Source organism: Chiloscyllium punctatum, chromosome 24 (genome assembly GCF_047496795.1).
Source record: "Chiloscyllium punctatum isolate Juve2018m chromosome 24, sChiPun1.3, whole genome shotgun sequence".
Taxonomy (NCBI): Eukaryota; Metazoa; Chordata; class Chondrichthyes; order Orectolobiformes; family Hemiscylliidae; genus Chiloscyllium; species Chiloscyllium punctatum.
Window position 1 is genome coordinate 84,505,477 of NC_092762.1, and position 288,358 is coordinate 84,793,834.

General features: G+C 42.0%; 5 protein-coding genes and 1 pseudogene across 17 annotated transcripts in view; 3 read left to right on the forward strand and 3 right to left on the reverse strand.

Annotated features, from left to right (window-relative positions):
* The first annotated feature begins 4,495 nt into the window (after window positions 1–4,495).
* Window positions 4,496–5,308, forward strand: LOC140494776 (testis-specific serine/threonine-protein kinase 6-like). Its single transcript, XM_072594360.1, has one exon. It carries the CDS (start codon window positions 4,496–4,498, stop codon window positions 5,306–5,308), a length of 813 nt encoding a protein of 270 aa, XP_072450461.1.
* A 13,919-nt stretch (window positions 5,309–19,227) lies between these two features.
* On the reverse strand, window positions 19,228–167,174 carry gatad2ab (GATA zinc finger domain containing 2Ab). Of its 12 annotated transcripts, none has more exons than XM_072594364.1 (14): window positions 166,708–167,174; window positions 163,760–163,847; window positions 101,671–101,738; window positions 81,868–82,165; window positions 62,415–62,544; window positions 61,122–61,250; window positions 57,551–57,640; window positions 48,647–48,778; window positions 46,613–46,804; window positions 36,209–36,485; window positions 32,101–32,303; window positions 29,685–29,771; window positions 25,452–25,635; window positions 19,228–23,552 (listed from the first exon to the last, which is right to left on the reverse strand). In XM_072594364.1, exons 2-14 carry the CDS (start codon window positions 163,765–163,767, stop codon window positions 23,419–23,421), a joined length of 1,932 nt encoding a protein of 643 aa, XP_072450465.1. In that variant the 5' UTR covers window positions 163,768–163,847; window positions 166,708–167,174; the 3' UTR covers window positions 19,228–23,418. The 12 variants fall into 12 exon arrangements, with proteins under 12 accessions (XP_072450465.1, XP_072450467.1, XP_072450464.1 ...); XM_072594366.1 differs by having other exon boundaries at window positions 46,613–46,783; window positions 61,122–61,253; XM_072594363.1 differs by having other exon boundaries at window positions 61,122–61,253.
* A 6,738-nt stretch (window positions 167,175–173,912) lies between these two features.
* On the reverse strand, window positions 173,913–239,466 carry mau2 (MAU2 sister chromatid cohesion factor). Of its 2 annotated transcripts, XM_072594374.1 has the most exons (19): window positions 239,093–239,466; window positions 224,974–224,991; window positions 221,687–221,752; window positions 218,107–218,202; window positions 215,597–215,691; window positions 214,334–214,361; window positions 212,189–212,344; window positions 210,169–210,315; window positions 203,218–203,308; window positions 202,426–202,529; window positions 199,714–199,791; window positions 197,604–197,669; window positions 197,035–197,118; window positions 196,572–196,621; window positions 194,634–194,711; window positions 192,136–192,247; window positions 190,506–190,596; window positions 181,352–181,479; window positions 173,913–180,722 (listed from the first exon to the last, which is right to left on the reverse strand). In XM_072594374.1, exons 1-19 carry the CDS (start codon window positions 239,456–239,458, stop codon window positions 180,648–180,650), a joined length of 1,929 nt encoding a protein of 642 aa, XP_072450475.1. In that variant the 5' UTR covers window positions 239,459–239,466; the 3' UTR covers window positions 173,913–180,647. The 2 variants fall into 2 exon arrangements, with proteins under 2 accessions (XP_072450475.1, XP_072450476.1); XM_072594375.1 differs by lacking the exons at window positions 224,974–224,991; window positions 239,093–239,466 and adding an exon at window positions 223,709–224,950.
* Window positions 205,444–206,209, reverse strand: LOC140494413 (proteasome subunit alpha type-3 pseudogene; annotated as a pseudogene).
* A 3,511-nt stretch (window positions 239,467–242,977) lies between the features above and the next one.
* Window positions 242,978–260,167, forward strand: ndufa13 (NADH:ubiquinone oxidoreductase subunit A13). The gene is made up of 5 exons (XM_072594376.1): window positions 242,978–243,104; window positions 250,210–250,288; window positions 252,967–253,038; window positions 258,783–258,852; window positions 259,934–260,167. Exons 1-5 carry the CDS (start codon window positions 243,011–243,013, stop codon window positions 260,051–260,053), a joined length of 435 nt encoding a protein of 144 aa, XP_072450477.1. The 5' UTR covers window positions 242,978–243,010; the 3' UTR covers window positions 260,054–260,167.
* Window positions 260,168–275,970: 15,803 nt separating this feature from the next.
* Window positions 275,971–288,358, forward strand: part of yjefn3 (YjeF N-terminal domain containing 3) — a 165,195-nt gene continuing 152,807 nt past the window's right edge. The window contains exon 1 of the mRNA XM_072594377.1: window positions 275,971–276,126. Within this exon, the coding sequence (XP_072450478.1) occupies window positions 276,062–276,126 (65 nt within the window). The 5' untranslated portion in view covers window positions 275,971–276,061. The remainder of the gene's footprint in view (window positions 276,127–288,358) is intronic.

The following is a 288,358-nucleotide window of genomic DNA, read 5'->3' on the forward strand; positions in this document are numbered from 1 at the left end:
CAAATAAAGTTCAACAACAACAACAATGGATTTGCAATCATTCTCTTACCAATGACCCGACAACAGATCCAGATGGGAATGGTTTTAGGATGCTATCAGTAACTTGTGATAGGACAGAATAAAATCCACATAGTGTCAACAACACATCCACAGCACTGATGTCTCTGTGATTACAGGACGTCAGATTAATAGTTGCCTGAGTTACCTCCAGCCGTAATGTTTGATATTCCTCTGAGGACTGAGCTCTTTCTGGACAGCTTTTGGTCAGCCCCATTCCCCGTGCCCTTTCCCTCTGGCCCTCTGAGTTTTCTCTTGTTAAAGCACTTATCCCATTCCCGTTTGAAACTTAATAGTGAATCTGTTTCCATCAAACCTTCATGCATCATGTTCCTGATCATAATTATTCACCATGTCAAATGATCTTATGGACGTTTATAAAATCACAGGGGGCATGAATAGGGTGAATAGGCAAGGTCTTTTGCCCAGAGTGGGGAGCCCAGAACTAGAGAGGGTATAGGTTTAGGGTGAGAGGGGAAAGATATAAAAAGGAACCTAAGGGGCAACTTTTTCACCCAGAGGGTGGTGCATGTATGGAATGAGCTACCAGAGGAAGTGGTGGAGGCTGGTACAATTACAACATTTAAAAGGCATCTGGATGGGTATATGAATAGGAAGGGTTTAGAGGGATTTGGGCCAAATGGGACTAAATTAATTTAGGATACGTGGCATGTTTTGAAGGGTCTGTTTCTGTGCTGCACAGCTCTATCACTCTAAATAAAATTCATACCAGTACTGGTTTATTTGCCAATTAAATCGGTGTTCTTTAGTTACTGAACATTTCGCCTTCATGGTTTTTAATGTCTCCATTAAATCTTACTTTCTCTTTTTTTGAAGAGATCAATCCCAGTTTCTCCAATTCCTCCTTATTAACTGAAGTTTCTATTTCTGGTATGATAGAGATGAGAAGACTCTTCAGAGGACCAAAGAGGGCTATGTGAAGACACTGTTAAGGGAAGTGGTGGAGACCTCAGAGACAACTGGTATTTTACCAGCTTTGGGACTAACCTTTGGCAGTCTTTTCTCCTATCATCTCTGCTCCATTGTTAATCAAATCCCTTCCATGATCACAACCAGCTGTTAAATAGCACTTTGATTGTGACTGTTGGGGACAAACATCAGACCAAGGAAGAAGACATTAAAACACTTGGTCAAAGAGGTTTTCAGAAGGAAATTAAGGAAGAACAGTTAGAGATGCTTTTGTCAATTATTCCAGAGTTTACAGTCCTCAGCACAGACCAGTCACCCTACCATCAACACAGCTCAAACTCAACAAATTAATAACAGCAAAATACTCCAGCTGCTGAAATTAAAACTCTAGAGAAGCTCAGCAGCGCCTGTGGAGAGATGCCGGATTATTTTAATCAGGGTCAGCTGTACAAATGTTTCCCTATCAGACAAGTGAGGCAGCACTCAATATCCAGTTGTGTTACAGAAGGCCTGGTTACATCAATGAAGCAATGGGAATGACATCATGTTAGATTATCACCATCAGCTGATGGGATGGAGTAAAAGGGGTCAAAGGGAAGTTGTTGCTTGTGTTTGTTGGGTGTTTCTGGAGCTGAAGGCAAGCATTATTCTCCAGCCGGAGTCCCTCTACATGTATTGACATTTCGTTGTTATTAGCATCTCTGGTCTCCCCAACACCCTCCAACTGCCTTTATCATTGCCCTTAACAACAACAAAGCTTTTCTTTCACTACAATCAACTGATTCTTTCATTAAGCCAAAATCTGTTCAAAACTCAAATCCTGTTGTGGAAGCCTTTTCTAATACTCCTTGGATACTCTCTAACGTGAGACAAAGGGAGTGCTGTCCAACTTCTCTCTCGCCTCCCTTCAAGCTAAACCTAGTTTGACCAATAATATTGCATTCATTACTTCTCTCTAATTTCCAATCATGCTCTTATTATTGAATGTTCACCATCAAAAACAATGTTTCCTATTCAGAATCTTAAATCTGTGGGTCTTCACCTCTCTCATAATCTTCCCTGTTTATGAGACATTGGCTTTTAAAACTCAGTGCCACCGAAACCATTACATAGAACATAGAACAATACAGCACAGAACAGGCCCTTCGGCCCACGATGTTGTGCCGAACTTCTAACCTAGATTAAGCACCCATCCATGTACCTATCCAAATGCCGCTTAAAGGTCACTAATGATTCTGACTCTACCACTTATTAGTTCCTCATAAACCTCTCGGATCTATTGTGCTCTGTCTAATACTGATCATTTACATTCCTGTAAAACAGGCAACTCAGGGATTCTCAGTAAACAGAACCTACAGTAAACAGACTCTCAATATTATTTCTTCAAATGTACATTAGTTCACAGAACATGGGGACTGTTAATAATGAGTTAATGGTTAAAGTGTCAAGGCCTAATCTGGGATAAAAAGAAGAGGATATCCCCAATGAGGATAAACCTTGAGAAACCACCTCAGAAAACTTCAGTAGTGTCTCCCTGTCTGAGTGTCTCCTCTCTGAGCTCCTTGAGCAAAGGCTTTTCAAGGAAGCCATTCTTTTGGCCGAAAAGGGGCATCTTTTATAGGCGAGACCTCCCACTTGGAAGGAACAAAGACACTATGTAGTAGCTTGAGCAGGAAAGTCTGTACAGAATAAACAAACCAAATCAAATAGACTCCCTGCTTACAAAGGGAAACCTTTAAATAAGAATTGTAGAATCATAGAAAAGTACACCACACAGCGATACCATTCAGTGACAGATCTTTTGAACAGCAGCCGAGGAAAGCCCAATCCTCATAGCTCTGCAACTAAATTTTTAATCCCACTCCATCTTGAAAAGTGCTGAACATACCCATCCCATCAGGCAGTGCAGCATTCCAAATGTCCACCACCAGCCACAAAATCAGGATGCCTCTTCATCATCTGGCCTTCAGCCACTGAAAACAGTTTCTCTTTATTTACTCCTTCTCATTCTACAAGTCTTGGTCAAATCTCCTCTTAGCTTGCTCGACTCGATGGTGGAAATCCTAGTTTCTCCAGCTTCCCTATATAATTATTCCCTCACATCTCCAGAACCATTCCAGTGAATCGCTTCTGTAGCCTCTCCAAATCTTTCACATCCTTCCTGAACTGGGATATTTCGAACTGGGCGCCAGAATCCAACTGGAACTGAAGAAGTATTACACTGCTCTTGTAGATGATGTGCCTGCTGTTCTCTGAATAATATTTAATTATTTTCTGATTTTCAGGGCTTTTTCATCAGCATGTTTCCTTTAACTACTTTTTGAGGCCACAAATAGGCTCTTGGCACAATTTGATTTCCTCTTGGAAAGAGACAAGAAGGGACAAGCCTTCAAACCAGAACGATGGAGAGACTCCTGTTGGTTCCCTTTCCTGCAAGAGCCCTTTTTCTCATGGGGACTGTGGATATTTCCACTGGAATTATGTTTTCAGATGGACCTTACAGATCACATTGGTGGAATCTTAGAGTCAGACAGCACGGAAATAGATCCTTCGATCCAAAGTCGGGTGTGCCAAACTGAACTAGTCCCATTTGTCCATGTTTGGCCCATATCCCTCTAGACCTTTCCTATCCACGTACCTGTCCAAATATCTTTTAAATTTTGTAATTGTACCAAACCTCTACCACTTCCTCTGGCAGTTTGTTCCATACATGCACTACCCAGTGTGAAAATGTTGCTCCTCAGGTGCCTTTTAAATCCTTTCCCTCTCACATTAAATCTTATCCCTTTATGTTTGGATTCTCTGTGGCAAAAGACCATGGCTATTCACCTTACCTATGCCCTTCATGATTTTGTAAACCTTTACAAAGTCACCCCTCAGCCTCCAATGCTCTATGGAATAAAATCCCAGCCTATTCAGCACAGTAGACGAGAGAAAACCAATGCTCTTTGGAGATTCTCCAAGTCGAAATCCCAAGGGAAATAGTCCAATCAGAAAAGCTGCTGGGGAAGCCTTGCCCATTGGCTATCAGCCTACTGAGGCAGTGTAGTCCAGCCTATCCTTGATGAGGGTGATCTCATAGTACTCGGGTGTCAAGGTCAGAGGTCACCACTCCCAAACCTGTCAACGTAGAAACAAGCCTTATTATGTAATCTATGTTTAGTGTAAGCATCGCAAATAGATCCCTTACTTCACTTCCCCTTAAAGCCAACACAAACTTGTTTGTGCCTCAGAATGAATGGAGCTGCTTTGTGACCTCATAAGGAGTTGGCCAATTTGGAAAGTTCAGGTGAAGGTTGGCAACTGGAAGTGGCCAAGCTCTTTATATTTCACTGCGAAGTTGCTGCTGTCAATATTATTTTAAAACATTTGGGCACATGTCTATAAAAGGTGATGGGGTGGGAGCGTGACACAAAGGAAACTTCACAACTGCAAATTATTACAGCAGGTGCACTGATAGGACAAGTTGGGTCATCAGGGTATTGCCTTAACAAGATGGCCGTGTAACATGTCGGGGAGCAAACTACTAGCACAGTTAGGTTATAAACTGGGAAAAACTATAGGAGAAGGCAGCTACTCCAAGGTTAAAGAGGCCATTTCAAAAAAGTACAACAAAAATGTTGCAATCAAAGTGGTCGATAGGAAAAAAGTTCCAAAGGATTTTGCCAGTAAGTTCTTGCCGAGGGAGTTGGCCATTTTGAGAGGGATCAAGCATCCTCATATTGTCCATGTCTATGAGTTTATTGAAGTTCGCAATGGGAAAGTCTACATTGTCATGGAGCTGGTCTCTACAAATCTTCTACAGTTGATCCAACAAAGAACCTGTGTCTCATGCCAGGAAGCCAAGTGCTTGTTTTCTCAAATCACCAAAGCCATCAAGTATCTTCACGAGCGTGACATTGTCCATCGAGATCTCAAGTGTGAGAACATCCTACTGACAGAGCAGATGCAGGTGAAGCTGGCAGATTTCGGATTTGGGAGAAAGAGCCGAGGCTATCCGGAGCTCAGTACTACCTACTGTGGCTCTGCAGCCTACTCTCCTCCTGAGGTCCTCTTGGGGGTCCCTTACGATCCTAAAAAGTATGATATCTGGAGCATGGGAGTCATCCTGTATGTGATAGTTACCGGTTATATGCCATTCAATGACTCCAGCATCAGCAAGTTACCAGAGAAACAGCTTATGGGTGTGATTTATCCAGAAGAGATTATGCTAGAGGAGAAGTGCCAGTCTTTGATAGAGAAATTGTTAACTTTCAGTCCACCGATGCGTCCAACGGCTAACCAAGTTACAAGACATGCATGGTTTAGAGAACGCAAATAAAGGAATATGCTCTAAAGAGGGTCAATACAAGAGCCTTGTTGCATTATTCCAGCAGATACTGTTCTAAGTTTTCTAAGACGGTAAGTTGGTTTCAAAGAAACGTTTTTTGAACCAGACTTTGGTTGTGAACAACATTAAAACTGGGTATATGCACAGAAATTGGAGCTGGTTAACAAAACCATGACCAATCTTTGACATTTTTGTAATATTCCAATATCTCAATTTACTTAGCACCTGAAGTGATTTCTGACTTGAATGTATAATGACCAACTGACTACAGCTCTCAGGAGAAAGTGAGGACTGCAGATGCTCGAGGTCAGAGTTGAAAAAAAAGTGTGGTGCTGGGAAAGCACAGCCGGTCAGACAGCAGAGGAGCAGGAGAGTCAGGGTTTTGGGTACAACACTCCTTCAGGACTGGGGATGGCGAAGGGGCTGAAATAAATAGGGGGGGGAAGAGGTGGTGGGGCTGGGGGAAAGGTAGGTGGGATGACAATAGGTGGGTGAAGGTAGGAGGTACTTGTGATAGATGGGTGGGGAGGGTGGAATGAATAGGTGGGGGGGAAAGATGGAAAAGTCGGTCAAGTCAAGAAGATGGATCTGAGTTGGAGGGTTGAACCTGGGATGGGGTGGGGGAGGGGAGATATGGAAACTGGTGAATTCAATGTTCATGCCATGTGGCTGTAGGGTTCCGAGGTGGAAGATGAGGTGTTCCTCCTGCAGCTTTGTTGTAGGCGGTGGAGGAGGACAGCAGCTCTCTGCAATTGAGAATTTCCAACATTCACAAGTGTCTGGTTTCCTATTCATGGGATGTGTACTTCACTTATCAAGGACAGCGTCTGTTGCCCATTGCTAACTGCCATGAAGAAAGGGGTGGTGGGTTAAAGCATTGCAGCCCATCAGGTGTAAGTCCACCCACAGAGTTCCTTACCCAGCAATGGTGAAGGAATAACAATATAGCTTTTAAGTGTGTCCAGGTAGCCCTGGTTCTTTCTAGCTCGTAGAACTGGCAGGCTTTACAAGGTGCCACTACAGGAGATAGTATCCGGCAAGTGAGTGGGGAACAAAAGGAGAAAGAAGAAAATAGACTTGCATACATATTACACATCATAAGGAAAACAAATCAATTTGCACAGAGCAAACTCCCTGAAAGTGACAGGATAATGAACAGAAAGTTTTAAGGGGTGCTGTCTGAAGGATACGGTTTAGCCCCAAACACTGCAAAGAACTCACCCGCTTTTTGAAATAATGCCCATGTGATATCTCTCAGTAGCATGGGTTTAGCATCATATTCACAAGACGGCAGCACTCCCTCAGTACTGGCAGAGATTGCCAGTCAGGATTACGTTCCTTAGCCTTTGAAGTGGGTTCGGGCATGCAAATATCTCAAAGGTGAGTGTGCAACAGCTAAAACCAAATTCTTTTAATTATTTCCTTCTTGTCTCTTGCAACTGGCTCAGGGACACAGGGAGAGGCAACAGCAGAAATTGCTGGAGAAACTCAGCAGGCATGCATGGAGAGAAAGCAGATGGGATCCGAAGAAGGGTCACTGGACCCAAAATATTGGGTTCTCTCCACAGATGCAGCTGCTGAGTTTTTCCAGCAATTTGTTTTTATTTCAGATTTCCAGCATCTACAGTTTTTAAAAAAAAACATGGGGAAGAGAGCTTGGCATTGAGATTAATTACTAGTACACCTTCCCTTGCTCACTCAGTTAAGAAACCATTTTTAATTGATGAACTTCAACACCCGTGAGGTTTTTGATATGGTGGAAGGGGACCAGTGTCCAATCCGTTCTCATTAACTAAAGCTTTGGCTTCTTGCCTAAATAACAAGTGACTCATTGTTGTTGGGTACTCCTCATCTTGAACTGAACCTTCAGACAGATCTAGAGCACCTGTGATACAGTGGAAGCGTCTCTACCTCTAGGCCAGAAATCCCAGGTTCAAATGCCATTTGTACTGGAAATGTCTTGCAGTATATCTGAACAGGGTTCAAGTCCAGAGGTGTGTAGTATCGTCTCTGAACAGGTTGATGCAAAAACACGAGAGTTCAGATGGAAGATCTGAACACCTTATCTCTCACACTTGCTTTGAGCAGACTATGGGAACCAATATGGGGATAAATATTAAATTAATTGTCTCTCTGTGTATGGTGCATTGAATACAGTGAAGTCAAGGGCTATGGGCAGCTGCAGATAAGGTGGAGTTGAGATAATAACCACATCAGTCATGATCGTATTGAATGTCACAGCAGGCTTGGCTACTCCTTTCCTGCCTTTGCTAAGTCTTCTGTTCCGATGTGGGAAGAAAGTTGAAGCTAATTAAAACTATTAGCAAAGCACAAAATAAAACTTTTCTCAAGCAGTTTTTAAACTGAGCTGATAGTTTGCTGAGGTAAAAATAATGACTGCAGATGCTGGAAACCAGATTCTGGATTAGTGGGGCTGGAAGAGCACAGCAGTTCAGGCAGCATCCAAGTAGCTTCAAAATCGACGTTTCGGGCAAAAGCACTTCATCAGGAATAGCTGAAGGGCTTTTGCCCGAAACGTCGATTTCGAAGCTACTTGGATGCTGCCTGAACTGTTGTGCTCTTCCAGCACCACTAATCCAGAATGATAGTTTGCTGTTCAATTGGACAGCTAGTTGAACAAGTATAAAAAATAATACTGGGATTTTCAAAACATTCCACAAGAGAATAGAACAAAACATGGAGCTGTGCCTCATGCTCAAGGTTGGCTTCGGAGTGGACCTGGATAACTGACTGGGAGGAGAGGTTGTCAATTCCTGACTCCTTCCATCCTCAGGAGACATCAGTGAAAATACAACGTTGATGTCACACAGACCAGGAAAGGTCATATCCAGGGGATATTAAACTACACGTCATTGATTGGATTACTGAACCATAGTCAACTTTTCACCTAATCTGCACATCTTTGCACTGTGGGAGGAAACTGGAGCACCCAGAGGAAATCCACACAGATGTGGAGAGTGTGCAAACTCTACACAGACAGTTGCCTGAGGTTGGAATCTAATCCGGGTCCCTGTGCTGTGAGGCAGCAGTGCTAACCACTGAACCATCGTGCTATTCTGAAGGGTCTGTTTCCATGCTGTATGACGCCATGATCCCTGCTACTCACAGGTAATATTTTAAGAAGGTCTTGCATTTATATGGCACCTTTACTGACCACTGGATGTCTCAAAGCAATTTATAACAAATGAAGTGCTGTTTGAAGTGAGGTTACGGTTGGAATGTGGAAGCCAGCTTGCAAGCAAGGTCTCACAAACAACAATGCAATAATGATGAGATTAATTCTGTTTTTTTTGAGATGTCCATTGATGGATAAATAATGGCCAGGACACTGGAGATAATCAAACGGATGATCATCGAAAAAGTGTCATTGAATCATCGTGTATCCAAACTGAACAGCCAAATGAGACCTTAGTTCAATTGGCTGAGGGGTGACCTTATAAAATCATGAGGGGCATAGACAGGATAAATAAACAAGGTATTTTCCCTGGGTGGGAAAGTCTAGAATTAGAGGACATAGGTTTAGGGTGAGAGGGGAAAGATATAAAAGGGACCTAACAGGCAGCACTTTCATGCAGAGTGTGGCGTGTGTGTTGAATCAGCTGCCAGAGGAAGTGGTGGAGGCTGGTACAATTACAACATTTAAAAGGTACCTGAATGGGTATATGAATAGGAAGGGTTTAGAGGGATATGGGCCAAGTGCTGGCAAAAGGGACTAGATTAGGTTAGGATATCTGGTTGGTGTGGACAAGTTGGACCGAAGGGTCTGCTTCCGTGCTGTTCATCTCTAGAACGCTGGAGGTGCTGCATTCCTTCAGCACTGCACTGAACAGTCAACTGGTTTTTGTGCTGTGTTTCCAGCTCCTGGAATGCTACTTGAAACTTAGAAAATAGGAGGAGTTGGCCATTCAGCCCTTCAAGCCTGCTCCACTATTCAATATGATCATGGCAGATCATCCAACTCAGCATCTATTCCTGCTTTCTCCTTATTGATCTCTTTAGCCCCAAGAACTATATCCAACTCCTTCTTGAAACCATTCCAATGTTTTGGCCTAAACCATTTTCCAGGGTAGAAAATTCCACAGGCTGCTCACTCTCTGGGTGAAGACATTGTTGCAGTCCTGACTGACCTACATTGTATGTTCAAGTCACATGGTTAGAACATCACTTGATCAAAGCGCCGATCGAAGCTGGCAATCGTATTATAGAAAAGGCACTCGGAATTTTTAAATCGAAGGATTAACAAGGAGCATTAATAAGTAACTGTCTATTATGGAGGCAAGGGCCAAAACCAATAGATAACAATGCCTAATTAATTTATGAAAATGCTAATAAAGATTTAAAGATTCTCTGGAGAGAATATATAGGGCACAATTCTAAAGGGATTCAGGAACAGAGTGAGCTTGGTGTGTACATTAATAAGTCATTGAAGAGGCAGCACAGGATGAGAAACCATTTAATATACAAGATGAAATCCTGAACTTTGTTGTTGTTCTTTATGTCCCTATTAATAAAGAGATATGAGAAACTATTCCAGCTGCTGACTCCAGGCTGGGCGCTGCACTTTTGGAAGGATGTGAAAGCATTGGAGAGCGCAGACTGGAGAGAGAATGCAGTGGAGAGAGTGCTTTTTTTTTGGTATGATTCCAGGGCTGAGAAGCATCAAAAATAAAAACAGATTGAAGAAGTTAGGACTGTTTCTCTTGGAGAAGAGAAAGGAGAGAGGAGATTTGATGCAAGTGTTCAGAATCAGGAGGGGCCAGGACACAGTAGATAGGGTGAAACTACTTTCACCCATGAAAGGCGAGGAAACAGGAGGGCACAGATTTAAAATAATTGGCAAAAGCAGCAAACAGAAATGAGAATTTGTTTTTCATACGGTGGTTAAATTATGGAACAGATTGCCTGAGTGTACAACAACTGCAGGTTCATTTGAAGCATTCAAAAGGGAATTAATCTTATTTCAAAAGGCAGGACGTGCAGGATTATGGGTAGAAGTTGGCACTGAATGAGTTGCCTATTCTAAGAGCTAGTGCAGCTGCAAAAGGCTGAATGGCCTCCTTCTGAGCTGTATTGCTTCAGTAAGAAAGGATTAATGTCGGTGAAGGAAGCCCAGGACCTCCATATCCTCGGCAGAGTGGTAGGGGGAGTTGAAATGTTGGGCCACGGGGCGGTGTGGTTGATTGGTGCGGGTGTCCCAAAGATGTTCCCTAAAGCGCTCTGCTAGGAGGCACCCAGTCTCCCCAATGTAGAGGTGACCAAGGACAGGGAGGTCCTGGGCCTCCTTCACCGCCGCTCCCTCACCACCAGACGCCTGGAGGAAGAACGCCTCATCTTCCGCCTCGGAACACTTCAACCCCAGGGCATCAATGTGGACTTCTCCAGTTTCCTCATTTCCCCTTCCCCCACCTCACCCTAGTTCCAAACTTTCAGCTCAGCACTGTCCCCATGACTTGTCCTAGCTGCCTATCTCCTTTTCCACCTATCCACTCCACCCTCTCCTCCCTGACCTATCACCTTCATCCCCTCCCCACTCACCCATTGTACTCTATGCTACTTTCTCCCCACCCCCACCCTCCTCTAGCTTATCTCTCCACGCATCAGGCTCACTGCCTTTATTCCTGATGAAGGGCTTTTGCCCGAAACGTTGATTTTGAAGCTCCTTGGATGCTGACTGAACTGCTGTGCTCTTCCAGCACCACTAATCCAGGGATGGTAACTACTAGACTTGAGTGCCAAGCAGCACTTGTACTTGGGCATTTGTTAAAATAAGATAAAATAAAAACTCTCCCCACATTCACCACCCCCGCAACAGTCAACACAAATGTACATTGTAAATACAGTCTGTAACTGGAAAAGTTGAGACACACCTCTTATTCTCTATATCTCTATTGCAGCTTACATTGCAATGTCAAGCTTAAACTGCTATGTACTTTTCATGATTATGTATATTTCATTAAATTTGTAAAGGCAGATAATGTTCCCACTGTCTGACAGAGGCTGGGTGAAGAAGTTAACAAACTCAAGTGTGCAAACTCTGATTGGCCTGATTTTTAGGTTAGCATTACCCCCAAAGACCTGTCAACTAGAGCTGGTCATATGACCACCATTAGTCAGACGATCAGAAAATGACACACAATGGTCACCTGATCATAAGTGACCAATAAACTACTTCAAAAGTAACAAGTTTGTCATCTTTGGCATCAAAGTGAAAAGCTCCCGCCCGACCCTGGAGTGGACCCAAAAAGGAACAGATCCCTTAGATTCAGGACTGAGGGCATGTAGAGTGTCAGACTGAGCTGTCATCCACCTTCTCAGGCAGGCGTAAACCCATCACTTATCCCTGTGCTCACTGATCTGAAAGCATGGACCAGAGGTGTGGCAAATGGAGAGGAAACACAAGACAGGCACAAACTGGCAAAGGGAAATCTTAGAATAGTTTCTGTGGTGATTGCAACAATGTCAGCCAGGTGGAGCTCAGAATGAGCTCCCTGATTGGACCAGATTAACAGCCCCAATCAGGGAGCACTGGCTGACAGATAGAAACAGGAGTGTCGATATCCCGTTTATTCTGAGAGCAGGCTCTGAGGGAGCTGGAGCAGTGTCAAGGACTGCAAAAAAAGGAAATAGGAGTGTCATCTTTGGCCACTTGGGTGTTTCTTTTCTTCCTGGTGGTGGAAATTGAATAAAGATTTGTACACAAAAAAAATGGGCGGCACAGTGGTTAGCACTGCTGCCTCACTGCGCCAGAGACCCGGGTTCAATTCCCGCCTCAGGCGACTGACTGTGTGGAGTTTACACGTCCTCCCCATGTCAGCGTGGGTTTCCTCCGGGTGCTCCGGTTTCCTCCCACAGTCTAAAGATGTGCAGGTCAGGTGAGTTGGCCATGCTAAATTGCCCGTAGTGTTTGGTAAGGGGTAAATGTAGGGGTATGGGTAGGTTGCACTTCGGCGGGGCGGTGTGGACTTGTTGGGCCGAAGGGCCTGTTTCCACATTGTAAGTAATCTAATCTAATCTAATCTAAAAAAAAAGTGTCAGGGTCTGACGTTTGTCCTCATCTCCCTGAAAGCTGGTTGAATGGGGGCTTCGCTGCTCTGCTCCCTTGAAATTTGCTGTTTCTCCGTATACAGCTGTTAATGTCAATTGTTTTGTAAACTGTATTGTTTAATAAAATAAAACAAAAGGGGTGTCAGAGGTTCTGTTCACTCAGAATGGCTTTGTACTAGTTGGGTCAGTGTCATGTAAAGTGTAATTGTAAATAAAAGGTGATTTGGTGATAGGATACTGACCTTTGTGGACCTATTTCAGATACCAAACTTTTTTTTTTACTTCATGCACACAACCAGGTACTGTGTAGCGAACAGGAACAAATAGAAGTAACTAGTCTCGAGCTTATTCTGCTATTTAATTTGATCACGGATGATCTTATCTTGCCTTCAACTATACCCTTTGGTACTGAATTCCTTAATATTGTCATCTAACAAAAATTGATTTTGTGACATTATCCTTCCTGACAACACACTTAAATGACCTAGCTTTAAGTTTGCGCTCATCAACTCCTCTGACAGCTGGCTGTGGGTTTTCCTGCACTACACAGACTGCAGCAGTTCAAGAAGATGCCTCACCACCAGCTTCTTGAGGGACAAACAAATGTTGGTCCTGCCATCAATGCCTTTGTTTTAGGAACAAACTTTAAAAACTCAATCTTGTACTCAAATTCTAATCTATGCAGCCTAACTTCTTAATTTCATCTTTTAGTCCCAGTTCTTGATTGATGAGCAGAGGGGCAAATTAATTTGCTTATCCATGTACATGAAAAGGTTCAATGGTGTAGCCACACTAAGGACTTTTGGATCTAGCCTAATCTAACAGAATGCACATAGCCCTGGTGTTTATTGGAAGACTGTGCTTTACTCTGGACCTAACCCTGTGCTGTACCAATCCTGGGAGTAATCAATAGTGTGTGTCATGGGAACTTGCAGTTTAATAGAGTTGAGACAGCTTTACTCTGCATCTAACCCCACGCTGTCCCTGTTACAGGAGTGTTTGAGGTGGACCATGCAGTGGGAGCCTTACTACTCTCTTTTAGTACTTGATTGCTGTTAATACTGGGTATGCAAAATTAAAATGCCCATCCCTCACCCTGTTGAAGTCAAAAATCACAATAAAAACAAAATTGCATCAATGACAATTTTTGGTGTTACTCATCTATTAAAAACACTGCCAGCCTTTCAAGCCACAACTGTACAGTGCTGCTGCTGCCAACATTTACCTGCCATTCACACTCAACCCATCATTGCATCTTCACTGTTGCTGACATACCTTTCAGGATCCAGTTTGCAGAGTGCCTTACTGACTTCCAGCTGTGATCAGTGCAAAGTCTTTCTGCCAGCTATCCTGGTAAACTCCTGCCTGCACCTCAAACTCAAAGGTTTAAGGTTGCACACAACTGATGTGCAGCTTCTAGCTAAACTGTAAGCTCAGCCATTGAGAGGACATTCAGTGGGTGGGAGAACATCTCAGAAACAGTGCTTATTCGGGGTGAGAAAACAAAGAAATTCAGCATAATTGTAAGTGACGAGGCAGAGATGGTACATACACACAGCCACACTCAGAAAGGCTACACCTCAGGACATGAATGGACTTGTTGCTGTGTGGGTGAGGTCAGAGTGAAAATTTCAGTGTCAGTCAGCTCGTGATGTCACAGAGAGTGCCTTTTTCAGGGCCTCTGTTTTGTGTGTCACTACCTCTCCAAAACAAAGGTGTGACAATAAATTCTCATTTTCCAACCAGCGATCCAGCCAATGGTGAAGGATGTGGTTTATCTTTTCGAGAAAGTGAGATCAGTGTTGGTTAACCCAAGCTGAAGGAGGTTGACCCATTTTCTGCCTAGAAGTTTTCTGATGTGTTGTAGATGAGACTGGGTCAGTTTAGTACCCATCAATCTGAGACAAATTAAGAGTCTTTATGCCTTGAAGGTTAAAAAAAAAGTTTTGTTTCAAAGAGGAATTGCGTTTCATTGTTCACCTTCTCATCGTCTTGATTCATACCAACTCACCACGTCCCTTAAAATCAACTTCTCACTTCATCCTTAGATTCTATCCATCTACAAGGCCTCTCAATCTCATCTCTTCAAAAAACAACTCGGAGGCCATTCAGCACAAGACTGCCATAGACCTCAACTCCTCTTCCATTACAGTTCATTCATCATCATCCTCAACCTCTGGATATCTCAAAACTTTATCTACCACTTTAAACACTTTCAGTGATTGCCCCACAGAACTCCCTGGAATTGAAAATACCAAACATTCATTACCATGTGGCAGAAGGAATTCCTTTACAGCTTGGTTTTAAATGAGGGTCTCTTTGTTCTGCAATCATGTCCCCCAGTTCGAGACTCCCCCAATAGTGAAAACATCTTCTCACCATCGATCTGACGAAGCCCCCTCAGAATTTTTCGTTTCAATAAAATCACCCCTCATTCTTCCAAATTCTAATGAACGATTGTCTAACCTGTTTAGCTGCTCTTAATAAGTCAAACACTTCATCCCCAGGAATCAGTCTAAGTGAATCTCTTTTGAACTGCCTCCGATGCCAGAACATCTTTTCTTAAATATAGGGACCAAAATAGTCCAAGTGTGGCTTCACAATATTCTGTAGTTAGAACAAGACTTCCCTATTTTAAACTTCACCCTCCTTGCAAGTTAAAATTCTATTTGCCTGCTTAATTACTTGCTGCATCTGCACACTTTGTGTATCTCATGCACAGGAACACTCAAATTGTTCTGCACTGCACTTTTTTTGGAGTCGCCCTCGATTTAAATAATAGTCTGCCTTTTGATTCCATTAAAATCCATTTGCCAAGTTTTTAACCATTCACTCAACCTGTCCATATCCCTTTGCAGAGTCTTGGTGTTGTCACAACATGTCCTTCTACCTATTTTTGTATGGTCATCAAACTTGGGACACATTTCTCCCTACATCCTGTCGTAGATTCCCAAGCTGCATCTTCTAAGGGTCCCAAACTTACTTTAGCTACTCTTTTTATTTACCAGTGGAAGGCTTTTAAAAAAAAAATTATTGAGAATTTACTTTTATAGTCAATACAGAGCCTTTGAGTCATTTGTTGCTGGTTTCTTAAAAAGAAAAGCCCAATTCTCTGCTCTACCACTGGCTTTCACCACTTTGCATGGCTACTCTATCTGCCTTTGTTAACCACTGGTGGTTTGTTCTTCTCATTGGCTCCTCTTTATTCTGAATGTTATGAAATATCTGCCACTGGTCATAAATTATTTTGCTCATTCTATTTCCCCAGGTCACTTTAAACAGCTCTTTCCTAATACCTTTTTAAAAAACATTCACTCATAGAATGTAAATGTTGGCCAGGCAGTATTATTCCCCATCCATAATTGTCCAGAGGACAGTTAACAAGTTAACCAGAGTGCTGTGGGTCTGCATTCACATGCAGACCAGACAGGCTAAGGATGGCAGTTTCCTTCTCAAAAGGACATTAATGAACATGATGGGTTTTTCTGACAATTGGTAATGGATTCACAGTCAGCATTGGATTAATTCCAGATTTTTAAAGACTGAATTCAAATTCCACCCTCTGTCACAGTGGGATTCAAACCTGGATCCCTGGATTGATAACCCAGTGATAATATCACTACGTCATTGCCTCCCCTACAAGTGCTTTACTTAAGTTGAAGATATTGGCTCAAGACCAGAGTTGCTCTCCACACTGAATTTTAAAGTCTATCACATTGATTGCTACCCCTTAAAGGCTCCATATCACACCCACTGCCCCAAACACATCAACACCCAAAATCTACAATTAGATCAGTCTAGCCGTCAGCAGAGGAAATATAACAGTTGTAGGTTTACTTCCAGGTTATGCCCTCAGATCCATTCCTCACAAAGCTCCCTGAAGCTTTGCAAATGAAAGAACAAAAACAAAATTATACTGTGTCTGTCAGATTACCCCCAAAATACTTCACAACCAAATAATTACCTTTCAGAGTGTCATTGTTGTGTCGGAAGCAGCTATTACAAGATCCTGGAAATTGTAAATACATTAATTGATCAAGTAACTTGTTATTAGGATGTTAGGTCAATACGTAAGGACAGTTGCTGCCTATCGGTCTTGTTTGTATTTTGCACACTGATGTGACCCACATAGGGACTTAGGACAAAGGAGCAGAGGTAGGAGTTAGGGTTACGCTGGACCCTTTGAGCCTGCTCCACTATTTGATTTGGTTCAGTTCTCAACTGCATTTCCCTGTCTGCACTCCCAACTGCTCCCCCCACCCCCATAACTTTTGGCTCCTTGTCTTCATAATACAATGCACAGAAAAGTTACACTTTTTCTTATTTCTACATTCTTTTGCCTTCGTATTGTGTGATTTGGTTTATTTTCGTGTGTTTTAAGACAAGGCTGGAGAGTGATGACACTGTACAAAACTTTTCATTGTATTTTATAACAAAGCAAAACAAATCAAAAATCACATTCCAAGCCAAATATGTGGAGGAACAGTCAGACAGGCAAAATATTCACTCCCACATAAAAACAAACTGTTGAAGCACCTATCAGGTCCGCAGCATCTGAGGAGAGAAAACAGAATTAAAGTTTTTGGGTCCTGTGACTCTTCTTCAGGACCACGTCTTTAATGTTGATATGCAGCACCCACCTCACTCTGCTTTCCATAAAGTCAATAGCTTTGAGGTCCCTGGTGTAGGCTGCAGGGAGCCAGCAGCCACTCCCCTCCCTGCATGTGCAGTCTTCATGTGTCTTTCACTATCCCTTAGTCCCTGTCACTGTAAAACACTAGGATACAGCACTGTAGAATACTGGGCTACAGTACTGGTGGGGACAGGTCTGCCACTGTATAACACTGGGATACGATACTGGTGGGGATGAATTAGTCACAACTCTGGGAAGGAGTACTGGTAGTTAAAGATCTTCCAAGATATAACTTTGGGGCTAGTAACAAGCATGCTCTGAAATGCCAATTAGTTAGCAGCAACCATGCAGTCAAATTTACTGTAACCAGTTTAAAGTCATTGCTTAGAATAGTTTACAACTGAGACTTGCGAAAGCAGATTTGTTGCGACTTCAACAAAAGCCAACTGCCAGGCCAATTAATCATGCACCAATTCCACCCTTACTTATCAGCAGACTGAGGCCAAACCCCATTGTGTCTGGTGAAATTCAGTTGATGGATAAAATAAATCTGGATGTGAGAGGTTGTCTCAGCAATGGCTCCAGGAAATTACCACCGACTGTCAGAAAAACCTGTTTGGTTCATTAATGCCTCTTTAGGGAAGGACATCTGCCATCCTTCCTTAGTTCGGCTTGTAGGTAACACCAGACTCTGAGCCCCTTACCCTGGACCACAACCAGAAATCTCACACCCTGGTGTTGCTCTTGGCCAGGATCCCTGCCCCATGCTTGACCTGGGCAGATAGCCCCCTAAAGGCATTAGCCCTGATTACTGAGTCCAAACAAACTCCCACCCCAGGTCCTGTGCTCAAGTGTCATATAAATGGCCTCGCCAGGCATTTAGCTGTTCCAAAACATTACAGAGGTGCCAGAAAGGGACAAAACTGGACAGATTGTGGATATAACTGTGCCAGGTGGACTGAAATGAGGCAGGCGGTGACTCAAGGTGGACAGGCGCAGCCATTTCATGAAAGAATAAAAACAAAATCTGGTAACTCATTTGCACATAGCAAGTAATAAATCGGCAGTAACCAGAAATTGTGAACATGGCTCCAAAGCTGGTACATACACAGCTGCTACAGTTAGTTTCTACTCAACGTAAGCCTTCCTCCCCCTTAGTGAACAGGTGTGAATATTGACAGGCTGACTGGGTGTAGACAAGACTGGAGTGGAGGTTTATGAAAGTATGAGGGGTATAGATAAGGTGAATACTGGCAGGTGTTTTTTCCCTGAGGTGAGGGATTTCAAGACTCAGGGCAATTTTTGAACAGAGAATGTGTGTGTGGAATGAACTTTATGAGGGAGAGGTAGAAGCAGGTACAGTTACAACACGTAAAAGACATTTGGGTAAGTACATTAATAAGAAAGGTTTGGAGGGATATGAACCAAGAGCAGGCAGGTGGGGCTAGTTTAGTTTGGGGACATGGTTGGTGCAGACTGGTTGGACTGAAGGGCCTGTTTCAGTGCTGTATGACTCAATGATTCTATTTAATGGCCCTGTTACAGATTACACACCATTGCAAACAATATTTACATGGAAGATTTAAGCAGCATTCTTTAGTGCTCCACAATGACCAAAATGACAGGTGCCCGCATGAGATTGCAAAGGCCTAACTGCTCAGCACCAAGAGGTGGACACGATAGAAGGGTAAAATCTTCAAAAGGTTCAGAGCCAAACAGCTTCTGTCTTTACTGATTGTTAGCTAGTTCTCCCTCAAGGCTTCATACTTTAATGTCTTCATTTTTCTTTCATGGCTTCCTCTTTCAGAAATCTCACTCCACATAATTCTCACCCCCACCATTGTCTCTGGCATCCAGCAAACCCCTGCATAGCCCTCCACCTTTTCATAACATCAATGAAACCTGTTGGATACCAGATCCAGCCTCATCAAAGTAGAGCAAGTTTCACCCTGCTCCAACCCTGGAACCATTTTATGGGACCAGTGCAAAGTGAATTTTATTCTGCATTTAGCTTTATAAGGAGATTCTGATCGGACACTTCAAGTGAATTTTACTTTGTGCACCTAAAGTGCAGCTTACCTGAGTGTACGTGATGCCAAGTGTTGAAAATGGGAGCATCTTCATTCATCGCTGATATCCTCATATTGTAGACGTATAGATGTCCAAAAAGAATAAAACAAACACCATGATGGAACAGACAGTGGTGCCACAATGTTGTTTGTCCTGTTTATTTGTCATTCAAATGCTAAAAATCCCTCACATTACAATATACAATATCCATTTCAAGCATGGATTTAAATTTCCCAGCAGAACTTCAGTGGGAACGGGCATCTCGAGCAATATCTTTGAAATTTCTTTCTATTAAAGGCTATAGTCACAGTAAATGGAAGGTCCAGAAGGTAACCAATAGGTCTGCATCAACTCTTGTGACTTCAGTCAGCTGGAATATAATTTGCTGACAATGCAAAGTGGAGATAAAAGTCCTTTTGCATGGAGCAGGTTTTCTGTGAAATCTGCAGTAATTTCCATGTATAGAGTTGCTCCCACGTGAAAACTGTTTCTGCTTTCAGACAATATGTGCTTGAGGTTTCTGGGATGTTTGCATTCATTCTATAAACTGTCAGTTGCTCTGCTCCTGCTCCCCCTCCCCTTTACTTCAACAACTAATTTTGCGGAAGGAAAGGGAGGAGAGAGTTGGAATGGGCATGAGGAGGAAGATGGATGTTATAGGTTTCTGATCAGCCTGCAACCCAAACGCTTGCTGTTGCAGTGAAGCTGGGCACTTTATTTGGTATCAATTTGTTACTGATCGTTCAAAAGAGGCACAACGATCTACATTTCTTTCAAAATATAAAAGTATTGTCAAACATGGTTACCTGTCCCTCTCCCTATAAAACCAAAAACAAAAGACAATGACCTTACCTGACCAGATGGTCCAAACACATGTGTGAGGAGGCCTATTCCCACAGGGAACTACATGGATTGAGCATGCCCCCAAATTAACACAAGAGTCACTGGACAAGAGACAACTTCCATCCCAAGTGGGGTTCAATCTGAACCCAGGTTCCAGAGATCACAGCCTTGCACCTGCATCTCCCTCCCTCTCTTTCCCAGACAGGGGAAAAGGGGAGCAGGAAGAGGGGGGGGTCCCAATATGGGATGGTGGACAAGTTGAAGTTATCAACCCACTCCATCGTGAAGCACATTTTTGCCTTCTATTCTCGAGTTCTCAATCCTAGACTTAAGGGATTACCCAATGAAAGAGAAAGAGCAAAAGGTACAGGGCACACAGTTTGCCATTTATAAAGCATTACATAAACTTAATACATTGGGCTTGGTTCTTCAAAACAAGTAGGATGCAACCAATTTCAGAACGTAAACAGCTAGAGGAGGAAGTGGAGCGAGGACAATGGAACCAACTCAAGGACAGAAGTGCCTCTTCTATTGTTTAATGGGCCATGAGCAGAGTCAGCAGAGCTCAACTCTACCTAGAAAGCAGGCTGGGCAGTGAGGACAGAAGAGGGAGAGAGAATTGGGGACAATTTTTTTTAAAAAGCCATCACACAGTCTAACCCAACCTCCAGGTGGATTAGAGTCGGGGCCATTTTCTGCTCCAACTCCAAGTCTAAAATCCACCCTGAATAGTGAACGTCAACCTGCAGAAAGATCCAATAAAGATCGCAACAAACTCAAACTTCTACAACAAAAAAATAACTTCAGTTATGTACATTGCAACAGAGAACCTGAGTCTCCGAGATAACTTTCAATTACCCAGCTCCACCCAATATGTTACAAAACCGATTAATTTGCCAGCAATCCACCCATCCTTCCAGCAGCCCCGTCATTCCAAACGAAAAAAAACACATACTAAAAGACACTTGTCAATATATCCAGGCAACTGCTTCTTTGAAAAAGAGGGGGATTAATTATTTTGGTAGTAACACAGAAACAGTATACAGGAGACAATCTGGAGCAGTGACCAGTGTGAAAGCCTCCTCATTACCCCGTTTCGCTGGGACTTGGATCCATACAAATCCCACTACCCTCTTCCATACATGTAATTGGAATTCCAAATTGGAGTCACTTGATGACCAGCAGCAGCATGAACTTTGGTAAACTTTTTTCCAAACTTAAGGGACAGAAAGGCAGAGGGAAGCACTTCCACGGCACTTCTTAGTGCTCTCATCTGATGAGATCAACAAAGACTGAACTGGTAAATACTGTTCTATGGCATACTGGTACACTCACTAAGTCTCTGTTGTCCCTTATAGTGCATAAGCTCTTACCTTTATGCACATTATTAAATTGGAAACATTCTCTTTTGACCCATTTCCAAGATGGGGATCTGATCAGATGCAAATATCGGGATCTCTGAAAATTACAACGTCACACTTTGCAGTGATCCAACTCCACTCAACAATATTACCCTGGTGATATTAAATTTCTTGTTCAAGAGAGCCCTTAAGATTTACAGGAGAAAAACAGAGATAACTGGCAAAATCTTTTCAATGGCTTCCAAATGGCTAATTAAATAACAAAAAAGGAGGGGAAATAAAAATCTCCCTAAATGAAGGAGGAAATTATTCGCACTGGAAGGTGAAGCAAATGAGTTAAAATAACAGTGCCAATTCCAGTTTCTCAGAGTTCAAAACAGAACATTTACTTGCTTGGGCACAGTTTAACACTGTGGACGTTTGTGCTTTTTCTATCACGTCTATCTCTTCCCAGCTCTAGCTTCAAGCAACAACGTGCTCATGATCAAATCGCTTCAACCCACTTCTATCTGCCTGCCTGCCCCTTTCTAAACATAAATGCATGGCTTATCTTTCACTACAGCACTGCAGCATTCAGGTAAGGGCACCTGTCTCAAATAGACTGGGAGTAAAATGCAAGAGCACCATCCTGTAGTGAGGTTCAATGTATGTGTATAATAAGAGAAAAATCTATCCCTGACCCTCTAATAATTATGGAACAGAGATCCAGACACACAAAAAAAAAATCAGCATCAGGAACATGGGAACTAGATCTGCCATAAGATTGATACTAATGGGATAATTAATCAAGAACTCCAATGTGGAGGCTTCCAAACAGCATTAGACCCACAACAAAGGTGGTGGGGGAGAAAGAGAGCAGAAAAAAAACCCCTCCCTTCCTGAAGTCTCTTCAGCAAAATGAAGGAATGTCAGTGCTGAGGTCATATCCCTGACTTGAATGGAAATGACATTCAAGGGTAGCTTGTTCACCAGTGAGTAACTTCATGTTGAACTTGCAAACAAAAACACACAAAACCTTTGTTGAAATAAGTTCTCCACTCAAAGCAATAGAAAATGACCCGTGTCTTAGGTTACCCATCTATTCCCAGTGTTAAATATGTTGCTTGCAAATTGAGTTACGTTCAATGTGCGTTTGTTGGGATTTGTGAAAGGGCAGGAGGAGTTACTTGATTACTATTACTGATGGAAAGTGAGTTGTGGGACAGCCAGGAAACACACACTAGAAATTACCAGCATCATTGCACATCCTCTAACAACGTTGTGCATAGCCACTTACTTTTTTCAGCCAAACTTTAATTTTTGCTGTAAAAGGAAACCCCCATTTAAAGCTTGGGTTGCAAGTGGGCAAGGTGCAGAGGGGCGTTGGAATCTGCAGAGAAATCACTGTTTGCTTCAAAGCAATTAAACAAGAACACTTTAGGAATGGAAGAGTAGAAGCCACAAACATATATCATTGTAGGTAGAGTCCTCATACTTTGGACAACACTAGTTCGTGATCCTTCAACATTGCCCAGTCTGCATCTCAAATCTGTTCTTAAAAATGCAACGCTCCAAATTGTCACAACTGTAACTGACTCAAAAGCCCTCTTCTCAACTTCACCCCTCAGAATGATTGACACTTATGTTTGCGGACATGATAAAGAAAGAGAAAATCCCTAAACAAAACTATGCAGCTAATGTAGAACTTGAGACCTATGGTGCAGTCCTTTATACTATGAAGGCGAGAAACAATGGCACACGCTCACACAGGCACACACTCATTTACACATACAGGCACGCACTCCCATACGCACGCACGCACACACACTGAGAAAGAGCAAGTAAAAAAAATTCTCATTTCCCCATACAATTTTCATTATAATCCAACAAAATGAATACTCATTCCTAATAGTCACATGTTGTAATTTTCCTTATACATTGTGTAAGAAGTGTCCAAAAGGCAAAGAAATCCAGATTTCATCTGAACAGAGCTATGGGAAAATGGCTGGGTTGCTGGGTTGACGCGGGCCCCACACCCCTCTGACTGTTGGACTGCATGTTAGCAGTAAAGAGGGGTGCAAGGTTTTGGCGGTTGTCTCTCGGAGCTATTTCCCTCCCTCCCTCTCCCTCCCCCCAACCCCCATCCCAATTTATTTCCATGTGGTGGCCGACTGGCTGATAGATCGTGAAGGGATCATGTCCAGCAGGTACTCGCGCTGACGTTCCACGGCTGAAGTTGTCTTGTGCATCGAAAGATTCGGGCTAACGTATGCCATTGTAACCCCTAAAATTGAAAGTAGCAAAACTTACTCACTGCACCAAAACAAACAATATTCTCAGAATTATTGACAGAATCTGATGAGCTGATCCCAAATTGTGCATGTCTGACTGGAAGCTGGCATACTGGAGTTACCAATCCCCACTCCACCATTACCTTGTTTCCCATCAACTATCAATCTTGACCATAACAAATGCTTTCACCTTTTCAGGTCTCAAAGTTCAAATTCAACCCTAGCTTGTGCTCAATGCACATTTTCTGAAGCATTCTAGATTAGATTATGAAGCAGCTGCCTGCACCAAATTAAATAATTTAAAATGCATGACAGCTACGACATAATGATACTTCCTGTATCATTTCTCAGACCTGGGAGAGGGAATACTCACGGAAATAAATGCTGGGAGGTGTACTGCAACGGATTGGAGGATCTGTAAAGCAACTTTCTGGGAATCTTGTTAAATTTAATTTTAATCCAAATTGGGCAATGCATGATTGTTTTGAAAGAAAGTAAGTATTTAGTTATGTTTGACAACCTCCCCAGCAATGTTCCATACAGGCCTTTATGAAGTATAGCACACAGCAAGCTACTCTTCACCACACTCATTTCCCTCGGATAACTCATACTACAAACTTGAGTAAACAGCACCCAGAAATGAGGCAGCATAGTGGTTCGGTGCTTACCGCTGCTGCCTTAACAGTGCCTGGGACCTGGGTTCAATTCCAACCTTGGGTAATGGTCAGTGTGGAGTTTGCACATTATCCCAGTGTCTACATGGGTTTCCTCCCACAGGCTAGGTAGATTGTCCATGCTAGTGCCTAGAGATGTGTAGGCTAGGTGGGTTAGCCATGGGGAATGCAGGGATAGGGTAGGATGGTGTTTGGAGGGTCAGTGTGGACTTGTTAGATTAAATGGCCTGTTTCCATACTGTAGGAATTTGATGAAATACAAGGCTCATGGTTACATTAAGATCAAGCTGGGGAAATGCAAAGAAAACCTGTCCCACAGAACACAACACAGCTTGGACATGTATCCTGAATATATTAAAAGCAGACAGCAGTGAAATTATCATTAAAAACATGCAAAATCACAAGAAAAATAAATTACTCTAGGAAAGGAACAAAATATATAGAGACTTGATCAGACAAAAAGATGAGGAAACAGCAGCAGCAGGGAGCAGTGGACACAAAGAGGGAGAAGCAAGAGACAGCAAATTATAGGGATACTGACAAAGAATACACATGCTGACACAGCATGGAATTCAACACCAGCCAAGTCGCTACAATTAGCTTAAACAGAGCTGATGAATCTGTCTCCTCAGTATTGGGAGTCAGTCTGGATGATTAATTAATTAATACTTCACTGTGCGTTGCCAGACTAGGACTTCACTGATTTCCAGCATTCTCAGCTTTTCCCTGCATGTCAATATTTGCCCCATTTAATTTTGTGTTCCCCTCACTAACTGTAACTTCCTCCACTTGAAGAACTTTGGGTCTTGCTCCAATTTTTGGCCTGGTCAATCCCCCACTTTCTTTGCTCTCACCAACTGGAAAGTGCAGTTTCATTCCTTTACATCTCTGTCACACTCTGCCCTTTTAATGGAGTTTTTCTTTCCTTCAGCTGTTGGTGGTTCAGTTTCAAACTCTGGCTAATAATGCTCCTGGGAAGCTCCTTTAGGATGCTTTACTATGTTGAAGATCCTCTGCAAATGCAAATAATTGTTGCATTCCACCCCACAGAGGTCAGGCTGGACATCAGGGTAGGTTCAAGCAACCTGCTGTCTACTCAGTTTGAAGCAAAGCCTAAAGCTGTCATATTGTTTTACACAGTAAGTGTGCAGACTGAGAATGTCTGCTAGCAAGAGACAGAGACAGAGGCACAATAAATGGAATATCTTGCTGTTCTACCTGTGTTGCTAATCTGCTTCCTCCAGGTGGTGGTGTTGCCTTTGCTCCCAGCTCGCTCGGTGTGCTTATTTTGCCTGCTGACAAGAGCAGCATTTTGCAGTTGAGACGATTGGCTAAACGTGTGCAGCACTCCTCGGGGGTTAGTTGTAATTGACTGTGGCCCTCGAGACAGCTGCCCAGAGCTCTGGATAAATTAAATTCACCACACGTTATTACACATCTAAAAGAAACATTAAAATTCAATCATTATTCACTTTCTTGACACGGATTCTGTACTCAAAAGATAACGAACTTTGGAACTGAAGAGTTCTCACATTTGAGCACACTAGTTCAGCCTGTAGAAAACCTCTCGGGTCAAGTACAAGGCGGGTTAGATACAAAGTTAAGCTCCCCTTGCTCTGCATCAGCCCTAACCATCAAAGATAATACTTAGTTCGCTGCACAAAAATTGCAATTACTCACCTCCAACTACAGCTGATCCTCATGAAATTACAATTCTTGTTTGTCTTTTAGAGTGGTCAGCTGCATTGCTTCTTTTGACAAAGATAAGACCTAATTATTCTGAATGAACTCTGATCCTTGGATGGGAAGAAATCTCAGTAATTTTTAAAAGTTCACTCACAAGATGTGGACATCACTGGCTAGGCCAGCATTTATTGCCCATCCCTAATTGCCATTAAGAGTTAACCACATTGCTGTGGGTCTGGAGTCACATACAGGTCAGACCAAAGAAGGACAGCAGTGTCCTTCTCTCAAGGACATTAGTGACCCAGGATGGGTTCTTCTGATAATCAGCAATGGATTCATGGCCATCATTCGAGACTTGAAAAATCAGTTTAAAAGACTCAAAGCTTGCTTTTAAGTTCAGTCATAATTGCTTAAACCCCTTCTGAAGCTTTCATGTTTCATCAATTTCCTTCTCAATAAGTTTTAATCTCCCCTGGTTTTGCTCATTAGGCACGCAGCAGAGATAGTCGCAGGTCTGAGCACAAACAGGGCAAGACAGTCAACACTGGAGTCTTCAGACAGCACGCAAGACATAGAAACATAGAAAATGGACAACACTTACTTGCCCCATCTATGCTGGCCAAATCAGCTATCCACCTTAATTCCACTTTCCAGCTCTCAGTCCATAGACTTTATGATTCAGCACTTGGAGTGAATGTGCACATACTTTGTAAATGTGATGAGCATTTCTGCATCTCCCACACTTTCAGTGAGTGAGTTCTAAACTTTCATCACCCCAATCTAATCTTTCTGCCTGTTAATGAGTCAGTGAAGTTTAATTCCTCTCTGACTGGGTTAGGTGCCAGCAGATTGGAGGACACGTAATGTGGTTCCACTTTTTAAGCAGGGTGATACAGGTGAACCAGGAAATTCTGGTTTCACATCAGTGGTAGGGAAACTATTGGAGAGAATTCTGAAGGAACAAATTAATACTCAGTTGGAAAGGCATGGGTTCAGCATGGCTTTGTCAAGAGGGAGGTCATGCCAGACAAATTTGTTATAATTTTTTTCAAAATGTGACCAATTGTGTGAATGAGGGAAGTTCAGTTGATGTCATTTATATATGGATTTTAGCAAAACTTTTGACAAGATCCTACATGGGAGACTGATTGAAAAGGTTAAAGCACTTGGAATTGAGGGAAACTTGGTGAGATGAATCAGAAACTGGCTTAATGTTAGGACACAAAGAACGGAAGGGTGTTTGAGTGACTGAAGGCCAGTGTCCCATAGTGTGCCACGAGGGTCAGTACTGGGACCTTTAACGTTTTGTTATATAAAAATGATATGGATTAAAATGGGAGGTGAATGCCTCTAGCAAGCATATTAGCTCACAATATCTTCAGGGCATTTATTTCAACTACTTAGCTCTATATCAAAACTGGAGATTTGAAACAGTCCTGTTACCCATATCTCAATTCAGGAACTGAGTTGTTAACTGTATCAATTGAGGTCAAATATATACAGGAGAAGAGCACTGGGCGGTCACTTGAACACATTAAAACATTAAGAAAAGCCATTCAGCTCAAGTCTGCCCACTACTGTACAAGAACATGGCTGATCCACCCGAGTCCTCAACTACTCGTTTGTGCTAATGCCTTGGTTCCCTGATGTTTCAACAATTTAACCACCACCTCTTTAAATACCTTCAGTGATCCAGCCTCCACAAATCTCTGGGCTGGAGACTTCCAGAAATTTACTAGCCTCCAGAAGAAGTAGTTCCTTTACAAGGAGAAGAATGTCCTCATATTCTGTAACTAAGTTCCCCAAATCAAGACTTCCCCACTCGTCTAACTGTCTTCTCACAACTGCACTGTCGAGCCCCCTCAGAATCCTGTATGCTGCAGCAAGATGACTCCACATTTTACTAAATTCCAATGAATAAAGGTCTAACTTGTGTTCATAAAGAGACCTCTTCAAGAGCTGCCAACCAGCAATGAATTAATTTAGTTGCTTTGATTCTTTAAGCACACAAAGAGACACTCACAGGACCTGGATTCTTTGATGAAGAATACACCCGTAACATTTCACTCTGAACAAAGTGATTCCAAGTAAAGGCTGGTTCTAGCTCCTTCCAGTCTCCACTTGGCAATCAGAGTTATAGTTGGAGGAACTTCACAATTATTAAAAACTTCAGCTACTCTGAACTCAGGAATCGATTCAACAAATTGGTCAAAGTCAAGCAATATACCACTCAATTGAATTTTACGTTTGTATGAATTATATCCTGCAAAACATTTACATTTCTGCTGCAGCCTTTCATAGGTGGCCTGTCTACAAGGCATTTTTCTACCTTGCAGAGCATTCAGGGGAGTTAATGTGGAATGCAGAAGAGAAAGGGGCACTTGTTAATCCTGCAACATGCTAACACGTTCACTGCATCCATGATACGTTCAAGTTTCCCCCCCACACAGCATGGACACCTCCATGGAAAAAAATGCCTCATTTGCTGTGAGCACAATTGTTGCAAGAAGCCAGAATTGGGACAGCCAAACTAATCCAGGAGACAGGTTCGCAATTTAGTGCTTGCTGATTTAAGTTAATTTTGTGACATTCTTGTCCACTATAATCAAAATAAAGTCAGGAAAAACTCAGGTCATGCGGTACCAATGTAGAAAGAAAAAGATGAAATTTTGAATCCAATATGACTTCCACAGTTAACTCTGCTTCTCTCTCCAAGAATAGACAGGCAGGAGGCTGGAAGAACACAGCAAGCCAGGCAGCATCAGGAAATGGAGAAGTCGACATTTCGGGTGTAACCCTTCTTCAAGGCTGGGGGTGGGGGTGGGGGGAGCTGCAGATAAAGGGGGTGGCGGGGGCAGAGTGGTGAAGTGGGGATAAGTGAGGACATGTACATGGCATGACCTGGTTGGTCAGTGGGAGGAATGAATCCAGTTGGTGTCAGGGAGCAGTGGAAGGGAGGGGGAGGGGCTGAGAAGGGAGGTTATTTGAAAGCGGAGAACTCAGTGTTGAGTACTCTGGGCTGTAGGGTGTCCAGGTGGAAGGACACCTCCAATAGGAGCTGTGGTTTGTTTTGGCAACGGAGGCGGCCAAGGATGGTCATCTCAGAAAGTGAGTAGTTGGGGGAATTGAAACGAGGGGTGACTGGAATGTCCGGTCGCCCCTAATGGACCCAGCTGCGATGCTCGGTGAGTTCCCCAAGTTTCTGTTTGGTCTCCCTGATGTTGAGAAGGCCACATCGGCAGCAGCTGATGCAGTAAACTAGGTTGGGAGAGGGGCAAATGAAGCTTTGTTGCACCTGGAAAGACTGTTTGGGGCCCTGGATGGACAGTCCTTGGATGAACCAGGTCCTTGGATCTTTTGCCTGGGCAGCCTACAGCCTGGAGGACTCAACACTGAAATCTCCAATTTCAAATGACCTCCCTTACCATCCCCCTACTCCCTTCTACCTGCTACCCAATTGGATTCATTCCTCCCACTGACCAATCAAATCGTACCCTTCACATATCCCCACCTCCCTTTTATCTGCAGCTCACCCCACACCCACCCCAGTCCAAAGAAGGGTTACACCCAAAACATCAACTTCTGCACCATCTGATGTTGCCTGGTTTGCTGTGCTCTTCCAGTTTCCTACCTGTCTATTTTGGATTCCTGCATCTACAGTTTTTTGTGTCTCTTTCCTAGAGTACACTCAGACATGCCAAGCTTCTCCAGCACTTTGCATTTATTTGAGATCTCCAACACCAATCTTTTACTTGTCTTCCATACCTGTTTCAACGTGTGGTGCTGTACTGCAGAGTCCTGCTTGCTCTGTACAGTTGATGATGTCTGTTGCAGTATCCGTTGCTCAATCTCCTGTAAAATAGAGGCATATTTTTATTTCTCTACCAGTATCTCCTTCATACCTATGCAGCACGGAGATAGCTATCTGCATGTAGTACAGGCTCTGGCCCCGAGACCTCTATCCTCCTTCAAAGTCACTTGGATTGTTGTTGGAGTAGATATTTCATATTCCAGCCCCAGAGAGACAATTATCCTGGAAACTGAGCTATTCACCGGTCAGTTTGGATTCTCTCCTCTCTCTCAAATTAAACAAACCTTATCCTCCAAAGCAACAGAGTATCAATCCCTCAATAAAGAGGGCGCACGACAACATTAAACAAAAAAATTAACAAGAATTATTTAAATACACATTGGTACAGTACTACTGAGTGGCACAAGTATGTCACTGTAGAACATGGGGGTGCAGTATGGGTCACTGGGGTACAGTACTGGTGGGGTCAGGTCTGTCACTGTATAACACTGGGGTACAGTACTGGTGGGGTCAGGTCTGTCACTGTATAACACTGGGGTACAGTACTGGTGGGGACAGGTCTGTCACTGTATAACACTGGGGTACAGTACTGGTGGGGACAGGTCTGTCACTGTATAACACTGGGGTACACTACTGGTGGGGACAGGTCTGTCACTGTATAACACTGGGGGATAGAACTGGTGGGGACAGGTCTGTCACTATAACACTGGGGTACAGGTCTGTCACTATAACACTGGGGTACAGTACTGGTGGGGACAGGTCTGTTGCTGTATAACACTGGGGTACAGTACTGGTGGGGACAGGTCTGTCACTGTATAACACTGGGGTACACTACTGGTGGAGACAGGTCTGTCACTGTATAACACGGAGGGATAGAACTGGTGGGGATAGGTCTGTCACTATAACACTGGGGTACAGTACTGGTGGGGACAGGTCTGTTGCTGTATAACACTGGGGGACAGGTCTGTCACTGTATAACACTGGGGGACAGTACTGGTGGGGACAGGTCTGTTGCTGTATAACACTGGGGGACAGGTCTGTCACTGTATAACACTGGGGTACAGTACTGGTGGGGATAGGTCTGTCACTGTATAACACTGGGGTACAGTACTGGTGGGGACAGGTCTGTCACTGTATAACACTGGGGAACAGTGCTGGTGGGGATAGGTCTGTCACTGTATAACACTGGGGAACAGTACTGGTGGGGACAGGTCTGTCTCTGTATAACACTGGGGTACAGTACTGGTGGGGACAGGTCTGTCACTGTATAACACTGGGGTACAGTACTGGTGGGGACAGGTCTGTCAGTGTATAACACTGGGGAACAGTGCTGGTGGGGACAGGTCTGTCCCTGTATAACACTGGGGTACAGTACTGGTGGGGACATGTCTGTTGCTGTATAACACTGGGGTACAGTACTGGTTGGGACAGGTCTGTCACTGTATAACACTGGGGGACAGTACTGGTGGGGACAGGTCTGTCCCTGTATAACAATGGGGGACAGTACTGGTGGGGACAGGTCTGTCACTGTATAACACTGGGGTACAGTACTGGTGGGGACAGGTCTGTCGCTGTATAACACGGGGGGGACAGTACAGGTGGGGACAGGTCTGTTGCTGTATAACTCGGGGGGACAGTACAGGTGGGGACAGGTCTGTTGCTGTATAACTCGGGGGGACAGTACTGGTGGCAACAGGTCTGTCCCTGTATAACACTGGGGTACAGTACTGGTGGGGTCACGTCTGTCACTGAATGACATTGGGGTATAGTTATGGTGAGGGCATATCTATCACTGTATAACACTGGGTTACACTACTGGCGAGGACAGGTCTGTCACTGTATAACACTGGGGAACAGTACTGGTGGGGACAGGTCTGTCATTGAATGACACTAAGGTATAGTTCTGGTGGGTAAAAACAATGACTGCAGATGCTGAAAATCAAATACTGGATTAGTGGTGCTGGAAGAGCACAGCAGTTCAGGCAGCATCCAACGAGCAGCGAAATCAACGTTTCGGGCAAAAGCCCTTCCTGATGAAGGGCTTTTGCCCGAAACGTTGATTTCGCTGCTCGTTGGATGCTGCCTGAACTGCTGTGCTCTTCCAGCACCACTAATCCAGTATAGTTCTGGTGGGGACAGGTCTGTGCTGTATAACACTGGGGAACAGTACTGGCGAGGACAGATCTGTCACTGTATAACAATGGGGTACAGTACTGGTGGGGACAGGTCTGTTGCTGTATAACACTGGGGTACAGTACTGGTGGGGACAGGTCTGTCATTGAATGACACTAAGGTATAGTTCTGGTGGGGACAGGTCTGTTGCTGTATAACACTGGGGCTTACTAATGGATAGGTTTTTAAATTGCTCACCTGCTCTTGCTGAAGGGCCTTCACAAATGCTGCTTTCAGACGATTGGTATGCTCAGCTTTCAATGCCTTCTTTTGGTTGGACGTCACGCACTGCTCACACATGATAGTGCCAGTTTTCCCTTGCCTCCAGCGACAGGTGAAATCAGTTTTACATTGAGAACAGGCGTATGGCTCTTGGGTCAGTCCCTGTACTGAACTTTTACCTATGAATGCAAAGAAACACATAGCGGCCAAATAAACAGTTTCTTCCTTACACCCAATCCACTGTCTTGAGAACATTTTCACCCATTTTATTGAATATCAGGAAAAGTCTACTCTAGACAGTTATGGAACACTGTAGGAGCATGGTCCAATGAGGGCTTCCAAGGAGATGGTAGCCTAGTCATTAGACACTGGGTATGTAATCTAGAACCACTGGCTAATGTTTTCGGGACATGGGTCGATATCAACAATTTGGATGAGAATTTCAGAGGCATGGTGAGTAATTTTGCAGATGATACTAAAATTGGTTGTATTAGTGGATAGTGAAGAAGGTTTTCTAAGATTACAAAGGGATTTTGATCAATTGGGTCAATGGGCTGAAGGGTAGATGTAGTTTAATTTGGATAAATGCAAGGTATTGCATTTTGGTAAAATAAACAAGGGCAGGACTTATACAGTTAATGGCAGGGCTTGGGATAGTGTTGTTGACCAGAGTGATTCAGATACATAATCCTTTGAAAGTTGCATTACAGGTAGACAGGGTGATTAAGAAGGCATTTAGCACACTTGCCTTCATTGTTCATACCACTGAGTTCATGCCATAGGAGTTGGGACTTCAAGTTGCAGTTGTACAGAATGTTGGTGAGGCCACTTTTGAATTACTGTGTACAGTTCTGGTCACCCTGCAGTAGGAAATATATTATCAAACTGGAGCAGGTTCAGAAAAAGATTTACAAGGATGGTGCCAGGACTAGAGGGTTTGAGTTATAAAGAAAGGCTGAAAAAGCTGGGTCTTCTTTCACTGGAATGGAGGAGATTGAGGGGTGACCTTATAAAGGTTTTTAAAATCATTAGAGGGATAGATAAGGCGAATGACAAAGGTCTTTTCTCTAAGGTATGAAGTTTCTAAACTAGAGGGCATATTTTTAAGATGAGAGGAAAAAGATTTAAAAGGGACTTGAGGGCCAACTTGCTCAGAGATAGTGGCTAGGTACATAAATCAGAAAAGCTTAGAGAGAAATGGGCCAAACACAGACAAGTGGGACCAGTTTACTTTAAAAAACTCAATCGGCATGGACGAGTTGGATCAAAGGGTCTGTTTCTATGCTGTCTGACTCCATGGGTTCAAATCTGAATTCATTTCAACATAATCTGGAATTAAAATGCTGGCTTAATGGCAACCATGTCAATGGTCACCCATCCACAAACTCATCTTGTTCACTAATATCCTTCCAAGAAGGAAATCTGCTCTTCACCCATTCTGGCTTACTCCACAGCTACTGCAATAGGGTTGGGTCTGGGTAATTAGAGATGGTCAAAACAAAATATACAAGCCAGTGACATCAATATCCCATGAACAAAAAAATAAATGTTCCCATTGCCCATTCACACCCATGGCTGGACAGCCATGACTGGGGAGTGGGGAGACTTAGCTTAACTCCCATCAAATGCTGGACATTCATTACTGAAGTATCTTGGGATGTTTTACTGTGTTAAAAGTGCTACATAATTGTAATGTATTGTTGGTTAACTTGGGAAATAAATTACCCACTTTGCAACTGAACTGCTCAGACTTGGGGGAAAAAAAATGTTTCTGTTGAACTTTAAACTGCTACTGAAGTACTTTGGCTTTGAAGTACTGTTACTGTACGAGGAAAGGCTTGTGGAAAGGACATTTCCCTTTGTGAGGGAATCTAGAACTAGGGGTCACAGTTTAAAAATAAGGGGTGCCCATTTAAAACAGTGATGAGAAAATATTTTTTCCCTAAGGGTTGAGTGTTTTTGGAATTTCCTTTCTCGAAAGGAACTGCTTCCAGAATCTTTAAGAACTTTTAAGGCGGGGTAGACAGATTCTTGATTACCAAAGGGTATACAGGAATGTAAAGGTAAGGAAGGTAAAGCCACCATAGTTCTACTTGACCATATGGCTGCTTTCCTATTAAGAGAAAGTGCCTGCTGGTGGCTTAGCCGGAGGGTCATCACATCTCAGGCAAGGGGAGAGGTGGAGAAGGTGAGTCCTTCATGTTAACCTCAGCCAGCACCAGAATTGAACTCATGCTATTATTTCACTCTGCATCATAAACCAGATGTCCAGCAAACTGAGCTAACCAATCCCTGAATGTAGAATTGTGGTTAAAATCAGATCAACTATAATACTGAAAGAAGGAAGAGATCTGAAGGGCCAAATGGCCTCCTCTTGTTCCTTGTTCATTTGTTGCCATGCAGCAAGATGTGGTGGCTAATTTTCACACGGCAAGCTCCCAAAACAATGTGATAGTGAGCAGATACTCTGTTATGAGGTGTTAACTTGGAGATAAATATTCCAGAGATGTCAAATCTTTACATTATACACAAACTCAGCTGAGTAGGCCATGTCGCATCAGTAAAACCTTTGTTATATATGGAATCATCTGATTGTAGTTGGGCTGATTATGTAGATGGAGTCAAGATTAGAGTGGTGCTGGAAAAGCACAGCAGGTCAGGCAGCATCCGAGGAGCAGGAAAATCAACGTTTCGGGCAAAAGGCCTTCATCAGGAATCATGTAGATGGAGTGTTAATCTGAAATGCTTGCACCTTGTACCAAAAATTAAAAAAAAAATCAAAAGCAACCCTTTCAGGTTTACACTGCAGTTTTCAAATTCATAGCTGACTTCATCCAACAACTTGCAAAAGCTCACAAAACATAATCAGCAATTGAAACCAAAAGAACTGCGGATGCTGTAAATCAGAGACAAAAATAGAAATGGCTGACATAGCCCAGCAGGTCTGGCAGCATCTGTTGGAGAGAAATCAGAGTTAGCATGTCGGGACAGGTTACACAACCAGATATACTAACACTGATTTCTCTCCACAGATGCTGCCAGACCTGCTGGGCTATGTCAGCCATTTCTATAATCACTGATTAAAATTGTGGGCTGATCAACTGCCTTCTTGTCTGAAAGCTAAGATTGAGAGAAGCGGATTTCATCCAGGCTGGTGTAACGATGGAGAACATTGATTTAATAGCTGACAAAAAAAAAATTGGGATGATTTGGAATACAATGCCTGAAGAGTCAGTGGGGGTGAGGAGCTAATTCAATAGTAACTTTCAAAAGGAAATTGGAAAAACACTTAAAAAGGGGAAAAGCATGTGTATGAGCAAAGAGAAAAGCAGCAGCACCAGCTTGACAGGCCTTTTAAAGAGCTAATACAGGTAAGTTGGGTGATTTTGCTACATTATTCTATGAATATTTTATAAATATTCATTCATGGGTTGTGGCACTGCTGGCTAAGTGAGCAATTATTTCTGGTCTCTAACTACTCAGAAAATAGTTTAAGAGTCAACCACACTGCTGTCGGTCTGGACACAAGGAGGCCAGACTGGTTAAGGATAGCAAATTCATTCCCGAAAGGACATTAGTGAACCATATGGGTTTTTAAAAAAAATTAGAAGTGACAGGGGTTAAAAGATTGACATTAGACTAGCTTTTCATTGCAGATTTTATGGAATTCAAATTTCATTCTCTGCCAAGGTGGGATTCAAAATTATACCGAGAACACTAGCCTGGGGGTCTGGATTACTAGTCAGATAACATTAGCGTTATAACACTGCTTCTCCCTGTACAACGTATTATTACGTCTTTGAAGACTATAACGTCTCAAATCCAGCACTTAAGAAATGCCACAATTTGATCAATAACCCCAATTTTAGGATCCCAGACCCAGTCTCTACGGCTCTAATCAATCAGCAAAATTTTGCACTCAAGAACTACAACTCTAACAAAATACTAACAAGTGCTTACTTCAGAATAGGACTATAAACCTTAATTGTTTTCCCTCTACAGGTGTTGCCAGAGTTTCTCCAGCAATTTATTTTTGTTTCAGATCTCCAGCATCTGCAGTTCTTTATCTTAACTATAACTCTACCTTGGGTTTCTAGAAGATTATGTACCACCTCCTCCAGTCCCACCAAGTAGATGAACTCATTATTTGCAGCACTGGGTAGGAAGTTCAGCTCGGGGGCTGGTGGTTTGGGGGGTGGGATTTCCAGCAATGTCTTCTCCAGCTGCTTCCGGAGAGCAAGCTTAGCCGCTGCCTGCCGACTGGCTGGTGAGTCATTGGAATTCATGACTGACGACACTGTATTGGTGTTGGCATTTGACTGAGCCGAATTCAATGTTGAAGCTTTCATCGTACTCGATGCCTGCAAAACAATGCGAGAGATTAGACTCCTCGGCTAAAATTGAGAAATGACAAACACTTTTTCCATTAAGCACCTCAATATTATCTTTTCTCCTATCAAGTACATGGATTTTTCCTGCAGCCTAGTTCTAAAAGCATCATTAACCCCTCTGCTACTAAGCACAAATATTTAAAGATTCATGCATTCATTTACAGACCTGGGCAATACTCTCCTTAGAACATAGAACATAGAACAATACAGCACAGAACAGGCCCTTCGGCCCACGATGTTGTGCCGAACTTCTATCCTAGATTAAGCACCCATCCATGTACCTATCCAAATGCCGCTTAAAGGTCGCCAATGAATCTGACTCTACCACTCCCACGGGCAGCGCATTCCATGCCCCCACCACTCTCTGGGTGAAGAACCCACCCCTGACATCTCCCCTATACCTTCCACCCTTCACCTTAAATTTATGTCCCCTTGTAACACTCTGTTGTACCCGGGGAAAAAGTTTCTGACTGTCTACTCTATCTATTCCTCTGATCATCTTATAAACCTCTATCAAGTCACCCCTCATCCTTCGCCGTTCCAACGAGAAAAGGCCGAGAACTCTCAACCTATCCTCGTATGACCTACTCTCCATTCCAGGCAACATCCTGGTAAATCTTCTCTGCACCCTCTCCAAAGCTTCCACATCTTTCCTAAAGTGAGGCGACCAGAACTGCACACAGTACTCCAAATGTGGCCTAACCAAAGTCCTGTACAGCTGCAACATCACCTCACGACTCTTGAATTCAATCCCTCTGCTAATGAACGATAATACTCCATAGGCCTTCTTACAAACTCTATCCACCTGAGTGGCAACCTTCAAAGATCTATGTACATAGACCCCAAGATCCCTCTGTTCCTCCACCTGACCAAGAACCCTACCATTAACCCTGTATTCCGCATTCTTATTTGTTCTTCCAAAATGGACAACTTCACACTTGGCAGGGTTGAACTCCATCTGCCACTCCTCAGCCCAGCTCTGCATCATATCTAAGTCCCTCTGCAGCCGACAACAGCCCTCCTCACTGTCCACAACTCCACCTATCTTTGTATCATCTGCAAATTTACTGACCCACCCTTCGACTCCCTCATCTAAGTCATTAATAAAAATTACAAACAGCAGAGGGCCCAGAACTGATCCCTGCGGAACTCCACTTGTAACTGGACTCCATGCTGAATATTTACCATCTACCACCACTCTCTGCCTTCGACCGGTTAGCCAGTTTTCTATCCAATTGGCCAAATTTCCCTCTATCCCATGCCTCCTGACTTTCCGCATAAGCCTACCATGGGGAACCTTATCAAATGCCTTACTAAAATCCATGTACACTACATCCACTGCTCTACCCTCATCCACATGCTTGGTCACCTCCTCGAAGAATTCAATAAGACTTGTAAGGCAAGACCTACCCTTCACAAATCCGTGCTGGCTGTCCCTAATCAAGCAGTGCCGTTCCAGATACTCGTAAATCCTATCCCTCAGTACCCTTTCCATTACTTTGCCTACCACAGAAGTAAGACTAACTGGCCTGTAATTCCCGGGGTTATCCCTATTCCCTTTTTTGAACAGGGGCACAACATTCGCTACTCTCCAGTCCCCTGGTACCACCCCCGTTGCCAGTGAAGACGAGAAGATCATTGCCAACGGTACTGCAATTTCCTCTCTTGCTTCCCACATAATCCTAGGATATATCCCGTCAGGCCCGGGGGACTTGTCTATCCTCAAGTTGTTCAAAATGTCCAACACATCTTCCTTCCTAACAGATATCTCTTCTAGCTTATCAGTCCGTTTCACACTCTCCTCTTCAACAATACAGTCCCTCTCGTTCGTAAATACTGAAGAGAAGTACTTGTTCAAGACCTCTCCTATCTCTTCCGACTCAATACACAGTCTCCCACCACTGTCCTTGATCGGACCTACCCTCGTTCTCGTCATTCTCAGGTTTCTCACATACGCATAGAATGCCTTGGGGTTATCCTTGATCCTATCCGCCAGGGATTTTTCATGCCCTCTCTTAGCTCTCCTAATCCCTTTCTTCAGGTCCCTTCTGGCTATCCTGTATCCCTCCACTGCTCTGTCTGAACCCTGTTTCCTCAACCTTATGTAAGCCTCCTTCTTCCTCTTTACTAGACATTCAACCTCCCTCGTCAACCAAGGCTCCCTCACACGACCATTTCTTTCCTGCCTGATCGGTACATACATATCAAGGACACGTCGTATCTGCTCCTTGAAAAAGTCCCACATTTCCACCACATCCTTCCCTGACAGCCTATGCTCCCAACGTATGCTCCTCAAATCCTGTCTTACAGCATCGTAATTTCCCTTCCCCCAATTGTAAAAACTTCCTTGTTGTGTGCACCTATCCCTCTCCATAACCAAGGTGAAAGTGACAGAATTGTGGTCGCCATCACCAAAATGTTCACCCACTAACAAGCCCACCACTTGTCCCGGTTCGTTACCGAGTACCAAATCCAATATGGCCTCCCCTCTGGTTGGACAATCTACATACTGCGTTAGAAAAGCTTCCTGGACACACTGCACAAACACCGCCCCATCCAATCTACTTGATCTAAAGAGCTTCCAATCAATATTTGGGAAGTTGAAGTCGCCCATGACTACGACCCTGTGGCTTCTGCACCTTTCCAAAATCTGTTTCCCAATCTGTTTCTCCACATCTTTGCTGCTATTGGGGGGCCTATAATAAACACCCAACAAGGTGACTGCACCTTTCCTATTTCTGACTTCAGCCCATACTACCTCCAGAGGCAGATCTCCCTCAAACTTCCTTTCTGCAGCCGTTATACCATTTCTAATTAGCAATGCCACCCCCCCTCCTTTTTTACCACCCTCCCTAATCTTACTGAAACATCTGTAACCAGGAACCTCCAACAGCCATTCCTGTCCCTCATCTATCCATGTTTCCGTGATGGCTACAACATCGTAGTCCCAGGTACCGATCCACGCCTTAAGTTCACCCACCTTATTTCTGATACTCCTTGCATTGAAGTATACGCACTTGAGCCCATCTCTGTGTCCGTAAGTAGTCCCTGTCAGTGCTACCTTCTCCACAGCCTCCCTACAGTCTTGGACATCCTGACACACAGCTAGCTTACTTGCTGGACTACAAGTCCGGATCCCATCCCCCTGCCAAATTAGTTTAAACCCCCCCGAAGAGTGCTAGCAAACCTACCCCCCAGGATATTGGTGCCCTTCTGGAACAGTGTGTTTATGGCCATGTAAAAAAAGTCTAAAAGTAGCACTCAATGAAATAAATCCACTGTGCTCAACTGAAAACTTTAGAGGAGTCACTAAATGGATGCGCTACCAGCAATTCCAATGGTTATCCCCAAGCATCCTCGAGAAGCTGCCAACTTGCACCATGTATGTTTTCATTATGAAAGCACCTGACCCAATGGTGTTGAATGAACAGTTTACACGTCCCAGCAGCAATGCCGTGTGATTTAGAAGGGAACTTGCAGCTGGTGCTATTTCTATTTTTCATGTACAAACCCTTGCCCAGCAAACTAATGAACAGATATTGGGTAGGTCATCACACATGCTAAGTCCTTAATGCTCCTCAGGCCTGCATTTTCCAGGAGTGGAGCTAAGGACAGCTATTGAGAAAACAACTAATTTTCTCATTGCTTGGCACCAGAGTTAACTCTGACATTGTGCTATTCCTCCCACTAAATGATCAACAAATGACCTGGAAACAACCTCAGGTGGTTACTAAAAAGATTTCTATATGGTGCACAGGTTTATAAAACTTCAGTGTATTAGATATAGCATTACATGAACTGAGGTCTTACAAGGTTAATGAAAATACAATTGAGAGAAAATAACCTCACATCAAATCACAATGCCTGAAGCTCTGGCTGCAAGACACAATAGGGCTTGTTAATTCCAATCTATTTCTCAGTGAACTGGACACTACACAATAAACAGTCTATTTTCCAGAAACAATTATAACAAACAGTCAATTACAGCAACTTTAAAATTATTCAGTGAACCCCTGGTGGCTTAATGGGCAAAGACATCCCTGAGACCACACACAGAGCTACAAGGACCACTTGAGAATACTGTCCAGCCTCAGTTATTTGACTTCAACCAGGAGTGCTATTTTCTTCAACTGGACTGAAGATTCAGGGTTTGGTTAGAAGCCATGTTGCCTATATTTTCAATCTGAAGCATTTGAGGCAAGAGTAGGATTAGACTTGGCTATGACCTCTTCTGAAATTAACTGGAAGAGTGGGAAATATACTGGTGTGAGAACCTGAAGTGGCACCCTGACGAAACTTGCAGTATTGTTCTGAAGAAGAAACAGAAGGGATGAAACATAAGAAATATGTGAACTAGGCCATTCTGGCCCTCAACCTTGCTTCACCATTCAAGTAAATCATAGATGATCATTCACATTCATGTCATTTTTCTGCATGATTTCCATTTATAGTCACAGGAATCTTGGAGATGTACAGCATGGTAACAGACCCTTCATTCCAACTCATCTATGCCGACCAGATATCCTTTTTGCCAGCATTTGGCCCATATCCCTTTAATCCCTTCCCATTCATGTAGCCATCAGATACCTTTTAAATGCTGCAATTGATCCACCACTTCCTCTGACAGCTCATCCAATATCTTCTGCGTGAAAAAGTTGCCCATCAGGTAATTTTTAAATCTTTCCCCCCTCACCCTAAACCTATGCCCTCTAGTTCTGGACTCCCCTACCCTGGGGGAAAGGCCTTCGACTGTTCACTGTATCCGTGTGCCTCGTGACTTTATATCCCTTGATGCCTTTAGTATCTATCAATCTCTCTCTGCTATGAACTTAGTGCATGATTGAACTTCCACAGTCCTCTAGGATTCAGCAATTCAAAGACCTAACACCCACGTGAACAGATTCTGTATTAACTCCACTTGTAATAAAGGCTGACAAGTCATCTGCCTTCCTAACTGTTTATTGTACATACTAGTTCGCATGCAATGACTTATGAACGAAGACATCTTGGCCTTTGGGAAATCAACACTTCCCAATCTCTGCATCTCCATTCTTCCTAGTGAAGTGGATAATCCTACACTTATCCACATTATATTCAATCTGCAATGTTTTGCCTTATCAGTCAGTTGGGTAAAATTATCAAGGGATATGGAGAAGGGGCAGATAAATGGTTTCAGGGCTGATCATAAATGTTTCTCAAACTAGATTCTGAGACTTTGCAGAGAGCTCATAACGCAGGACCAATCTAACCATCCAGTACACTGAAGTCCAAAGTGAGTGACTGAGTGGTGGGCAGAAGTATGTTCTGATCCATTCATGACTCCTCAAATATCAAAAGTCACCATCCAAATGCAACAAGATCTATACAATATTCAGGATTGGGCTGACAAGTAATATTTATGTTACAAAAGCATCAAACAATAACCAACGAGAAAATCTAACTATTATCCCTTGATGTTTACTGAATCAACAGTGAATCCCCCAATATCAACATCTTTTTTTGGGGGGCTGCAGGAGTGGGCTGGTGCCTTACCATTGACCATAACACAAACCTTGCTGGCCATATAAATACTGTGGCCACAAAAAAAAGTCAGTGACTAGGAATCCAACAAAGAGCAACTGAACTACTCACTCTCCAAAGCCTGTCCATCATGTTCAAGGAACAAATCAGGGGTGTGCTAGACTATTCCCCACTTGCCAGAATGGCTGCAGCTCCAGAAACTCTGAAGAAGTTTGACAACATCCAAAGGAAAGCAACCCAACTAGCTGTTACTACAACCATAAACATTTATTCCCACCACCACTGACGATCAGTAGCTGCAGTGTGCACCATCTATGGCAGAGGTCACCAACATTTTGATTGCTTGTGACTGGTGGCTCATCATCTGCCAATTGAATAGTCTGCCAATTGTAAATTGGATTCAAGGCAAGTGATTCCATTTGCTGTCACAAGCTGGGTTGACAACAGAGGGCCAGTCACCACCAACAGTAGCCAGAGAAACTTCACAGAATGAAGCAGAGTCTACAGGAAGCTGTGTCTTGTAAGCTTGAAAAGTTGAGCTACCAGAGAGTCAGGAAACTTTGCAAAAGCAAGGAGACTAGGATGACCTGAGTAGTCTTTTATCAATATGATATATCGGTAGACACAAGCGACACTGCCTAATTGCCCGTGGTTGAATCATATTTGAAGACTTCACCATTGTTGCTCTGAAATCCACAACCAGTGGAGTAATATGCACAATGAAGTCAAGAAGTATTTTGCAAAACAAAAGATGAGCCATTGGGGCAGGTAGTGGCAAAGACAGATGACAACACATCAACAATGGTCAGGTATCATGCTGGCTTCAGTGCACCAAGTATATACTGATTTCCTTCCTTTCCTGAACTACTACTGTATAATTCAACAACAGATAATTTGTGCTAGATAATGGGGTTTGATCATGTTATGTCTCCTGTTATTGGAATTATTAATTTAATTCCTGTAAAAGTCAAACACCACCTAAAGTTCAAGACGTTACCTGACAAATTGCCTTGATTATGGAAATCTTTTGAAAGCCAGTGGCTTAGCAGAAGGAAAATACTGTGTTGATTTATTTCATTTTTATTGAAAATCAAACCTTTCATGGAGTCAAGGAACAAAGATACCCACTCAATTATCAAACATTGCATGGCTACTTAATTTGATGTTTTTAACAGATATGACCAAAAAATTAAACTCTTAGAATAGTTAGTTACAAAGAGAATCAGAAGACAACAGCTGACATGATTACTGCAGTGAAAGATTTCATGTCAAAACGATACCTTCTGGCATAGCAAGTCAAGAAAAGGATAGTGCAATACTTTCCTTCTGTTCTAAATAAGGATAGGATTGTGGACATCATCAAGTACACTGGTCAGAGTTCAGCAACAGACTGAATGATAAGCAACTGGAGTCCAGCCTGGTATTTATTTCAAAATTCTTCATGGAAGTGGATGTTAGTGACATTTCTGAACAAATCAGTTTGCTATTTAATCTTGACTATCACTTTGGAAATGGAGGTGGTCAGCCTTCAAAATGACTTGCTTTGCTTTGATTTCAAATGAATCTGCCAGAAATCTCCTGCCTAATGAGTACCTGTGTGACTCCATCAGTTGCCCTCTCAGGATCCATGCAGCACTGGTGGGCAGTCTGCAGTGTCAGGTTTTACATTGAAATAAAGATAAAAATCAATTTTCTTTGTTTCAAATATATATTTTGTAATTCAAATAGAACATAGAACAATACAGCACAGAACAGGCCCTTCGGCCCACGATGTTGTGCCGAACTTCTAACCTAGATTAAGCACCCATCCATGTACCTATCCAAATGCCGCTTAAAGGTCACCAATGATTCTGACTCTACCACTCCCACGGGCAGCGCATTCCATGCTCCCACCACTCTCTGGGTAAAGAACCCACCTCTGACATCTGGCCTATACCTTCCACCCTTCACCTTAAATTTATGTCCCCTTGTAACACTCTGTTGTACCCGGAGAAAAAGTTTCTGACTGTCTACTCTATCTATTCCCCTGATCATCTTATAAACCTCTATCAAGTCACCCCTCATCCTTCGCCGTTCCAACGAGAAAAGGCCGAGAACTCTCAACCTATCCTCGTACGACCTACTCGCCATTCCAGGCAACATCCTGGTAAATCTTCTCTGCACCCTCTCCAAAGCTTCCACATCTTTCCTAAAGTGAGGCGACCAGAACTGCACACACACAGTACTCCAACTGTGGCCTAACCAAAGTCCTGTACAGCTGCAACATCACTTCACGACTCTTGAATTCAATCCCTCTGCTAATGAACGATAATACTCCATAGGCCTTCTTACAAACTCTATCCACCTGAGTGGCAACCTTCAAAGATCTATGTACATAGACCCCAAGATCCCTCTGTTCCTCCACCTGACTAAGAACCCTACCATTAACCCTGTATTCCGCATTCTTATTTGTTCTTCCAAAATGGACAACCTCACACTTGGCAGGGTTGAACTCCATCTGCCACTCCTCAGCCCAGCTCTGCATCATATCTAAGTCCCTCTGCAGCCGACAACAGCCCTCGTCACTGTCCACAACTCCACCTATCTTCTTATCATCTGCGAATTTACTGACCCACCCTTCGACTCCCTCATCTAAGTCATTAATAAAAATTACAAACAGCAGAGGACCCAGAACTGATCCCTGCGGAACTCCACTTGTAACTGGGCTCCAGGCTGAATATTTACCATCTACCACCACTCTCTGCCTTCGACCGGTTAGCCAGTTTACTATCCAATTGGCCAAATTTCCCTCTATCCCATGCCTCCTGACTTTCCGCATAAGCCTACCATGGGGAACCTTATCAAATGCCTTACTAAAATCCATGTACACTACAGCCACTGCTCTACCCTCATCCACATGCTTGGTCACCTCCTCGAAGAATTCAATAAGACTTGTAAGGCAAGACCTACCCTTCACAAATCCGTGCTGGCTGTCCCTAATCAAGCAGTGTCTTTCCAGATACTTGTAAATCCTATCCCTCAGTACCCTTTCCATTACTTTGCCTACCACAGAAGAAAGACTAACTGGCCTGTAATTCCCGGGGTTATCCCTATTCCCTTTTTTGAACAGGGGCACAACATTCGCTACTCTCCAGTCCCCTGGTACCACCTCCGTTGCCAGTGAAGACGAGAAGATCATTGCCAACGGTACTGCAATTTCCTCTCTTGCTTCCCACATTCAATTGCAATAATTAAATATGTACCCTTATCAATTAATTTGCCTTATATGCTTTAGCATCTTTTGATATTTTTCATTAATTAGAAGTAACTCTCATTAATAAAAAGATTGACGACCCCTGATCTTCAATGGAAGAATATGAGAACTAGGAGCAGAAGTAGGCCATTCAGCCCCTCAAGCCTGCTCTGCCATTTATCACAATCCTCACTGATCTCACCTCAGCCTTAACTCCACTTTCTTGTCCACTCTCCATAACCCTTCAATCTATTATGAATTCAATTCAAAATTTATCTCAAGATTTACTAATTGGCCTGGTATCCATTCTGAGGTAAGAATTCCATAGATAAGGCGCTCTTTGGAAATTCACCGAGGATCCATAGACAATATCTTCAAAACCCAAAACCATGACCTTTAGGAAGAACAAAGGCAAAAATATACATGGAAACTGTGACCGGTAAGCTCTTCACCAGCCCCCACACTATCCTGGCTTGGGAATAGATTGTTGTTCCTTCAGTGTCACTGGGTCAAAATCTTGGAAATCTCTCTCTAATGGCATGTCGGTGTATCTACACCAAACGGACTTGCAGTGTCTCTAGAAGGCAGCTTGTCACCTTCCCCCCATGGACAATTAGGGATGGGCAATAAACGCAGGCTCAGCCAGCATGTTCACTCTCCTAAAAGGATAAAAAAATCCTCCTGTGCTTTTGCTCCCCACCATCTCTGCTAACCTGCTTCTAGTGCTTCCTCCAGGGTCCTGCCAAAGATAGACAGACTCTGCAGTGAGAAATAATCACCTTCATCTCACCGATATCTGTAAGAAAATACCTGTTTTCTTAAAGGCATTATTAAAACACACTTTTACATGCAACGTTTTCACATGTGTGATACAGTACTATAATTTACAAGGGAAGATTCTGAGATTAATACCATTAAAAATGACACAAAAACAATAACCAATTCTCTGGAAGAAATATTGAACAAATTCAAGGGTCAAAATGGAGATTAACATTCTTGTGGGAGGGAGCTTTACTCTGCAGTTTTCCTTAGATGTACCTAACTTGCTAACACAGTGAAACAAAACTGGTACTGTACCATTCCAAAAGTAACATTGTTGAGTACAACATTCCCATATCAGATTGGATAGTAATTACCAAGTCTGATTGCTCAGGGTTTACCCATCTCCAATTTATTTCATTTTGTATGTGGATTTCAAAAGCCTGGAACCCTTCAATTCTCTGTGCTCCTTCCCTTCCTCCAAATCTGAGTTTCAAAATGCAGATACCCATCACCCATCCGTGCTTCACATAGGGCCCAGTTTGAGATCTATGAGACTGAGATCCAGCCTCTGTTGACAGCTTACCTGAGGAATGTTGACGAGCAGGCTGGTGTTGGGGACATTGGCCACACGGATCAGTCCCTGCTGAAGAATCCTCTGGCCCTGCATCTGCACGGAGCTCGGCACCGAAGCCCGTGGGGCCAGGAGCAGGGGTGGTGGGGCGGTGCTGGCATGTGGCCTGATGGCGTGGATTTGCTGGGGAGAAACAGACATTGGCTAACAGAATGGGAACAGCGATGGATGAAATGGCATGACCAGGATGGGAGAAATGAAAGCAAGGCAGACAAGAAAAGGAAGATGTTACTCAGGATGCCTAATTGTTATATCACACTACAGTGCAGTTGTACAGATACAAGCAACGTGCTCACAGCTGGAGCAGCACTTTGCATCAAGGGAAATCTCCAATATTGTACAATTTCCACTGTATGAAGCAGATTTCAAAAGATAGGATGTCAGCAAAGCATGCAAAAACAAAGTAAAAACTTGAGGATCAGGAGCAAAGCGACGTATATCTATGGACAATAAGGCAGAAAGAGAAGAGGGCACAACGTATTTGCAGCACATACTTCCCTGCTTCCTACATAAGATATAAAAATTATTTAAAACCTTTACATGCGAGTACACTTGTCATTTTGTTAATTCGACAACCACAGATTAAAGAACCACTAAGTACAAATGCTTGTAAGAAATAACTGTGCATCATGACAGCGATAACAGTACCTCAGGACAAAAATACAGCAGAGCTCAAAATCATCTCACAAACCACGAGCACATGGCTGAAGAGATTAACCCCATCAAACCACGTGAGAGATTATTCAAAGGAGATTTACACTTCTGTACTGTAGTAAGATTTTCTGCCTGAACACTACACAAATACAAAGTCAATAATTGATTAAATTATGCTTTACAGGTCATGGTACTTGGGAAAACTTTTTGCCATTTTGTGTCTTTATAATGCTAGTAGTCATACCAAAGATATGATTGCGACATTCCAAAAGTCGCTTTGAAGTACTGTTCTATACTAACTAAAGTCTAAATAGCACAGACATTAAGATTAATTTGCATTTAGGGAGAAAGAAATGATAACAAAAGCAAAGAACAGCAGATATTGGATCAGAAACAAAAGCAAAAACAATTTTCCAACAATTTATCTTTTTGAGAGAGAAATGATAATTCCACTGAAAGAGCATGAACACAGGCTTGATAGCTGTATGGTCTCCCTTTATACTGAAATTAACATTTTGTTTTAACGATATCCTTCTCAAATATGAATAAAACAGACAAGGCTGTGCTTAACACTTGTCCAATGTTGCCAGAGGGCACAGAGACAATTCTATGTACTCTGAGTGACATGCGGGACCTTCTGTAACAATCTGGCCATTTGTGTTTACTGCTGAAAATGTGTTGCTGGAAAAGCGCAGCAGGTCAGGCAGCATCCAAGGAACAGGAGAATCGACGTTTCGGGCATGAGCCCTTCTTCAGGAATCATTTGTGTTTACTGCCCGAGCTACTGAGGAACCAAGCAAAGTTGGTCCTTAAATAAGGAGGCTGCATAACAAATCATATTAAAAAGCATCGCGGAGTTCATTTTGACCCTCATCAACTTGCTGTAAGCAAATTGCAGAGGGCTAATTCCCCAAAGTACAGTTATTAATTGATTGAAGTACTTAAAAATATTCCAAGGATTGCTACAAACTGCTATGAAAATTCATGTCGGCTCTGCTTCATGTATTTTTCATAGTTTCATTTTGCCCTCAGAATCAGTCATAGAACATAGAAACCGATCCTTCAGTCCAACTCGTCCATGCTAAACCAGATTTCTCAAACTAAACTAGTCCTACTTGCCATTTTGGCCTACAACTCTAGTTATTGGTGGATCTAATTGTGCAAAGGAGATGAACTATCACAATAGCCAAGTTCACCTGCCCTAAATCAGATGTCAGATTCATTTCTGTACTGAAGCCCAAGCAAAATAAAATAAAGCTGGGTATTTTTGTGGCTACTCCTGTATTCAGTAACCTGGGAAATACTCAGTGATCCTCAAAGCCAGCTGCTTACCTGTGCTCCTCTCACTAATGGTGGCATTGCTATCTGAGAGTTCTGCTGGGATCCAGGTTTTGAGGTTCCCTGTTGACCACCACGAATCAGAGGTGGTGGAATTACTGTACCCATTGTACGGGCAGTGGTTACCTGAAAGACAGAGATGTGTGTGTTTAGAAATATTTTTGTATTACAAGAAACAAATGACATTACTCCCTCTCATCAAATTTCTCTGTTCCCTATTGTCAAAGCCTGGTAGGATTTAATTCAAATGGACACTTTCAATCTCTGCATTCTGCCAAATGGCCTTTATGCAGTTATCAGACTTGGCAGCAAATGCTAGCAAATCAGACCCAATCATGCCCCAATCTCAACTGTAATTTAGAAGTCACTACAATAGACACAAACAAAAGCTGGAATAACTCAGCAGCATCTGTGCAGAGAAAAAAATATTTCAGGCTAATGATGTTCACTGTGTTGAATAAAGACTCAGTACTCATTTTCAAAGTTGAGGGAAAGGACATAATTCCAAAGCACAAAGAAGAAAGTAAAATGACTTCAGTAGATATCTCAAGGACTAAGGCTTTCAACTCCAAACCACTAAAAGAAATAGGTGAGAAGATGGTAGATGCTTTATGTCAAAATTTCCAATGCCCTCTTGATACAGGATTTGTTTTTTGGATTGAAACATTGCAAATGACACTCTAATGCTGAAGGAGGAAGGGAGAAGGAAATAAGATAATTATAGATCTGTCAACTCATTATCTGCCGCAGGCTACTTCTAAATGACATCTTTAATGCCCTTCAATCAACCTTTTTCCCTATGAGAAGCTATATGAACTAAAACTTCAACACCCACATCCTGCCAAGCCAAGCCACAATTGCCATTATCCTTGTGACTTCCATAAATTCGCCCAAAGAAAACTAACATTCATGATCACTATTCTTATTAAAATTCACGACAAAACCTTGCATAACCCTTCCTCCACAGAAGTGCAGAGTGAGGTGGGTGTAAGCCAATGGGAAAGGAGCTTACCAGCACCGATACAAGTTGTGAAACTGAGTTAAGTAAATCTGGAAATTTGTGAATCAGCAAGCAAAGGAAAAAAAATGACCATGAAAATTTCAGATTGTCTGAAAAGCCGAACTTGCCCACTAATATTATTAAGGCAAGAGTTGATGGACTTGGAATTATGGATTTGATAACTTTGGTCTAAACCATGAGATTAGCTCTTAATGCCCTGTGAAGTGGTCTGGCAAACCACTTAGTTGCTTTAAAGAAAAACTTTGAAGAAGGAGATCTATTTTGATTACATTCCCAAGGTAAATAGGGATAGGCAGTTTGTCAATAGCCATATCCTACCCTTCAGCTACAATTAGCAAGATTGAGAAACTGGTGCCCAGCTTACAAAGCATTGCACAAATGTCACCACATGCATCTATATGAAGGACAACATCGTGATTGTACATGTAAAATGTTTTGAATTGTAAAATTAGGAATGCATTGCGTTTCTAGCTTTCTCACCTCCTTTTGTGAAGGTGTTGATATTTCTGATAATTCTCCAATGGCTCCTGGAACACAGCTGGCCCTAGAAAAGTGAAGCAAAAGGCTGTTTCACTGTGGAGGGCACCAGCGATGCCACTGATTGTGCAGGAGTCTCTGGACAGAAGTTGGAATTGAAAGGCGATGATCAAGAGTAGCATTCTGCATGGATTTACCACAAACTGGTTTCTGTGGCTGTTAGTTAACTATCTGAGACTGCTCAAACTGTCACCACCAGCTCCAGACTTGTGACCAGCCCAGCACCAAATTTCAAAGTATTCTCTCCAAACGTAACTTTAGGTGATGCATTAAAATCTACAAAGCAATCATATATCAGTAGCCTTCCAAAAATCAAAATGCCTCAAAAATAAGGCACATTTTTGAGGTAAAACTTCAGATATGGGTTATCCTCAGTGAGACTCTACTGGAGTCAGAGTCAGAGGTGTACAACACGGAAACAGACCCTTCAATCCAACTCGTCCATGCCGACCAGCTATCCTAAATTCATCTAGTCCCATTTAGCAGCATTTGGCCCATAACCGTTTAAACCGTTCCTATTCATATACTCATCCAGATACCTTTTAAATGTTGTATCAGCCTCCACCACTTCCACACACACACCACCCTCTGTGTGCAAAAGTCCCTGAGGTCCCTTTTAAATTTTCCCCTCTCATCCTAAACCTATGTGCTCTCGTTCTGGATTCCTCCACTGGGGACAAGACTTTGTCTATTTATCCTATCCATGCCCCTCATGATTTTATAAACCTCTAGAAGGTCACCCCTCAGCCTCCAATGCTCTAGGGAAAACAGCCCCAGCCTATTCAGCCTCTCCCTATAGCTCAAATCCTTCAACCCTGGCAACATCCTTGTAAATCTTTTCTGAACCCTTTCAAGTTTCTCAACATCCTTCCAATAGGAAGGAGACCAGAATTGCACGCAATATTCCAATCATTTCACTAGCTTCCCACAGAGTTCTAGGGTACAACTGATCAGATCCTAGGGATTTAACCACTTATGTATTTTAAGACATCCAGCACCACCTCCTCTGTGATATGGACATTTTTCAAGACGTCACCATCTATTTACCCACAGTCTATAACTTCCATGTCCTTCTCCACAGGAAATGTCCTGTACAGCTGCAACATGACCAACTCCTACACTCAAAGTCCAATAAAGGAAAACTTACCAAATGCCTTCTTCATTTTCCTATCTACCTGCGAATTCACTTTCAAGGAGTTATGAACCTGCACTCCAAGGTCTCTTTGTTCAGCAACACTTCCTACGACCTTACCATTAAATGTATAGTTCCTTCTCTGATTTGTTTTTCCAAAAAAAGCAACACCTCACATTTATCTAAATTAAACTCCACCTGACACCCCTCAGCCCATTAGCTCACCTGATTAAGATCCTGTTGTACTCTCAGGTAACCCTCTTCGCTGTCCACTACACCTCCAATTTTGGTGTCATCTGCAAACTTACTAACTATACCTCTTATGCTTGGATCCAAATCATTTATGTAGGTGACAAAAAGTAGAGGGCCCAGCACTGAGCCTTGTGGCACTCCACTGGTCACAGGCCTCCAGTCTGAAAAACAACCCTCCACCACCACCTCTGTCTTCTACCTTTGAGCCAGTTCTGTATCTAAATGGCTGGTTCCCCCTGTATTCCAGGAGATCTAAACTTGCTAACAGGTCTACCATGAGGAACCTTGTCGAACGCCTTACTGAAGTCCACCGGTCTGCACTCATCAATCCTCTTCGTTACTTCTACGAAAAACTCAAGTTTGAGAGCCATGATTTCCCACACAACAAAGCCATGTTGACTATCCCTAATCAGCCCTTGCCTTTCCAAATAAATGTAAATCCTGTCCCTCAGGATTCCCTCCAACAACTTGTTGACACTAATGTCAGGCTCACCGGTCTATAGTTCCCTGGCTTTTCTTTACCACCTTTCTTAAACAGTGGCACCACGGTAGCCAACCTCCAGTCTTCCGGCACCTCACCTGTATCTCAGCAAGGGGCCCAGCAATCACTTCCCTAGCTTCCCACAGAGTTCTAGGATACACCTGATCAGTTCCTGGGGATTTAACCACTTTTATGAGTTTTAAGACATGCAGCACCACCTCCTCTGTAACATGGACATTTTAAGATGTCACCATCTATTTCTCTACATTCTATATCTTCCATATCCTTTTCCACAGTAAACACTGATGCAAAATACTCATTTAGCGTCGCTCCCATCTCCTGCGGTTCCATACATCAGCTGCCTTACTGAACTTTGAGGGAGCCCTATTCTCTCTCTAATTACCGTTTTGTTTTTAATGTATTTATAAAAGCCTATTTGGTAAAGCTATCTCATGTCCCCTTTTGCCCTCCTGATTTCCCTCTTAAGTATACTATTGCCTTTACACTTTTCCAAGAATTCACTCAATCTCTCCTGTCTATACCTGACATATACTTCCCCCTTTTTCTAAACCAAATCCTCAATTTGTTTAATCATCCAGCATTCCCTATACCTTCCAGCTTTCCCTTTCACCCTAACAGGAATATACTGTCTCTTGACCCTTGTTACCTCAGTTTCGATGGCTTCCCATTTTCCAGCTGTCCCTTTACCTGCAAATGTCTGCCCCCAATCAACGTTTGAAAGTTCTTGCCTAATACTGTCAAATTTGGCCTTTCTCCAATTTACAACTTCAACTTTTAGATCCAGTCTATCCTTCTCCATCGTTATTTTAAAACTAATAGAATTATGATCGCTCAACCCAAAGTCCTCCCCCACCACTGACATTTTCTTGTACACACCTAATAAATTTCTCTCCATCTAAACCCTTAACACCATGACAGTCCCAGTCCTTTTTGGAAAGTTAAAATCCTCTACTATAACCACCCTATTATTCTTACAGATAGCCAAGATCTCCTTACAAGTTCGTTTCTCAATTTTCCACTGATTGTTGGTGGGGACCATAATATAATCCCAATAAGGTGATCATGCCTTTCTTATTTCTCAGTTCCACCCAAATAACTTCCCTGGATGAATTCCCAGGAATATCCTCCCTAAGCACAGCCATAATGCTATCCCTTATCAAAAAGGCCACACCCCCTTCTCTCTTCTCCCCCCCCCCCAATCCTCCCTATAGTATTTGTACCCTAGAACATTAAGCTGCCAGTCCTGTCCATCCCTGAGCCACGTGTCTGTAATTGCTATGATATCCCAATCCCATGTTCCAAATCATGCCAAGTTCATAGGCCTCTTGAAGTAAATTTAGATTAGATTAGATTACTTACAGTGTGGAAACAGGCCCTTCGGCCCAACAAGTCCACACCCCCCCGCCGAAGCGCAACCCACCCATACCCCTACGTCTACCCCTTACCTACACTACGGACAATTTAGGATGGCCAATTCACCTGACCTGCACATTTTTGGACTGTGGGAGGAAACCGGAGCACCTGGAGGAAACCCACGCAGACACGGGGAGAACGTGCAAACTCCACCCAGTCAGTCGCCTGAGGCGGGAATTGAACCCGGGTCTCTGGCGCTGTGAGGCAGCAGTGCTAACCACTGTGCCGTCCACAAATGCAGTTAATTTACAGTTGCACCTTACTCTTTGCTTTGGTCCCGACTATATCAGTCTCAGATTGATCTCTTTCCTCACTATTTCCCTGGGTCCCAACGCCTCACCTTACTTTCTTAAATACTCCTGAGCAGCTTTACCAAATTTCCTTGCCAATATATTAGTTTCCTTCTAATTCAGGTGTAATCTGCCCTTCTTGTATAAGTGACTTCTACCCCACAAAGATTCCAATGATCCAAAAAAATGAGAACTCTTCTCCCCCTGCACCAACTCCTCAGTCACACATTCATCTGCTTTATCCTCCTACTCCTACCCTCATTCGCTCGTAGCACGTTTTATCCCTAATATTTATAATGATATTTGGGCAGCACTGTTGGCTGGTGTAGCACCAGCCACTCTTCATCTGCAGGTCTGTGTGGCAGTCTCCACTTCCATATGACAATTCTATATCAATATAATAATATTCTGTAACTTCCTCAACTTTCATTTGAGCTAATTCAGCTACTTAGCTCTCAGTCAGCTTGCTGATTCTTGATTACAGAAGAATTATTGAACTTTTTTTTTTAGATTGTCCAGATATCCAGAGTTTTAAATAGTCAAATATCTGTTTGTGGTGCCAGATGAACTGCAGATGCCCCAAGAACTTCATTTGGCAGTTCTGTAACTACTGGAGAAACTAATAGTTTCACTGGCCAAATCATTCTCAGGAGTAAGTCAATTCCCCCAACAGGTAAACTTTGGACAACCATCACCAATTTATCTTCACAATCATTTACAACAAGGGGTAAGACGCTGATTCCTGTGTGAGTGTCAGCGTATATCAGATGCGTGTTTATTTTTCCTTATTGGTTTTAAAATCTGATATTTTAGGTGTACTAGTAACATCATCCATCGTGGAGTTTGCTTGAAGTGACTGAATGTTCAGAGGTTTGCACAATATTGTGGTATTCTGCTTTACTCAGAGCAGTAGGGGCATGGAACGCCCTGCCTGCAACAGTAGTACACTTGCCAACTTTAAGGGCATTTCAATGGTCAGTGGATAAACATATGGATGAGAATGGAATAGTGTAGGATAGATTGGCTTCAAATTGGTTTCACAGGTCGACGCAACATCGAGGGCTGAAAGGCCTGTACTGCGCTGGAATGTTCTATGATATTCTATTCTCCACCACCAAGGTACTGTTTGCCTCAGATGTGTCAGTTATTGTTCAGTCCTCAGGTATATCCACTTCTCTACTTAGCATAGTTATTTGTGGATCTACATTCATGTTGTCTCTGGCACATTCAGTCTGCTTGCCAAGAGCTGATGTGCATTATTTCTCCAAACTACCAAAAGTTTTTGTGCTATTAACTCAACTGCAGATTTGTAGGAAGTAAAACTCTTTACCCTTACTTAATCTTTCTCTAAAGGCACTGTACAAGTAAATTGCGGGAAGAGAGTAGCTAGGGAAAGAGTAGGGCTTGCTAGGGATCAAAGTGGCAAACTGTGTGGATCAGAAACACATAAATGAGTTTAAATGAGTCCAAAATTTGTCTCAAGAAACTACCTTCATGGACCATCAACAGCCTTTCTTTACCATCACAATCCATAGGATCATCTTCAGAAAGCATGGTATCAAACTTCATGAGCTCTGTCACCCTGTTCTGCATTAGCGATATCCAGTTTACTTTTGCCCAGACTCATCTGGTCAGCTAGCTTTTCAAAATAATTAAACAATGCATAGACATCTCTTTCAACAAACTCCAGGAGAGCTTCTGTACATTTAAACAGCTACCACTGTCTTGGATTTGATCCTTATGGAAACTTCATTAGAGTCCAGAGCATCTGCCCTTTGTTCAGTTCCAATCTTTTAAGCCAATATTCCTTTTCTTGGTACCTTGCTCTTCTTTTTCCCTTTGCAATTCTCTCTCACTGTTTCTTATTACTCACATGACATGCACTCTTTTTCTCCTCTCCCAAATTCAAGTTTTCTCGTTTCCAATTCTCTTTCCTGTTTACTAAAAAACAAAATCTGTTTTATTTCAAGGTTCTTCATCAACAATTGAATTCTAGCTAATTGAAGTGAACTATCAACCTACTACCTCTTCCAACTGTAAGTGCTGCACTACTACATCAATTTAATCTGCTTTCTTAGCCTCAACTTTTAATTCTCGTGCAATTTTGCTGCCAACACTATTAGTCTAACCTTGGTTAATTTTTGAAAATCCAAAGTTGCAACAACTGAGCAGTATTTTGGCTTCATAAGCTTCTCTAAACCCACAAGAAACCTGGCGTTCTTCCTTTTATCCTTGTCTATTATCATGACACCACTTCCAATTTTATGTTATCACGGAGGTTGGAGTAGTGCACGGTCTCTCATTTCACCATTGGTCACAAATGTATATTTAAATATATTTTAACACTTACTGAAGTGGTGAAAGACATACTTTATGTTAGGCCCAGAATAAAGAAAAAATCATTAATTAGGGTTCTTCGATAAACAACAAAACTATTGACTAATTATAAAAGACTTCCTTAATAAAAGTGAAAGCCTCTAAACAGAGCTCAGATAAATATTTATCATTTTAAATACCAGAAACATTCCAATTCCAAGCAAGAAGAAAAACAGACTTTCTCTAGACAAATTAAATTTGCCCAAATACTTGTTAGTTCTTACAGAATAAGCGAATGAGATTCAAAGCGTTCCAGGGGGCCTTTCAGTTAGGCCTGTGGGTATACTTAGGCCATGAGGTACATACGGTTGTCACTAGAATCACTGCAGAGGTAGTTTGTTCAGACATTGATGAGAAGTCATCTTCGACAAGTGTCTCAGGGAGTACAGCTGTTTCAGGTTTTCTGTTCTCACATGGGATTGTCAAGAGGGTTTCTCGGGAAGGTGGCAAAGACTGAGCTGGGTGTCTTACATCTTTATAAGCTATGCCTCAGGTGAACTCCAAACAATATTAAAATAGTCACAACTTACAGCCATAAACTCAAACATGCGACTTCTAAGTCTAGGCTTTTAATTGACTATCTGACTTCCAGCAAACAAATGAAGAAGTTAGGTTAAATCATGTGACTTCTAGTAAATGTCATTTTTTAAAAATGCCCCTTCAGTGACTTTTCTGTTTAAAAAAGGACAGCTTCAGCTATCTCCTCAGCAATTCAAATAAACTAAAGCTCATAATCCTTTAGACATGAGTGTGACAAAAAAAAAATGAATAATGGAAGTTCCTTCTGAACAACAATTCACGCAGGCAGTTTTCACTACTTCACAGAAGTACTAGTGACAATGCCCCTTATATTCTATCAAAAATGGGATTTAAGGCTGTAAGTTAGCTTTAAGATTCCGATGACTGCATTCTTTCCATTTGATGGTAGCCGTAATGTGAAATTGCCAGTGTTACACTGGGGTGGAGAAATTCAGAAATCACAAGATGCCAGGTCATACACCAACAGGTTTGTCTGAAATTGTCAGGTGTTCCTGACGAAGGAGCAGCACTCTGAAGGCCTGTGATCTCAAACAAACCTGTTGGACTATAATGTGGTGCGTGATTTCTGACTCTTTCTACTGGGGAATTACATCCTTGTAAAGCTCTGTGTAAATGCCAATATCTTGCAACAGCAAATACTGATTTGAATTACACAAAGTTCCACTTTTAGAAAAATCCAAGTAGTCTTGAAACAGATTGCCCTGACAAAAAATTCCTAAGCTCCTAATATTCAACCAAGGCTAACCTTGCTTCCTGTTTCCACCCATTCCCTCCCTTCACCTTTTTGATGCTTAACCCACACACAGCCTGGCAAGGTCCCAGTAGCTACACTGACCTGGAAGTTAGGCTTGCCAGCGGGAACATGCAGCGTTCCCCGGACCAGCGGGGGTGGGGTGGCCATGGCAGTGCCTGTCGAGACAGCAGGCTGGGAAGAGAATAGTGAAAAGAAGCACAAATACACATGAGAAAGCTGAGGAACAAAAGGGCACAAAGCAAACATATATTGCTCATTTGAAGAGATATTCTGTTGTAAAAACCCGGATTAACCAGCCTGACAAATAAACAATTAAGGTCAGTTGATCATTTAAAACTCAGCCAACTGCTTATAACACAAATAGGAATTGTACCATCTTCATAGATCCTCAGGGGTATCATCTGGCTCTGGAGGACAACATATACTGTCATCTAATTTTGATACAATCTCCGGTTCCAAATGTAAAACAGTTTACAGTCTTCAGCAGAGTATCACCCAGACTGTATGTAAAAAAATTGATCTTGAGTTAATGAATTCAAGGTTTCTATTAATTTACTCTATTGACAACTAACCCAAGGCCCTGAAGAAGATTCAGGAATGAGCAGGTGTCCAAGAAATCCCTGCTTTGCCTGGTTCAGTTGGTCAGCTCTCTGTGGGCAATGGTCACTCAACAGTGACTCTTAGTTATCAGCCTGAGCGTGAAAAGCCCTCTTCTCACCTAGAGATAAATGTTTTCTTTCAAATAAAAGAAATCAACCAAAAGAAAGTGAGGTTCGTGACTTCAAACTGATGGATGACTCACATCCAAAAGATAGAAAAAGGTCACCGAACAAGTACTTCAACTTTACTCCACCCACTGGATGGTCAAGTCTTAACCACCAGTTGCATCAACTACATGAGTGGTATTGATTCCGGGTAGTGAATAAACAGTAAAAAAAAAAGGAAAATCAGTGGTCAATTTGCATGGGCAGGAAGTTCCCAATCAAATTTTTTCCCCCAAAAATCATGCTGCTTGAGTTACCATGAAGAAAATGCCATCGCTCTCCTCAGTCAGGTATGGAACAATTAAAACACTCCAAATTATCTACAATCATTTTAAACCTCACTGGGAACACAGAAAGCAGAAGGATTCTGTTAATTCAAACAGGATTGGACAGGTGGAGTTTTATTTTAGGTGGTTTTATTTAAGTTTTAGTCAAAGGTGAAACATCTAAATTATGTTGCTTGCAGTATCCACACTGATCTTTTATAATGTAGTCCTTACAACAGGAATGGACAAATTTTTATGGTTTTCGAACAAGATATCTCTTCAAACATTTCATATGCAGCCTAAGCAAGTCATGGTAAAGTTCATAACAGTAGCATAGAGGAAGAGAACTAAGTTGAGCGATTAACCATTTGAACAGAGCGCCCTCTGGGCTTTTACATTAGGTGCTCCACAATGTAAAATGCAAGAAGTTTAAGCCTCCTCTAAGATTCAGAAGCAGAGAATTTCCCATTTCCCTCACCTTTCACAAGTTCTCTACTTTTTCTCCACTGGTCTTCTGAAAATTCTGAGCCTTTAAGGGGTACTAGGTATAAGGACAATAAACATGCAGCAGCCATTCTGACATAGTGTGCCTCGGCATCCAGAACTGCCACGTTATAGCATTAAAACTGAGCCTAACCTGTCCTCATTTATTTCTTATCCTGGTTGGGGTGAGGAGGGCAGCCATCAGGTGTAGGAGCCTTGATCGATCATCTAACTGTAATGTGAGGGGCATCCAAACTATTTTGCAGGATCACCCCCTTATTTCCATCAACACCATTCCAGATAAGATCAACTCAATGAACCGAGGCCAGAAATCTATCACAGGACATTCACGCCTGTACAGATGGCCATATCTCTTAACAACAACTCTTCGAGTGGCTGCATTTACGTTTCAAAGGTAGCGATTTATGCTGAGATTTTTGCTAGGCAGGAGCATTGAGTATTTTGTGATCAAGACGAACAGAAGCTTGAGAGGCTAAAAAGCATGCTCCTTCCTCCTATTCCTGCATCCCCACACTGCAGCTGCATTGTGCTGTTCTGTATGGTATAAAGCAGCTGCAATACCAAGGCGTGGCTGCTAGGGGGCAGCTAAGCACCAGCATTGAATCCAATCCTGCAGGTGGACCAATCCACCCCCGAACTTGATCCTGGAGAGATTATCCAAGAAGCAAGCATCATAGAGATCTCTGCAAGTGTGTCTCCTCAAAATAAGGAAGGTTGGTTCTTCTGTGATAAACAGATATATTACAAGGTGCAATAAGACATTAGAATTGAAACAAAAGAATCTAGAATCTGGAAATACATTTCAAATCTATGGTCTGCAATAAGGCAGGGTGGAAGAATCATATTATTGCTTCTATTAACAGGCCACGTATGCCCCTTCAGAATCCTATTTAAGGACGGCCAATTAAACTGACCTTCCAGAGTTCATCACACCATGTAGGCTGTGATGACAGAAGATAAATTATTTGTCTTTTCTACATTGACTATTTTTAGGAGTGAATTTACTTACTCATTGTGGCCCCAAACTTTAGCATAGACAACTGCTTCCAGAAATTCAACCAAGGAAGGCATCACAATCCAATTTTATTAAACCCGGTCACGCATATTTCCCATCAGAAATCATCGGATAGTAACCACACAGATGCAAGCTGGGGTAGCAGGAGGAGACAGTACCATGGCTAATTTTCTATGGTTGGTCTGCTATTGAATATAAAGCACTCAGGGAAAACAGAAGATCAATGCAGTGACCAAACCAAGATTGGTTAATTTGTGGCGCACTCTGAAGTGTCACATTACAGTTAATAACCAATGGCATTTCACATTAGGCACAAGCAAAAATCAGGAGGACATAAGCATAGAAAACCTTCATTTAACAAACCAAGACTGAAATTAGAGACGAAATAGAAATAAGAAAGGCCAGCCTTTAACATTCCTTTAATGTAGTTTAAAACCTAAAGGAACTAGGATTGGTGGGGGGTGGAGAGCACATGTGTGATCATAGTTTTAAATTCAGGACCACAATATTCATTGAACAAAAATGAACAAATTATACAAACCCACCTAACAAGCAACTGAGGCTTTCCAAAGGGAAAGGGAATTGGATCTTTCTCTTGGCTGTGGGAAAGGACAGGTGAGTGGCATTGATGAATTGCCCTTTCAGAAGGCCAGCGCAGACACATGGGTCAAAGTATTCTTCGATGCTGCAATCACTCTGTTACAAACAACCTATATCATATTGCATTACATAGAACATACAGCACAGAAGCACACTCGGATCAAATCTTTGTCTGCTTTGGTGTCTATACTCTATGTGGATTATCAATTACACTATCTACAGCATTCCAGCCTTTTAGGTATCTTTCTGTTCCCTTCTCCTTACTGTACTTGTCCAGTTTTCTTCTGGAAGAATTTAAGCTACTTACTAAACAGCAAACTCCATATTTGTGGAAGCCACATACAGCTACTCCAGGTTCTTTTAGCTATTGCACATGGCTGTGTTTTAATGCTTTTCTTGGCTTGTGCTGTGTTAACAAATATTCCCATTGTATTCAGTGACAGCATTTAAAAACATGGCATCAATGGGAGGGACAGGAGAGAGGAGAACAACAGAACTGATACCTTCGGGATGGTAGCTTCCTTTTGAATTTGGCTCTGTCGAAGTTTCTTGAGTAGGACGAGTTTGGCTTCCTCCAGCCGTAGCTCTTCCTTTAACTGCTTAATCATTCTCTCTCGCTCCTCTGGTGTGCTCTTCTGAAAGGAAAGGTCCAGTATTAAAGAAAAGTAACCTGTCAATTCTCTTCCATCTCCTCCCACCCTTGTCCACTCTTGTAAAGGCAAATTGACCTGTTCCATACGCATTAGTCAATTTGGCGAAGCAGCTGATGAGCAAGCTGAATTGGTCACATATTTTGGTACATTTGCACTTTGGTTCCTTGTAGCACGCAACACTTCCAGCTAGAAAGTCTAGAAAAGATGATTTTCTCAGACTATGCCAGTGTTTGACCTCTGGTCAATAGCTGCTCACTATGGCTCTGCTGAAACAGGATAACACCTTACCTCTTAACCCTACACTTATCTGGCTTCACTATATTGGAATATGCTTTCACAGGTGCCAGGCTACCATTTTGAGCTTTCCATTCGCATCAATCTTCTAGACCAGATTCTTCAAGCTATTTGGCCACTGGGGAATCAATGATATCTGCCCCCATCTGCATTCAATGTCTGCACAATATAGGTTTTCCAGTACTGGGCATTTGATGACAAGGGGTTGAATCCCATTTCCAATCCCAGGCATTGATATGAACCACGAGATTCTGAGTTACCCAGTACAAGTTAGGAACTGAATGCTCAGCAATTCCAGTGTTCAGCACTGCATGAGCCATGATTTGATTTGCTTTTGAGAAACAGTAAAAAGGAGGGTGCCGCATTTAAACAAAATATAAATTTTATTATAGAATGTCAAAAACAAAGGAAATAACAGAAGAAGGAACGAGGCAAAAATGATGATAAACAGATTTAATAATGTTTCTAAAAGGTGAATGTTGAAATGCAAATGGATAAGCTGCAAAGTGCTAACAATTCCAAAAAGTGTTTTCTTCTTTGAACCAAGGCTTTCTAGCAGAAACTGTATTTGGGAAAGAACTAGAATATTATATGGAATCCATGAATGGCATGGGAATGAAAGTAAAGTTACATTTGTTACAAAATTATATTAACAGTATGAACAAAACAAACTATAACAAGGAAGCAGAATCAAAGCATTGCAGAAAGCCAGCTGACCAAATGTTCCCAATCTCTTTCTTTGAAATTGCTATTCAGTTCATCTCAGGAGCTTTAAAAAAAAATTGTATGTAAACACTAGTTTTTAAAATTAAACTAAAATTATTGGTTTTGATGATTGTTCCGCCTCACCATAATATCATCTCTATTTGCGTTTCTTCCCGGTTCCTTTGAGAGCCCGTTCATCCTGGGACTTGAGGCTTCATTGTCAGAGAGGATGATGATGTCTGGTGATGGTGCACGCTTTCCCTTCTTCATTTCACTGCAAGAGATTGGGCTAGAGATTGAACAAGGCAGGAGAAGGTATTGGAAATGGTACAGTCCAAGCATTTAAGTCTCCAGGCAGGGAGTACAATGTTTTGCCTCATGTCAAAATAACCCAAGATGCTTTACATAAGGTGCCCCCTCTCCATTACAAAATACAGCTGAGAGAGAAAGGTGAACTTGACCCAACTAGTCCATGCTGATGTCGGTACTCCAACATGCTATGCCGCTCAACTACTGCCAAATCAGCAAGCTCTACATTTCTACTATACTCGAGGTAACAAAGTTGCTCCCAAAATTTTTATATGGTTTATGTAATCCTTATGGTTTTATTAGCACAGGGAACTGCTAGTGTCACACCTGTGCTTACAAATACAACCAGAATCATTTGTTCAGCAGGTTGTAATTTTTTTGGGGAGGGGTGGTGATGGCAGTGGAGAAAGACAGTAAGGGTGAGGCAAAAAAAAATACCCATACAGGGTGATGAGAAGGGATTCTTCACAACTGAATTTATGAAGAACAAATGGGCATTTATTGATCCTTGCTTCATCTCACTTCTATTTTGAAAACTATAGAAGTTCTGGCAAACAGTGCATTACTTACCTACCTCATTCTCAGAAACAGCAGCTGTCCCAAACGTATGCCTGACTATTCATACATATAGCTGAGATATCACTGTGTGGAAAGCATAAGGATGGGTACATCACCTGCAGTCCCTTGGAGATCAGTGCAGCTCTGACTATTACTATACTAAGACCTCTTTCTTTTAAAAAAAGTTTGAAAAACTAACTGCCCTTGAAAGTTAAAAACAGGTCCTTGTGCATGTCTACAAGTCGTAGGAATATTATCAATTACTGAGCGAAACAAAAAGTTTTATGTCAACAGCGTATTCACAGGACCCTTGAATGCTGTGGCACATCACTTTTTTTTTGTGCACACTCTACACAGACTGCTCCAGACAATCAATAGGCTCTGGCTGAGAAGATGCCACTCATCAGCTAACAGCAGCATCCTTGCATCTAAGTGACTGGGAGAAAACTTCCTGTATGTTAATTGCACCAGAAAAAAGTTATCACATGACTCAGGCATTTCCCTTGCTCTGTCACATGACCACCCCCAGTGGAACCTATGGCAACAGCCAGCTGAAACTGGTCTGTGACACACTGCCTTCATTTTGTGAAGGGAGGTAGGATGCAGGTAGTGAAACAAAATGGAGCCCATTGAACTGGCAGTAAAAACAACCCTAGAAAGGCAAAAAACAGAATTCCACCAGCTTCACTATCACACCCTCAAGCTTTCTTTTGAAAAGCTCAATTTGAATTTAAGACTCTGCTTGATGTGTACAAAACAAACTTTCTAAAGTCAACTTTTTAAAAAAGGCCTGAAGGTGAGAGATTCAAAAATGTCCTCGCAATTTGTGATCATGCTCATGTGATTATTTTGTGCACATCTCTGGTGTGAAAACATGAATTTTTTGAAACTCTCATTCATCCCATCATTGATAAATGGTGTATCAGACTGAACTATTGATGTGTTTATGACAACTTGACCTTTCGGGTGGTAACAGCAGGGGCTTTTCAGCAAGCAATTAGGAAATTCCACATGGAGGAGGTTTTAGACATGGTCGGTAGCAAAGGCCATGGGTTGCTCTGCTGTTGGTGCAAAAACTGAGAACCCAAGTATGTTTTTGTAAGTTGAAGTTTAGGATAAAGCTCTCAAAGTTTATTTTATTAAACATAATTAAACCCAATCTAGTCCCACCTGTCAGCGCCCGGCCCATATCCCTCCAAACCCTTCCTATTCATATACCCATCCAAATGCCTCTTAAATGTTGCAATTGTACCAGCCTCCACTACATTGTGGGCGGCACGGTGGCACAGTGGTTAGCACTGTTGCCTCACAGCGCCGGAGACCCGGGTTCAATTCCCACCTCAGGCGACTGACTGTGTGGAGTTTGCACAGTCTGCAATTTTGGAATGGAAAAATGAACACTGGCCTTGTCCATGGTAGCTGTATCATACTTCTTCTTGGAAAAATATATTTTTTGTGCAATACCTATTTGGAACAGACATTCATTGCTAATGCAAGTAGTTACCATCTTGGTAAGAACCAGCTCAAATACCTTCCCCTTCAGACATCTACACAACATAGAACAACAGGAAAACTATTTTAATTACACTAGTAATTATTTGTGAACAGTAACAGTTTACTTTAATTAGTGCTAAACTCTTGCAAAGGTTTATTTTACAGTTGAATGTACAAGGCAGCCCAACTCCATGCTGAACCCATATTCCACCATGCCACCTTGCATTATGACACAGCAACTCTCCTACAGAACATGAGGACTCTCCCATATTAGCAAATCCCTAGTCCATTGTACTGTCTAAAATACATCTCAAAATTTGTAAACATGGGACATCAAGAGGACACATGATTGAACTAGGAAATGAGGAAGCCAGCTGGAGAATCCAGCTTTTTGACCTAACATATTGAATTCATTATGAAGTTGCCCAAGTCACAGATCTTTAGAACTTACAGCATGGCAATGATTGCAAAATGCATGGACAAACTAGCCAATGCAACATGGAGATCCTTCTTTAGGTTGAAATGTCTTATTTTTGAATATTCAGGAAATGTTGATGATGCTCTTCCTGATGTAGATTATAAACATCCTGTTTAATTGTTACAAACTGCTCCATTAGCAGCATGTGAAATGTACGGTATGTGCACCAAGGCACAAGTCTTGGCACCAATGGTTAAAGCTGCACACAAATATACAATTTGCATCATGGAAAAGGACAAATACTTTGTCAACATCCAAGCAGTGAGACTTTCTCCATTAGAAGAAAAATATTCACCACAGTTCTTTGTCTCCCATTGTCCCTTTTTCGGGTTGTCTATTTCTATTTGCCTCCATAAACACCCATGGTCCAATGATTTGAGGGAAAACCAGGTGCAGCCTCATATAAAAGCATCATATAATGCAATAACATCAATGTATCAGAATGTTTTCATATTGCTAAATACTTAGCATGTATCTTCTAATAAATTCAACTAAACCAATATTTGAGAAGCAGCAAGTGGGAAACAACCCAGAAGCAGGAGTTGGATTTTGGTCTTTCAAATTTATTCTGCCATTCTATTGTGCTTGAAGGGCTTCATTTTCATAGAATCCCTACACTGTGAAAATAGTCATTCAGCCCAACTCGTCCACACTGACTCTTCAAAGAGCATCCCATCCTGACTCACCTCCCACCCCCCCCACCCCACTCTATCGCTATAACCCTGCATTTCCCACGGCTGATCCATCTAATCTATATATCTTTGGACAATGGGCGGAAAGCAGAGCACCCGGAGGAAACCTTTGCAGACATAGGGAGAATGTGCAAACTCCACACACACAGTTGTCCAATGTTGGAATTGAACACGGCTCTCTAGTGTTGGGAGGCACCAGTGCTAAAAGTGAACCACCATGCTGCCCTGGTGGTTGCAAGTCAGGGACTCTGGAGAGTGGCGGAGATGTTTTATACCTTCAGGAATGCTTTGAGGACATCTCTAAAGCATGCAACATGTCCTCAGCAATCATCAAACAGGGCTTATCAGTGACCTTAATTGAAAATTTCAAAACTGATAGATACATCTTTCCATAACACAAGCTGAAAGGGTGGCAGCACCAAGGCATAAGATGAAGGACTTATGCCCGAAATGTTGATTCTCCTGCTCTTCGGATGCTGCCTCACCTGCTGTGTTTTTCCAGCACCACACTCTCGCCAAAAGATACATCAGCCATGATTTAATTAAATGATGGAACAGGCTTAAGGGGATCCTAAGAAGAGATAGCTAGAGAGACAGCGGATACATTGGTTGTAATTTTCCAAGCATCCTGGGATTCTGGAAAAGAATTAGAGGACTGCAAAACTGATAATGTGACACCCTTTTTCAAAAAGGTCGAGAGGCTAAAAGTGGGTAACTATAGACTGATTACACTAACATCTATTGTTGGAAATGTACTAGACTCTGTTAAAGAAGTAACAGTAAAACATTTGGAAAAGCAATTGAATCATGAAGAGTCAACACGGCTTCATGAAATGGAATGTGTGTCTGACCAATTGATTAGAGGTCAATCGACTAGAGGGGAACCAATGGATATGCTGTATTTGGTTTTCCAGAAGGTGCTCAATAAAGTACCTCACAAAAGGTTACATACTAAGGGCCCACCACATTGGAGGCAGTATATTGGCATGGATGACTGATTCAGAACCTTCACCACCAAGCCACAGAATCCATTTGCATCGTAACTTCCGAAATCCAAAATGTTCCAACATAAAGTACTTACCTGAAGGCACTGCTGAAATGCAGGAAACCTGGCAATTTGCACAAGATCCCACAAACAGCACCGATGATTCAGATAAGTGAAGACATTAAATATTGGTGCACGACATGGAAGAATTCCTCTGCTCTTATTTTTTTGTAAAGTGCCATGGGATCTTTTGTACACATCTGAGGGTGCTGATTACATTTAATATTGCATTTTAAAGACAGCACCTAAATTCCTCTGTGAATGTCATACCATGCCCCTCTCCCCTTCTTTAAAAGCTAACTCTGCAACTGCCCCTCCATATGTACCTTCAATTGCCTCATTTAAATACTCTGACTCTCTTTCTCTCCCTCCTCTCTCTGCTTATCCCTTCACGGGAAATATTTTTGGATGTCGAATTGTTGAAAACAGCCCTGTGGAAACATAACTTGGGGTACTGTTTTCAATTTGTCACAGTGCACTAAGGGTAACATAACCCTCACTCTCTGAAATCAGGTTCAAGTACAACCTGATAAAATTTCGAGGGGGTTTCTGGGCAATTTATTCAAGGGACTATCAAATCACTCATTTCAAAGACGAACGCTCCACATGATTTGCTCAAATATGTGCCGATGTGTTAACATTTGCAATTGAGCAGTTATTCAATTTTACGACGTTTCTATTACTGTTTCAAAGGTGTCCATCAGCAGACACTGCTTAAATCAGGTATCTCGATTCCAATGCTCAGAACTGTCCAAGTGTACGTGACAATTATTTGAAAGGGTTAAAACGTTTGTAATAGAAATCAGGATGGATTTAAGATAATTGGCAAAAGTGTTAGAGCAGGTGGACAGAATGAAGAACACGGCAAGGTAATGTATGTAAATTGGTCAAAGGGTAACGAACACGAGCAGAATGACTTCTTCCAGAGTTGTTTATGAACTTATAGAAGCTGCTAATTCCAGTGCTATGTTACTAACATTCTTGAATTTTTGACTTATTAAATCCACTAATTGACAAACACAAAGTCTTATTTGGAGCCCTTGTTTCAACAGTCCAGGCAGAAAATAGCTGCTGGGATACCTTGCAATATGCTAGAGGACAGCACTACATCACAAAAAAAAACTAGAAAAACATAACGTCTTTCTTAACTATTGAAACAGAGCCACATGCAAGTGTTTAAAACAACTCAAAAGGGACGGTCAACGTACTTAAGCCTCTCTCTCCATTAAATTATTAAATTCAAACAGTGTCTTTCATGGAGCTCAGGGCTCAGTTAAGAGAGTCACCCAGGTGTTGATAAGAAACTTGGACTGGACTGCGTCAAGTTGTCAACAAAAATTCATGCTTTCAATTGGAATTATGCAATTCCTACTGCGACGTAATTGCCTGAGGGCATTATCACGAGAGATTGGGGTTGCTTAGGATGCTCTCCACAATGTTTGCTGATGTTCATGCTTGCCCAATGCAGTCACTGAAAGCAAAGCAGCAGAAAGGTGCTGGAACCCACTGACGTTGTTAACTGGATTCCAAACCAGGCATCGAAGGACAAAAAGCTAGACCAAACTAGCAAAGCCTTTCCTTGATGTTAATGCTGAACTCAGTAAATAAACCAATGCCTGATTTTTACTCATTCTTCTTAATTGATGATTTAAATCAACCTGTTCAGCTATGTTGTGACACGTCTGGAGCACAGGTAGGACTTGAGCCTGGATCTCCTGCCTCAGAGATAGGGACACTATCACAATTCCATAAGAGAATATCTCCATCCCACTTTATACCATTTTGATAAACCAAACAAAAAAGCAATAACCCTATGTTAAACTAAGTTATACCAAATTCATCATGTTATAGTCCTTTAAACAGAGCAGCCCTCTTTGCACTATTTTGATAAACTGATTAAAAACAATGATGGACAGACTTGTGGCACAGTGATAATGTCCCTACCTGTGCACAGCAACTCACAAACACTTTCATCATGAAGGATAAGGGCAGCGGATACATGGGATCTGCAAGTTCCCCTCCAAGTCACTCACTGTGTTGACTTGGATATATATCAATGTTCCTTCAGTGCTGCTGGGTCAAAATCCTGGAATTCTCTCTCTCAGGGCATTGTGGCTCAGCCTACAGCACATAAACTGCAGCAGTTCAAGAAGGCAGTGCTATCCATGTCCCTAGAGCGATGAAGAAAGGACAGGAGGCCTGGGTTCATGTCCGCACAAGTTGTTTAAAAAGATTGCTTTTTATTATTGCTAACGAGTTAATGAAACAAACTTCATTTATTAACATCCCTCTGTGAAGTGTCCTGGGTTCTATCATAGCATAGATGTCACATAAACGCAGATGTCTAGATTGAGGGGAGATAGGCAATCAGTTGAATAGACTATCCAGTAATAACAATCAATCAATGCCTTTTGTGGAGGGGCATGTGGGAGGGGTGGGAGGGGCATGTGGGAGGGGTGGGAGGGGCATGTGGGAGGGGAGGGTGCATGGGTGAGAGTGTGGCAAAGTAGTGATGGAGGGGGTGCAGATAATAATGAACTGGAGATAACAAAGAATTTGGAGGAAACAAAGGGGAGGAGAACTGAGAAGAAAGTTCAGAGTTCCAATACACAATAGACTCTTGCAACATGATGCCAGATTTTACAGATGCACTTTACTCATAACTTCAGCCCCTCTTCATTTTCAGATTTGCAAGGATAATTTGAAGCAGCTATGATTGTTGTGAACGGTTCAAGAATAGTTTTCCGTTACTAGACTTTGTAATGACGCCTGTGGATTGTGTCTGGAAAACTAGGTGACATGATTGTATGGTAACTATCCTCTCACTACAACAGATGTCCAGTAAGAACAAACTCCTCCCAACTTCAAAACCCTGGTGTTAGTGAAATTGCAACGTTAAAAATAAAATAAAACATTTGATTTTCTCTCATTTGCACCACTAGCCACTGATACACAGTGATAAGAGTGCCAAGAAAAGTCTTTCCATGTGGAGAGATTCCACTTTGTCATGCATGCTTAGTCGTATAGTTCAGGTGATTGAAAACTAAAAAGGCACTTACTTGCACAATGCCCATCCCATCCTCAAATACTGCAAAAACATTTTACATGAAATGAATTACTCTGCAAAAGCTAAGCAAACTTAACAACTATTTTGTGTACAGGAAATCGAAGTACTATCCTCAAGTACCATCAGCCTCAAGAATCCATTTTCCACTTATTTAAAATGCGCAAGCACAGATAATAAGTCTATTCGACAGGAGGTGTCATAACTGATCTTGTCACAACAAAAACTTACATTGTTGTTATGAAGTTGAAGGCGTGTATATACCTTTAAGAGAGAGTGAATGCTGCTTTGCACTGAGTGTTTCCAACCACCTCACATATGACTAGCTAGCAGGCTCAGAATGTACTGGAGAATTGAAAATATGTAACATTTGGCTGTGAAACAGATACCTAAGTTAATTGCTATTTTGACAACAATTCGAATTTAACCAATTTAAATTATGCCCCGGGATACTGAAACCCAATTGATTTTGAATTTATTGATTTTGCCAATCTCGAACAAATGAGATGATCTATGTTTGGGGTATTTAAAAGCAGCAGGCATTTAGAAAGTTAGACAAAGAGTAACTGCCACCGAGAGACAATACCATTCAAAACACTCTCTATTAAAGGTACCTTTTCATATGAAACATCTTTACAGGAAAAGACAGAAGACGACCCAGGGAGACCTTCAGCCAAAAGGAGGACGACACCGGAGACGACAGCTGGTGTGTGATTTTGAAATTAAGTTGATGTAATTTTAATACTTGTTTTTATTGGAACGTTATTATAAAGAGTTGGAGGCAGATACAATTAAGAGAAAGGGGGACTTGGAGTTTTGGATAGCTGTTGTTTAATATTCACTTGTAGAGTTAAGGAATAAATTGATATTATTTTTCTTTAAATGGTGGAATTTGGGAGCTCTCGGTCACTCATACTTTAACAGAATATGAGGCGCGGTGAGCTTTTCTAGGTGTTTCTTTTAATTAGCAGAAGAGTTCAACACTGTGTCATAACACTGTATATAACTTTTCACAACTTAAGGATATCCCAAAATATTTTAAAGCCACATGAAGACAATTACATGCTTCTGAAGTGTAGCCATTGCTGTGATGAAGAAAATGTAGTGGTCAATTTGTACGTAAGCGCACTCCACAAACAAACACCATAATAATGATCAGAGTAACTACCTTTGGTAATCAAGTGACATACATTGGCCCAAGATAAAGGAAGCACTTCTGGTCAGTGCCATGGGACCTTTAGGTTCACCTGGGGGTACAAAAAGGCCGCTGTTTAAAACTCTTCATCCCTGAAGTGTGAGTGAGAGATTGCGCATAGGGACATGGCAGTATGCAGAGAGGAGAGATTCATACCTTTTATCAAAAGCATGTGATAAAAGATTTTCTTCTTAGAGCTCTTACATGGATTTAAGGGACTGGATTCTGTGTGCATCAGATCAAACCCAGTTCGAACAGTGATAATCTTTGTATTTTTGGCTTCTCCCTAGGCTGCAAGGATTGACAATCAGAATGCCTCACCAGTATTGCTCTATTATGTAGCTCAGTGAGAGAGCTGCTGGATACCACTGACCATTCCAAACTTTTGTGTCACTGCCACGTTGGCAGTCAAAGCAGTTAATGGAGTTAATGCAATTGGAATCTGAATATATACAAGTCATTCGCACACAACCACACACATTTCTGTTTCAATTCATCTTTCAAAGTCTTTAAGTTGGGGATCCTCTAATCATGTTTCTGTAATGAAGATAGACTTACTCAGAATTTTAGTGGACAGGGGAAACAATTATATGACGAGGCAAGTCTAACACAATAGTAGCCCGATTGATCCATCATGCTGCATTCACTTTAACTCAGATGCATGCATTGTGCTTCAAAAAAGCAAACTATTTTAGTGTAGTTCACCCTTCAAAATGAAACAGCTCGATAGTTTCAAATCAGTTTGTAATTCATATTATTTTTGGATCATGAACATTACTCCCAATGTTCCCTCAACAGGAGCTCAACTTTAGCAACTCTATAGAGTCATCATATAAATTTATAGCTCTTGTTGAAATTTGTGGACACAGGCAGCTCATCAATGTCAGTGAACAATGCAATGACCCAGTAGAGAATGAGACCTGAAATGGTTGGGGGTGGGGCAGTGGATTGCAAGGGAAGGCTCCTCCTGGGATAGAAAACTTCAGTTTTTTAAACTGGAAGGATCCAATTCGTGAAGAGCAAATAAAACGATTCAATGACTAACCAAATACTTACAGTTTGTAAACTTTGAGAAATGACATTGGAAAACTATTCCAAAGGATAAAACACAATTAGTCATTCTAAAAGCTAGTTCCTCTTTTTTTAGTTGAAATTCTTCAGTCCACATGACAGCTAAAGTGTAAAAATATAACCGGCTATAGAAATGACAAGAAGTGGTTAAGCACAGCCCTCTTTCATTAATCAAAATAATTTATATTGTTGATGCCTAATCTGAGGGTCCAGATTTTCCTTATTCCACATCACCAGAAATGTGTAATTCTTAATATGCCCATATTTTACAATTCATAATTTCACCCTCAATGACACCTGCCATTTTATACTATTTCGGAATATCAGGCATCTTTAATGAGCAAAGTATAGGTATAAGTTGGATTAGAGGTCAATATAGAAATGCATGAACGACTGTGGTTAGATTCAGTATTCCTAGCTTGAGGGCATTAGCAGGGGTACGTGGGGGTTTCATGTTGAGAAGTAGTAGATTGTTTGAGTGGATTACTTATTCGCCACAAACTTTCAGATGATTTGGAGACGCTGTGTTGGACTGGGGTGGACAAAGTTAAAAATCTCGACACCAGGTTATAGTCCATTTGGTTTATTTGGAAGCACTAGCTTTTGGAGCACTGCTCCTTCAGGTGGTTCTCCACAACCACCTGATGAAGGAGCGGTGCTCCGTAAGCTAGTGTTTCCAAATAAACCTATTGGACTATAACCTGGTGTTGTGTGATTTTTAACTTTGTACTGACGTCTCTTACAACGAATCTCAGCATAAAACTTAATGTACAGAGGAAGTATGGATTGCCTGGCCATTAGAAGGTTAAGTAATGATTTGTTCACAGCTTTCAAAATGCTAAGGAGACCATATGGGGTTAGTAGAAATTATTTCTGCTGGTTGGGACTGTTCAGGAATAAGGGACATCAAGTAGATATTTCAGGAGTGAAGTGGCGACAACATCTATTACAAAGGGCTGGAGAAATTTCAAATTTAGATTTAAAATGAACAATTAATCTGAGTGACAGACTTTTGCCAATCAAAACTATTGAGAGATATGGAGCAAAGGATTATGGGTTGTGGATTAGCCATAATTTCATTAAGAGATGGACCAGGCTTGTGGAATTAAATGACCCACTCATGTTCCTATGCTCTTAAGAAAGATGAACAGGAGAAACATTAATCAGGGTTTTCACACCCCAATGCTGCTCAATGCTGAAAAGTATTTTGTATAAACTGATTAGTAAAGAAGGCATTTGCAACTGGAAAACAAATTGCAAATTAGCTGGGATAGGAGGGAATTAAGAATTTTACTCTTGGCTCCTGGAGCTTTATTCCAATGTGCTCCTGAGTCTGAAATGCCTTCCTCCAGATTTTATCTTTGATGAACCCTGAAAGGCCACTGAACTGAAGGGATTCTGCTTCTCCTTCTCCAGTTGTTGCTAACCTGCTGAGTATTTCCAACATTTTTGAGTTTATATTTATATTTCATCAGCAGCATTTTGCTTTGACCTTCAATTGGAAATGGGAAAGAACACAAGCAAATAAAGAATCCTTGAATAAGCTCATTCACCAGAGGAAGTTATTCCATCTCTCAAATATACAATAAAATTTTCTCCCTCTGCTGACTTTCTCTCCTCACTCCATACTCTTTTACAGACACTAATGTCAATGTGATGGCAGTGTGACAGACCTTTGATACTGCAAACAGTTTACCCTGAGCCAGATATTCCTGAGCCAGATATTCCTGAGCCTTACATCTGCATTTCACCAGTTATCAATGGTGAATGATGAGCAATAGGACCTGTAACTCCATTTCACAAACCGTAGGACTGTTTTCTATATTATTCCCAGTTGACAGCATTTAACTCTGCATAGAAAATCATCTTGGCTGAAATCGACATGGTTCAATTACACATTGAACACAACTACAAAGTACAACTATTCCTATTACATTTGATCCCCTTATCTTCAAAGGTCACCTTGAGTTCCCATCATTCTTCACTGGAGAAATCAACAGTAAATTGTTTCTAACTTTTTATTTGATATTGAGATATGTAACAGTATTAGGTGATTTAACCCTTGAAAAGATCTGTGATGTAACTCCAAATACACAGATTTAAAATAAAGGTGTTTCCTATTTCACTCCTGAAATAACTCTCTTTGCGGACTATGCCACGCCCTGGTTCCTAGAAGACCGTTCAATTAGTGGAAAATTTCTCTCTAGCTATCCTCTCCATTCCCTTTAATGTATGGCAGCAGAGCAGAGACACAGCTGACCGTAGGAACAGGAATAGACCATTCAGCTCATCAAGCCTGCCCCACACACCACTTGTAGTCAGAAGTCTATCCAACCCCATCGTAAACACACAAAGCCTGAGCCTCCTATTCCCTCTATGGTAAAGAATTCCAAAATGTTCCTAACCCTTTGAGCCGGAAGAAATTTCTCATCTCTGATCAAAATGGCACCTCCCTTGCTTTTAAACTGCGACACCCCACCCCTAGTTTTAGACATCCTAACCAGGGAAACACCTTACCTACATCTATCTCGAAGTATTTTGTAGGTTTCAACAAAATGACCTCTCATCCTTCAAAAGCTCTACAGAATACAGGCAGAGTTTGACCCGATTTTTGAAGTTCTTTTACCAGCTTATCAGGAAGCTTTGTCTAGTTATTTTTTCTTGAAGACCAGCATTTGTTACCTTCCATTAAATTGCTTTTTGACAGAGCAACCTGCTAAGCAGCTTCAGACAGCAGTTAAGACCTAACAACATTCTGTGGGATGGAGTCACATGTAAGGACAACAAATAGCTGATAGCTGTGTAACCATTACGGACTACACTTCCATTCCAGAGACTATTAATTAAATTTAAAACTCAAATTCCAACCCTTGCCGTTGGACTCATGTTCGAATCTTAGCCTGGACCTCTGGATTATTAATCCACTGACATCATCATTATGCCATCTCACCTCAACCAATTGAGATCGTCATTCATCAAAGTTTCATGTCACCAGACTGCAGGACAATGGACTGGGATCAGAAACTTGCCAAGATAAGAAACCAGAGAGACAAGTCTGAAAGTTAGGGCCGAAGCGATGCTACCATAATCGGGATCACTCAGCTTGATGACTTGTAACATTCAAGAATCTGCTTTATACAGATACACTATCATTAATCAAGATAATCAGAATCGTGTACAGCCCCCCATTCCCATCTTAATTTATCTAATGCAAAGGTCCTGAAGTTCCTCTCATGTTCAATTGTTTAAATAATTCAGGCACTTTTTTGCCTCCACTACGCAGATTATTCTACAGCAGATCACCATAAGAAATTATTTTTTTAAAACAACAGCTGCAAATGGACCTTTTACTGGTTTGACACCGCGCCATTTCATTTAATGCCATTTTCCACATTTACTTTTCCCTTTCTTTTACGGTTTCTTATATTGGACCTAATTGTATAGAGGCACACATCTCTTGGCTAAATCTTTCCTTGTAACTCTTCAATCACTCAATTTTTTTTTGCAACTCAGTGATAAGAAGTCAACACAAATTGAAGAGGCTGTCCAACCCCAGCACAATAATTTTGATGACAACTCCTGAGATATATTCTCTTATGCTCAGTATCTTGCGCAAGATGCATTTGCAACTTTGCAATTAAATTTGCCCTTGGAAAAAGGAAAGATGCATTAGCTTGAAGGAAGCACCATGTTTTGATATTGATCAGTTTGTATCCAAGTCACCCTCTATCCAGAAACATTTTTCTTCATGTGAACTACTTGCTTCAGTGGCTTTTCCTATTCTTTATGAACTTAGTTAAAGCTCTGGATTATGCTTATATTCCCTTGAATACAAAAAACTAAGAGGTGATCTAATTTGTTGTTTAAAACAATTAAATAGATAGGATGGATATGAAAGGGCAGATCAAGAAATTATTTCCTCTGGTAGGGAAGCTCAGAACAAGAGGACATGAGCTTAAAACGAGAGGTAGGTTGATGGGTGTTATGTCAATAAAGAATAGGTTATCTGGAATTCTGTATTCACCATGCCAAAAATAAAATGCTTTTGAAGGCAAGGGTCATTTGAAAATTTCAAAACCGAGAACGTTAAAATTTCTGCTAGCTAATAATGGTAAGGGTTATGAAACCAGGGCAGATGTATGGAAATAAGAGGTAGATCAACTGTGACCTGACCAAATGTTGGAAGAGGCTTGAGGGGTTGAAAAGCAGCCTCCAGATCTGGTCTATATTCTGCATTTCTATTCATTTATTCCTCCAAACAAAACACATTCACGAGGATATCAGGAAAACAATAGCTGGTTGTGTGATGTTTTTTTTCAATGACGCACCCACTCCAATTAGAAAACAAAATGGTCAGCAATACAATTACAGATATTGTTGCTTCAAACTTATGCTGGATCTGAAGAGCCTTCATGTGGTAAATTACTGGGATTACAACACAGAAACAAACCATCGCTTAATACCAGTGTGTGTACTCCATAGCAACCTCCTCCCAACACTTTTCATCTAATCCCCTTAGCTGAATTATCTAATCCTTTTGACCTTATGCAGAAGTTGCAGATATGTCAAGATCGTTGAGGGTCAATTTAAAAGGTATTGGATTAAATGTATTTCAACATCAGAATTTTGCCAGTTTAGCTAATGTTTCAGTGCAGTGTCAGTGGTGTGGTAGAATACTTCATGCTAGATGCAGATGTAGCATTCTTGGCTGGGTTAGAAAATTCAGTCAATTCCCAATCCAGAGACCTTAGACAAATATTCAGGCAGACATTCCAGCTGTGGTACTAGGGAGAGCCACAAATTTTCGAGGTGCCACCTTTGGTTACCATGATTTCAAAGACATGGCATTGGTTCAGTCTCAACTGATGCGTCACCCAATTCTTAACACCGCATTTGGGAAGGATGTGAAGGCATGAGAAAGGATGCAGAAAGATTTACAAGAATGTCATAACTAGGGCTTGAGTAGGGCTTTAAACAAAGCAGTGAGTGTGCGCGGTTTCATTGCACAGAAAATTATAGCAAAAATTAAATGGAGAGGGCTCAGTAGAGGCTATTAAAGTTTCCAGAACAAGTAACAGGGCAGTGAATGGAAAGGGTCAGGAATCTAACTTTTGACACAATACATAAGGGGATAGTCAATGCAGGACTGAGGGTGTTGTACTTAAATGCACACAGTATACAAAACAAGATAAATGAGTTTGTACCTGCCAATTTCAACCTGCGAAACAATGTTGTGGGCATCACAGATGTGGCTGCAAGGGGATCAGGGCTGGGAACTAAATATCCGAGGATATATGTTCTATTGAAAGGATAGGGCAGCAAGACAGAGGAGGTGGGATACCTTGCTCCTATGAAAATAATGTTGGAATATTGTGTGCAATTCTGGTCTCCTTCCTATCGGAAAGATGTTGTGAAACTTGAAAGGGTTCAGAAAAGATTTACAAGGATGTTGCCAGGTTTGGAGGATTTGAACTATAGGGAGAGGCTGAACAGGCTGGGGCTGTTTTCCCTGGAGCGGAGGAGGCTCATAGAGGTTTACAAAATTATGAGGGCATGGATAGGATAAATAGGCAAAGTCTTTTCCCTGGGATCGAGGAGTCCAGAACTAGAGGGCATAGGTTTAGGGTGAGAGGGGAAAGATATAAAAGATATAAAAGGGGCATCCTTTTCACAGAGGGTGGTATGTGTATGGAAAAAGCTGTCAGAGGAAGTGGTGGAAGCTGGTACAATTGCAACATTTAAGAGGCATTTGGATAGGTATATCAAGAGGAAGGGTTTGGAGGGATTTGGGCTGGGTGCTGGCAGGTGGGACTAGATTGGGATGGGATGTCTGGTCGGCGTGGACAGGTTGAACCGAAGGGTCTGTTTCCATGCTGTACATCTCTATGACTCTATAAATGATAATGACTCAGAAGGCATAGAATCTATGTGGGTAGAGTTGAGGAAATGTCAAGGAGAAAAGACCCTGATGGGAGTTAGTGTACAAGCCTCCTAGCAGTAGTCAGGATGGGGGAAGAAAACAAATCAGGAAAAGGCATATATGAAAGGGACTATGACAATAATCATGGGGTGGTGGTGGGGGGCTTCAATATGCAGGTGGACTGGGAAAATCAGACTGGTAGCAGATCCCAAGAAAAGAAATTAATGGAATATCTACGAGTTGTTTTTTTGGGGAGCAGCTTGTGGTAGAGCCCATTAGGGAATAGACAATTCTAAATTTGGTGACGTGTAACAAGGCAGACTTGATCGGGGAGCTTAAAGTGAAGGAATCCCGGGGGGGGGATAGCGACCATAATATGATAAAATTCACCTGCAGTTTGAAAGGGAGAAGATGGAATTAATGTAATGGTATTACAATTGGGTAAAAGGTAACTGCAAAGGCACGAGGGACAAGCTGGCTGGAGTTGGTTGGAAGGGAAGCCTAGCAGGGAAGACGGTGAAGTTGCGATGGCAGGAGTTTCTGAGGGTAACTAGAGAGTCATAACACAAATCTGTTCCAAAGAAGAAGAAACATACTAAGGGGAGGTTCAGGCAACCATGGCTGACAAGGAAAGTCAGGTGCTGGATAAAAAGAAAAGAAAAACCAATGTGGTGAGGATTAATGGGAAACCAGAGGATTGGAATGCCTTTTAAAACCAGCAGAGGACAACTGAAAAATAATGAGGGGTGCAAAGATAGAATATGAAAATAAGCTAGCTAGTAATATAAAAGATTTGGAGATGTCTGCATTGCACTGGGGTTTACAAAGTTAAAAATCACACACCATGTTTTCAATGCGATTTCTCCCCCACCCATCCTTTTAAACTCCAAGTACAGACTCAGAGTCCTTAACCGCTCCTCATATGCCAAACCCTTCATCACCGGGATCATTCTTATATACTCCTCTGGATCTCTCAAAGGACAGCACATCCTTCCTTAGCTATGAGCTATTGAAATCCTAGTTCAATACCTGTTGGACGAAAATCTGGTGTTGTATGATTTTTAACAATATAAAAAATTGACTGCAAGTTTTTTTTTAAAAAGAGGTAAGATAGAAGCAAGTGTGAATATTGGACCACTGGACAATGAAGCGAGAGAAGTAGAAAGGGGGAGCGAAGAAATGGTGGAGGAATTGAATAGTACTTTGCATCAATTTTGGAAGACACCAGCAGCATAACAGAACTCGAGACAGTCAGGGAGCAGAGGTGAGTACAGTGCCCATCAAAAAGACATTGAATAGGTACACGATCAGGAAAGGTTTAGGAGCATATGGGCCAAATGCAGGCAAGTAGGACTAGTTTAGTTTGGGAAACTGGATCAGTATGGATGAGTCACCAAAGGATCTAGTTTTGTGCTGTATGACTCTATGACTAAGAGGGCTCCAGGGAAGCTGAAAGGTCTGAAGGTGGATAGATCACCTGGACCAGATGGACAATATGCCAGAGTTCTTTTGATTTGTTTTTTTTAAATTTATTTATTGTTGCATGTACCTAATAACAATGAAAAGCTTTCATTTACCTGTACAGACAGATCATAGTATGCAAGATAATAGGATGAAAAAAAAATTAGACAGAAGCATACACGTTACATTGCACAGGGTGTGCACTAGGTAAGATCAACATTAGTAAGATCAGCATTATTTAAAATTAAAGTCCACTCGTCAGTCTCATAACGACTAGGAAGAAGCTGTTCCTGAACCTGCTGGACTGTGTTCAAACTTCTGTATCTTCCGCCTGATGGAAGAGATTGTAGGGGAGCATTACCAGGGTATGATGGGTCTTTGATGATGTTCGGAAGGAAACAGCTGAGGAGACTGTACGTACATTGGTGGTGAACTTTCAGAAAACAGTGGAATCAGGAAAGGTCCAAAAAGGAGTAGAAAATGGTAGATGTAAAACCTATTTAAGAAAGGAGATTAGCAGAAGACACGATACCACAGGCCGAGTTGGCCTGACCTTGGTCATAGTTCCATTTAGGATGAGATTGCGAAGCACTTGGACATGCATGGTAAAATACAGCTCAGTCAGCATGACTGACACATCTATTAGAATGCTTTGAAGAGGTAATGAGCAAGTTAGAAAAGGAGAACCAGTGGACATGATCTATTCAGATTTCCAGAAGGCTTTTGACAAGGTACTCAGGAGGCTGGTAATAAGATTAAAAGCTCATGGTGTTAGGAGCAAGGTACTGGCATGGATAGAGGATTGCTTGACTAGCAGAAGGCAGAGGGTGGGGTAAAGGGACTTTTTCATGATGGCAGCCAGAGACTGGGTTCCACAGGGATCAGTGTCAGAACCACAATTCACGTTATACATTAGCAATGTGGACAAAGTAACTGAGGGCATTATTACTAAGCTTGTAGACAACACAAAGAAAGAAGGTAGAGTTGAGGAAGCAGAGAAGCTGCAGAAATTAGGAGAATCAGCAAAGAAGTGGCAGATTGAATAAAATGTGGGAAAGCCAATGTGGTGTAGACTATTTTTAAATAGGGACAATCTTCAAAAATCTGAAGCACCAGGGGACTTGGGAACTCTTGTTCAGGATTCCCTTAAGGTTAACATGCTGGATCAGTTGGCTGTTCAGTCAATATTCTCATTCATTTCAGGAAGGCTAGAACACAAGAGCAAGGATGCATTGCTGAGGATGCACAAGGCTCTGGACAAACCTTAAAGAAACATAGTGAGCAGTTTTTTGGGCCTCATAGCTATGGAAGGATGTGCTGTCCTTGGAGAGATCCAGAGGAGTATATAAGAATGATCCCGTTGATGAAGGGTTTGGCATATCAGGAGCAGTTGAGGACTCAGTCTGTACTTGATGGAGTTTAAAAGGATGGGTGAGGGAGAAATCGTATTGAAACTTATAGAATACAGAAAGGCGCAGACACAGCGGATGTGGGGAAGATATTTCCATTAGAAGAAACCAGGACTTGAGGGCACAGTCCCTGAGTGGTGGGACGACCTTTTAAAATTGAGATGAAGAGAAATTCTTTCAGCCAGTGGGTGGTTAATCTGCGGAATTCATTGCCACAGAAGGCCGTGGAAGCCAAGCCATTGAGTGCACTCAACACAGAGATAGAAAGGTTCTTTATTGGTAAGGGAATCCAGGATTACAGGGAGAAGGTAACAGAACGAGGTTGAGAAACACATGAGCCATGATCGAATGGCAGAGCGTATTCAATGGGTTGAATAGCCTAATTCTACTCCTGTACCGTACTGTCATATGGTTCAGAAGATGAGGGACTTCGTTTATGTTATGGTTTGGAGAACCTGTGAGACAAGAGGTGACATTTACTGAATTTTCTAAATCAGGGGTCCTGACTGAGGAGACAAGGTTGAAAATGAAAGATCAATTTAAGGTGATTGACAAAACAACCAAATGGGCAACGGGGGGGAAAACTTTGCAAGGCTAGGGAGAAATGGTAGGAAAATGATTCATGTTGAATTGCTCTTGCACACAGCTAATACACAGGTCAGACTAATTAGCCTCATCCTGTCCGACAACTACTTTCCTCCACTGCAACAGCAGCGTTACTTCCAAAATATTTCTTTGGATGTAAAGTGCTAGGGGGGTGTCATGGAGGTCAGAATTGGGCCACATAATTGCAAGTTCTTTGTTGTCTCTTTTTAGTGACATTACTGGCCAGCTAATTTCTCCTTTTACAGAATTAGAGTAACTTTAAAAGAATTAGATGAATTTATAGCTGTATACTCACATCTTTGATGTGCTCATGTCGACAGGTTCATCACCGGCCTGTACTTCTACTTTAATTGTTGCTTTCACTTCACCTGGTCCTTTTAGTAACCCAGGAGTCCGACCACCACCCCGATCGACAGGTTCGGTTTTAATTCTCATTCCCCCTTTCACATCATCTAGTTCACTGTCCCTATCATTCCCTCTGGAACATTCCATTTTTGGTTTCTTCATATCCACATCATTATGCAGGCCTTCGCGCTCCAATGCTCTCTTTTGGCTTCGTGTTCGGTATACTTCATCAGTCATAGCAGAAATATCTGTCAAAAAAGACAAAGTATTACAGGCTTTGATTTCTCCACCTAATGTTATACTGCATTAAAAACATATTTTTGCTCCCCAAAACCTCTTTTGATGCTTAAAGATGGGTCAGCAACTGCTCATCGGAGAATCTCCAAACATTTTTATTTGGGGTCTTGTTAAGACAGGTTATAAAGAAGTAACTGAGGCACCAGACAGGGATGAATAGGCATGAAATCAGAACGGATATATAATCACTTCTCAGCAAAGACCAAATGTGCTGAGGATCTCTTCTCTGGGGTGGAAACTAAGCAACAAGCTGATACAGGTGCTCAAGATCATGAAAAGGTTTAATAGGGTAGACTTAGAAAGGAGACTACAGTAAAGGAGGCCATTGGGCCCATCAAACCTATGCCAGGTTGTTCCATTCAGCCTTTACTTCCCTGTCCCCATATTCCTACAATTATTCCTCCTTCGAATACTCATCCAATTGCCTTTTAATGAGTAAAATTTAATTTATAGCCACTGTGCATTTCAAATCCTAACCATCCGCTGCATAAAAATCCTCTCAAACCTTGGGTTCTTTTGCTGATCATTTTAAATCTATGCTCTTTGGCTATTGACCTTTCCGCCACTGGAAGAAACTCTTCATTTACTTTCATCAAAAACCTCCACCAAGCTCTACCAAATCTCCTCTTCTCTTAAACTCACATAAGCAAAAATTGCAGATGCTTGAAATTTGAAAATAGAGAAAGCTGGAAACACTGATCAAGAGAACGTGTGACAGATCAGTGACCTTTCATCAGAATTTTTCAACCTTTTCTGCTCCAACAATTCCAGTTTCCCAGTCTACATAGCTGCAATCCTCCATTTGCAGAACCACTTGAGAGCTATACACTAAGACTTGAAATATTTTTCATCCAATTTAGCAAGACAACTGAAAATTCCACCACCGACACAACCATCAGGAGAAAAACCTAACCTTCATTTAAATATATAAAATGTCCGAAACAGGGTGTGACCATTTCCTCTGCTTCAGATAAAAATCTTCAATCCCATGTCAAATAAAGATCAAAGTTAATTCGAATTTCATTAAAATCTTCCAATTTAGCAAAGCTCTGTAATAGTGGTGATTTTCTCCTTATTACTAAAGATCTTCATTGATTAGGTCTAATGAAGCTCAGAGCTGGCTGGTTAATGCACCCGATGAGGGAGTGGCGCTCCGAAAACTTCTAAATAAACCTGTTGGACTATAACTTGGTGTTGTGATTTTTAACTTTGCACACCTCAATCCAACACAGGCAGTTCCAAATCCTCATTAAATTCTTCATCTTATCTACCTTAAATGCAGATTCTGGTACTGAATTTTGTTACTAGAACAAACATCCTTGACTTTCCTTATCTTCACACAGAACCTTTGCACACAGTAGCTTTAAGATTTCCTAGTGGACAATCAGACTGCAATTAAGTGTCCATGCTTTGACTATTTAAAATTTAACACAATGACTATTTAACTTATTGATACCAATAGAGAATTAACAAGAAATTTCAAAGTGGAGAGAATATGGATCATGCAATCACTGGCAGTGATTGAAAGGAATAGTATAGATGCATCAAGGGGAAATTAGAGCTGGTGAAGGGAATGGAGAGTTGTGCTTTTACAATTGAATAAGGAAACGTTGGGGAGAGTTTCATAATACAGCATAAACACCAAAAAAAAGATTTGTTAGGCTGAATGGCTTGCTTTTGTGCTGCATATCCTATGCAAGGAAGAGGGGCAAGATCACCTTCAAACGAATGAATACTCAATTATTTAAATATGTTCTTACCACAAGTGACAGAAATACACACCGGTGAGCCTTAAATCAGTGGTGGGTACATTGTTGGTGGGGATTCTAAGGGACCGGATTTACATGCATTTGGATGTATTCTCATTACGGATAGTCAACATGGCTTTGTTCATGGGAAATTCTATCTCACTAACTTGATTGAGTTTTTGAAGAAGCTACAAAGATGATTGATATACTCTAGAGCGGTTTGGTCTGGGCGAAGTTTTCATAAGATGGGTAAAAGGTTCTCTACAGTGTACCTCTCGCTGCGGTCATTACCAACGGGGTACGATCAAGCAATTTTAATATTTCTAGGGGCAGCCGGCAGGGCTGTCCCCTTTCACCTTTACTTTTTACGTTGGTGATTGAACCGTTGGCAGAGGCCATTCGTGGGGATCTCAATATATCAGCTCCAGAAGTGGGGTCAAAATTACATAAGATCTCGCTGTATGCAGATGATGTTCTAATTTTCTTGACAAATCCAGCAGTCTCAGTACCTTGCCTGATACAATGCATTCACACGTTTGGCGCTTTTTCAGGGTGTAAGATTAATTTTGCTAAATCAGAGGCTATGCCTATGAGCGGTCTTATGAAAGAGTTGGTTCTTGAGAGTGACGATAGATTCCCATTGAGGTGGTCACAGGGGGGTTTTGTGTATTTGGGCATATTCATTACTCCAGTTCTGGATTGGCTGTTCAAAGCCAATTTTACTCAATTATTTGAAAAAATTAAACAAGATCTCCAAAGATGGGAGGCACTTCCAGTCTCATGGTTGAGTCGGATAGCGCTTATTAAGATGAATATTCTCCCTTGTTTGCTATACCCTATACGGATGCTCCCCCTGATTTTCAATAAACAAACACTCAGGAGACTGAACAGTTGGTTCAGCTCCTTTATCTGGCACCATAAACGGCCCCTCATTAAATTAGCCAAACTGCAGTTGCCTCACAGACTGGTGGGAGTAGACCTTCCGGACATTAAAAATTACCAATTAAGCTTGCTTTTGACCTACGTAAGCGATTGGGTTTGTGGGGACCCTCTTTCAATATGGCTAGATATCAAAGTCTCCCAGGCAAGGTGCCCCCTTACCAGTTTGCTGTTTTTGGACAAGGTGAGGACAGTTAGGGAATATTGCCATAACCCAATAGTCATCAATACTGTTAAAGTATGGAGGGCAATCCAGCAGAGGAAAGGTAATATTGGCAAAACATCTTTGTTTACACCTTTAGTGGGTATGCCGAGTTTTCAACCAGGTATGATAGATTCAGGATTTAAACGTTGGGCAGCTAGGGGTATATCTTGCATGGGTGAGTTATTTGAGGGAGATGTAATGATGTCCTTCAATCAGTTAGTACGGAAGTACAAGTTACCTAATAGAGACCTCTTTCGTTTTTTTCAAGTTAGGGATTTTATTCAAAAAAGGACTTCACTTTTGACTGATCCCTACAAATCTGACATAGAAATAGGGGTACTAAGGGCTAAGAGTACACTCTCTGTCAGTACTCTATATCAACAACTGGGGGATGCCACCTCAGATGAGTCTGATCGACTCTGCAAGATGTGGGAGAGAGAGCTGGGCGTTGAAGTTTCTTCAGAGGCATGGGAGGATATTTGGGAGAATGCAAGGAAGGTATCAATTTGCAATAGGACCCATGCTTTACAGTTGAAGCTTCTCCACAGGGTCCACTTAGCCCCAGACCGTTTGTCAAAATTTAAACCGGGGTATCTTCAGCATGTCCCATGTGGAAGGTCTGTACGGGTACTCTTACTCATTGTCTTGTGACAGGCTTCAAACATATTGGAGCGCTGTGGTGGGTGCAATGGAGAGGATTTTAGGTGTGGGGGTGGAGAAGGATTCTATTTCGCTCCTTTTGGGCCTACCCATTGTATTTCCTGCAGACTCGCATAAGGCAAAACTTTTCAATATTCTTACATTCTGTGCAAGGAAGAATATCTTGCTAGGTTGGATATCAGAACCCCCCCCCCCCAGGCCTGTCAGGTTGGCGGGAGATTGTTATGGAGCATATTCCTCAGGATTTTCTCACAAATATGGTACACCACAAAACTGAGAATTTTTACAAACATGGCAACCCTTTTTGAAATACCTGGACACAGATTTATCTGCCACACTAACAAGGGTTTTTATATAGTGGTAATGATTGTGTTTCATGAGTCCAATATCCAGGGAGGAGGAACTGTGAATGTATGAGTGTTATGTTTGGCTGGGCTGAGTTATGACTATTTATTTGTTTGTTGTTAGGTATTTATTTAGTTAGTTAAATAGCTGGTTTAGGTTTTTTTTAAATTTTATACTTCTCTATATATGTTCATGCATTCGTATAGGAGGGTGGGTTGGGGATTTTTTTATTATTTGGGTTTAGTTTTGTACTATGTTTGTACTGTTTTGAATTGCATTGTTTTGTATTTGTTGTAATATTTAAAAATCTATTTTTTCTTAAAAATATTATAAAAAAATGATTGAAGGAGGCAGAACAGTAGACGTCATCTATATAGAGCTGAAAATGTGTTGCTGGAAAAGCGCAGGTCAGGCAGCATCCAAGGAACAGGAGAATCGACATTTCGGGCAACACATTTTCAGCTCTGATGTCCAGCATCTGCAGTCCTCACTTTCTCCTCTTTGTCATCTATATAGACTTCAGTAAAGCGTTCAACACTGTTCAGCATGGTAGGATAGATCACATGGTATCAAGAGGGAGTTAGACTGAATGCCAGTCCGAAAACTTTTGGACCAGTGTTGTGCCACAAGGATCGGTGCTGGGTCCAATGCATTTTGTCATTTATATAAATGATCTAGATGTGAATATGGGAGGTGTGCTTAGTAGGTGTGCAGATGACACCAAAGTTAGTGGTGTAGTGCAGAGTGAAAAAGATTCTCAGAATACAACAGGATCTTGATCAGATGGGCCAATGTCCTGAGGAGTAACAGATGGAGTTTAATTTAGATAAATGAGGTGTTGCATTTTGGTAAGGCAAACCAGGCTAGGACTTGTATAGAAAATGGTAGAATCTTGGGCAGTATTACTGAAGAGAGAGACCTAGGGGTGCAGGTGCATTCTTCCTTGAAAGTGGAGTTGGTGAAGGACATTGGTGAAGCCACTTTTGCAATACTCTGTATAATTCTGGCCAGATTTCTAGAGGAAGGATGTTGTTAAACATGAGGGTGCAGAAAAGACTTGTAGGGATGTTGCCAGGATTGCAGGGTTTGTGCTATAGGGAGAGGCTGAATAGGATGAGGCTTTTTTTCAACTGAAGCATCAGAGACTGAGGGATGGGTAACAGAGGTTTATAAAGTCATGAGGGGCATGAATCGGGTGATTAGCCAAGGTCTTTTTTTTCCCCAGGGTTGGGGTGTGGGGGAGGCAGTCCAAAACTAGACGGCTAAGGTTTAAGGTGAGAGGGGAAAGATTTAAAAAGGACCTGAGGGATGACTTTTCCCATGAAGAGGATGTTGTGTGTCTGAAATGAGCTGCCAGAGGAAGTGGTGGAAGTGAGTACAATTACAATTTTTAAAAGGTATCTGGATGGGTATATGATTAGGAAGGGTTTACAGGGATATGGGGCAAAAGACTGGCAAATGACATGAGGTTAGCGCGGATGATTGGGTCAAAGTGTCTGCTTCCATGCTGTATAACTCTATCGAACCCTAGAATTACAAAGCTTTAAGTTCTCTCCAGGACCAGCCCTGATTGAAAGGAGACAACCTAAAATTGTACTAGAAGTAAAAGTACTGCAGATGCTGGAAAACTGAAATATAAATAGAAAATGCTGAAACTATTCACTAGGCCGAGCACAGCAGCTGAGAACCAGAAAAAAAAAGGTTCATTTTGATCTGCAACTCTCTCGACAGAATTTTAGCATGACCTTAATTTTAGCATTTATTCTTGTTCAGATAGCAAATTCCTGGTTTCAAGTAGGCAGAACAAGATAGGCTCAAAGAAAAAGAATAAAGAAAATTACAGCCAGGAACAGGCCCTTCGGCCCTCCAAGCCTGTACTGGTCCAGATCCTCTATCTAAACCTGCTGCCTATTTTCTAAGGATCTGTATCCCTCCGATCCCTGCCTTTTCATGTACCTGTCGACATACATCTTAAATGACACAATTGTGCCCACCTCTGCTGGCAACGTGTTTCAGGCACCCACCACTCTCTGCATAAAAGAACTTTCTATGCATATCTCCCTTAAACGTTTCCCCTTTCATCTTGAACTCATGACCCTTAGCAATGGAGTCCCACACTCTGGGAAAAAGCTTTTGCTATCTACCCTATCCATACCTCTCATAGTTTTGTAGACCTCAATCAGGTCGTTCCTCAACCTGCCTACCTAATGGAAATAATCCTAATCTACTCAAACTCTCCTCATAGCTAGCACCCTCCATATCAGGCAACATCCTAGAGAACCTCCTCTGCACCTTCTCCAAAGCATCCACATCCTTTTGGTAATGTGGCAACCAGAACAGTACACAAATGTGGCTGAACCAAGGTCTTATCCAATTGTAACATGACCTGCCAACTCTTGTACTCAATACCCCATCCGATGAAGGAGAGCATGCCACATGCCTTCTTGACCTTCATTGATCCATAACTAGACTAAACTGAAATTTTAGCAATAAAGTTCAGCAATGATCAGCCAAATTTCCACAATCTACACAAAAGTTAACATGCTGGTGTGGTGAAGTGAGGACAAGGGCAAGAATTTGATTATAGTCCTTGTTGTTCGGCAATGACCACTGCTGGAGAATACATACATGGTTTTCATCACTGGGGTAATGCATCCAATGCTCCTTCTAACTTCTATTCAGTGCACAGCTGGCTGTTGTGCTGAAAAGCCTCTAAGTTTGATGCATGGCTGCACATACATGTTTCTTAAAGGGAATGTTGCTAGTGTGCAGTCAGTTTGTGCCCTATGCAGCACACTCTTGACTACCACAAAGTTTCATGCACTCACATAGCTTGGAGGAAACATTGGTCACACCTTACGGGCCTGTTGACAGCCTATTTCATGTTCACTGTTCAAAGACCAGCCAATAGGATAGAGGAGTGCAGCTGGTATCTCTGAGAACATAAAAAAGATCCACAGCTTTGGAGGGAAACAGAAAAGTCAGTAAATAGAACAAGGTGAAAAACAAAAACAACATTTCAGCATGATATTAGAATTGAAAGGCTGAATGGGCTGGTGGTCATTTCACTGGAAAATAGAAGGCTGGTGGAACAACCTGATATAAATCCTTAAAATCATGAAGGGGTGACCGAGAGAAGACTAGAACTAGGACCTATAGGATAATAAATGATAGATCAAAAAGGGAATTTAGGAGAAACTTCTTTACCTACTGAGTAGTTACAACGTGGAATTCATTCTCAAAGGGAGCATAGACATGTACAGCACAGAAACAGACCCACCCCCATATCCCTCCAAACCCTTCCCATTCATATACCCATCCAGATGCCTTTTAGATGTTAAAATTGTACTAGCCTCCATCACTTCCTCTGGCAGTTCTGCCATACACGTTCCACCCTCTGTGAAAAAGTTGCCCCTTAGGTCTCTTTTATTTCTTTCCCCTCTCACCCTAAACCTATGCCATCTAGTTCTGGACTCCCCCATGCAAGGGAAGAGACTTACTTTATTTATCCCATCCATGCTGCACATGATTTTGTAAACCTCTACAAGGTCACCCCTCAGCCTCTGACGCTCCAGGGAAAACAGCCCCAGCCTATTCAACCTCTCCCTACAGCTCAAAACCTCCAACCCTGGCAATATCCTTATAAACCTTTTCTGAACCCTTTCAATGAATAGTGAAGACATCTTTAAGGGAAAGAAATGGGAAGATATGTATGTTGGATGAGATGAAGTAGGAGTGAAGTCATCACAAAAACACCTCAAAAAAGTTGGTGAGATCTTTTCTTCCTGGGGTCTAACTTGTATGTCAGAAGGGAATCAAGCTCCAGATAGTTTTTTGCCCAGCTATTAGTCTTGAACAAGGTCATTTCAAATCCACCAAGACTAACTCCCTCTTTCTGATGATCACTTACGGATCTTTACAAGGCAGCACACCTTCATTCCCCATTTGGCTGCTGCTGATTTGAAAATGAGAGAATGCTGACAATTAGCAACAGCAAAGCAGGAGAAATCATACCATTGTCTTTAAACCAAAACATTACTGTTTTTGCCAACAAGCTAAATGAAGCAGGTCAGTGGAAGAAATACCTCTGAATTTGTTTTTAAAATGGCTAGTAACACAATAGGACACAGAATCAACTTGATTTCTTAATAAAACTGTCAATATATAGCTGAGTACATTGTTGGGAGATAAGCAAAGGACAGTCACAGCTCAAATTCAAACGAATGGAGACACCAAATACTTCAATGAGAAGCACCTTCTTGCATACAGTGAGGAAGCATGAAAGATCTTTATTTGCAACATCCTGGACTGAGGGCAAAATCTTCAACCATGAAACAGTACATCTACCTAAGTACAGTTTCTCAATGAAAGGTTATATCAGTATATTTTCTGGCTCAGAAGCAATTACCTATAACTGCAATTTGCAAGTCTTTCCCACACTCTCTGACATGACTTTGGATGAAATTTGTATGTTGTCTCAGGTCATGCAAGAGTTATGATGGTACAGGCATATGCTTCAGATTACGCCTTCCCAAGCCTGGCCACTATCCAGCAACACACCTTCCAGTAGTTGAAGATAGGTTTGACAATGACCTATAATGTGTTAATACTCATCATCAGGACTCTCTAGAAGAATGAACACCTAGTTGATGCATTGGAAATTGACAAATCAGCACTTTGAAAAAGTTGAAGAATGCAGAATAGCTAGAAGGGCAGGAAAATATTTTGTACGGGATGCCCGCTGCTCAGGTAGTACACTTCAAATTTGGTTTACAGTTATTCTTAACTGAATTTTATAATTTGTTAAAAAGACAACTTCCATTGTGAGTTAAATTATCGATTTTGAATATTTTTCAAAGCTTAAATTTCTCACTGACTTTCACTGGCCAGAACTTACTCATCAGCATGAATCTTTTACAGAACCAGCATTTAATCTGGCAAAATGCAGCAGATTGACTGCATGTCACTTTCTGGTTACCTGCATACATCTGATAAATGGCTGAGTCACATTTGATCTCATGACATCACTTGGTCTCCACACATGACTCCTCCCACAAATCCAGGCGACACACAAAGCACTTTCCAGAGAACCGACTCGAACTGGCTCCAGACAGAGCTGAGTGCTGTTAACCCTTTGCACCCCTGCACGTATTGAGATAATCCACGGGATTGGTGAATGAGCATACATACATCCCACCCATCCAGCAGACATGCTCAAATTGCTCACTGCTCCCGTAGATATACAGATTATTCTCTGCATGCATGCCCTAGCTAACCCCCCTGAACACACATCCACCCCCTCACAAGCAGACACGGACAAAGCAGTTTCCAGTGCCTGTCCCCTGGCAGGCTGACATTCCAAATTCTTACTTTGACTGTTTCAAGCATCCCTAGATCTTTGCTTTCCCCTGACTGTTTACTACTCACTTTGTGATTTATTACACTACCGCATTCTCTTTCTACGTGAACGAGTCACATTGGAGTCGAAACTTATTTGGACTTCCATGTTCAATCTTTGAAGTAGTGTTTGTTACCTTTGTGGACAAAGGAGTTATTTTCTTTCCTTTAACACAATAACGCAATTCACATTTCCCCTTCCCATTTGGACTATGTTTTCAACTCAACAAATAAAAACTATTTTGGTAATTTTTAAACAATATTTTAAAGAACCCTGACCCCTGGGTGTGGGTTTCCTTTCTACCAAAGAAGTACAGATGTCATTGTAATATACCTAATGTAGTTAATGCACAATATAGGCCTTTTCTTTAAATGGAAGTGTGAAAAAGAGAGCAGACATGCAGGCATGAGTGGAGAAAAATTGGTAGTTCCTGGCATTCCAAGTGGCGCTCCTGCGTCATGGGGACATGATAAGATTGAAGATGTTATTCAACTTTTGGAAATGGAAACGGCATCCTCTCCAAGTGGTGATAAGAAAAAGACCCTGATACCATAATGAACTTAATTGCTGTCGCATCAGTCTGGAGTTTGCTTAAGAAAGGATATGAGGTGAGGTGATGGGAGATGAGGAGGGGTGGCAATGATGGCGACGCGGAAGAAAGTAGTGTGGAGAATGCAGAGCAAATGAGAATGCACCTGTTTCAATACAAACTTCAGCAATCAAATTCTTCATATTTCTTTTGCTCAAGATGTAACATTAACAGGACTTGTGCACAGCAATGGATATCAGCTGTTTTAAAATCTGAGAAGAACATTTTATTGCAAAGACAGACATGGTTTCCTCCTCCTTTCCTCATTCTCTAGCAGAATACAGGATTCCGCATAATATGCTTATTTAGTACAGTTAACCTCTTGCACTCATGGTAATACACCATGAGTGGAGATGCAAGTGTTGGACTAGGGTAGACAAAGTTAAAAGTCACACAATACCAGGTTATAGTCTTATTGAACTATAACCTGTTGTTTGATTTTTAGTATAGTACATACATATAGACACAGCTAGATAGCTGGTGACACCAAGACTCCTTGGCATGGAACAATGTGTGTCATGAAGTACCAGCCTCAGACCAGACAGTATCGTTTCTTATCAGTACAATGTTGTGCAGAATTCATCCTGTCTCTCAAGTTGTCCTTTTGAAACCAGTCAAATTTAGAACTCAGTTCCTCTGTCATTTTTCTGTGTGAAATTATGCCTTTCTGGGTGAATATGTTTCACAGAAGGCGAAGCAAAATATTATGCCCAGGCTTGAATAACCTGGCACCAAAAACTGGAGCTGAGTTCAGACAGGCATTTTATACACTTTTTGTGCTCACGTGTAATTGATGGCCTTTGCTGGCTGGTCTCCTTGCTTTCATTATAGAATTGCACCTTGGAACGATCAGGTTAGCTAGAAATTTGACAACGTAGAACAAATTAGATTATACCACAGTACAGGCCCTTCGGTCCTTGATGTTGCGCTAACTTGTGAGACCAATCTGAAGCTCATCAAATCTACACTATTCCATTCTTGCCCATATGCCTATCCAATAATCATTTAAATGCCCATAAAGTCTACTATAGTTGCAGGCAGTGCGCTCCACACCCCTACTAATCTGAGTAAAGAAACATCTGCCCTATATCTATCACCCTTCAACTTAAAGCTATGTCCTCTCGCTAGCCATCCAAGGAAAAAGACTCTCACTGTCCAACCTATCCAACCCTCTGAATAGATGTCTCAATTAAGTCACCTCTCAACCTCCTTCTCTCTAACAAAAAACAGCCTCAAGTCCTCCAACTCTTCTTCCTAAGACCTTTCCTCCATACTAGGCAACATCCTAGTAAATCTCCTCTGAACGCTTGCCAAAGCTTCCACATCCTTCCTCTAATGTGGGTGCCAGAATAGTGCACAATACTCCAAGTGCTGCCGCATCAGAGTTTTGTACAGATGCAGCATGACCTCATGGTTCCAAAACTCAATTCCTCTACCAATAAAAGCTAACACACCATATGCCTTCTTAACAACCTTCCAACACACATCAAAATGTGAGTCAAGTGTAGTCAAATGCTAAAGGTAGGGTCAGGGAGAGGAGAACAAATAAGCCACCAATGCAGTGCGTTTCAACAGAAGTGTTAACACCTCTCAAGTCCAGCACTGGGACAACTCACATAATGGAGATTTCCACACCCTGAATCGCAAGATGCCTAAAGTCCTACTGGTGTGGAAAATAAGAAATTAAGGAACATAAATGGCCAGTATTTCAAGAGCAGATGCATTTCTTTGCTTACATTTGGCTTCAGCATACAGGGGGTGATCAAAAGAATTAAAAAGATAATATTTGTGTTATGTACAGAGACCTCACTCAGCTGTTTGGGATATAAACCATCAATTTAGAGGTAGCATCAGACAGAACCCTTCAATGTTTGAGCTCAAGCACAGAAGTGAAATCAATTTAGTTGAGTTTTAAAAGGCACAATAACTCAGATCTGAAAAGCTAAACTGGAAAGACATGTTAAGACATTGTTACCCTATTTGATTTGACGTGGGGCTCGACTCAAAGGTTTGATGTGAATCCTTTCAATGTTATGGTGATCCTTTGCTGCACTAATCAGCAAATGTGGGGATTTACGTAAAAGACTTTCCACTCTGCCAATTCCTCGTATCCCAATGGTGTTAAAATCAAAACACTTCTTCAGCAACTAATTTTCCAGTACATTAAAGCCGTACAACCATTCACAACTCCCTCAGTCTTCCCTTGTAATGCTGGGACTTCTAAAATCCAAACATGATGCCACTTAATTACTAGCTCCAGGTTGCTCATTTTAACCTTGATATGTTGCAACTGGGACTTGGGCCTTGAACTTTCAAAACAAACATACTTTCAGTCCCAATAATGTTTAAGTTCAGACAAACTGAACTCTTAGAAATTCTAGTTCTGTGTTTCCCTGATAGTTTGATTATAGCAATGTATAACTTAGACATTGCAAAAGTTCAGAAACTTTGGGTAATTTCATGTGCTTTGAAAGTGTAATATTCTACAAATTTGTTTAAATTGATTGATGAGGCAGTAGTTAGCTTGGTAATGAGGTAGTTTTGATTACCTTTCCTCTTAGATTGTGAGCAATCAGTAATTCAGTAGTTTGTCTTTGTTACTGTGCTGGAGTATTTGATCTTTTACGGACAGGAACAAAGAATTAAAATGTAAAAGACAGGTTGGGTTTTATAGGAAAAATGCCTCTGAGGCTGAAAAGCCCCATGAGATCAGAATACAGAGAAGTGTGTTTGAAACCAAGCAAGACAGTTCACTGAAATGTGGCAGTGTGGTATGTTCTTTATTTTAGTCTTAATATGACAAAACTATGCATATTTCAACTACTGATTTGTATATCTGACCTAACTATGGAATAAAGCAGCTTAATAATTCAAGCCAAGACTCCATACCAAGTAAAAGTAGTCAACGTGAACAAATAAACAGGACAGAGAATTTGTTCAAATAACATCCATATGCTATGCCATCACACAAATAGATACAAGGTTGAGTAGTGAAACTCCCAGAAAGGCAACAAGTTCTGATCACTTAATGGAATGACTAGCATCACTAAATCCAAGCAGGTATTTACCTGACCTGAATTTCTAACAACATTTATGTAGAGCCTTTAACACAGCAATATATCCCATGGCATCTTACAAGATAATTCTTAAATAAAATTTGACAGGGACCTACAATGGAGATGGTGGGACCAATATCAAAAAGCTTCATCAGAGATTTGTTTCAAAGTGCATCTGAATAGAGGAGAGATAGAAATGTTTAAGGAGGAAATTCTAGAACTTTGGTCTGGGCAGCTAAAGGTGAGAAGTCAATGATGGAGAAATTAAAGTAAGAGATGTGCAAGAAACCTGAATCAGAAGAGTGCTGAGATCTCAGTGTTGTATAGTTGGGGACAATACGGAGATAAGGAGCAACATCGACCAGGAAGAGATTCTGAAAAAGGATGAGAATTTTAAAATTGTGTTGCAGTTTGACTTGGAAATACTGCTAGTTAGTGAGCACGAAGGCATCTTACTATGAGATTAGACATAGGAAGCAATATTAGATGATTTTAAGCTTACAAAGGGTGCAAGGACAAGTTTGGTCAACAGAGTATTGAGGTAAACCAATCTAGAGATAACAAAGATGTGGATGAGCATTTCAGCAGCATTTCTGATGTTGAGGATAGGGCGATGCATTAAGGATGGAAATTGGTAGTCTCTTTGAGGTGTTATCAGGGTTGGGAGGTACAGGTGTGTGTTCAGCACTCCATTGAGTCAATTAATCACTGGGACAGCAGGAGGGTAAAAATAATCAAAGACAGAAGGATTAGAGAGCAAGGGTAGAAAAATAAGGCAACTATCCCATTCCTGGCCATTAAAAAGTGATCCATATTGCAAGCGCTCGCTCTCTGTCTCTCTCTCTCACACACACACACACACACACACACACACAGAGGAGATGGTTCCGCAGGCAGTGTTGTGTCAATATTCTGTATTCAGTTGCCCATTTCTAAAGCAAGTTCAAGTTAAGATGGAATGTCAGCCTTTTAACCACACAACTTAACATTGAAACATCCCAATAAGCAAGAATGCTGAATCCACCCTTCAGCCTGGCTTCAGGAGAACAAAGTCAGACTTGTGTTATGATTGGACCACTCCTTACAAAATACAGATTGACTTTGACCTCCCTGGTCAGAATGGATGAATGGCACATTGGGTACTGAAGATAAATATGGAATTTTATATATCACTTTTCCAAATCTGTGCTATCCAATACATTGCCCCCATTTTGTAAATTAACCATTAAGATCTGGTAATAATTGTGTCTCTGATCATTAAGGCAATAAATAATCAAAGCCATCAGCACTTGTGCTGAGATATTAATTCACATGGCATATGCATGCGAACTTTAACTTTTTAATGTATTTGTTTGAGAAGTGGAAAGACTAAAGTCAGAAGATGCAAGTAGCTTTGATCATCGAGTGCACTTTAGTTCCTAAATAGTGGTAGCTAACCATCTCCCCTTGACATTCAACGGCATCCCCATTTCAATTTCCTAGGGGTTACCATTGACCATGAACTGAACTGGATTCGCCAAATGAATACTACAATTAAAAATGCCTGTCCAGCCACCTTTAAAGGTACTTTCTAACCTGTAAGCTCTAGTGTCAAGAGGACAGGCCAGCAGATACTTGGGAACATAACCACTGGCAAGTTTCCCTCTAAGCCACACAACATCCTGACATGGAACCAGATCACCGTTCCTTCATTGTCATTGGTTCAAAATCCTGGAATGCTCTCCCTAACAGCACTGTGGTTGTACACTACATGCACTTCAGTGGTTCACTATTAAGGACATACTATAACTGCTGGCCCAGCCAGCGATGTTCAAATTCTATGAAAGAATAAAAAATTAATAAGGCAAAATAAATAGATAAACTATTTTTACCTGGAGTGTATTATGTCCAAGTTGTTTTCCACTAAAATGATTATATATAGCTAAAACAGTGAGGTAGCCACACCCTGTGATCAGTCAGCAATTGTTATTTCAACTCGGAGAAAGTGAGGACTGCAGATGCTGGAGATCAGAGCTGAAAAATGTGTTGCTGGAAAAGCGCAGCAGGTCAGGCAGCATCCAAGGAGCAGGAGAATCGACGAGAAGGGCTTATGCCCGAAACATCGATTCTCCTGCTCCTTGGATGCTGCCTGACCTGCTGCGCTTTTCCAGCAACACATTTTTCAGCTATTGTTATTTGTCAATCATTGTCTTAAAATTGGCTCCAGTTCTGCTTAGTCCATCCTTGTAGCTCGGATATTAATTTTTAGGTATTGCCCATTTTGCACTTGGGGAGGAAACTGCACCAAATTGAAAAAGAAAAAGTGCCATGTTATTAAGGAGGGACATCAAACAAAATGTTTGATCACAATGTCACCCATTCAAGTCAGACAAGAGGGTGCCTTATTATGCAGCTTTGAAAACCTAATTTCCTCAAGCAGTTTGCTCTCATATAGTGAATTAGTTAATCTGGATTGAAGAAATTAGATTGATTAAACCCAGATAAACGGCTCACAACCACATGCCTAGGAAGCATTGTGAACTATTAAATGCAGCAAAATTGCATTCAGACCCTGTAAGTACAGACCCTGGCATTACCATCAGGTCAAGGAACCAACACTAGTTCCACAAGGCATATGAGTGCATGCTGAAGAAATACAAGGGAATCTAGAAATGAGGTACCAACCTGATGAAGGTATACAGGACCTACATGCATGGTAAATAGTTGAGACTGTGGGCTATAGATATATTATGCCATCCTGTGACATCCTGAATGATGGTGGGCAATTAAACACTAACCAGAGGTGGAAACTTTATAAACAATCCCACCTTTAATTAAGGCACAGGCCAGTTTGCTGATGCAAGCATTGACAACCTCCTTCAAACAGAAGCAGGAAGTGAATGATGCAGCATAACAGAGAGGTCCAGAAGGCCTTTGATAATGTGCCATACAGAAGGCTGCTAAATAAGATAAGAACCCATGGTGTTAGAGGCAAAGTATTGGCAAAGACACAGTGCGGAGATAAAGGACTTTATCAGGATGGCAACAGGTAGCTAGTAAAGTATCACAAGGATCGATGTTGGGACCACAACTATTCACATTATACATGCACAATGTGGACGAAGGAAAAGTGGGCATTGTTGATACATTTGCAGATAACAAAGATTGGTGGGGATGACAGGTAGCACTGAAGTTAGCAGGGAAGTTGCAGAAGGACTTGGACAGGTTAGGAAAGTGGCGAAGAAATAGCAGATGGAATACAATGTGATAAATTGTGAGCTTATGCACTTTGGTAGGAAGAAGAGAGGCATAGATTATTTTCTCAACGGGAAAAAGGTTCGGAAATCTGAAGCACAAAGGGACTTGGGGGTCCTAGTTCAGGATTCTCAAAGTTGACATGAAGATTCAGTTAGCAGTTAAGATGGCAAATACAATGTCAGCATTTATTTCAAGATGGTTACAAACAAGAGCAGATGTACTTCTGAGGCTGTCTAAGGCTCTGGTCAGAGTACATTTAGAATACTCTGAGCAGTTTAATGTTCCATAACCAAGGATGGATGTGCTGACATTGGAGAGGCCAAGAGGACTTTTACACAAAAGTGAACCCTGAGACAAAGGGCTGGCATATGAGGAGTGGTTGAGGACTCTGGATCTATAGTCATTAGAATATAGAAGAATGAGACAGAAGAGAGAAGGGCCTGGATACAGAGGACATCGAAAACATGATGCCACTGGGTGGAGACACTAGGACTCGAAGGCACAGCTTTAGACTGAAGGGATCACCCTGTAGAATTGAGATGGAGGAGGAAGTTCTTCAGCCAGAGGATGGCAAATCTGTGGGACTCGTTGCCACAGAAGCTGTGGAGGCCAAGATTTGTTGAGTTTTTAAAGACAGCGATAGATAGGTTCTTGATTAATAAGGGGATTAAGGATTCTAGGGAGAAGGTAGGAGAATGGGGTTGAGAAATAGATAGCCATGATCAAATGATAAAGCAGACATAATGAGCTGAATGGTGCAATTTTGCTCTTATACCTCAGTCTTATGGTCCCTCACTTCAGAAGCAAGTGTTCAGCCAATTTGATTTTGTGTGATATCAAATGGGGAAAGCACTGGATGCAGTAAAGACCTTGGGGCCTGACCACGTCCCAGCTTTACAACTTAAGACTAGCACTCCAGAAGTAGCTGCAGCCATGGTACAGCTGCAATGCTGGCATGTACACAATATTGAAAATTGCCCAGGTATGACCTCTCCTCAGAATACATGACAAATCCAACGGGCACTGATTGGAGTCATCCAGGCCAACCATTTAGCTCCAACGTAGGAGTTCCTCAAGAAAGATATTTTCTAATCAACCTGTTCAGACATAATTACACATCTCTGGAGCAAATGGGACATGAACCCAGGCTTTATGGCTCAGAGGTAAGGACACTACCATTGCACCACATGAGCCCCGAGTTGCTTAAGGAAATGTCCAAGTTCCAATCACCTTCAGCTGCTTTATCATTGGCCACTTCCATCATAAGGTCACAAGTGGGGTTTTTGTTGATAACTACACATGTTTAGTACCATTCGCAACAGTTACTGAAACAAACAGACAGTCTGGGTCGCATGCAGCAAAACCCAGGCAACTTTCAGGCTTATGTTGATACATGGCAGAGGCAGGGAATTCAGTCATTTATCTCACCTCTTGACTCCCCAGAGTCTTTGAAATCACTACAAGGTATAAGTCACAAAGGCAATGGAATACATTGCAATTGTCTGAAGAAGTGCAGCCTAAGAATCTCGACCATATCCAGGTTGCACAGCCCAGTTGATAAGTACGCGAACCACTACACAGAGTGACAGCAGCATTGCACCATCGGCATCTTTAATACTCTTGCGATAGTTCTTTCTTAAACATGACCTCCACCACCTAGAATGGAGGGTTCTTGCATGGGAACACCTGAGAGCCCCAGTGAGGCACATCTATCTTTATTAGAACTATATCACCATTCCTTCAGTGTGACCGAGTCAAAATTCTGGAATGCTCTCCCTAACGGCACAAGACAATGTTCCCACAACATATGGACTGCAACAATTCAAGGAGGTAGGTCATCATCACTTCATCAAGGGCAATTAAGGATGAGCAATAAATGCTGGCCTGGCCAAACATACCACACAAGAAAGAAAAAATAAAGCAGGATCAAGACCAAAGTTGGCACAGAAAGGAGGACTTACCAACTAACGCACAACAATTCAGTTTTAAAATCTGATGTACCAGAAAGTGGGCCATCCACTTTCCCTTTCCCGGCTTTTACTTGTGAAACAACAGACAGTCCTTATGTGCTTAATAACTGCACAAGTACTTAATCACCTATACAATCCACTGACATGACAGTCATAGTTAATTGCCCAATGTATACTCAGTTCATTTGAAATGAATACTTGATCCAAATAAAGTCAAAGTTCACACAAGATTAGGAGTTTCAAGAACATTGCTCCTATGCTACCACTCACATGTTAGAGCATTTTTAACTCCCTGTGCTGATGAGCAACTCCATAAGGACAATGTTATCCAAAATATACCTTAAGGGAAGTAGGACAAGACACCAATTGGCTAAAGTCCCTCCATGCCAACCTGTTAGAAGACAATTTCAAGTTGGATGGAGACTGCTCAGCATGACAATCACGGCACTTATTCACACAAGATTACTGACTATTTTTAAAACGCAAATTGAAACCAGCAGGTTTTGGTTGATTCACTATTAAAGAACATTGTCATTTCACAAACCAACAGTTGGATTACACCACATAATATTTACAAGAACTGGGGGTCAGTTAGCTCAGTTGGCTGGAAAGGAGGGTAATGATGCAGACTAGTGCCATCAGCATAGGTTCACAATTCCTGCACTGGCTGAGGTTACTATGAAGCACGCCCCTTCTCAATCCCTCCCTTGCCTGTGGCAGGGTGACCCTCTAGTTAAACCACCATCAGTGTTCTCTCAATCTAATGCGAGAGGAGCCTTATGGTCGGTGAGAGTATTGTAACTGTACTTTACTGGAACATTAATGTTAGCACCTATTCCTCAAGATATTGTGCAACCCATCTTAATCTTAGTCACAGTCCTTAAGGCCATTTATGTTGCAAGAGGCCAAGCCACAAGTTCAGCTTCACGACAGGTTGTGTCCCCCATTAAGAGATTTCCCATATTTGACACAGCAATATTTGGATGCTAAATGGGCAATGGTATTAGAGATACTGGGAAAAGTAGGCCGTAACATATAGGGCTCATTGCTCCACACTGATGGTAATGTGCATACATTGGTAGATTTTCTACACAGGGGAGAGCATACACAAAGATATCAAAGGAATGTTGGAGAAATTAGCTTGGAGTGTACAGCAAGAATTACTAGGTGAGGTCATAACCTACAAGAACCAAACTCAGTCAGGTGCTACACCCTTACAAGATACAAAACAACTCAAAACATTGTCATTAATTTAGCTTCCTTCTAAGTTCTTACATTTTAGACACAAATACGAAATATCACCACTCACCTGGCAAATCCTGTAGAGCCATTTCCACATATGAACAACCTTGGTTTCCAGAGTAGCAATTTGCCCCCCTAGATGGGAAGAAAAAAAGTGTAGCTTTTAATAAGGATATTTGCAATTTTCTCTGTTAGACAGTCAATACAAGTTGATTACAGATAAAGTGGACTAGAGACATAACTAAAGAGTGACCTTAGCAGACCCCCAACTCTCTGTAGGCAAAAAATGAAGCCTGGGATCTTGTCTCTCCAAACAGCGCCTTCCTGGCTCTGAAGTTGGAGAAGTTTATCTGAAGTTTTAAAATGCTTGAAGAGTTCTGTAAATAGTCTTTTGGGACCAACTTCTGAAATAGCTATTCAATGGCTTGATCAAATAATCTTGTACTGAAACATTCTACACAGACTGATGATGAGACTTAGTCAACAGACTCTCAAAAATGTTAAAAAAATACAAGCAGTTCAAGAGACAATAATTTATGTCTACTTCATGGAACACATCACTGTTAAAATGGAAGTGGCACTTCACTCTTTCAGCATTTATACAAAGAAAAAATATTTTGGGAAACGGTGAGATGGTGAAATGCTTCTCTCTTGCTAAGGCCTCATATCTGTTGACATTGAAGTGTATTCTCAAATTTCATTCAAAATATGGTTAAGATACAGCTTCAGAATTTTGGTTAAAAATCACACAACACCAGGTTATAGTCCAACAGGTTTAACTGGAAGCACACTAGCTTTCGGAGCACCGTTCCTTCATCAGGTGATTGTGAACAATATCTGGAGGAACGGGTACACCCCAGTCCAACACCGGCATCTCCAAATCATCAGATTTTTGGGTTTGACTTCACAATCTTTTAATGCAGACCATGAGAACTTAGAAAATAAGGTGTTGTGGATTGTGCGGGATGAATGAAGCAAGGCTGAGACAGAAGAGGGCAGGAGTATGAAGAGAGTTGTATTTTAGTTAGGTAAACAATTAATCATGGATAACCATAATCCCTTCTTGATTGTTTCAGAAATTGGAGAAGAAATTTCCAAGTTCTTCAGCCTGAAATTGGTCACAAATTACCTTTCTGAAATTTTGCCTCCCTATGAGACTGAGGTGCTGATTGAAGGGATCTAACGGTCTTTTCATACTTTTCCACTAAACTATCATCACTCTCCCCAGTCACCAATACAATGGCCCAGATATTCTGGTGGCCAGATAATCATTGAGGCAACGGGACCACATGGAATCCCTGAAACACCTGGCTTTGTGGGAATTGCCTAGAAAATTCTGATTGGAAACTGCCTGGTATCTGGAAACATATTGAAGATGGTCTCTAAAGTCAAACTTTGGAAGCTTCAGCAATCAATTAAGCTTATAGCTGGTCCCCAATTTACAGATGCAAATACTTATGGTCTACAGGGGTGTATTAGTATTAACTTTAAATATCCAACAAACTCATCTATTTGCACTAATGAATGGCTATTTTACATTGGAACATAATATAAAACAACCTGCATATGGATTGATTTATGACTGCACTGAAGAGAGGAACCTATTTGTAACTCTGAAAGTGTTTGTAATAATAATCTATGTAAAATTATAGATAATTTAAAAACCTACTATAACTCTTGGATAACTACTAATTTGGCCATTCTACTTGCTGGAATATACACCTGTCTGATCTGAAGCCACCATCTGATTTGTTAATCACACTCTGCTTGCTAGACAAGACAACCACTTGAACCAACTGCATTCCCTCAAGTTGCACTGGACCAGTCCAGCATGTAACACACTAGTCAATTAACAATCACAGTCATAGAGATGTACGGCACAGAAACAGACCCTTTGGTCCAACTTGTCCATGCCACCCAAATATTCCAACCTATCCAGAAATCAGGAGACAAATCTAAACATAATTATTCTACATCATGCTGTTAGATTGCCCTGGAAATGAACAAATAAATTCCTAACCTAAACTGGACTGGCCTGGCCATAATTAGTTCACTTACTTGGAAAAATATAACTGTTTAAAAAGCTCACTACACACCTTTCCAACTTCTAAAGAATATTTTGATCTTCCTTAGTTGAGGTAGGATGTAAATACCGAGCCAATTGAGAAACATGTGCACATCATTAAGCCCAGCTCTGATGTACATCCTAAATGAGTAGGCCTGCTGCACTCATATCTTTCTAGAGTTTCCCATACACAAATGGGAGGAGCACACTCCCTCCTGTATGAATCATCACGTTCAGTGGGCATGAGGGGGAACTGGAGAAAAATACAGTCAAGTAGGTTGTTAAACTTATTTGAGATCCTTTGGATACAAACTCTTCCAATAGGGAAAAAAGTGGAGATGTAGAATAGGATTACTAGAAAACCATGTAATACCTTTTTCACAATGATTGTTTTAAAACTAGTTCTAAATTTAAACCAAGCAAGCCTACTGTTAACAGAAAACAGATTAGCTATATAAAGTGAGCCGTTAGCATGGAAGAAATGTTAACCTGCAGATCAAAATTCATGATTTTTGAAAATAACAATGTATTTATTCAAATACCTTCCTAAAGTTGCAGCCTTAGGATATCTATAAATGTATTTATGCTTACAACTTACGAAACATGAAAAAGGAGAAACAGATAGCTGCTCATGTTAGGGGTGTGCAGAATGTAGGTTTTGAGGAGGTTTTTAAGGACAATGAGCAACATTACAAGGTGGAAGGGATTAGGGAGTTTGAAAGTCAGGGTGAGAAAACTGAAGTGTGGCTCTGACATCAGAGGGTAGAAATATGAAGATGGAACACAAAGGAAGTCAGAATCAGAATTCAAAATGAGGAGACAGTTCTCAGTATGATGGTGCTGCAAAGTTCAGATGGAGTGGACTGTAAAGTATGGAAGACAACCTGCAGAGATTAATTAAATGGGAAAGGGTAGATGCAGGGTAACAGAATTTCACTGCGGAGATCAGAAAGAAATTGCAAATGCAAAAATTAAACAAATCATAACAAGCAAGTTAATAAGCAGTAGTTCTGTCAGATCTGAAAAAGGAGAGAGTGGAGTTACTTTGCCAGGTTATTTGTGTACCACAAACAATCGCCTGGCATTACACTTAAATAGAAGTGAAAAGGATTCAGTTTGTTCTGAGGAATGGTCTTGGAAATAGCAATCCATCTATTCTGCTTGAAATGCTAATGTTGTGAATTTTAAGCAGTGAGAAATTTCAAATGTCTATCGTTGTGATGCTGAATGCAGTGTCATCCAAACAACTACTGGAAGGTTCAGAGACCAGCAAAGGAAAAGACTCATAACAGCAATTTGTAAGGTATATGAGACTGTGACTCAGTCACATTTCACTTTCAAAACTGAAAGACAGCCATGGACCAGGGACATAACCAGGTTCAAAGCCTTTACTGCACTGAGTTAGCTAATTCCAAATAAGACAATGATTAAATGCCACAACTGTGATTGGGGAGAAGGAAAACAGGCTTCCAACCGATTGCTACAAAAGAAACAGATGGAAGGGAGATGGGTCTAAGAAACGATCGAAGTGTTAAATATTTTGAAAGGAACTTCCCTACTGATATAGGATGTAAAGTGACATAACCTTAAATTTAGGGCCAGGTCTTTCTAGGATTGAAGTAAATAAATACTTCCTTCAAGCACAAGGTGATAGGAGTGTGGAATTCAGTAATTGATTTGATTTGTTACTGCAAAACAAAACTGAAACCAATAGCTTCCTTTTACAATGCATTTTAATGTTTCTGTCCATATAGCCCAAAAAGAATTAGAGCATATTCTAATGCACCTTTTCCTTCCCCTACAAACAGAGCTTCAATCAGTATCAAATATCTCTTAATCACTTTGTAAATAAAACACACCAGAATGAAATACAAGTCACAGACAGACAAATTCGGAGTACAGCTACAATTGTCAAAGAGTAGCCTTTAAATTACAAGGTTCATTAATCTAGTCTATTCTCCCGATGGTTGAGGTTAACTGACCAGACGTCTGACAAAGTAAACAAAATGGCTGCACTTAACCTCTTGAGGGCCACAGTAGCTGTTCCCTCATTCTAAACTACAATTACAAAATTAAGCAGTTTTTTGCCAGTCAATTCTAAGAGTGATGAAATTAAATTCCCTTTTCTTGCTTTCATTATACTTTAAGAATGTAATTTTCAAAAGTTAAAGCACATTCCAAAAGTAAATGTAAATTTTGCTTCTTTTCTCCTTTCACGAAAAGAAAACTGAAGAGGTAGGGGGCTAGACTACGAAACTAATTTGAACAGCTGAAAAATAAAACCTCTGTCACCAAATGCAGCTGTGGTTCTTTTCCAACAATGCACTCACTCATCAGTGTCCCTCACTTCCAGGCACATATATAGACACACACATATACAATGGAAATGCAGAGAACTGCCTGTATCTAATTGGTTTGAAGATAGATGCTGATAAAGCTCTGCAGTCAGTAACGTAGGTCCCAGGGCTGTCCAATATTTAAATATATGCCACACTTATAATGGATGCTGTCATCTCTCAGCAAGCCTGGAAAGGAAGCTCTCCTAATTGCAATGTCTCAAACTTTTCTCTGCCAAGGAGAAGCTGGGGTTGGAAACATAAGAAAGAGGACTCCTAGACACCAAGAATGTTTCACCTCCAGCAATACATCCATATAACTGAGGATCAGCAAGATGACAGATTGAGAAAAGCAAATAATCATTATCTCCATTGAACCTGACCAAGGAGTTAAATTATAACCAGCTGATGGACTGGAGATAGAGCTCATATTCCTACCATTCTTGGCCAAAAACACTTAATCCTATTATGATTTTAAAAGTTAAACCTTCATTTTTTGGACAATTGATGGTGTAAGAGTGCACAAAGGATGACCCATGAGCACTGCAGGACAAGTGGAATAAGGTCAATTTCCTCAGTGAAATGAAGTACCTATATTTTAAAAAAAGTTTAAAATTAATTTAATGCTGCAGACATCATGGGACAGAAATCTGGTTTGGGCGATGGCATGAAGCAACTAAAACCAAATTTTACTCTGCATCCAATTAATCTGATTACCAGACAATAATGAACAAATAATCTAAGACTGCCCACTTTGTGACATTGCTCCAAGAAAACATTCAACCCCCACAACCATTACAAAAAGTAATTTACTCTCCACTTACTCTACTGGCTGCCAGTTCATGCCTACAAGCACACTAAGGTGACCTGAAACAAAATCCTTACACTATTTTTCTCTCTGAACTCAAAGAGGTCATTCAGTCTACAAAGTCAGTGCTGGTGCTAGCAAATGAAGCCATCTATTCTGATCTAAATTACCTTGCCCTTTCATATAGAGTCTTACAATCAAATATCTTTGAATTTTCTTCCTTCATAAATTATAATAGAGCTTCTAGCTTTATGATAGGTTATTAGAATATGGAATACTCTGTGGGGATTATAAGAAGTTATCATCCTGTTCATTCTTGATGACACCAGAGCCAATTCTCCACCCATTTATAATGGTCTCCAGTAAATAGAAAGATTTGTTAATTTTGAAAACCTCTGTTCAAATCACCTTTTTGGCATTCCAGTGAAAAACGATGCAATAGTTTGAGATATTCTTCACAAATCTTTCCTTCGTATCATTCCTTACTACAGTGGCGAATCTTTCTTATTTTACCAGAGCGTGTTTAAAATTGTGACAGGATCATAGAAGTGCAAATTATTTAAATTGAGAACCTAGGAATAACGGGACAGGTGATTCAGCCCCTCAAGTTTGTTTTTTGTGAATTATTGATATTGACATCTCCAGAGTACTCTGGCTCTAATTTTAAGATTAAACCCCTGATGACCCCTCGTCCAGTCTCAACAGAGAAGGGAGCTCTCGCCATCAAATCCTTTCATCATTTTAAATGTCTCAATTATATCACCCCTTAATGCTTAATATACATGGTATACAAGGCTAGTTATGCAAATTTTCTTCATTTTCATTATGGGCTGAAGTTTTGGTGTGAAGGAAGCACATGACAATCACCACTATCAAGTGCTGTTATTGAACTACATCTACTTTTTTCTAGGGGCAAAGTTAGCTGTGTAAGAAAACTGAAAAGCAGCTAACATTCGATAGGAGCAGGATTAGGATATTTAGATCCTGAGCCTGTTCTATCAAAGCTGATTATCTATCTCAACATCCTAGTCCTGTGCTATCCCCAGATCCCTTGATATCATTATTAACTAGAATTCTATCAACCTCAATCTTGAACTTAATGACTGAGCTTCTGTGGATCTCAAGGATCTGGAATCCAAAAGATTCACCACTCAAGCGGCATTTCTCCTTCATTTAATCCTAAATGGCTTGCCTTTTATTTGGACACTATAGGAGGGAAGGGTTACTGCAATAACATTGCTGAAACAACTGCAGAAGTTAAATGCCTAAGACCAGATCATCTGCCCATGCCCTCAACTAGAAGCAAACAGATGCCATGGGAAAATCTAGAGAAAGGAAATAAAGATAAAAATGTCTTAAAAGAACCAATAGAGAAAGCTCAAATTACTTCATAATAACTAACTGTAAACAGTTTATCTTGGAGCTATCTTTGCAAGCTTCCAGATTGGCAGCCTCTACTTTAACCATTGCACATAATAGATAGTACAGTTTGTAACTTCTAGAAGATGGAAAAAAAATCAACTGAGGGGAAAAGATGACCATTCAATATCCAACTCCAACAAAACGTGGCTGCATGCCATATAACCCAGGAACAGTCATAGCTTTGATCCAGTGTGTATGGAGTGAACTGATTTCAGAGCAGTCTGGCATTACGAAAAAACCTCAGTCTGTTTTTTTTTCCCCCAGAGGAGAGAAGGGAAGAAAAAAGCAAAGGAGAAAAGATGAAACTGTAGCCAGTATTTCTGATATTCACAAAAGAATATGCATGGACATCAAGATAAACAATTTCCAATCATCATTGTAAAGCCAATACCTAAACTAAGGCCCGAAGAACAGCCACTTGGACAATGTTCAGGAAGTGGTTGGGCACATGGCCAGAAATATGGTATGTTGGTGCAGGAGGAAGACAGGAGAAAAATCTGTCGATAGGGATGGGCAGAAGAGTGAAGAGAAAGTAGGGTGGTTGGGGTGAGAAACAGGACTGGAGGACAAAGATATGGAGATATGACGAGGGCATTAAGCACAGATTATAAATCAATAAAGTCGTTTTAAAACAGAGATACAATAGACCACAAAGAAACACACTGCAAATTATGCTGAGTTCTGGAACAGTACCCAGACTCATTAACCCAGAGCATGTGTGATAGGGTGGGTGGGACAAAAAGGAGACTCTTATTTTGACACTGACAAGGTCTGGCTGCCAGCTGAGTTAAGTGCCACGACTGGGACTCAAGAATGGAGATAGTGGGGTGGAGAGAAGGAAAGAAAAACTCCCCATCGCACAAGCCCCTCAAACTCTTGGCTCGTTCCCAGCCCTGAAACCTCCTCCTGCCTCTCTCCTTTCAAAGGGAAACTGCTAGTGTCTGAGTGTTGTGGCAGTTTCTTTTGAACACACTGCAGTGGGCTTTCCCGCAGCACAAACTCCCCTGTGGAGAAGGTGGGGGGGGGGAGAGGGGGAGGGGGGTAAGGGGGAGAGGGGGGGTAGAGGTCCCTTTAAATCACACAAGTCACTCAATGTAACAAACCGCACCTACCGGCGGCCCAATGTGGCGGTCCGGCCAGGTTTGCAGGCGCTTTCCCCCAGCCTAGTCCCACTCCAGCCAGGCCGTGCCCACACTCTCCCTCTCCCACACCAGCCCGGGTACCCCCTCCTCCCCGAGCACCGGTCACTCGGCGAGAGGAACAAGTCCCCCGGTACTCGAGGTGGACCGCCGAACAACGCGCATGCGCGGGCCCACTCCCTCACCCCCCCCCCCCATCACTCTCTTAAAGGGACAGTGCACCTCACAGGGGAGCAGGAACGTGCTCAGCAAAAAACTCCATACCCATATTGATTGCACATACACACGTACACAATGCGACCCGTCTACTCTCTTTAATAGCCACCCCTTCCCGCTTAGAGTCACAGAGGCCCGCAGCACAGAAAAAGCCCCTTCGGCCTGTCAAGTCTGCTCCAGTCAAAAATATTAACTATTCCAATTACTCTAACTATTCTAAATAATCATAACTATTATAATCCCATTTTTCTGCACAGCCTTGAATGCCTTGGCATCACAAGTAAGCATCTAAATGCTTCTTAAATGTCATGAAGATTTCGACCTCTATCACCCTTTCAGGCACTAAGTTCCAGATTCCCACCACCCTCTAAGTGAAAAACGGATTTCCTCACATCACCTCTAAACCTTCGGCCCCTTACCTTAATTCTACGTCATTGATTTCTCCAGCAAGGGGAAAAGTCTTTGTCCAGCCTACCTGTGTCCCTGATAATTTTATGTGTCTCAACAATATCGACCCCATTCTCCTCTGCTCCAAAGAAGACCAGTCTGTCCAATCTTTCTTCATAACTACAACTCTCCTGCCCAGGCAACATATTGGTAAATCTCCTCTGCACCCTTTCTAGTGCTATCACAACCCTCCTATAAAGTGATTTCTTGAAATGTACACAGTACTCCAGCTGCAGCCTAAACAACGTTTCATACAGTTCCAACATAACCACCTTGCTCTTAAACTATTTACCTTGGTTAATAAAGGTTAACTATGGTGAACTATCCCATGTGCTTTCCTAACCACTTTGTCTACCTGTCCTTCTAGGTTAAGGAACGATGGTCAGGCATACCAAGATCTCTGATCCTTGGTGCTCTCCAGGGTCCTACCATACATCATGTATTCTTTTGCCTAGTTTCCACCTTAAGCAGCAGATTCCCTCACCCAGTCTCCCCTTAAATGCTATTCGTTTTCACCTGGCAACACATACTGCCTTCTTACCACTTTCTAGGTTGCAGTGACTGAAAATTTTGAACGTTGGAAAACATTTCACAGGATTTCTTAAATGTACAATCATGGTGAATAAGCTGATGATACAAGAACTTCTTGGTCAAATATGAAGGGCCTAAAAAGAGAGGTCAAGGGGTTTATGGAGGTACACCAGTGTGATTGAAATAGAGATGGGGGGTGGACAGGGGACTGTCCATCGATGTTATGCCAGTGAATTTGATACAAAAGTGTGGGGGTAATGCAGAACAAATTAATTTGGAGGTGTAGAGTGTGTGGGCAGCTTGAGATTACCTGAATGCAAGAATTTACAATTTTAAATGTGTGGTGTTCTGGTGAACCAGGAGAAAATGCACATGAAGGATAAGCAGCAATGGTAGAGTGTAGGTTAGATTGGAAAGCACGGAGATCAGGGTAACAAAGAGAATGTAGACTTCAGAAGCAGAGATATATGAAATAGAAACAGCAGTACACCATACAGCTCCTTGAGCTTGCTCTACCATTCAAAAGATCATAGCTGGTGTACTTCCATAGTCCTCACCTACACTAAACTTCAATTTCCCTGCCTAACAAGAATCTAACTACTTCGGTCTTAGAAATATCCACTGACTCCACCTTCTGAGGCATTGTGTTCTAAAGTCATGTATCCCTCAGAAAAAAATTCTCATTGTGGTCCTGAAAAAGTGATCCCCATTCTTGAAGCAGCATCCCCTCATACTTGGCTGACCAACAGGAGGAGATATCCTTGTCAAATGAGCTAAGGAAGGAGCAGTGGTAAGTGACATTGCATAGAAGAAACTAGACAACCTTGAGATGCAGATGACATGGAGTCAGAAACTTAGTTTGTGAATGCTGAGATCATGCACAATCTGGTTTAGCCAGGAACAGGGAGAAGAGTGTAGGTGTGCGTGGGTGTGTGGTGTTGGTGGTGGGAAAAGACACAGCTACGGGGCAAAGGTCCAGTCTGTGGTGGTGTGGGATGAGGGAGGTGTGTAATACCTTTCTGGTGGTGGGAAGATGAGAGATGAAAAAATTTAAAATTCTTAGATCGTACTCCTGCCCTTGGTGCAGCAATCCCTTCTGGAATCTGAAGGACAGCACAAGCTGTTCACTGGTTGAATTCTGAACAATGATCACTTTGGCAAGGTAACAGAGAACAATCCATGGAAGCATGCAACTTCAGGAGTAAAGGAAGGGGGTTGGGAAAGAAACCATGCTGTTTTCTCAGTAAAACAAAAGCTTGCTTATTATCCCTTAGAGATCATCATCAAGCTGGGGGTCATTTGTTTTAATATTCCTGATCAACCCCTGCCCCGACTCTGTAGGTTTAATTTTTAAAAAGTTCTTTTCTAGCTTGTGAACACAGTCACAGTAAAAAGTGGGAGGGAAGGAGCCACCAAAGATTCTCATTTTTGAATGGTCTCTTCTGGAAGTTGACCCTTGAGAAGTTGTGAGGAAGGGTCACTCAACCCTGAAATGTTAACCCTGATTTCTCTTCACAGATGATACCAGACCTGCTGAGCATTTCCAGTTTTTGTTTCTGTCTGCTGGACATGGTCTGGCTGCGTTTGGATGGCCTTTTTTTTCTTCCCCACAACCTCCTCCACTCCACTGCACATCCCTTCGTCCACCCCCCTCCCCCATCCCCAAATCAAACAGCCAATATTCAGGCTTATTGGAAAAAACCCTAAATAAATGAACTGATAGAAAGTATCTCAACACAAGTCTTTGCTCTTAGAGGTTTTTAAAAAAAATTTTACTTTTCTTAGTTGGGACAGAGAATTGACAATGCCAATGAGTAAGTAGCAGAGGTCACCAAGTCAGTCCTTCAAGTTGCTAGAGATACAATTCATCCATTTCACCAATATATTTCCCCCCAGTATCCTACATGAAGGACTCAATGCTTAGCCCATGATACCTATTTCCCCATTTACCATAAAAGCCATCTAACCCTGCATCACTCAGCTGCTGCTGAAATACTATCAGTGAGAACTGTGTCTGAAAGTGCAGCTGACCCAGATGCTGAGACTTAAATCATGTGCACCCCAGCCCTGTAGTAATTATGAATGAGAATGCTTTGTAATCCTGTTGTAGATTTTGAAATTCTGAGTTCAGTACAGATTCAAGAGTGAGATTAAACCTGGAAATCAAAGTAAATCAGCAGCTGTAGCTCTCTATTATACTGTTCAGCCTTAGGATTTGGTTTACATCAGAATCCAGATAACTGTCAGATCTACAAGGAGAAAACTAGCTGCTCTATTGACAGTGAATTTACTTCTGGTCTGTGAGCAACAAGCAGCCAATCCATAGAAGCAATGAAAAGGATTCAGTTAAGTGGGAAGTTCAGAAAGACTTAGATCTTCAGTTTTCAAAGGAGGCAAAAGAGTAAGTAAAACATGTACTTTTATGATCCCTTTCACATGGTAAAATGCACCAATGTGCTTCACAAGCATCACCAAACACTGAGAACAAGTTACCAAAAACTCAGTGTAAGAACATCATTAAGGAAACAGATTTGAGAGAGAATTCCAAAATTTAGGACTCAGGTCACCAGGGGATGGCTTGTAATTGTGCACAAAGGTTAAAACTGGAGGAGTGGAGCCTCCTGGTATTGCTAGATAAGGAACAATACAGGTTAGTGAGCAGCAGGATTTGATAAGTAAATCTGACACATTCTCAGACATGGACAGCAAAATTTTTCATAAGCTGAAGCTTATACAAGGCAGAAGAGGAGGGGCCAAGTAAATTTGAGTGATGAAATAAGAGTTCCTCCTCACTTACCAAACTCTGGCACAATGGTTATAGCAGTAATACTTGTACAAGGTAACCCCTAGTTCTGAATCCAGAGTTGCAACAATACCTTTTTTTTTTAAATTCACTTGTTGAATATGGGCATTACTGGCTGGGCCAGCATTTATTATTTGTTCCGAGTTGCCCTCAAGGTGAGCTGCCTTTTTGAACCACTGTAGTCCATGTGTTGTAAGGGGACCCATAATGCCCTTAGAGAGAGAATTCCAGGATTTGAACCAGTGACAATGAAGGAACAGTGATATATTTCCAAGTCAGGATGCTGAGTAGCTTGTTGCAGAATATGCAGGTGGTTGTGTTCCCATGTATCTCATGTGCCCTTATTCTTCTAGATGCAAGTGGCTGCGGGCTTGGAGGGTGCAGTCTAGAGATGTTCAGTGAATTTCTGCAGGCATCTCTTGGATATTGTATATCTGTGTGGAGGGAGTGGATGCTTGAGGATGTGGTGCCAATCAAGTGGGTTGCTTTGTCCTGGATGGTTGTCAAGCTTCTTGAGTATTGTTGGAGCTGCACTCAGGCAAGTGGGAAGTCAGGAAGTGAGTTACATGCTACAGTATCCCGAGGCCCTGACCTGCTCTTGTAGCCATTATATTTACATAGAGTCCAGCTGAGTTTCTGATCAAGACTAACCCCCAGGATGGTTATCGGGTTGGCGGGGGGGGAGGAGATTCAGTGATGGTAACACAGTTGAATGTCAAGGGGCAGTGGGTAGAGATGGTCTTCTATTGGAGATGGTCATCGCATGGCATTTGTGTGGGGTGAATGGTACTTGCCACTTGTCAGCCCAAGCCTGGAAACTGTCCAGATCTTGTTGCATTTGGACACAGACTGCTTCAGTGTCTGAGGAGTCACAAATGGTGCTGAACATTGTGCAGTCATCAGTGAACATCCTCACTTTTGACCTTATGATGGGTGGGAAGGTCATTGATGAAGCAGCTGAGATGGTTGGGACTAGGACACTACCCTGAAGAACCCCTGCAGAAATGGCCTAAAACTGAGATGACTGACTTCCAATATGTTTCTATATGCCAGGTATGAGACCAACTAATGGAGAGTTTGCTCCCCGATATGCATTGGTTCCAGTTTTGCTATGGTTCCTTGATACTACACTCAGTTAAACACAGGCTTGATGACAAGAGCGGTCACTCTCACCTCACCTGTGGAATTCAGCTCTTTTAACCATGTTTGAACCAAGGTTGTAATAAGGCCGAACCCAAACTAAGTGTCACTGAGCAGGTGCTGTGGATAGCACAGTTGATGACACCTTCCATTACTTTACTGATGATTAAGAGTAGACTGATGGGATGGTCACTGGTCAGGTTGGATTTGTTCTGCTTTTTGTATAGAGGACACAGGTGGACAATTATCTAAACTGTCGGGTAGAGTTCAGTGTCGCAGATGTACTAGAAGAGCTTGGTTAGGAAAGCAGAAAGGGCTGGAGCACAAGTCTTCAAGTGCTACTGCTGGAATGTTGTCAGGGCCCATAGCCTTTGCAGTATCCAGTGCCTCAAACCGTTTCTTAATATCATGTGGAGTGAATCAAATTGGCTGAAGACTGGAATGTGATACTGTGGACCATTGGAGGAGGCCGAGATGGATCAGCCACTTGTCACTTCTGGCGAAAGATTGTGCGGATGCTTCAGCCTTATCTTTTACATTGATGTGCTGGGTTCATCTATCATTGCGGATGAAGATGTTAGTGGAGGCTCCTCTTCCAGTGAGTTGTTTTAATTATCCACCATCATTCATGACAGGAGCTGGCAGGACTGCAGAGCATAGGTCTGATTTGTTGGTTGTGGAATTGTTTAGCTCTATCATTTGCTGCTTATGCTGTTTGGCTTGTAAGTAGTCCTGTTTGGTAGCTTCACCAGATTGACAGCTCATTATTGAGTATGCCTGGTGCTGCTCCTTGCATGTCCTGTTGCACTCTCCATGGAACTAGGGTTTGATCCCTTGGCTTGGTGGTAATGCCAAGTGGGAGATTTGTTGGTCAATGAAATTACAGATTGTGTTGTGCTGTTGATAGCCCATAACACCTCGAGGATGTCCAATCTTGAGGTGCTAGATTTGTTTTTGGTCTGTCCCATTTAGCACAGAGATAGCGCCACACATCATGATGGCGGGTATTCTCAATGTGAATACATGGATTTTGTCTCCATAAGGACTGTGTGGTGGTCACTTTTACTGATAGTCATGGACAGGGGCACCTGCAGCTGGCAGAGTGGTAAAGATTAGGTCAAGTATATTTTTTCTCCTCATTGGTTCCCTCACCACGTGCTGCAGACTCATCCTTTGGGACCTGACCAGCTCAATCAGTAGTTTTGTTGTCAAACCACTCTTTGTGGTGAACACTGAAATCCTCCACCCAAAGTAAATTTTGCACCCTCCTTACCCTCAATGCATCTTTCCAAGTATTGTTCAACATGGAGGAGCACTGATTTATTAGCTGTGGGGGGAGTGTATGTGGTAATCAGCAGGAGGCTTCCTTGTCCTTGTTTAACTTGATGCAATGAGACTTCATGGGGTCCAAAGTCAATAATGAGGATTTTCAAGGCAATTCCATCTCAACTGTGCCACAGGATATACCCAGAGATGGTGATGGTGGTGTCTGGGACATTATCTGTAAGGTAAGATTCCGTGAGTGACATTATGTCAGGCTGTTGTTTCTCTCATCTATGATTCAGCTCCTCCAATTTTGGTACCAGCCTCTAGACGTTAGTGAGGAAGATTTTGTAGGATCAACAAGGTTGTTTTTGCTGTTTTTGTTCCAGTGCCGAGGTCAACGTCAGATGGTCATTCTGGTCTCATTTCTTCGTTAAGACTTTGTAACAGTTGTTACAGCTGAGTAGCTTGCTAGGCCATTTCAGAGGGCAGTTGAGATTTATCCACATTGAAGTCACACGTAGATTTCATTAGGTCATTAGTGAACCAGATGGGTTTTCCCGACAATTGACAATTTTGAAACGGATTCGTAATTCCAATTTTTTTTTTACTGAATTCAAATTCCACCATCAGCCATAGCGTGATTGTACCTGGGTCTCCAGAACATTAGGCGAAAGTGAGGATTGCAGATGCTGGAGATTATAGCCAAGATTAGTGTGGTGCTGGAAATGCACAGCAGGTCAGGCAGCATCCGAGGAGCAGGAAAATCAACGTTTCAGGCAGGAGCCCGTCATCAGGAATGGGGATCTCCAGAACATTAGTTGAGTTAGTCTCGTGATAATAGCACACGGCTTCTTCTATAACTTGTTAATTAATTCAAAGATAATTTACAGCAGTATTGAGATGCCTGTGCCATCCCATCACATATGTACACACAATTCTGATGTATTCCTGGACACTGATCAACATGAATGATTTGCAATACATCTTGGGCATTATGGATCCCAAGAAAAAATAACATCAATAACTGTCCCTTAGATTGGAACCCCAAACTTCTCATCTGCCCACACCATTTTCCCCCAACTATCAAGCCTTTTGCAAGGCATACAAATGTCAGTTATATTAAGTACACAGTTTGCAGCACTGAAGGTCACAAGTCGAAACATCGAGTCATATACAGTTATTCAGTAAATGGCAGGACTATTAGGAGCATTGATATACAGAGGAATCTTGGGGTGCAAGTGCATAGCTCCCTGAAAGTGGCAACACAAGATGGTAAGGTGGTAAGTAAGTCATAAGGCATGCTTGCTTTCATTGGTCAGGGCACTGAGTAAAGAAGATGGCAAGTTATGTTGCAGTTATATAAGGCTTTAATTATACCACATTTGGAGTACAATGTACAGTTCTGGTTGCCCTAGTATAGGAAGGATGTGGAGACTTTGGAGAAGATGCAAAAGCAGTTTACTAGAATGTTGCCTGGACCGTAATGCATTAACTATAAGGAGGGTCTGGACAAACTTGGCTTGTTTCAGCTTATCGGAGGCTGACAGAAGTATACAGGTCATTCTGCTACAACGTGCGTTTTGCAAACGCAAATTCATGAGAACACGAGTGACAAATTAGAGACACTGTTTCTAAAGCGCAAACTTTCAAAGAATGTATTGGTTATATTGCGATTCCAGCCCCATTATTTAAATGGTGCTATTTTCTTATAAAACGAGAATGGAACTACTATTAGAGGAGAGCTTAAGCTCAAATTTGAAGATGGACTTTGTACTTCCCTCACTTCAATTCTATGAATAAACTGAATAATTTAGTGCTCTTCTCCTTAAAGAAAAAGATTTAGATGAGATTTGATGCAAGTGTTCAACATCATAGTTTCTGGGGTGGGGGTGGGGGGGAGAAAGAGAGAGAGAGGATGAGAGAGAGAGAGAGAGCTGAGAGAGCTGAGAGAGTGAGTGAGAGTGAGAGTGAGAGTGAGAGTGAGAGTGAGAGTGAGAGTGAGAGATCGAGGGATGGGAATCGAGATGGGTGAGGGGGAGAAAGAGAGAGTCATAGAGATGTACAGCATGGAAACAGACCTTTTGGTCCAACCTATCCACGCTGACCAGACATCCCAACCCAATCTCGTCCCTCCTGCCAGCACCCGGCCCATATCCCTCCAAACCCTTCCTCCTATTCATATGCCCATCCAAATGCCTCTTAAATGTTGCAATTGTACCAGCCTCCACCACTTCCCTCTGGTAGCTCATTCCATACCCGTACCACCCTCTGTGTGAAACAGTTGCTCCTTAGGTCCCTTTTATATCTTTCCCCTCTCACCCTAAATCTATGCCCTCTAGTTCTGGACTCCCCGACCCCAAGAAAAAGGCTTTGTCTATTTATCCTATCCATGCCCCTCATAATTTTGTAAACCTCTATGAGGTCACCCCTCAGCCTCCGACAGTCCAAGGAAAACAGCCCCAGCCTGTTCAGCCTCTCCCTATAGCTCAAATCCTCCAACCCTGGCAACATCCTTGTAAATCTTTTTTGAACCCTTTCAAGTTTCTCAACATCTTTCCAATAGGAAGGAGACCAGAATTGCATGCAATATTCCAACAGTGGCCTTACCAATGTCCTGTACAGCCGCAACATGACCTCCCAACTCCTGTACTCAATACTCTGACCAATAAAGGAAAGCAAACCAAACGCCTTCTTCACTATCCTATCTACCTGCGACTCCAATTTCAAGGAACTATGAACCTGCACTCCAAGGTCTCTTTGTTCAGCAACACTCCCTAGGACTTTACCATTAAGTATATACGTCCTGCTAAGATTTGCTTTCCCAAAATGCAGCACTTCGCATTTATCTGAATTAAACTCCATCTGCCACTTCTTTGTCCATTGGCCCATCTGGTCCAGATCCTGTTGTAATCTGAGGAAACCCTCTTCGCTGTCCACTACACCTCCAATTTTGGTGTCATCTGCAAACTTACTAACTGTACCTCTTATGCTTGTGGGGGGAGAGCGCGCGCGGGGGCGGGGGTGGGGGGAGATAGAGAGAGAGAGAGTGGGGAAGAGAGAGAGAGAGAGAGAGAGAGAGAGAGGGAGAGAGAGGGGGGGGAAGAAAGAGAGAGAGAGAGAGGGGAACGGGGGGCAGAGTGGGAAAGAGAGAGGGAATGGGAAAAAGAGACTTCTCTGCCATAACCATTTGATGAATTCTATTCTGTGAGCCTCTGAACCCACCATTTGCTTCAGATACACTTCTCTAGCTTTAATCTCATACCAAGGGATGTACAGGTGAATGTCCAATAAAAAAAGAGAAAAACCATAATATGAAAATATCAAATGAATAGTAATAGTATTGATAAGGCAATACATATTACCTAACAATTGTGAATAGAACACAGCATAATACATAACTTAAAACACTAAACATGCTACATTTTGTAACTTGTACAATAGGATTAAAAAGTTTACAAGGGGGCAATAACACCAATGTTTTCATTTCCATATCCTTAGCAGTATTTGCATCGTTCAACTCCTTTGCTGGCTTTGTATCTCCCTCATAATGGATTATACTTTAGAAAAATCATGATCTCTTGTCAAGATATACAAACGATTGTATAGAGTCCAACAGATCCTACATGGACCAAATAATTAATTATCTGAAATAGAAAGACATAATGAGTGGAGGGGTTTATGGAGGGAATTTGAGAGTTTGAGAATGCAAGATCTCTGGAAATCTTGCATTAGAATCTTTTTGTCCAAGGGTAATTGATAAGGCACCGATAGTAGATGAGCTGAGATGGATGTAGAAATGAGGAATATCGTAAGATGGAAGTAGGCATCTTGGTAATGGAAAGGATATGTGGTCAGAAGCTCATTTCAGTGTCATATAGGCTGAAATGTGCCTTCTGAGTGCTCCAAGGTTCAGTGCACATTGACTGGCATAACGACATAGTGACTTCTGGTTTCAAAGCTGATGCTGTGCATAGACCTCAGAGGTCCACATACCAAAACAAAATAGACTGAGCATTGGTTCCAAAGGTCTGGTTCAACCTCAGATAGTGGACAAGTGAGTGAGTGCGTCAGTGGCTCAGGAACACAGCTCGTTAGTACAGACCAAAAAGAGTGGCTTTGTTTTCTTAATATTTAGCTCGAAAAAACTTTCTTCATTCAACACTGGACATTAGACAAGCAATGTAACAAACTGGAAATAGTTCAGGGGATAAGAAATAAGTTGGTGAGGTAGAGATAGGTGACAGCAGTGAAAACATGGAACTTCACACTGTTATTTGGATGATGCCATAGAAGCTCAGCTCTTTCCCACTCTGAGGTAGCTCAGAAACAGAAGGGGAACCCAAGGACAGCTCCTCAAAAGACTTCAAAGTTAAATGGTACATGGTAAAGCATTTCATGCTGCAACAATTCAAATGAAGTCCCTGCCATCCTCTCATCACTGATCATGCTAAATTGAAAGCCCTACAAAAACTCTATCATTCTCCAACCAGAGCAAATACTTCTCTTCATTAATCCTAATAAAGTTTTTTCCCAACTGAGAACTTCTATTAAATCTCTCTTTCATCTTTTCTGCTCCAGTTGGATCCACAGAATGTATAGCACCAAAACAGGCACTTCAACCGAAATGATACCAACACATACCATACATACATCCTCCTTCTATTCCTTTCTCCCTCCTGTGCTCATTTAACTTGCTTTTAAAATACAATTATGCTATTCACCTATTTTATGTGGTTGTGAGTTATATATTCTGGAAAAGAATTATTCAAGTAGACCCATTTCCTTGCTCTTTTCCCACAACTAATTCAGACAGGCACCCAATGTCCTTTTGAAATTATTGACTTCTTCCATCATCCATTCAGATGTTGCACTGCAGATCATGACTTGTCTCCAAGGTAAAATAAATTCTCAGCTCCTCCTGTTTCTTTTGTGAATGATCTAAATCTGTATCCTCTGGAAACTCTCTTTCTATCTTTCTTCAAAGCAAGAGTATCTTAACCCTGGTATTGTCTGGTGAATCTTCATAAGCTTCCTATAGCTTTAGTGTTCCTTCTGTAATGGCTGCTAATTCTATTCTAAAGTGTGCTTCCTTTGATTGTGCTAAGAGGATGGTGTAAAGAAGTAGCCATGTCAAAATGGGGAGAATGTGTTTGTCAAGTCCGCCCACTTGTTTTTGCTTCTTCAAATGCGTCATGAGTCTGCCTTTACACTAGGCCAGTACTGCTTCTTTGGCATGCAGCCAATTGAAAAACGATGCATTCTGATGAATCATTGCAGCAAAGTAGTCACACTTTCATTAGATCCAACACTTCTTTGCAAAGCTATTGAAATGATTAGCTTAAAATGGGTTCCAGAGATAATTATAGTGAATTCACTTCTGCTGAAATCAGGAATAAAGTTGGGTGGCTAGGTGAATATTATCAGCACATGGCACATGGTTCACAAAAAAATCTTTTGTCAACAGACTCAATTAAAGGATTCTGAATTTCACCCAATGATTAAATGGGCTGGGATTCTCTACCTTGGAAAAGATGACAAGCTTGACCGGAAAAATGACTTCAAGATTATCAGTTTTATCGACTAGATTGTAAGACAGGATGTTTCACTTGTGGGTGAGACAAGAATATGAGTTATTCACTAGTAAATCCAAAAAGGGAATACAAGAGGAACATTTCTCCCAAGTATTGGTGAGAACATAAACTTGCTACTACAGTTTGGCATTTCAGGGAAAGTTAGGTAAGCAAGGGTGAGAAAGAAACCAAATATATTGCTACGTTTGGATGGACAGGGGTGGTGGGGGAGTCCTGTGTAAAGCATAAGTATCAGGATGGATCTGTTGGGTTGAACAACCTCTTTCTGTATACTTTGTAATATTTGTTCCTGTTTTTTCCAGTCATTCACCACCACAATGACATTTCAGTGATCTCCCTCATCGAAAGATCAAGCCTCTATTATGAAAATTGTGGTGGGGGGGGGGGGGGGGGGGGGGGGGGGCAACTGAAAGAAAGTTTTAAAATAACAAAAAGAAAAGAGATAGAGGCGCAGGGCAGTGAGGAGTCAAATGATAAGTCAACTGTGAAAGGTCAGAGGTAGAAAATATTTTGTAATTTGTAGGGCATGGGAGCAATAGTGGCTAGCTCTACCAAAGAGGCACAATGGACCAAATGGCCTCTTTGTTGTGCTGCATCATTCTACAATTCTAGACACAAACACTAACAGGAAGGATAATGACACTAGTGTTAATCACAAGCTGATGAGCAGCTTTGTTTTTTTTTAAAAATGCTGAGGCTGGGAAGGAACTCACTCCCGGCTGGTGGATGAGTGGAATTTTCCACCTCTGACTCATCCATAAGAAGAAAGCCATTTGGCCTCTCCTTCTCAACAGTCCCCTGTGTTTTTATCACAGCTGTGGGATCAGACTAGAGCAAATGATGACACAAGCACAGTGTGTCGTGGAAGATACTCTCGTGCAATCCATTGAGGAAAAAATAATTTTACAAACTGGAAAAATCACTAGGCTTGGACTCCCTTCAGTGTTTTTATTCAGCATTGGAAAAGTGAATTGGAAGCAATCATTGGGGCAGTGGTCTGAGTTCCAATCCCCAAACAGCTTTGTAGGAGAGGTCAGATCAATACAGATCTCTTTTAAGCTCCCCTGACACTTCAGTTGGTTCATGCACCACCTGGTGTGGTACTCACACAGAGGGAAAGAACGAGCAATGAAGTCTTTGGCAGTTGAGCATCAGCACTGTTAAATGTATAGGATAGAACATAGAACAGGCCCTTCAGCCCACAATATTGTGCCAAGCATTTATCTTAATCTAAGATCAACCTCACCTGCAAACCCCTTAAATTACTGCCATCCCTGTGCTTGTCCAACAGTCACTTAAATGTCCCTAATGTCTCTGACCCTACTACCACCACTGTCAGTGCATCCATGCACCACCACTCTCTGCGTAAAGAGCCCACCTCTGACATCTCCTCTATACCCTCCTCCAATCACCTTAAAACTATGACCCCTCCTAACAGTCATTTCTGCCCTGGGGAAAAGTCTGTAGCCATCTATCTATGCCCCTCATTATTTTGTACAGCCCTCTCAAGTCATCTCTCTTCCTTCTCTCCAGTGTGAAAAGCCTTAGCTCACTCAACCTCTCTTCATAAGACAAAAGCAAATGCAGAAGGAGGCGATTCAGCCTATAAGTCTATGTTGGTTCTTTCAAAGCAATCTGGTTGGTTCCACTAACCCGCTCTTTCTCCAAATCACAATTATCTTTCCTTCAAGTCTTTATCCAGTTCACCTTTGAAGAGTGCATGGAATCTGTATCGACCACAACAAGCAGTGTATTCCAAATTGTGATCAGATACTGCACAAAACTCTTTCCTTATGCTACCCATTTCTTCCACCAGTCACTTTAAAATTGTGTCCCTTTGGTTATCTGCTTTTGAGCCATAACAAACAGTTTACTTTCACATACTATATCTTAACCCTTCTAGATTTTCATCTTGTTTTCGCCGTTGGCTCCAGCAATCCATAGGAATTAGGTTAGTTAAATAGGACTGATATCAACCTATTGTCTGACTTTTTGCCTCACCTATGAGATTACATTGCTGGCAAATAGATTGATGCTTTCTTGAGAGAATCAACATTTTGGAATAAGACAAGCTTTTTTTGCCCAGATTCACAAATTTACCACTGCATTTCAGAGATGGTAAGAGGCAGTAAGTAGCTATTTGAACAACCATACAAAGCTATCTCAGGCAAGGTTCAGATAGGTGTACAGTGGAACCTCGATTATCCGAATACCAAACATCCGAAAATTGGATTTTCGAAGGAGATCTCGAGGTCCCATTAGAAACATTACATTAAATAAGCGTTTCTAACAGTGATCACATCTTTTGTTTACAGTGATTAAACAGGCACAGTCTTCAAATGACTGACCTCCTGCCCTCTCTCTCCCCACCCTTTCCCTGGTGTTCTACAGAGGAGTGTACCCTAAACTCACACCCCTAACCCCTTCCCGATACAATTTGACCAACATTGTCCTGTATAGGGCAGAGGTGGAACCGGTCAACATGTTGCAGTAAAAAGTGTGTGTGCGCGCGCTGTTTGGAGACTTATCCCACAATGGCGGCGGCAGCAGCAATCTTATTGCTGATGTCCAGTCTGGCTGCCCTGGTGAGGGGGTGGGGGACAAAGCTGGACGGGTTTCGGGGGGGTGGGGAGTGGTGTTGGGGACCGGGGAAGATTTTGGTGGGTGGGGCCAGTGCTTGGGCCAGGGCCTTGCGTGCTGTGCTGCTGCTGTCTTCTGAACAAGGATCATACTTTAAAACCTCCAAGCCCCAGAGGAAAGGCCTTTAATCGATTAACCGAATAATCGATTATCCGAACGAAATAGTGCACACCCATCACATTCGGATAACTGAGGTTCCCCTGTATTGTGTCCGTGGAATATAAGCTAGCAAGAAAATTGATTAAAACAAAAATTTTGAAAAAGTTTTCTTAGCTTCAGAGCTTCTGCACTAAGATGGGAAAGGTGAACTTACAATGTTTCTGAAAAAGGTACCTACAAAAGTCAAATGACAGGCCCACCACAATGAAATGGCAAACTTTGACAAGGCACTGTTGTTGTATCTGTGGGAACTGCACTTTAGCACAATGCCTCACCTAAGGGAGAGCAAAACATATTTCAGTTTCCCATCACTTGGACCCATTCTCCAGTCAGAAGATTTCCAAACATGGCAAGCTGTCAATTTTAGTCAGGACTGACTGTTAGCTCTTGCTAAAGGGAGGGGAAGTGGGAAGGGAGAGGAGGGAAAAAATTCTGAGTGTTGTTATGGGGAGGTGGGCACATCAGTTGCAAAGCCATGGTTGTATTTAAGTCCTCTCATTGCAAAAAGCAGCACCGTAAGAGTCAAATAAAACCAAAATGGTGCAAATCCTGATAAGACAGGTGTGGGTGATGAGGAGATAGATGAGGTGAGACATTTTCCTGGGAATTAGATTAGATTAGATTCCCTACAGTGTGAAAACAGACCCTTTGGCCCAACAAGTCCACACCAACCCTACAAAAAGTAACCCACCCAAACCCCTTTCCCTCTGACTAGTGCACCTAACACTATGGGCAATTCACCTAGCTCGCACATTTTTGGACTGTGGGAGGAAACCAGAGCACCCGGAGGAAACCCATGCAGACACAGGGAGAATTTCCAAACTCCACACAGATAGTTGCCAGAGGTTGGAATCGAACCTGGGACCTTGGTGCTGTGAGGCAGCAGTGCTAACTGCTCAGCCACCATGCCACCCCATAAGTGAGCAATTTAAAAACCCCCAGTACTGAGCTCCACCCATAAGAATTCACTACGTGCAAAATGTTTTGGACTGAAACCTATTCTAATAGAACTGACACACAGAAAGCTAAGTTGCTCAGAAGCAGACATTGAAGGCAGTTTGACAGACTGTATGCTTCAGTTAGGCCTCAAGGATGTGGAAATTAATTGAAATCACATTTTTTGCCTATGTACATTTAAAAATGTTAGTTTAATTTTTTTATTGGCGATCATCGAACTAAAAAAAGAACAACTCTCAAGGGTTCACATTTCCTCTAAGAAAATGTTTTGCATTAAAACTTTGGCCAATGTAATCATCATGCTATCCGACATTGATGAGAACCATCACCCTGTGATCCATTCAGGTTAACAATAAGTTTAATTATCCTTTCCTGAAGGCTGATTCATGCAGAGATTGAATTTCCCTTAGCACACACTTTTCCAAGGGGAGCCTAGACAAAGAAGTGCTGGCAGGCTATTTGCCTACAGAAAGCATCACAGTCAAGAGAGACCAAGTCCTCACCTGGAATTCCTGGGATGCAGAAGAGAAACAGGATTTTATCAGGAGGTTCACATCTTTAAAGTTGGAGGCCCAAACGACACAATCACACCTTGGGGACAGTGTGCAAATGGGTGACGAAAAAGTCAGCACCCTGAACAAAATAAAGAGTTCTGCCATGTGCTCTCACATCTTGCAAAATTCAACTCAGGTTAAATCTACAGAGCAGACAATATACAAATATAATTACTATAGGGGGAAAAAAAGTTACCTGTACTACAGGGTGACTTGAGACTCATCTGTTGGAGATGTAGCCTTTTACAGCCAGAGAACAACAACATTTGAAATAGCTCTCCATGTAGTTAGTTCCATGAAAGAAAAGCATGAAAACCAACCTAAACAACTCACGTTTCATACAATCTGAGGGGACAGACCTAAATTACTAGCTAGTCACAAAAGGACTGTAAAGCATTTTTAAAAAATTCACTTTAGTGGGGTGTGGGCATCGCTGTTTGGCCAGTATTTATTGCCCCACCTGCCTTCTTGAACTGCTGCAGTCCACTTGCTGTGGGTTGATCCACATGCCATTAGGGATGGAATTCCAAGATTTCCAATGACAGTTAAGGGACGGCAATATATTTCCAAGTCAGGATGGTGAGTGGCTTGGAGGCACTGGTGTTCCCACGTATCTGCTGCCCTTGTTCTTCTAGATGCAAGTGATCATGGTTTTGAGGATCTTTAGTGCATTTCTACAGTGCATCAGGTAGATAGTACACACTGCTGCTACTGAGCATCGGTGGAAGAGGGAGTGGATGTGATGCCAATCAAGTGGGTTGCTTTGTCCTGGATGGTGTCAAGCTTCTTGAGTGTTATTGGAGTTGCAGTCATCCAGGCAAGTGAGGAGTATTCCATCACACTCTTAAACTTGTGCCTTATGATTTCGGTGGACATGATTTCGGCAGTCAAGTGGCGATAGCAAGTTTTGATAAGATTTGTAGCTCAGATTGAGTTTATGGATATAATTTTTATCATGGAGCTGGAAGGTTCATTTTCAGACATTCTGTTACCATTCTAGGAACAACACATCCATCCGAGAACAAGCCAAACAGAGACACGCACGAGAATTCCTAGAAGCATGGCATTCCAACCGGAACTCTATCAACAAACACATCGACGTGGGCCCCATTTACCACCCTCTGAGGAAAAAGAACAGGAAATGACATCACCAAGCCAAGGAAACCGAAACACAAATAGAAAGTGGGTCATAACACCTATACTTCACCGAATGCTCACTGATGTGACCTAGTATAGTGACAAAACATACGAAAACGAATCTTCCAGCTCAGTGAGCAAACTTACATCTAGTCAAGAGGTGAGTTATTGCTGTTGTATTCCTACCCTCTCACCTGCAGTTCTAGCCACTGAATTTACGTGGAGAGTCCAGTTTCTGATCAATGATAACTCCCAGGATGTTGATATTGGGGGATTCAGTGATGGTAACACCACTGAATGTCAAGGGCCAATATTATATTGTCTCATTGGTAATGGGCATAAGACTAGCATTTGTGTGGCGCGAATGGTTACTTGCCACTTTTCAGCCCAAACCTGGATATTGTCTGGATCTTATTGCATTTGGACACAGACTGCTTCAGTACCCGAGTCTTCACAAATGGTGCTGAACATTGTGCAATCATCGGTGAACCTCCTCACTTCTGACCTTATGATGGAGGGAAGGTCATTGATGAAGCAGTTGAAGATGTTTGGGCCTAGGATACTACCCTGAGGAACTCCTGCAGAGATGTCCTAGAACTGGGATGACTGACAAACAACCATGACCATCTTCCTATGTATCAGGTATGAGTCAAACCACCAGAGAGTTTGCCCCCTGATACCCATTGATTTCAGTTTTGCTTGGGCTACTTCATGCTACACTCGGTGGAATGCAGCTTTGATGTCAAAGGCTGTCACTCTCACCTCATCTTTGGAATTCAGCTCTTTTGTCCATGTTGAACCAAGGCTAATGAGGTCAGGAGTTGAGTGGCCCTGGAGTAACCCAAACTAGGCGTCAACGAGCAGATGTTGCTTGATAGCATTGTTGATAATACCCTCAATGTACAGGACATTGGTTAGGCCACTGTTGGAACACTGCGTGCAATTCTGGTCTCCTTCTTATCGGAAAGATGTTGTGAAACTTGAAAGGGTTCAGAAAAGATTTACAAATATGTTTCCAGGGTTGGAGGATTTGAGCTACAGGAAGAGGCTGAACAGGCTGGGGCTATTTTCCCCTGGAGCGTTGGAGGCTGAGGGGTGACCTCATAGATAAGATAAATAGGCAAGGTCTCTTCCCTGGGGTGGGGGAAGTCCAGAACTAGAGGGCATAGGTTTAGGGTGAGAGGGGAAAGATATAAAAGAGACCTAAGGGGCAACTTTTTCACGCAGAGGGTGGTACGTGTATGGAATGAGCTGCCAGAGGATGTAGATTCGATTAGATTACTTACAGTGTGGAAACAGGCCCTTCGGCCCAACAAGTCCACACCGACCCGCCGAAGCGCACCCACCCAGACCCATTCCCTTACATTTACCCCTGCACCTAACACTACAGTCAATTTAGCGTGGCCAACTCACCTGACCTGCACATTTTTTTCGACTGTGGGAGGAAACCAGAGCACCTGGAGGAAACCCACGCAGACACGGGGAGAATGTGCAAACTCCACACAGTCAGTCGCCTGAGTCGGGAATTGAACCCAGGTCTCTGGCGCTGTGAGGCAGCAGTGCTAACCACTGTGCCACCGTGCCGCCCACAATGTAGTGGAGGCTGGTACAATTGCAACATTTAAGAGGCATTTGGATGGGTATATGAATAGGAAGGGTTCGGAGGGATATGGGCCGGGCGCTGACAGGTGGGACTAGATTGGGTTGGGATATCTGGTTGGCATGGACCGGTTGGACCGAAGGGTCTGTTTCCATGCTGTACATCTCTATGACTCGACTAATGATTGAGAGTAGGCTGATGGGACGGTAATTGGCTGGGTTGGATTTGTTCTGCTTTTTGTGTACAGAAGGTATCTGGGCAATTTCCCACATTGTCAGGTGGATGCCAGTGCTACAACTGTACTGGAATAACTTGTCTAAGCGGCAAGTTCTGGAGCATAAGTCTCTAGTACTATTGCTGGAATGTTGTCAGGACCTGTATCCTTTGCAATATCCAGAGCCTTCAACTGTTTCTTGATATCACATGGAGTAAATCAAATTGGCTGAAGACTGGTATCTGTAATGCTGGGGACAACTGGAGGAGGCCGAGATGGATCATTCACTTGGCACTCCTAGTTCAAGATTGCTGCGAAAGCTTCAGCCTTTTCTTTTATACTGATGTGCTTGGCTATTCCATCATTGAGGTTGGAGATATTTGTGGAGCCTCCTCCTGCCACGAATTGTTTGGTTATGTACCTCCAATCATGCTGGATGTAGTAGGACTGCAGAGCTTAGATTTGATCCATTGGTTGTGGGATTGCTTAAGCACTTACTGCTAATGCTGTAAGGCACATAAGTAGCCCTGTTTGGTGGCTTCACTGGGTTGACACCTCGTCTTCAGCGCCTGGTGCTGCTCCTGCCATGCCCTCCTGTACTCTCCATTGAGCCAGAGTTGATTCTCTGGCTTGATGGTAATGGTTGAGTGGGAGATATGTAGGGCCATGAGGTTACAGATTGTGGAGTACAATTCTGCAATTAATGGTCCAAAGCACCTCATGGACGTCCAGTCTTGAGTTGCTAGATCTGTTCGAAATCTGTCCCATTTAGCACGGTGATAGAGCCACACAACGCAATGGAGGGTATTCTTCATGTGAAGGCAGGATTTTGTTTCCACAAGGACTGTGTGGTGGTCGCTCTTACCGACACTGTCATGGACAGATGCATCTGCAGATGGTAGATTCGTAAGGATGAGGTCAGTATGTTTTGCCCTCTTGTTGGTTCCCTCACCACCGCTGCAGATCCAGTCTAGCAGCTATGCCCTTTCGGACCTGACCAGCTCGGTCAGTGGTGCTGCTGTTGAGTCACTCTTGATGATGAACGTTGAAAGTACAGTTTGTGCCTGATGAAGGGCTTATGCCCGAAACGTCGATTCTCTTGCTCCTCGGATGCTGCCTGACCTGCTGTGCTTTTCCAGCATCGTTTTCTTGACTCTGATCTCCAACATCTGCAGTCCTCACTTTCTCCACAGTTTGTGCCCTTACCCAGCGTCAGTGCTTTTTCCAAATGTTGTTCAACAAGGAGGAGTACTGATTCATCAGCTGAGGGAGGCTGGTATTTGGTAATCAGCAGGTTTCCTTGCTCATGTTTAACCTGAAGCCACAAGACTTCATGGGGTCCATAGTCGATGTTGAGGTCTCCCACAGCAACTCCTTCCTGACTGTATACCAAAGTGCCGCCACTTCAGCTGGATCTGTCCTGTCGATGAGACAGGACAATCCAAGAATGGTGAAGGTGGTATCTAGGAAATTGTCTGCAAGGTAATTTCCTGATGGGAAGATGGCTTCCACGTCAGCATAGCATCCTTGCTCTTAGATTGGTCTGAAATTTCAAAACCAAGACAAAGGAAACAAGTCGAAACAGATAAAAGGTCTGTATTGAAAATGCTAACCAGGTCCTTTCAATTAATCTGCTTTACAGACAAGCCACTTAACAAAATCAAGACCTCATCTGCCCTCGAGTGGCTAGAAAAGATCCCTCAGCATTAGTCTGAAGAGTACAGTCAATATTTATGACTCAACCAGCATTATTAAAACAACAGATTACCTGGTTATTAACAAATTTGTGGTTCCTTGCTGCGAACAAGTTAGCTGTTGCATTTCTTATGTTAGGGCAGGAATACACATCAGCAAACAAAATTCATTGGTTGTGAAAGGTGCTATCCAAATGCAATTACAGTAATTCAAAAGCTTGGGTAAATTCAATTCTGCTGTTCACTAAATTATGTGGCATGCTGTATGGGAATAGGAAATATTCACTTTACCACTACAATCTTCTCTCAAGGGTACTTCTTATTATTGGAGCAGAACCTCATAGCTATCAGATGTCTTACAGTATGGCACTCAGTTGTTCCAGGCATTGATACTAAAATGCAGGCATGACAGTTAATCATGGTAACGTAGGAATAAGTCCATGCTGATTCAATATCTACACCATCCTGGTTCATTAGCAGGAACTACCACACAACATCAAGCCTGCAAACACTGGTGAATGCCCTCTCAAAACGCAAGGCACTCACAAAACATTGTAATTAATAGAAGCATGGTCTATTTCTCCTCCACCTGACACTAGATAATTCAGCAACATTGAACCTAGGATGGTACGGTTAAATGTGAATTTTTCATGATGGTCATAAGCAAATACACTTTTCTTCCTTAGCCAGTGCCTCAGGGTCAATCATACCTTACTTTCTCCATGATTCCATGAGTCCAGAGATGGCTGAAAAGCACAGTGCAGAATCTGCCACATGTGGGGTAGATTGTGCTTGAAGGGTCAAGCAGGCGAAACATCTGGAGATTAATGCACACACTCTAGTACCTTGGTTTCATGCTCCTAATATAGTCTCGCACTTTCCTTAGTAAAACCACCTCTATTTTATTTTTCCACAAGCCAGGGATTTCCACAACTGATTCACATCTGAGGACATCCCTAAAGTGTTTCTGCTTTCTTCCAGAGAGACTCTCAGCAAGTTCAGCCCAAGGCAGTTGCTTCAGGGCAAGTGGAGGTTTGGAGTGTTGTAACAGCATCACCCCATATAGATCCAGAAAGTTTGGTTAGTAGTTTATTCCTAGTTTGATTTTTTTGGCTGCAGTTTCCCTCTGATGTTCCTGGAAGGATGACAATGTAATTACAGTAACTTTCAAGTATGTTGGACTGGGATCATACTTGAGTTTCTGACCATCCATGTAGATTTATGCTTTTTTTTGGCACTGGCATTGTGGAGGTGGAACATACTAGATATAGAATCAGACGGATTCAGAGCAAGATATATTTGTGATGCACTCCTCCATCAACATTGTTAAGGATCTGGTGCATAGGTGTAAAAGGATGGAGTTTGAAGGGCACAACAGATTGCATCAGAACTTAAGGACTTGAGAGATGTGACTGTTGGCTGGTCATTTCTGTATATAATATATGGTGTTGAGGCTAGAACTGAGACTTGTGGTAGTTTGTTGGCTAGTCTTCCCCATGTTCTTCTCCCTTAGCCAAGATGGATTCAAAGTCATCTATTGTGAAGGAGTGTTTCAACAACTGTCCCAACCCAGACTGGAAGAAATTTGGACATACACTGTCAGGAACAAGTTCATTATTACAAACCCCATCACCTGTCGAATGTTGGCCTTTGAACAACCACAGTGAGAACGCTCCTTACTAAACATGTTCAGGACAAGTTAGGGTTACTGTACAGCGCCAGCTGATGAGACCTCCCTTGTACACATGTAGAGAAGATCAGACAATGCTGCATATTATCGAAATGGGGACAAATAAGCTTAAAGGCCAAATGAGGATGTTATTGCTAGTCTCTAGAGAATTCAATTTGCTCAATAAACTAAATAATCAAAGAAAGAAAAAAAGAAAGATATGGTCTGAACCACAGACTAGGTAGTTCTAGGAGTGATTCCAAACCTCTTCTGAGACAATGGATTAACCCTGGGCTAGCAAATTAAAAAAAAAGAAATGAGCCATTAAGTTCCTGATTACTCTCCAGTGATTCTCACTAGAAAAGCTACTTATCATTGGTTAAGAACAAGGTTTAATAGGCAGTTCTGAGCTCAAGGAATGGCCACTTAGGCATGGCATCAAGACATCAAAATTTGGACTAAAAAATCAAAAGCTAGTATCTTCTGGAATAATGTGGACAAAATGGTGGCATAAAGAGCATTTAGCAGCTGAGGTGACACATTCTCTGATTTCCTCTTCTCCTGCTGGGTTACATTGCGGGCACTATTTCACATCATGCATCAGTTTAACAAATAGTCTAAAAGCCTAAAAGCTGTTAGTGAACCAAGACGAATACTTTTCAGATCTTTTACATGTCAAAACCTTGATATAAATCAGCACAAGTCTTAGGCACACCAAGAGTCACCTATCACTTATATCTTCTTATTTTAACATTGCTTCTCAGCACTATAACAATCAAAAGATTCCTAAACTTCAGCTGCATGGATTGAAGATCTGAATAGATTTCTCTCAGAGAACAAACTAGAAGACGATTAAATAAAGAACTGTGGATGCTGAAGATCTGAAACAAATTAAAACAAATTGCTGGAGAAACTCAGTGGGTCTGAAGAGAAAACATTGCTAAAATTTTGAATCCAGTAACCCTTCTTCAGACTGTATGAAGTTATGCAACATATATAATATATACATTCTATGTTAAATTATACCTAAAATACTAAGAGAAATTCTGAACAGCACATTTTATGAAGGGCTCATTGGTGCTGCACAGAGGAAGTTCACCAGAGTGGTATCTGGACTTAAGGGTTAAATAACAAGGAGAAATTACAAAATAGAACCAATGTTGTATTCCCTGGAATTTAGAAGGTGAAGCCTGATCTGATCAGTTTCAGAGATATTATGAGGAACTGAAATGATAGAATCATGTCTGCTGGTTGCAAAGTCAAGGGCTGGGGGTGAAATCTAAAATTAGGGCCAAGATTTTCAGGAGTGAAACTAACAAATACTTTTACACACACAGAGTGGTTAAACTTTGCCATGTTCTTCAGCAAACAGCAAAGTTATTTTTTGATAACAAGCAAAGTATTGAGGGATAAAGGACAATGGAAGAATATGGAGTTGGTTTAGAGATTAATATGGTGGAGCAGGCTCAAGTGGTTTTATGGCCCCCATCTGTTGTGTCATAGTTCAGTTTGGGGAACTTTCATATTTGTACAGTAGTGCTTTTTCTTCTTGGAAACAAACTTCTAAATGAAACTGTTAGGTGTTCTACAAATAAAACATGGCAACAATTTTGACAGTTGGTGTACAAACATATCCTCTGTGTTACAGGATGCGTTTGTATCCCAACTCTCAAAAATGCAAGCAACACATTTACAAAGAAGTGTTTTGAAATTGGAAATCAGAGTTGCTGCAAGGAAAGGGAAAAGGAGGGGTGGGGGGTGGAGAAGAGAAAGAGAGTGGGGGGGGGGGGGGGAGGAGAGAAAAAGAGAGTGGGGGGGGGAGCGAGAGAGAGAGAGAGAGAGAGAGATTTGCCTAATTGTTGAATGTCTGTCCCTTCCTATCCAGCATTCTCTTCCATGTCCAAACAGGAGTAGCACTGATTGATGTTCACATCTCCACAAAATGGCTACACTGCTTTTAGCATTTCTTTCAAAGGGTGGGGGTTTGCAGATATGTTAGCTGGGATTGAAACCAAGTCTGTGTGGGGAGCAAATAAAAGACACTACTGCATAACTTACTCTCACGTAAATTATTGGCATCAAGCCAATCAATTTTAAACTTAAATGCTGCAGGACTCAGAGAATGAGATTGAACAGTATCTGTCTTTGGGCTATCTTATTTTTGCTAATATCATTCAAATTTTTGTTTTTAAAAACAACACTAGTTATTACCCAAGACAGACAATTAGGAGGCCTGACATGGCTGCTGCCTCCATTTTGTCTTTCCACCTCATCTGTACCAACAGCATAGTGACAGGCAGTTCAATGTCACATTTGTTTCCAATGTTAACAAGGATTCAAACCACAAAGAAAGGCTAAATTCTGGAAGCTGAAGTCTCACCAAATTTCAACTGAACAGCAAGACAAATTGTCCATCTGTTCTCAGGTACACACATTTAGGAAAAGCAAACAATACTTGGCAAACAACTTTTAAAAAAAAACACAATATTGGAAAATATATGATCTAAGAAATTGCAGCAAAAGAGGTTACTCAACATGTCAGGCATTTATTTTAAGCTTTTCAATCCTATTTCTCTACTTTTCTGTCGAGACTTTTAGAGCCTTGACACCTCAAAGAAATTAAGCATGGGTCTGATTCCCATGCGAAATAACAAGCTTGGAAACAGGAATGAAATAGTGATTAGATAACTCCAACTTAGCTTTTAGAAATACATTGATTGGAGGAGGACGAGGCCTCAAAGAAATGAGTTCCACAGCTTTGAAGCCACAGGAAACGTGAAAGACAATATTACCAACAATACAGCATTCTCTCAGTACTCCACTACAGAGTCAGTCAACTTCAAAGAACAAAGAATAATACAGCACAGGAACAGGCCTTCAGCCCTCCAAGCCTGTGCCTACACATTCTGCCCTTCCATATTAAAACTGTCTTCACTTATAGGATCGATATCCCTCTATTCCCTTCCTAGTCATGTATTTGTCCAGGTGCTTCTTGAAAGCTGCTATTGTGTCTGCTTTCATCACCTCCAACTCTGGCAGTTCCTGGCACTCACCATCCTGTGTGTGAAAAACTTGCCACTGCTTTGCACCTTGAACCTGTGGCCCCTAGAAATCGAAGCCTCCACCCTGGGAAAAAGCCTCATACTTTCCACTCTCTCAATGCCATTCACAATCTTCTAAACTTCTATCAGGTCGCCCCTCAACCTCCTGCATTCCAGTGAAAACAAATGTCTATCCAACCTTTCTTTATAGCTAAAATCCCCCATACTAGCCAAGATCCTGGTAAACATTTTCTGTACCCTCTCCAAAGCATCCACATCCTTTTGCTAGTGTGGTGACCAGAACTGTATGCTATATTCTAAGTGTGGCCTCACGAAAGTTCTATAAAGCTGCAGCATAACTGGTCTATCCTTATTCTCAATGCCCCTCCCAATGAAGGCAAGCATGCCAAAGGCCTTTGTTTTTTACTACCTTATCTACCTGCACTGCCACCTTCAGTGATCTGTGCATTTAGATCCCTCTGCATTACAATACACCTAAGGGTTCTGCCATTCACTGTATAATTTCCACCTGTACTTGACCTTCCAAAATGTATCATCTCACATTTGTCCAGATTAAGCTCCATTTGCCACTTTTCTGCCCATGTCTCCAACTGATCTATACCCTGCTGTACCCTCTGATAATCCTCCTCACTTACTAATTAGACCACCTACATTTCCCTCCAAATCATTTAAGGGCATAAATCATGAACAGAGGTCACAGCACTGATCCCTGTGTAACATCACTAGTCAAACCCTCCAATTCTTCCACCGCTACCCTCTGTCTCCTATGACTAAGCCGGTTCTGTTTCCATTTTGCCAGCTCACCTGATACTATGTGACTTTACCTTTTGTACCAGTCTGCCATGTGGAAACTTGTCAAAGGCTTTATGAAGTCCATGCAGACAACATCAACCACTTTCCCCTCAATCATGTGAGGCTCCTCAAAAAAAACTTATCAAGTTAGTAAGACATGACCTCCCTTGCACAAAACCATGTAGTCTATCGCTAATAATTGATTTGGAGGAGCCGGTGTTGGACTGGGGTGGACAAAGTTAAAAAACACACAACACCAGATTATAGTCCAACAGGTTTATTTGGAAGCACTAGCTTTTGAAGTGCTACTTCTTCATCAGGTGGTTGTGAAGCAAGACCATAAGAGACAGAATTTATAGTAAACAAAAAAAGTGTCATGCAGCTGAAATGATATATTGAACAAAACTAGATTGTTAAGTCTTTCATCTTTTAGAATGGGTTTGCTGATTTTAGTTCTTTAATATGTAAATCCCAAAATATTTAAGTCACATTCTCCAGATAATTTAAGCTTTTATAACAAAAGGTGACATCTCAGCTCAGACAATGCCTTAAAGGTGTGAGGTTAGAGTCTGTCTGTATCCCGTTCTTGAGTCAGACTGGTTCTATTTACAAAGTATTACATGGATTGACTGCCTACAGGTTCTGCATTTTTTGTGCAAAGTAGAACGTATCTGCAAACATAATTCTGCAAATACAAATTCACCCCATAAAATTGTGTGCGCGCATGTGCAGGAGAGAGACAGAGTGAGTGCGTGCACATGAGTGTGTGCATTCAGCAGTCAGGGACATTTGACCTTGGATCATTGGGTGACCATCCTCCAAGATGGACTTCAGGACAGGCAACAACACAAAGTGGCTGAGCAGAGGCTCATAGTCAAGTTTGTTACCCATGAGGATGGCCTCAACTGGGACCTTGGGTTCATGCCACACTACAGGTGACCCCAGTGCACTATACACACTCTCTCTCTCTCACATACACACACACAAACTCATGCAGACCTTCTCACATACACAAGCACTCTCTCATATGCACTCACATACATCCCCCTCTCACAGGGTTATATCCCATCACACACACTTTACCAAGCTTGCACACACGCAAACACACATGCACCTGAAGAAGAAACAGTGCTTCCAAATAAACCTGTTGGACTTTAACCTGGTGTTGTGTGATTTTTAACTTTATCGCTACTAAGTATATTTGCTTCTAAATGCATATCAATCTTGGTCCTGAGAATCTTTTCCAGTAATTTCCCCACCACCGTGAGGCTCACAGGCCTGTAATTTCCAGGATTATCCATGTTACCCTTCTTAAACAATGGACAAAATGGTTATTCTCTAGTCCTCTGGGACCTCAACTGTAGCCAGAGGATACAAAGATCATATTCTTCCACACATTGCCATATAATCTGGCTGACATGGTACACACCAATAGACAGATCTCAAGTCTCCACAATGTGTTCAGCAGGATTTCTCAAATTACTAAATAATCACCATAACAGCAAGGATATCAAATTCGATCAGAGATCCATGCTGTTAGCTTTCAGACAGTAGTGTTGGGATGCTAAAAATCACATCAGCATTCTTAACTAGTTAAAATGCAATACCATGAACACATTGGAAAGCAAGTCTGTACAAGTAATGGGAAAGGACATGATCAGACGCTTTGTGATTCCTCTTGTGGTTAAATGGTATTACAGCATTCAGAGTCTGAGTTTGCAGGCACTGAACATCCATTTGGACGAGATATCATTTAAAACAAAGCTTAGTACAAGGCAATACTTTCAGAAAGATGAAGGTAATTGAGAAAGAGAGCGTGACGTTTAAAAAAAAGGAGAAAGAATCAAGCACTGGGATGTTTTGGAAGAAGTGGAAGGGACAGAAGTATAAGAAAAAAATAAGAAAGAGATATGTTTAGCTAGAATTAGATTGCCATCTGACTTAATGATAAAGTCTATGTTAAGTCAGTCTGGTCAATATTCAAGAAAGGTTTTTATAAACCTTTAGGAAAAGATGAAAATGTGAATGGAATGGAGGTGGAAGGTAATGTGAGAGAGATACTCATTGAAAAATGTTTACGCACACTTTTAAGATTTTCATTCTCAATTCCAAATATCCACAACAAGCAACTAAAAATAATAGTTTAGATCAGAGTGGTGCTGGAAAAGCACAGCAAGTCAAGCAGCATCGGAGGAGCAGGACAATCGATGTTTCAGGCAAAAGCCCTTCATCAGGAATAGAGGCAGGAAGCCTCCAGGGTGGACAGCCTCCAACCTGGAAGGCTTCCTGCCTCTATTCCTGATGAAGGGCTTTTGCCCGAAATGTCGATTGTCCTGCTCCTCTGATGCTGCCTGACCTGCTGTGCTTTTCCAGCACCACTCTGATCTAAACCCCAATTTCCAGCATCTGCAGTCCTAACTTTTGCCTGCTAAAAATAATAGTTTAGTCAAATTTTAAATTTATTTATTTTCCAATTGAGTGGCGCATAATCACATACTGATCACGTTGACCCACATATACATGTCCAATACCGTGAACTTGAGGTTGGAGAGCATTGGTGACAGGAGTTTGCTCATTTGTGCAATATTGCTGAAGATTTTAAGGCTTGTAATACAAAACATGAGTTAGAAGAAAAAGCACAGCAGACATAAATTCAGCCAAAGGAAGGCGACAGGCAGCTATTTCAGTATACAGTGCAACTGTTTTGTAGGCTTCAAGAAAGAGCTGCCTATGAGGAAAGGAAGCAGCTGATCGTCAGTGCACCACCAGGACTTCTACCTACGCAATACAATGCAGCTAGAAAGTGTGGCTGAAGGGAAAGTTCTGTCAGGTCAGCTCAGAGAGAAGAACACTTCACAACTGCAAAGTAGAAAGCAGCAACAGAATGTAACATGACCATCATCACTGCCATTCCACAAGGAAAGAAAATGCATATCTTTAGTGTCTTTCACAACTGCAAGGCATTCTAGGCCCTTTATAGCCAATAAAGTGTTGTGACTGTTGCAACATTTGGAATGTATGAGAACTTGTAAATGTAGGAAAAGGTAACAGTCAATTTACACACAGCAAGTTCCTGCAGTCTACACACCATCCTAATTTGGAGCCACATCACCACTTCTTCACTGTTGCTGGGTCAATATCCTGGAGCTCCCTTCCTAATATCACTGTGGATGTACCCAAGTCACACAAGAGTCACAGAGAGTTTTACAGTATGAGAATCACCCCTTCAGCCTATCGTGTTCACACCAGTTTTCAAGCATCCATCTACTCTTGATCCCATTGTCCACCATTCGACCTATAGCCAAGTGTATGGTATTTCAAGTCCTCATTGAAATACTTCTTAAATGTTGTGAGGGTTCCCACCTCTACCATCCTTTCAGGCACTGAGTTCCAGATACTCACCACCTTCTGGGTGAAAAAGGTTTTCTTCAAATTCCCTTTAATTAGGGGAAAGGTTCTTCCTATCTACCCTATCAAATAGCCCTCAATTTTATATAACACAAACAAGTCCCCTCAGCCTTCTCTGCTCCATGGAAAACAACTCCAGTCAGTCTGGCCTGTTCATAACTGAAACATTCCAGACCAGGCAACATTCTGGTGAACAAAACAAAGAATTGTGGATGTTGGACATATTAAACTAAACCAGAAAGTGGTGAAACTCAGCAGATCTGGCATCATCTATGGAGGGAAAAACAGAGTTAACATTTCAAATCCAGTGGCCCTTTATCCAAACTGAAAACAACTGGGAAACTATATTTACATCCTCCCATACGTGTGGCAACCAGAAAGTGCATACAGTACTCCAGCTGTGACATAATTAACATTTCTGACAGCACAGCTTCACTGTAACCTTCTTACTCTTGCATTCAATACCTCGACTAATACCCCATTTACCTTCTGAACCACCTTATCTATCTGACCAGTTGCTTTCAAGGATCTGTAGATAAGCAAAGTTCACCCGATCCTTTGTGTTTCCTTGTGAACTACCACTCGTTGCACTATGCCCTTGCCTTTAATTCTCCCAAATTACATCAACTCACATATATCAAGGTTAAGTTCCATTTACAATCACAGATCGAGGTGGACCATTTAGAAATAAGATTTGGATACAAATTTTTCATTCAAAGTGTAGTGAACCTGTGGAATTTGTTACTGCAGGAGGCAATGGAGACCAATTCACTGAACATATTCAAGAAAAAGGTTGATAAATGTTTATTTTTTTAAAAAGGTATCAAGGATTATGGGGAGTAAATTGGAATATGGCATTGAGATAGAATGACAGAGCAGGCTTGAAAGGTCGGATAACCTATTCATGCTCTAAACTTCTATGTTTTCGTTTCTATATCATCCAGAAGGTGGTGAGTATCTGGAACTCAGTGCCTGAAAGGATGGTAGAGGTGGAAACCCTCACAACCCTTTAAGAAGTATTTCAATGAGGACTTGGCTATAGGTCAAATGGTGGACAATGGGATCAAGAGTAGATGGATGCTTGAAAATTGGTGTGAACACGATAGGCTGAAGGGGTGATTCTCATACTGTAAAACTCTGTGACTCTTGTGTGAATTATTTACCACATCACCAGTTTCCTTGTCATCTGTGAACTGACTGATCACACTCCTTACATTCATTAATGTGCATGACAAACACCAAGGATCAAGCACCAAACCTGAGTTTGCCACTTGTCACATGCTCCCAGTCACAAAATCGACCTTCAACCACCCTCTGCGTCTTGCCAATTTGCCCCGGATCCCATGGACTCATCTTTTTGACTCAGTCTCCAATACTTGACCTTGTCAAAAGCCTTACTGAAGTGCATGTAGACTACATCAAGTGCATTACACGCATCTACATACTTGGGCTGCAGTGGTCAGAGAAGGGATTTCACTGCCACTTACCCAAAGACAATTAGGGATGGACAAAAAATGCTCACCCTGCTACTCGCAAATAAAGCAGAATGCAGCAACACAGTGACCAGGATATCTGTACAGTAATGTTGACTTTGGGATAAATATTGGACAGAGCATCAGGGAAGGTTTCTCTGCTCTTCCAATAATGGTGTAGGATTATTCACATCTCCTCAGGAGGGCAAATGGAATCTCAGTATAATGTCACATTCGAAAGACAGCATTTTCTCAGGCTGGATTATGTCATCATGTCCAAACTGGAGCTTCAGCTCACAACCATCTGACTCTCAACTCATTCAAATAACTTGATTGTGAATGTGTACAACATAGAAGATTATGATTAGCATCTCAACCTTCCTCTGTATTTGTTCCTTTAATTCCTCAGTTACATTTAATCTAGTATCACCCTGCCATTCAATGTGGAAGAATGAGGTGGACACATCACTTCCTACAGCACATTAGTGATTATATTTCAAAAGTACTTAATTGCCTGAAAAGTGCATTGATGTCGAGGTGTTATGAAAACCACTTTATAGTTGCAAGTTTTCTTGAATAGGTACTGAAAATAAAAAATCGCAGGTGTACGAGAAAAAGCAGGGGAACGTGCCTAAATAGAAACTAGCATAGAGTTAGCAGAGCAGGCAGAATGGATGGAATGGTCTCCTTCTCTGGCATTGTAATTCTTTCATTCACACACTGACATCTGAAACATAACCGCATTTCATTTTGACACTTCTTTTTAAGCCTTGACAAAGAACATGCACAAACATTCACAAAACCCCAACGAAGAGGAAACCATGGCAATCCAGGACAAAGGGTTTCAAAAAGATTTTTTTAAATACATTCCATGGGATGTGGGACTCTCTGGCTCAGCCAGCATTTATTGACTAAAGTCAACCACAGCATGGGTTTTTTTGTTATTTATTAATTTGTGGGATGTGGGCATCGCTGGCTGGGCCAGCATTTATTGCCCATCCTAGGTGCCCTTGAGAAGGTGTCGGTGAGCTGATTTCTTGAACCGCTGCAGACCACCCTGGGGTGACATGTTGGCCAGAACCAGCAAAAAATTTCTTTTACTCATCATAGCACAAAAAGAGTTATGTTGCCTGCAAATTGAGGGAGCACTGACATTTTTCCAGATCCTCAAGCACTATTTTGTATAAATTGAGAGCCAGAGCGAGTACCACCACAAACTAGCCCGGGCACAGAGGGGAGAAACTCATTGGGGTGGGTGTAGCGATGTGCATTTAACACTTAACCAGTCCGTGGAGACCTCCTTTTGTAAGAAGCATGCTCTTAGATTGTCAAGTGCTTCCGCCACCACCTCTGGCAGCTCATTCCACACATGCTTCAATCTCTGCTTAAGAAGCTGCTCATCAGCTGCTCATCAGGTCCCTTTTAAATCTTTGCCCTCTCACCTTTAACCAGGCTCTCTATTAATGAAGAAGATAGGCTTTCATGGCAAGACTACATTTTCATAGCTGCCATTGCTGCTGCAAGATCTCAGATTTATTCAATTAAATACTAGAATAGAAGGTGAACCCATCTCTCCAGATCTTCAATTCAATAGCATAAGCACGATGCCACTGTCCCCTTAATTGTTACAATAGAAAAATTGTCAGGTACCAGGTAATTGTATTCTCAATACTAAGTCAATTGCAGATTTATAAGCCTTTGCTTAGTATGAAGCTCACTGCATTGGGTAAATTGGTTGAATAATGTTATTGCACAAGTTTTTTTTCTGAACTGTAACTGTAGTGTAACAATAAACATTAAAACACTTCCAAATGATCAAGATTTTGAAAAACAGCCAAAAATATACAAATTGAAGAAATTATTCAAATTCAAGACTTCTTTCATTTCCAATAATTTTTTGAATTCACACTAAATCATTCCAGTTGAGATGGCATTCAGTGGACATATAGATCCCTGAGAGTTAGTTTTTCAACTGAAGCCCCTAGACACGCAAGAGAAATGTATTTGTCTTAGCTGCTACAATCTAATACACTTGAAGTAACAAGATAGTTATTAAAACTAATTTCTCGTCCCCCAGTACCATAATTTGGGGAACGGGGCTAAACTCAGCCTATTTCTTTATGGCTTTAGATTTTAGTTTTGATCTACAATCTGTTCTTAGATACAATAGTTTGCAATTTAGGGAGATCTGTTGCAAAAAAACCGCTTGTTCTGTCCCAGCCTCTATTTCTGAAGCTCACCTGTTGTAAAGTGTTTTCGTATTCTAATTTGCACCCAAGGCAGACAATAGACAGCTGAATTAATAGACAGAACCAACAGCACTATCACATAGTTCATTTTACTTTCAGTAATGCGGAAATTATAAACAAAATAGGCTGAGATTCTCTCTGTCACTGCCAGTAATTCCGTTGGAGAGCAAGTCCTGCACACTTTCAGGATTGATTTCAGCAAGGACATCAAACCTAAAAGGCACCTAAGAAAATAGAAAATAAAAGGCATTTTACAGCAATTAACAAGGATTTCCCAGAGCCCTTTTACATCCATTTAATTTGCACTGGCACTTTCTGCTTCCATGCTAATTGAAAAGCATTTTAAATGGATATACTAAAAAAAGTTCCATCATTCCCAGTCAGTCACTCCAAATATTTCCAAAAGGTACATCCAGGGTGTTCATAATAAATGGAGCCGGATACATCTAATAATGATCGACTCACGAATGAAAAAGTATTGTTGTTGCAGTAATTAACCACATGAAGATTTAAGTACAAGGAAATTAGATCTATTTACACATCGTTACCTTATTGATGAAGCTAAAGCTATACAGGGAAAGTTTTAATTAACCCTGAAGTGCTTTCTAAAGTATCTCCCAACAAATAGAGGATTAAAAAATCTAAGTTAATACTTTATCATTTGCTTTTACACAAAGAAACACTGTAGAGTCATAGAGATGTACAGCACGGAAACAGACTCTTCGGTCCAACCCGTCCATGCCGACCAGATATCCCAACCCAATCTAGTCCCACCTGTCAGCACCCGGCCCAGATCCCTCCAAACCCTTCCTATTCATATATCCATCCAAATGCCTCTTAAATGTTGCAATTGTACCATCCTCCACCACATCCCCTGGCAGCTCATTCCATACACGTACCACCCTCTGCTTGAAAATGTTGCCCCTTAGGTCTCTTTTCCCTTCTCAACCTAAACCTATGCCCTCTAGTTCTGGACTCCCTGACCCCAGGGAAAAGACTTTGCCTATTTATCCTATTCATGCCCCTCATAATTTTGTAAACCTCTATAAGGTCACCCCTCACCCTCCAACGCTCCAGCCTGTTCAGCCTCTCCCTGTAGCTCAGATCCTCCAACCCTGGCAACATCCTTGTAAATCTTTTCTGAACCCTTTCAAGTTTCACAACATCTTTCCGATAACAAGACCAGAATTGCACGCAATATTCTAACAGTGGCCTAACCAATGTCCTGTACAGCCGCAACATGACCTCCCAACTCCTGTACTCAATACTCTGACCAATAAAGGAAAGCATACCAACGGCTTCTTCACTATCCTATCTACCTGTGACTCCACTTTCAAGGAGCTATGAACCTGCACTCCAAGGTCTCTTTGTTCAGCAATACTCCCTAGGACCTTACCATTATGTGTATAAGTCCTGCTATGATTTACTTTCCCAAAATGCAGCACTTTGCATTTATCGGAATTAAACTCCCTCTGCCACTTCTCAGCCCATTGGCTCATCTGGTCCAGATCCTCTTCGCTGTCCACTACACCTCCAATTTTGGTGTCATCTGCAAACTTACTAAATGTATCTCTTATGCTTGCATCCAAATCATTTACGTAAATGACAGAGGACCCAGCTCCGATCCTTGTGGCACTCTGCTGGTCACAGGCCTCCAGTCTGAAAAAGAACCCTCCTCCACCATCCTCTGTCTTCTACCTTTGAGCCAGTTCTGTATCCAAATTGCTAGTTCTCCCTGTATTCCATGAGATCTAACCTTGCTAATCAGTCTCCCTTGGGGAACCTGGTCGAACACCTTATTGAAGTCCATGTAGATCACATCTACTGCTCTGCCCTCATCGATCTTCTTTGTTACTTGATCAAAAAACTCAATCAAGTTTGTGAGACATGATTTCCCACGCACATGTACTTTTATTGTTCAAATTGTGAGAGATATTTTATGTCCCGATTTTCTGATGATACATACCAAGCTAGGTGGCATAAGTAAATAGTGTAGAAGGAGTAGAAAATTACAAATAAACATTAATAGATTAACTGAATGGGACAGTATAAGGCCATACACTGATAAATTACTTTTTAAACAGTAAAAAACTAGGAACTGTGAAAGAGTAGAGATTTAGGGTCCACACAATGTATTTATAAGCTATTGGTCAGCTGCAAAAATAATTTAAAAGGCAGATGGAATGTTGGTCGTTATCTCAAGACAGCTAGGACAAAAACAATTCTGGTTAATCCCTGATGTGATTACTGCATTTAGTTTTAGGCATCTAAGGTAAGATGGCTTTGGTGGGGATACAGTGCAGATTTAGCAGAACGATATTAGAACTTAGAAAGTCAACCTCAGACATGTCATATAGAAAAAAAGTAAAGGGTGAGCTAACTAAGATGTTTTATGATTAAAAAGGAATTGATAAATCAAAATAGCTTAAAAATAATCCTCTACTGGAGGAATCCAGAACAAGGACATAACTTTAAAATTAGAGCTAGGCCATTTGGAGACAAAATACAGCAAAACTTTAAGGGAAGTGGAAATCTGGATTTTTTTCCTGTTCAGGCTGTGAATTGAAAGCTTCATTTGAAAACACAACAAAAAAATAGCCATTAAAAGACAGCAACTTCAATTAAAAAAAAGCAAATTCTTCAAAAAAGTTCCCCAATTTCTAGATAAAATGTTAACAGGTGGAGGTATATTGGACTCTTCAAAAACTGATCCAAGTGCTAAGAGATATGTTACAACTCAGGCTGATAAGTATGCGAATGTATAGTGGTAGCTTGAACTGAGATAAAATGTAAATGGACAGTTCTCAAATTGTCATACTTAGCAAATGCTACACTGATCTATTTTTCCGTATGCATTGCAATGAGAGAAAGAATGCACTGGAAGTATGTAGACGAGTAAGAAGCATACATAAATGGCTAAAATGGGCAAATGAGATAAACATGAATTGGTATTTTTTGGAAAAAATGATGGAAATATGGTAAATGTGAATATTCACAACAGAAAATCAGGACTGGCAAGATTAACTAGTGTGTATATACAGTATTTTAAAAATCAAGGCACAAATGAAAAAGAGACAACATATATAAAGAAATAAATTTTCTGCTAGTTCTTTGATGGAATTACTGAATTTCAATCAAGGTGGTGATAAGTCTGTCAAGCACTATTTTTGGACAAAAGAATAGTTACAAAAATGAAGATATTCAACAGGTAGCGGAATAAATATCATGCAATGTAAAAATTACCCTTCAATGGACCAAACAGAAATTGCAGAGTAAGATACAAGCTTAGATATGGAATCTTTCATTTTAATTATATTCCATTGTACTTTAAAAACAATCTTCAAGATCCATAGACTTCTTTTGGCACATGTTTCAAATAATGTGGTGTATTTTATGAAACCAATGAGAATAAATTTAGTTTATTTTATTTTTCTTCAAGATAAGAATTAGGAATGCTAAAGGAATGTTTATATCAAAAGTTCCATTTTGAGGTTAAAAACTGCTGAAAATAAGAGATAGGCATAGAATATCACAAAGGCGCTCAAAATCACAATGATTCTTTCTTCAGGCTTTCTCCAGGCTTAACAGTCACTGACCCTACAATAGATACCTCTATCTATTTGACAACTACATGTTAACATTTTCTGTGCATCCACGGGACCAATGTCAGGAATGCTCAGTGGATATATAAGCAGACATCAGGAGAGCATCACTAGTAAGATATACTTGTTTTTGAACTTGACGAAACAAGTGAGAATCTTCTGTGAAGAGAGGTGGAAAACCCATGTGTTAAAAACTCTATAACTGAATGTAACTACTAGTTCCATATCATTGTATAACTTGTTGGTTAGCATCATTCCCTCTAAATAAAATCCAGAGCCCATAACACTTGGGGTGAGATTGATCTAGAATGCTAAACAAGTAGTTTCACATTAATCGTCTATGTGCCGGCTTAGATAGAAATGAATATTCAGCCTGTGAAAAAAGATTGCCAGCAAAAACAATTCTCCTGTATGCATTTCCACCAAGTCCAATTTCATACCCTCTGCATTTAGAAGCTTAATTCATGCACAGCTCCAAGATTGTAAGAGGAAATCACAGTTCTGGACTCCCTGACCCCAGGGAAAAGACTTTGCCTATTTACCCTATCCATGCCCCTCATAATTTTGTAAACCTCTATAAGGTCACCCCTCAGCCTCTGACGCTCCAGGGAAAACAGCCCCAGCCTGTTCAGCCTCTCCCTATAGCTTAAAGCCTCCAACCCTGGCAACATCTTTGTAAATCTTTTCTGAACCCTTTCAAGTTTCACAACATCTTCCCGATAGGAAGGAGAGCAGAACTGCATGCAATATTCCAACAGTGGCCTAATTAATGTTCTGTACAGCTGTAACATGACCTCCCAACTCCTGTACTCAATACTCTGACCAGTAAAGGAAAGCATACCAAACACCACCTTCACTATCCTATCTACCTGGGACTCCACTTTTGAGGTGCTATGAACCTGCACTCCAAGGTCTCTTTGTTCAGTGACCTGTGAAACAGAAATCCCCAAGATGAATAAAAGACCGAGGAAGAGAAGACTTGACATCTGGCTAGTTTTGAAAACTTCAATTTTAGGAAAATGGAGGGGGTGGGTAGAGAAAGGTGCTTTATCTGACTAGTATTGTAGAAGGAGAAGGTAAAAGATAGGTTTAAAGGAAGGAGTTGTAAATAGTTGTTAGATAACTATTCTCTGTTAAACCTTAAGAAATTAAAGTTGTTATATTTTAATTATAATACTTCTTGGCCTCTTGAATTTTCACAGATTCCTGCATGGGATAAATCTTTTCTATGTTGCTCGTTTAATTTAAGCAGGAGGGTTTACTCCATGTCATAACAGCATCCACTCACTTTTTCAATCATATGATATGCTGAGGGAACTCATAGGGAAATCCTATTGTGAAACTATTGTTTCTATTGGGATAATGCCTATACCATGATAATGGCAACAAAAGCCCCTGAAAAGCCTATTCAGAGCTGCAAAGCCTTCCAGATAAACAAAAATAGCCTGAAAATTCTTCAAGAGAATCAATTTTCAGGGCTCTTCGAGACACAATGTACCCTTCTCCCACAAATAGAAATGCAAGCATTCAACTCGTGACCAATTCAATTCCCTGACTGGCGAAACCTGCTTCACTAATTGGAAAATACATCTATAAAACCAAATCACATTAAGCACGAAAATCCATCTAAACCTATTGTTTGATAATTTCTCCAATCAACCAAAGTCATTTCCCACTGTAGATAGTATTGTTTTATCTGAAAAGTTCACCCTATGCACCAAGGAGTTATCACAAACTTATTATCGTTCTCTCCATCGGCCCAATTCAGAGAACACATCTGAAGAATGGCAGCAGAATAGATCTGACACGTGCCAATCTCACAAACTGCAACATTGGTCTCCTTACTGTATAGCAGAGACCAACAGGCATCAATGACAAAACTAGAAGAGAAACAGCAAACTGGTCATTCCTAAAAGCCAGACAAAACCTGGTTGAATTTTAAAACAGCAACTGTCAACTAGAGTTCAGCCCATTGCAAAATTATTTTCTGTCCCTACAGTTGGCCCTATGATAACCACGGACTTTTGTTATAGCCATAAACTGCTCCTCGGGAAAGGTTTAAGAATACTAATTTCAAAGCACCGAGAATTTTAGCACTCACAGGAATTCAACTGCTAAATTTCAACCGAGGATCCTGTGGAAATGGGGAGGCAGATACAAAAGCTGTAGCTGTGACTCTAGGTAAACAACCTTGGTTAAACAACATTTGGGAGCACTGTGCACAACTTTGGTCTTTATTTTATAACAGAAGCTATGTAAAAATATCAAGAAAGACTGACTTTGATGACAAAAGGATTGAAAAGCTACAACTATGAGGAAAGACAAAATAGGTAGGGTTCATTTGAAAGAGGCCATTAAAGTTATGAAGGGATTTGAAAGGGATCTGCTTGCAGGTGGTATCAGAAACTACAGGCCGTAAAGTATAAAGCAGCCACTAATAAATCCAATAAGGAATCCAGGAGGATCTATAATCAAAGGCTGGCTAAAATGTGGAAGTCATTACCATAAGGCAGTGCTTCCCAAAATGGGGGTCAGGACCAGAAGTGGGTTGTGAGTTGAAATTTTGGAATCTTGAGTTCTGAGGCAGCATTGGCTGCCATGAAGCTTCAAATGCAGTTAAAAGTTGTGTTCCTGCTCTAACAGGCCCCTTTTGACATAGTCTGCGACCAGCTGCTCTCTCAGTTCTCTGTGAGGGCTCACAACAATGTTCAAGCCTTGATATGGGATCTTAGTGGGAAGTTGTGTGGAAAACACTGCCTTTGAGTAGTTCAGACTAATGTATAGAAGGAAAAACTAAATAAATACAGGAGGTGAAAGAAACAGTCCTAGATAAAGTAGAGTTAGGAGGATGATGATGTGCAGCATGAGTATACGCAAAATATAGTCCTGTTGGGCAAAATGGTTACATGTGAATTCTATGTAAGAAAGTCTGTTTTATAGCAATAAGGTCACTGATAACAAACAGATTATAATGATGGCCTAAACATTACAATGACTGCTGGCTGTTCAGAAACCAAAACTTAACGTTTTTCTGTCAGTCCTTGTAGCAAAATTAGGTTAAACTTCAAATTCTGTGCATTCCCAATCCCAACCATCTGGAGTCCTCTGGCTGAGGGGGCTGAAATGATCTATGAGAAGCCACCCAGGACCAGAAAGGGTGCGGAAACCAGTGCCGGTTTCCCTTTCCCGTCAATCAGGTATTGCATCACAACTACTGGCATTCTGCCATATTGGGAAAACCTGACTGCTTCAGTGAAGTTACATTTCAAGAACAGGGTCTTTGTGGCAGAGAAAGGATTGTTGTTTTTTGATTGTTGCCCCTCCTAAAAAATCTCAAATTTGAAAAAAAAAGCCCTACACTGCACTCCCAGCAAATTCTCTACGTTTGTGTCACCCAACTACCTGGAAAATTAATTGTTTTGAAGCAGATCACGGCTACAAAGAAACTGACCTCCAAGCCAAATGAGCAGAAAATTAGCAGCTAAGGGTTGGAATTTCCCTTCTGACTCAACAGCCCGCAGCAGAGGAACAGCAAAAAGGTACACAGATAGGACACAGTCAAATCAGCAGAGTTGGGGATGCCTGGGCAACCATTTTAGTCCTCTCAAAAGAAATGGAACAACTTAGTGTGCTGAATATACATACACTTGCTGCTGAGAGAAGGTAGCTCCTGAATTTTACAAGGAACTGAAAGAACACCCTAAATTAATTTATGTGTTCATGCTTTGTCACATGATAACAAATAAACTACTTTTTAACTTTTTTTCTGTTACCACTAAATAAAGCCACCTGTATTCATAATCTTCTCACCATGTTCTAAAGCTTACTGCAGACAACATATTACTCTTGAAGTGTAATCACTTAGCATCAAAGAAAGCACAGCAGCCAGTATGTGTACAACAATTCCCATAAGCAATCAAATAGTTAAAAAAAGCCAGTTAATTCATTTGAGGGGATGTTGATAGGCATCATGGAGAAGATGGGCAACATTGATTGGGATAATACGGAATTCCATGCTCCATTTCAAATAGCAACTCCATATACCTGTGAAGACCAACTTGGTCTTGGTTTAATACTTCAGACTGAGCATTAGAAACAGAAGCAAGAGTAGGTCATTTGCCAGACAACAAGATCATGGCTGTTTTTCTAATTCAAATCTTTTGAATTTACTCGTGGGATGTGGGCGCCATTGGCTGGCAAACATTTATTGCTCAGCTCTAGCTGCCCTTGAACCGAGTGGCTTGCTAGGCCATTTCAGAGGGCGGTTAAGAGTCAATCACATTGCCATGGGTCAATCACATTGTTGAGAGTCTGGAGTCACATGTAGGCCAGACCAGGTGATGATGGCAGATTTCCTTCCTTGAAGGACATTGTTGAAAAAACCCATCTGGTTCACCAATCAGCAATGTTATCATGCCCTTCGGCAGATTCTTAATTCCAGATTTTTTTTGATGAATTCAAATTCCATCATCTACCGTGATGTGATTCATACCCAGGTCCCAAGAATATTAGGTGAGTTTCTGGAATAATAGCTCAATTACAATACCACTAGACCATTTCCTCCCCAAACATCACTACCTTTCCATGTTATCCCTTAATTCAGTTAGCACCCAAAATCTATTGACTTCTGTCTGAAATATACTCAAAAATCAAGAATTCACAACTCTGCGGCAAAGAATTTCAAACTTCACGAGCCTTTCAGTGAAACAATTTCTACATGTCCTAAATGGCTAACACTTTATCCTGATTTTGCAACCTTGTTCTCCAGATGCCCTAGACAGGGACAACATTTTCTCAGCATCTACTCTTTCCTATGCATTTTAACCAAAGTGACCTCAATCACTGCTTATGGTTGAATGTTTGATGGCAGAATACTCTTCCTCCCTCAGTTCACTCATAAACACTAGATAATTTCAGTTTGATTGTTAAATAGCAGCTTTGGAACCATGCCAGTCCATACAACACTGAAATCTTTAGATTCTAGCCACAAATACTGAAACAATCCTTTTTGCTGGAATCTCAGCCTTCATGAAATCCAACTTTTCCTCTAAGTCCACTGCACAGGTCCTGCGCCATTTTAAGTCACATCACATTGGCCTCACTGACTGACAGCATCCCCCATTTTCCAAGCAAGGAGCTTCAGGGCAAGTGACCTGAAAAAAAAATGGTGACTTGTTGTCCAGCAATATTTTTCTGTGACACACAAGCGATAAGAGACAAATGGAGTTTGGCAGCACAGAAGATGCTGAAATAGGGGTTCAACAAAACCATCCTCAGGAATAAGGGTCAGATCATTTATTGGTGTATAATGTGCAAATTCAAAGGCCCTAATGTGGTGATGGCTGGGCCTGAAAGATGCCTAATCAACCTCACATTAGTGGTAAGGTACCTTGAACATTGAGCAACAGATGGCAGCTGTTTCATGCTGTTGCTACGCAACAACACCAGAAGTGGCATATGCCATTAATAGCACCCTGCCATCAAGCCAGAAAGTTATTCTGCCCATCAGGCAAATGAGTAATGCGGTAAATGACTTTCAGTGCCAGAGTGACACCAGGTTTATAGGCTGTACTTCTCAGACTGGCGATTGTATCAAACAGCATGGTCCTTCAGCTCTTCACACTAACAAGGTATTGACTGTACCCAACCAGCCCATGCTTTCAAAACTTGCAAGTGTCCAAAATTTGACATGATTCAACAATTGGGCAGCATTTGTTGAATAATCCTGTATATGTGAAGAACTACATTGACAGCTAATTTAGGATTGTCAGTTAGGCTTGCAGTGTGATATGCTTGTGTTACTGGGCACTACACATATTACAAAGGACCCTGCTTTTGCAGACAAAGAACATGCACACGCACCGTGCCTGTTCCAACTTAACGAATTAGCCACACACTGGCTCATTTCTCAGGTCAATGCTTTGACCAAACAGAGTCAACCTACTTGGTTTAAAATTTAAGTTAAACCTGACAGTGAAGTCATAGAATCCCTATAGTGCACTAGCAGGCCACTTGGCCCATGAAGTTCACAATGGCCCTTTAAGAGCATTCCACCCAGACCTCTTCCCCTACGCTATCCCTGTAACCTTGCAACTCCCATGCCTGCATATATTTGGAATGTGGGAGGAAACCCATGCAGACAAGGGGAGAATGTGCAAACTCCACACAGACAGTCACCCAAGGATGGCATCGAATCCGGGTCCCTGGCATTGAGAGGCAACAGTGCTAACCACTAAGCCACCGTGCTGCCTGAAATGTCTATCAGCATTAATGGTGTTCCATGGCATTGCCTTTGTCAATCAATCAGCACTCCCTTCTCAAGGACTTTAAGTTTTGCTTTGCCCCTAAACCAGTATTGTTACAATTGTCCTGATAAGTGCAAGAAAAAAGCTTCAACAAAGCATGTTTTCTTTCAACAATATTCAAATTTAGAGTTACTGGCATGAAATATATAGGCGTGGAGGTTAGCGACAGTGACAGGGACAAAACCATGAAGAGATGTAAATAAGGCAATGACAATTTAAAACTTGAGATATTAGTTACTGTTCATGGTGGCTCAGTGGTTAGCATGACTGTCTCTTAGTGCCAGGAACCCTGTGTGGAGTTTGCACATTCTCCCCATGTCTGGATCAGTTTCCTGCCACAATCCAAAGATGTGCAGGCCAGGTGAATTGCCCATAATGTGCAGGGGTGTGTAGGTTAGGTGCACTAGTCAGGGGTAAATATAGAATAATTGCGTATGGGAATGGGTTTGGGTCGGTTACTCTTCGGTGGGTCGATGTCGACTTGCTGGGCTGAAGGGCCTGTTTTCCACACTGTAGGGATTCTATGATTCTTTGATTAATAGACACAAATGAAATGGGCGTGTAAGGAAGGATCTGGACAGCACAGACTCTGGTAAGCTATAGTCACTGGTATATGAATGCTGATAAGGCAAAGGTCCTTCTCCAGACAAAGGTGTGCCTGTCACTAAGTTTGCCCAGCATCATGGTTGTGAATCAGCCTTGAGGTAGTCAACAACTCAGCTATCTTGGTAGCCACAAGTCCCAGCCAGTAACCACAGATTTGGATATCCTACTTAGGATACCGTAAATAATCTTTTTTTGAGAAGCTTCTCAGTTAAGTCTGCACTAACCATTCCATGAAGACAAAACATGCAGTATACAAGGTAGTTGTCTTACTGACTCTCCTATATGGCTTGAAAATCTGGATAATGTACTGATGACACCTAAGAAAGCTGAAGACTGTGCTATATTAGTTAGCACTGCCATCCTGCACATCACCTGAATGGACTAGCACACCAACAAAAGGCAGGCATCCTGAGAAAAAAGATAACCATCCTTGCATTACCACTACACAAACCACATCATTGCAACAGAATGTCAAACATTCAGCTTCTGAACTGCATTTTTCTCCTGGCTCATGACCAGTTAAAGATCATAGGATGGCCAGTGTAAACATTTCAAAAAGATAACCTGAATGCCTATTTAAAGTAATACCTCAAACAGTTGCTAAGGACGGACACTGGACCACTCAAGACAGCAATGACTGCTTCAGCAAGGTGCGGCCAGCTTGAAGGCAAGGCAGATAATATAGCTGAATGCACAGCAACAAACTGCTCAAAGCGATCCATAACTCCTTATCAACCATGGACTGACCAACACATTGATAAATGACTAACTGTTGTTGCTGAAGGCGGATTTTGCATTTTTAAAAAAATGCAGTTTCTCCCTTGGTCTTTCACTTTCCCTTTTCATTTCACTGACTTCACCTTTATCTCTAACAGCCTCATTCATTTCTCTTCCCCTTTATCCATTTGTCCTTACTTGGACTGCATGGCACATAAGCTCCTCACTCCATGGGGATGCACGAAAGTAAAAATTATTGGACAGCAATAATTGAGAGTCGGTCTGGGGAGTATTAAAATAGTTGGGATGATGACGATGAGAGTTTTAATGACAATGGGATGAGAAGATTTTGTAGTATTTGGTTCAAAATTAGACAATGGCCATGGAGGAGGGATGGAATCAATGGGGCAATTGGATTTATCAAGTAGTATAAACACAGAAAAAAAAATTGGAGAAACTCAGGATGTCTGGCAGCATCTATGGAGAGAGCGCAGAGTTAATGTTTTCAGTCTAGTGACCTTCTTGAGAACTGAGGACAGCCGGGCAAGGGTGGTATATATGTTGACCACAAGGGGTGGGGCGGGGAAGGAGTGAGGGGTTAGGTGGAGATGCAGCCTAGGTGGGAAGCAAAGGGATGAATGATAATACGCCAGGGAGAAAGAAAAGCTGACAATGGGGACCTGAAGAGTCACCTAGACTCAAAGCATTAACTTGGTCTTTCTCCATGGACGCTGCTTGACCCGCTGTGGTGGCCAGCATTTGGTGTTTGCAGTACATATTCTAGCATCTGCAGTAACTTGCTCCTACATTGTGGTTAACCGACTGCCATGTCTCTTTGAGGAATGCCTATCCTGAAGGTGTTTTGCTGTTCCCTCCAACAAGAATACCAGTCATCTCTTTCACCGTGTATATCTTTGTTGCTTTCCATTTCACTGCTGGTGTTTGACTGGGTGAAAATGGGTTGGCTGTGCTGAAAACCATCCCTTGTCCACCTGTCTGGACTGCAATTCCACCATCAGCATATACAGAATACACTTTTTTTATTTAGCAACTATCAGTTCTGAAGAAGGATCATTTGATGCAAAACATTAACTTTGCTTTCTCTGCACAGATGCTGCAGAATTTCTCCAACAAATTGTTTTGATTCAGAGATCCCCAGCAGTTATTTGCTTTATTTTAAGCAAATGTGAAATTCAGATGTACTTTTGCGTGCGTATGCAGCTATGTGGGGACTTGGGGAATAGTGAGATTTTATAGTTTGGATTACAGAAATTTGAAAAGTAGTTTGGTGCTCCCTTTATGGGATGCCACGGTGGCTCAGAGGTTAGCACTGCTGTCTCACAGCATCAGGGAGCTGTGTTCGAACCCAGGCCTGGATGGCTGTTTGGGTTTCCTCTGGGTGCTACAGTTTCAGTCCAAAGATGTGCAGGTTAGTCATGCTAAATATTGGCTCAGTGTATGCATAATTGCAGGTTAGCCACAGTAAATGCAGGGTTACAGGGATAGAATACAGTGTGGTGGGTCTGGGTGGATGCTCTTCAAAGGGTCAGTGCAGACTCGATGGACCGAATGGCCTCTTTCTGCATCATAGGAATTCTGGAATGTAATGTGGAAGTTGTACAGGTGAGGCCTCTTTTGGAGTACTGCGTGCAGTGCTGGTCATCCTGTTACAGGAATGATATTATTAAACTGGAAAAGGTTTGGAAGAGGTTTACTAGGATGTTGCTGTGAATGGAGGGTTTGAATTATAAGGAGAGGCTGGATAGGCTAGGATGTTTTTCACTGGAGATTGAGGTGTGACCTTATGGAGGTTTATAAAATCATAAGGGGCATAGATAAGGTGAATAGCAAAGGTCTTTCTCTGAAGATGGGGATGATCATAACCAAGGGGCATATTTATAAAGGACACGAGGGGCAATTTTTTTACATGAGGGGCAATGTTTTTTACACAGATAATGGTTGATGTATGGAATGAAATGCCAGAGGAAGTGGTGGATACAAGTACAGTTACAAAGTTGAAAAGACATTTGGATAACTACACGAACAGGAAAGGTTTGGAGGGAATTGGGCCAAACGCAGGTAAGTGTAGTGAGTTTAGTTTGGGAACATGGTCAACATGAACTGGTTGGACCAAAGTGTTTGGTTCCATGTTTTATGACTCTAAGGTTCTATGAAAGTGCCAGATGAGTAAGTTCAGGAAATTACCCATCCCAATGGTGCTGATACTCAACACCAAATTGTAAATAGTGGTTTACAAAGAAATTGAAATTGTAACCTTGCTACACCCAGATAGAACATGACTGATATTTTACTTAAACTCCACCTTCCTGCCTTTTTGCATTTCTTTTATAAAAATCCATCATTCTCAGACTTGAATACAATCAATAACTGAACATCTTGGGATAGAGATGTTCAATGATTTTTGGTCTTCTGACTGAAGAAATTTCTCCTCATCCTAGTTCTAAATGGCTAACTCCTTATGCTGAGTTTGTACCTAGTCTTGGCCTTTCTAGCCAGGGGGGAGCATCTTGTGTACGATGCCTTCATTAAATGTGCATATAAACAAATACAAATTATTGATGTTAAGGGTGGCTTCAAAACAGGAGCTCAAATCAGATGTGCAATAAAAACCTTATGTACAAAGCTTTGGTAGTACATGCTCTCCCATATGCTTGTGAAACATGGCTATCCATTCAAGGTGCATTAAGCAATTGGACAAATTCTGCACAAGATGCATTTGGAAAATCGGAGACATCAACAGCGGTCACAGAATCATAGAATGCCTACAGTATGGAAGCAGGTCACTTGGCCCATCAAGGTCACACTAACCTTCCAAAGAGCATCCGACCCACATCCAACAACCTATCCTGTATCCCTGCATTTCCCATGGCTAAACCACCTCAGCTGCACATCCCTGGACACTATGAGCAATTTAGCATGGGCAATCCACTTAATATGCACGTTTCTGGACTGTGACAGGAAATTGGAGCACTTGGAGGAAACCCACACAGACATGGAGAGAATGTTCAGATTCCCACATTGACAGTCACATGAGGGTGGAATTGAATCTGAGTCTCTGGCGCTTTAAGGCAGCAATGCTACTCACTGAGCCACCGTTCCACCCTCAACACTGATGTATAGCACAGGGCAACTCCCTGCATCCATGGAATTGTTTTCCACAGCCTGAACATATTATAGAGAACCTTCCGGAACCAGGGACCAAGAGGCTGCAGGAAAGGTACATTTCCCATTTAATAGGTTTGTTCCTATGTGCGATTTCAGGTTTCTGCGGGGGAGGAATTGGGATGGCTACTGTACTTAAAACAACAAAAATCCCTGGAAGTCAAAGTGCACAGCTCAGATGAAGCGAACATGTAGCACATATGATAAAATCCCCAAGACATACATGTAGTTATAATCCAGTTGAGGACCATCAACATTCAGAAAGAAACCTCAACATCTGGTTTTAAACTATTGAACAATACCATAAAATAAATTAAAACACAAACAATGGTTACTGTGTGCATTATAAACAATATATAGTTTCTATGTTAGAATTAATTCTGATTGTCCCGAGAAATCTCCTATGCTTTATGATGTCTTAGATCCATTTGCTTCTATATTAGGATAGAAAATATCCCACAGTCCCCTGAAAACTAATTTTCCTCAGTCTGGCAGTTTTCAGATGGAATATGTTCCTGTTTTTCACTCTTAGACACGGTCCCTTGTTCTGGTTGCCCTTTTAAAATTTCTAAGCCAATCTCTGAGGTGCTTTTCTTTTACCACAAGACTCACTGTATCACTCGAGATTCTTCCAATTTCAGTTCCCTCACCAAACATTCAACTTGAGAATAAGCCTCACCAATATTCCATGTCAGTAATTATGAAGTTAGCTTTCTGTCTGCTTACAATGCAAACCTAACTGTCATTTAATGTGACTGTCTTCCAAGTGAGCTGCACTCACCAACTTCAAGCTGTAACTAACTCAAGCAAATATCCTGAAAACTGAAACCAGAGAATCTCCCTCAGCTCCAATTGTGTCCCATAGCAACACCAGGATCCTCAGGGATGACGTAGAACAGATTTTTAAGTGAAGCACTCCTTCATAAAATTCCTTCTTTGATTGACAACAAATGGATTTTACAGTTCTTCAGGATTTATCAAATGCTTTCAAACTAATTTAACTCAAATTCCCAAAACTAAAAGATATCTGTGCACAGACCTTACTTAAAAGACTCAATGTAATGTTTTAGCAAAGTCCACTTACAATTTATGATCAAATCTTTATGAATGTTAATCTAAGTCAGCATAGCCACAATCCTTTAGACCATAAGATACAGGAACAGAATTAAGGCATTCAGCCCAGCAAACAAGGCTGATGTGTTCCTCAACTCCATTCATCTACCTTCTCCCCAAAACCCTTGATCCCCTTACGAATCAAAAACCTGTCTCTGTCTTAAAGACAATTACTTGGTCTCCATAAACTTCAGTGGCAATTGAGTTCCACAAACTCCAACTCTGGCTGAAGAAATTCCACTTCATCTCAAGGCTCATCCCTTCGCTCTGAGGCTGTGCCCTCGGGTCCTAATCTCTCCAGCTAGTGGAAATATCGTCTCCACATTCACTCTATCCAGGCCCCTCAGTATTCTGAGTTTCAATTAGATCTCCCATCATCCTTCTAAACTTCCACTGAGAACTGACACAGAGTCCTCAACCACTTCTCATATGACAAGCCCTTCATCCCTGGGATCATTGTTGTAAACCTCCTCTTGGCCCCTTATGAGGCAAGCCTTCCTCAGGACCCAAAACTGCTCATAGTATTCTAAACACTATCTGAGCAGAGCCTTTTACGGATCCGTTAGCATTCCCCTGTGCTTTTATTCGTGCCCTCTTGAAACGAACAGTAACATTGGATGTTCAATGGAGAATGCAGCAGGACATGGCAGGAGCAACACCAGGTTCAACCTAATGAACCTACCAAACAGGTCTACTTGTGTGCCAAACAGAATAAGCAGTAAGCAACAGACAGATCCCACAACCAACAAATCAGATCTAAGCTTTGTAGGCCTGCCACATCCAGTCATGAATGATGGTGGGCAATTAAACAACTCCATAAATATCTCCATCCTCAATGACAGAAGAGATGAAACACATCAGTGCAAAAGGTAAGGTTGTGACAAGTCCACGATCCATCTCAGCCTCCTGCAGCGGTCCCTGTATCACAGATGCCAGTCCTCATTAAGTTTGATTTGCTCCACATGACTAGAGACACTGGATACGGCAAAGGCTCCTGACAACATTTCGGCAACAGTACTGAAGATGTGTGTTCCAGAACATCCTGAACCCCTAGCCAAGCTCTTCCAGTACATTTACAACATTCACATCTACCCAACAATGTGGAAATTTGCCCAAATATGTCCTGTACACAAAAAGGACAAAGCCAAACCATCCAATTACTGCCCCATCCATCTACTCTCAATCAATCAAGTGATGGGAGGTTTCATCAATAGTGCTATCAATTAGCACCTGCTCAGCAATAACCTGCTCATTGATGCCCAGTTTAGGTTCTGCCAGGGCCACTCAGTTCCTGACCTCATTACAGTCTTGGTTCAAAATGGACAAAAGAGCTGAATTCCAGAGGTTAGGTGACATCAAGGCCCATATTTGACTCAGTGCAGCATCAAGGAGTCCTAGCAAAACTGGAATCAATGGGTATCATAGAGCAATGGGTATCATATGGTTGGAGTCATACTTGGCACATAGAAAGATGATTGTGATTGTTGGAGATCAGTCACCTCAGCAGATCTTCAGGGTAGTGTCTTAGACCTATTTTCAGCTGCCTCATCAATGACCTTCCGTCCATCACAAGGTGAAAAGCGGGAGTGTTTCCCACTTATTGCAAATTCCATTTGCAACTCCTTAGATACTGAAGCTGTCCACGTTCAAAACCAATAAGAAATGGGCAATATCTGGCTTAGGCTGACAAGTGGCAACTATCATTCACACCACACAAATGTCAGGCGATGACCATTTTCAATAAGAGAAATCTAACCACCACGTCTTGATATGCAATTTTGTTACCATTACTGAGTCCCCCACTGTTGACATCCTGGGGGTTAGCATTGACCAGAAACTCAACTGGACTCACCACATAAACACATTAGCTACAAGAACAGGTCAGAGGCGAGGATACTGCAATGAGTAACTCACCACCCAACTCCCCAGAGCCTGTCCACATCTACAAAGCAGCAGCCAAGAGTGTAATGAAATACTCCCCACTTGCCTGGATGGGTGCAGCTCTAACAACACTTAAGAAACTTGACACTATCTAGGACAAAGTAGTCTGCTTGATTAGCACCATATTCACAAGCATCGACTCCCATTACTGTTGCTCAGTAGAATAATGTGTATCATCTCCAAGGTGCACTGCAGAATTTCAAAGATCAATAGATAGCATGTTCCAACCCTTCCATATAGAAGGACAAGGGCACCAGATACTGGAAACACCAACACCAGCAAGTCCCTGTCCAAGTCACTCACCATCCTGACTTGGAAATGAATCACTGGTCCTTCACTGTCAGTGGGCCATAATCCTGGAATTCCCTCCCTAATGGCATTGTGGGTCAACTTACAACAACTAAAACTACAGCAGTTCAAGAAGGCAGTCCATCATCATCTTCACAAGGGACAACTAGAAACAGGCAATTACTGCTGGTCCAGCTAGTGATGCCCATGTCCCAGGAACGTCTTTTAAAAAAAATTACTTCACCTTCTAACTTCCAACTTACATGTCAAACATCCTGAACTAGGACTCCCAAGTCCCTCTGTGCATCAGATTTCCAAATTCTTTCCCTATTGATAGTTGATGCCTCTATTCTTCCTACCAAAGTGCACAACCTCACATTTGTCCATATTGTATTCTATCTGCCACCACTTTGCCCATTCTCCTAGCTGTCCAAATCTTTCTACAGTCTCTCTGCCTCCTCAACACTACCTGTTCTTCTACCTATCTTTGTGTCATCTGCAAACTTACCAACAATGCTCTCGGTTCCTTTGATCAAATTGTTAATGTAAAACATGCATAGTTGTGGTCCCAACATAGATCCTTGCAGAACTCCACTAGTCGCCAACTTCCATCCTGAAAATGACCCCTTTATTCCTACTCTCTGCCTTCTGCCAGTCAGCCAATCCACCACTCATGCCAGTACCTTGCCCCCTAATACCATGTGATCGTATTGTATTTAGCAGCCTCCTGTACAGCACCTTGTCAAAGATCTTCTGGATATCAAAATAGAACATAGCCACTGGCCCTACTTTGTCTAACCTGCTCATTAACTCCTCAAAGACGTCTAACAGATTTGTCAGGCACAACTTGCCTTGATGAAACTGTGCTGACTCGGCCCTATTTTACCATGCACTTCCAAGTACTCTGCAATCTCAGCCTTAATAATGGACTCTATCATCTGACCAACGACCATGGTCAGGCTGACTGGCCTATAATTTCCCATCTTCTGCCTTCCTCCCTTCTTCAACAGGATCGTACATATGCTATTTTTCAGGCATCTGGGATCCTCCCTGACTTCAGTGATTCAAAGTGTAATAACCTCCAAGGTTGCTTTAATTACATGTACCCCATTCTCTACAGGAAATGTTATAAATCCTAAAACTAAAGGTTAAATGCCAGCGTTTGAATGGATATCTAAATACTCACAACAATGTATTCACAATTTAAAGTAGACATCACTTACAAGGAAGGCTGTGATTAGGGCTCATGGACACCTTGAGGGGAAACCTCAGGAAATGTGGTATTTTCACCACAGACAGGGAGGAAGAACAAACTATCTGGTGACAAAGTAATAGCGTTGGGTCCTTCGAACAAAGAACACAGGCAGGTATGTCAAAGAGCAAGACTACTAGACAGACTGGGTTGACCCCAATAAAATCAGAGAATTCATCTTTGCCCACAATGCAGACAGTCATGGAGTTCTGCAATCAGGCTTCACAACCATACTAAAATATATAACAGATGACTATGTAAGCAAGAAACAACTATCTTCAATAACCAAGGGAAATCAATGCCAACAACTGAATGCACTAACTGCTGCCCAAATTACAATGTCAAATAACAGTCGCAATATCTAGTGTGTGTCACCATACTCTTGACTCGTTCCTTCTACATAATGGCAGGCTTTGAGAAGTCAGCTGAGATATTCAAAACAGATTTCCTAACCTCCAACTTGCTCTTTTAACCACTATTTAGATGGCGAGTTCCATTCCATTCCGCTTCTGGTCAATGGTAATCCTCAGGAAATTGACAGTGGGGGGATTCAACAATGGTACAGCCATTGAATGATAATGACCAATGGTTAGATTGTCCCTTAATGGAGATGGTCATTGTCTGGTATTGTTAGGTTTCTATGCTCTGACAAAATTGATTTGAATCATCAATGTGAAAGCCTGGAATTACAGTTTTCCATCCTTTCCAACTCGAGGTACTGAGCCCTAATGGATCCATTTCAATTATCTCCTTGCATTGTAGCTTGTCTTAAGTATACACCTCACTCAAAAATTTTCATATAGTGATTTGGCTAACAGAAGATCACATAAGAGGCTGATTCTGTTCTAACCACACACCCCCACCCATCCACTTCCTTCCTGTCAGGAGGCACTGAAGAGTACCAGGAGTAGGAGATGTGGCAGATTTTGGCTCCCTAAACCAGTGACAAGTCAGATTAGCTAACCACGCAGTCCATGAAATGTCCCGAGAATAACACCCACCCATCCCAAGAATCCAACCTGCTCTCTCTCATATCTGATTTCACATTGCCAAATGTTTCCATAAAACTCAGGTCTACCTTTGGACACATTCAGGTGCTTGCCAGAATAAGACACACACAGGCACAGAGTTCATAAAAGCCATAAAAGCCACAAGTACTTCCTTCTCCGCAGTCAACTCTTCACAGACATATAAAAAAATCTTTACAACAAAGTCTGTCTCCCACAGTTCACTTGGGTAAAGGCCGTGAAGTGATACGAATTCTCAAGACAGACGTTCAGTACTCTACTTCCGGCTGTGTGTCTCGGCCCTTGAGCAGCAACTACAGTGTTTGAAAGCTTCAGTTCTGCTAGGCTGGGAGAAGGATGGAGGGGTTAACCTGGACAGGGAATGTGTTACAAATGTTCAGTTTTGGAAAAGACAGCTTTAGGTTTAGTTCTGGTGCCTTTCACCACACCAGCAAATGAAACTGCAGCCAAGTAACAATGTTTTCTGGACAAGAAGTGGTGTTGGGAGGATAATAGATGGAGATGAGAAAAAAAGTAAAGGATAGATACCATCTCTATATGAACAGCATGAGCAAAGTTTACAAGAAAACTAAAGCATAGGACTGCAACATCAGAGAGAAGCAAATACAAGACCAGCCTCATCCACATCTATCTAACCACCCTCAATGCCGTCATTCGCTGACCAGATTCAGCACAGCACCTGGTTTTCAGTGGGTCTAAAGCAAGGTTTAAGGAAGTAATAACAAGATGCTGGGGCACATGGTTACTCGCCTCAACATACTCGGACTTGTGAGTCACTAGCACTGTTATCGCTGGTTTTGGGAAGTCACCGCTGCTCACACTTGTCCACTGGTCACACCTGCATAACAGAAACAAATAACTGAGCTGGTCACAACTGGTGTGCTCACATCAGACTTAACAAACCAGACCAAAAATAGATTTCAATGTCAAATCAAGATACATATTAACACTGCGACAATAATGCTGACAACACAAACATGCAAGCAGATTAACAAATTATCCCGTAGACTGGAGAGAGAGAGAGAGAGAGAGAGAGAGAGAGAGAGAGAGAGAGCACGAGTGGACGCGCACCAGATTCAGCACAAAAAAAAATGAATGTAAAGCAAGTGGAAATTAGCTGGGTTGTATGATTCTGAATTGCATATTGGGCCATATAAATATATCAAGGAATCAAAACCAATTTAACAAACTCCCTTCCCACTGACTACCTTGTTTGTGGCAGCAGTGTTTGACATACGATTGTCATTTTACACAAAGGTAAGTACTGACTGGCAGCAGAGCTCAATAGTTCATTAAAACCACCCACAGATTTTAATGGTGGGTTCAGGTACAGAACTGTGCCTCAGCATAAACAAGATAATTTGATAAACCTGCACCTGAAATATCAAGTACATGGATTTGGTTGGCATGGGAAAGAACAGTTAGGTGAAGAGAAGAGCTGCTGAGTTAGTTCCTAAAATTAGAATTCTCTTTGCCGCATCCTGTCTTACAGGACAATCAAACAACATTCCCATCCTAAATAATGGCACAACCCAAAGTGCAGGAGACAAGATTGTAACATTAGCAATCTTTTGTCAGAATGCCAAGTGGATAGTCAAACATGGCGCCCTCCTGAGAGCCAACAGAGCTGATTGTGATCTTTAGCAACTCGATTCAGCCCATACTGTGTCACTGATGTATACTGAGCACACTTGATGCAATAAGTGATTGGTGCCTATCAATATTTCAGCTATATTGCTTCGGAACTAGCTACAGCTGTAATTAAACTATTCTAGTAGTGCTGCATCACCCACATCTGGGCAAGAATGTAACATACATCTTTTCCATAAAAAGCAGGACAATCTAATCCAGCCAATTATAGCCATATCAGATTCTTTGATCATCAAACTTTGTCAGACCAAAGTGTTCTAAGATAGAGCAAAGCAATTAATATGCAACTGAATGCTCTTTGGAGTATATGCTACAAGAGCGCAGTTGCCATGAACAAGAGAGCACTCAATTACTGCTCATTAACTGGACAACTCAAATTTTAATGTAACAATCTGAAAGCCACTCTCAGATCTTAAAAACGGGATCCCAATACCTTTGGGGGGGGGGGTAGAAGAAACAGCACATAATGGAAACACTAATTCTGAATTTTGACATTTGAGGTGAACACAGTCACATGTTTTCAGGATAAATGACTACAATGCAAAGCCTATTCATGCCTTCAACACTGACTACATGTGCAATATTTGCAATCAGTTATGCAAATTGAGACTTCATCTAGTGTCTCAAAATAAAAATGACATCAACCTAGAGTGTGAACCAACCTTTCATTTTACTGACCATCAGAGCAAAGGGAGAACTGACCATTGTTTAACTTGAAGTAGCGTCCTCTTATTTATCCTCACTATGCAAACTAATATCCTGTACACTTTTAATTTTTTTTAAAAATCAGCCTATAACCAAGCTGTTGCTACTAATAAGGTTCAAGTCAAAGGTCAATAACTAAACATATAGATTTGACTGCACAAGGGTCTCACAGCTCTATCAAGTACCATAACTGTCAATAAAACATTTGCTTCCTGTCAGTTGACATCCAAGGCACCCACAACCTTGAATGATGACACCACACCTTCCTCCTGTGGCAGGCAAAGATGATACAATGAAAAATTCAACACCAAAATTCCCAACAGGTAAGGTCTACATTTGTAAATATTATACCCTAGACAGAAGATAGAGGAATGTAAAAGTCTTTTGGCTGGGTAAAGATTGTGACAGGGCACCATATCATAATTAAACTTGTCACAACACACCTTCATGATTCTCCATACAAAACACTGGACACTTAAGCCTTAAACGGAGGCCTGCAACGATTGTGGAACATTACTCCAAAGCAACTCGGTGGTGATGAACGCTATGATTTGTGAAATATTTCTGTACAGTCCTTACTTGCATTACTTAGAGCCTCGAGTATAGTGTTTAATGCTGATTGTAGTGTCCATATGACAATTTTGCACTAAGACTAACTGTACTTTTTGTTCTCTAAGAACTCCCAGAGATTCTCAAGCTAGAAAGATCTGCATTTCTCTCTCCATTCAAGCCTAAACAGTTGCAGAGAATCATCTCAACCCATTACCATCAAGGCAACTATTTGTCACTAAACAAATTTGTAAGGCCCATATTAAAATTTTCACTTTTGGAAAACAGGATAGACTACATAAACACTTGTGTATTTCCCATATAATTTACAAATCTGGAAACTCTTACAATCCTGCATGATTGAATAATTTGAAATTTACAAAGCAAAACTCAATGCACACACACTTGACATGGCAAATACAAAGGGAAGTAAAATCTCAAAACTGTTGACAAAGTAAAACCTTGTAATAAATAACCTTTCTTAAAGAAAGTATCAAAATGAAGCTCTCACCAAAACTTTTAAACAGCCATAAGCCTCAAACAACAAACTTCAGGCTTTTAAAAAAAAAGTTTTCAAACAAAATTAGACGTTCATTATAGCCTACATCCATCACGACCCCTCCATAAAAAAGAAAGTTGGATTGCTTTGCAGTCTTAACTCTCCCACATTCCATCTGTCAAAACCAACAATGTGCAACAGGCATTCGTTTCTCTCGAACGTGGGACTGTTGTCCCAAGCTACTTTAAAACACAGAACAAGCAATAAATATCGAGTTGGAATCTTATTCTGATACCTGTTACTTGGCTGATTACCTCCCTCCAGTGATTATTTGATGGGGGCTGGGTGGGTGGTTGTTGCAGGGGGGCGGTTGGAGGGAGCTCCGGGCGATATCTGTGTCTGTTGTTTTGATTTGTTTCCTTTATTTTCTTCTTTTCCTCAAAAGAAAAATCCCTTCAGCTTCAGCGCCTCATGGACCCCGGGATCGAAGCGCGCCGGTACGGGCTGACCACCTACTCGACCCCGAGGCTTCAGGAGTGAAGTTAGGCCTCGGGCTTCATAACCGCCATTGTAATTCTTTTTTTAAAAAATAGGGTTTTTTTCTCTTTATGGGAATCAATTAAAAAATATAGTTAGATCGCAAGGGAAATGAGGTTAAGCTGGGATTGGAAGGGAAGGGGGATATTTTATTTCTTTTCTTGCCCGGTTCCCGTTGCTATGAGCGATGACCCGAATCTCCCCCTCCTTCCACCGTAACAATGGTTAAAATGGAGGCCGACTTCCGGGTCTAGCTCAACCGATCTTGCTGCCGGGCAGCCGGTGAGCTGATTGGCACCGCAATTGTCCAATCAGCTCTGCAGTTGTCCCAGGATGGACCAATACGAATCCGGAAAGGTGGGTGGGCTCTCCGTGTAGGGCGTCATCCGAACGTGATGGTTCCGCACGTGGGCGGCTGATGATGGACACCAATTATGTCCAATAGTTGTGCAGGTCTGCGGGAGAACAAACCAATCATCGTTGTAGAAGGATAGGACGTTGTTGCGTTTGGGCGGCAGGCGGGCAACCGGATGTTTGACTGACGTCCGGTAGCCCAATCAGCTATGCCACTGCCTTCAGGATTGACCAATAATGGATCGTCAAAGGATACACTCGCCGCCTCGGTGACGTCAGTCAACACCCTTAATGGGTGCGCGGCGTGAGGGGGACGGGCTGATTGGCATCCGCTTCAACCAGTAGCAGGGCCAGGACTCACAATATGGTTCAATCATGAGGGAGGGGGCGAGGCCAGATCATCAAGTTAGTTTGAAAGGTAGAGGGCGGGCTTGGCTGTCAACTGTGGGGTTTCCCGAAGTGATTAACAAGGCCCTTTCCCACAATCCACTGAGTCCCTCTAACAATGCTCAATTAGGGTCAAGAGTAGGGTCATTGACTTTAACCCAGTCTTGGCCAAAATTAGTGCTTTGATTCACTCAGTTCTCTATGATGGCACCTGTAAAACCTCTCTTTGGGGCAGCTCTCTTTGAAAAGATAAGTCCACTTAAGGGTTTTGGAAGGACTTACCAAAGCAAAGGATAATGATGGGTGGTGAGATCCTGGAGTACATGATGGATGGCCAGAACCCAGTGTACACGACGGATGGCCAGAATCCAGGAGTACATGATGGATGGCCAGAACCCAGCGTACACGACGGATGGCCAGAATCCAGGAGTACATGATGGATGGCCAGAACCCAGCGTACACGACGGATGGCCAGAACCCAGCATACACGATGGATGGCCAGAACCCAGTGTACACGACGGATGGCCAGAACCCAGCGTAAACGATGGATGGCCAGAACCCAGTGTACACGACGGATAGCCAGAACCCAGCGTACACGATGGATGGCCAGAACCCAGTGTACACGACGGATGGCCAGAACCCAGCGTACATGACGGATGGCCAGAACTCAGCGTACACGATTGATGGCCAGAACCCAGCGTACACGATTGATGGTCAGAACCCAGCGTAAACGATGGATGGCCAGAACCCAGTGTACACGACGGATGGCCAGAACCCAGTGTACACGACGGATAGCCAGAACCCAGCATACACGATGGATGGCCAGAACCCAGCGTACACGATTGATGGTCAGAACCCAGGAGTACACGATGGATGGCCAGAACCCAGCGTACACGATGGATGGCCAGAATCCAGGAGTGCATGACAGATGGTCACATCCAGGAGTACACAAAGGATGGCCAGAACCCAGCGTACACGATGAATGGTCAGACCCAGGAGTAGACAATAACGGGTGGTCAGACCTGGGACTACATGGTAATGGATAATCGACCCCTTTGGAAGAGGAATAGGCCATTCAATGAGATTATGGCTGATCACTGTGGATTAATGAGGGCAGAGTGGTGTTCATGATCTATATGGACTTCAGTAAGGCGTTTGACAAGCTTACCCCATGGTAGAATGGTTAGCAAGGTTAGATCTCATGGAATACTGGGAGAATTAGCCATTTGGATACAGAACTGGTTCGAAGGTAGAAGACAGAGAGAGGTGGTGGAGGGTTGTTTTTCAGACTGGAGGCCTGTGACCAGTGGTCTGCCACAAGGATCGGTGCTGGTCCACTTCTTTTCGTCATTTATATAAATGATATAGATGTTAGTTAATGATATAGTTAGTAAATTTGCAGATACTACCAAAATTGGAGTTGTAGTGGACAGTGAAGATGGTTACCTCAGAGTATAACAGGATCTTGATCATATGGGCCAATGGGCTAAGGAGTGGTAGATGGAGTTTCATTTAGATGAGAGGTACTGCATTTTGGGAAGGCAAGTCAGAGTAGGAATTATACACTTAATGCTAAGATCCTGGGGAGTGTTGCTGAACAAAGACAGCTTGGAGTGCAGGTTCTTAGTTCCTTGAAGTTGGAGTCACAGGTAGATAGGATAGTGAAGAAGGTGTTTGGTTTGCTTTCCTTTATTGGATAGAGCATTGAGTACAGGAGTTGAAAGGTCATGGGGGATATTAGGCCACTTTTGGAATATTGTGCAATTCTGTTTTTTTCTCCTATCGGCAGGATGTTGTGAAACTTGAAAAGATTCAGAAAAGATTGACAAGGATGTTGCCAGGGTTGCCATGATTTGGAGGAGCTGGTGTTGGACTGGGGTGGACAAAGTTAAAAATCACACAACACCAGGTTATAGTCCAACAGGTTTATTTGGAGAATTTGAGCTACAGGGAGAGGCTGAATAGGTTGGGGCTGTTTTCCCTGGAGTGTTGGAGGCTGACCTATATAGGTTTATAAAATTGAGGGGCATGGATAGGGTAAATAGGCAAGGTCTTTCTTCTGGTGTTGGGGGAGTTCAGAACTAGAGGGTATAGGTTTAGGGTGAGAGGGAAAAGGTTTAAAAGGGACCTGAGGGGCAACTTTTTCCACACAGAGGGTGGTGCATGTATGGACCGAGCTGCCAGAGTTGGTGGTGGAGGCTGGTACAATTACAACATTTAAAAGGTATCTGGATGGGTATATGAATAGGAAGGGTTTAGAAGGATATGGGCCAAGTGCAGGGAAATGGGACTATAAGAGGTTAGGATATCTGGTCGGTATGGACAAGTTGGGTCTGTTTCCATACTATACATCTCTATGACACTGGACTCGAAAAGTTAACTATTTTCTGTCTACAGATGCTGCCAGACTTACTGAGTTTCTCCAGCATTTTCTGTTTGTGTATTCCATTTATCCACCTTTGGCCCATATACCTTCAGATTTTAGTTGAAGTTCACCTGCCTCTGTTCCAATCTAGTTTACTGTCTCCGGTGCTCCCAATTGGGGAGACCAAACATAAACTAAGTGAATATTTTGTCCAGCATCTCAGCCAGGTCTGTAAGGGCAAGCCTGAACTTTGGGTCACCGCCCATTTCAATTCCCCTTCCCACTCCTTCTCCGACATGACCATCCTTGGTCTCCTCCATTGCCGCAGTGACTCAGACCACAATTTGGAGGAACACCACCTCACCTTCCACTTGGACAACCTACAGCCCAGAGGACTCAACATTAAATTTCAATTTCAAATAACCTTCCCACCCATCCCAACTCCCTTTTCAGCCCCACCTACTCCCTTCCATTGCTCCAAACGACTCCTCCTTCCAGCTACCAACCTCAGATTCATTCTTCCTATTGACGAACCAAGTTATACCTACCATCTGTATTCACCTATCACCACCTCATCACCTTTCCCTCTCATTCTTTATCTGTAGCTCCCTCTACCCCCAGCTCCATTCCTGAGGGAGGGTGAGACCCAAAGCGTTGGGACTTTTCCCCCTCCTGATGTTGCCTGGCTTGCTGTGTTCTTCCAGCCTCTTGCTTGTCCACTTTGGATTCCAGCATCTGCGGTGTTTTTTTTGGTCTCTAATTAAATAGGGTCATGGCTGAGCCGACATTCCTCACATACTTTTCTGTCCTTTCCCAAAACCCTCGATTCCCCAACTGAACAAGAATCAATCCATCTCAGCCTTAAATATACATATGGACTCTGCATCTTTTGGCTCTGTGGCAAGGAGTTCAAAAGACACTCAATCCTCAGAAGAAATTCTTCCTCATCTCACTCTTAAATTGGCATCCCTTAATTCTGAGAGTATGCCCTCTGGTCCTCCCATGAGGGGAAACATCCTCTCAGCATTTACCGTGTCAAGCCCCTTAAGACTTCTATGTCTCAATGAGATCACCCCTCATTCTTCTAAACTGTAATGAGTCCCAACCTGTTTAGCCTTTGCTCGTAAGACAATTCCTCTACACCTGTGAACCTCTGCACTGCCTCCAATGAATAAGGGACCAAGTACTTTACATGGTCTCATTGCACCACATCTCACTTCTTGGGAAGTTTACTATGAGCTGAGTTTCTACATTACACACCAAAAGTACTTCACTATCAAGCACTTTGAGATATCCAGCGGTTGTGATAAGCACTATATAAATGCAAATATTGATATCATGCATGTTAGAGGAGAACAAAGTATGATCTTAGTGAAATATATAAAAAGCTGAATAGCTTGACCTTGTAGACTTAAAGACAGCTTCTGGCTTGTGGTGAATCTACAGGTCAGGGTCACCGACTCAACATAAGAGGTTGGCCATTTAGAACTGAATTGAGAAGAAATTGTTTCACTGGGGATTATGAATAGTTTGGAATTCTCTACTCAGATCAACTGCTGAATTGTTATGACTGAGATTGAGATATGAGGGGAACCAAAGATATAGGAAAAGGCCAAAAGAGGCAGGAGCTGATGTGCTTTAGTCATAATCTTATTTAGTGCTGAAGCATTGTGGACATACCTTCATATCCGGAATAACCTTACAGCTCTCCAAGATGCTCTTTAAAGCCTACCTTTTCAACCGAGCTTTTGGTCATCTGACCTAACATTACCTAGAATAGAACCCCTATTGTGGAAACAGGTCATTCGGCCCAGCACGTCCACACCGACCCTTTGAAGAGTAACCCACCCAGACCCACTCCCTTATTTTCTCTACGTTTCCCCTGACTAACGCACCTAACACTACAGGCAATTTAGCACAGCCAATCCACCTAACCTGCACATGTTTGGATGGTGGGAGGAAAACCATGCAAATGCAGGGAAAATGTGCAAACTCCACACAGACAGTCGCCCAAAGCTGGAATCGGACCAGAGTCCCTGGTGCTGTGAGGCTGCAGTGCTAACCACCCACATCTCATCATGTGACTCAGTATAATGTTTTAGAGAAGACCTGCAAAGATCCTTGTTATTTAATTTAGTTCTTCGTCATTTCATCCCCATAAATATGGACTTACCTGCTGACCGAAAATCTTTCTTACCCTCTTGGAGTGGAATATTTCTCCTTATTTATTCTGGGGAAAAACTCAAATTTTGAATCAGTCTATTAAATTTCCCACTTTGTAATCATTTGATTCTTGTGACATTCTCAACAGTCCATCTGGCCGCGATATTTTACTGCAGTCTCAGATTTTGTGACTACCATAGTGTTATCATAGGACGTGGGTGTCACTGGCTATGCCAGCATTTATTCTCCTTCCTAATTGTGGAGAGGGCAGTTTAGAATCAGCCATGTTGCTGTGGGTCTGGATTCACACACAGGCCAGACCAGGCAAGGGAAGCAAAAATTCACTCCTAAAGGACATCAGCAAAACAAATCAGGTTTCTAATAATCTAATAGTTCCAATATTAATAATACTAACTTTCCATTCCAGATTTAATTAATTAAAGTTAAATTCCTCAGGATTTAGATCCAAAGGGGCTCTGGATTACTAGTCCAGTGACAATTTCACTACGCTATTGCTTCCCCCAAACGTTATCTGCCCAGCTCCATGGCAGATTTTTCATCAATCTCAGTTTTCATTCCCAACCAATATCCAGCGTCAACAGCTATTTAGGGAGAGAACGACAGGTTATCAGGATCTTTCATGGTGCTTGCTGGCATTGTCCTAGATTAAATATTAAGATCATACCTCTTGCTCTGGCTTCCCACTTCCTTGCCAGGGTTAATGGTTCTGATCTATAATCCGTGCTGAATCCTTTTAAATTTTTGAGCACATGGTATGTTCTATTGCATCATTGGCTGGTCAAGGTGAGACAAAAATGACATGTAGCTGCCTAATGGAAGTACAGACGGCTGGGTTTAGTTTCTGCTGTCATACATACCGGCCCAGGTTCCATTCGCTTTGGGCAGTGGCAAAACATTGTAAGCAGCTTGATCCCACATCAATTTGCTGCCATCTGAACCACATACACTTGACGTAAACCTTTTTCTTCAAGTCACTTCTTTATCAGGCTTGTAGTCATGGTATTGTGGGTGTGGCTGGTTACACCCCAATCATTGCCCATCCCTAATTGACCAGTGGGCAGTAAAAATTGAACCAAATTGTTATGAACGTCAGGCTAGGTAAGGACAGCAGATTTCCTTCCCTGAATGATATCAGTGAACTGGATGGGTTTTTAGAACAATAAACAAGTTCTTTTTTAAATTCCAGACTTTTTAAAAATTGAAATTAAATTTTGCTATCTGCCATGGTAGATTCAAACTCATGTCACATACCTCTAGCTTGGAGGGATTATTAGTTTAGTGACATTACCACTAAATCAATGCCTCCCCTCCCCTGGACCTAATGCCTTCTGTGGCTGTGACAAATATTGTCACCTGTGAAATGTTCAGGTATATGCACTGCTTTAAAAGCAACTGCTGACAAGCAGTGAGGAAATTACAAATACTTCAAGCAACCTGCTCCTCTTAACAAATGCAAGAGTCACTCAGAGGCAAATAAACGATCGCTATAAAGAACAAAGCTGATGTCAAAAGAGGACAGGCTCAGACATGCTGGCAACGCCTTCCACAGGGGAATAGTCATCACAACATTTGAAAGCTAAGCTCAAGCACAAAAGGAACTAATAAATAAGAGAAAACCCTATTCCTGAGACGAGAAGAGTTGTCAAACCCCAGAGAAGAACAGCACAGGCTCATTAAAAGCTTACATTTATGAATTTATTTAAAAATTCCCTGATATATAGAAAAAAACCAAAGTTACTCCAAACATAATAGAAAGCTAAAAACACAGCGACAGGCAGGTTCTGTTTACAAAGATCCATATTTACAAACTGAGCTTTCCCCATTTCACAGTGATGTTTTATCACTGAAGTGAGGAATCCTTTACATCTCAAAACATCTAAACATCTAATAAACTATTCCAAAAGGTACAGTGATGCTAAAACACCACACGTGTTAACAAACCTGCAATTACATTGATTCTCAAGGAAACAATTACACAGAAACTGGTGCACCAGATACATGATGAGAGTACATATTAAAACATTATCTTATTAAAAATACTTTGAATTGTCTGTACAAAAAGTAGATTTGGAGAAATGAAAATGAATATATCTAGTTGACAATGATATACACAAGAGCTGCATATGATGGAAAAATTAATTTATTGTAGTAGTTACTGTCTTGGTTTATATGCACTGTAAAAATTAATCACCCAAAATAGTGGGAAGATTGAATTTAGAAATCAGTGAGCGCTTGCAACTGTCCATCCAGTTTCTTGCTTATGATGGACATATGTTCACTCTTAGAAAGTCAGAGGAGAAACCTTTTCTTCATCTCCCCCATTTTTCTTTTCATTTGGAGGATGGTGTGTTCCTTTCCTAGAGATAAACAATCTCCATCTCTTCATTGCCTGAAGATAGGGGCAGTTGCTGTTAGGCATTGCCAGCACATCATACAAGTGGCTGTCTAGATGGTTAGTGTCAGTCTGAAGATCTCTTTCACAGCCCAGTCCTGTTCTCACCAGACAGATACCTTGCTGGGGACAACAGGGTGAGTGCATGAGCCCTAGCTGGTATAATTATTCCACCTCTTTCTCTCCCTCAGATAGGGGTCATTGAGTTTCACTGATCTGCCGGCATGCATGTCCAAGATCTTGGAACAGGCTGCAGGTCAAACCAGAGATATACCTAGTCTGTAAGAGTGGTAGTGTAATGCCGAAGTAACCCTTTGGGAAACTGTGTCCTACATTCTGGAGGAGGGTGCAAGGGAAAGGTAGAAGGACTGGTGTTTGGTGATGGTGGCTAGCGGCTGGTGTTGAAAGGGAAGGAGAGAGAGATACTATGAAAGAGAAAGGGAGGAAAGAAATGAATGAGAAAGAAAAATACACACCAAGAGTAGGATTTCCCAGGCACTGAATCAGCAAGGGTAATAATATTGTTCTGTAGCTGTACCATTGCTCAAGTGTGTTTGAGCAGCAAGCGATTGGCTACTCAACTACAGGAGTCATCAAGCTAAGCACAGCCTTGTCCTCACCTAATTTTGTATTTGCTACCAGACGCTGCTGGATAATAATTGGAAGAGAAGAGAAGCCTGGGGTTATTTCTTTGCAAACCACCCATCTCCCCCTCTTATTTTAAAACGGCAAACTGAGGAGATGACAAGCTGCCTTCTGTTAACTTAGTGCAGTCCGAATATGGATTTGTCCTAATCTATGTAGCTTCTCACTGATGTAAGCACTTGAAGCGAGGGTAAGACATCTCTGATAGTGACAAGCCATCGGTAAATGGACTGCAAAGAAACTGGCAGGTGGTGAACAGAGTATAGAGGGGATGAGTCTTCAAAGACAACACTGTGGGGGATCATCTTTGCAGGTCTTTCCCCTGTGAGGGGACTGTGAAGTACATTATTAGTGGAACTGGCGTAGGATATCCTTCCTTCTGCCCCATACTCCCCATCACCTTAGCCATATATGCAGTCAGATAGAAATAAACTTGCATGGCATTACATCCAGTTAGGTCTGAAGAACATAAATACTGTCAAGTCAGGGAGCAGATGGTGTTAATAAAAAGACGAAGAAATATCAGCAACTCGATTATATAAAAAAACTCTTTATCTAATCTATATATTTATTTAAAATATTTAAATCTTCACCATGGATATTGTTTCTGCATAATCGTACCGTGCGCTGTCCTAAGATCTGATACCCATCAAGGTTAATATTTATTTAGTTTAGTCTCAAGGTATCAAAGCATTCAAGGGCTAGATTTGTTGTTTAAACACTTCTCCAGCTCAACACCGCTGTTTTAAAAATTTATACCACACGTAGGATTAGGGCACACAAACCTCTGTCCCGCTTTGACAATCACCATGTCCTGGTTGAGATGAGGTAATCGGTCCAGAGGAGATGTCCTGACGCACTCCAGAAGTCAAGACATCTCTTGAAAGCACAATACATATAGAATCTCAGAAACACACTGTTCAAATTATGCAAAAACTGCCATCAAGTTAGACAAGTTACTGGTGTTCAAAAGCAGTAGTTGACTTATCAGTAACTAGTATAACTACTTAGAAGTAATGTTATTTGTGTTGCTCTCAGCTTATATCCTTATGTGTGGTATAAAGAATAGCTTATACGTAAATCTTTTAAATTTAAAACTTCATCTTTACAACCTCGGCCTTTTTTTTAAAAAAGGGGAGCGAGGGGTGAGAAGTGTTTAAACAAAAATGGCCAATTTGTTACAGTTACAAGATCCACTGATCAAATATTGAAATGATACCAGGATACAAAATAGCCCAGAGTGAAATCAGCTTTAACAATTGATGCACAATCAGCATATTAGTGACCCTGTGGCATTGAGTATAATACAAAGCCAAAATACCTCCTCTGTGATGGCATCCCCCACTCTGACCAGCCTGGCACAACTTTCTATAGATACCAAGTTCAAATGGTTGCCCCTTTGCCACTGGCCATGTGGGTCCGATAACACACGTGCATCACCTCAAAACTGAAAGAATGCAAGAAATCTGGGTCCCCAGTGCTTTTAGGCAGCTCACCTGCTGTTAGCTGTGTCTGTGTTGCTTTTGAAAAAGTGCTACAGATTAACTGATATTATTTTCAAAAGGTGGTGGGTGACCAGAGCAGGGATAACTGTTACTGCTGCAATCAAGATCAGTCCATCTAATCTATTGGGAGCAATGATTAGAAGTGGGGGAGCCTTGATGAATCGGGCATTCACTGTTGGTACTTCAAGATATCAAGATAGATTACAACCACACCATTTCCACCCTGGCAGTTGACGGAGATGCAGGACCTTTGTCCTCTGGGTGACTGATTGCTGCATTTGGACTCTTGGGCACAGGGCAATGCTTGCAAGATGCAGTCATAAAACAATACAATTATATAATTCTCCCGGCCATCAATTTCTCTTTGGGATGTGGATCTGAGAACACTGGTTAAGAAAGGTTACCTAGTAGAAGCCTTCCCTTGTACTCCCAGAACATGGAGGAAAGACAGGTGGCCAGCCAATAAAGGTGACCAAGGGTAGGTCATACATTAGCATGGACTTTGATCAAAAATGAGTGGTCTTTTGGGATTTGCAAACTAGAGTCAGAAATGAAGAAAGCAATGAAGTGTGCAGTGCTCCTGAAAGTGGTCTGCCAATGAAAGTCAGATCTCCTCAGGAGGAGGGAAGTTGAAATCTATTTTTTTTTAAAAAACGGCCTTAAGTTGTTCTGCAGCATCCAATAAAATTACTGCCCAGATTTCTGTCAAGGTTGATTAACGTTACCAGGCAAAAAACCAAAATGATTATTGGCCAGTTGAACTATAGGACAGTTCAATATATTGTATATATGTACGTATACATGTGCATGTTACAATGTTGTTATATGTCTACAAGAACCTAATGCAAAGAAGAAAGTTGCTAATTTATAAATTACAAAGGCCAAAAAGTCAAGAGTAGGGGATTAGCTCAATCAATTACCTTACTGAATAAAATATACAATAATTTCTTAAAAGAAACACAAGCTGTACAAAATATTGTTAGCGTTAACACAACCCTTAAATTTACAGTCTTTGACAGTAGCCAATCAGAATGCAAGACTGCAGGTTAAGTTCACTGGTCAGGCAGAGAGTGTACAGTGGTTAAAAGTTTGGCAGAAGAATTTGATGCCCAGGACAGTTGAGAATTATAAATTCCCTTTAGAAATCTGACTTACATTTGAAGAAACTATTGGACCTCATGGAACAAGGAGGCACTAGTCTGGTCACACAGGGGAGTTTGGCATTTCCATGCCAGTCATTGGTTTAAAAAAGGGAACAATTTATAAATGATGCCCTCCAAGAACTTAAACATAGGGTCCTTTTTTGTTGTTTCACTAATGCTACTTGATATGGATTTACTAAATTTCTAAGAACACACAGACCTTAAAAAAACATTGTGCTCATCCAGAAAATGCTGAGGCTTTGGATATGCTAAAATAAACAAAACCAATCAAAGCAAGAGGAAGACTGCTGGAAAAAAAAGAATTTTGTCAAAGATTTTTGTCTTGCATCATCAGGACAATTCACAAGAATATCAATTCAGGGGGGGAAATCGATGTTTATACTGCATGAATTGATGCTCTTTCTAATTATTCTGATTAGCGCAAGACAAAAAAATTTGAGAAACTGTATTTTTCCAGCAATAATCAAGTTCTGTACAACAAAATGTCAAGGGGAAGAGCTTAAGTTTTGCTTAATTGTTTAACATCTTGCCCCAGTTTCTGCCTAATCATCTGCACTTTCCAACTACTTCAGCCTGTACACACTGACACTATGTGGCCTCTTTCAGCCACAGTGACCCTTTCACAGCTCCATCTGGAACTCTCTCCCCCATCATCACAGCTACTATATCAGGGTGAGAGGATCGCACACCATATGGAATCCCCAAAGCATGAGCTGACTTCCACCTTCAATGCTCATTCCTATTTGCCCATTTAAAGGGAACAGTTGCCAGGAATTCAATTTGCTTACTTCCTGTATGTTACCAACTTTCTTCCCAGTTTTCCTGATGTCCGCAATGATCAGTTAAGCAATATCTTTCTCCAAATGGGCATTCTTAATGTGTCAGAAAATGTGCTTGCCTGTGATATGATCGCAGGGCGAATGCATTGATGTAGGCTCTCACGCATGCACATCCTGGTGAATTTAGATCCAGAACAGGAGCCCTGTCTTTTCTGGGTCATCTCCTCTCACTCGAATGGATATGAATTTACTAAGGTCAGCATTCAGAGTGGAATGAGACTCAGGGCCTCACAAGAAGGATCGTTCTAAGATTAAGTTACGACTGATCAAAAAGCAGTTGAATCAATGTTGAGTGTAATCATGTATACACACTCCAACTGGGATCAATGAAAAGATATCAGGAACTGACTTTTGTTTCTTCCTCCTTCAGTGATACTTAAGCCAGTTATGATGCACCAGTCGCTGCTTTAGACAAGCCATTGGTGACTTGGATTAAAACAGAAATACGACTGCCCTATAACTCGGCACTGCAACACCTATCGGCAGATGCCAGCTTTTGTTTAAAAACACTGTAGGTCCACGCTAAAATCATGTTTTTCTTTTGGTTGACATTTTTGCATTAGATGGTTTCCATTATTACATGTTACACCCTTCCTTAAATGGCCACAGGTGCTGGGTGTGTGTGTCAGGGCATGTTTCACTGACTACACTTGGGAAAGATGAAGCCAGTGGGGAAGAGGAGGAGTGGGAACAGGGAATGTGGGCAGAGGATTAGCTTTGTGGGAATTTTCTCACTACATGATTGAGGTGGCCAAGACCCTTGCCCTTAATGTTTTTTAAAAATTCAATCTGAGAACTAAAGGACTTGTCTTTGGATACAAACTAAAAATAAAAACAAAAACAACAAAATAAAAGAAGAATTTACAGCACAGATTCAAAGTCTCCTCTTGCACTGTATGATGCTATGATGTGCATGCTCGGAGAGTTTGAATTATGAAAACAGAAAGAAGAGGAGCAGTAGGAGAAGCCAAGCCATTCCTCCTTGTGAGCGTCAGACTGGGTGAGAACGATGATCTATTTGTTTGGCACAACTGAGACGCCTGGTGAAACAGCTTCAAAGCTGAGGAAAGACCAGGTGAACCTTTGGGCAGGATGAAAGCAAGCCAGTTTAACAAAACCACTATCATTCGGATGCTGTAGTCTGTTTTCACAGCCACTACTTTATAGATGGACATAGTCAACTCTGGATTTCATGATCCTAACACCCACTTAGACTGTAGGCTCAACCATTTCATAAAAGTTACCACTGAACACTGCTAATGCTATAAATAGCACCAAGCCACTGAACTTATACTATTTATAAATGTACAAAATTGACACCTCCCCTTGCCCACAAGATACTACTTAATTCATTCAGAATCAGAGCAGTTTTGAAGTGCCCCTTCCATTTCCAGGGCAATCTGCATCACTAGGGATAATAGCAGGGGTGAGCATTCAATGACAACATGATAATGAGGATAAGGATAGGGGGACATAAGAACATACAACAGGAGAAGGAGCAAAGTCCCCTCTTCAGTTTCGCCCCAAAAGGAAACTTTTCAAATCAGTGGAGAAACAGGCTAGTTGAGAATATAGAGTTCAGCAAATTACAAACATATTTTTCAATGAAAGGGATTGGCATAGGAACAGCAGGATAATCCCAGCCGACATCCTGCAGCCCAAACTTTCCTTTGCATCAAACTCAACACCCAGAGTAAAGCAGGTTAAAGGCTGGAAAGTATCCACAGTGCTGCTCACAGATACACTCTCTTGTTCTGTCTCCTGCCTGACCTGACCAACAATGACTGGGATGCTGATTTCAAAACCCCTTCTCAGTTGGTTTGAGCTGCACTGAGGTTTCACTGCTTGACATATTCAGTTCTGTTCATAGCAGGCTGGCGAGGCTAGTGGTGGGTCCATTCTGAGCTTGAAACTGTACAGGAAGAGGTCCATCCGTCCACTGGAAAACAAAATATATTTTGCAAGTAACTGAAGCTCAGGAATTCCAACAGCTTCTCTAATGTTACCTTTCACTGGTTCCTCAAACGAGTGTAACATTTGTCAGGCATCTCTAATATAGTAAATATATTATGCAACTATATTTAAAGAAATTTTTTAACATGGCTTGTTATACTTCTTTAACATTTCTCCGATTCTCCTTAAATAGCAGTAAACAACATGCATTATCAATACTACACTCTGATCCAGTATTTTATAGGCATAGATCTACACCCACCAGTACTGTATCCTAGTGCTACAACTATACCACCATATATGTGTATCTATTTAGATATATGTACATACAATTAAAAAGGAAACTAATCAGTGTTATGGGCCAGCTTTGTTTGTATGAAATTGGATACAGCAGAATTAATTGTTGGTTACTAAATCATAAGGTGTGGTGCTTGATCACATTTAAATCTGTGTGCTTAATTAGCTGACTACACCAAAAGCAGCACAATTGTGAATTATCAATTTGTCTGTTTTCTTGGGTGCATTTTAAACACCCTCATGGGACTGTTCAAAGAGATCATGTTGGGGTAAGCATTTACACGTTGACGAGATTGTGTTCAGGATGACTGTACTTACGTTGATCAGGTTGTGTTCAGGAAGACTACAGGCCTCTATGTGGTCATTGAGAAGCTGTTGAGAAAAATTCTGATGCATCTGAGCTGCTTCATGAGCTTCTATACTGTTCCCGCAAGCTTTGTTCAGATCTAAGAGGAGGATAACAACACTTAAGAAAAGGTATTGCTGAACAACAGTACTGCTTAGCCAAAAGGAGCAGCTACTATTCATTATTAAATTAAGGAAATGGTGTAACTTAGGGCACCTTTCTCCTAACTTCCTACAGCACTTTAGAGGAGCTCAAGAGACCCTGCACAGGTAGAGGAGAAGTTACAGAATTAATTTTACTAATTGGAGATGTTCAAATTGTTAACTCAGGTTAAAAAAAGTGCTGGAGAAATTCAGCAGGTCTGGTGGAGGCTGTGGAGAGAGAAAAAAAAAGGTAATATTTCAATTCAAATGTGTCTTCTTTTCAGAACTGGTTCTGGTTTCAAATGGACTTGAAACATTTAATTTCTCTCTCCACTGACACAGCCAGACCTGCTGAGTTTCTCACACTTTGTTTTCATTTCAGATCACCAGCTTTCACAATATTTTACTTCTAACTAGATAGTTTGACCATATTCCTCTAGTTTAATTAGCAAAAAAGTCACTAACCAGATGACGAAACCAATTATTGTCAAAACAACTAGACAATAGTTGATTGTCTAGTGATAAGATTTGTTTTTCTTTACATACAGCAGGTTATGATGATCTGAGATACACTGCCTGACAGGGTGCTGGAAACAGGTTCAATAGTAATTTTTGAAAGAGAATTGGATAAATAACTCAAAAGAAAAACAAACGCAGGGCTATGACGACAGTGGCTCTCTCTTTGAAAGAGCTGGATCAGATATGATGAGCTGAATGGCTATCTCCTTGCTGCAGGTTCTGTGTACCTTCAGTAGCAAGGCCTTGGATTAAAACGTCATTGAAAGAATACGCACCTGAACAGTACGAAACACTTGGTATTACACTGGCATAATTAGCCAAGGATACAACCTCAAGTTTAAGAATGGGGCCTGATCTCATAACATTTGAAGTCAAAGGTAAGTATTTCATCAGTGAAGCTGAGCTAACACTGTCTTCTTTTACCACAGGCATGGTCAAAGAAATTTATTTTCAATTTTTTCTTTATTCATTTACAGGATGAGGGCATTGCTGGCTAGGCAGCATTTATTGCCCATCCCTAATTGCCCAGACGACAGTTAAGAGTCAACCACATTGCTATGACTTGGGAGTTCCATGTTGGCCAGACCAGTTAGGGGTGGCAGTTTCCTTCCCTAAAGGACATTAGTGAACCAATTTCAAGATATTTATTCAATTCAAACCCCACCATTTGCTGTAGCAGGACTCAAACCCAGGTCCCCAGAACATTATCTGGGTCTCTGAATTAACAATCCAGTGGTAATACCACTGGACCACTGCCTCATCAAATCCACGGAGTAAAGCGGCAGCGTTGAGGGGACTCTAAACTTCAGCTGCCTGGACCTTAAACTTAGGAATTCCCTTTCCTCTAATTTCCTTAAGGTGCTCCTCAAAACAAACCACTTTGGTCACAATTTTGATGAGTTCTCATGTAAAATCACACCTCTATGAAATGTTTTGGCAAGTCTTACATCATTAAAGATGCGACACAAATGTATGTTGTCATTGAGTGACAGCTGACATCTGTGTCTCCTTATACTGGGGGACAGCAGAGCAGTCAGGAGGCGAAAGGTTGCTGCTGGGATTGAAGGCCAAACCAAATTGCTAGGATTGGAAAGAGAAGGCATAAATCTTGAAAATCAAAGCACAGGATGAAGGTGGATTGGAAACCAGCGAGGGACAGGGAGAACAAGAGGGGACAAGACTGTGTGGGATTTAAAAAGAAATTTGAGTGAATTTTTCCAGTCATCCTGAATGAAGTGTCTGTCAAGAGCAGAAGCAGTGCATGTTCTAGCAGAAATGCAGAGTCATATGTGAATGAGATCGCCAAAGGCAAAGCTTTAGTTTTTGGTGACAGTAGAGGAGTAGTTCCACAGAAGTGGATTAGAAGCTCTCGGCCTATTGCCACACTTAAGATTTCCACTGAATTCTGTTCATTGATATTTTTCTTCTCATTTCAACAAGTCTAAACAACTTTGGCAATGAATTTTGTCCCACCAACAATTTTTTGAGGAAGTGTTTAACTTTTTTTCTTGTGAAAACGGCTATTGCATTGTAAAGAGCTGGACGCATTCCCAGTAACACTTGTATTCCAGAGTCAGACAGCGCAGCCCAGTCCAAGAGTCGGCCAACTGAGATGAATATAACCAAAGACATATTACATCAGGTGGAACATCCCTTCAAGGAAACATGACTGGAGAGGCATCATAGATCAGATTAAAAGGAAGATCTGCATTTATTTCACACCTTTCATAATCTCAAGATGTCATATAGTACTTTACATCCAATGACGTACTTTTTGAAGGGTAACCACTGATGTAATGCAGGAAACATGGTAACTAATTAGCGAACGGCATTGTGATAATGACAACAGCAACCTTTTGTGATGACAGTTGAAGGATAAACATCTCATTCAGAGGCAAGAGTGCTACCAAGTGAGTCACAGCTCCCCCTGCAGTTACAGGATACTAAGGATAACATGCATTCGAGCTGAAACAAGTGCAGCAGATTCTAAATTTGATGGCCAACCTGTTGCCAATTCAACAATCTCAGACATTGTGTGACTGTGCATGACTAAGTGTCTGCATGCCCAGCACACCCAGGTTGGAGAACGTCAGGATCCCAGTACCTGCTCATTATTTGGAACAATGAACATAAAATGGAATGTTTCCTTAAAATTAACAATCAGACATTAACTGACAGGCAACTCATCAACTGCTCTCCAATAAAAGCCATGATGTGGAGGTGCTCGTGTTGGACTGGGGTGGACAGTCATAAATCACACGACACCAAGTTATAGTCCAGTAAGTTTATTTGAAATCACAAGCTGTTGGAGTGCTGCTCCTTCATCAGGTGAAGTTCATCTGACAACTGGTATCATGTGACTTCTGACTTTCTCCAATAAAAGGGCTTGGAAATAATTTTTTCCTGGTCTTCATCTTGGTTGACATCTGAATAAGCAACTTTGCTGCCCTTCAACGAGTTAAATATTTCAGTATTATGTACTGGTCTAACCTTGAACATAGTTAATCCCCAAGAACTCAATGCAGCACTACAGTTTATAATTCTTGACAAGAGGTCATCGACTACAAACTCTAATTGAGCCTCTCTCCACAGATTCTCTGAGGCCTGAATATTTCCAACATTATTTTTACTTCAGATGTTCAGATTTTACATTGTGTTCAAATCTGCTCGCCATATTACAGACAGGATGTGGAGGTTTTGGAGAGAGTGCAGAAGAGATTCACTAGGGTGCTGCCAGGATTGGAGGGTATGAGCTAGATGGAGAGGCTAGAAAAACTGTGTTTTCTCTGGTGGCGGAGGCTGAGGGGAGACTTGATAAATGTCTATAAAATTATGAGATGCATTGAAGGGTTGATGGCCAGAATCTTTTTCAGAGAGTTTAAATGTCTAAAACTAGGGAGCAAGCATTAAAGGTGAAATGAGGGGGAAAGTTCAAAAGGAGATGTGAGGGGCAAGTTTTTTTTTAACTAAAAGAAAGTGGTAAGAGTCTGAAAGGCGCTGCCAGGAGTAGTGCTGGAGGCAAGTATGAGACGGGCGTTTCAGAAACTTTTAGACAAGCACATGAAAATACAAGGAATGAAGGGATACGGACCAAGGGTAGGAGAAGTGATTAGTTTCATTTGGTGCCATGTTCAGCACAATATTGTGGGTTGAAGGACCTGTTCCTGTGTTGTATTGTTTTACATCTTATGTTCAATGACTGCACCATTAGAAGACCATAAGACATAGGAGCGGAAGTAAGGCCATTCGGCCCATCGAGTCCACTCCGCCATTCAATCATGGCTGATGGGCATTTCAACTCCACTTACCCGCATTCTCCCCGTAGCCCTTGTGACAAAGAACTTATCAATCTCTGCCTTGAAGACATTTAGCGTCCCGACCTCCCCTGCACTCTGCGGCAATGAATTCCACAGGCCCACCACTCTCTGGCTGAAGAAATGTCTCCGCATTTCTGTCCTGAATTTACCCTCTCTAATTCTAAGGCTGTGTCCACGGGTCCTAGTCTCCTCGCCTAACGGAAACAATTTCCTAGCGTCCACCCTCTCCAAGCCATGTATTATCTTGTAAGTTTCTATTAGATCTCCCCTTAATCTTCTGAACTCCAATGAATACAATCCCAGGATCCTCAGCCGTTCCTCATATGTTAGACCTACCATTCCAGGGATCATCCGTGTGAATCCCCGCTGGACACGCTCCAGTGCCAGTATGTCCTTCCTGAGGTGTGGGGACCAAAACTGGGCACAGTACTCCAAATGGGGCCTAACCAGAGCCTTATAAAGTCTCAGTAGCACAACGGAGCTTTTATATTCCAACCCTCTTGAGATAATTGACAACATTGCATTCGCTTTCTTAATCACGGACTCAACCTGTTTACCTTTAGAGAATCCTCAACTAGCACTCCCAGATCCCTCTGTACTTTGGCTTTACAAATTTTTTCACCATTTAGAGAGTAGTCCATGCTTGTATTCTTTTTTCCAAAGTGCAAGACCTCGCATTTGCTCACATTGAATTCCATCAGCCATTTCGCCTTTTATTTTACAGTTTGCTGCAGAATTCCTTCCCTATACTTCCCCAATTCTTGTAAGAGTCCCTCGAACATCTCTAACCAATCTTTTGGCCATCTGCCCCATTAGTAGCTCACTGTCAAATTTTATATTGGATATAAATCACAGAATCAGGCCATTTGGCCCAAATACCCCACGTCAGTATTTATGGTCCAGTAATGCCTCCTCTCATTTTTTCTCATCTAAATGTACTGTGGTGACTTTTTTTTTCTTCTTCCTTAAACACTTATTGACTAGTTTCCCATTAAATGCATCAATATTATTCACTCCATCTCTTGCCTATGCTAGCAAGTCCCCTATTTGCATAACTCTTTGGGTAAAGAAATTTCTTTTCAATTCTCTATTGGATTTTTTTTAAATGACTATTTTATATCGACAGCCTTTAGTTATGCTCTTTCCTGTTAGAGGAAGCATTTTTTTTGCCATTTTCTCTATTAAAACCTTCAATAATTTGAAAGGCTTTTATTAGGTTACCGTTGACCCTTTTCTCTCCCCCACCCCCAAGAAAAACAGCTTGTCAATCCTTTCTTGGTAAGTATACCTAAGCAATTCTTGAATCATGCTTCTGAATGTTCTCTACACCATCGCCAGTTCTTCTATATTCTTTTCATATGGCAAGGATAATTACACCCAGTACTGTAAATGTGGTATAACAAAGCTTCAATACAAAGTTAGTATTTCCTTCATCCCTACTTTTCAATTCTATCAATCTAGAAATAAATGCTCATATTCTTTTTATATTATTTTTAAATGGCCTTGCTAACCGGTGATAAAACATTTTATGATTGCTATTTGCGTTTACACTCCTAGACCCCTTTGTTCCTCTACCTCACCCAAACTCAAATCTTCCAAGCAATAAGTAACCTTCCCACTAAGGTGCATAAATTTACATTTCTCTATTTTGCTTTATAATACTGCCGTGACATACTTTTAGACACATTACATTAAAGGAGCCATACAAATGCAAGTTATGTAATTTTCCTTATGGCTTTGAATCAGTTCATGGCTGTCACTTGCACATCATTGCCATGCACCACTGGGTGGCATGGCTGCTAACTACGGCTGATTACTGACACCAGGAGGTAGGTGCGAGAAATGCACTTACTGGTAAAACATTGACAATTTGGAGGGTCTGCAACTTTTTAGAGAATCAGAAAAACAAAAGAAAAGCCCCATCCCCCACACTAAAGATCCAACATTTGGGGGAGGTACACTTCTACGAACCACTCCCAGTAGCACACCAGTGACCATACAGTGAGAATCAGCTGGCTATTTGCTTGTGGGGACATCACTATCAAGCACAAGTGTGCATTCATCCGTCAGACATTCAAGAATGCAACTTTTCTACTTATTAGAGTTTTGTATGTAGCAAATTTCTTCAGAGGAATAAATAATCTCTTTCGTAACAAAGTAACATGTTTTTTCTAGTTCCTGGGTCATCATAGTGTTACTATCACTCAACCTCTCCGTGGAAGATAAAGAATGTAGGGAAATGGATGGTGACATCTTGAAAATTGTTCATATATTACAGAGGAGGAAGTGCTGGATGTCTTGAAATGCATAAAAGGTGGATACATCCCCAGGAGCTGATCAGGTGTACGCAGAATTCTGTGGGAAGCTAGGCAAGTGATTGCTGGGCCCCTTGCTGAGATATTTGCATCATCGAAAATCACAGGTGAGGTGCCAGAAGACTGGAGGTTGGCTAACGTGATGCCATTATTTAAAAAAGGTGGTATGGACAAGCCAGAGAATTATAGACCAGTGAGCCGGATGTCAGTGGTGGGCAAGCTGTTGGAAGGAATTCTGAGGGGCATGGATAGGATAAATAGACAAAGTCTTTTCCCTGGGGTGGGGAAGCCCAGAATTCGAAGACATAGGTTTAGGGTGAGAGGGCAAAGATAAAAAAAGAGACCTAAGGGGCAACTTTTTCACACAGAGGGGGATATGTGTATGGAATGAGCTGCCAGAGGATGTGGTGAACGCTGGTACAATTGCAACATTTAAGAGGCATTTGGATGGGTATAGGAATAGGAAGGGTTTGGAGGGATATGGGCCGGGTGCTGGCAGGTGGGACTAGATTGGGTTGGGATATCTGGTCGGTATGGACGGGTTGGACCGAAGGGTCTGTTTCCATGCTGTACATCTCTATGACTGGATGTATATGTATTTAGAAAGGCAAGGACTAATTAGGGATAGTCAACATGGCTTTGTGCAATGGAAATCATCTCTCACAAACTTGATTGAGTTTTTTTTTGAAGTAACAAAGAGGATTGATGAGGGCAGAGTGGTAGACGTGATCGAAATGGACTTCAGTAAGGCTTTTGACAAGGATCCCCATGAGACACTGATTAGCAAGGTTAGATCTCATGGAATACAGGGAGAACTAGCCATTTGCATACTGAACTGGCTCAAAGATAGAAGACAGAGGGTGGTAGTGGAGGGTTGGTTTTCAGACTGGAGGCCTGTGACCAGTGCAGTGCCACAAGGATTGGTGCTGGGTCCACTAGTTTTCATCATTTATATAAATGATTTGGGTGTGAACATAGGAGGTATAGTTAGTAAGCTTGCAGATGACACCAAAATTGGAGGTATAGTGGACAGCAAAGAAGGTTACCTCAGATTACAACAGGATCTTGATCAGATGGGCCAATGGGCTGAGAAGTGGCAGATGGAGTTCAATTTAGATAAATGCGAGGTGCTGCATTTTGGGAAAGCAAATCTTAGCAGGACTTATACACTTAATGGTAAAGTCCTAGGGAATGTTGCTGAACAAAGAGACCTTGGAGTGCAGGTTCATAGCTCCTTGAAAGTAGAGTCACAGGTAGATAGGATAGTGAAGACGGCGTTTGGTATGCTTTCCTTTATTGATCAGAATATTGAGTACAGGAGTTGGGAGGTCATGTGTCTGTATAGGACATTGGTTAGGCCATTTTTGGAATATTGTGCACAATTCTGGTCTCCTTTCTTTTGGAAAGATGTTGTTAAACTTGAAAGGGTTCAGAAAAGATTTACAAGGATAGTGCCAGGGTTGGAGGATTTGAGCTATTGGGGGAGGTTGAATAGGCTGGGGCTGTTTTCCCTGGAGTGTTGGAGGCTGAAGAGTGACCTTACAGTGGTTTATAAAATCATGAAGGGTATGGATAGGATAAATAGACAAAGTCTCTTCCCTGACGTGGGGGAGTCCAGAACTAGAGGGCATTGTGTTAGGGAGAGAGGGGCAAGATACAAAAGAGATCTAAGGGGCAACGCTTTCATGCAGCGGGTAATACGTGTATGGAATGAGCTGCCAGAGGAAGTGGTGGAGGCTAGTATAAATGCAACATTTAAAAGGCATCTGGATGGGTATATGAATAGGAAGGGTTTGGACAGATATGGGGCAGGTGCTGGCAGGTGGGACTAGATTGGGTTGGGATCTCTGGTTGGTATGGATGAGTTGGACTGAAGGGTCTGTTTCCATGCTGTACATCTCTGACTCTATGAGGTGCACAAACAGATCAGAGTAACAGTTCTTTTGACACTGAGCATCAAACTGAAACGGCTGCAGTTTAGGAGACTGAATATTAAGTGAAGCCTAAAGCTAGAGCGTAATGCAGTTTCTGCACAGTTGTTCCGTTAGACTCTGACAACATTGGAAATTTAGATGTGGACCAACTCACAATGGACAAAACATCTTCGCATTCTTCACTTCCGCTAATCATGTTAGTGCAGAGTAGAGAGGGGAATTTACTTGGTTGGAGCAGATAAAGCAGCCTCAGCTCCCTTCCACCTGGATGATCTGACAAGCTAGAGCTGATGGATGAATTCTGTCAGAGCCTCCACTCTGCAACACTTGAAATGTGACCCTGATGGTTACTCAAAGTAAATCAGCAGTGGGAAAGTTAGGATCATTCCTGGTTGTGATGCCCTACCTGGGTGAACAGCTTCAGTTCCACATGGAGAATGGCTTCTTGCATAATGATAGAAGGGGGAGAATGCATGATATTGTGGAACTTTACTCCGCCGTGAATTAATGTGACTAGAGGATCAGTGTGCTGCTGGCGGGATGCCTGGGTGGGTGTTTGGGGGTCAGAGAAATATAAGAGGGTAACAGAACAAATAAAATAAAATGGCCCACTTTCCACTTGAAGAAAGCAGACAAATAAAAGACAAAATCCTGCAACATTGTGACATTTTTCACTAGAATCATCGGTGTAATTTTAACACTTTAGAACGCTACACTCACAACAAGCAAGGTAAACATAGGATGAACAAACTGCCAGGAAGGAAAACAAAATCTGATTGAGAATTCCACACCGACACTGATTCTATTGTAATGCATTTAATCATTATACCTGATCACCCTAGATCCCACACATAGCTATCCAAGATAGAACACTGCTTGTTACCTGAATTTTACTTACCCCGGAGTAATGCTGAAGACCACAGCTGCACTGACATGTCTGGGATCTTGCTTGCCAGCTGCATGGCTGGCACCACCATGTTATTACTCTCCTGTGAAATGGCAGACAAGTAAGGAAGCCTGTGAACTCAATGAACCCTTTTCACACAGATTTGTCAAATGAACAGTCACTTCTATAATAGATTAGATTATGGCATAATTAAACGCAACATTATTGCTGTCCCTCACTTCAACAAGTGTATACACAGGGTCACAATTATTTTGCCAAGGATCTTCTTGTGACCGAATAGGATGATTTGCAACCTGAAGATCTTTGGGAACGTGGGACAGGATGCCCCAAGAAGTAGTTGGATCTGGACTGCAGGATTTGCTTCCCTTGCTTTACCATGGAACACTGGCTCAGTGGTTAGCACTGCTGCCTCTCAGCAACAGGGGCACAGATTTGATTCCACCCTCAGGCTACTGTGTGTGGCGTTTGTATATTATCCCCATCTCTGTGTGGGTATCCTCCAGTTGCTCTAGTTTCACCCCAAAGTCCAAAGATGTGCAGGTTAGAGTGGACCGGCCATGCTAAATCACGCTATAGTTTCCAGGGATGTGGGGATTAGGTGGGTTAGCCATGAGAAATGCAGTTATAGAAATGGGGTAGTGGGTTGGATGGAATGCCCTTCGGAGGGTCAGTGTGGACTCGATGGGCCAAATGGCCTCTTTCGACACTTTAGGGATTCTATGATTTTTTTGCCTACTCTGTCACTATTCTCTCTCATCATTAAGACAAAGCCTGACTGAGGAATAAATATAAAGCAGGACACTACTGGATAATCACATTCATCTTTAAAACTGTGCCATTGTCAACTTGACGGCAGGAGTAAGAACCTCAGTTTAACATTCTATCTGAAAGCCAGCACCTCCAACTTTATTGCAGCCGGAAGCATTGGTTTGGATCTTGAGAGAGTGAGAGTGTGAGACAGCAAGCGCGTGAGAGAGCAAGAGAGAGACAGACATAACTGTGCAAGGAAAACAGCACAGTCCTGGGCCAATCACAAAAATAAGCCAGGGTTTCCCAAACAGGTGCTTGGGAGCCGAAGCAGGGGGCAGCAATAGTGACTGTGGCGCGGAGACTCTGAGTTACCATTTTTAAATAAGCATGATTATTTTTGTATGTGAAACTGGCCCAATCCAATTAGCTCTGAGCCCCCATCACATAAATATACCTTGAGAAATGACAAGTTGTCTCAATTGGTTTTTATGCCTGTACGTCTGTTGTTTGAACACTCAGTCACTCAACAGTTCAATTTACATTCTGGGATTACACCAAATATGAAGCATTACAATGGGGTACACAGCAGAAAAACCTTTGGGAAGCACTGCAAGAATCAGTACCCACTGAACCTGTAACTGTGTTCTGCAGGTATGAAGACAGAACTTACCAGACAACAAATGCATAAGTTGTTGCAGTACTGTTCATAGTAGGAAAAGGGCAGAGCACATTGATCAAAGCCAGTGAAATGGCAAGACTGAAGAAATACTGGGCCCCCTCACCTACTTCAATGTTGAATAAACATTTTGCAATACAGCTACTCAAACCAAATGCCCATCATGATATTTTTCAGTAAGAGGACTCAACTCACTCTGTGGTTTCCTAGTGCATAGAATATGTGACCCAGTAACACTAAGGAACAGGCGGTTAATCGATTCAAATCCTCTGCATTTGACATTTTCAGAGTCTCTCGTAGAAATCGCCTTAAAAACAAAGAACACTCAGTCAGTCACTGTTGAGAAAAAAATCTGCTGTGACAATTGGTGTAAGGGACCGATGCATCTTTTTCTAGTGCACTCTCCCTCCTCACACCATTTTGCGTCTATGAACATCAATCCGTTCTTCCAAATCTATGTCAACCTTAAGAAAATAATACCAGTTGCCATACAGCCACTAGAGTCTGTTCTGCCATTCAGCAAGATCAAGGCTGCGAGACAAATGTGAAGCTTTGGAATTCGGAGTATGAAATTTCTCCTTATCTTAGCCTGAAATGACAAACTCCTTATCTTCAGACTACGATACCTAGTTCTAGACAATCCAGATTAGGGAAACAGCCTGTTAAGTCTCTGAAGTCCCCTGCTCTTTCCCCTGACCTTGCATTTTCATTTCTCACATCATTCATTATTAGTCTGCACAAGGATGAGAGCATCTGGAACTTTACAATGGAGAACAGCTACAACTGGGCAAGTTAGAGGCAATGACAAGTAACTTGAGACCTTTCTACACAGTTTGCATGCTGTAATGATGTTATGATCCTTGCACAGGCTGAGGATTTATTTTTAGAAAGTGAAAATTGTAGTTAATAGTGGAACAGATAATACGGACTGTCACATTTCAAGATATTAGCAAACAGATAAAAGCACCAATTTTTTAACACATCCCAAAAAAAATGTAGCGCATTTTATGTCGATGGATCAGTCTTAAAATGATTTTTGGCACTTGAAGTAAATCTTCAAGACTTTTCCTTTATTATTCTTTCTAACTTCAGAGTTTGGATCTTACATGTCCTTGACAGACATTGGCAAGGGGGCATAAGGCTATCAATCCTCATGTTTACAGCTGACATGATCCCCAGAATATTTTAGGTGGTCAGGGCAGGTACAGAAACTGACAGTTCACCCACCATATGGCAATAAATAAAGGTCAGTTAGCAAACCTATTGGCTAGGAGGAGACTGTCCCACTGTAATACAGCTGACCTAGACAAGCAGAAGAAAGTGCATATTAAAGTCATCGATGCGTGGATGGAGGGGCTTAAAGGTAAGGCCTTTGCTGAGCACAGATCGTTCGTCCTCAGTGAGGGGAAGGTCTGGGGGAAGGGGGATGGTGAAAACTCGGCAGGGCTGGGAGTTAGGACCTGGAGTAGGTTTTTGCTTAAAACATAGATTTTCCTGGTCCTCGGCTGCTGCCTGACCTGCTGTGCTTTTCCAGCACCATTCTGATTTAAACTCTAGTTTCCAGCATCTGCAGAAGTGGACTGATCCCCTACCACACCAACCTCTATGTATAATGGAGCCTCAAAACTGTCTTTCATACTGCAAGTTTTCCTGGAGATTTTTCTCCAGTCACAGCTTCCCAACTTGTTCAAATTCTAACTGGAGTGTGAGCTCCCACCCACATGGTGAACCAGGTACCTTTTAACCACTCTAGCTCCCAGATCTCCATGACAATGTCTGTCACCCTTGGCATTGTACCCAGGTAGAAATGCTGATTAGATATCCTTGAGAAGCCAAACTATATCTAACTTGGACATAAATGGAAGTTTAAAGAAATTGTTTACAATCAAAAACATTCTCTATGCTTTTCTGGGCCTTTGGAGACTCAAGAATATTTTTACTATTTCCACACATTCTGCCACTTTTATCGCCAGTGTAAAAGTCTGCCCAGTAAAACAATCTGGGCCCCTTTAAACTCTAACAACAATCAAACCACCCAGGCTTTCTACCAGACAGACTTCAGAGTTGGCCATATGATCTCATACAGTACCAAAACACAATCTTATAAACCTCAACTCCAACAATGAATCACTTGCATTAATCATTACATCATCACTTCTGCAACGAGCTACACAAATAATTTTCATCAAACTTAACTGGCAAGTTTAAATATCAATAAAGCTACCAATAGTGTCATTTAAGGAAGGCAGATAAATCTAAGACTGACTACTGCAACAGTATCACTGTTGGGAAACAACCCCTATCCAGAGAGACTAATAGTGGCCAAAATGTGTAACTGAAGATGAGGTTTCTCAGGTCACATCTGTAAGCCTAGGTGACGGATGACAGCTAGAGGTTGTGGAATCAAAGCAGGATTTCAAGAACGGGAATAACCAAGTATTCACAAACTTCTAAAAGTTTTTTTTAAAAAAAAGTATCAATTGGTACAAGACGTTGAAGTCACATATTTATTGAGCCAAAAGGTTTGCTTTTGTAAGGGACTAGAAGGCGGGTAGAGATCAAGCACTGTTGTGATTCTAGAATTGGAGTGAAAGGTATTTCAGTGGAACAATGGAAGCAACCACTCTATTCATTAGAGATGTCTCCCTCAACAACTAAAGCAATCAGGCAGCTGTGGAAAGTTAAACACTCACTTTGCTTCATTGTACCTTCCCTGAAAGAAGGAGAGGAGGCCTCGGATGTAGAATGCAGCTGCTCGGAGACAGTGAGAACTGGAAGACACAAGTAGGACACAGTGTTATTTCGGGCACAAACACATGACAGTGTACAATGGATGGCAAAAGAAAAGAAGCCAAAAATTAATCTCTGTCCTCTTCCGGGAGAAACACACATATAGAAGTGGAGTGTTTGAAACGTGTCTTGGTTCAGGAGAAGAAAATTCTGATTTCCAAGTGGGCTTGAATTACATTTACAAAATACACAGACATTGCTTATTTGAAACTGACTGATGTTGGCATCTCCATGGAGACAACAGCAACTCTGTAGTGCCAGACCTCCTGCACACAAATCAGCAGGAGGTTGCAAAGCGAAATCTGGTAGACAGTGCAAGAACCTTCAACTGGTAGGTGTCAACTGGTGTTCCATCAATTGGTCTGCCCACACACACACACACACACACACACACACACACACACACAGACTCTTTCTCTCTCTCTAGTGGCAGTGCTGGGTCAGTCAATGCTATTACACACTCACCAACACCCCCACAGATATCATGCAAATGAAAACTGAGCACAGTCAATCTGCAAGGCAACGGTGCAAGCGAGCAAGCAGGTTACAATCCAGTGCCCTAAGGACATATTAAGAGTGTAGGATGTAAACAGACACTGGGTGAGGATCAGGGACTGTTGAGATATTCCCTCCGACAGCTTGGAAGTTGGCTGACATTTACTGACTAGCCTCTCCATATCCTTTGGGAGAAGTACTGATGGCATGGTGGAACTGCATCCTGGCAAGAGTCAGCCCCCTCAACACAGGAAAGAGAAAGAGAAGTTAGCAGAAGGTATATTGCATTAGAGATGGAAATGGACTTGTCAATCTGCAGGCTCTGAGCAATCATTGCTTTTTTTAAAACAAAAAATCAAGTCCATTTCCTCATATTTACCAACAGGGAATTTGATTTCTGCACTTAAACAACTCCCCATACTGCCAATGTTTCTCTGCAACTTTCCTTAATTTTCAGAATAATTAATTTTACTCAATCAGCTATTTCATAACCTTCTAAAAAAAATCTAATATTGCTCCCTCTAGTCGTATATAAAATCATCGCAAGTAAGAGCGGCCTTGGAAATAACGGTTGATTGAACTTCAATTCTGAATCACTACATAATCCTGTTTCTACTGTCCCCCAACTCACCAGAACAGGAGGGTTTAAAATATTAATTATGAGGAGGGGTTGCATAAAATTGTGCAACATTCCCTTGAGTGTTGAAGATTGAGAATTTAATCAAAATGTTGAGAATGGTACTTTGAGGTAGATAGGGAAGTTATTTTCTCTATTAGGAGAATCTTGTCAAAAGGGTACAAGTTTAAATTTAGAAATAGAAATAAGCCATACTGGAGTGAAATCATGAAGGTTTTCCCATTCAAAGGGCAGTATAAATTGGGAACTCTGTGTCCGAAAAGATTCTGGATACTGAGGGAGCTGGAACGCAACTAAAACTTTAAAGGATGAGATCGACCTTTTTTCACCTTGGGCAAGTCTATCAGGGATATAGTGCAAAGACAGAAAAACCAAGGTGAAGTTCAGATGAGGTTCAGAGGTTTAAATGAGTGGTGCAACAGGCTTGAGGGGTTGAACAGTTTATTCCTGCTCATCTATGCATTACCCTTGAATCTTCCAGTGACCTCTCATGCAAACAAACAGCACAGATTAGACGCAAAGCAAATTTCCTCAATACCATCCCATCAAGCATTACCAGATCAAATCCAGCATTCAAGTCCAAAGTACCTTCTACACATTTGAATCATCAAAGTACAGGAGCCTCAGCTATATTAAATATGCCTTCCCTTGGATAATAAACTCTCATGCACTGTACAGCAGTTCCAAAAGAAACCAATGACTTTCTTACCTGACTGGGAAGTTGTGATCTGGATTTATCCTTTCCAATAGATTGTACAACTACAATAAACAACAAAAAAAATCTTGTAAATGGATTAAAACTCTGAAGTACAACAATCCAACCTTGCAAAAGGAAGGGCAAATCAATATTAAATAACCCGATTCTGCAAGACGAGCAGCTGTAGACCTACATGATGCATAAATTTCACAAACTGTGGTGTAGGGCCGACTTGCATTTATAAAATATCAGTACATCTCTCAGAAATCCTTCAAGGTATCAACAAAAACACTTTTGTAGGTCAGGAGTTCATGTGGACTCTCACCATGCCAGGGAGACGGTGGTGTAGTGGTATTGTTACAGGACTGGTATCAAGAGACCTGGGCTAATGCTCGAGGGACATGGGTTTCAATCCCACTGGGGAAAATTGGGAAATTACGAGTTTACAGTAAAGGGTGCGCATCAAGTCTCTTACCTCCTGATGTCTGTTGCCTTCCCTAATGTAGACGCTGGCCAGGTTTGTGACTATGAACGCCCATAATTCCTGATGTGTAGTCAACTGTAACAAGAGAATAGATTTAGAAATACTTGGAATTTGTATAGTCTGTTACCATTAAAGTTGTAGTCAATTCACACGCAACATGAAATCGCAAACAGCAATCCGAGTATCTGACAGTGATGCCGGTTGAGGGACAAATATTGTATGAGTCATTAGGGAAGAATTCCCCAAATCTGCTTTGCTTAATTCTATGAGATCTTTTATGTCCACTGACATGTCAAACTGGTCTGTGACCTAACACCTCATCCAAACAACAGCACTTCTAGCAATACAGCATGCTCTCTGAACTTGGAGAGCCAGTATGGATTTTGTGCAGAAGCCTTTGGAGTGGGGTCTGAACCCAGGAATACTAATCCAGAGATGAGCATTCCACCTACATAGCCAAAGCTAACACCAGATACAGAGTTTCTGATAGGATTCTGCTCCCAACTCACCACACGATAAGGGCTGTTACAGTTTGTAAAAATAAATGAAAGGTCTCTTACCCTAAGTGCTGTTGTGAACTGTGCTTCTGCATTGTCCATGCAGTTTACAGAGATGCAGTACAAACCCTGTGGGAGGAAAACAGGAGTAAATATTTGCTGGCAAACATGTTCAATTTATATAAATGTGTGAACAAGTCAAGTCATCCTTATGAAGTTAAGAGGGAAGGAGTGACAGAAAGCAAGAGAGAATTCAGCAAAGCCACTGAGTAATAGGAATAATTCCAGTGTGCCATGTGTAATAACATTGGGAAACAGTGACATTATTATGGCAGCACAGTGGCTCAGTGGTTAGCACTGCTGCCCCACAGCACCAGGGTCCCAGGTTCAATTCCAGCCTTGGGCGACTGTCTATGTGGAGTTTGCACATTCTCCCCATGTCGGTGTGGGCTTCCTCCGGTTGCTCTAGTTTCCTCCCACAGTCCAAAGATGTGCCACGCTAAATTGCCCACAATGCTAGATGCATTAGTCAGAGGGAAATGGGTCTGAGTGGGTTACTCTTCGGAGGGTCAGTGTGGACTGGTTGGCTGAAGGGCCTGTTTCCACACTATAGGGAATCTAATCAATATGGTTAGCTATTGAAGCACTGAAAATGTAAACTGCATCAGAAACACAGGATATCAAGTCATCTGTTTCTGTTTGCTAGGTCAACGTGGTGCACCAGGATGTAGTGAGGATAAAGGTTTTGCAAATCTAGGATTTTGTGGCAATGTCCCTACCTCTGATCTAGGGTCAAGTCCCATATGATCCAAAAGTGCATTATAACACCCCTGCACAGGTTGATTAAAAATAACTGAAGTTCAGCTTGGAGAGGCCCTTACAGTGTCACGGTATTGTCCCTATCTGAGTCAGAAGGCCTGGGTTCAAGTTTCACCTGCTCGACAGGTATATCAGAACACTCCCAATGAGGCCGATTAAAAGAATGAGTGAGTTAGTTTGTGTTAGGGCTATTGTGGCACAGTGTCAGCATCCCTCCCTTTGAGCCAGGGATTCATGTCCCATCGAGTCCAGAACTGTGTCATAACATTCCTGAACAGACTGACTAGAAAATATCTGCAAAGCTGAGCTTCGAGAATACCTTCTACAGCATAACAGCGCAGACCCATCCTGCTCCTATCCTTCCACCTGCTTGTGGGCCTGACTGCTTCTTCCTGAGTCACCTTGTGATGACACAGTTCTAGAGGAAGTTCAACACCATCAACTGCACAATGTTCAATGCTTCCTACTTCCCACAAATGGAACTCCTTCGACCAGGTGGATCAGATTGACCAGATATCTCAGGCTGAGAATTGCCAAAATTCACCAACAGAATAGATAGAGAAATCAAACAGATTGGAATTTAAATTCAGATCCCCTATAAGCAAAGCATCAGTTGGTTAGAGGGCTGAACTGCTCGGCAAGGTACTGGTATTAACTCCACGGGACAGTGTACAATACACAAAGTAGAAGATTGCATCAGAAACAGGACATCAATTTGGGATGGCACAGTGGCTGAGTGGTTAGCACTGCTGCCTCACGGTGCCAGGGACTGGAGTTCGATTCCAGCCTCGGGTGACCGTCTGTGTGGAGTTTGCACATTCTCCCCGTGTCTTCATGGGTTTCCTCCCACAGTCCAAAGATGTGCAGGTTAGGGTGAACTGGCCATGCTAAATTATCCATAGTGTTCAGGGGTGTGTAGGTTAGGTGCATTTATCAGGGGTAAATGTACAGTAATAGACTAAGGGAATAGGTCTGCTACTCTTGGCAGAGTTGGTGTGAACTTGCTGGCTGAAATGACCTGTTTCCACATTGTGGGGTTCGATAAAGATCTGCCGGTTTCATTCTAGTTGGTTCTGAATTGGCCAATTTCAAGTGGGATGTGAAAATCGGTTAGTGAGGGAACAAAGTCAACTCAGGCTCTATACTGTACTTCGTCTCGATCTGATAATTCAGATTTGGTAAGGGGTGTGTGCACCTGTGTATGAAAGGTCTGCCAATATTAACCATCTTTCCAGTGGACTGTTTTCCTCAGAACAAATCTTACCAGGAAAGGGGTCAGAGGAAAGGAGAGAGAAACTATTATATAAAAAGAAGTGTACCAAGTAGTGAATCTTCGTTATTTTTCATTACTTACCAGTAACGTGTGAAGCTGGGCAGCATGGTTTGAAAACAACCTGGGAGACTGCTGACACAATTGACAGACCTGAGAAATCTGACAAGATAAAGAACGTCAATGAAATAAACCTTTGATCAAAAAATTCAGTTGCTTCACTAAAAAAGATCACATACCAGCTGCCTCAGGTGTTAATCTATAGCATTAGAAGCAGCCCATTTTGCCTAAACAGAATACATGTCACATCAGCATTCTGTGACCCTACTTCAGCTAACCCTTTCTGCATATCCTTTTACTTATTTCTTCCCTAATTTTAGTTGGATTCCCTACACATTTGCACTATTCATCTGAACTATTTGCGTTAGTGAGGTCCACCTGCTCAACATACTCTTGAAAAGATTCCATTACGAAAATGAGTTTTTTTGCAAAAGAATTCATAACTATTGGACTGAATTTTAAGATTTTAATCCTGCAGCTTCACTTATTTGATGGAAATATTTTATCCTGCGTTTCCCTATTGAATTTACTACTGACTAACATCTTACAAGTGGAAATATCTTATCTGCTTCCACTCAATTGAATCTCATGAGAAGTCTTATAAGTTTATATCAGGTTGCTCTACAGTATTCTAGTTTCTAGAGTAAAGAATCCCAGATTGTTTAGCATTTATGCCAAGAATGGCTTCTGCTGGCAAACTAAGATTGCACTCAGAAGTATTCTCCGCAGAGGATTTGTTCAAATCAGCAAAGAAACCAAATCAACCTAGGAAAACCTTGACTAAGACAGGACAAGACTCATCAATAAGATGGCAGGCTATTTAGGACTGACACGAGGATGAATTTCTTTACTCAGAGGGTGGTAAATCTTTGGGGGAATTTTATGCCCGGGGTCTGTGGAAGATATGGAAAAGGTGCGGATAAATGGCATTGAGGTAATGATCAGCCATGATCTAGGTCAATGGTGGAGTAGTTTCAAAAGAATGAGTGGCTTACTCATGCTTCAATTTCCTATGTTCCTACAGATTGAAGCTATCACGAGGAGCTCATTAAGCTAGGTAAGAGAGACAATACACCACCTTGATATGCCACAGACTCCTGCCATCAAGCCACTTTAGATTTATGATACCACAAAACCCATTTCTCTGCATAATCTCACTTATCAAAAGGGTGCCCCAACTCAGCCCATACTGTCAAAGGTTTCTTCATAAAGGTTGAGTGACAAGAGTCTTACATCCGGTCAGTCAAAAGGACTCTGGTTTACAAACTTTCATGAACAACAGCCCATGATTGCTAGCCTCAAAGAAACAAACAGATATGGGGAATTTTAAAAAAAACTATGATGCCTTGTTCAACTGTTACAAAACTGAAACATAGATTGTTTAAGTTTATTTTTCTACAATAGACAATGTATATTCAGAATTCAAGTGATGCCTTAACAGTATAAATATATAACTTTCATTTTGACTTTTATTGTAGGATTTTTTTATTTGTAACCCAACACACTTTCAGCCTTGATAGAAATTAATAAACTATTTACTTTTGAAAGCAGATACAAGTTCCAATTATAAACATTAAAGTACTTAAACTAAATTTGCAACAATGCATTGATTGGAGATCCAATTTCAGGATCAGGAAAACAGAGAAAGGTTATTCAGGCCCTTTGCTGCCATTGAATCTGATGACACCTGATCTATAGCTTAATTCTAATTTCCTATTCTAGTCTGTAATAGACTTGCTTGTCTAACAAAAATACTTCTTGGTGAGAAATTTCAAGAGTATCATTATTCTTTCTATGAAGAAGTATTTCCTGACATCAACTTCAGGTTAAGCCTGTTTGTTCTGGAATCCCTAGTAATTCTATTTATGAACGGAATGAAATAGAACAGAACAAAACACCTGTGTAGAAATAGGCCCTTCGGCCCAGCAAGTTCACACCGACCCTCTGAAGCCACTCCGCTATCCTATTCCAGTAACCCTGCATTTTCCTTGGCTAATCCATCTAGCCTGCACATCTTTGGACAGTATGGGCAATTCTGCATGGCTAATCCAGCTAGTCTGCACATCAGTGGACTGTGGGATGAAACCGGAGCATCCGGACGAAACACATGCAGGGTCAGGGAAAATGGGCAAGCTCCACATAGACAGTCACCTGGGGGTGGAATAAAATCTGGATCCCTGGTGCTGTTAGGCAGCAGTGCCAATCACTGAGCCAACCTGCCACTCAACTATTCTAGTGTATTGAACACATCATCTAGACAATCCTTAATCTTCCAGATATTTTCAATCAACCTATCCAGATATGTTATGACACACCTCTGGAGCAAGTAGGACTTTAATCTGTGTCTTCTGGCCCAGAGGAAGGGACACTACCACTGGCTTAAACTGCCTTTCCTCCAAGGTTTTGGACCCTCCTTTAAAACACTGGTCTTTAAGACACTCCTTAAACGCATTCTCATTGGAAGAAAAGGCCAAAATCTTGGTCAATGTGTTCTGATGTGGATGATACCAAATTCTATTTAAAAATCCTCCTTGTTAAACATATGAAGATAAGTTAGTATATTAAAGACACAATACAAATACAAATGCAAATGTTGTTATCGTGGGCAACAGATGAGAGACTTTTGCTCAAAACCAGGTAGGACGTGAACTCATGTCTCAGAAGTTAAAGTCTAAATTGTGCTTAACATACTATCTTTTTTCTGATACTGTCCAGGCTACGGGACAGTGTACAAACCTCTTGGAGAGCTGTTGCTTTGTGGCCTGTTACAAGTCGACACATGATAATATGCTCCAGTAACATGACTTGAAATGAAGAGAGTATTGGGCTGCAGTCCAGCACTGTACAGATAAGAGAGAACTATGTTTTACATTACTATGATACATCCAATACCATTTCTTATGTAAAGCTTTAAAAACAAACCATTGAGTAGTAAGTGTCTTAAAGAAGTCTTTAGAAACTTTATACAAACAGCAAGCATGACGTATCAGTTGGAACCTTCATTTCTGAATAATGCTTCCATGGTTAAAAGGTAGTGTAACCAAGCCAGACAGGCCAAAAAGGTGACATGTTTCGAGTGATAACGTTGCCCAGTTGTATTGTTCCCAGTGTTAAACAATGACAGATCTGTACCCACCAGCCAGTGTGATAGTCCTGCAGTCACCATTACTACACCCCAGTGTTATACAATGAGAAACCTGTGCACAGAGGTACTGTACTGCAATAAATAATGGCAGAGCTGGCCCCACCAGTACTGTACTCTTGTTATAGTGATAGACTTTGACCCAACAGTACTTTACCCATGTTATACAGTGATAGACATGGCCCCACCAGTACTGTACCCGTGTTATAGAGACAGACCTTGACCCATCAGTGCTGTAACCTATTGCTGTGCAATTCAATCCAGGCTTGAAGATGACAATCTTCAGAATCTACAATTCAATTGCAAAGTGGAAAAGATCCATAAATCTAAGCCTCACCAAGTATCTATGTGAAACTGAAAACAGACAGGAGTTCCACATGACTTACTTTTTAATTTTTCTAACTGCATGAGTGCTTTATCTGTGTACTTCTGAGCTTTCTCGAGGTATCCAGCTTGCATGGAGTGCATCACCGTCACCTGAAACACAGAAAACACACCAATGAGATGTTCTTCACCCCAACATTCAACACCTGATCCTTTAAACAACACTGTCCAACCTCACGTGAGAACACAATCATGAATATCAAAAGCATACAGCAAGCTAGCTGCGGACACGTTGATAACTGGAATTTGTAAGCATACTGGTGGGTGAATGGGGTGGGATAGTGGTGAGATAGCCAAGACATGAAAATTTTCCCATCCCCGCCCTCACTAAAAATTGGAGAACCTAAATAAATAACTTAACAGGGAGAGTTATGAGATTTGACAATTTCATCATTCAACATTTCAAATGTTGACAAGAGTAAGTCCAGGAGGCAGATGTGCAATTACTTTTACAATGGAAATGTAAATATTTGAGGAATAAAGCTAAAAAGGATACGATAAAAAGAAAAGTGGTAGTGCAAAGCAGCTTGGCCATCCAGGGAGGTGACAGCAGTGCACTTGGATAAATGGCCTCCCCTAGCGAGATTAAATTCAATGAATTTAACTAGAGAAACTGGAACGGTATACTTTCTCTTTCCCACATGGAAATATCCTTTCCTAATCTCTAAGTTTAGTGATTAACTGCAAGAAAATATCACTGCTTTATTGAACCATATTGCCCTGGGATGTTCCTGACTCAAGTCCAATTTTGGCTAGTTAAGGAACCATGATGAGAAACAGTTACTGAAGGATAAGATAAAAATCAGACAGAATGTTTGTTTCTGATCTACAATCAAGCTATTCACTCCTGGAAAGTACATATTTGAAGGCTGGATGAAAGGAGGCTCCGATGCTGCCCTGAGTGCTTGCCTGCACTTGCCACTTAGTTCAAAAGCATATTGAGCCAAAGTTACAGGAAGCAACTTGAACCTGCAAAGACCAATGTTCATCAGGAATATGGCTGTGACTGTCAAAGGTCAATCAGCTCAGCTCCAAGAGTTCGCTTCAGGGTTGTACCGTGAGTCCAACCATCTTCAGCTGCCTTATCATTAAGCTACCCTCCATCATAAGGTCGGACAATATCCAGGCTTGGCTGAAAAGTGGCAAGTAACATTTGTGTGACACAAATGCCAAGCAATGACCGTCTCCATAAAGACAGAATCTAATCAGTGACCTTCAATGGCGTTACCATCAACGATTCCCTCACTATCAACATTTTGGGTGTTACCACTAACCAGAAACCAAACTGCAGTAGCCATATAAATGAAGTGACTGTCAAGTGCAGGTCAGAGGCCACATATATGGCTGCAAATAACTCACCTCCCAACTCACCAAAGCCTGTGCATGACAGATGTGCGATGGAATACTCCCCACTTGCCTGGGTGAGAATAGCTCCAACAATACCCAAGAAGCTTGACACCATTCAGAATAAAGCAGCCTGCTTGATTGGCACAATATCCACAAACATATATCCCTACCATACCAATGCTCAAAAACAGCAGCATGTACCACCTATGGGATACATTGCCAAAATTCACCTAGGCTAATTAGACAGCATCTTCCAAATCCTTCTTGAAGGACAATGGCAGCAGATATATGGGAACAACACTACTGCAAGCTCTAGTCCAAACTATGCACCATCCTGACTTGGAAATTTACTGGTCTTCCTTCAGTGTTGCTGTGTCAAAATCTTGGAATTCCCTCTCTAATGGCATTGTGGGTGTACCTTCAGCACATGGACTACAGCAGTTCAAGAAGGCAGCTCACTGTCACCTTCTCTAAGGCAAGAGATGTTGGCCCAGCCAGTAATTTGCACAACCCACGAACAAATAAAAAGAAAAACAAATCAAGGCAAAAGGGGAGAAAGTGACATTCTCTCCCCTCTTAGTTCCACAGTTTTAAGTACAGATTGGACCGCCATCCTCATCTTTCACTCAACAGATATAAGTTCAGAAACATGGCCAAACTGGGAATATAAAATCACTAAGTCGCAAGAATGTGTTAACACCTCACTTCACTTATAAGTAATCTAAGACCTTGATGGAAGATAGATGGAAAAATGTTTTAAGGCAATATTGTTGCTAATCTTTTTAAGTTTGATTTAAAAACATACTTTTGAGCACTGAGTGACGACGTGAGACACAGGCAGCTAGATTTGAGCTCAGTCACAAGTCTTTTTGTTTCAAACAATACTGTATATTTAAAAGAAACTAATTATATGGTGTCTTCATCAGGTTCATCACCTTCCTCAAGAGATTCTTTGACACATTTGCCTGCTTCCTCTTTGATATCTTTAGGTATGAGCTCAGGCCTGCCTTTCATAATTTTTCGAACCCAGCCTAACTCCAACTCAAAAGATTTATCCGTAACTTCATCATGGTTGATGTGGACTATTTTCGCAACTGCTTTAACCAATTCCCTGCAAGCCATGTCTTTCACTTGCAGCTTCTCAATCTTTGTTTTGCAGCTTCTTCAGCTTTTCCAACTGTGCATCCCCAGTAATTGTGGAATATTCCTGAAGGGTCAATGATGTGCATTTGAGCTGCACTATCCTGATCATAAGATCCCATAATAAAGCTGTTTCCAACATGTAAGCATGGACACACATTGCTACTCTGTCTGCCAGATGCCTCAATGGAATCTCATATTCATAATTAGATCTAGAGTTGGAAGCTTCTACTCCTGCAATAACAGTAACAGACAGTGCATTTGTCAGCAGAAATGTAACTACCATTTCTACATGGCAATCGATGTCAAATATGCATTTGTTGGCATTCCGTTCAGTTAGTATAGAAAGGACCCATGTCTCTACTAAAAACATTACTCAATTTTAACACCTTATCTCGATAGCTATGCTGTTTTCTCCAGCTTTCCTCACACATTCAATCTGAAATACACGCCCATCAGAAGCGAAGTACAGGCTAACAAACGATACCCAGTACAAATGGAACTCATTCTGGACCTAACTTTAATAGCAGCAATGGCACAGGTTACAAGTTTATTATTATTTGTTCCTGAGACGTGGGCATTGCCAGCCAGGCCAGCATTTAATGCTCTTTCTAAATTACCCTAGAGGTGGCAGTGGTGAGCTGCCTTCTTGAACCACTACCGTTCTTGTAGTGTAGGTAGCCCCACCATGCTTTTAGAAAAAGTGCTCCAGGAGTTTGACTCAGCAACACTGATGGAACAGCTATACATTTCCAACTCAGGAAGGTGAGTTGTTTGGAGGGGCACTTGCAGCTGATTGGTGTGCCATGTTCTGCTCACCTTTTCCTTCTAGATGGCAGTGGTCATGAGTTTGGAGACTGCTGTTGAGAAGCCTTGGTGAGTTATTGCAGTGCTTCTTGGTTCACAATACTGCTATGGTGCACCAGAGAAGGAACTGAATATTGAAGGTGGTGGATGGGTGCTAGTCAAGCACAGCTTTGTCCTGGACGGAATCAAGCTTCTTGAGTGTTCTGTTGATTCTTGTGTGGCTGATGAGCCTGATCCTCTACCTACACATCCCAAGTCCAATTCGGGTCCATTCCTCCATTAAAATCAACTGAATAATATTCCCTACGCGGAGCACTTCCTTTACCTGGTACGCTACTTCTCATCTAAAGCTGGCATTGGCTGCAATTTTGAATCTCCACATCAATCTGCAAGCACCACCTTCAGATGCCTAAGGATGACAGTTTTTGGCAACAGCGACATCCATGCTCATACCAAACTCCTTGTGTAGAGGTCAGTAATCCTGCCGACCCTTCTTGATAGATCTGAAATTTGAGGACTCCATACAGGCACTTCAAGACAGTTCAGAATTACCAAACAGTTTGAGATGGATTCTCCACATCAGCTGGGAAGGCTTGCATCAAATCTTTATAAAGCTGGTCCAGTTCATCTTTGGGTCAATTTCAAGACTCAGGATTTTGACCCCAGCGAGGGTAATGTCACTGAATATCAAAGGGCGATGGTTAGGTTTTCTCTCATTCACGATGCCACTTGTGTGGCATGTTCATTACTTGCTACTTATCAGCCCAAGACTAGGTATTGCCCCAGTCTTACAGCACACGGGCACAGACTGCTTCAGTACCTGAGCACTTGCGCATTGTTTTGTAGTGTTCAGCACAATCCGTAAGCATTCTATTCTGCCTTTTTTTTTGCAGGGGGGGGGGGGGGGTTGTGGGTGTGCGCGTGTGTGTGCAGGCAGACAGGACATTCTTGAAGCAGTTGCAAGACAGTTGGCCTTAGGATGCTGAAGAACTCATGCAGTGATGTCTTAGGACTGAGATGATTCACTTCTAACCACAACCATTTTCTTTTGTATTATGACTCCAAACAGCAGAGAGCTTTCCCCTCATTCCACATAGACTCCAGTTTTGCCAGGGGTCCTGGATGTCATCCTCAGTTAAATGCTGCCTTCATGTCAAGGGCAGTTATTCTCCCTGCATCTCTGGAGTTCAGATGTTTTGTCCATTCCCGAACCAAGGCTACACTGAGATCAAGTGCTGGATGGCCCTTACACATTACAAACAAAGCTTCAGTGAACAGATTATTTCTGAGCAAGTGTTGCTTTACAGCACTGTCCATTTGTTGATGAGGAAAAAAAATATACCGATAGGACTGAACTTGGTTGGATTGGATTTGTCTGGCTTTTTGTGGGCAAGACCTGGGAAAACAATTGTTCACATTGCTAGAAAGATGGCAATGTTGCAGCCATACTGAAACAGCATGGCAAGAACAAAGCTATTTCTGAAGCACACGTCTTCAGTGCAATCCCTGGAATGTTGCCAGAACCCATAAACTTGGCAGTATTCATTGCATTCAGTCATTTCTTGTGGCCACAGAGTGAATCAAATTGGTTGAAGACTTGAATCTGTGATGTTGGGGACTGCAAGAGGAGGCTGCGATGGATCACACTCTACATTTTGGGCTGAGGGCAAGCACAAATGTTTCAGCCTCGACTTTTGCAAAGATGTGCTGTATGTCTCAATAGGCCGAATGGCCTGCTTCCACACAGTATGGATTCTATGATTCGCTATCAATCCGGGAATGTATATTTGTTTAGCCAGCTCCTCCTGCTCGTTGTTTAATTGCCCATCCCCATTCACAAATGAATGTGGCAAGAATACAGAGCTGAGATCTGATCTATTGGCTGTAGGATCACTTAGTCCTATTCTACTGTTCAGCATGTAAATACTCCTGTATAGTAGTTTCACCAGGTCGACACCTCACTTTTGTGGCATGGACTCCTGCACCTCCATTGAACCAATGAAGTGCAAACAGGATGTCATTTAAAATTAAAATGATAATTTGGCACAAATTGACAATCTTACTTGGACACCTGGTGCAAAGATGGAAACTGGAGACTTGATGAGCTGTTGCAGTTGACACGTATTGTTAAACCAGTGTAGGGCAGGAAGGAGTTATGTGCTCAATGTGTAGCTGGATGAATTGTGTTTCGTGTATTGAGGGGAATAGAGGAGGGCTTACATTCCTCTGAACTGTGGTTCCTTAAGATAGTGCAGACCAAAAGTGGGAATAAGTTCCTTCAATTTGTGACATCTCCCTCATTTTAATAAGACCAAGTGCTTATACATGCTGCAGTGGCTCTATGCTCAAAAAGCTATTCAATCCTTGCCTGATTATCTTTCTGTGAAGGGCCTTGGTAAAGGCACAAAGCACACTATTGCTCAGGAACATACAAGTCAGTGTATAATCACTGACTTATTCAAAAGCAACAGGAAGGATGTTGATACATAAATTTTGATCCTTTCCGCAGTCACTAGATAGCAACCAGAAGTAGCATTTCCAGGTTAGCTTCTTCCTTATCGAGCTTGGGGCCACTCAGAGATCAGGAAGCCTCAGCAGCACAGATTGGATTTGGAACCTGCTCAGATTAGATCAGCCGCTCTCAAAGTATTGCTCTCACCAAACAGCAGACTGCAGAGTTACCATTTGCTCAAATACCAAAGATTTACATTTATACAACACAAAAACAGAAACGACACAAATACTTAACAGGTATGGCAGGATCAGTGGAGCAAGAAATGGATTTAATGTTTCAGACACACAACCTTTCATTAAAACTGGGAAAGTAGAAATGTAAAAGGTTTTGAGCAACAGAAAAGGGAATGTCAGGGAAAAAAAAGGTCTATGATATACCAAAGGACAGCAGAAACGGCAGTGTGGTGGTAACGTCTCTGCCTTGTAATCAAGAAATGCAAGCTAATCCACTGGGAATTTGGGATCAAACCCCACCACGCATCTGGCTGAATTTAAATTCACTTAATTCAACAGGATTATTAAGCTAGTCTCAGTGATGGTGACCAAGACAACTATCGTCAATTACTGTAAGAACTCATCCGATTCATTAATGTCGTTCAGGGAAGGAAACCTACCATTGTCATCCAGTCTGACCTACATGTGACACCTGACCCACAGAAATGACTCTTAATTGCCCTCTGTAACGGCCAAAAAAGCCACTTAATTCAAAGCAATTAGCAACAAATGTTAGCCTTGCCAGAGACACACCATTCAAAGAAAGAACTTTTTTGAGAAAGTACAAAAGGGTTCATGTGCACACCTCTTGGGAATTGTAATGGGACAAGTAAAACAAAAGATGTGCCTGAAGAAGGTCTCAGTGGCAGTATCCCAATCAGCTGTGGTCCAAATCAAACTAATGAAAATAGGAGAGAAACAATGGAAGAATAACCAAAACCAGGAAAGAAAATGGAAGGCAAGCAGAGGTTATCAGCTAAAATTGTTGAATTTTTAAGAAACAGATTGAACAAATGAAATGCTCTCTCAGGTCTGATATTTAGCATTTTTTAAAGTAACAGCATCATGGTCTCCTTTAGGTGTGTAACAGTATTTGGCACAGAATTCACCCCTTCACTCCCCAAAAAAATATTATGTAAACTCTTACTTACCAGGTAAACCAACACACACATATGCTCCTTTGGTAGCCAGTGAAAGAGGTCTGCAGGGTTAGTAGGCAGAATCTCGTCATCATGCAGCGTCGAGATGGTTTGAATACATTGTTGCAGCTGTTTCAGACAGGGCTTCACGCTTTTTACCTTCAAGAATATCACAGATTATTCCATCATTCACTGGTTGTTTCCTTCTTGGAAAAAAGGTACATTCATGTTTGCTGAAGCTATTATACGAATGGGTGCACATTCCAACAGATATTTACTGAAACAGTTCCGCTTGGGTTTACTTTCACAGTTATCCAACTCCTGCTTCTCAGTCAGAACGTCTGGAGTTCATAATATTTGACAACACTCCCAGTGCAGTACTGGAGAGGGCACTGCACTGCCAAATATGCCATCTTTCAGGAGATATTAAACTGAAGTCCCAACTGCTTTGTTGGATAATGATATTCAAACAAAGCATATTCATTCATCAACCAATAACATCTAAAGAACATTATAAAGGTCATTATCACATTGCTGCTTATTTGAACTTTTAGAGCATATGGGTTGGCATGCCTGCATTACAACAGTAACTACACTTTCAAAATTGCTTCATTGATTGTACTGGGATGACCAGAGTTTAAGAAAGTAACTCTCTTCGTACAAGCCTTTCATTAGCTCTTCTGTAGAGCACTGACAGTACATTCAGACTTAAACATCAAATTTAATAATCATTTGTGACAGAATGTTCATTATTCGTATTATCTTTGCATAATAGCACGGTGGCTCAGTGGTTAGCACTGCTGCCTCACAAGGACCCAGGTACAATTCCAGCCTCGGGCGACTGCCTGTGTGGAGTTTGCACATTCTCCCCGTGTCTGTGTGGGTTTCCTCCGGGTACTCTAGTTTCCTCCCACAGTCCAAAGATGTGCAGGTCAGGTGAATTGGCTATGCTAAATTGCCCATAGTGTTAGGTGCATTTATAGGGTAGGAAAATGGGTTTGGGTGGGCTACTCTTCAGAGGGTTGGTGTGGACTTGTTGGGCTGGAGGGCCTGTTTCCACACTGTAGGGAATCTAATCTAATCTAACTTTTTTAAAAAAACCAAACGCCCATTTTAACTGTCTGCCACAAGTTGTGGTCTCTTCCTACTATATTGTTGGTCAGAGCAAATCCATTATTTATCCTCTTGTTCTCTTTCTGAATCTTGAAAACGTGTTTTGGACCACCTTGGAATCTTTTCAGTTCTCAAGAAAATTGGTGTAGAATTTCCAGCACAGAACTGATCCAGTAGGATCCACTCAGGCCCCCCCCCCCAATTCTCCAAAAATCACCCTTTCAGCATATGCTTTTATTCTTTGCTCCTTTGTATGTGTTAATTCCCTCTAAAAAGCATTTATGTTTTTTACCTCAACTGCCTCACTTAGCAATGAGTTCCAAATTATTACCACTCTGGGTAAAGAAGTGCCTTCCAAATTCCCTATTGATTTAGTAATTATTATTTTGTATTTATGACCCTAATTTTTTTTTAAATCAACCTGTTCAGAAATGTTAATACAGGCCTCCGGAGGAGGTTTGATTTTGACTTTGGCCTCCTCCTTCAGAGGTAGGGATATTACCACTGTGCTACAAGAACCCTTATGACTCTAGTTCTGTGCCCACTGTACAAGTGCAACATCTTCTCTACAGCTGCGATACCAAATCCCTTCAGGATTTCAAAGACCCCAATTAGATCACATTATAGGAAAGATCCCTAGCCTTTCATCTGATCCAGTCAGCAGCACTTCACAAATCACACAATTCTACAAAAGTCAGTATTGTACCCAGTCCAATGTATATACAGACTTAAAATTTTCAGGTCTGAACCAACAATCATACACTTTAATGGAATGAAGAGCAGGAGTTAGATTTTAACCCCAAATTATTGACCTTCATTCTCGAAATTATTTCTCTCACTGGCTGATTTAAACAGAAATACTACTGTGTCTGTCCTTTCCACTTGTGCTGGAAATTTTTGATGACATTTATTTGCTCACCTGTCCTGCATCCAGATAGTGTGTGACCTGTAGCACCAGGAAAAAGACACGCAGTGACTCCTTCTGAATAGGGTTACCTTGCCAGTTCTCCACAATCTGGCCACACAGAGTCAGAAGAGGGTGAACCTCCTGCAGCTTCCGTTCCATCAACAATAGCTGGAAGCCAACAGGGAGAATACACCAACATTAAAACTCATAGCTAAACTCAAAACCAATATATAGACAATCACCACTGATCAATAATCATTGAGCTCCTGTGATTGCTCCCACAAACTTTCCAACAAGAAGGGGCACAAATCTGATGTGTTGTCTGGGACTATCCAAAGTTGCTTTTTCAGTGTCTCTGCTCTTTATGAGATGTGGAGATAAAACAAAATTAGCTCATACCTGTCTTGAAGGCATTTCCTCCACCCAAGTAGTCATTCAACTCCTCTGGAAGTTTAACCAGATTAAGGATTTAACACTCTCTAGAGATGGATGGTTTACTTAACTGTTAATTGGCGAGCATTATCATCTGCTGTCAATGGCAAATACTAACACTTAGACTATTTCCACAAAAGCAATGCTGCACAGTATGCCAGAATGTTTTAAAATGTGTTTTTTTGGGGAAGGGGAAGGAGGTTTAAATACAGACTTGAAGGGCGTAAACTCAGTTCCACTGGTTCAACAATGCTCAAGTTAGGAAACCGACAACCACTACCACCTAGAAGGGTAAGGGCACAGATACATGGAAATACCACCATCTGCAAGTTCTCCTCCAAGTCACTCAACATTCTCACTTGAAAAAATATCACCACTCTATCAGTGTTGTTGGATCAAAGCCCTGGAAGACATGGTGTCCCCAACACCCCAACCAGCATTGTGGGTCTATCGATATTAAGTGTACAGCAGCAGTTCAAGACAGACCACACCACCACCTTCTCAAGCTCAATTAGGGATGAACAGTAAAATGCCTAGCCAGTGAAGCATACATCCCATGAATGAATTAAGAACAGGTGATTGAACAACACGTTGGTTTGCATTTCAGTACATTCCACTAAACATCATATTTTTCAAAACAAAAAGATATCTCTTCTTGTTTGCTAGTTTGCTCTGCTCACCTTTTTCTCCCAGAAGTATTTACTCTCCTGCAATTAAAACTTTACAGTCCCTGGTGACATTCCACTCTCACCCCCTGGTGGTCATCATTCACACATGGGGCTGTGACTGTCAGCAGAGTTTGCATTGTTGGTAGAGACTGAATAAATGGTTTTCCATTGGTAAAAGAGCATTGTTGGATCTGGATCCTAATTATTTGCACACAATCTTCAGGTTGCTGAGTGGTTAGCCCCTCCTCGCAGCACCGGAGACCTAGATTCAATTCCACCCTCGGGTGACTGTGTTGAGTTTGCACATTCTCCCCATGTCTGCGTGGGTTTCCCCCCCACAGTCCAAAGATGTGAGAGTTAGGTGAAATGGCACGCTAAATTGCCTATAACATCCAGCAGTGTGCAGGTTAGGTGGACTGCCCTTGGAAAATGCAGGGTTACAAGGATAGAGCAGGCTCAATAGGGTCGGTGTGGACTCAATGGGCCAAATGACCACCTCCCACAGTGTAGGGATTCTATGGTTAGAGTCTATAATTCTATGAAAAAGTAACACTGATAGATTTTTGGTAGCCCAACCTATTTGAACCAGCTTAATCACAGAAGCAAAATTAGGTGAAAGACAACAAGCAACAAAAGTGCTGAAGAGGTTCAGCAGGTCTGGCAGCATCTGTAGGAGATCCACCTTTATAATTTTAGTTGGCCAGCTGTTGAGTCAACCTAAATGAGATTGACTAAGTAACTAAAAATGAAAGCGTGGAGGGGGCATTCCTGCTCAATAGGCTTTTAACCTCTCACTTTTGAAATTCAAATGGACTCTGGATTTCATAATCCACCTGGTTACTCAGATCATTATTCCTTGGTACATTTTTAAACCACTGAAGAAAACCAAGAGCTGGATTTCTGCAGACTTCCCTTCTAATCAATCTTAAGAACCCCTAACATTTTTAATATCAATTGGAAGATTTATACAGTGATGAGTACACAAGCTGCAGATTCGAGTGTAAACTCTGCACAATGTTTGCAAGCTAATTTAACCAAATTGGGGAAAAAAGCTTACCATGCCTTTGCTTAAGAGGAAGAGTGCTCTGTAAGATAAGAAAGATAAGTTTACATTAATGAACTGAAATAACATGGTCATGAAACTATGACTCACTTTATATAAATGACAGGGACATTTCTTAAGATATCCAAAACCTTGAAGTAACTTTTGCCTCTCCAGTTTGCCACTCTACAGTCTTGAATGCATATTCTAGACAAACTTTTCAGTGCAGGACTCAGCACGTCCTCCATGGAGATGCCACTTTTTAGACAAGATGTTAAACCGAGGGCCTGTGATCCTCTCAGAAGGATAAAAGATACTTCAGGGCTATTTTAAAGAGCAGGGAATTCTCACCAGTGCCCTGAGCCAATAATTAACCCTCAAATATTAAGAAAATGTGATTGCCACCTTGCTAGTTATGGGAGATTGGCAGCTGTACTTAACTTCACCTCAAAAATAGTTAATTGGTTACAAGGTACAATGGAATGATAGCCACGAAAGGTTTGTATTTCCACAAAGCCTTTCTTCATGATTAAAAAAAAAATGTGTTTCAAAAACAAGTGGAACAAAAGTATATTCCTCAATGGGGAGAAAAAGACTCTTAACAGTTTAAAATTAACACTCAAATGCTTTCTTTTGTCTTTGGTGACACCAGTGTAGAACTGAGAGACTTTAGCAATGCCAGAGAACAGGTGAAACAGGTCCTGGGACATTATGCAAACACAATAAAAGAGGTTTCTTAATGTCTTGGGGATTACATTCATCTTTTGAATATCACCCAAAAATCATTAACAAATAGACAGATTTGAAGCCATGGAATGCTTTGCATCAATGAGAATTTAAAATCTGAAGTATTCGCAAAGTCTCTTCTTGTTGCATCTACATCTGGAAGAGGTCAGATGATTTCAGACAGGGGCTAAGTTAATCAGCAAACTCAACACAACTCAGGAACTAAACCCAGGACTTTCCAACTTGCATGCAACTTTTGATTATACTGGATGAAGCCTTTATCAGTAGAGAGATAACACCTTTAACCACAAAAAGCCAGATGTTAGAATGTGAAAGTTTCATTGTCCCATTGTCATAAATGCAATTGAAAGATAAAGAATTGCCTTTAAATAAATTTACATTTAGGTCTGAAGGGTAAATGGAAGTTACTAACAACTATACATTTAAGACAGATATTCCCATAGAAATCCAGAAAAATGGAGTTCTGGTTTAATTTTCTCATCTGTGGGAACAGCAGAGACATAGTTCTCAGTCCAGATGTTTTGCTGTTACCTTGTATATTCTGATCCAACTACTCTTGCATACTCAGCTCCAACTCCTAGGAGGTCACATGCTGAAACCAAATCTTTTTCTAGTGTGTGCAGTTGCTGGTGGGCAGGGAAACAAAACAAGACAAAGATTTTTTTTCAAAACCATCTTATATCACTTTAATATCCAGAAATGCAACATGTATAATCGAGATTCAGCCTTCATCTATTTGAAAGTCAGCAACTGTGCAAATCTACATCTTAATTGTTAACTGCCTGCGAGACACTGAATAGACCTACTTCCTGGTTATCACATTCCGTTTCACTTGTGCACCCCCCACCTCAATCGCAGACGCCACCTAGTGCTGAGCTAAAGCTGCAAAAGTGCCAACTTGTCTTATTTAATTCCAATGGTCAATCTGTTGTGTGGACATCTCATCCATACAAGAAACAGTCCACCCGAAATCTACTGAAAAATAGCAGGAGTGGGACTTTAGGTGACTTCCACTCACTGTTTCTGGAAACACTGAGGTCAACTATGGAACGCCCATAATGTGAAATATGCTTTGTGAGACGGAGATAAGCAGATATAGAATTCTGTTTTCAACACAAATGGACTTTTGCACTAACTAATCCACGTTTACAGAGGTGAAAATATTTTTCTCATTGATAAAACACTTCACCTTTGAAACCAAAGGAACACCTCCTAATCAGTCAGCTTAACCTCTCTTGAACAAGTTTGTCCTGGTCCATAAAAAGGCCTGGATAAAACTACAAGAACTGTAACTACAGCTTCATGCCAGCACAATCAATAAAGTAGGACCAGAAAAATTCAGTCTGAATTAAACTGGTTGATCTCAGCCAATTAGTGATAGTGACAGTGGCTAGTATTTTGGGTGATCCATGAAACAAAGATCTGATCTGTCCTCTCAAACATAAGACCGTAAGACATGGGAGCAGAAGTCAGGCTATTCAGCCCATTGAGTCTGCTCCACCATTCAATCGTGGCTGATAAGTTTCTCAACCCCATTCTACTGCTTTCTCCCCATAACTCTTGATACTCAGAATATGTCTATCTCAGTCTTAAACATACTCAATGACCTGACCCCCACAGCCTTCTGTGGCAGTGAATTCCATAGATTCACCACTTTCTGGCTGAAGACGTTTCTCCTTATCTCATTTTAAGCAGATGCTGAAGTTCCTACAGCACTGAAGAATAGCAGAGCAGTTCGCAATGGTATTCTGGTTAATATTTATCTGTCAACTAACGTCACTAACTGGGGTTTATGGTAGCTGTGGCCATGTTACTGGACTAATGGCCAGGACAGAGTTAAAATCCCACAGCGACTTGAATTCAATTAACTGAATAAATGTGGAATAAAAAGTGGTATCATCATGGTAATCATATAATGACAAGTTCACGAATACCCAGCTGGTTCATTAATGTCCTTTCATAAGGAAAGCTGCTGTCCTTACCTCATCTGGTCTATATATGGTTAACTCTTAACTGTCCTCCGAAATAGCAAAATCGACGTTTCGGGCAAAAGCCCTGATGAAGGGCTTTTGCCCGAAACATCGATTTCGCTGCTCGTTGGATGCTGCCTGAACTGCTGTGCTCTTCCAGGACCACTAATCCAGTATTTGGTTTTCAGCATCTGCAGTCATTGTTTTTACCTTGTCCTCCGAAATAGCTCAGCAAGTCACTCAGTTGCACTGAAGATGGTGGCTCACTATCACCTTCTCAAAAAGATTATTAGGAGCAAACAATACATGCCATCAGTGCCAGTGATGATACACTGACCCATGTATTAATATAATAAAATCATTACCAACACTGCTGTTTGTGGGAGCTTGGACTGTACAAACGGGCTGCCATTTTTCCTCCACTACATCACTGACTACATGGCGAAAAGTACCTCATTGCCTGTAAAGTGCTTTATAGGAGCAGAAGCATGATCACAAAGATCATGGCCAACCATCCACATCATGTTATTTTCTGTAAAATTTCCAATATTCCTTGATTTTTTTAATATCTCAAGACCTAATAATCTGTCTTTCATACTCTTGATGATTGTGCTTTAATGGCCTCTGTGATAGAGAATGCCAAAGGTTTACCACCCTCTGAGTGAAGACATCAGCCTAAACTCAGTTTTAAATAGTCCTATCCCTTATTCTGAAACTGTGTCCCTGACTCTAGACCACTGCAGCCAGGGTAAACACCCTTCTTCTATCTCACCTGTAGAGTCAAGAATAAGCTGGTCCTAAGATTGTGAACAGTGCTATAAAAATGTAACTGTTTCCTCCTTTAGAAAAACAGGAAGTGGGAAAGGAGTGTGGAAAGCCAACTAAAGCCCATTGACCAAGGTTTAAGAACGAGTATCTGTAATTAAGTGCTACAAGTATCAATCTGCATGCTTTGATTTCATCTTTTTTTCCTTGTGAAGAAACATCCAAGGTTTAACATTTCTTAAGCTCTAATGTTAAACACTTTTTTACTAAACTCTATTACACATAAAAAACAAAAGAGGTACATACTGCAAGCTGAAAAAGCAGTCGACAATGCCAGTAAGGCGTCTGCTGGGAAATCTGTATCGCCTTCCGTAAAAGTGGCTTTGCTGAATCAACCAGATTCTAAACAGGCAACAAAGCAGCATTACTTCAAACTGATATGGAAAAAGGCAGAGTCCAATCTCACAGATACATAAGGTAGCTACATAGCCAGAGGTGAAATAGATCCACTATTTACAACATGTAACTACTGCAAACTTTTTATTAACTGGAACCAGGAGTGTACTGGTTGATCAAGTAGTCCACATAATCAATGTGAAAACACACACTAAGTAATAGAAACATAACGAAGGGAACATACACTGTTATACTTTATTTACAGTACAAATCACTTCAATAATAATGCAATTTTGCCTTAAATAGAACTTACAGGCAGAGAGCCTTCTCACTCACACCCTCAAACTGACCACTTGAACAAAGCAATGGTTGCAATAATACAGTAAACTTTCAGTAATTCAGGTATATAATTTTTGCCAGTCTATCAAGAGTATTGGTTTATAAGGTATCAGTTAGAACAACGTCTACTATATAACATAACTTGTTAGTGAAGTAGCAAGCTTGGAACTATAAATTTTCTTTTCTTTAGTTTCAGAGCTTTCTGTTGGTCTTAGCTCTAGGTGTCAACCCCTCAACGTGGCAACCATCATCTATTTTATCAATAGCTCTATACTGAGAGCTACTGATGTTCGCATACATTAAATACATTGCCTACTTCCCTCTTTCCATTAATATCTTTGCTCACTGTAAATGTTTCCCATTCTACCTTGTTCTTTCCTGGACCCTCTAATCTGTGAAACAATACCACTTACTACTGGCTCTTAGTTCTTGCTTCATCTCATCTTCTCTTCAGCCCTGGTAGTAGCCTTGATTATAGGCTCTGGGCTTTAACCTACTACATAAAGTCACATGTATACGGCAGCTATTGCAAAAGATTGATCAATTCTTTGGATCAAATTCCACTTCAAAGTAAAATCATGAAAGATAAGAATCAGCATATTGACATTTCCATGCAAATCCTGTCACAGACTGTGCTCATTAATATAATTCCTCTGTTCTTCTTTCAATTCCATCAATTATTACCCTGCTCCTAAAGCATTTAAACTCCACTCTGTTTTAACCCTGGCTCACCTGCTGATTTAAAATTTCCTCATCCAGTACTGATCTTGCTGGGCTGTCGCATGAATTTAGATGCATTGCCAAATGGATAAATGCAAGAGGAAAATATCGTGTTGAAACAAGTTAAAGGCATGCTGCCGTCCTTCAATTTTCTTTCACCTTATTTAATCCCTTAGCTAGAATACGTGAGGGATCTCTGTTGACCCAAAGTATAAAAATAAGCCTCAAAAACAGAAAATCTCTGTCCTGGGATTTAAAACAAGTCACTCCAAGTTTGAGAAGTACAGGAGGAGCCTAAAAACAGCAAGTAGGAAAATGTTCCATTCTGCCATATTTAAATAGCAACTCTCCTCATCTTTGAATTCAGTCCCAAGTCTCACTACAATTTGGAAATCAGGAACAGACCAGAGATATGACTTGTAATCAAAGACAGTCCAATAGGGGAGATCCAGAGTGCACAACCAGCTATCCAAAAGCTCAAAAAAAGTCTGAGTACTCTGTGCAATATTGGCTTTCATACTATAGAAAAGATACGATGTCTAATGATGTGACAAATGTATATGAGATACTGCACACAGAAGGTACTCATAGATCAACAGGGTGGATTTAAAATAGATAGTAAATGCCTGGATGATAGCAGGAGGAAAAGTCTAAAATTATTACAGCACTTGGAATTATGCAGCACACACTCAGCAGTTGCTTCTCCCAAGTGATTTCTAAATAGCTTTCTATGCAAAACACACACAAAATCACAAAAGGGAGACAGACCATTAGGGCCTATATATTTATTATATGAACAACTACCCTATAAAAACATTCACTCATCTTCTCCCAATATTTCCTCATCTTTTCTTTAATCTAACTAATCCATCTAATCTTGAACAGTTTTCTTATTGACTCAACCAATGATCCAATAACCTCACAACCCTCTTCTACAGCTCTTAATTATGCTTGTAACGGTCTTTTTAATCCTACATCGCTCCACGACTGAAAACAGCCTGCTCTGCTGAATACACTGTCCCATCTTTCCACAATTTTGAATTCTAGCATGCAGTCCTGGAATTTGTGGCATACTTATGAAGGAAAACACTTTCAACTTTCTCCATGTTTGTATTATATTTTCTCAAAGCAAACAGAATTCTAACAAGTCCATGTTGGACCCTCTTTAAAGTCACAATATCCATCAGTCCATTGCCACAGAGTTCTCTAACTGAGCCTTCCTTAAGGTTTAAATCACTTGGACTTTAATTCTATGCCAGCTCTTGCAATAAAATCTAGAATTTAATTAGTTTTTGTTTTCCTATAGGCTCCATAAACAAAGGAGCTGTCTTTAATATTCTATGAACCTGTATCTGCAAATTCATCTGTCCCTCCACCACTCCAAATCATTTTAAAGTATCAACAGTATTGTCATTTTTAACCAAAATGTATCATAGCACACTTGGGAATGTTACATTTCACTTGCCACTTTTAAATCCATTTCATTTTAGCTGTCTTCCATTGAAGTTTTTTTTTGGTCTGATACAATGAATAGAAGTAGCTCCTGGAGCAGAACTCTGGACATCAATCTCTTTCACACTGACCTCCACCACCTTCCACAACCCCCCCCCACCCTCCATTGTCTAGCTACTCTAAGATGTCCTCAATTTTGATTTGCCCCCTTCTAACCAAATTTCAATGCAACTTGTCACACCTACTTTCAAAAAGACCCATAATCTTCTCTAAATCTCCCAGATTGTAAAAGGCTCGATAAGGACCTTGTACAAATACCCACTTCATTTTCCTTCCCATTTAGCAAATCTGTTTTCCATTTCATATTCAATAAGATTTGTTAACAATGGTTCAGCCTTTTGGAATCCATATTGGAAAGTTTCACCTAACTTCTTTTTAAGTCAGCAAATGTGATGACTTCAAAGATGCTAAATCGTCCCTACCACAGAGGTTCAGATAACTCGGCCATAATTTCCTGCATTGGCTCCAGATCCCAACCCCTGAAAATGCATAGTATATTGCCCATTGGCCAAAGCCCCAGCAAAAATCCACATACATTGGAGCTTCAAACTCTAGATGGCGTCTGAATTTTATACTTTTTCTGAAAAAGTTAAAGCTTCATATAGTTTTTTAAAAATTCTTTCATAAACTTTGATTACATCAAAATTCAAAATGAGACTTTTTAAAAAGTAAGCATTATCATTAGTGGTAACATGCCAGAGAAAACAGGACACCCCCTTTCCAACTCTACCTATTGAATTCGACCCTGTTGGTACCATCTCAAATTGTAAACAGCATTTTATTTGATTCAGATTGCACATTTGATCAAGCTTACTCTCCTTAGGAAGTGCTGAGACATGTACATATCCCTGCAGTACAGATTGTAGGAAATTGAAAGAGAATTGATTTCCAAAACTTGAATGAAAATCAAAAAGCTTACCTGGTGGCAATATAACTCTGACAAAAGACTGGCTGCTTCAAATTTGATATCTTCAAACTGTGGAATCTAATACATTCAGGTCAAGGGCTAACCATTTGCAAACAGGTGGAATATATAGCAATTCTAATCCCTCTCTTCATTACTCCAAAAAGATAGCATCTTTAACTGAAAGGACAAGAGGAGTAAGAACAAATGCAAGAACAGTACAACATTCTTCTGCATGTGTTTTCTTCAAAAATCTGTCTGTTGCGCAATCTCAAAGAAAGCAGGTCATTGACATTTCAGCAATTCAATATGTTTTTGTCCAACCCTTAGGAGCAACTAAATAAGAAATTTTAAACACCACAATAGGTCACTGACTATGGGCTGCAAAAAATCCAGTTTACGTGCATGTCAGATTCAAATCATCAATCATTTCCTCTGCTGGTGCCTCCAATACTGTTGCCTGAAATGAACAGATTTGAGACACTGCAATTTGCTTCAGCGTAAGTTTACCTCAGTCCAGCTGTTCATGCTGGCAGTATAAGGCCTGCAGGATAGCCACAATGGAAGAATGAGACCTGCTGGCTGGAAGCTCCTGTTAACTGCCAAACTAAAAGGATAAGTCACCAACAGTTTAGGTGAAGGGATTGGTTTTAGGGACCATTTTAAAGAATGGTAAGAAGGTGCAGAGATTGAGCCATTTAGAGAAGGAATTGCAGACTATGGGTTTGGGTAACTGAGGACATGTTTGTGAATTGAAGGGAGGCTGTTTGACAGCGTCAGAGGAAGGAATAATTGTGGAGGGGTGGAGGTTACAGAGATTGGGACAGATAACACAGTGAAAGAATTAAAACATGGTACATGTTTCAAATTAAAGGCAATGGGGAACTGAGTGTCAGTGTTAAGTCAGTGAAGATGGGCAATGGGTGAACGTGATCTACTAGACAGCATTAGTTTGGATAAGACAGTTATGAACAGTACAGTTCTCGCTGCTATGGAAAGGCTGCCAACATCAAAGACCCCTCCCACCCTGGTAATGCTCTCTTCCAATCTCAAGCTTGAACACACTGACTAACAGTTCAAGAACAGCTTCTTCCCTGCTCTTATTAGACTGCTGAATGTACCTCTCTAACTTCAAATAATGTTGACCTTGCTTTGTGCACCGTGTGTGCAGCTGCAACCTTGTATGCCTCACTCGGTCTAAGTGCCCCATAATCTGTATGCCCTTGTTTGCTATGATCTGTCTGTACTGCTTACAAAACAAAGCTTTTCACTGTACTTAGATACACATGACTATAGTAAATCAAGTGAGAGGAAGGCCAAGAAAGCATTGAAATTACCAATGCTAGGGACAAAATGTACCAACAAGAATTTTAACAGTAGATTAACTAAGGGAGGGCAGAGATGAGCAGTGCTGTAGAAGTGAACATAAGTAATCTTTATAATGGAAAGAAAGGTTAAATTAGAATTAAACAGAATGCAAACTACTTGTTTTAGTCTGAGAATGAGATCAGGAAGGAAAATTAATACATCTATAGAATATGGTTTTTAGAGTTAGGACAAAAACACTGGTTTCTTCCAAATGTTTTTACCAGATAAATTTTTCATTCATATTGAATGAGCTGTGTGTCAACTTGGGAAATTCAAGAGTCTGGACATGTCATGGATAAGTAGTGTTGGGTACAACTAATGTACACAGGCATGTTGATATCATGTTTGCTGAGAATATGCTTTATTCAGCATGTAATTGAGGGATAAGAATGGGAAGAGATAAATCTTTAGGTGAGTCCAGAAACAATGGTAGTGCTGGAGATCTTCTGATTAGGATAGCAAAAGGAACATGACAAATGAAGCACTTTAATAGTGTGGCCTGAGAACAGATCAGATACTCTATAAATCAGGAAGGACACTTGGCAGGATACATTGAAACAGGCACGAAGAAACTGAAAGCAGTTTACAAAATTAAATTTTAAAAACGGGAGCACAAAGTCTTAGAAAGAAATAACATTTTCTACTAAAAGTTAATACTGCAGAGGATACGGTCATTTCATAAAACTGGCGAACTGAGAACTTGAGACTATTTCTTTCCATATATTATTCAAACCCATGAATAGGCCTAAGGCTGTCATTTCTGGTCCTGAAGTGTCCAGTCCACCTTCAACTATCTGGAAGGGTAAGGTACCTCAAAAGCTTTAAGCAACAAGTGAAGCTAGTCGCTTCATGCTGCTGCTATGCAGTAGCAACATGAGTGGTATTTTCCATTAACAGAATGCTGCCATCAAGCCAAGTAGACATTCTGTGATATCTCACGAGTAACGTAGTACGCAATTTCAGTGCTATATCAGCCATATGCCCCAAAGATTGGCAGATTGTAACAAACAGCATACCTCTTCAGTTGCTCACAACATATGAGGTACTGACTGTACCCAACTAACAAGCAATTGTAAAACTCAAATAAAACACTGACCAATGTTAGATGTGATTCCACAATCGGACGTTTGTTAAATAATCTGGAGTGTGCGAAGAATTATGCTGACAATCAAATTAAGATTGCGGGTTGGGCTCACAATGTAGCGCACCTGTGTGTACCGGAAGAGACATTAATTGTCAGCTCCTTGTTCAGTACAGTCTGAATGAATACTTGCACACATTGTTATTGTTTGAACTCAAGAAAAAAGTGACAGCTATTATGTGATTCATTTCCCAGGGTAATGCCTTGACCTATTTGATTCAACTTGCCTGCTTTAAATTTAAACAAAGCTTGGCAGTGGCATTCTCCATGGCACGTGCCTACTGGAGTCCACTTGCCAATAAATCAACATTCTCCTCTCGTACAGTATAAATGTTCTTTTCCTCTTAAACTGATATACTTGCAAATTGTCCTGATCAAGGCTAGTCCAAAAGCTTCAACAAAATACATTTTATCAGCAATACTCAAATTCTGTACAATAAAATGGCAAGATTTGTTCATGAACATTTGTCACTCTGTTTGTACAAGGTTTCATTTTCAATTAGATATATGTGGGTATTCAGATAGCCATAGTTGGGGTAATCCCATCAAATAACCACAGCTTTCGCTGTATACAGAGTGCATTCTGTGGATCATGAGCACCAATAGACAGGACATCACACTGCACTGTAATATTAAACTACCTGTTAAATCATCACATTCAGAAAATATCAACAATTGATCAGCGAAAAAGCAAAACAGGTGAATCACTATGAAAGAAATTACGCTTTATACAAACCGCTGAAATTTGCTGGTAGATGCTGACATGTATTTTGTGTTTACAATAAAAGGATACTTGTTGGGATATTAACCACTGAAAGAAAGTGAAAAAAAGTCAATTAGTCACTTTTATTATGTTAAACTGAGTTAAAATCATGAGTACCAAACCCATCTCCACAAATAATTCTATTCACCTTAAATCATTTCTCTTCTCATAAATACAACTTTCCATTATCAACATCAATTGAAAAATCTAACCTTGTTACTTCTGAATCATTATTCCCCAATTTATCTCCTTATTTAAAAATTTAGATCCTGGAACTTGGCATTTGGATTTTAGATTCTTTTACAGCCCTGCTGATAGCCTGCACTCCAACTTGGTTTTTAACAGACACTGCATACTAGAACAATCATAACGGTTTCATCTTGATCCAAGAGCTAGAAACTCTGGACATTACAACTTTCCTGTGGGGTGATAGCAGGAATGAGCTTCAAACACGAGCAGAGGTTAGAAGAAGTAGGATGATCTCATCAAAACACACAAGGTCAAGGCGTGACCCAAAGTTTTCAAGATATTAAGCTTTAACAGACTAAGTAGAGAAATACAACCTTCTTGTTGACTGTGTTAATAACCAAGCAAGGAGTTAAAATCATTGGCAGAAGTTCCAAAACAGAAGTAAGGAGAAAATGTTTACTCAGAATCAGGAAAGGTTACTCCAAAACGTGAGCGAAATCTGCTTCCAAAATAATTCTCGGAGAGGGTTGGGCAGACATTTGAGAACGAGGAATTTACAAGGTTCTGGACAAACTGTGGGATTAAAATGCATCTGTCTTTTGAAGATTCAGCACGGACATGATAGGTTAAATAACCTTCCTCATTGCAACAAGTTTTTATTATTGAACCCAAGGCTCAGAACAATGTTGGGCTGGGGTGTACAAAGTTAAAAATCACAACACCAGGTTGTAGTCTGACAGGTTTAATTGGAAGCACACTAGCTTTCGGAGCGACGCTCCTTCATCAGGTGATTGTGGAGGGCTCGATCGTAACACAAAATTTATAGCAAACATTTACAGTGTGATGTAACTGAAATTATACATTGAAACATTGATTGTCTGTTAAGCCTTTCATCTGTTAGAATACAGTGATAGTTTCATTTCGTTCATGTGTAAATCACAAAACCTTTTTTTTTAAAGTTGCATTCTCGGGTTAGCTGTTAACAATGGTGATAGCTAGACAATATGTTGAAGGTGTTAGCCCCCTGTGTTCTCTGTCTATGACCTGATGTTTAGATTGATTCCAATCTAAAAAGTGAGATAACAGTTTTATATAAATTCATGCAGTTTTTGAGCTCAGAGTTCTACATGAATGTATGCAGTTTTTGAGTAAAGTGCAATGTAACTCTGCAAGTACAAATTCACCCCACAAAATGTGTGTGCGCATGTGGGTCTTTGCGTGTGCCTCAAGTCTGTGAAGGGGTACATGTGTGAGTGTGTGTGTCTATAAGGGTGTTTGTGGGTGTCTGTGTGTACCTGTGTCCATGTGTATGTGAGTGTGTGTGTGTAGTGCAATGGTGGTCACCTGTAATGTGACATGAACCCAAGGTCCCGGTTGAGGCCCTCCCTATGGGGACCGAACTTAGCTATCAGCCTCTGCTCGGCCACTTTCCTCTGCTGCCTGTCCCGAAGTCCACCTTGGAGGATGGTCACCCGAAGGTCCGAGGTCGAATGTCCAGGACCGCTGAAGTGTTCCCCAACTGGGAGGGAACCCTCCTGTCTGTTGATTGTTGTCCGATGCCCATTCATCAGTTGTCGTAGCCTTTGCTCGGTTTCCCCAATGTACCATTCCTCTGGGCATCCTTGCCTGCAACGTATAAGATAGACAACGTTGGCTGAGTCACATGAGTACCTGCCATGTACAAGGTGGGAGGTGGTCCCACGCGTAATACTGGTATCTACGTCCACAATCTGACACGTCTTGCAGCGTCCACCGTGACAGGGTTGTATGGAGTTGTCCTGAGAGCCGGGCAGTTTGCTATGAACAATGATCTGTTTGAGGTTTGGAGGTTGTTTAAAGGCAAGTAGTGGAGGTGTGGGGAAGTCTTGGTGTGGTGCTCATCCTCATTGATAATGTGTTGCTGGTCACGAAGAACATGGCGTAATTTTTCAGCCCCTGGGAAGTACTGAACAACGAAGGGTACCCTGTCAGTTGCAGCATGTGTCTGTCTCCTGAGGAGGTCATTACGGTTCCTTGCTGTGGCACGTCGGAACAGGCGGTCGATGAGTTAAGCATCGTACCCCGTTCTTGTGAGGGCATCCTTGAGTACTTCCAGGTGTCCGTCACGTTCCTCCTCATCTGAGCAGATCCGGTGTATGGGTAGGGCTTGTCCATAGGGAATGGCTGTTTTAATATGTTTTGGGTGGAAGTTGGAGAAGTGTAGCATTGTGAGATTGTCTGTGGGTTTGCGGTAGAGTGTGGTGCTGAGGTGTCCGTCCTTGATGGAGACACATGTGTCCAAGAATGAGACAGTCTAGAGTAGTCCATGGTGAGTTGGGTGGTGGAATGTTACTGTGTAGTTTTATCAGTGACTCCTCACTATGGGTCCAGAGGAAGAAAAGTGGGCGGCACGGTGGCACAGTGGTTAGCACTGCTGCCTCACAGCGCCAGAGACCCGGGTTCAATTCCCGCCTCAGGCAACTGACTGTGTGGAGTTTGCACGTTCTCCCCGTGTCTGCGTGGGTTTCCTCCGGGTGCTCCGGTTTCCTCCCACACTCCAAAGATGTGCAGGTCAGGTGAATTGGCCATGCTAAATTGCCCGTAGTGTTAGATAAGGGGTAGATGTAGATGTAGGGGTATGGGTGGGTTACGCTTCGGCGGGGCGGTGTGGACTTGTTGGACCGAAGGGCCTGTTTCCACACTAAGTAATCTAATCTAATCTAAATGTCATCAATGTACCTGGTGTACAATGTTGGTTGGAGATCCTGCATAGAGAAGAAATCTTGTTCGAACCTGTGCACAAATATGTTGGCATATTGGGGTGCAAATTTGGTCCCCATGGCTGTTCCGTTTGTCTGGATGAAGAATTGGCTGTCAAAGGTGAAGACGTTATGGTCGAGGATAAAGCGGATGAGTTGTAGGATGGTGTTTGAAGACTGGCAGTTGTTGGTGTTGAGTACTGAGGCTGTTGCCGCGATGCCATCCTCATGGGGGCTGCTGGTGTAGAGTGCGGAAACTTCCATTGTGACGAGGAATGTTCCTGGTTCGACTGGTCTGTGGGTGCTGAGTTTCTGTAAGAAATCCGTAGTGTCGCGACAGAAGCTGGAGATCCCCTGCACAATAGGTTTCAAGATTCCTTCCACATAGCCAGAGAGATTCTCACATAGGGTCCCATTGCCCAACACGATGGGACGTCCTGGTGTGTTGGCTTTGTGTACCTTTTGGAAGGCAGTAGAAGTCGCCGACACGAGAAGTACGTGGGATGAGGGGTGTAGGGAACTCTGAAGGAAGGACTGGATCCAAAGTTCTGATCAGTGTGTTTAATTCTCGGGTGTGTTCTTTGGTCGGATCAGCTTTGGTTGCCTGTAGTGTTCCTGGTTGTTCAGTTGTCGGTACACTTCCTTGCAGTAATCTGTTGTATTCTGAATGACAATGGCTCCTCCTTTATCTGCTGGTTTGATGACAATGTTGTCATTGGTTTTGAGAGCCTGGATGACATTGCGTTGTGAACGGGCGATCTTTTGCTCTACCTTGTGGGTACGGCTGATGAATCTGGCATTTATATATTTCCTGACAGTTTGAGTATACATGTCAAGCCCAGGGCAGCGACCCTCCGGTGGGGTCCATGTTGACACCTTCTTTGGTCACTCCTCTACAGATCGCTGTGATGACTGTTCTAGTTCATCAGTGGGATCACTGCTGGCACCTTGAAAGAATTCCCGGAGTCTCATTCATCTGATGAACTCCTCTGTGTCTGCTGCCAGAACCAACGGGTCCATTTTGGTGGTGGGGCAGAAGTTGAGACCCCTACTCAGGACTTCAATCTTTTCTGGTCGAACCAGGAACATTCCTCGTTGGACGCTGCAAGACGTGTCAGATTGTGGACGTAGATACCAGTATTACGCGTGGGACCACCTCCTTGTACATGGCAGGTACTCATGTGACTCAGCCAACGTTGTCTATCTTATACGTTGCAGGCAAGGATGCCCAGAGGAATGGTACATTGGGGAAACCGAGCAAAGGCTATGACAACGGATGAATGGGCATCGGACAACAATCAACAGACAGGAGGGTTCCCTGCCAGTTGGGGAACACTTCAGTGGTCCAGGATATTCGACCTCGGACCTTCGGATGACCATCCTCCAAGGTGGACTTCGGGACAGGCAGCAGAGGAAAGTAGCCGAGCAGAGGCTGATCGCTAAGTTCGGTACCAATAGGGAGGGCCTCAACCGGGACCTTGGGTTCATGTCACATTACAGGTGACCACCATTACACTACACACACACATGGACAGAGGTACACACAGACACCCACAAACACCCTTATAGACACACACACTCCCACATGCACCCCTTCACAGACTTAAGACACACACACACACACATTTTCACACTCACAACCCCCACCCCAGACAGACACACACACACAGACAGACAAAGACCCACATGCACACACATTTTGTGGGGTGAATTTGTACTTGCAGAGTTACATTGCACTTTGCTCAAAAACTGCATACATTCATGTAGAACTCTGAGCTCAAAAACTGCGTGAATTTATATAAAACTCTGTTATCTCACTTTTTAGATTAGAATCAATCTAAACATCAGGTTATAGACAGAGAACACAGGGGGCTAACACCTTCAACATATTGTCTAGCTATCACCATTGTTAACAGCTAACCCGAGAATGCAACTTTTTTATAAAAAGGTTTTGTGTTTTGCACATGAACGAAATGAAACTATCACTGTATTCTAACAGATGAAAGGCTTAACAGACAATCAATGTTTCAATGTATAATTTCAGTTACATCACACTGTAAATGTTTGCTATAAATTCTGTGTTACGATTGAGTCCTCCACAATCACCTGATGAAGGAGCGTCGCTCCGAAAGCTAGTGTGCTTCCAATTAAACCTGTCGGACTATAACCTGGTGTTGTGTGATTTTTAACTTTGTCTATTTATGCTATCCATGGCCCTCATGATTTTACAGACTTCTGTAAGGTTACCTCTCAGCTTCCGATGCTCCAGGTAAAAAAGCCCTATCCTATTCAACCTCTCCCTATAGCTCAAATCCTCCAACCCTGGCAACATCCTTGTAAATCTTTTCTGAACTCTTTCATGTTTCACAACATCCTTCCAATAGGAAGGAGACCAGAATTGCACACAATATTCCGAAAGTGGTCTAACCAATGTCCCATACAGCCACAACATGTACAACCTCCCAACACTTGTACATAATACTCTGACCATTAAAGGAAAGCATACCCAACACCTTCACTATCTTATCTACCTGCGACTCCACTTTCAAGAGGCTATGAACCTGCAGTCTTTGACCACATGAAATAAGAACAGGAATAGATAGGCACATCAAGTCTGCTCCACCATTCAAATGGATCGTGGCTGATCCAACATTCCTCACATCCACTTCCCTGCCCATTTCCCCTAACCCTTGATTCCCCCACTGATCAAGAATTGATCTCAGCCTTAAGTATACACAAGGTCTCTGTTGCTACAACTCTCTATGGCAAGGAGCTCCAAAAACAGTCAACAGGCTGAAAAATGGCAGATGGCTCAAACTGGATAAATGCAACGTATTGAATTTTGGTTCAACAAACTGGAGTAGGGCTTACACAATTAATAGTAGAGTCTTGGGTAGTGTTGTAAAGAGGGACCTCGGATTGCAGGTACACAATCCTTTGAAGCTTCCTTCACATAGAGACAGGGTGGTTAAAAAGAGGTTCAGCATGCTTGCCTTTGTTGCTCAGTCCTTTGAGTACAGGAGTTGAGAAGTCATGTTCAGGTTGTACAGGACATTGGTGAGGGCTCTTCTGGAATACTGTGTCCAGTTCTGGTCACCCAGTTGTAGGAAGGATATCAAGCTGGAGAGGGTTCAGAAGAGATTTACCAGGATGCTGCTGGGTATGGAAGGCTTGAGGTATAACGAAAGGCTGGATAGACAGACATTTTTTTCACTGGAGCATAGGAGGAGGTCGAGAGACGATCTGATAGAAGTTAATAAAATAATGAGAGGTATAGATCGAGTTAATGGGAGTTGTCTTTTGTCCAGGATGATAGATTTCAAGTTTAGGAGGCACATTTTTAAGGTGACAGGAGATTTTTAAAAAAAGACATGAGGCAAATGTTTTTACACAGAGGATCATTCGCATGTGGAATGAACAGCCTGAGAAAGGGTGAATGCAGGAACAATTACAACATTTAAAATATATTTGAATAGATACATGAATAGGAAAGCTTTGGAGGTATATGGGCCAGGTGTAGGTAGGTGGGACTAGTTTAGTTTGGGATTATATTCAGCATGGACTGGTTGGATCGAAGGGTCTGTTTCAGTGCTGTATGACCCTATGACTCAAAGAACTACCTCCTTAACTCTGTCTTAAATTGGCACCCCTTAATTCTGAGACTGTCCCCTCCGGTCCTAGAATTTTCATGAGGGGAAATAACCTCTCAGCATTTACCCTGTCAAGCCCCTTAAGAAACCTATATGCTTCGAGAAATCACCTCTCATTCTTCTAAATTCCAAACAGCAGAGCCGCATCTTGTTTAATGTTTGTTCACAAGTTGAGCAAACCTGACATGAACATATAGTTTCACTCTGCCCACAGGGCCTTCAGAATCCCTGACTCTAACACCAAATCAGAAGTATAGGAATGAATATAGATTAAACAACTTGTTTCTACAGAACCTTTAGTACAGTAAAAATTCCTCAGTGTTTCCTGTGAGCATTAAACAAAATTCAACACTGATCCACAAAGAGATATCAGCACAGGCAGTCAAAGGCTTATGTTTTAAGTAATGTCTGAAAGAGGAGAGAGGTAAAGAATTTATGGCGTAATAGCCACCAATCTAATTAATTTAACTGAAGCTCATGTGGCATTGTTTCTATTTAAATAATCAATGTGCAAAGGGACAGGAAAAAGGCAGAAGAATGGCATTAAGTCTTGACACACATTTGGAGAGGTGGTGAAGACATAATGGCACATTGGCCTCCTCTTGCACTAACACTTGTGAATTGTCGAATGATTAAAATTGGGATGCAAAATGAGACCATCATTGGTGCAAAGTTCTCAAAATGGAGCTGGGCAAAGTCATGGAATAAACACTTCATCTAAAACCTAAAGGACGTAACAAGATCACTACTGTACACTTATCCAGGATCAAAAGCCTTAAATTATTCCTGTGTTGAATTCTAGGTAATACGATATCTTCTCATTGAAAAGCAAAAATAGGATTGCTGAAAACATTGGCAGGCACATACAGACGTAAAGAAATAAAAGACAGAACAAGTTTTAAGAGTAGATTTTCAGGTTTTTTTGTTTTATTCCTTATATTTTTAATGACTAGCTTTAAAATTGGATACCCAATTAGGTCAAGGCCTAACAAGCTCATTCACTCTAATGTCACTCTGTGGCATGAACGAACTGTTGGCTTCTCTAACCACCTGCACTACTTCATCTCTCAACTGATACAACTGCTGTTAGTTTGATGACATGACATCAATCTCTCACACAGCAAGATTGCAAGAACACCAGTAGATGAATGATAAACATCTGGTGTTAGCTGAAAAGGGCATCTTGTCTAGAATGCCATTCCTTCTTGGTCACTGGATCAACATATTATAATTTAAGTGCAGGAGCACCATCAACACAAGAACTCAGTAGTTCAAGGGCAACAAAACTGGAATCTTTAAGGAAACACCACATCTGGAGTGTAAATCAATTATTTTTAAAAAAAATACAGTCTGCAAATCACTCCATATTTTGCCTGAAAAGGTTTTCTCTCAAGAGAGCATAAAAATTCTCATTGCAAATCTAAAAGCAGCTAGGGAGCAGGCAACATGTTAGTTTTCAATCAGTGCAGTAATTAGTGCACTATAAGACATTGTTAAAATTGCAACAACCAAAACAGGTACAAATAAAACTTTGAAAGCTCTAATTTTTTTTAGCTGTCAAACTTCATCCCTTTTGCGAGATAAAGCTTATAAAGAAGTTTGAAAAACTATATTGAACTCCTAGCATCTGGATTGTAACTAGGTGGCACCATTCTACCATGCATGATATGGACATGAGGACTTGACTCAAATTGTTAATTGCCAGGCAACAGATATCATTTATCACTTCTGAAGATGCATACTGCACACATATGCATACTGTGATAGACCACTCTTCCAGCTGTCACAACAGTACATCAATGTAACCAGCATCGTTGCAATATTCATCAACAGCCAAACAAAGTAGTGTATTGTTTGTAACAACAACTTTACATCTGAACATTTAAACCACAAACTGAAAGCAGCACATAACCACAAATGGAAAATAAATTCAAGTTACACATTGCTGATGAGCCTGTGAAAACAGCTCTGGTCACATCAAAACATAGACTCACTGTCGAAACACTGGAAATAAAATTAAAAATTCCACTCCAAGGCCTTAACAAACAAGTATATTGCATAGTGTAACATTGAGCTGTTCAGATCAGGAGCTGATCCTTAGCTGAAACATCAATCTCAACCAGACACTATAAAATATCACAAATAATCTCACTGTTCCAGAATAAGAAGGAAGATAGATCAGCCAGAGTGCCCACACCAGATTGTTCACTGAGGGAAATACCCATTCATGTATTTTCACCAGGGAAGTTATTATTTAAAATCTGCTCCTCTACTCTGACTCCATCAATGTCAAATAGCGTAATGTCACAGCTGACTTACAGCGATATAGTATTGGAAGGTCATTGCTGCTATAGAACTGTATCCCATTGGCTATAATAATAGTGAGCAATACTGTGAGGTAGACAGCAGAGAAGAAAATATTCAGTTCATCCCTTTTAGCATGAGACAGCATACATTCAAGTTTCTTTTCAATTCCCACTCAGACCTCTCCCAAACATCGGAATCACAATCCTTAGCTGGTTTCTCCATTCCCTGTAAAATGACAATAGGAGGAGAAAGTGAGGACTGCAGATGCTGGAGATCAGAGCTGAAAATGTGTTGCTGGAAAAGCGCAGCAGGTCAGGCAGCATCCAAGGAACAGGAGAATCAACGTTTCGGGCATCAGCCCTTCTTCAGGAAACGTCGATTCTCCTGCTCCTTGGATGCTGCCTGACGTGCTACGCTTTTCCAGCAACACATTTTCAACTATTGGTATAGTCCTGGTCTGTGCTCTCATTGCTTACTTCTGCTATGTTTCAACTCTTCCACCCAGGCTTTTATCCATTTTGCTGTACTTTAAAAATAGCAGTTTGCCTCAGCCATGCCTGCTACTGGTTAAGAGCTAGGAAAATATTTCACACCACTAGCTTCAGAACTTTGACTGTGATGAAGGTCTGCCATAATTTGGCAAAGTACAGTTGCAGAATGAAGCACTAGAAACAATACTTACATTTCTATAACACCTTCTCACTGAAGTGAAAGGTTTCAAAGTACTTCATTGTGTTAATTTGTTTGAAATCAACATTCTGGTTATTACCATTGACCAGAAACGGATCAATACTAACATTTAAAAACCGTAGCTTCAACAGCAGACTGAAGGTTAGGAATCCTGCAGCGAGCAACTCACCCTGACTCACCCAAAACCTGTCCAGCAATTTCAAGACAAATTCAAGAGTGTGATGGAATACACCCCAGCTGCTTATATGAATCCAGCTTCAGCAAAGAAGCTTGACACCATCCAGAACAAAGCAGCCCACACGATTGGCACCACATCCACAGACATTCTTTCCTTCTAGCACTAATGCTCAGTAGCAGCAGTATGTATTATTTACAAGATGCACTGCAAAAATTCACCAAGGCTTATCACACAGCATCTTCCAAGCTCAAGACCAGCAGATATATGGGAACACCGCTACCTGCAAGTTCCCCTCCAAGCCACTTGCCATCCTGACTTGGAAATATATTACTGTTCTTTCATTGTCACCATATCAAATTCCTGGAACTCCTTCCTTAACATCTTTGTATGTGAACCTACAGCAAATAGATTTAACAATCAGGAATGCCACTCACCACCATGTTCTTAAGGGTAAATAGGGATGGGCAATAAATACTGGCCAAGCCAGTGAAGTCCACATCCCCTAAATGCGTTTTAAAAATTGCATCGGTGATGCAGGTAAACATTATATGTTATTCTGTCACAAGATCATTGCCCATTTAACTTGCCTTTAGTCATTATGCGAATGTTGGACAAAACGCAAGAAACACCTCTTTCAAAAAGTGCATTAGGATCTGAAACATGACATTAGCTCAGGTTAACTCTGATTTTGAATAAAGCAAGAACAGAGGTGTGTAATAATATCTCTGAACGGGCTGATTATAACAATAGGTTAAATACAAAACATTAAATACCAATCAATACTGAACCAAACTTTTTCTCGTAATTGGACTTTAATTTGGGCCCTGCACGGATTTAAAAACTTACATAGAAAAACAAAACTTGTAATCAAATAAGCAGAAATGCAAAAATGATCAAGGAATTAGTAGCAAGTATATCATGAAAAAGCACATTGTGACATTCAAAATATATTTTGTCCTTGACACACACCAAAGTACATCATTATGAAAGTCTCCCTATTATAGGAGGGATGTTGTTAAACTTGAAAGGGTTCAGAAAAGATTTACAAGAATGTTGCCAGAAATGGATCATATTTACCTATAGGGAGAGGCTGAATATAGTCTTAGAGTTGTAGAGATGTACTGCATGGAAACAGACCTTTCTGTCTAATTCGTCCATGCCGACCAGATATCCTCGCCTAACCTAGTTCCACATGCCAGCACTTTGCCCATATCTCTCTAAACTCTTCCTATCCATCCAGGTGCTTTTAAAATGTTGTAATTGTACCAGCCTCCACCACTTCCTCTGGCAGCTCATTGCATACAAGCACCATCTTCTGCGTGAAAAACTTGGCCCTTAGATCCCTTTTAAAATTTTTCCCTCTCAACCTAAACCTATGACCTTTAGTTCTGGACTCTCCCACCTCAGGCAAAGCCTTTGTTTATTTCCCATAGCCATGCCTCTCGTGGTTTTACAAACCTCTATAAAGGTCACCCCTCAGCCTCCAATGCCTCAGGGAAATTAACCCCAGTCTATTCAGCCTCTCCCTACAGCTCAAATCCTCCTACCCTGACAACATTCTTGTAAATCCTTTCTGGGTAATCCAAGATGGAGGACAGGAAAACATTGTGGAGGTAAGAGCTGCTGCTACATTGAGGTATTTTAGATGTTGAAGGTGATTTCCTCAAATTCCAGGAGCTGTAATTACTGTTTTATATGCTGTTGCATTGTTTTGGGGAGGGAGACGGAGAGAGCAAATCAAAACAACAGCATTTTAAAAACAAGAAAGATAGACAAAGGCAGTGACCACATGGTCTGAGAAAGAATATGCTAGGGTTTTTTTCACTGGTGTGTCAGAGGCTTAGGGGTGCCCTTATAGAGGTTTATAAAATCACGAAGGGCAAGGAAAGGGTGAATAGACAAGACCTTTTTCCCAGGATAGTGAGTCCAATAATATAAGGCACAGGTTTAAGGGAAGAAGGGAAATATTTAAAAAGGACCTGAGGGGCAATTTTTTCATGCAGAGTGTATGGAATGAGCTGCTAGAGGTGGTGGAGCAGGTGGCTACAATTACAATATTTAAAAGGTATCTGAATGGGCACACAAATGGTAAGGGTTTAGAGGGATATGGGCCAAATGCTGGCAAATGGGTCTAGATCAGTTTTGGATATCTAGTCAGTACGGATGAATTGCATCAAAGGGTCTGTTTCCGATGCTGTATAATTATGATCCTGTGCACTATTTTCTGGATGAGTGCCATTCCAACAATTGTAAAAAAGCTTGACATCTCACCCACCACAGCAAATCACAAATGTGACCTATCCGCAAGATGCACTGCAACAACTCACAAATGTTCTTTCAGCGAAACTATCCAAACCACACTCACCTTGAAGAACAAGAGCAGCTAGCCCATGGAACATTATCATTCAAAGGTTCCCCTTCTCGTCACACACCATCCTAACTTGGGGATACAGCCCCTCAACTTTACTGTCACAATATCAAGGTCTTGGAATTCTGAATCTATACTACTTGCAAGCACAGTCACTAAATGCATTATAGATATTTAAGTAGACTGTCCATCACCACCTTTCCAAAGGCACCTAGGGATAAACATACATCTGGGCCTGTGAGCAAAGCCTACATCCCACAAACAAGTAAACAAAGCAAGAATCAATATTAAAAATCCCGGTGAGGTACATCGATTAGCTTGACTTGCTAGTGCTTCCAGCCTTTTCTCTTTCATTAACACAAATTGTTAACTTCCTGGTTCTGACTCTTACTGTTCCCGATTGCCTCATTTTGTTTATCTTGCTGCAATAAATAGGTTGCAGAATCGATTCCTGCAATTTCTATTGATATTCCAACCTTTGAGGATAGGGCAGTGGGAAGAAGAGATGGGACTAATTGGATAGTCTTTCAATATGGCATGATAATCTGAATGGCCTTGTCGTCTTGTGTTCGTACAATTGTATGACTCAGTCATGTGCAAATAGATATAAATTTTTTTGTAGAAATGCTTGAAGTGTTTGAAAATAGAGCCACAAACATGGAGTCTAAACACATGGAGTCTGTGTAACAAGAAACATGATGTGGAGGTGCTGGTGTTGGATTGGGTGGACAAAGTTAAAGATCACACAGCACCAGGTTATAGTCCAACAGGTTTATTTGGAAACAATAGCTTTTGGAGTGCTACTCCTCCTTCGGGTAGCTGTGGAAGAGGATCATGAGATACAGAACTTATACCAAAAGATTAGTATTATGCAACTGAAGTGATATATTAAACAATATCACTTCAGTTGCATAACACTAATCTTTTGCTGTAAATTCTGTGTCTTATGATCCTCTTCCAAAGCTATCTGATGAAGGAGCAGTCCTTCCAAATAAACCTTGGACTATCACCTGGTGTTGTGATTTTTAGCTCTGACAAACAATCAGCTTTATCTGAAGAATGACAATCTGACTTGCATCATATCTCAACTCTGCCTTTTTTCACCACTGCAGGTACATTTCTCACTAATATTAAAACAAAAACCAGCAAAAGTTAAAACCAAGATAAAGGGATTAGAGATAAGATCTCCAACTGAACTATAAGACAAATCTCAGCAGGTCTGGCAGCATCTGTAAGGAGAAAAAAGAGCTGACGTTTCGAGTCTAACTGACCCTTTGTCAAAGCTTTGACAAAGCGTCAGTTAGACTCGAAACGTCAACTCTTTTCTCTCCTTACAGATGCTGCCAGACCTGCTGAGATTGTCCAGCATTTTCTCTTTTGGTTTCAGATTCCAGCATCCGCAGTCATTTGTTTTTATAAGACAAATCTACTGTCTGTCCAGGCTAAAACTTTTTTAAAAAGTCATATCAAAATTCACCACATTAGGTTTCCTTGCAATACAACAATTATTTCCAGTCTCCCAAAACAACATTCACCTTCCAACAGCATTACTATTTCCAAGTTACTTGCCTACATAATAATAGTGACTGCCCTTTGATGACAAAGACTTTGCAGATTCGGCTTAATCTGCTGTGCTTTCAGTGTGTTTTGTTGGTTCCACCACGACGAACCCTTTCATCTGTTCACTGCCGCATCTGTTACTGCATTGTAATGATATGAATTTTCATGTTGGACCTTCTTTTCATGAACTTTTGTATGAAGAGAAATCCCCTCTTCCCCCCCCCCCCCCCCCCCCCAAACTCATTCGCTTTGCTGGTGCTGCCCAACACAATAGAGGAGAATGTTTGTCATTTTATTGCCCCCGCCCCAAACATATTGTGGCTCGGGATCGTGAAACTTCTGTGTCCCAGACGCCGATTTCAGAGACCGGCCCAGCCCCTCGCCCCAAACCCTCTCACCCCAACCCACAGCCTGAGCTCCTTGCCCCAGCCCAGCCCAGACCAGAACCATCTCCCCGCCCGATTCTCACCGCCTTTTCCAGATGGGAGCGGGCCTGTTCGGTGTTCTTCGTGTGATGATAGAGGACGCTGCCGAGCTGGAGATGGGTGCGGGCCTCGATGCGCTGCGTCGGTTTGAAATGGAAGACGGCCTGCAGGCAGTGCACACACAGCTTGATCTTGGGCGGGCTGGCCGTGCGGAAGTTCTCGGCGAAGCCCAGCAGCGCCAGGTACCAAGCGTCCGTGTACTGGGGCGGCGGTTGCTGCTGCTGCTGCTGGGGCTGCGTCTGGGCCGGCGGCTGCGCTTGGGGCTGCGGCGGCGGCGGCTGCTGCTGTTGCTGCTGCTGAGGGCCGCTAGCGCCAACCGCCGCCATCTTACCCGCATCCGCCACAAACATCGCGGGAGGCAGCGAGGGGCCGGCCCGAGAACTGGGGCGGGGCCTGCCGGGGGTGGGGCACAGCGTGAGGAAGAGCGCACGGGTAATGGGGGGCGGGACCAGGAATGTTAGGGCGGGGCGTGGCGTGGGGCGGTGCCTGCAGCGAAAGGGCGGGTCCTACATGCAGGAGGCGGAACCTGATAGGCGGGGTGTGGCCTGGGGATGACTCCGCCTACTACTTGGGCATTTACTCTTCGGCGGGAGGGGGAGGGGCTAAGGAAGGAGGCGGTACATGAAAAGGGGTTGGATTTTGATGAGGCGGGGCCTTAGCTTGTGGGTGGGGGTCTGGAGAGGGGCGGGAGTTTTGGAGTGGGCGGGTCTTGTCCGTGTTGGGGGCGGGAGTTTTGGAGTGGGCGGGTCTTGTCCGTGTTGGGGGCGGGGTTTTGATGGGTCGTGGATGGTGTGGTTCATGGTGTTGGGGCTTAGGTCCTGCAGGAGGTTGGAGACTTCAATCGGAAGAAAACAATATTCATTTGGCCCAACGCAAAATATTATTGCCACAACAGCAAGTTCCTCGGAAGCTTTTACTTTTATCAGGCCCAACATTTAGAAGAATGAAACTTACAAAATTCAATATTTTTCCAGGCTGGCAGTTTAATAGTGAGATGAGGAGGGTGTTGAATCTTTGGAATTCTTTACCCCACAGACCTGTCGAAGCTTAATCATTGAATTTGTACAAGACAGAAGTTGATAGATTTCTAGAGGCAAATCACATAGGAGAATATGGAAATAGTGATGTAAAGTGGCATAGTGATAGATGATGAGCAATAATCTAATCGAGTGATGGGGGAGGCTCAATTGACTGAACTTCCCCTTTCCCCACCTCATCCTAGTTCCAAACTTCCAGCACAGCACTGTCTCCATGACTTGTCTGGACTTGTCCTACCTGCCTATCTACCACAGCCACATTTGCTTATGCTACTTTCTCCCCACCCCCACCCTCCTCGAGCTTATCTCTCCACACTTCAGGCTCACTGCCTTTATTCCTGATGAAGGGCTTTTGCCCGAAACGTCGATTTTACTGCTCCTTGGATGCTGCCTGAACTGCTGTGCTCTTCCAGCACCACTAATCCAGAATCTGGTTTCCAGCATCTGCAGTCATTGTTTTTACCTTGTTGATTTTAACCCTACTGCGAATCCTCTTGCAAGGATGCCTACCTTGAAGAGGTTTTCCTCCTCTCTCTACAAGGATCTCAGGGAGTCCCTCTCCCACTGCAACTCCCAGGTCATTTCCTCTGCCCTGAAGCTCTTCAACCATGTCGTGAAACAAACTTGCTACGACAGCCACATTTGCTTAAGCTACTTTCTCCCCACCCCTACCTTCCTCTAGCTTATCTCTCCATGCTTCAGCTCACTGCCTTTATTCCTGATGAGGGGCTTTTGCCCAAAACATCGATTTTACTGCTCCTTGGATGCTGCCTGAACTGCTGTGGTCTTCCAGCACCACTAATCCAGAATCTGGTTTCCAGCATCTGCAGTCATTGTTTTTATCTCCTTTTCTACCTATCCACTCCACCCTCTCCTCCCTGACCTATCACCTTTATCCCCTCCCCCACTCACCCATTGTACTCTATGCTACTTTCTCCACACCCCCACCCTCCTCTAGCTTATCTCTCCACACTTCAGGCTCTCTGCCTTTATTCCTGATGAAGGGCTTTTGCCCAAAACGTCGATTTCGCTGCTCCTTGGATGCCACCTGAACTGCTGTGCTTTTCTAGCACCACTAATCCAGAATCTGATTTCCAGCATCTGCAGTCATTGATTTTACCTCAGTTGACTGAATAGCCAACTCATATTTCTATATTGCAATCAATTCATGCTCCATCTGTTCATTTTAGTGTACTAATTTAGTGTACTACAGCATTTGCTTTGGACTTGTGGGAATCACTAACTTTTTTGTCTATATGCAGAAAAATATTGCAATTTTCAGATAGAATGTTAGTTCTGTTACTGGAAATTTGGTAGCAAGTAATGCACCAGCTGAATTCAGTGCCTATCCACCATCTACAAAGCACAAGTCAAGAATGCTTTCCACTTACCTGGACTCAAAATATTCTACAACATTGAAGATACAAAAAAGCCCACTTGATTCGAATATCAGCTAACAACATCATGTTCACTCACTTCAATGCCAATGCACCAGAAGATATACAATGTAAGATTCATTGCAAGAAATCCTCCTTCAAAAAGACATTGCAGACCTGAGACCTCTAACACGTAGAAGAACAAGTAGAGTCATGTGAACATCACATGTGCCAACAAGTCAACACACTATCCTAACTTTGAATGAAATCACGTTTCTTTGCTGTGCCTGCATCAAAATCCTGGAACTCCCTTGCTAACTGCACTCTGATGGTACATACACCACATAGACTCAGTTGTTCAAAAATGTGGCTCACCACTACCTTCCCAAGGACAATTGGAGATGGGCAGTAAATGCTGCCTTTGCCAATAATGTTCGCATTCCTGGGCAAACAAGACAAATTAAATATCACTGCACACTCAGAGATAACAATCCAAAAATAACAACTTTATTAGAAGGGTCTTAAGAAGGGCTAATGCACTTGAAACACAAACTCTATTTTCTCTCCATGGATGCTGTCAAACCTGCTGAATTTCCCCAATAGTTTCTAATAACACCAGAAGAAATAGGAATAGGAGTGGGCATTTTGGCCCTTGGAGCCTGCTCTGCCATTCAACAGGATTACAGTTGATCTGGCATTCCTCACGTCCACTTTCTTGCCCTTTCCCTGAAACCCTTGATTCCCCGATTAATCATAAATCTGTTCTGATGATGGATCACTGGACCCAAAACATTAACTCTGATTTCTCTCCACAGATGCTGCCAGACCTGCTGAGATTTTCCAGCAATTTCTGTTTTTGTAATCAAGAATCTATCTCAGCTTTAAATATGCACTGGGACTCCACCCCCAATAGTTCACTATGACAAAGAGTTCCAAAGATTCTCAACCATCTGGAAGAGGTAATTCCTCCTCATCTCAGTACTAAATTGCCACATCTTCATTCTGAAATCATATCTTCTGGTCCTAGACTCTCCCATAAGGAGAAAACATATTCTCAGCATTTAACCCAGTCAAGCCCCTTAAGAAATCTATATATTTCAATGAGTTCACCTCTCATCCTTTTAAATTTTCAATGAATCAAGTCCCAATGTTTACTCATAATACAGTCCTCTCCAAGCTGGGAATCACCTATTCTCGATCGTTTCAGGTCTCTGCAGTCTTGTTTTATTTTAACTTTATTAGAAGTTGGCATTTATATTTGTCTGAATTTGTTGCAAGTTCTCTGGAGAGACCAACAAATGCCGCATTAAGTGAAATGCAATCAACCGCAGAGGGATTGTGAATAACTGGGTGAAATTAAAAACAGGAATAAACTCCACCTTTTGTGTGTTGGTTGGAGGGTGATTGACAACTGGTTGGGGGGGGCGAGAGCCAATCGGAGCGGGCTGGGCGGGATTTCCGGTCGCAGGCCGGAAGGTGTTTCAGGAAGATGGCGACCCTGAAGGTGAAGCAGGACTTACCGCCTCCGGGGGGCTATGGGCCTGTGGATTACAAGAGAAACCTCCCCCGGAGAGGACTGTCAGGTAGGATGGAGATAGAGCCCCTTCATGTCAGTCTGACTTGGTCACAATCCCAATTATAGAGAAACCTTGAGGTCACTGAAGGTACGGAGCAGATTATCCAGAGCGTTCAGGAGATTGCCTGGGAGCTGGAGTACAAGAGTAGGGAGGCTCTATCACAGTTTTGATAATATTACTGAAAAGAGAAATAATGGATTCTAAGGCGATTGCAGGAAAGTGGAGTTGAGGGTTATCAGATCAGCCATTGAGTCTTGGAGCAGATGTGATGGGTCGAATGGCCTACATATGCTCCTGTGTCTTGTGGTCTTAATAGAAATAACGTGTGCTTATGCAGAGAGGCAGGAGAATGGTACTATGATAACTCATGATAACAAAATGATAACTCATTTTGAGAGCTAGTGTATTCACAGTGGGCTGAATGGCCTCCTCCTGCACCATAATAATTCCATGATATTCTTCTCTCCCTCTCCAAAGTCCTGAATGCACACTTTCTCTCCTATCTTCTCTTTGTGCTTGTCTTGTCTGTGAGCCCCCACTTCTGTTTGTTCCTGATCAATCTTGACGAATAATCCTTGACAGCACTCTATCCTCTCTGTCTCTTGGTTTTGATTGTCAACGAATCCCTACAGTGTGGGAACAAGCCATTAGGCCCAACAAGTCCACACTGAACCTCTGAAGAGTAACTCAGCCAGACCCATTCATCTGCAGTCCTCACTTTCTCCTACTCTACATTTGTCCCTAACTAATACACCTAACCTACACATCTGGCCCAAAACATCGATTTTCCTGCTCCTCGGATGCTGCCTGACCTGCTGTGCTTTTCTAGCCACACAGTCAACTCTGATCTCCATCTGTAGAGCCCACTGTCTCCTACACATCCCTTAACACTATGGGCAATTTAGCATGGCTAGTTCACCTAACCTGCACATCTTTAGATTTTGGTTTGTCTTGCCTCAGAAATCTAAACATGCCACCTGATGTTTTAATCTTCCCTTCTTCTCTAAGTTCCTTGGGTGTTCTGTTATCTCTTAAATCTACATTCATCTTTCTAGGATGTCTATTCCCCCACCCCCTGCCCTTTTCTGACCCTACTACAGTACCAGAAATAAAATTTTAAGTGACTGTGGACATTCCTGCTCAACCTGTCTGTACCGTTTGACACAGTTGACCATGCAATCCTCCTCCTCTCCCTCTCCAGTCTATTGCTCTCATCTGGTTTTATTTCTAGCTGTCTAATCATAGCTGCCATTGAGCCATCTTCCTGTTTCTTCACCTTTTGCTTTTGATGTCTTCCCAAAGATCAGTCATTGGTTCTCTCCATTTCACATTGTTTGCTCTTGGTGACATCAATTGAAAGGACAGTGCTAGTTTTCATATTAGCCTGACAATACCCAGCTCTTTCTTTCCAGTACCAGTTGTTAGATATCCAGTGCTGGTTGAGCAAAAAATTTCTGCATTTAGTTATTTGGAATATCGAAACCACTTTTCATATCCTGCTTCAAACTCAGTTCATGAGCTACCGACTCCATCGCTCTACCTGGGGACAATCTGAGATGAAGCCCATCTGTTCGTAGCCTCCGTGATATATTTGGCTCTGAAATGAGTTTTTCACTTCATATTCATGTCATTAGCTAAGTCGATGTTTGCAATAATTCCCAGCTTTGTCCCTGTCTCAGCTCATTTGCTGTTGCATGACTTTGTTACTTTCTCAATTTGGATATTCTAATACCCTCCTGCTGGTCTCCCATGTTCTAAACCATCAATTTAAAATCTGAAGACTGAGGAGTGGCAGATGGAGTTTAATTTGGAAAGGGTAAATCAGAGCAGCGCTTATATATTTAATGGTAAGGTCCTAGGGAGTGTTGCTGAACAAAGAGACCTTGGAGTGCAGGTTCATAGCACCTTGAAAGTGGAGTCGCAGGTAGATAGGATAGTGAAGAAGGTGTTTGGTATGCTTTCCTTTATTGGACAGAGTATTGAGTATTTGAGTTTGGAGGTCATGTTACAGCTGTACATAACATTGGTTAGGCCACTTTTGGAATATTGCATGCAATTCTGGTCTCCCTCCCTCCTTTTGGAAGGATGTTGTGAAACTTGAAAGGGTTCAGAAAAGATTTACAAAGATGTTGCCAGGGTTGGAGGATTTGACCTACAGGGAGAGGCTGAATCGGCTGGGGCGGTTTTCCCTGGAGTGTCAGAAGCTGAGGGATGACCTTATAGAAGTTTATAAAATCATGAGTGGCATGGATAGGGTAAATACACAAGGTCTTTTCACAGTAGAGGACACAGGTTTAGGTGAGAGGGGAAAAATTTAAAAGGAACCTAGGGGGCAGCATTTACATGCAGAGGGTGGTGCGTGTATGGAAAGAGCTGTCAGAGGAAGTGGTGGAGGCTGGTACAATTCCAACATTTAAAAGACATCTGGACAGGTATATGAATAGGAAGGGTTTAGAGGGATATAGGCTAAATCCTGGCAAATGTGCCTGGTTTAGGTGAGGATATCAGGTCGGCATGGATGAGTAGGATCGAAGGATCTGTTTCTGTGCTGTATATCTTAATGACTCTGTCTTAACTCTCACTAGTCCTGTTTGCCCATCAATAGTACTTGTAAACCTATATTTGAATTGAGCAAAAATATTTTCATTTTAAAAATTCATTATTTTGTCAAATCACCTTGCCCCTCTCTTTCTCTGTAATCTGCTTCAGGCTCTCATCCTTCCAAGACATGTATTCCTCTAATAAAAGCAAAATACTGCTGATGCTGGTGATCTGAAACAAACACTGAGAATGCTGGTGAAACACATTCTGAAGAAGAGTCTTACCAAACTCGAAGTGTTAACTCTACTCTCTCCACAGATGTGGGGGTGCCAGTTTTGGACTGGGGTGGACAAAGTTTAAAATTGCACACCAATAGGTTATGGTCCAACTGGTTTATTTGGTAGTACAAGCTTTTGGAGCGTTACTGCTTCATCAGGTAGCTAGTGGAGTAAGGTCATAGGACACAGAATTTATAGCAAAAGATCATAGTGTCATACACTGATGTGATGTATTGAACAAACCTAGATAGTTGTTAAGTCTTTCATCTTTTAGAATGGGTTGCAGATATCAATCCATTTAATATGTAAATGTTAATGAATCAAAATCTGCAACTCATTCTAAAAGATGAAAGACTTAACAACTATCTAGGTTTGTTAAGTGTATGACATTATGATTTTTTGCTATAATCCTACTCCACTAGCTACCTGATGAAGCAGCAACATTTCAAAAGCTTGTACTTCCAAATAAACTAGTAGGAATATAACCTGGTGTTGTGTGATTTTTAACTTTGTCTCTCCACAGAGCCTGCAAGACCTGTCAAGTTTGTCCAGCAATCTTTGTATTTGTGTTGCTCTAATTCTGGCCTATTGAACAATCCCAATTTTCACTGTAGCATCATTGGTGGCTGTGCCCTCAGTTGCCCATGCCCTTAGCTCTGCAAAGCATTCACTCAAATTCGCTGCCTCCCTACCCTGCTTTTCCCCTTTAAGGCTTAAAACCTGCATCTTTGGCCAAAGTTTTGACATAATGTTTCCCTATGTAACTTTTTTCAATAAAGTGAGGTGACCTGAAATATTACAGTAAGTCCTAGTTTGAATTTGCACCATTTAAATTTTTTTAAATTTAAACTCACTGTAATCTCATTGAATGCTGTGAGACTAGTTTTTATGTAGTTCTCCATGTCATTGCTGCTGTTTTGAAAAGGTGTCCTGCCTGAAATGTCGACTCTCTTGCTCCTTGGATGCTGCCTGACCTGCTATCCATTTTCCAACCACATGCTTTATCAACTCTGCCATTTTGAAGTGGTCTGCCCTGCTCTTTAGCTCTCCATCTCGAGATCATTCCCACCTTCCATTGTGCAACCTCTCCTGTGCCTAACTTGGTGCAGCTGTCCTCTCCTCTGCTCTCTCTCCACTCTTCCACAAAGCATGAAGCCCAAGGAATTTCTGCCTGAGCTCTGTGGGATCCTATTGGATTCAGAACTTTAATTCTGTTCCTCTCTGTCTCTCATAAGAACTAGGAGTAAACAATTCCATTTTAATATGATCATAACTGAGCTCATTTTTGTCTCAACTTCACTTTTCTGCTCCTTCCCATGACCCTTTAACCCATTACTAATTAAAAATATCTGTCTCTTCCTTAAATTGATTCCATGCCTTGACGTCCACTGCCCTCTAGGGTAGTGAATTTCATAGGTTCGTGACCTTTTGAGACAAGTAATTCCTTCTAATTTGTTTTAAATCTGCCAGCCCTCACTAAAATTGTGACCTCTCGCTCAAATTACTCCATAAGGGGAAAGATCCTCTCTATTTTATCAATCCCCTTTAGTATCTTGTATACCTCCCATTAACTCTCCTCATATCTTTCTAAACTCTAACAAGTATCGGCCTAAACATAATCTCGTATCAGATGACAAGCCTCTCATCACTGGAATTAATCTTGTGAACCTTCTCTGAACTGCCTCCAGTGCAATTATATCCTTCCTCAAATAAGGCGACCAAAGCTGTTTACACTACTCCTCCAGACGGGTTTCACCAATGCCTCGTACAGTTGCAACCACACTTCCCTACTTTTATACTCCACAGATGCTGACAGACCTGAGGTTCTCCAGCACTTGTTTTTATTTCAGGTTTCCAGAATCCACAGTAGTTTTCTTTTGTTTCAGAACTGAATTAATAATGATCCAGTGAACGTAATTTCAAATCAGCACAGAAACAGACCCTTCGATCCAATTTGTCTATAGCAACCATGTTTCCCAAACTAAATTTGTCCGATTTGCCTGCACTTGGCCTATATCTTTCCTAATCATGTGCCTATCCAAATATCTCTTAAATGTTGTAACAGTACCTACATCGACCATTTCCCCTGGCAGTCCATTCCATATACAAGCTGTGTGCAACGGTTTCCCTGCAGGTCCCCTTTAAATCAATCTCCTCTCATTTTAAAATTATACCATCTAGTTTTCAACTCCCTTTGGATAAATTGGGTTCACTTTGAAACTGTTGGAATCAATTAAAAGCTTTTGTGACACCATTGTAGGGTTCACTGATAGTCTCATTAGAAAATAAAATCAGTGGCTGATATTCCCTCTCAGCCTCTTGGACTCCAGTTTCTCATCAGCGTGGCTGACTTGAGCTGTCATCTGAAGTAGCCTTGCATGCTGTTCAGAGTCAAAAAGTGTGGCGCTGGAAAAGTATAGCAGGCCAGACAGCATCCGAGGAACAGGAGAGTTGACGTTTCAGGCATAAGCCCTTCACCAGGATTGCTGTTCAATTGCATCACCATCACCTCACCACAACTAAGAGACGGGCAATAACTGCCAACTTTGCCAGTGATGCTTACTGCTCAAAGTGGACCACAGTGTCAACAGAAAATCGTGTCGGTCACTTTAGTTTTACTGACACAAGCCTGATGTCTCACTTTTCCTTCATTCAGGGATGTGGGCTTCACTGTTAGGCCAGCATTTATTGCCAGTCCCTAGTTGCCCCTTGAGAAGGTGGAATGAGTTGCCCTGTTGAACCGCTGCAGTCGATTGTGCTTTATGTTGACCCACAATGACCTTTTAGGGAAGGAAATCCAAGATTTTGTGCCAACGACATTGAAGGAATGGTGATATATTTCCACGTCAGGATGGTGGGTGGATTGGAAGACAACTTGAAAGTGGTTGTCTTTCTATTTATTTGCTGCCGATGGCCTTCTGGATGGTAGTCGTTGTGGGTCTGGAAGGTGATCTGTAAGGAACCTTGGTGAATTTCTGCAGTACATCTTGTAGATAGTGCACACCATCACTACTACTAAGCCTTGGTGGTGGAAGGAGGGAATATTTGTAGATGTGGGGTTGAGAGTGTGTTGCTGGAAAAGTACAGCAGGTCAAGTGGCATCCAAGAAGCAGGAAAATTGACATTTCGGAGCCCTTCATGAGGAATGTCTGCTTTCGTGCTTTTTGGATGTTGTCTGACCTGCTGTGCTTTTCCAGCAACATACTCTCAACTCTGATCTCCAGCATCTGCAGACCTCACTGAGTCCCATATTTAGATGTGTGCCAGTCAAGTTGCTGCTTTGTCCTGGATGGTGTCAAGCATCTTGTGTTGGTGGAGCTACACCCATTGAGGCAAATGGGGAGAATTCCATCACGCTCCAGACTTACTCCTTGTAGATGGTTGGTGGGCTTTAGGGAACAGGAAGTGAGTTATTTGCTGCCAGATTCTTAGCTTCTGAGCTGTTCTTGTAGCCACAGTATTTCCATGGTGAATTGTAACCTCAACAAATTGATAGTGAGAGATTCAGTAGTGAGAATATCATTGAGCAGCAAAAGGTGATTGGTTAGATTTTCTCTTGTTTGAAATGGTCATTGCACAGCACTTGTATGGTAAAAATGTTATTTGCCACTTGTTAGTCCAAGCCTACATATTATCCAGATCTTGTTACAATTAACATGAACTTGCTTCAGTACCTGAAGAGTGGCAAATGGTGCTGAATACTTCACCATCAGATGTGAACATCTTCACTTCTGACCTTGTGATGGAGGGAATGTTTTTGAAACAGCTGAAGGTGTTTGAACCTAGGACACTATATCAAGGAATGGGAACTCTTGTAGCACATTGGTAATGACCTATCTCTGAGCTAGAAGGCTTGGGTTCAAGTCCCTCGCTACTCAGAGATCACAGAATCCGTATAGTGTAGAAGCAGGCCGTTCGGCTATTGACTACGGAAAATGCAGGATTACAGGGTGGGTCTCTTTGTGGGATGCCCTTTAGAGAGTCAGTGTGGATCCGATGGGCTGAATGACCTGTTTCCACACTATTCTATGATTCTGCTATTGTTATCTCCTTTGGCCTTGTAACTTTCACTTTTGTCATTTTAATCTCTCCTGCATTCCAGCCTGTCACTGACCTTCCTTGTTTTCCCTTCCTAACTATTTCTGCCTCTGTTACCTTCCAACTCCTGCCAAGTCTAATCAAAGGATACTGACCTGAGATGTTAATGCTATTACTCTCTCCTCTGATGCTGCTAAATAATACTTCCTGTTTCTTCACTGTAGTCACTAGCAGTGTATTATTATGTGTTTTAGGTTATAGCATGTTTGGGATTGGAATTGGGGTTTTAATCTTTGGATACTGGAGGCTGTTCAAGTGGAACAGGGAGAGAAGGTAAGTTGCTCTAAAAGTGTTTAATTCTGGCTTAATTAAAGCAGTTATGTCTTAACTTTTTAAAGTTAAAACTCATCTCAGCTTTTTATTTTCCTAACCCCTTGCTTTGGAGGAATGTTCTACAAACTTCCTTTCCCTTCTCTTTGAGGAGAGTCTCAGGTTCAATTTCTGTTAGTGTCATAGGGTCTGTTTCTGTGCTGTACATCCCTTCGGTCCAACTCATCCATGCTGACCAGATATCCCAATCTAATCTAGTCCCGTTTGCATATCCCTCTAAAACCTTCATATTCGTATACCCATCCAGATGCTTTTTAAATATTGGAATTGTACCAGCCTCCACTACTCCCTCTGGCAGCTCATTCCATATACGCACCACCCTCTGTGTGAAAAAGTTGCCCCCTAGGTCTCTTTTATATCTTTCCCCTCTCACCCTAAACCTATGCTTTCTAGTTCTGGACTCCCTGGCCCCAGTGAAAAGACTTTATCTATTTATGCTATACATGCACCTCATGATTTTATAAACCTCAATAAGGTCACCTGTCAGCCTTCAACGCTCCAGGGAAAACAGTCACAGCCTATTCAGTCTCTTCCTATAGCTCAAATCCTCCAACCCTGGCAACATCCTTTTAAATTTTTCTGAACCCTTTCAAGTTTCATCACATCCTTCCAATAGGAAAGACACCAGAATTACACACAATATTCCAACAGTGGCCTAACCAATGTCCTGTACAGCTGCAACATGACCTCCCAACTCCTGTACTCAATGCTCTGACCAATAATGGAACTCATACCAAACGCCTTCTTCACTATCCTATCTACCTGGGACTCTACTTTCAAGGAGCTATGAACCTGCACTCCAAGGTCGCTTTACTTAGCAACACTCCCTAGGACCTTACCATTAAGTGTATAAGTCCTGCTAAGATTTGCTTTCCCAAAATGCAGCACCTCACATTTATCTAAATGAAACTTCTCAGCCCATTGGCCCATCTGATCAAGATCCCGTTGTAATCTGAGGTAACCTTCGCAGTCCACTACACCTCCAATTTTGATGTCATCTGCAAACTTACTAACTATACCCCCTATGTTCACATCCAAGTCATTTATATAAATGATGAAAAGTAGAGGGCCCAGCACCGATCCTTGTGGCACTCCACTGGTCACAGGCCTCCAGTCTGAAAAACAACCCTCCACCACCACATTCTTTTAAATTCTGTGGCGTTTGCTGATCACGGCCAAGGCAGCTATTATAGTCAGCTAGAGATTGCTCTGCTAGGGAGTAGTTGAAAACCCACCAGAACTTGAAGGGGAAATGTTCTTTGGTTTGGTTTATCAGCAGGAGCTGGGAATAATTGGCTATCTTTTTCAAAGCACAGACACTGGGTGATGGACTGAAGGATGTTATGCAACGTAAGGGATTCTCTCTGGTGCCCTCTTCTGGAAAGTGTGGTGTGCACAGACTGTCTGCTTCTGCTGTAGTTTTAATGAAATTGACTAACTATTGTCAAAGATTCCACAGCTTTAGAATCATTTACAGCCCTTTGGAGGTCAAAGGATCGACTTCACCTTGGGAAATAAGAGAATTTTCCATGTGATTTCTCCATGGAGAAATTCTGTTCATCGCCCCAAATCTTTTAATTTTGATCTTTTTAAACCAATTTATTTATCTTTCTTTTTAAAAAAATGCATGGCTGTAGTTAAAAGTAGCTTATGCTAGAGAATTTCACATTCTAACTTCCCTGAGCTAATTTGGTGATTATCCTATTCTTGTGGCCATGTTTCTGTCTCTCTGACCAGGGAAATCATCTGGGATTATTCAGCTGGTCGAATGCCTTTGTAGATTTGAAGATCTTATAGGTTCTAGTGGGATGAAAAAGCCTAACTTACAAAAACGTTTATAAGTGTAAACTTTGATTTATAGTGACTATCTACTCCAACTTCTTCCATTGTATTAATATCCATTCTGTAGCAGGGTACCATGTCCATCAGAATCACGATGTGGAGGTGCTGCTGTTGGACTGGGGTGGACAAAGTCAGATGTCACATGACACCAGGTGATAGTCCAACAGGTTTATTTGAAATCACAAGCTTTTGGAACCCTACTCCTTAATTGTGACGTCAAATAAACCTGTTGGACTTGACCTGGTGTCATGTGATTTTTGATTTCATAAGACTCACAAATTGGAAGTTTCCACAGGAGGTCAATTATGAACTCAAAGGTTGATGAGGCATTAACCTCTTTGTGAAAGATTGACCAGCTTTATTTTAAAGAAGGGTGGGGCAGTTCTCGATACTGTCTTGGCCAATATTTATCCCCCAACAAACATTTCTAAATCATACACTGTGTGTAATCACCTTGCTGTTTGTGGGATCTTATTGTGTACAGGTTGGCTGCTGCTTTTCCTAATTACAATAAAGATTGCACTTCAAGTATGTCGTTAGCTATGTGACAAAGAACATTTTGGGAAAGACGCTATGGAAATGCAAATTCTTTCTTCCTACTCTTGCCATGTTATTCCCAAGTGGCGTTTGTACCTTAAGACCTAATTTTATGTTTCATCTCATGGTAATAGATAATTTTCTGCTTCCAAGAATCAGTTTTAATTCCTGGTTTTACAAACTTTTCTTCCATTTTAATCTTTGGTTACAGGTTTCCTGTTATGTATTTTTTTTCCCCCCAGACGCCTGCAAATCGAAGATCTGGAAGCCCGTATCGCATTGCTACCTCTACTGTATGCTGAACAGGATAGAAGGCAAGTCAGAGATGAGTTGGAAAGTGTGTGGGACCCTTTTTAGAACCAGAAAGTCCAGCTCGTGTGAAATAAAGGCAGGCTTGAGTCAGTCAGAGTCTAATGGTTGGTTTGGAGAGCTTAGCTTATTGGTTGTAACTGCAACTTATACCACCAAGCATGTCATTCTGAAGGTCTGATATAAAATGTGTATGCTTATAAAGGTCATGCTATGAAGCAGCAGCTTGTGTGACACACTGAATAGTGCTACAATCAGGAAGCTTCACATGGTCATGAAGAAGAGATCCCATCCAGAGTGGGAAACAGCCTGAGTGAGTGTGTAGTTCAGGGAATTTGGAGGCAACGTGGGAATTCAATGCAATGGCAAAGAGGTGCTTTTTGCTTGCTTTTTTTTTCTTTGGCTCATAGTTTGTAAGATTATTTTAACAGGATAAATTGAATCCCAGGATAAGGGGCCCAGCACAAAAGTAACATCACGAGTAAACCATAAATTCATAGGTTGGTGATAGCAAGTAATTTGACAAGCCATTTTATAGGTTACTTTCTGATTGAAAGTAAACAGGGGAAATATTTAAAGATTACAAACTAAAAGAGCAGAATGAAAGTTTTAAAAATCAAATGAAGAACTATGTAGTTATAATAAGAGCTGCAGACCCAGGCGGTGTTATAACTGTATAATGTGGGAGCTGGTGGGCCCCATTGTGGTTCATAGTGACCACATCTGCAGCAAATGTCAATTGCTTGAGGATCTGGCTCAGAGTTGATGAGCTGGAGTCTGAGGTTTTGAACACCAGGGAGGGAGAGAGCTACCTGGGCGCTGTTTCAGCAGACAGTCGCACTCCTTGGATTAACTACCTCCAATTCGGTCAGTCGTCAATAGTAGGAGGGTATGACTGCCAGCGAGGCAAGTAGAGACATCCAGGAGATGGAGCTAACAGGTTTGAGATTCTTGTTCCCTATGCAGATGAATGGGAGTTGTAGGAAGAATGAGCAAACTGATCATAGCACCGTGTTCCAGGGACCCATTCAAGAGCAGGAAGAAAAGAGAAATCTAATCAGGGATAATATAGTCAGGGGAATAGACACTGTTCTCTGTGGGCAGGATTGAGAGTTCTGAGGGCTGTGTTGCCTGTCTGATGCCCAGGTTCAGGATATTACATCTGCAGAGAAACTTGGAGTGGGAGGGGAAGGATCCAGTTGTAGTAGTCCATGCAGATGCCAACAATATTGTAAGCGGCTCTGCTGCAGCAATATGAGCAGTAAGGGGCTAAATTTAAAAAGTAGAACCATAAAGGTCGTAATCTCTGGGTGACTACCTGAGCTATGAGCGAATTGGCACAGGGTCAACAAGATTAAAGAGGTAAATGCGTAGCTCAAACATTTGGTATAGAAGCAGCAGATTCAAATTCAAGGGACATTGGCAATAGTACTGAGGAAGGAACGAGCTGTTCTGATGGGACATGGCCCACTTGAATCATGCTGGGACCAGAATCCTTAGGGATCGCATAACTCTGGCTGCGAATAGGGCTTTAAACTAAATAGAGAAGGTATGGGTTCAGCTTTATGGAAGAAGTTAAAGTGGGGGAGGGTTCAGTTGAAGTTATTAAAGTTTCCAGACTAAGCAATAGGACAGAGTATAGAAAGGGTCAGGAATCTAACTCCAGGCACAGCAGGCAAGGGGGCAACTACGAGAAGGGGGGCAGTCAACACAGGACTGGGGGTGTTGTATTTAAATGCATGCAGTATACAAAGCAAGGGAAATGAGTTTGTAGTACAGATTGTATTTGCCAGTTTCAATGTTGTGGGTATCACAGACGTGGCTGCAAGAGGATCGGTGCTAAGAACTAAATATCCAAGGATACACATTCTATTCAAAGGACAAGTAGGTGGGTAGGAGGACTGGTGTTCTCTTGTTTGAAAGAGATGAAAATAAATCAATAGCAAGAAACGATTTAGAGTCGGAAGGCTTGGATCTGCAGATAAAGTTGAGGGACTGGAAAGGGAAAAAATGACTCTGATGGGAGTTGTGTAAAAGCTTCCCAGTAGTGGTCAGGATGAATGGGAAGAAAATAAATTGGGAAATAAAAAAGATATGTAAGAAAGGCACTATTACAATAATCATGGGAGGCTTCAATATGCAGATGGACTGGGAAAATCAGTTTGGTAGTGCATGTCAAGAAAAGGAATTTGTGAAATGTCTGAGCGAGTTTTTGGAGCAGCTTGTGGTAGATTCCACTAGGGAACAGGAATTTCTGGATTTGGTGATGTGTAATGAGGTAAACTTGATTCGGGAGCTGAAGTTGAAGGAAGTCTTAGAGGGCAATGACCATAATATGATAAAATTCACCCTGCAGTTTGAGAGGGAAAAGCTGGGGTTGATTGGAAGGGGAGCCTAGTAGGAAAGAACAGGAGCAGCAATGGCAGGAGTTTCTGGGGATAATTCAGGAGGCACAGCAGAAATTCATTCCAAGAATAAAGAAACATACAAAGGGGAGGATGTGATAACCATGGCTGACAAGGGAGGTCAGGGACAGCATAAAAATGAAATGCATGCTATGTGGTGAAGATTGGTGGCAAGCAAGAGGATTTAAAAACCAGCATAGGAGAGGTAGTCATGGGGAGCAATGAAATGGTGGAGGAACTGAATAGGTACTTTGCATCAGTCTTCACAGTGGAAGACACCAGTGTACGAGAACTTCGAGAGTCGGGGGCAGAGGTAAACGCAGTGCCCATCGCTAAGAAGGTGCTGGGAAAGCTAAAAATACTGAAGGTGGGTAAATCACCTGGACCAGATGGACTACACCCCAGAGCTCTGAAGAAGATAGCTGAGGTGATTTTTGGAGGCAGTATTACCCTGAAACCACAAGTCAGGGAGTGTCCAGAGGAGTGGGAAATGGCTTATGTAATACCCCTGTTTAAGAAGGAAGAGAGGCAGAAGACCGGAAACTAAAGGCTAGTTAGCCTTACCTTGGTTGTTGGTAAGATTTCAGAGTCTGTTATTAAGGATGAGATTGCGGAATATTAGGTAGTGTAGGTAAATTAGAGCTGAGTCAGCACAGCTTCGTCAAGGGTAGGTCATGCCTGACAAATCTGTTAAAATTCTTTTGAGGAGGTAACGAGTAAGTTAGACAAAGAGCCAGTGGATGAGATCTATTTGGATTTCCAGAAGGCCTTTGAAAAAGTGCCACACAGGAGGCTGCTAAATAAAATAAGAGGTGATATTAGAGGCATGAATGGAGCATTGGCTGACTGGTAAAAAGCAGAGAGTGGAGATAAAGGGGGTTTTTTCAGGGTGGCAGCTGCTGACTCGTAGAATTCTGCAGGGGTCTGTTTTGGGGCCACAACTATTTGCATTATACATTAACAATCTGGACGAAGGAACTGATCGCATTGCTGCTAAGTTAGCATATGAGACAAAAATAGGTGAAGGGACGGGTAGTGTTTAGCAAGTGGGGAGGCTGCAGAAAGACTTGGACAGGCTAGAAGAGTCGGTAAAGAAGTGGCAGATGGAATACACTGAAGGAAAGAGTGAGGTTATGCGCTTTAGTAGAAAGAATAGAGATGTAGACTATTTTCTAAATGGTGAAAGGCTTCAGAAATCTGAAGCACAAAGGTGCTTTTAGGAATCCTAGTTCAGAATTCTCTTAAAGTTAACATGTAGGTTCAGTTGACAGTGAGGAAGGCAAATGCAATATTGGCTTTTATTTCATCACTAGAATACAAGAGCAGAGATGTACTGCTAGGATTGTATAAGGCCCTGGTTAGCATTCAGGAGAAAGTGAGGACTGCAGATGCTGGAGATCAGAGCTGAAAAATGTGTTGCTGGAAAAGTGCAGCAGGTCAGGCAGCATCCAAGGAGCAGGAACACATTTTTCAGCTCTGGTTAGCATTTGGAATATTGTGTGCAGTTTTGGGTCCATATCTAATGAAAGATGTATTGGCCAAGGAGGGTCCAGAGGAATTTACCAGAATAACCCTGGGGATGAAGGACTTCTCACGAGAAGTGGTTGAGGACATTGGGTCTGTAATTGATAGAGTTTAGAAGGATGAAAGGTATTTCATTGAAACTCTCAATACTGAGAGGCCTGGATAGAGTGGACATGGTGAAGATGTTTCCAGTGGTAGGAGAGACTAGGACCCGAGGGCACAGCTGACCCTTTAGAACTGAGATGAGGAGGAATTTCTTCAGCTAGAGGGTGGTTAATCTGTTGAACTCATTTCTGCAGAGATCTGTGGTGGCCAAGTCATTGGGTGTGTTTAAAGCAGAGATAGAAAGGTTCTAGATTGGTAAGGGGATCAGAGGTTTCAGGAGGGGGAGGTCAGGAGAATGGAGTTGAAAAACATCATTAGCCATGATTGAATGATGGGGCAGTATTGATAGGCCAAATGGCCTAATTCTGCTCCTGCATCTTATGATCTGTGTTCGAAGTAAATGCTACAAGTTTTAAGTAAAGTGCCAGAGAAAATATATTTTGTTTCCAGCAGCAGGATTCTCGAGAGATATAGGATGAGGAAGTGTGGGGCCGTGTTAAGTACACAGTAATTTTGTTGCCCCAAGCTCTGCCTCCTGCAAGATCTGATAATCAGCAAACGTCCTGGCTTTCACTATCCCTTTGTGAGCAGTTCCATTCCTGCTGGGAACTTGGGGTTGCTTTCCCAGAGATAGTCATTGCAGCAGAGATCAACACACCTTCATGAAGGGAAATGTGGAGGAATATTTGAAACAAAGAGATGGACAGTGGGGAGACTGCAGATCAGTGGAATCACTGTTTTGGTTTGATGTAGCACATTGCTGACACCAATATAATGGGCCAAATGGCCGCCACCTGGTCTGTGAATTTCTCGAATTTCACTGAGAAATCAAATGGTCCTTGTGCTTCATAGTGAAGAGTGACTCTCACCGCTCAGATGAATGCACTACTAAGTGGATTCTGTATTGTTACTCTCTCTCCTTTCCCCATTTCCTGGATTGGGAGGTTTGTTTAGTGGGTAACACTGGTACTCACAGAGACCTGGAAACACTGGAGCTTGTGATGCACGTGTAGCTATCAGTGGCCAAAGTGGAGGTGTTCATGTTGTATTATAACAAAGTGAAGTAACACAAGCTGAGAACCCAATTATCCTGGCTTCAAAGAGTTTGGTTCTGTGAGGGAAGGGGTGAAGTTAATGGGGATAATGGCATACTATGGGGTGGGAGTGACATAGAATAGAGAATGGAATAGTGGAATTAGTTTGTGTGGTAGTAGTTAACTATATGACACAATTTCCTATTCAAAAGCTTTTCTTTGTGCTATAAATAAAAGATTCAAGAGATTTGAATGGAAAGGCGTTCAAAAAACTGTCGGGTGAATTTAAAGAATACATCAGCATTAGTTCTACAGCTAAAGATAGAATCCCGATAGTTTCCATACAATCTAACCCTAAAGGGAATACTCCACCCAAACTTCAACACAAAGTCGTACTCCTAATGTTGTTCTAATTAATCCAAAACAGGACATTATAGAATATGATTGGGGGTCATGAAGCTAATTTCATTTCTGATTCCTGAAGACACAATGGGCAGATTTGAGGAAAGTAGGATATTTGTTCCTCAGTTAATACTGTTAAATGCATATTGTTGAATAAACATCTAATTTGACCATAAACCTTTGCCTAGGTAAAACAAAAATTAAATCGTTTGAGGTTTTTTTTTGGCTTCTATTTTTGCTTTCATTTCTCTTATTCTCTGTCACTTTTTTTTTTCTAAGGACTCTGCGTCTATTAAGGGAGAATCTTGAGGAAGAGGCTAAAATTATGAAGGATGTTCCAGGCTGGAAGGTAAATAAGGCATGCCTTTATTTTGTAACAACGCAATAATAGTGCTGCATTTTTAAAAATATCCATGGGATGTGAGCACGAGTGACCAGACTTTGTCCCAGCAATGTTGAAGGAACAACGATATATTTCCAAGTCAGGATGTTGTTTGGTTTGGAGGGGAACTTGCAGGTGGTTGTCTTCCTATGCATCTGCTGCCCTAATTCTAGGCGGTAGATCCTGTGGTTTGGAAAGTGTTGTCAAAGAAACTTTAACGAGTTGCTGCAGTGCATCTTAGAGATGATATGCAATGTTGTTACTGTGTCAGTGCTGAAGCAGTTGAAGTTTTAAGTTGGGAGGCAGGGGGTATCAATCAAGAGGGCTATGTTTGTCCTGGACGTTAAGCTGCTTGCGTGATGGCAGCTTCCAGTGGAGAGTGTCACGCTCCTGATTTTTTGTGTTGGGTAGGAATTTGCGTTTGAAACTAGCCCACGTTGATGCTGTGAAAACATCCTCTCTCTTTGTCTTGATTGTCACTCAAAACTTGTAAGTCTCAACACGTCAAAAAGAAAATGGATTGACAATATAAGTAATGTCAGTAAGTAATTTACATTGAGGCAGGGCATCCTTCTACAGTTAGGGCTGCAGGAGGTTCTTGCGGCAGGTTGGTGGTTTTTGTACTTTTGTTTGGTGCTTCTATCACTTCAAACATGGGTGTCATAATAAAAGGAATAAAATTCAGCCCCTCAGGCCCATACATCATTCGGTTAGATTGTAGCTGCAGTTTTCTTTTGTATCCCTGATGCCAACAAACCTGATTTTTTTTGCCTTTGAACAGTTTTATCTTGGGATTTTGCCTCATTGTTCTTAATCTTCCCCATTAGCGAAAACTGTTTTCTCCTATTGTATCCTATGAACATTTTAAACATCTCAGCTGGGTGAGCTCTCAATCTTTGAAACTTGAAGGGATATAAGTAGAGTTTATTCCACCTGACCCCCCCCCCCATCAATCTAGTGAATCCTTGCAACATGATTGAAATGATGGTGGATTATGGGCAGTTTCATTTTGATGTAAGTGACGGTTTGGATGTATATTGTGTTGCAGGTTGGTGAGAGTGTTTACAACTCTGATCGCTGGACCACACCGACAGTGGAGGAGCTGTTTAACTTACGACCAGAGGAAGAATACCTCAGAGCAAAATATGGGTTCCAGTGGTACGTGTGATTGCCCTTTGAGAACTTTGACAGAGGATTTGATCTTTGGCTCCTTAAAGAAGCCCTTCAGAAGAACTGTGTCCCGAAGTGTGATATTATTAAAACTGACTTATGTATATTGGAAGCTACTTGTGTTCATTTTGCATCATTAAGAAATTGGTTTGATCTGTGTAAAAGGCAATAGAGAGATTTCTACCTTCTATCTCATCAAGAAGGAGGGAGTACGACATCAGTTTGCAAGAATAATATCTGGACTTCAAGGCTTAATTTTTGAGAAGAGATTAGACAAATCAGACCTGATTTCTCCAGAGTTTAGAAGGTTAAGGAAGGATCTGATCGAAATCTTCACGGTATTAACAGGAAAAGACGGGGTCAATAAAGATTAACTATTTCTACTGGTTGGGGAATTTAGAACTCACAGGCATAGTCCAAGAATTAGGGCCAAACCACTCAGGAGAGGTTTTTTCTAATAGAATCCCTACAGTGTGGAAGAAGGCCATTCAGCTCATCTGATCCACACCGACCCTCCAAAGAGCATCCCAGCCTGACCCACCTGCCTATCTATCCAATAAATGTTGCATTTCCCATGGCTAATTGACCTAGCCTGAACATGCTTGGATACTATGGGCAATTTAGCAAGGTCAACCCATCTAACCTGCACATCTTTGGACTGTGGGAGGAAATGTGCAAAATTCACACAGTCAACTAAGAGTGGGATGATATCTAGGTCCCTGATGCTGAGAGACAGCAATACTGACCACTGAGTTTCTATGCTGCCCTTTCACCATTTGGTGAACGAGAGCCAATCTGTCTGAATGCTTGGAACAGTCTTCTACAAATGGTAATAGATGTTAGATTATTTGTTGATTTTTAAATCTGAGAGAAGGTTATGTTAAGCAAAGCTTTTAAAGGATATGGGCAAAAGGCAGATATTTGGTGTAAGGCCACAGCTCAACTATGAGCCCAAGCCCTCAACACAGCTATGATTTATCATAGAATCCCTACAGTGTGGAAACAGGCCATTTGGCCCAACAAGCCCACACTGACCCTCCGAAGAGTAATCCACCCAGACCCATTCCTCTGCTCTCTAACATTTTACCCCTGACTAATACACCTAACCTACACACCCCTACGGGCAATTTAGCATAGCCAATTCACCTAACCTGTACACCTTTTGACTGTAGGAGGCAACCCACACAGACACTGGGAGGACATGTAAACTCCACAAAGACTGGCCCAAGGCTGAAATTGAACCCAGGTCCCTGGGGCTGTGAGGCATCAGTGCTAACCGCTGAGCCACCGTGCTGTCGAACAGGCTCAAGAGGCTGAATGGCCTATTCATGTTTCTCTATTCCTAATTGAGGGCTGCTGACATAGTGGTTTTCATCACTGGGCTAGTACTCCAGCAGCCCAGGGTTCAAATTCCACCTCAGGAACTAGTGGAATTTACAATCAATTAATAAATCTGGAATTGGAAATTAGTTTTCAGTAATGGTGACCATGTCAATTGTTTTTTTTTTAAGTAAAAAGGGCTCTGGTGGCACAATGCCTCAAGTGCTAGAGGCTTGAGTTCACATCCCACTACTCTAGAAATGGTTGCATTTAAGAGTTGGGACATCATGTTGTCTGTACAGGAAATTGGTGAGGTCTGTTCTGGAGTACTGTGTCCAGTTCAGGTTGCCCTGGTGTAGGAAGGATATTATTCAGCTGGAGAGGGTTCAGAAAAGATTTACAAGGGTGTTAGTGGGAGCGGAGGAATGGAGTTATAGGAAGAGATTGGATATGCTGGGGTATTTTTCACGAGAACGTAAGAGGTTGAGGGATGACCTGATGTTTATAAAATCATGAGGGGCATAGATAAGGTAAATAGCCAAGGTCTTTACCCCAGAGTAGAGGAGTCCAAAACTAGAGAGCATAGGTTTAAGCTGAGTGGGGAAAGATTTAAAAGGGACCTAAGGGGCAACTTTTTCACACAAAAGGTGGTTAGTATGTGGAATGAACTACCAGAGAAAGTGGTAGATGCAGGTACAGTTACAACATTTAGAAGACATTTGGACAGGTATATGATTGGGAAAGGTTTGAAGGGATATGGGCCAAATGCAGACAAATGGCGCTAGTTTAGGTTGGGAAACCTGTTAGGCATAGACTAGTTGGACCAAAGGGTCAGTTTCCATGCTGTATGAGTATAGCTCTGAAGAGTCGACGAGTGCGGTGCTGGGAAAGCACAACTGGTCAGGCAGCATCCGAGTTGTGGGAGAGCCGAAAAGTCCTTCAAGAGGAATGTGTGTGTAGAGGGAGGAGGAGAACTGATGAAAGGTCTATGCCCAATACTTGGGATGCTGCCTGACCAGCTGTCCCTTTCCAGCACCACCCTCTTTGTCTCTAATCTCCAGCATCTGTAGTCCTCACTTTCTGCTCTCTCTCTAAAGAGGTCAGTTTGAAAATATCAAGAAAGGAAAAGTGGTTTGAAAGAGTAAAAGTTATCTGGCATAAGGGCTGCTTTGCTTTTCTTGAAAATAGTGACATGGAATCTTTTACCTCTATGTCAGAAGGTAGACAGAACTTCATCTTACTATTCCAGATTAAACACTTGCTTGTTGCCTTTTAAGAAATTATCGATGCATTTTTCAAGGTGGATGTGGTGAAGATGTTTCCACTTATGGCAGAATCAAAATTAAAGGCTGTGAGTACAAAATGGTTATTCATATGAGGAGAAATTTTCCAGAGATTGGAAATATTGAACTTGCTTTCGCAGGAGGAAATTGAGACAGATAGCTTGGATGTTTCCAATGTGAAACTGAGTGCATGAGCGAAGGAGGTTTGGACAGACTTACTGAAAGGTTGGTTTGAGGCAAGTGAAATGGGAAGGGACGTGGAGAATAAACACCAGCACATCCTAGTTAGTCTGAATTTTCACCTACTTTGTACCTCACCCATACATCCTGCAAAGACATCTGTTTAGCATAAACCAGGAAATAACCAGGATCCATCATCATTCTGTCAATATCCTCTCACGGACTGATCCTGCCACACTGGCTGCATCAGGACTACATGTAGGAGCTCTAAGCGTATTTAACTCTGAAAATATATTCCTGACAAAACGATCTCCAGAAACAAAAACTCAGCCCACAACATGACTTTGCGTCCATAGTTTCTAGGGTTCCTCTGCAGAACTATGTTCCCCTCTCGTACAAGAGTGAGTGCGATTCACTTGTGATCACTGTTCATCCTGTTGCTGATTCATCAGGAGGCAGCTGAGAATCTCCAAAATGAAATACATTGGGAAAGGGTTGATGGTCTGGACAAGTGTGAAGTGCTCCAAAGATGTCAAAATAAGAATAACATTGCCTGAGAAAGAACTCAGGGCAGGAGCTCGTTAACTGATGGCCACTGCTGGGAGAAATCTGGTCAGACTACACCCTGAGACCAGTGTCCAGTCTTGGATCATCTCTTTCAGGTTTGGAAGCAGTTATGGAAAGATGTTCAAGCTTTGGCCAAATGAAGGGTTTGAGGGCTTCAAGCTGTATAATTGGAATGGTAGACTCAAAATAAGAAGAAGAGCATCAGGTCAAGCTAGTGAAAAGTAAATTTGAGAGCAGATGATTCATTCAAAGACAAACTTCCATGACCCATTCACAAAATACCAGAACGTTACAACACACAAAGCATCCCAAAATATTCTGTGTATAAGATCACTAAGTGCTTCATTCCGAGAAATCGTGAGTATTCTGTTCTCTGAGATGTGGGTTAGCAGTGTTCCAACAATTTATATTTTTTTTCCTTTTGCAATTGGCAGTGAGTTACAACTTTCAGTGAGGTGATAGTACCACCAGGTTTCTAACATATTTATCAACTTGTTTCAGCTGTTAGAACTCTTGTTTCAGCCATGAAGCTGCTAGCTTTATGACCCACTTAAGGAATTGAATCATTAATCTAGGCTGATGCTTCAATGCAACGTTTCAATGTCAGAGCTTTTGTCAATTTAGTGGAGTGACTGTTTTGGGAACTTTGCAAACTGTGGAAATTTAGATCCTCAATAGTGACACGATTTCTGTATTCCTCTGTGAGATTTTCCTCAGAGAAATAGTTGTCTTTTGGAAAACAAATTTTAGAGTCTCTGCAAGTGCCATTATTTACCGAGAGTTTTGGGGAGTGTGTCAATATTTACAGGGAGACCCCGGGGAGTGTGTCAGTATTTACAGGGTGTCCCTGGGGAATGTGTTAGTATTTACAGGGAGACCCCGGGGAGTGTGTCAGTATTTACAGGGAGACCCCGGGGAGTGTGTCAGTATTTACAGGGAGTCCCCGGGGAGTGTGTCAATATTTACAGGGAGACCGTGGGGAGTGTGTCAGTATTTACAGGGAGTCCCGGGGAGTGTGTCAGTATTTACAGGGAGACCCCGGGGAGTGTGTCAGTATTTACAGGGAGACCCCGGGGAGTGTGTCAGTATTTACAGGGAGTCCCCGGGGAGTGTGTCAGTATTTACAGGGAGACCGTGGGGAGTGTGTCAGTATTTACAGGGAGTCCCGGGGAGTGTGTCAGTATTTACAGGGAGTCCGGGGAGTGTGTCAGTATTTACAGGGAGACCCCGGGGAGTGTGTCAGTATTTACAGGGAGTCCCCGGGGAGTGTGTCAGTATTTATAGGGAGTCCCCGGGGAGTGTGTCAGTATTTACAGGGAGACCCCGGGGAGTGTGTCAGTATTTACAGGGAGTCCCCGGGAAGTGTGTCAGTATTTACAGGGAGACCGTGGGGAGTGTGTCAGTATTTACAGGGAGACCATGGGGAATGTGTCAGTATTTACAGGGTGTCCCCGAGGAGTGTGTCAGTATTTACAGGGAGACCCTGGGGAGTGTGTTAGTATTTACAGGGAGTACCCGGGGAATGTGTTAGTATTTACAGGGGGTCCCTGGGGAGTGTGTCAGAATTTGCAGGGAGACTGTGGGGAGTGTGCGTATTTGCATGGCTTTCCCAGGGAGTACTACAGTACATAACCTCCTGTGCCTATGTGGGTCAGTATTCACAGGGACAGCTAGGGTGACTATCAGCATTAACGGGGACCTCCCATGGCATGTGTCAGTGTTTGCAGGGGGTCCCAGGCAGTATGTTAATATCTACCTGGAATCTCCTGATTCAGTGTTTACTGGAGGTAATCAGGACCAGTCAGAAAAGTAAAGGATAAACGTGAAGAATTTCATAATGAGCTCAGCAACAGAAAGGTCTTGGTTAATGGATGTCTGCAAGTGGACAGCGATTCCAGTGGTGTTGTATATTGTTAGGTGTTGGATCCCTTGCTGTTTCTGACATGTATTAATGGTTTGGGTTTAAATGTGGGAGGCATGTTCGGTGAATTTGCAGAATAGCCCAAAAATTGGCCTTGTAGTGAAAAAGATAGCTATTGAACCCAGCATGATATCAATGGCTTGGTTGAGTGAGTGGAAAAGTGGCAAATGGAATTTAATCCAGAGAATTAAGAGATAATATATTCAAGGAGAGCACACAAAGCAAGGGAGTACATAATAAATAAATATAATAAATAAATTAACGGTACAGAGGTGGAATGAGTGGAGAGTGTCAAGCTCCTGGGAATGGTCATTAACAACAAGCTTTCTTGGACACTTCATGTGGTTACAAAGTCAAGAGTGCGGTGCTGGAAAAGCACAGCAGGTCAGGCAGCATCCGAGAACGTTTCGGGCATAAGCCCTTCATCAGGAATGAAGCTTGTGGGTCTGGGCTAAGAGTTAAATGGGAGAGGTGTGGGATTGCGGGGAAGGTAGCTGGGAAAGCGATAGGTGGATAAAGGTGAGGTTACCATGGCCCAGCAACGTTTCTTCTTCCTCAGGCAGCTGAGAAAATTTGGCATGATGGCAAATACCTTTGCCAACTTTTGTAGGTGCACCATCGAGAGCATTCTGTCTGGATGTATCACTACCTGGTATGGCAACTGTACCATTCAAGATCGGAGATGGTTACAGAGTGTGGTGAACTCGGCCCAGACAATCACAAAGGCCAACTTCCCATCTATAGAATCCATCTACCAGGCCCGCTGTCAAGGAAAGGCTGCCAGCATTCTCAAAGATCCATCCCCCCCGGCAATGTTTTTCTGCAACCTCTACCATCAGAGAGAAGGTACAGAAGCCTGAACACACGCACCAGCCAGTTTTGTAACGGTTTCTACCCTACTGTTGTTAGAATTCTGAATGGACTCACAAACTCTTAGCATTCGCCAGTACCTGTGTTTTGTTTTTTTGCCACTGTTTACCTATTATTTACTTATCTATGCAACTTAACTCTGTGATCTGCCTGTATTGCTTTTCACTGTGCCTCCATGCAAGTGACAATAAATTCAATTCAATTCAATTCAATTCACAAAGCAAGGGAGTACATAATATAAAGGAGCATATTAAGAGGGGTCAAGGATCACAGTGACTCAAGAAGGAAGCGCACTGTTCACACACCCACCACGACCTTCTCTAGACCAATGAAACCTGGGCAATCAATGCTGGTTTTGTCGGTAATGCCCACAGTCTGTGAAGAAAGGAAATACTTTCAAACTACGACTTGAAATTTGCAGCTAGAAGGAAAGAATGGACAGGTTAGGATTGTTTTGCATAGAAACAAAGAAGATAGGATTAGGAGTAGACCCCTCAATATAATCATGGCTGATCATTGAGCTCAATACCCTAATCCCACCCTCCTCCACTAAAACCTACCTCCTTGAAAGCACCTTACATTTTGGCCTTAACCACTTTCTGTGGTAATGACTTCCACAGGCTCTGGGTTGAAGAATTTTCTCCTCATCTCAGTTCTAAAAGGTTTACCCCTTATTCTTAAACCGTGACCGCTAGCTCTGGATGCCCTCCCCCACCCCACCCCAACCACCAATACCACCCCCCCACCCCCCAACATCAACATCAAGACTATCCTTCCTGCATCTAACCTGTCTTGTCCTGTTAGAATTTTATAGGTTTCTATGAGATCCCCCCCCACCCCATTCTTCTCAACTCCAGTGGATACAATGCTAATCAACTCAATCTCTCCTCATACATCAGTCCTGCCAACTGAGAAATCAACCTATTATCCTTTGTTACACTTCATCTGTAACAGGAATATCCCTCCTCAGACAGAGAGACAAGAGCAGGGCACAGTATTCCAGGCGTGACCCCAAAGGAGGCTGTGGGGTGGCTTAATCGAGTGCATATGAAATAATGAGGGACTTTATCTATCCTATGAAGAGATAGGATAGTAGACATATTTCCCATCTCAGAGGAGTCAGGAGGTACGGATTTAAGGCAATAGGTAAAAGGATTATTGGGAACATGGGAATAATTCTCTTCACCCCCAAGGGCAGTGGGTGTCTGGAATCCACTGAAAGGAAGGTGGACCTCCACACGGAATACTGGAACCTACAGGGCTATGGATTGAGGGCTGGGATGTGGGATTAGATTGGGCAATCAGATTTATTTCTCTCACACACTGCAGACATGATGAGCTGAGAAGCTTCCTTCTGTGCGTTAACATTTCTGTCATGTGTTTGTATTCTCACGGGATCCCAAGGAAAGTGTCAGCATTTCCAGGGGGTCTTCGGGAGTGTGTTCATGTTTATAGAGGTTATGTGTGATGAAATGTGAACGAAAACCATTGGCTGAGAAGCCATATGACAGCAAATATTCTCCCAGTCAGCGTCCAGATGATCCTTCCTCAACTAGCATTCATTAATTCCGGTAGTTCAGTGGTTAGCACTGCTGCCTCACAGCATCAGGGTCCCAGGTTCGATTCCAGCCTCGGGTGACTGTCTGTGTGGAGTTTGTACATTCTCCTTGTGTCTGCGAGGGTTTCCACCCACAGTCCAAAGATGTACAGGTTAGGTGAATTGGCCTTGCTAAATTGCCCATAGTGTTAGGTGTATTAGTCAGAGGGAAATGGGTCTGGGTGGGTTACTCTTCGGAGAGTCGGTGTGGACTGGTTGGGCTGAAGGGCCTGTTTCCATACTGTAAGGAATCTAATCTAATTAATCCTTCACCTTGTTACTGTTTATGGGATCTTGCTATGTTTGAAGAGGATACTGTGTTTAATTACATAATAACAGTCACTGCATTGAAGGTGACTCATTATAGGCAAAGTACCTGAAGTCACTTCTGAGGTATGAGCAAGTGCTTTCTACATAAGAGCGATCTTGGGAATTCATGCCCATGAGTATATTATGCGAGTTATGCATTTCTTCTTCACCAGAGGTCAGTATGTGTCTATAGTATCTTATTGTTGCACAGGATCGCTACAAGCTGCACTGTGTTTGATAAAGGGAGTACGTCTATAGAATTGCATTATTTAAATCCCGTAGAGAAGGTCACTGCGGGGTAAAGAAAAGAAGGAAGAACAAAAAGGGGGCAGCACGGTGGCTCAGTGGTTAACACTGCTGCCTCACAGTGCCAGGGTCCCGGGTTCGATTCCAACTTCGGGACCGTGGAGTTTGCATGTTCCCCAGTGTCTGCTTGAGTTTCGTTCAGGTGCTTCGATTTCCTCCCACAATCTTACACTGTGCAGGTTAGGGTGGATTGGCCATGCTAAATTGTCCATAATGTGCAGGCTGGCTGGGAAATGCAGGGTCAAGATTAGAGTGGTGCTGGAAAAGCACAATAGGTCAGGCAGCATCTGAGGAGTGGGAAAATCAACATTTCAGGCAGGAGCCCTTCATCAGGATCTTGACTCTGATCTGCAGTCCTCACTTTCGCCCTGGGATATGCAGGGTTACTGGGATGGGGTACAGCTGGTTGGGATGCTCTTTAGAGGGTTATGATTCTAAATAAAATTAGGGAAAAAAATATAGAAAATCTCAACAGGTCTGGCATCATGTGCGGAGAAGAAAACAGTAAATGTTTCATATCTGTGGCCTTCCATTAGAACTGCAGAGCATTCATGTACAACACACAGATAATTTTGTTAAGTATTCCTGCTGTGCCAACATTCCATGCATACCAATCACGGTGATCAATGTGCCAATGCATTGACCTCCAGGTTCGGAAGTCACTATAACATACAGACCTTGGAGGTCAACAAAGTGAAAAGAAAAGAGAGAAAGTAAGTATTGACATCAAGAGAAGCTGTTTTTGGTTAAGACTAGTCAGTGGTAATTGTTGATGCTGGGAAACCACGTGCCCAAAGTACTGTTTTTCGATTTAAGGTCATGGGATCTTTTAGTTTTCCATGGGATTTTTTGGTGTTTAGTATGAGGTCCCTGGCTTTTTGTTGTTTATATCAATGGTTTGGACCACATTGCAACAAATCACCAAGGCTTCTTCAACAGAATCTTCCAAACCCATGACTTCTGACGCTTAGGACAGCTGGTAAATGGGAACACCACTTCCTGCAAGTTCCCCTCCGAACCACTCACCATCCCGACTTGGAAATACATGGTTGTTCTTTCACTGGCATTGGGTCAAAATCCTGGAAAACCATCCCTAATGGCATTGTGGGTTTACCTACAGCAACTCTTCAGAGGGTCGGTGTGGACTTTTTGGGTCAAATGGCCTGTTTCCACATTGTAGGGAATCTAATCTAATATGGGCTACAGCAGTTCAAGAAGGCAGCTCACCCCCATCTTCTCAAGGGGCGACTAGGATGACAAAATAAATGCTATCATAATCCACATTCCATGAATGAAAAAAATAAGGGACATGATTAAGGGGTTGATGCACGAATTGGCTGACATGGAGGAGGAAAGCTGCTAATGTCCGGAAGATATCAATGGACTGGTCAGGTAGCAGGAAAGTGGCAAGTGAATTTCACCCTGGAGAAGTGTGAGCTGGTGCATTTGTGAAGGACAACCAAAGCAAAGAAATACAGCAAAGTCCCACTATTCATGGGGGATCTGTCCCTGGTCAAAAGCACAAAAGATGAACACGTTTTCAAACTAAAACAGTTTTAGAATAGGGGTCAGTAGGATTGGTCCCAACTAAAGAAAGTTCAGGTACCCACAAACATTATTTTAGTGAGTAAAAGTGACATTAATTGAGTACAGTCCATTAACATGCCAATTTTACTGCAGTTTCTGTTTGATTTTGCAATTACCCTCGCAATCTATTGAAATACAGCGCACTTTAATTCAGCTTTATGACTTGCTGAAATGGCTGTGTTGGTTCTGTCTTGGTTGAGTGGATTTAGTTGAGTGAGCAGCCATGGAGATAGAAGAAACAGAGAATGGGTTGGATGTTGGAAACAGATTTCCCTGAGAACAATACACCCTGTACTTTTTAATTGCTTATAGCTCTCCCTCAATAACTGGGTGCCACCTCCTAGTGTTTGTGGTGTTCTACCCCATGAGAACTATGGATAAGCAAAGATTAAAAGCACAATGAGAAATATAGTATGCAGAATGAGTGGCACGGTGGTTCAGTGGTTAGCACTGCTGCCTCACTACACCAGGGACCCGGGTTCGATTCCTGTCTTGGGTGATTGTCTTTGTGGAGTTTGCACATTCTCCCTGTGTCTGTGCGGGTTTCCTCCCACAATCCAAAGATGTGCAGGTTAGGTGAATTGGCCATGCTAAATTGCCCATAGTGATAGGTGTGTTAGGTAGGGGGGTGGGTTACTCTTCAGAGGATCAGTGTGGACTTGTTGGGCTAAATGGCCTGTTTCCATACTGTAGGGAATCTAATCTAATACTGTACATGAGTCAACAAATTTGCAAGTGGCGAAGAGTAGGACTTTCTTTAGACAATAAAAGAGAGGACATTGAGAAGTCAAGAGGAATAGAGGAGTAATGTCATTGAAGGTAGCAGCTTAGGTAGATATTTCTTCATCCTGGAAATTGAGGATGACTTTCTCCCAAATTGGACTTGTGGGTCCTGAGATGACTGGACAGTTCGATACTGTCCCCACACTCTCTGCCCTGGGTGGGGTCAATGGTGATTGGAGAGGTGGGTGGGTGTGTGGGGTCGATGGTGCCTGGAGAGGTAGGTGGGTGTGTGGGATCGATGGTGACTGGAGAGGTGGGTGGGTGGGGTGCTCAGGTTTTCACACGTTCCCTTCGCTGTTTGTGCTTGGCCTACCCCTGGGCCAGTCGTGATGGTTAGAGCCTCCACAGATGCATCTTGTCCAGTCTGGATGAGAGATTCCCAGGAATAATGGGAATGTTCCTGAAGCATTTTCTCTGCTCCCCTGGTAACTGCTTGCCATGATGGATATTGGAGTTGAGAGCTTGTTTTTGAAATCTTTGTATTGGTTGTGTGGACAGTGCGGGGCACCCAGCACTGTTGACTGACAGTAACCTGTGCCTCAATGCTGGGGACGTTGTTCTGAGAGAGGACATTGATATTGGAGTGTCCAGCCTGCCACTGGATTTGTAGGATTCTGCAATGACAATGCTAATGATGCTTCCCCAGGGATGTGAGTTGTCTGCTGAATATTGTGCATGTCTCTGTTGCACTCAGGTAACACTACTGCCCTGCATTCCATGTTGCCAGCTTTGAGATCTTTGTCCTCAGCCAATGTGTTCCTCAGACAGCTGAAGCTGCACTGGGTGCAATGGGGTCACTGTCGAGTTTCATCGTCAATCTCTTGCCTCACTGAGAGGGGTCTCCCCAAGATTGAATATAACGTTGTTAAGGCTTCAGGAATTCTCAATCTGCAACGCTCAAAGTTTTCGAACGGAATAAAACACTGGTTGTACCACAGCTAGGGCCCCATCTGCTGCCCTTTTCACTTCATTATTTGAAGGATCTCACTAACAGGATACAGATGAGATTTACAAGCGAGTTGACAGAAATGGAGCATTTTAACAATGAGGAAAGATTGGATATGCTGGCCTTGTTTTCCTTGGAACAGAGGAGAGTGAGAGAAGATTTAATTCAGATGAGATACACTGGTTTGAAAACCCTTAGTTCCCTCATCAAAGAAGTCAATAGCCAGGGCACATGAATTTTAAAATAATTGATCGGAGGATTAGAGGGGATTTGAGAAGTAACCTATTCATTAGAGGGTGCAGGGGGATTGGAACTCACTGCCTGAAAGGGTGGTTGAGACAGAAACCCTCATCACAATTAATAAAAGCTTAGACTTTCACGTAAAATGCTATATCCTGGAGGGTTACAGATGAAGTCTGAAGGCACACGACACCAGGTTAGAGTCCAACAGATTTATTTGAAATCACAAGCTTTCAGGGCACTGCTCCTTTACCTGACAGTGCTCCGAAAGCTTGTGATTTCAAATAAACCTGTTGAACTATAACCTGGTGTCATGTGACTTCTGACCTTGTCCACCCCGGTCCAACACCTGCACCTCCACATCAGGGTTACAGGTAGGTGTTGACAAGTGGGGTTATGCTGGAGGCAGTGCACAGAGATCTGGCCTGAATGGGCCTTGTTCTCTCTCTCCCCATGATTTTCTGAGTCAACGTGAGAGTATAACATGGCTGATGGAACACAGGATCTATCTATACAAGCCTGAGTCACGGATTCTGCGCCAAAACTATCATCCCTGGTTAATATTAATTGCTCTGAATGATTTGTTGCACAAGTGAAGGCAGCCAGTATTAAAGGAACCAAATAGAACCTCCAAGTATCCACCAATCAATGGTACCCAACTCTCTGGAAACCACAAGCTTGGGTCTTGAAGTAGATTGGCTGATCATCAGTTTCAGGACACGGAGGGGGTCCTTGTGAAAATCCTGTTTTAAACTGATGTTAGCCATTCTCAATCCAGTTGGTCAAGACTTGTGACTTACTGCAAAATTCATCTGCAAAAATGAATTGAAAGCTTTCTCCCAGGCCAGGGCCAGCACAGGGTTAGGTACAGAGTAAACCTCCCTCTACACTGTCCCCATTAAACACTCCCAGGCCAGGGCCAGCACAGGGTTAGGTACAGAGTAAACCTCCCTCTACACTGTCCCCATCAAACACTTCCAGGACAGGGCCAGCACGGGGTTAGGTACAGAGTAAACCTCACTCTACACTGTCGCCAGCACAGGGTTAGATACAGAGTAAAGCTACCTCTACACTGTCCCCATCAAACACTCCCAGAACGGGGCGAGCACAGGGTTAGGTATAGAGTAAACCTCCCTCTACACTGTCCCCATCAAACACTCCCAGGACAGGGACAGCACAGGGTTAGGTACAGAGTAAACCTCCCTCTACAATGTCCCCATCAAACACTCCTAGGACAGGGACAGCACAGGGTTAGATACAGAGCAAACCTCCCTCTACACTGTCCCCATCAAACACTCCCAGGGACAGGGACAGCATGGGGTTAGATACAGAGTAAAACTGCCTTTGCACTGTCCCCATCAAACACTCCCAAGCTGGAGACAGCAGGGAATTAACTATAATGTAAAACTTACTCTACACTAGTCCCTAGTATGGGGTTACATACAGAGTAAAACTCTTTCTACACTGTCCCCATCAAACACTTCCAGGACAGGGAAGTATGAAGTTACATACAGAGTAAAGCTTCGTCTACATTGTCCACAAAGAAACACTCCAAGGACAGGGACAGTATGGGGTTACGTAGAGAGTAAAGCTCCCTGTGCACTGTCCCCGACAAACTGTCCTAGATTTAAATCCACAAATTTGAACTGTTCCAAAACTCTGATGCCTGCATCATTATTCACAGAAAGTCTGTGCTATTGCCCGTGTGTTCACTGACATGCACTGGCTCATGGTGTAGCAACACCAAATCCCTCCCCATGACAGTTACCTCCTCTGACCCTCTGGTTCTCCTGTTTTCCTCAAATTCTGCCCTTTTGTGTAGCCTTTTTGATTAGTTTGAATACAACTATGATGCTACACAAGGACGAATAGCTCACTAATCTTGATCTTCTGGTGTGAATACTGGCGAAAGATGTCTGCAAATAGACCCTGTGCCCGTCAACCTTCAGGACAGGAAGGGAGAGAATTGATAAACAGCCAATCTAAAGATAGATTGAATCACAAAACACACTCCTTATATGATACTGAAACATGCTTCAATCTCTTCAAACCGATTTATTTTTGCATTCAGTCATGTGGTGAGGGCATTGCTGGCCAGGCTAGCATTTATTACCCACCTCTAATTGCCCCAGAGGGCGTTAAGAGTCAACCACATTGCTGTGGGTCTGGAGTCACATGTAGGCCCAACCAGGTGGGGCCGGTAGTTTTCTTCCCTAACGGACATTAGTGAACTAGATGCAGTTTTCAGACAATTGACAGTGGGTCCATAGTCATCATTAGATTCTTAATTCCAGATATTTATTGAATTCAAACTTCACCACCTACCGTGGTGGGATTTGAACCCGGAGTTGAGTGAAAGGAGAGCCCTGATTCAATTTCTTAGCTCTAATATTTTGTTCACATGTCTCTCAGGCTCCTGGCTCTCAATCCTCAGCAAATTGTTCTTCCTATCCCATCCTCTGGTTACCAATTTTGTTGGGATGCATTCCTGGAGGTTTCGTCATTCGTCCTCACCTCTTTGAACTCCATCTAGTCAAACTTCCTTTATTTCATCTTTCTCTAATATTTTTGATTCCGAACAAACAGTGATGGTGAATGCATGTCTTTTCTAATCTGCTAATTGTTTTGTCCTGGGTAGCAGTGTCCCAGAAGATCACTCTTCACATTCCTGGAGATTTCATGACAATTCTAGAGGGTTAGTTGCACTTCACTGTCTCACACACTCTCCCTCCCTTTCTAATGGGTTCCAGTTGTAACTTACAGAACTGTCTCTAGTCTAACTTACTCCTTCACAAGACCATAAAGTTTCCCTCAGCTCCCCCACTCTTTCCTTCTTCAGAACCTACAAAAGTCTAAAATCTCAGCTTGATGTTTACGCATCATTCATGCCTAATTTGCATTTTCCTTCTTATTCCTCACAGTTGACAGCACTCTGCACTCTGACCTTTCGTCTTCATCGTGGTGTGCCCTGATTCTACACAAATTGTGTTTTGTTTAAAATGGCAGATGCCAGATTTCTCACAGAATATGAATAATTCAACTCTTCCAACTACTAAAGTTATCAGAAACCTCGCAGACATACACAAACATAATTAGACAGACACACGCCTCATATGTACTCACACACTCACATATACACTCTCGCACGCACACAGACACATACACATGCTCACATATGTAACACACATGCACACACTTCCATGTCCGCATTCAGACAAACACAGATGTATACACATCGACATATACAGATGTATATGCACGTAAATATACACAGTCCCAGCTGTGTACAGACTCACGTATACATTTTCACATACACACATAAATATCCAGAACACCAGGCTGATGTTCTGGGGATATGGATTCAAAGGGGAAATTTGAATTTAATAAAATAACTGGAATTAAAATTGTGTAAACACTATTCATTTTTGTGACAACCCATCCACTTTATTAATGCCCTTTAAGGAAGGAAATCTGCCATCTATTCCTGGTCTGGCCAATATCTGACTCTGGACCTACAGCAATGTTAATGCATCATTGACATTTAACTGCCATCTGAAATGAACTACCAAGCAATGCAGTTTAAGGGCAGTTAGGGATGGGCAAAAAAGACTGACCTTGCCTGGAACACCCAAATCCCATGAACAAAGTTTTAATAAGTACACTCAGAAATACTCAATGTACACACTCAGACATATGCTCAAATACCTTTACCCACAGATGCACACACACTCTCTCACACGTACACACATATAACACTTATGCACACTCATAGACACATACACACACAGATACTCACTGACATGCACACACTCTCTCACATATAAACTAATGTATAACACTCATAAACGCTCACATACACACATACATGCTGGTAAATCCTGCTGTGCTTATGCTTCAGGCCAATCTCTTGCCAGTCCCCTGGAACCGGTCTGCTTCTGATTGGCTGATCTGCCAACCAATGAGGGAGAAAGCTGAATCACAAATCACTGTATTACTGAAGGCACAGAGTCTGATAGCAGCTCATAGCGTCAGCATCAGGACCCAGCAGAACCTGCCCATCTCTCCACACGCAAGAGCAGCGACCACTACACTAAGACATGGCCAACACAAACCACGGTGTTGTACAGCAAGCAGCAGTCACTGCGCCCGTCAAATTCCTTAGGTAAGTGGGAGTGTGTGATGAGTGTATGGATGACAGCCCTTTCTCACTGCTTGAATAGAGCTGCATCAAATCCTCAAAGACAGTAAACACAGTGATGTTTGATCTGCATTATTGCAAAAGGTTCCAAGCTTTCTGAGAAAGCTCTGGGATAACAGAGTCTCAGGGCTCCCGTATTCCAGATTCAACTCCAGTTCAGTTCCCGACACCCTGAGACTGAAGGGAGGGGGAGTTTGGAATTGTGGAAGGGGGTCTTTAATCAGTTGTCTCAAATGAAGTGATATGCAGTCAGTCAAGCAGAACAGCATGCAATGTAAACTTTCTAAAATTGTATTTTCTGTGCAGCAGGTGCATGTAAATAAGAAGTCACAATGGTTAGTAGTTTTTATTCTGGGAAACATTGAGGATCTCAGGGATTATTTCAAATTACTTTAGGGACTAGGTATTGGGTAAGCAAGGAGCAGACATAGTGTGTGCTCGACTCCCAGCACAATGACAACCTGTGCCCCCTGACCAGGGTCCACACACACAAACAGGAGGTATTAAACCAGGTTTGGACACGAGGCTGGCTTGGGGTGTGAGGGAATAAATTGGAATGGTTAGGTTGGTGTTGTTTAGAAGTTCCAAGCAGTTGGATTGGTTCAAGTGATTGAGCAATATCAAGGTGCTGGTGGGGTGGGGTGTGGATGACTTTACACAAAACCCAACCTGTTTGCAAAGCCCCCTCAGTGACCTTTACCCATTGTGAGATACTTCACTATTAGTGTGTTGTGTATGATTGTGGAGGGTGGGCTTTAGTAATGAGAGTGCCTAGGGTAAGTATAACTGGATTGGCCACTCCACTCACTTCTTAGGGAGGTCCATGTGAAAATGGAACTTGGCAGGTGTAACTATAGCGATGCCAAACTGTGTTTCTTAGGTCTGTCAGCTTTCCCCCATATGCACTTAATTTTGGGCCTCATCAGTGGGAGTATCTGATAGAAGAACAATGATGTCCAACTAAAATAGATTTGGAAGTATGTTGCCTTTGGAAGGGGATTCACAGAACCATACAGGGACTGAAAGGGTTAGATGATGAAGAGTAGGTGCACAGTCCCAAGGCTTGTATTCCCATTAATTTACTGGTTGGAGGAGTGATCTGATCAGAGTGTTGAAAATTTGAAAAGGATGCCATGGAGTGGATCCAGTGAATGCTTTCGGGGTCTAGCAGGGCTGGTTGGAGGGGAAGAGTTGAGAACGAGGGGAAATAAATTAGAGCATTCAGGAGTGATATCAGGAAACACACAAAAGCAGAAAATGGAACCTCCCCAAAAACTTGTGCATGCTGCAGGGGTCAGTAAAGGGTCTAAGATTGAAATTGAAGGAGTTTTATTCGGTCAGGGTGTCAACAGTGGGTAAATGGAGTTGAGTAAGTCTCGTTCATGATCCAAGTGATTGGTAGATGGGGCAGGCTCGGGGGGGGGGGGGGGGGGAGGGGGGGGGAGGGGGGGAGCGGGGGGAGGGGGGGGAGGGGGGGGAGAGGGGGGGGGAGGGGGGGGGAGGGGGGGAGCGGGGGGAGCGGGAGAGCTGAATGGCTTTCTCCTTGTTCCTGTGTTGCATTCTAAGCTGAGTTAGATGATCCTGGTGATAATGAAGGTTGCAGATAACTTCTGTTCCCAAAATGTCAAATGACAGTTGGGCAGGGACTGTGTCCAATCACTGTTCACTTTAGAAGGTGTGACCACACGCCCAATAGTGAGACAGGACATGAAGGTGTGACCACACACCCAATAGTGAGACAGGACATGAAGGTGTGACCACATGCCCAATAGTGAGACAGGACATGAAGGTGTGACCACATGCCCAATAGTGAGACAGGACATGAAGGTGTGACCGCACGCCCAATAGTGAGACAGGACATGAAGGTGTGACCACACACCCAGTAGTGAGACAGGACATGAAGGTGTGACCACACGCCCAGTAGTGAGACAGGACATGAAGGTGTGACCACATGCCCAATAGTGAGACAGGACATGAAGGTGTGACCACATGCCCAATAGTGAGACAGGACATGAAGGTGTGACCACATGCCCAATAGTGAGACAGGACATGAAGGTGTGACCGCACGCCCAATAGTGAGACAGGACATGAAGGTGTGACCGCACGCCCAATAGTGAGACAGGACATGAAGGTGTGACCGCATGCCCAATAGTGAGACAGGACATGAAGGTGTGACCACATGCCCAGTAGTGAGACAGGACATGAAGGTGTGACCACATGCCCAGTAGTGAGACAGGACATGAAGGTGTGACCACATGCCCAGTAGTGAGACAGGGCATGAAGGTGTGACCACATGCCCAATAGTGAGACAGGACATGAAGGTTTGACCACATGCCCAATAGTGAGACAGGACATGAAGGTGTGACCACAGGGCCAGTAGTGAGACAGGACATGAAGGTGTGACCACATGCCCAATAGTGAGGCAGGACATGAAGGTGTGACCACATGCCCAATAGTGAGACAGGACATGAAGGTTTGACCACATGCCCAATAGTGAGACAGGACATGAAGGTGTGACCACAGGGCCAGTAGTGAGACAGGACATGAAGGTGTGACCACATGCCCAATAGTGAGGCAGGACATGAAGGTGTGACCACATGCCCAATAGTGAGACAGGACATGAAGGTGTGACCACAGGGCCAGTAGTGAGACAGGACATGAAGGTGTGACCACATGCCCAATAGTGAGACAGGACATGAAGATGTGACCACATGCCCAATAGTGAGACAGGACATGAAGATGTGACCACAGGGCCAGTAGTGAGACAGGACATGATGGTGCTACTTATTGTTGCTGGATGTCCAGTGCAGCACTCCACTCACTGAAGATGCTCAATGCAGTGGGGAGAGGCAAACCCATGGTGGGGTGGTCGATGAGAAAGCCCAGCTTATCAGCCCTGCCATCACATGGGACAGGCTGAAAACCAAGTTTCTCTCTGAGTCTCTGAGTTTCTCTCTGAGTCTCTGAGCTTCTCTCTGAGTCTCTGAGTTTCTCTCCGAGTCTCTGAGTTTCTCTCTGAGTCTCTGAGTTTCTCTCCGAGTCTCTGAGTTTCTCTCCGAGTCTCTGAGTTTCTCTCCGAGTCTCTGAGTTTCTCTCTGAGTCTCTGAGTTTCTTTTTGAGTCTCCGAGCTTCTCTCTGAGTCTCTGAGTTTCTCTCCGAGTCTCTAACATGCTGTCAGCTGCTTACTTGCGGTTTGTAATGCTCGTGTCAACTTGATTCAATTCAGGAGAGAAAGGAATCTGGAACGCCAATAGAAAAAAGCTAAACTTGTAAAATTTACAAAATAATTAAATATAATCCACTGGCCTGGGTGTCCAACCCTTGACAACACACTTTCAGAAAGATTTGAAGGCTTTAAACACTGTTGTGTTAATTTCTTCTTTTTATTCACTCATTGGAAGTGGGCATTGTTGCCAGTGTTGGCTTTTATTGCCCATCCCTAATTGCCATCAAGAAGGTGGTGTGAGCTGCCTTCTCAAATTGCTGCAGTTCATGTGCTTAGACAAAAGGAAGAATATGGGGAAGGGTGCAAAGAGGTTCAAATAGAGCATAAGTGCTAGCATGGACCAAATGGGCTGAATGATTGTTTCTATGTTGTGCACTTGTAATGAGACGGGGGAAGAAGTTTCAAAATAGCACTGTCTGTATCCCAAGATCAAAATGAAAAAGCCCCCTTTACTGTCTTCAGTTCAGATTGTCCAGAAATCCAGGTTGGCAACTGTCCAAGACAAATGGAAAAAACATGTCTCATTTATTGTTCAAATGATTACAAATAGCAACCTTGTTGTATGACAATAGGATGATGGTGATCACAGGGAGTCTGATGTCACATTTTTTAATCATCTTAGTCCTGCAATGCCTTCAGTATTTTTAATGTCATTTTGAATCATTACCAGCAGGTTGCAGAAGGGTTATTTGTATCATATTTATCACAGAAATATTGCTGCTTCTCTTCTGGAAGGCGGAGAAGGATCCTTTCAAAAATAAATGAAATGTCCTCTCATCAATTACTGCAGCAAGAAACCTGTGCTGCTCTATCATTTATTTTTCATGTCGTTTCAATTTTATTTTCTCCCTCAGAGAAAGAAAGACTAAGATACAAAAAGAAATAAAAAGGAAAGAAAGAGAGAGAATGAAAGACTTGTGAGAAAGAGACAGAGAAAAACATGTGTTTGGTTGTCCTCGTGTGCATGAAGCATAGTATGCAGTTATAGCAATTAGGAAAGCTGATAGAATGATCTTCACTTATTGTGAGGAGAATTCTGTACAAAAGATGGGAGGCTTTAGTTATGCAGGACATTGGTGAGACCACACAAAGTGAACTGTGTTCAGTAGTGGTTATCTTATTTAAGTATGGAGGTAAGTACTTTGGAATTTGTTCAGAGAAGGTTTAGAGTCATAGTCATAGAGTTATAGAGTCATACAGCATAGAAACCAATCCTTCAGTTCAACAAGACCATACCAACCATGTTCTCAAACTAAACTAACCCAACCTGCCTGAGTTTGGCCCATATCCCTCCAAACCTTTCCTATTTATGTACTTATCCAAATGTCTTTTAAATGTTGTAACTGGACCTGCATCCATCAGTTCCCCAGGAAGTTCATTCCACACACAATACACTCTGCGTAAGAACAGTTGCCCCTCATATTCTTTTAACATCTTTCTCCACTCACCTTAAAAATATGACCCTTTTTTCAATCTCTCCACCAAGGGAAAATACCCTTGCCATTCACCTTATTTATGTCCCTCATGATTTTATAAACTTTTATAAAGTCACCCCTCAGTCTCTGACGATCCAATGGAAAAAGTTCCAGCTTATCAAGTGTATCGTTCTAACCCAATTAATACTTGGGCAGGTTGCCTTATGAGATTAGTTAGTTTCAGCTTGTATCTGCTGAAGTTTAGAAGATTAAGAGATGACTTGATTGAAAGATAGGTCCTGAAGGGTGAATATAGAGAGGATATTTGCTTTGGTAGGAGAATCTATAACTAGGGAATCATTGTCTAAAAGTGAGGGGTTGCCTATTTAATACAGAGATAAAGGGAAACTCTTATCCTCAGAGGATTATGAGTCCTTAGAACTCTTCCTCAAAAGTGGTGAAAGCAGAGTCCTAGTGGCCTACAGCCCAGTAAAAAGCCCTTAAGCTCATCAAGTCTGTGCCAGCCAAAAAGAAAACAACCACCTAATTATTCTAATCCTATTTTCCAGCACATGACCCATGCCTTGGTATCACAAGCGTATACGTAAATACCTCTTAAATGTTATTAATAATTTAAAAACAGATCTGGATAAGCAAGGTGAAAGATTTCTGTGAACAGTAGAGGAAGATTAGCCATGATTACATTATTTGGAGATGCCAGTGTTGGACTGGGCTGTACAAAGTTAAAAATCAGGAGAAAGTGAGGACTGCAGATGCTGGAGACCAGAGTTGAAAAATGTGGTGCTGGAAAAACACAGCAGGCAGGGATTCCTGAAGAAGGGCTTATCCATTCCACCAGCTATTTCTTTCAGAAAGGAAATCTGTCATCCTTACCTGGTCTGGCCTACATGTGATTCCAGACCCACAGCAATGTGGTTTAACGCTAACTGCCTTCTGGACATTTAGAATGTGATAATAGATGCTGACCTAGCCAGTGATTCCCAGAGCCAATGAGCAATTTTTGAAATAAAGCACTTCTTATCAGCATGTCACGCTTAAAGTGGGTTAAGTTAAGATAGAGTCTGATATTTATGCCCTCACATCACGTATAGCAATGATATCATGATGTAGGAGCAAATTCCTGCAGATGCTGGAATCTGGACTGAAAACAACAAATGCTGGAGATCACAGCAGGTCAGGCAGCATCCGTGGAGAGAGAGCAAAGTAACGTTTCAAGTCGAGACAACTCATCATCGGAGCTGAAATGAAGTGTGAGGGGTGCAGCATTTATGATATCATTGAGGGAGAGAGGGGTGGTGGGTGTAGCATTCTGATGGAGAAAAGATGTTGATAGTTCAGATTAAGTGACCAGAATGTGAGAATGGCAGAACAATGGGGTGTCTCATTGCCAAACTGGAAAGGACAGACAGTCTCACTGAGGTGGGGGAAAGGGGAGAGAGGACATGGTGACAGAGAGTGTAACAAGTAAAGCTAAAAGAAAGGGAAGGAATGGGAATGGGTTCACAATTTGAAGGTGTTGAACTCAATACTAAGTACAGAGGGCTGTAAGTGCCTAGTCTGAAGATGTGATGCTGTTCCTCCAGTTTGCACTGTGATTCACTGGAACACTACAGAATGCCAAGGGCAAACATGTGGGCATATGAGCAGGGTGCTGTGTTAAAATGCCCAGCTATGGGAAGGTCAGGGTCAAGTTTGCAAACATGCATTCTGCAAAGTGGTCACCCAGTCTGTGTTTGATTTCTCCAACTCTCCAGAGTAGGCCACAGTGGGTGCAGCAAATATAAATACCCGAGATTGGAGTGGGCACAGTGAAATGCTGCTTTACCTGGAAACACTGTTTAGAAGTCTCTTAGATGGTGATCAGGGAGGAGGTGAAAGGGCAGGTATTGCATCTTCTACAGTTACATGTAATAGAAGTCCACCCTCCTTCAGACACCTAGATTGGACTCATCACATGAAAATGGCAGCTAACGTGCCTTGATGGGAGTCCATTAGGTATATCACATACACAACAATAGCATGTGCCAGTCCCTGATCCCACCCAGAGATTGGATGGTGCTGGGAATGGGTGTACTGGCTGGCGGGCCTCCATTAATCAATATTCCCAGCCCCAACAGGTGCAAAACTCCAGCCCAATATATTTTTAACAAAGGTGCTGAAATAAGTCCAGCATTAATTTTTTTGTTTCTGAAGAAAATAAGGGATTTGTCACCCTGTCTCAGCTTTTGATAATGCCTCGCACCTATTGTGTCAGACAGGCTCTGTCTCCTGTCTGATTGTGAACATGTAAAATGAAAGCAAACACAAAGATACAGTTTAGACTCAGCAAAAGGCTGTGCAGCGGTTAGAATGTAAGCAGGTACTGTACTTAGTGTCATAGAGTCATAGAGATGTACAGCATGGAAACAGACCCTTCGGTCCAACCCGTCCATGCCGACCAGATATCCCAACCCAATCTAGTCCCACCTGCCAGCACCCGGCCCATATCCCTCCAAACCCTTCCTATTCATATACCCATCCAAATGCCTCTTAAATGTTGCAATTGTACCAGCCTCCACCACATCCTCTGGCAGCTCATTCCATACATGTACCACCCTCTGCGTGAAAAAGTTGCCCCTTAGGTCCCTTTTATATCTTTCCCCTCTCACCCTAAACCTATGCCCTCTAGTTCTGGACTCCCCAACCCTAGGAAAAAGACTTTGCCTATTTATCCTATCCATGCCCATCATAATTTAGTAAACCTCTATGAGGTCACCCCTCAGCCTCCGACGCTCCAGGGAAAACAGCCCCAGCCTGTTTAGCCTCTCCCTGTAGCTCAGATCCTCCAACCCTGGCAACATCCCTGTAAATCTTTTCTGAACCCTTTCAAGTTTCACAACATCTTTCCGATATGAAGGAGACCAGAGTTGCACGCAATATTCCAACAGTGGCCTAACCAATGTCCTGTACAGCCACAACATGACCTCCCAACTCCTGTACTCAATACTCTGACCAATAAAGGAAAGCATACCAAACGCCTTCTTCACTATCCTATCTAGCTGCGACTCCACTTTCAAGGTGCTATGAACCTGCACTCCAAGGTCTCTTTGTTCAGCAACACTCCCTAGGACCTTACCATTAAGTGTATAAATCCTGCTAAGATTTGCTTTCCCAAAATGCAGCACCTCGCATTTATCTGAATTAAACTCCATCTGCCACTTCTCAGCCCATTGGCCCATCTGGTCAAGATCCTGTTGTAATCTGAGGTAACCCACTTCGCTGTCCGCTACACCTCCAATTTTGGTGTCATCTGCAAACTTACTAACTGTACCTCTTATGCTCGCATCCAAATCATTTATGTAAATGACAAAAAGTAGAGGGCCCAGCACCGATCCTTGTGGCACTCCACTGGTCACAGGCCTCCAGTCTGAAAAACAACCCTCCACCACCACCCTCTGTCTTCTACCTTTGAGCCAGTTCTGTATCCAAATGGCTAGTTCTCCCTGTATTCCATGAGATCTAACCTTGCTAATCAGTCTCCTATGAGGAACCTTGTCGAACGCCTTACTGAAGTCCATATAGATCACATCTACTGCTCTGCCCTCATCAATCTTCTTTGTTACTTCATTAAAAAAACTCAAGTTTGTGAGACATGATTTCCCACGCACAAAGCCATGTTGACTATCCTGAATCAGTCCTTACCTTTCCAAATACATATACATCATGTCCTTCAAGATTCCCTCCAACAACTTGCTCACCATCGAGGTCAGGCTCACCGGTCTGTAGTTCCCTGGCTTGTCCTTACCATCTTTCTTAAACAGTGGCACCACGTTTGTCAACCTCCAGTCTTCCGGCACCTCACCTGTGACTATCGATGATACAAGTCAAACAGATTGACCCACTGATATGGGGAAGTATAGTGTGTACGTTATTTTGTAAGTTGCATTGACTGACCTCAGTCCATTTGATCCTGTCCTGTTCAGAATCAGTTCACTTTACAGGAGGATTTACTCAAATATCATTGCAGCTCATAATTGTGACAGTTTGTGTTCACTCTGTGTTGATGAAGATAATGGGCAATGTGATGTAATACACTCAGATCCTTGATAAGAGCGACCAACTCTTCTGTACCAAAGAGAACACAAAGCTGAAAGATGCACCAGTTAGGCTGAGCTATAAGACAATAATTCTGAATATGTAATTTCAACTCACTAACATCTGTTGGTCATGTTAAACCGCATGTCTCCTGAAGATTATAGCTTTCACCAGGATGCAGCTTCTCTCTTACACTCAAGAAACCATTCTTCAAGTGTGTCTCTGGCTAGTGAATGGTTCAGGTTATTTCTCCACGTTGTGATCCTGCATTCACCCAACACCCACATGTACTTCCCAATATGGGGGACTGTGATAGGTGTAGCTATTACTGGGGCAGTGTTCAGGCACAGCTTGTCCAACAAGGGGGGAACTGTAATGTAATGGAAAGTATAACTGGACTAGCATTCCAGACATTCAGCTTAATGGCCATGGGAGATAGGTTTAAATCCAGCAGAATTTTAATTTGGTTAATTAATGAAAATCTGGAATAGATATCTAACCTCACCAATGAACCATGAACCTATCATCAATGTCATAAAAGCCCATACAGTTCACTCGTGAAGGAAATTGCTGTCCTTACCCAGTCTGGCCCCCAGATGACTCAAGACCCACATAGATGCGTGTGACATGTAACTGCCCTCTGATATGGTCTGGCAAGCCATTCCATTTAAGAATCTCAAAGGAAGGACTATAAATCCTTGTCCTATAGTGCCCATATCCCATGAAGAAATAGACAAAAATGTATCTGAGGGATTGATTCTAAAAACTAGGTTGGCTCAAGACCATCTTAAAACAGGCAGTGGCAATATGGCTAGAATCAGAATTAATAGTTTAAACAGATCCTCTGCTGATAACACATGCAGTTGCTTCTGTACCCTCCTGACAATATTGACACTAATCCCTGGCCAACGTGTTCTTGAAGGAGATAAATCAGAAATTAATCTATGGGAATGATATCTCAGTGAGCACATGGCCATATCCACGTGATGAGAGATGAAGATTGCAGTTAGAATGGATTTGTGCAAATGCAAGTCAGATCAATTTTGTTAAGTGTTTTTAATATCTTGGGTTTACAGTATTGCTGTAGAAGGGTGTCATGCTCTGAAAGGATTAGCGCTGATGAGTCTATTCAGACCCTCCCAATATGGTGATGACAAATGGAGTCAGGCAGGAGAAAACCAGCCTTGGACATCTCTCATACTCTTTCTACCAATGTCAATCACACCATATAATTGTACCTCTAATGCATCTGTTTAAAATAAGAGCTCCTTCTCATTAGACTATCCAGCGGTTTTCCTCTCCCACACTGACCCTGTGCATCCCAACCTGCAAACAGGAGAGTGACAGCATAGTTACCGATGAATGTCACACCATGTGGAGTTGATCATTGTACAACAAGTATCTGACTCACGTGAGACATCATGCATCGTGAGTTCAAAGTGGAGGAAGAGGTAAGTTTGCATTTATGGTTCCTCAGGTTCTCTGCTTTTGCGAGATTTTCATTGATATATATCTAAATCATTTAATTTCAACTGACCCAATTGCAGTGTGCATTGGAATGGTTCTCAGTGCCTTGAATCAGGTCAAGGAGAAATTATGGTGTTTCAAGCCTAAGCCCGTTATCCTGATGAAGAGCTTATGCTCTAAACATCAACTCTCCTGCTCCTCCATTACTGCATGACCTGCTGTGCTTTTCCAGCACCACAATCTTCGACTCTGATCTCCAGCATCTGCAGTCCTCACTTTCTCCCAAGGAGAATTAATGACAATTCTCGCTCAGTAACTTCCTGCCCAGAAGGTGTAGGTGCTGGTGGATAATAATAGAATTCAGATAAACAATTGAAGTGGGCAGGTTTGAAAGAATGGTGGAGCAAGACTAATCAGATTTCACTATGAAAGAGCCAGTTCAGACTCGATGGGCTGAATGGCCTCCTTCTAAGTTGCACTATCCAAGAATTCCAAGTGGGGATTGGCAGGATGAGACTCCAATGTGAATGCATCCATTGGTAAATATTGTATTTGGCAATTCACGTCCCACCTGATGTGTGAGGTTTAGGCGTTTGGTTGGGGCCATAGATACTGGAATAGACAACAGGAATTCACAACAAAGACCGGGAAATGGGGATAAAAGAAGAAAATGCTGGAAATACTTAACAGATCCAGCAACATCTGTGGAGAGAGAAATGCAGTTACCATGTCAGTCAATGAGCCTATCATTAAAGAAGAAGTATAGAACATGATAATAATGCAGCCAATAATAGAAATCTGAAATAAAAACAGTACGTACTTGAGAAACTCAGCAAGCCTGACAGCATTTGTGGAAAGAGAACAGAATAAATGCTTTGAGTCCAGAATGACTCTTCTTCAGATCTGAAGGGGACCAGAAAATAGTTGTGTTTCTGCTGTTGACACAGGGCAGGAGGAGAGAGTCGAACAGATGGTGAAGGCGCCCAGAACAAAAGACAAAGGGAGTGTCAAAGATAGTAAAGGAGAGGTTGAGATGTAAAATGGGTGTAAATGAGGCTGTGAAAAGGATTTTAACAATTATAATAGGTGCCATAGTCTTACCAGACCATATGGCTGCTCTCATTAGAGACAGATGATTAGTAGTGGTTTAACCTGAGGGTCACCACGTCTCAGGAGGGGTTGAGAAGGAGAGTCCTCTGTGGTAACCTCAGCCAATGTGGGGATTGAACTGATGCTGTAGCATCACTCCAGGTGGCAGTGAAAGGGATTACTTTAAGGCAGGTCAGAAATTCTGAGGCGAGTAACTCATTTCCAATCTCCGCAAAACCTGTCCACCATAGGCAAGGGACAAATCAGGTGCATGATGGAATGCTTCCCACTTGTCTGGATGGGTGGGGCTCTGACAACATTCAAGAAAATTGACACCATCCTGACAAAGCAGCCCTCACTTGAATGGCACCACATTCACCACCTTCAATGGTTATTCCCTTCACGACTGGCACGCAGTGACAGCAGTGTGTACCAGCCCACTCCCCATCCCTGATGTGAAACTATGTCACAGCTCCTTCATTGTTGCTGGGTGAATGTGAGTCCTTCCTAATGTGAGTCTACCCACATCCATGCTGCTTGTTGGGGGTTCGAAAAAGCAGCTCCTTGCCACTTCCTCCAGGATAATTTCCACATCCATCAAAGTTCCACCTGCACTTCCACACATGTCATTTACTGTATCCGCTGCTCCCAATGCAGTCTCCTCTACACTGGGGAGACAGAACGTCTACTCGCTGAATGCTTCAGAGAACTTCCCCAGTACACCCGCACCAACCAACTCCACCGCTCCATGGCCAAACACTTCAAATCCCCCTCCCACTCCGCTGAGATCCTGGGCCTCCTCCATTGCCACTCCCTCATCACCTGATGCCAGAAGAACACCTCATCTTCCACCTCGAGACCCTCCAACCCTAGGGTATCAATGTGGATTTCACCAGTTTCCTCA

Excerpts from the sequence above, each read along its gene's own strand:
- LOC140494776 (XM_072594360.1), top strand. The coding sequence starts at position 4,496 with ATGTCGGGGAGCAAACTACTAGCACAGTTAGGTTATAAACTGGGAAAA.
- gatad2ab (XM_072594361.1), bottom strand. Across the intron at positions 48,779-57,550 it reads CTGGCAAGCCTAACTTCCAG|GTAACCACTGCCCGTACAAT; the intron begins GTCAGTGTAGCT and ends TCTGTCTTTCAG. Across the intron at positions 36,486-46,612 it reads TGCTCGTCAACATTCCTCAG|GCATCGAGTACGATGAAAGC; the intron begins GTAAGCTGTCAA and ends ATTGTTTTGCAG.
- mau2 (XM_072594374.1), bottom strand. The coding sequence starts at position 239,458 with ATGTTTGTGGCGGATGCGGGTAAGATGGCGGCGGTTGGCGCTAGCGGC. Across the intron at positions 212,345-214,333 it reads TCCTCTTAAGCAAAGGCATG|CTATTGTTGATGGAACGGAA; the intron begins GTAAGCTTTTTT and ends GTTGGCTTCCAG. Across the intron at positions 192,248-194,633 it reads GGAAGGTACAATGAAGCAAA|GCGATTTCTACGAGAGACTC; the intron begins GTGAGTGTTTAA and ends TTTGTTTTTAAG.
- ndufa13 (XM_072594376.1), top strand. The coding sequence starts at position 243,011 with ATGGCGACCCTGAAGGTGAAGCAGGACTTACCGCCTCCGGGGGGCTAT. Across the intron at positions 253,039-258,782 it reads TATGCTGAACAGGATAGAAG|GACTCTGCGTCTATTAAGGG; the intron begins GCAAGTCAGAGA and ends TTTTTTTCTAAG. Across the intron at positions 258,853-259,933 it reads AGGATGTTCCAGGCTGGAAG|GTTGGTGAGAGTGTTTACAA; the intron begins GTAAATAAGGCA and ends ATTGTGTTGCAG.